The 270,160-nt window shown below is 60.2% G+C and overlaps 10 protein-coding genes and 1 long non-coding RNA gene across 53 annotated transcripts in view; 8 read left to right on the plus strand and 3 right to left on the minus strand.

Annotated features, from left to right (window-relative positions):
- The first annotated feature begins 9,991 nt into the window (after positions 1 to 9,991).
- On the plus strand, positions 9,992 to 59,210 carry NOTCH1 (notch receptor 1). 2 transcript variants are annotated; one of them, XM_023629312.2, is made up of 34 exons: positions 9,992 to 10,201; positions 11,912 to 11,993; positions 30,605 to 30,867; positions 31,508 to 31,846; positions 34,114 to 34,236; positions 34,732 to 34,965; positions 35,426 to 35,581; positions 35,751 to 35,936; positions 36,276 to 36,389; positions 37,220 to 37,333; positions 37,624 to 37,857; positions 37,935 to 38,045; positions 38,711 to 38,903; positions 40,375 to 40,520; positions 40,794 to 40,907; positions 42,719 to 42,838; positions 43,204 to 43,356; positions 44,107 to 44,335; positions 45,062 to 45,263; positions 45,916 to 46,069; positions 46,208 to 46,392; positions 46,919 to 47,051; positions 47,319 to 47,576; positions 47,652 to 47,764; positions 48,370 to 48,941; positions 49,387 to 49,815; positions 50,423 to 50,571; positions 51,288 to 51,504; positions 51,875 to 51,962; positions 52,051 to 52,216; positions 52,781 to 53,076; positions 54,308 to 54,455; positions 54,542 to 54,639; positions 56,001 to 59,210. In XM_023629312.2, exons 1-34 carry the CDS (start codon positions 10,141 to 10,143, stop codon positions 57,564 to 57,566), a joined length of 7,746 nt encoding a protein of 2,581 aa, XP_023485080.1. In that variant the 5' UTR covers positions 9,992 to 10,140; the 3' UTR covers positions 57,567 to 59,210. The 2 variants fall into 2 exon arrangements, with proteins under 2 accessions (XP_023485080.1, XP_070107801.1); XM_070251700.1 differs by lacking the exons at positions 9,992 to 10,201; positions 11,912 to 11,993 and adding an exon at positions 20,336 to 20,453.
- A 10,118-nt stretch (positions 59,211 to 69,328) lies between these two features.
- SEC16A (SEC16 homolog A, endoplasmic reticulum export factor) lies at positions 69,329 to 105,266 on the plus strand. 7 transcript variants are annotated; one of them, XM_023629315.2, is made up of 31 exons: positions 69,329 to 69,621; positions 75,040 to 78,699; positions 80,513 to 80,649; positions 83,432 to 83,529; positions 84,686 to 84,809; positions 85,319 to 85,517; positions 85,644 to 85,818; positions 86,796 to 86,938; positions 87,616 to 87,677; positions 87,782 to 87,920; positions 88,360 to 88,599; positions 89,930 to 90,027; positions 90,424 to 90,505; positions 90,715 to 90,832; positions 91,034 to 91,145; positions 91,328 to 91,433; positions 92,033 to 92,173; positions 93,243 to 93,356; positions 93,616 to 93,808; positions 94,369 to 94,614; positions 95,136 to 95,218; positions 96,446 to 96,598; positions 98,474 to 98,554; positions 98,759 to 98,815; positions 98,941 to 99,052; positions 99,467 to 99,604; positions 99,871 to 99,965; positions 100,877 to 100,951; positions 101,482 to 101,541; positions 102,433 to 102,510; positions 103,522 to 105,266. In XM_023629315.2, exons 2-31 carry the CDS (start codon positions 75,109 to 75,111, stop codon positions 103,588 to 103,590), a joined length of 7,119 nt encoding a protein of 2,372 aa, XP_023485083.1. In that variant the 5' UTR covers positions 69,329 to 69,621; positions 75,040 to 75,108; the 3' UTR covers positions 103,591 to 105,266. The 7 variants fall into 7 exon arrangements, with proteins under 7 accessions (XP_023485083.1, XP_023485082.1, XP_070106664.1 ...); XM_023629314.2 differs by lacking the exon at positions 69,329 to 69,621 and adding an exon at positions 70,378 to 70,514; XM_005605934.4 differs by lacking the exon at positions 69,329 to 69,621 and adding an exon at positions 70,424 to 70,563.
- An 869-nt stretch (positions 105,267 to 106,135) lies between these two features.
- Positions 106,136 to 132,462, plus strand: INPP5E (inositol polyphosphate-5-phosphatase E). 4 transcript variants are annotated; one of them, XR_011432357.1, is made up of 12 exons: positions 106,136 to 106,255; positions 107,070 to 108,141; positions 113,284 to 113,407; positions 116,634 to 116,731; positions 117,636 to 117,760; positions 117,947 to 118,066; positions 118,458 to 118,565; positions 119,258 to 119,419; positions 119,655 to 119,770; positions 120,061 to 120,197; positions 120,766 to 121,008; positions 132,074 to 132,462. XR_011432357.1 is itself a non-coding variant. In XM_023629316.2 (11 exons), the coding sequence occupies exons 2-11, from the start codon at positions 107,282 to 107,284 to the stop codon at positions 120,896 to 120,898; spliced, it is 1,983 nt and encodes a 660-aa protein (XP_023485084.1). In that variant the 5' UTR covers positions 106,136 to 106,255; positions 107,070 to 107,281; the 3' UTR covers positions 120,899 to 122,586. The 4 variants fall into 4 exon arrangements, 2 of the variants coding, with proteins under 2 accessions (XP_023485084.1, XP_023485087.1); XR_011432358.1 differs by lacking the exon at positions 132,074 to 132,462 and adding an exon at positions 121,857 to 122,586; XM_023629316.2 differs by lacking the exon at positions 132,074 to 132,462 and having other exon boundaries at positions 120,766 to 122,586.
- On the minus strand, positions 122,048 to 134,965 carry PMPCA (peptidase, mitochondrial processing subunit alpha). The gene is made up of 13 exons (XM_023629320.2): positions 134,852 to 134,965; positions 133,015 to 133,217; positions 132,516 to 132,595; positions 132,205 to 132,287; positions 130,599 to 130,693; positions 129,638 to 129,738; positions 128,953 to 129,216; positions 128,263 to 128,355; positions 128,065 to 128,183; positions 127,881 to 127,971; positions 127,687 to 127,749; positions 125,830 to 125,974; positions 122,048 to 124,727 (listed from the first exon to the last, which is right to left on the minus strand). The coding sequence occupies exons 1-13, from the start codon at positions 134,920 to 134,922 to the stop codon at positions 124,558 to 124,560; spliced, it is 1,578 nt and encodes a 525-aa protein (XP_023485088.1). The 5' UTR covers positions 134,923 to 134,965; the 3' UTR covers positions 122,048 to 124,557.
- ENTR1 (endosome associated trafficking regulator 1) lies at positions 134,949 to 141,665 on the plus strand. Of its 12 annotated transcripts, none has more exons than XM_070250569.1 (10): positions 134,949 to 135,073; positions 135,421 to 135,532; positions 136,252 to 136,320; positions 137,116 to 137,231; positions 137,515 to 137,922; positions 138,498 to 138,571; positions 138,987 to 139,098; positions 139,415 to 139,477; positions 139,934 to 140,073; positions 140,629 to 141,665. In XM_070250569.1, exons 2-10 carry the CDS (start codon positions 135,487 to 135,489, stop codon positions 140,726 to 140,728), a joined length of 1,128 nt encoding a protein of 375 aa, XP_070106670.1. In that variant the 5' UTR covers positions 134,949 to 135,073; positions 135,421 to 135,486; the 3' UTR covers positions 140,729 to 141,665. The 12 variants fall into 12 exon arrangements, with proteins under 12 accessions (XP_070106670.1, XP_070106668.1, XP_070106669.1 ...); XM_070250567.1 differs by having other exon boundaries at positions 134,956 to 135,073; positions 135,383 to 135,532; XM_070250568.1 differs by having other exon boundaries at positions 135,009 to 135,073; positions 135,425 to 135,532.
- Positions 141,666 to 143,137: 1,472 nt separating this feature from the next.
- SNAPC4 (small nuclear RNA activating complex polypeptide 4) lies at positions 143,138 to 166,362 on the plus strand. 6 transcript variants are annotated; one of them, XM_023629333.2, is made up of 24 exons: positions 143,138 to 143,244; positions 143,992 to 144,137; positions 145,055 to 145,101; positions 146,086 to 146,253; positions 146,401 to 146,526; positions 147,063 to 147,141; positions 147,675 to 147,756; positions 148,691 to 148,795; positions 148,880 to 148,952; positions 149,308 to 149,472; positions 152,915 to 153,062; positions 153,328 to 153,434; positions 153,597 to 153,691; positions 155,358 to 155,452; positions 157,040 to 157,119; positions 157,466 to 157,951; positions 158,963 to 159,046; positions 159,207 to 159,453; positions 159,674 to 159,744; positions 160,255 to 160,365; positions 161,176 to 161,203; positions 161,796 to 163,621; positions 165,036 to 165,160; positions 166,146 to 166,362. In XM_023629333.2, exons 2-23 carry the CDS (start codon positions 144,008 to 144,010, stop codon positions 165,150 to 165,152), a joined length of 4,470 nt encoding a protein of 1,489 aa, XP_023485101.1. In that variant the 5' UTR covers positions 143,138 to 143,244; positions 143,992 to 144,007; the 3' UTR covers positions 165,153 to 165,160; positions 166,146 to 166,362. The 6 variants fall into 6 exon arrangements, with proteins under 6 accessions (XP_023485101.1, XP_023485099.1, XP_070106666.1 ...); XM_023629331.2 differs by having other exon boundaries at positions 143,173 to 143,261; XM_023629332.2 differs by having other exon boundaries at positions 143,244 to 143,281.
- Positions 166,363 to 169,299: 2,937 nt separating this feature from the next.
- CARD9 (caspase recruitment domain family member 9) lies at positions 169,300 to 179,083 on the plus strand. 2 transcript variants are annotated; one of them, XM_005605938.4, is made up of 13 exons: positions 169,300 to 169,466; positions 170,875 to 171,139; positions 171,560 to 171,697; positions 172,489 to 172,793; positions 172,949 to 173,128; positions 173,209 to 173,352; positions 173,686 to 173,811; positions 175,518 to 175,709; positions 176,190 to 176,231; positions 176,631 to 176,679; positions 178,063 to 178,139; positions 178,629 to 178,705; positions 178,840 to 179,083. In XM_005605938.4, exons 2-13 carry the CDS (start codon positions 170,956 to 170,958, stop codon positions 178,937 to 178,939), a joined length of 1,614 nt encoding a protein of 537 aa, XP_005605995.1. In that variant the 5' UTR covers positions 169,300 to 169,466; positions 170,875 to 170,955; the 3' UTR covers positions 178,940 to 179,083. The 2 variants fall into 2 exon arrangements, with proteins under 2 accessions (XP_005605995.1, XP_001496266.1); XM_001496216.5 differs by having other exon boundaries at positions 169,322 to 169,466; positions 170,924 to 171,139.
- A 4-nt stretch (positions 179,084 to 179,087) lies between these two features.
- DNLZ (DNL-type zinc finger) lies at positions 179,088 to 181,662 on the plus strand. Its single transcript, XM_023629343.2, has 3 exons — positions 179,088 to 179,511; positions 180,215 to 180,354; positions 181,405 to 181,662. The coding sequence occupies exons 1-3, from the start codon at positions 179,311 to 179,313 to the stop codon at positions 181,571 to 181,573; spliced, it is 510 nt and encodes a 169-aa protein (XP_023485111.1). The 5' UTR covers positions 179,088 to 179,310; the 3' UTR covers positions 181,574 to 181,662.
- A 4,506-nt stretch (positions 181,663 to 186,168) lies between these two features.
- On the minus strand, positions 186,169 to 220,738 carry GPSM1 (G protein signaling modulator 1). 7 transcript variants are annotated; one of them, XM_070251826.1, is made up of 16 exons: positions 220,361 to 220,504; positions 220,067 to 220,112; positions 219,261 to 219,555; positions 210,404 to 210,625; positions 209,314 to 209,449; positions 208,355 to 208,497; positions 207,594 to 207,717; positions 207,286 to 207,401; positions 206,333 to 206,488; positions 205,280 to 205,388; positions 203,913 to 204,036; positions 197,164 to 197,234; positions 196,164 to 196,343; positions 189,579 to 189,735; positions 188,907 to 189,163; positions 186,169 to 187,810 (listed from the first exon to the last, which is right to left on the minus strand). In XM_070251826.1, the coding sequence occupies exons 3-16, from the start codon at positions 219,323 to 219,325 to the stop codon at positions 187,604 to 187,606; spliced, it is 2,067 nt and encodes a 688-aa protein (XP_070107927.1). In that variant the 5' UTR covers positions 219,326 to 219,555; positions 220,067 to 220,112; positions 220,361 to 220,504; the 3' UTR covers positions 186,169 to 187,603. The 7 variants fall into 7 exon arrangements, with proteins under 7 accessions (XP_070107927.1, XP_070107924.1, XP_023485108.1 ...); XM_070251823.1 differs by having other exon boundaries at positions 188,907 to 189,115; positions 220,361 to 220,482; XM_023629340.2 differs by lacking the exon at positions 220,067 to 220,112 and having other exon boundaries at positions 188,907 to 189,115; positions 220,361 to 220,398.
- A 9,666-nt stretch (positions 220,739 to 230,404) lies between these two features.
- LOC106782602 (uncharacterized) lies at positions 230,405 to 238,357 on the minus strand. Of its 3 annotated transcripts, none has more exons than XR_011432630.1 (6): positions 238,257 to 238,357; positions 237,332 to 237,507; positions 235,948 to 236,214; positions 235,552 to 235,614; positions 232,325 to 232,505; positions 230,405 to 231,928 (listed from the first exon to the last, which is right to left on the minus strand). It is a non-coding gene; the product is annotated as an uncharacterized lncRNA (long non-coding RNA). The 3 variants fall into 3 exon arrangements; XR_011432628.1 differs by lacking the exons at positions 230,405 to 231,928; positions 232,325 to 232,505 and adding exons at positions 232,870 to 233,341; positions 233,558 to 234,846; XR_011432629.1 differs by lacking the exons at positions 230,405 to 231,928; positions 232,325 to 232,505 and adding an exon at positions 234,604 to 234,849.
- CCDC187 (coiled-coil domain containing 187) overlaps positions 232,307 to 270,160 on the plus strand; it is a 54,758-nt gene continuing 16,904 nt past the window's right edge. For 4 of the 8 annotated variants that reach the window (XR_011432627.1, XR_011432626.1, XM_023629344.2 and 1 more), the window contains exons 1-17: positions 238,401 to 238,819; positions 239,201 to 239,706; positions 241,157 to 241,255; positions 244,371 to 244,466; positions 248,877 to 249,008; positions 249,539 to 250,608; positions 250,871 to 250,965; positions 252,723 to 253,309; positions 253,747 to 253,834; positions 258,368 to 258,480; positions 263,111 to 263,193; positions 263,511 to 263,624; positions 264,488 to 264,609; positions 264,734 to 264,825; positions 268,235 to 268,320; positions 268,964 to 269,148; positions 270,114 to 270,160. The exon at positions 270,114 to 270,160 is cut by the window's right edge and continues 41 nt beyond it. Coding sequence is in view for 6 of the 8 variants with exons in the window: in XM_023629344.2 (XP_023485112.1) it covers positions 238,722 to 238,819; positions 239,201 to 239,706; positions 241,157 to 241,255; positions 244,371 to 244,466; positions 248,877 to 249,008; positions 249,539 to 250,608; positions 250,871 to 250,965; positions 252,723 to 253,309; positions 253,747 to 253,834; positions 258,368 to 258,480; positions 263,111 to 263,193; positions 263,511 to 263,624; positions 264,488 to 264,609; positions 264,734 to 264,825; positions 268,235 to 268,320; positions 268,964 to 269,148; positions 270,114 to 270,160 (3,613 nt within the window). In the remaining 2 variants the exon portion in view is untranslated. Of the gene's footprint in view, positions 232,441 to 233,338; positions 233,458 to 238,400; positions 238,820 to 239,200; positions 239,707 to 241,156; positions 241,256 to 244,370; positions 244,467 to 248,876; positions 249,009 to 249,538; positions 250,609 to 250,870; positions 250,966 to 252,722; positions 253,310 to 253,746; positions 253,835 to 258,367; positions 258,481 to 263,110; positions 263,194 to 263,510; positions 263,625 to 264,487; positions 264,610 to 264,733; positions 264,826 to 268,234; positions 268,321 to 268,963; positions 269,149 to 270,113 lie in introns of those variants that run through there. The other 4 variants (XM_070251680.1, XM_070251681.1, XM_070251678.1 and 1 more) reach the window with 4 other exon arrangements.

Below are 270,160 nucleotides of genomic sequence, written 5' to 3' on the forward strand. Positions count from 1 at the left end.
CCCCGCCTGACCCCTCACAGGGGTGTGAAGGCCGGCAGCTGCCAGCAGGAGCTGGGCTGCTCTGCGGGAGCTGCCTCCCTGTTGTCCAGGCTCCTTTGGAAGGCAGCGCACGTTCTCACACAAGAAGAGGAGCTGACGAGGCCAGCCGCCAGCCATGGGTTGAGGGTCCTCGGTCCCTTTGCCTGGCCCCTGGCCGCTGGCTGGGCCGGGAGGCCGAGTTTTGGCAGAGCCCGGTTCTCTCACGGCACCTTAAGAGGTGGAATTGGCGAGGAAGTCACAGCCAGCCGCCGGTGGGGACGCCGGGCACAGCCCAGGCTGGGCTTTCAAGGGGCTAGTTCAGGAGGAGGCAAGAAAGCGCTGTCTTCCTCCTTCTGCAGAAACAGGAAGCACGGCTCCTCCGAGGAGCCCTGACCGGGCCTCCAACTGCCCGGCTCCCTAAGGAAGCGGCGCCGGGGGAGGCACAGGCTCAGACGAGCAGGGAAATCGTGCCATCCTCACTGTTAACCTGAATCACATGGAACCCCAACACCCTCGTTTGGTTTCCACATTTGAACGACTCTGGGTGGCTGTCCTGCTTGCGTCCGCTGGACATAGCTAGTAGCATGAGCACAGTCGGCTGCCACGTTCCTTCTCTGTGTTTCTGGAAAGCCTGGAGTTCTGGCCTCAATCACGTCGGCCCAGTTGGAGCCTGTGTTTGAGGACAGAGCGGGCTCAAGTCTCAGCGTCGTCACATTTTAGCAGGCTGTCCGCCCTCACGGGAGGGACGCGTCATCACTCACCCTCTCTGTGGCCCGAGGCGGGATGGGTGGGGCGCTGTGGGCTAGTGGTCGCAGAACATGGAGTCCTTCAGCCCCCGGAGAGCCGGGGAGCCGAGCAGCGCCCGCCCCGCTCGCTGTGGGGACGAGCCAAACCCCCTCTACAACTGAACAGACACAAAGGGGGCTCGTCACCTTGTTCCACCTGCAGGGAGACCAGCTGCCGCCACACGCCAGCAAGCGGCATGGAGGCAGGTGCCCTAAAACCTCGGCTTGCTCCCTCCTCGCTGAGCGGGCTCTGCCACCTCGGGACATGACCTCCTGCGACCCCCAACCCACCCTTCACCCCTCTCCCTCGCCAACCCCGACAGCCCGGTGCAAAGCTCGTGAAATTCAAAAACCATCTTTCTCTGTGTTAAAACACTCTTACCCCTTGGGTTAGTCTCCTGGGACCACAGTAACAAACGACCATGAACTCAGAGGCTTCAGACAACAGTAATCTATTCTCCCACTTGCAGAGGCCAGAAGTCGGAGATCCAGGCGGCGCTCCCTCCAGAGGCTCCAGGGGAGGGTCCCTCCTGCCTCCTCCTCCAGCTCCTGCGGTTGTTGGCTCCTCCTGAGTCAGAATTTCCCTCTTCCCAGCACCCCAGTGTTTGGATGAGGGCCCCCCTACTCCAGTCCCACCTCAACCTAACTTGATGACATCTGCCAAGACCCTGTTTCGGAATAAGGCCACAATCTTAGGCTCCTGGGAGAACCTATCCGACATGTCTCTGGGGACACATTTTGACTCTCGCCACCCCAGCCAGGGCACCTGGCCTGCTCCACGCAGAACCCAGTGATCTCTTTCAGACCCTGTTAACCCCTCCAATAGCTTCCTGGGGACTGAGCACCTAGCCTGGCCTCTGCTCCGTTTCGTTTCTCAGTCTGTGCCCAGGCCGGGGGTCCACAGGCGAGGGCCAGGGCCGGGGCCAGGCTCAGCCAACGGCAGAGGGCAGCTCAGAAGGCCTCTCAGCACTGGCAGTGCATCTGTAACCGCTGACCAGGATCACAGCCCTGGCCTGGTGAGGGGCCCAGGTACATGAGCAGACAGACGGATGGAGGGACAGATGGATGGGCAGGCTGCTTCGGCCTGGGGCTCGGCACTCCACATCAGGATCCCTGGGCCCAGTGGCCCCCTGCAGCAGCCTGGGTCAGGCCATTGGAGGGACAAGGGCTCTCCCCACCCCAGCTTCGCAGGACTCCCGGCGGTGGGGGGTGGGACGGGGTCTCAGCGCAGACCTGGCGTCTGCTTTGCTCCACCCTTCCTCCCTCGCCGTAGCTCCGAGGCTCACTGTTCTACGAGAGGAGCAGATGTTAGCACGACCACAGTCAGGACCCCCAGCTGTGGGGCAAGGAGGACAGACGTCCCCAGGACCGAGGCCCCGTGGAGGGGATGAGGGGGCACCTGTCACGTTCATCGCAGCTGCCCACCTCCCCCAGCACCCTGCACTGAGGGACCCTCCTGCTCTCCCAAAGTCACTGACGGGGAACTACCCACCACCTGCACGCTCGCCTGCACCAGCAGAGCCCTGGGCCCCTGTCACCCGCTCCCAGCCCTGCCCTCAGGCGATGGGAACCAACTTTCCTTGACGACGTGTGGGAACCAAAGATTGAAAACGCCCGTGAGGCCCCCTCACCCCTGCCTCGGGGGCAGCCACGGGAGCGAGGTGCCCGCACAGTGGGTGCTCAGCACCCCATCGTCACCCCGGCACAGGGGGTCCGCCCTGAATGCAGGTCCTGCATGCGGGTCACCTGGCTGGACACCAGCATCCTGGGCAAGGATGGGCGGTGGCCCTGGGTTCCCATGTCCACCAGCCCGGGCCCGGATCCTCCCGGCCCCACGCCTTGTCGCTGTGAGCCCCTGGGAGCATGCAGCCGAATCCCACGACGGCTGGCTCTCCCATTACTGCGAGTGTTTCCACCCTCCCTCTGCCCCGTGATAGTGGCTCTGATTTATGTTGTGCAAAGACCCTCCAGCGGCGGAAGCCCCTCGGAGGCAGGCTCTGGCGGCATTAGGCGGTCCTCTCTTCCAGCCGGGCCGACGCAGTCGCGGCCACATGAAAGATGACCTTCCTGGCAATTTTTGAAAATTATTGCACCAAGTGTTTACCAGCAAAGCCCGATTGTGCTGATAAGGAGGCTGGAGGGGCCCACAGAAAGAGGAGAGAGCGGGAGGTTGCAACCCCCCCCACCCCTCGTCGCAGAAGCTCGGATGGCAGGCAGGGCCCACTGGCATTCGCCACCAAAGTGCCTGTTTTTATTTAAATGGCCCCGAGCAAGTCTCCGTCTAAACTAACATTCCCACGCCAACACTCCGCAGAGCCTCTGGTTTTTGGCAAGTTTTTTCCTTAGCTGTCAAGGCAGAAATATAGAAGAATTCTGGTCTTCCTTCAGGACCGTTGGGGTTTTCCCTTCCCCCTGGAGACGTGAAAATGACTCGCAGCTGTGCCGTACCTGCCGGGGGCTGTGCTCCGTTGCACTTCAGGAGCGTGATTCCCTGGGCTCTCTGTAACCCAAACCCCGATTTCCAGGCCCATTTTCTTTTTCACAGGGGGCCGTGGGGGGAGTGTGGGGGAGGACGGAAGTTCTAAACATGTTTAAATGTGTCTGGAGCAAATGAGAGGAAACCCAGGCCGCCCTGAGAAACTGCTTCGGGGCCGAGAGTTCCCGCAGGCGATGGTGGAGGCCAAGGATGCGAGGCCCCACCTGGGGGACGGGGAGCAGAGGGGGAAGGTGGGGGGGACAGTCTGCAGGGGCTCCGTGCTTCTCTTCAATGTTGCTGCTGGGCCAGAAGGATTCTGCTGTGGGAAGCCTATATCTGCCCCGTAAAAATAAAGAGGGACTTTTTTTAAAGGGAAATTTCCAGCTATTTTTAACCCCAGAAAGGAAGAAAGGGAAGGAGAGAGGGAGAGATGGTAGGAGGGAGGGAAGAGGGAAGGAAGGAAGGAAGGAAGGAAGGAAGGAAGGTGGGAGCGGGAGGAAACGAGGGAGGAGAGACAGGCTGGCTGGCTTTTCCGAGAGTGACTCAGGCCTTTGGAGGCTCCATTCGTACCTAAACCCAAGGGGTGGGGCCCCAGCAGTTTCGTCCCTTGGGGCCCTTTCTTTTTGGAGAAAGTTCTGAGCTGCAGCCGGCAGGGCCAGGCAAGGTGGCAGCTCTCCAGAGCTGTCCTCGTCCTCCTGGGGGGGCCCTCCCCACAGGTCCTGCAGGGGTCCCCGGATCCATGGGGTGGGGACTGGTGTGGGCAGACTCGGATGCCAGGCCAGGCTCCACAACCCCACTCAGAGAATGAGTGTCCCGCCCTTAAAATGGGCATGGTGGCAACTTCCCCCTCGGGGCCCCGGTCCCCTCGGCCAGCCCCCGCCTGGAGATGTCAGCTCTGAGGCCAACCCGCTGATGTCCCTGCTCCACGCAGCCCCCTGATTTTGTCAGGGCCAGCCCACTTCTCAGCACCCTTCACCAACACACAGGATGCCCTGGAGTCCCTGGCTGGCCCTTTCCTCTTCCGAGGCTGCTCGTGTCCCGGGTGCACCCAGAGGCAAGCAACTGAACCCCGAGTGACCCCACCCAGGCCCAGCTCAGGCCAGGCTCTGTGGGCAGCTGAGGGGATCCAGGGGCCTGGAGAGGTCTGAGCAGGCCCCTCCTTCTCGGGGCTTGGGAGACCACACCCAGAGCCACCACGCTGCTGGGGTCTGTGCTCCCAGCAGTCCAAGGTCTGTGGGGAGAGGCAGGTGGTCTCTGTAAGGGCCTGCACTGCCCTGGCTGCCCCAAAGTCCATATCTCAAATGACAGTACCAAGTGGGCCCTGGGGGGCCAGTCCCACGGCCCTCGGAACCTACACCAGCCAGGACTAGTCAGCTCACCTGTTCAGGGAGGCAGGCTACCTGTGAGGGGACTTGCCCGGGCAACACACTCCCCAGCCTCTGCGCCTGCCTCTGGGATGCTGACCCTCCTTCTTGGGCCTCGTGGGCAGCAGAGGGGTTCACAGCCAACCCATGCCCTGGCCCTGAGCTGCCACGAGGCCTTGGGGCTCCCAAGCAGTGACCGCTGTGGCCGACAGGTGGACAGGACCCACAGCAGTGCAGGGCCCTGTGCAGAGCCCCGCATTCACTGAGCCTTCTTTTAACTGTGGGTCAGCCTGCATCAGGGGCGGGGCACACAGTGACGGGTCCCTGCATCTGAGATGGCTCATCCCCCTGGGATGGACCGCACATCCCCCTGGAACGCCATATGATGGGTGCAGGGAGTGGGGAGGCCCAGGGGCTCTGGAATGGCTTCCTGGAGGAGGCGAAGGCTGAGGAGGGAGGGAGCAAGACATGCAGGAGGAGCAGAGAACGGACCGACGCAGACTGCCTGGGGTGCAAGGCACGAGGAGGCATCCGCCATCAGGCCTGGAGAAGCTGACAGGGGAGATGCCCGGCACCTGCAGATGAGCCCAGCCAGCCCCATCCCAGTGCAGACAGCTGGGTGCACACCCGGGCCTGGGGGCAGTAGACCCCTGCATGGGGGAGAGGGGCAGGCAGGGAATCAAACTCTAGACCCCAGGCTACCCACTCCCTTCCCAGAACGAGAGGGAAGCCCTCAAGGTTGGCCTGAATCCATCCTCAGGAAAGATCCATGAGGAGCTAAAGGAGCCCCCCCGCTCACGCCTACGTGGAGACACTGCTCACAGCCGAGGATCCAGCACAGGGGACTGGGCAGCCAGCCCTGGCCCGTCCACCTGAAGCAATGCCACACAGTCATGGAAGCCACCTCCTAGAAAAATGCTCAAACCTCTGGGAGATGTTCCCAGTTGGTTTTAAGTGGAAAAAGTCAGGCAGGACTTTAGAAATCATTTGGTAGAGGGGGAAACTGAGGCCCAGGGGGCAGTGATGGTCCCTCTGCGGGCCAGCAGGTCAGAGACCAGTGCTGGGCCTGGGCCTGGCTGCGGTGGACAGAGGGTGAGATAAGAGTCTGGATCCTTCTCAGGCCCCCAGGCCCTCTCTTTGTAAGCAGGTCAGACATGTTGTACAATCCATTTCAAAAGGGGGAGGGGCCCTACCCCTTGTGTTCTGGAATCTTCCCACAGCTGCCCCCGCCCGGACCCCCTAGCTAGGTCAGGCCCGTGCACCTGTCACAGGCCACCCCTACCCTCAGCTCAGCCTCTAAACCCTTCCCCCAACACCCCTCCTCTCTGCTTTAGTGCCACTGCAACCCCCACCAAGCAGGCCCGTGCCTGCACCCTAAGTCTGACCTGCTGCCCCCACATTGTGAACAATACGTCACAGCAGGGAGGGCGGCAGCCATCACACACACCCAGCCCCGTCATGGACACAGACAGCCCACCATGGCCTGCCCAGGAAGACCAAAGCCACGACCTGGCCTGACCCCAAGCCAGTCACATCGCAAGGTTTCTGAAGAATCCAGAGAATGATGCTACCCCACCGTGGGCTCGGGGGTCGCAGGGGGGCACTTGAAGCAGCAAGACCATCCCTGGAGGAAGGAAGGTGACCGGTCCCCCCGGTCTGGGATTCTCAGCCCTGGCTGCACCTGAGCATCCTGGGGAGCTTCACACATGCTGACCGGCCCCCACGCCACACAGACCACGTCACTGCTGACCCCTCCCCGCCGCACGAGGGTGCTGGGATGGGTTTCCTTCTGGGGGCAGGAATGGGCCAATGTCAGCACGGCCGCCCCAGTCCACCCTGACAACGGCACCCTGGTATCTCTGGAGGCAGGAGAGAGACAAGCTGCCCCAACTCAGTCTGCCTGGGGAGCAGACGGAGCGTGAGGTCCTTGTCCCCTTCAGGGCCTGGCAAGCCGACCCAGGGGAGATGCCCGGGACCTGAGGTGGCCCCGGAGAAGGAAGTGGCCACTGGACACTCCCCACTGCAAGCCGGGCCTGCAGCCTCACCCCCCTGGTTCCAGGTGCCCTCTCCATTCAGCTGCCTGTGTGGGGGACTGCCCTGCGAACCTTGTCTTGGCCCCAGCCGTAAGCCAGGACAGGAGGCCCAAAGTGACTTCGCATCGTTGCAGCCCAATTCTGCTTCTTGCTGTTTCTGGAGCAGCGGGCCATATCACCTCCTCTCCATCTCTCCTTCACTTCCCCAGCCTCCCCAGTCCAGGGCTGCCTGTAGGCCACACCCCGTGGGAGAGGGTCTCCAGCCCCTAGGCCATCAGGACCCCCAACCCTCCCCTTCCTCAAACCCCAGGCCTGAGAAAGTTGATAGAGAGGGAGAGGGGGAAGCCAGAAATCTCGGACCTAATTTGTGAATGAAAGAGCTTCCCACCCACTCACCAGGGTCCAGCTGCCTGGCCCCTTCAGAGACCTCAGACCTCTGGGGAGGGGAGGCCCAGCCCAGGCCTTGTCCCAGGCTTCACGCACAAGCCCCTCCCAGCCCCAGCCTCTTCTGGCTTTCCTGGGGTCTCCTCTGCCCCTGTTGTCCTGGGGTACCCCAGGCAGCGGATGGCACAGGGTTTGGGGGGCTATGTGTCTGCTTGCCCCTTCTGTACCATGGGCTAATGAGACTGCCCGGCTCATGGGGGTGGCGGGGGCCCAGAGCAGAGCTGGCACCCTGGGCAGACCAGGTAAGACTTCCCTCCTCCCCTCCACCCTCTCTCCCTCCTCCCCTGCTCCCCCCTCCCCTCCTCCCTCTCTCCCTCCTCCCCTGCTCCCTCCTCCCTCTTTCCCTCTCTCCCTCCTCCCCTGCTCCCCCCTCCCCTCCTCCCATTCTCCCTCCTCCCCTGCTCCCTCCTCCCTCTTTCCCTCTCTCCCTCCTCCCCTGCTCCCCCCTCCCCTCCTCCCATTCTCCCTCCTCCCCTGCTCCCTCCTCCCTCTCTCCCTCCTCCCCTGCTCCCTCCTCCCCTCCTCCCTCTCTCCCTCCTCCCCTGCTCCCTCCTCCCTCCTCCCTCTCTCCCTCCTCCCCTGCTCCCCCCTCCCCTCCTCCCATTCTCCCTCCTCCCCTGCTCCCCCCTCCCCTCCTCCCCGCTCCCTCCTCCCATTCTCCCTCCTCCCCTGCTCCCTCCTCCCCTCCTCCCTCTCTCCCTCCTCCCCTCCTCCCTCTCTCCCTCCTCCCCTGCCCCCCCTCCCCTCCTCCCTCTCTCCCTCCTCCCCTGCTCCCCCTCCCCTCCTCCCTCTCTCCCTCCTCCCCTGCTCCCCCCTCCCCTCCTCCCTCTCTCCCTCCTCCCCTGCTCCCCCCTCCCCTCCTCCCTCTCTCCCTCCTCCCCTGCTCCCCCTCCCCTCCTCCCTCTCTCCCTCCTCCCCTGCTCCCTCCTCCCCTCCTCCCCTGCTCCCCCCTCCCCTGCTCCCCCCTCCCCTCCTCTAGCGCTCCCTCCTCTGGTGCTGCTCCTTGGCAGAAGGGTGAGAACTCGATCCCAAGCCAGGATTGGATGGGCCTTTACTTCTGGCCTGGGACCTATTGGCAGAGACAGGGGGCTCCTAGGGAGGGCACACAGGCAGTGGGCTCTCCGAGGAGCGCCCGCCCTGGGGCCTTCAGTCCATCCCTGGGAGTAGAGAGGGGATATGGTGCACAGAGCCAGAGGCTGAGCTGGGGGGGGGGGGCAGGGGAGGGACTTCGAAGCACCCCTCTTCCTTGTACGGAAAATCTGCTCCTCCAGGCTGCAGGGCTGCTGTTATATAAACATCTCTGCTGCCTCCAGGCGCCTCCTCTCCCGGGCACTGACCCTGAGAGAAGTTACCCCAGGCTCTGAGAAGTGCCACCAGCCTCTAGGAGGGGGCGGGTGAGGGAGGCCCCAGCAGCAGCTGCCCAGGCCTGGACTGGCTGTGCTCACAACAGCATCCCAGCTGCCACTAGTGTCCGGCAACAGGTGTGCCAAGAAGGGCAGGCCAGGGTCAGGTGTGCAATCTGCCACCAGGCACCCCACTCTGCCCGCCTCTCTGGACCTCCCTGGCGAGGGCTGCTTCTCTCTCAGCCTCCGGGATTTCTGCAGTCCTATGGTTTCTCCTGCCCCATGCCCTTCACCCAGCTAGGTCCTTCTCAGCCTGTGAGGCCCCCCTCTGGCATCACCTACTCCAGGAAGGCCACCAGGATGCCAGGGCTGGGTGGGTGCACCTCCTGCCATCACCCTCATTACTGTGTGTTGGGATGATTAGTCGTTGTCTGTCGCCAGTGTGAGGCTGTGAAGTCTGGTTTCTTAAGGACTACGGCAGGCATTTTGGACTCCAGAGCTTAACCTGGCTTGGCACAGGATGCTCAAATCTGGCACGGCAGCGAGAAATAAATCACCCGGAAGGAGCGCGTGGGAGGGGCCCTGGGCTGCACCGGCGCTGGCAGCGGGTCTATCTGACCTGCCCGCACTTTGCGGGACATCTTAGGCGGGAGGCGCCAGGAAAAGGGGCAGGACAGTGACCAAGGAACGTCAAGAGGCAGGTCCCTCCTGGGGGAGCGGGTGCGCAATCCGTCCGGCCAGGTGTCGGCCCCAGGCTGTTCCCTTGGGGCACCCAGAGCCCCCCTTCCAGAGGCTGCGGCCGGGGCGCCACCATCCCTCAGGGTCAAGCGCCCCAGCCGTCACAGCCAGGGGTGTCTGGCCTCGGTCGCCTGAAGGCTTAAAGCTATTACCGCGGGGCTCCTGGGAGTGGAGCCCCGGGGCGAAGGGCGCACCCCACGGCTGCTGAAGGCGCAACTTCTCCCAGAGCCTCTGCCCCGGGCCTGGGGTCCCCCAAAGTTGGCATCGGTCGCTCCTCCCCACCTCCCCGGGGCCCGGCTCCCCGCGGTGCACGGGCCCCCGCAGGCTCTCCTTTCCCTACTCCGCCCGCGCCTTTTCGCTATTGAGATGCAAATCTTTACAATTGCCGAGAGCGGCAGCAGCCAGAGCAGGATCCTTCCGCAGCCTCGGACCAAACTTTTGGCCTCTGAAAACTTTCCAACGAGAAGTAGTCCCTGGCGCCTGCAGCCGACCCGCCTCTGCACCGCCGCGGCCCCCAAGCCGGGAAGACCAGGGCTCCGGCCGCGCGCCTCAGCCCGAGGAGGCGCGGGCTGGTCGGGGCGCGTCGAGGGGCGCGGCCAGCGAGGGGGCGCGGGTTGCGGAGGGATCGGCGGGGGCGGGGCCGGCGGACGGGGGCGGAGCGCACGGCAGCCCAGCGCCTCACTAGTGCCTCGGCCGCGGGAGGGAGCGCAGGGGCGCGGGGCGCGGGTGCGGGCGCGAGCGCAGTGGAGGAACGAGCCGGGGCGCGGAGCCGGGCCGGGGAGGCCGCGAGAGCCCAGCGCCGCCCGCCAGCCAGGAGGGAGAGGGCAGTAGCGGGCCGCCGCCGCCCGTGGGACCGTCCGGCGCGCGCGTGTGCGCCTGAGCTCCGTCGGCCCAGCGCAGAGGCCGCCACCGGGCGCAGCGGGCAGCCGGCGGGCAGGCATGCCGCCGCTCCTGGCGCCCCTGCTCTGCCTGGCGCTGCTGCCCGCGCTCGCCGCACGAGGTAGGCGCCCGTCCGCCCGCGAGCCCGCAACTTTCCGCGCCTTCGGAAACTTTGGCGGCGCCCTACGCGCGCGCCCCGGGTGGCTGGGAACCGGCGCCCCAGAGCGGGGGAGGGGGGACGGGAGTCCCGGGCTGGTGGAGAAGGACTGACGCTTCTCCGCGCCGCCTGCCCGGCCGGGGCGGACTTGCCCGCCCCGCGCCTGGAGCCGGGTTTGAAGCCCGGCGTGGGGGGCTGGGGGCCCCGGAGGCCCAGCCCTGGGCTCGCCCTTCACCAGCCGCGCCTGGGGCTCGCCGCTGGGGCGGGCGGGCGAACTGCCTACTACTTTTCGATTTGAATCGAGTCGGTTTTGGTTTCCTGTTGCTTTGGGGGCCATTTATCTTTTTTCTTCGCCTCTGGCCCGCGCCGGGGGCGGATGTTGGGGCGCGGAGTGTGGAGTCCGGGGCGCCGCGTTCGCCTTTACAGACCCGCGCGGCCCGAGCGGGCTGCGGGGCGCGGTGGGCAGCGGGGCGCGAGGCGGGCCCGGCGTCCTACCCGTTCGGAGAGATCGCGCAGGGCTGGGCGAGGCTGGGATTCCCGGGCCCCTGGCCACCTCGGCCGCCGGTGTCCCCGGCCGCCGGTGTCCCCCCCACGCCGGATCGTCGCCCCCTATCCCGGCTCGTAGACAGTTTGGGGGGGGCGGATGTGTGGAAGACTCCGCTGCTGCTGGTGGGACTTTCGCTTTGCCGAGTTCAAGTTTGCAAATCTTGCAGGGGTGGAGTGGGACGTAGGGAAGAGGGCGCTCATTTCTCCACTTCCCATTGAAGGGGTCTCCGGGGAATCTAGAGTGATTAATTTCTCTTTTCCTCCCAAAAGTTGGAGGTGAGAGTTAGCTCCCCATTTCCAGAAGGTAGGGTTCTAAGTCACACCCGGTCCGCACCCTTGAGGAGCTTAATTTACACAGCCCTGTATGATGGGGAGAAGGAGCTTGACTAATTGACCCCATCTTGGGACTGGGGTCGAATTAATTCCGAATGGCGCATCTCCATCCCCCTCCCCTGGGTGTGGCAGAGGGCTGCCCCTAAAGATGCCCACCGCAGAAGCAGGTATTGGGTGTCCATGCAGGCGGGGCCAGGCCCCCAGGGTGCAGTCCTGGTGCCCCAGGAGGCGGCCCTGGCACGACAATGGGCTGCTCTGATTCCCCGGCCAGCGCTTTGTTGGCGGGCGGGGCGGCTGGCCTTGCAGCTGTCGCATTTTCCCACGAGCGGGGGAGCTGAGTGTGGCCACCTCCCCCCCAGCACTGCCCCCTCGCAGAACGTGTTTGAACAGCAGGACAATCCTGGTGGCTGGATAGGGGCCCCGGCCCAGCCTGGCTCCCCAGTGCAGACGGGGTGGGAGGTGCAGAGTTAGGGAAAATGGCCCAGGATCATCTCTCCTTTTCTCCACTGCTGTTCAGGAGGCGTTTCAGGCCACCTCACCCCATTCTGAGCATGACCTGTTCACCTGCCACCCAGCCAACCTGTTCCTCCTCAACCCCATTTCTGATTACGGAACTCTGGGCAGAATATCGAAGGCCCTTGGGGTTCATGCGGGGGCTTCCTAGGGCCCCGTGCCCCCAGTAACCCCAGGACAGGGTAGAGCCTGCATGATGAGGGGTGGGCGGTGCCCTGGGGGTGGGCCCTTCCCCCCCCTCCCCCCAGCTCAGGGCTGACCTCTCCTCTTGCCCCTCCCCAGGCCTGCAGTGCTCCCAGCCGGGCGAGAGCTGCTTGAATGGCGGGAAGTGTGAAGTGCTCGCCAACGGCACCGAAGCCTGCATGTGAGTACGCCCCTGCGGGGACCTGTTGCTTTTGTCGGGAGCGGAGCCCCTGCCTTCTGCAGCGGCTGGCCGGCAGGGACAGAACACTAGGCCATTGTCTTCTGGAGATGGCCCAGAAGGCTGGGCGCCATCACGTGCTACTTTTATTGGACGAAGTCTGGCAATTACTTAATCACCAGCAATTATGCTGCGTGTGGAGCTGGTCTGGCCACTGGGGGTTCGAGCACTCCTTTGTGGGCCACCTCAGGTTCCTGGGGTGCCAAGTGGGAATCCCTGGTACCCCATATCTTCCTAAGTACCCGAGAAACAATTGACCTGCCTGGGAGGTTCTAGAGCGTTTCTAAGGGAGCCAGCCCCCACCACCCTGCCAGCTGGGAGCATCTCCCCTGGGCAGGTGAGCCTCTCCTCCTGGTAGGCCAGCCTCTCCTCCGGGCAGGTGATGCCTCCTCCAGGCAGGTGAGCCTCTCCTCCTGGTAGCCCAGCCTCTCCTCCAGGCAGCAGTGCTTCTCAGCAAGGAATTGACTGTTTCAAAGTCAAACCCATCCTCTCAGCCCTTTGCCTTCCCCAGCTTGCTCCTCTCTGGCCTCAGGTGAGATTGGGGAGAGAACTCATCTTATTGGCTGTGCCCATCTCCCCGGGTTGTGGGGGTAGGAGTACCTGCTGGAACTTTGGTTCCTGTCCTGGCATCTGCGCCTCCGACCCCCTGACCCTCTGGCCCTTCGCCCTCCCGGCCTTGGGTCTTCAGCTGTGAAACGGAGGGCGCGCGTCTGGTTCGCTCTGACTCAGGCGAGGAACCCATTTAGAATCGCCCCTTGCCCCCCCCCCACCCCGAGTACCCGCCAGCCTCGGGGAAGTTTTTCTGCTGTGCCCGATGCCCTTCAACTTGAGTTCTTCCCTGATGGGAATAATGAGGAGGTGCTTGGTGGCTGGAGAAAAGCCTCCCCCCCCCGCCCCGCCACCTCGAGGCAGCAGAGGAAGAAGTGGCTCCCCGCCCTCATTCCAGCCGGCGAGGGCCCATTCCCTTGACAACCCCAGCCCGGGCTCACTGGGGCTCACTGCCTGCCCAGCCGGTGGGCGAGCAGCCCCTCCTCCCACCGCACCCCCCTCCCGGCACTGAAGCCAATTAAGCAGGTCTGTGAGCAGTTTAATGGACAAAGCGGATTGTGTCTTTGTGAGATGCTAATGAATGCACACTACTTTTTTTTTTTTTTTTTTTTTGCGTTTTTGGGGCCTTTTTCTCCTCCTGCAGAAGCCTCACCGACGCTTGATGCCCTAAATCTTGTTTCCTTTCATTCAGAGACCGACAGCTGGGATTCAGTGGAAGTGCAGTGGCTATTGTTGGGGGAGGCGGATTAATGCTGTCTGATTAATTATGCGCGGCTTCCCAGAATGCATGACTCCCTTCCCCACCCGCCACGGTGCACTCCTCCCGGACCACTCTCTGGACCACGGTGCCACTCACCCCTGGGGGGCGGGAGGGCGGGAGTCTCCGTGCTTTTGCAGAGGCTGGAGAGGACAGGACGGAGAGCGGCGCTGGGGCAGGGGGCGCCATCCCTCCTCCGTGTCCCCAGGGAGGAGGCACAGCCTGGCCCAGGGGGCCCTGGCATCTCCCTGGGCTGAAGCCCACACCACATGCTTCCTGGACCAGACTGAGGGTGCTTTGGGGTACAGGCTGCTGCAGCCTCCCCCCCACCCCCGCACCCGGCATCAGAGTAAGACACTTCATAGGAACAGAGCAATAGCACGGCATGCTCTTCCATCCCCCAAGCCTGGGCTACTTGGGGTGCCAGCCTTGTCTCTTCCCTGGGGCCTGGCACCCCCTCCTCCTTGGCGGGAAGCCTGGCTCAGTCTGGCCTGGCACTCAGCCGACTCGGCCCACAGAGACCCCATTGTGCACACCCCCCAGATCCACTGGGAAGGCAGAACGGAAGCACCGTCCTCAGAGGCCCCACCTCTGGGCGGCACTGTGCGGGGGGCTGGGGACCAGAGCAGGGACCAGCCCAGCCAGGCCCTGCTGCGAAGAGGCGTGGTCCACGCTCACGGTGCTCGTGGCCGCTCTGGGCAGGGCCCTGGCTCCCTCTGCGCCTGGGGATACTGCTTCCTGCTGGCGCCCACCATTCCCTGGGGGCCCTGGCGGTCCACTCTTCTGGCTGAGGGGGGAGCTGCCTTCTTTCCTCGAAGGTGTGTGGGGCGTGGAGGCGGGCAGACTTCTGGATCCCCGACCTGGCTGTGAATCCAGCCCGGCAGCATCCATCCGGGACCCTTGGGAAGTTCCTTGACTTTCCGTGCCGGTTTGCTGGCTCCCCGCGGACGGGGCATGGGAAACAGCGGTGTCACGGTGCCAAGCTCGTCAGTGCCTGCTGAATCATCTCTTTCCACCCCAAAGTGCAGGAACCTTCTCCAGAGGCTGCCGGTCAGGTGGCTGCAGGGCTCAGGACCAGAAGAGACCTCAGTATGCGAACGCTTCCTGGGAAGGCACGGGGTGGCCAAGGCGTAGCTGGCAGGGGCCGCAGAGGAAGGGCTTCGCTGCACGTCCCTGTGGGCAGACAGCCATCTCTGATGGGAGGCTGGTGGCCCCACAGGCAGTCCAAGGGGCGTCAGTGTGGCCCTCTGCCCATCTCCAGCCTCCTCGCCGGCCCCTTCAGTGCAGAGGGGGACATGGAAGGGGGCTCCCCGTCTTGTCTTTTGCCCAGGGTCGGGGTAGACGGCCTGCAGGGACTGTTGTCTGTTGGGCGAGTCTGCATTTGGGGGCCTCCGGGCGCCTGCAGGGCTCCCTCCCCTGGGAGAAGGTCAGCATCTCGCCAGGCAGCGCCCAGGAGAGCGCAGGAGCTGTGAGGCCCAGGGCAGCGGGAGGAAGGAAGGTTGCCGGTGGGTGGGGGGAGCGTGTTAGCTTCGGGCCACCCCGAGGTTGAGGCCTGGCTCCGTCGCTGTGACCCCGCGTCATCGGGTCCCCTGAGCTCAGTCCCGTTTGCAGCGCCGGCTGAGGCAGGTTGATCCCTTGGTGAGCAAGGCTTGCGTAAGAGTGGCGGGCAGCAGGCCCCGGGCGTGTGCTTCCTCCCCGCCTTCTCATTCTGAGCTGACAGTGCTGGTTTCAAGATCCTCATTCTTGGATGTTTAGTTGGCTCGTGAGTTAACTCAGAGACCCCAAGGCTGGGTGGGGGTTCTGGGGCGGGGGGCTGCCCGGGGAGGGGCTCACCCATTCCGAGGATCTTATCGCCCACCCAGGCTCCAACCAGCAGCCCCTTTACTCCCTTCCTCAGATGCTTCTGAGTGCCTGCTGTGTGCCAGGTTCTGCTCCAGGCGTTGGCGCTGCAGGCTCGGATCAGACACAACCCCTGACCTCATGGAGTTGCCTTTCTAGCCTGTGGGGGGCAGGAGAGGCAACAGCACATGCGTCTGACATTTCAGATGGAAGTGAGTGCAGTGGGTGGGGCGGCCTGGCTCTGAACACAGTCTGACACGGCTCCCAGCAACCCCATAACACTGTATAGATCAGGCATGGGAAAGTAAGTGGGAGCTTGGCCCCAGGATCACACAGCACAGAGTAGCCCAACGCTGCCTGTTTTTCTCCAGAGCGTGTGTTCCTAACCACTGCACCGTCCTGGCGTGCCCCAGGCCCACCCTGGCCGCTCTGCGAGGAAGCAGGGCCGGGACTATGACTTCCCTTGAAAAGAGGAGGTTCAGGCGGAAAGTGACTCAGCGGCGGAGGGACGGAACGTTATGCGTCTTCTGTCACCTGGTCCGCTGTTTCCACTGAGTCACCTGCCAGTCTGGGGCGAGGCTGGGAGTGGAACAGGTTAATTCTCCTCCTCACCCCTAGGCTGAGCGGAGGCCTGCTGCAGGACTTCCTCTGTTTATGCAGCGCCCGGCTTCAAGGACGAGGGGTTAGAAAAACACTTGTTCGATGCACAGCGTCAGCTGCAGTCTCACCTGCTGACACCAACTGTGCGGACACGTCCAGGAACACGAGGTCCTTAAGGGAAGCTGCCTCCTTGGGCCGGGCCTGCCTCTGAACAGCAGCCAACAGTTTTCCCATTGAAAAACTAATATTTTTTTTTTAGAGGGAGTGAAAGAAAACTTTGCCCTTAGCAGGAAGAGGGTGGAGCAGGGCTTTCTCAGGACGGCTGGGCTGCGGCTGAGAGCTGGGGGCACAGGCCCAGTGCTGGGACCCGAGAGGCTGGGCGCCGGAGGAGGGGTCTGCAGGATGTCACTGCACCATCCCCAGTTCCAGGTTGCAGCCTGAAGGACCCGTGGGAGCTGGGAGCTGGCCCCCTTCCTCGTTCACTGCACCTTTGATGGCAGATGGGGCCCGCTAGGCAGTGCCCTGCTGGACCGAGGGGTCGCACCCTCTGGGCGTGGGGAGGGCACCTTTCCTGTTTCGTGTCTCAGCTATAAATAGCGAAAGGATGTGGCTCTATCAAGCTGATTGAGTGTCTGCCTCACTTTGCTCAATAACACAACAGTAATAACTCCACACATAGACAGCTGCTCTTATCCGGCATCGTAAAACCCGGCAGACGTTTTACTCAATGGCTCACACCCCCTCCAGGTGGTGGCCAGCTCTGCTTCCCCCCCCCCACCCCCCGCCCCAGTTTACAAGTGGGAAGAACTGAGGCTGAGAGGTGAAGACGCCGGGCGGGGCGGGGCGGGAGTGGGGATCTGAGTCCAGCTTCCGTCACATCAGCCTTCATCTTCATGTGCAGACATATCCAAAACTTTCCAGAGGCGTTAATGAGCGGCTGGCCTCGGGGCATCGTGACTGCAGGCCGGGATGCATTTGATGGTCCTGAAGGTTGCTGGCGGGGCTGGGGCTTGGCGTCCCTGGGGGGTGTGTGGGCCTCACCCCGAGCCCCACTGTGGATGGTCTAGAAGATACCGCGCGGGCCTGGCTTTGGTTTGCTATGCTTCCTAGACACACGTCTCCCTGGGCCTCAGTTTCCCCCTTGGTATGTGAGGGGGTTGGGTTAGGTGGCCCCTGGAGCTCCCTTCCAGCTGTGTCCCAGCAGGACGCAGGGACGGGCCTGCAGTTGCCTGCGTGGTGGTGGTGGGCAGCAGCGTGGTGGGGGCGAGGTGCCAGGGAGTCCGGCCTGGCCGCGCGGCAGGGCTGGTTCTACTGGTCTGGGGCTCGCTCTGGGCTCTGGTGTTCTCACCCCCGGCCTGCTGGGCTGGGGGCGCACCTGCTCGGGAGGGCGCAGTGATCACGGTGCGGAGGAGGGACGGGCAGGCAAAGGAATGCCCTTTCTGAAGTGGCCACAGTCGGCTTCTCCTCCTGGCATCTCCTTGGGGCCTCGCCCCACCCCACCCTGCAGAGAACACGAGGACATTGATGGCTAGATGGGGGCAGGGGATGGATGTATATATGTATAGGTGTTTTGGTGGTAAACGACGCAAATTATAAATTTTGCACTTTTAGCCGTTTACAGTATACATTTCAGTGACGTTCAGGACATTCACAAAGTTGTGCAACCATCACCTACATCTACTTCCAGAACTTTGTCATCACCCCAAACAAACCCCACACCCGTTAAGCAGGCACTCCCCAGCCCTCCCCCAGCCCCCAGCGAGTCCTGATCTACCCTCCGTCTCTGGGTTTGCCTGTCCCGGACATTTCGTCTGGATGGAATCGTCCCACCGACATGGCCTCTCGCGTCTGGCTGCTCTCGCTCAGCATGGTTCCGAGGTTCATCCACGCTGTAGTGTGTTTCCGTGCTTCACTCCTCTGAGTGCTGGATGGTACCCACCTGAGACTGGCAGGGCTTGGCCAGCGGTGGGCACCAGCATCCGAGTCCTTGTACAGTCTGGGACAGAAGTTCAGAAGAGGTGGGTGTTGGGTGTGTTGGCTGTCTGGAAGGCTTCCTGGAAGAATCGGTGCTCTTTTCTAGGCCTGTATCGCTGCCTCCCCGCAGCCACAGAGCCCCCTTGAGGGGGTCCTGGTGTGTCCCCTGGTGAATTAGTTAGGATGGCCTGATGGGCTGTGGCCTCGGCTGCTGCCCTTGGTTAGCTGCTCCTGTCCCCAGGCCTCAGCTCATGTCAGCCACCAAGCGTCCGCTGGCCCCGAGCAGGAGCCAAAGGGCTGCGGAGCTGAGCGGCCCGTGGCGCTGCAGGAATGTGGAGGGAGAGGCCTTTCAGCGCGTGCTTGCTAGGGGCCAGGGCTGGAGGCAGGCAGACGCAGGCCCCACTTGTGCAGCAGTGGAGACGTGCTGCTTCAGAACCAGACCGAGGGCAGGCGGTTGGGGCTCGAGAGAAGGGCGGACGCCTGACTCGCCTGCTGCGCACGAGGCCTGGTGCCGTCGGAATGCCCCGCCTGGGTGCACCAGGCCCGCTATGGCCTTGGAGGGAGTCCACCGCGGAGCCAGCAGGCAGACGGGCTGGACGGGGCAGCAGGCGACGCAGCCCCAGGCAGGAGGAGCAGCGAGGGCCGGGGGCAGCTGGGGAAGTGAGGCTTTGGGTGTGGGGGAAGCAGGGCTGGACCCTTGACCCTGCTGTGCCATCCACCTGCTTCCTGGTCCTCCCCTGGGGGTGGGGTGGCCGGGCAGACCTTTCTCTGGACCCTCAGGTGCTGGTCATGCCCCTGGCGGGAGGCACTCAGCCTTCTGTGAGATGGGGTGGGGCTGGGGGCCCAGTCCCTGCTCTTGGATGCAGACGGGGTACCCCTAAGTTACCCTTGGGGCTCAGGGAGGCTGCAGAGTGGTCCCTCCTGGTCAGGCGGTTAGCATTAGCATCTGTGCATCTGCCCATCCCTAGTGGGGGGGTTAGATGGTCCTGGCATTGGGGGTTGGGGGCGCCTTCTGTGCATCTCTGAGACCTGTGGAATTCTGGGAATAGAAACCCCCTTCTCCGTGTTTCTCCATCCAGTGGTCCCCTTTTGCTACAAGTCTCTTTCTGCCCCTGGGAGGGAAGCATTCTGGGAAAGATGGCCCCTTAGCCTCCCTGCACGTTCCTCTTCCCCCATGTTCAGGAGCCGGGATGGGGACGTGGAGTCATTAACTCTTTAGAGTGAATCAGGCTCAGCGTTGCCCTCTCCCCACTCCCTCCCTGATGCAAAGCTGCTTCTTTGAGTGGGTGTCTGTCAGGTGGGTTGTGGACGCCTCCGAGGGGCTTGCCCCTTCCCGCCGGGCAGCCTGACACTCTCTGTGGATCTTCGGCTCTCCTGGGCTGGGAGCTGTCCCTGGAGGGCTGACCTGGGGACCTCTCTCACCTGAGCAATGGAGGCACCTCTCTGAGCTCACAGCTTCCTGGAGGGAGAACCTGGGGTCCTGGCTTAAGTGGGCCTTGGGGTGCACTGGCAGGCCAGGCCTCTGACGCTCACACCGAAGTTCCCACCCCGAGAGTCGCTCAGGCATGGCTGCAAGGCCCCGCCCGGTCTCGGGCTGGGCATCCTCTGGCAGCGAGTGCCGGGGCGTCTCCGGTCAGGCCAGGCCTGAATGCCACCTGGGACTCTCTACCCAAAGAGCTCGCCCTGCCGAGGTGGGGTCCCCTGACCACAGGACACTCGCCCACTCACCTGGCCCCTCTGCACAGGGCTGCTTGGGGACAGGTGGGCCCTGGCACCGGTGGGAGGTCAGGCTGAATCCTAGGTTGGTCACTGGGATTTCTACCAAAGAAATGGACGTGTTCTGGCTTCCTCGCACTGGGTCTGAGGCTGGGACAGACGCATGCTGCTGGCTCTGAGTGGATGAGAGTGTTTGTCCCGGCCCATCCTGGCTTTCCCTGTCCCTGGGCTGGATGTCAGTCGTCTGTCTTTGAAGTGCCTGAATTGGTTGTTCTTTTAAGCTGGGTAAACTATCCTCTTGTCGCTCTGTTGACACTGTTGATTTGCTGAACAAACCCTTCCCCTTCAGGTAGCGCCAGAGGGCAGCCTCACCACCCCCCAGGCCAAGGCCTCCTCAGGCAGCCCCATGTTGTCGTACTGACCTGAGCGTGAGTGCAGCACAGCCGGCGGGGCTGGGGGTTTGAGAGGTGGCCACGAAGCCTCTGAGACACCCCACCCAACCCGAGAGCTCTTAGACCCAGACGGGAGGACGCGCAGCTGGTTGCGGGAACAAGCCCGGCTGTGATCCTCATGCCGAGGTGACTTTCGGCTGTTCCCTGCTCTGGGGACCCCTTGGGGACTGAGGCAGCAGCTGCTTTCCTGGCCCCTTGCCTTCTTCACTCTTCTTGTGGCCCAGTATGAGTCACAGCCGAGCCACAGGTGTCTGCCCAGGGGGCCACAGCCAGGAGGACCTGGGTAGACCCACTGTAGACCCTCTGAGGTTGGACAGGCCTGGAGTTACTGAGCCCGCTAACGGGCCAGGCCCTGGGAGGTGCTGTCGCCCCGTTTACGCATCAGCCTGGCAGCTCAGCCCAGGAAGCCGCCAGGAGGCAGCGGCGCAGGGCTCGCCTGCGGCTGTGCTGTCCAGGTCGTCGCGGGCCCTCGGCAGGGTCAGGGCTGCTGTGGGGCGTGGACGCGTGTCAGAGAAGGTGGGTGAGGGCTGCTGCTGGCGGCCTCTGGAAAGATCCGTCTGTGCCTGAGCAGCAGGGACCAGGTCGCCAGGCTTGGGGACCTGCCTCCCACCATTTCCTCTCTGTTTCGGTTGTCGATGAGCGGAAACTACACAGTTACTGGAAATGAGAGGTTTGGGGGGAGAAGGCCGGGTTTTGAGTGTGTGTTTTTCCCCGACAGCTTTTCAGTAAGCGAAGGCTGGGCAGTGGGGAGGGTGCTCAGGGCTGGTGGAGATGGTGGCAGGGGCCAGGCGGGGGCCCTGGCCACACTTCCGCCCCCTGGGCCTCTGCCTCCCCCTCCTTCCACCGAGGTCCTGGGTGAGGTGACTGCCTCTGGGCCTTCTGGGCCGACCTCAGGGTCCCTCCCATCAGCCAGGCTGGTCCTGGCTCCCAGGGGGTAGCCCGTGGGGCAGGTCCCCACCCATCACTTCCTCCTCCAGTGGTCAGAATGAGGGCAGCCTCAGCCCTGTCGGATTAAGACCCAGGTTGGGGAGGCCAGGCAGGGCTGTGTGCCCCGGCATCCACGAGTGGTGGGGGCTCGGGTCATGGCGGCGTCCTCCTACACTGGTCCAGGGCCTGGCGTCTGGCACAGCACCGGCATCCAGCAGGCATCTGTGGTGTGCGCAGCTGGGCCTGAGGCAGCAATGCAGGGGGACTGGAGCCGGCTGGGCACAGAGCCAGAAGTGGAGGCAGGTGGGTGCTCCAGGTTTCTGGAAGGCCTGGCTTCCAGCCCACAGGGAGACACAGTCTGAGCCACTTGCCCCTCACTGGGCTTCCCCCGTTCAGTATGCTGCTCCTGCTGGGCCAGGATGGTGCTGTGGGCAGCAGCACAGGTTGTGGAATCAGCTTCCTCCCACTGCATGGGCTCTGTGACCTCGGGCTGCTTACCCATCTCTCTGAGTTCCCCTTCCGGGAGGATGGGAGCTTGGCCTCCACGAGGGGCATGTGAAGCGTCCTATGGGACTCCTGGCTGGCAGAGGGGCTGTCCTTACTGCTCATCGATTAATTTTCCTTTGGCATCTTACTTTGGATCATTTAGCCTCACACATGGCTGTAGGAAGTAACACAGGTCGGTCCCACATGCCGCACTCCCTGTTTCCCCAATGGGAACGTGTCGGTTTAGTTTTACTCCACCCTGGAGCCCTCCTGATACTCCAAGGCCTCGTCCAGAGAGCTCTCGCAGAGGCCATCCCGGCCCCAGGAATTGGAGGAGGTCACGCGAAGGCAGAGGGACAAACCAGCCAGGAGTTTACCACTTTCTCTGCAGAGAAAAGCCCCCCAGATGGCCCGAGACCCGCACCAACAGGCCCAGGGTGCCTGGGTGTCCCCGAGGTGTGACAGTGCAGGCATCTCTCTCACCGGGCCCCCCAGGCCTGGGCGCAGCTGGCCGCATTCTGTCTTCTGGCATTGGCTGTGTCCCAAGGCACCTCGGTGGCTGTACTGGGTCCGGGGTGAGAGTGAGGGCTACGTGCAGACGGCCAGGTGCACAGGGCGCCTGTGTGCAGGCACGGTGGGACCTGGTGGTCTACCAGGCGTGGGGCGCTAGGCTGTTGTGAGCTGGGAGAGGAGGCCAGAGAGCAAGGGGCTAGTGGCTGTTGCAGGATGGGGCTGCCCTCTGGGGCCACCACTGAAGCTTGCACCCTGTGCTGCAGCTCAGCCAGAGGCAGACCCGGCCGGCCCTGCCAGGTCCCCACCACCCACAGTCAAGGGGGTGTCCTGGGAGCCATGGGAGAATGCATTGGGGGCCAGCCCTCCTTTGGCCTGCCCAGCGGCCGGGCGGGTGAGGGCTCTGTGCCTTCATCCCCCATGCCAACAGACGGGCAGGAAGGCCATGGGGGCACTGTGGGTGAGGGTGGTGACGGGTGTCCAGTGCTGGTGTGACCCTCCCGCTGAATAGAAGGTGGAGGAGCCAGGGCCTGGAGAAGTCCCACCCACCGGCAGGGAGGCTCGCCGATTCCCAGGCTTCTCCCCCAGAACTCCCCCCCCGCCCCGGCCCCGAGTGTTGTGTTTCTGCTGAGCTCGTGGGGATGTAAGAATGCATTGTCTGCTCCGCCGCACCCCCCACCCCACCCCCCCCCCGGGTTGGGAGGGTCTAGGGAGATCAGGTGGTCAGGCAAGAAATCCAGGCTGCCCAGGCTGGGCCACTGAGCTGCAGCGGACACACCCCCTCCCTCCTCAACCCGTGGAGCTCCTGCTGGCCCCTTAGCTGCCTCTAGCGGGGTGGCCCTGCTCTGACTGTCCCCGGGTGGCTGGCAGCTGGCCCCTGTCGGTGGCAGGAGAGATTAAGAGCTGAGTTTAGATCCAGGCGTTCCTGTAGGCACCACCTGCCCCGGCCCGTGTGTCTCTCCAGGGCTGTTTCGAGAATCCGGTGACATGAAGCCAGCAGAGACCAAGTACGAGTCTGGCGTGGGGGTGACCTCAATTTCTTCATTTTGGGGCCCATGTCAGGGGTCCTTGGTTTCCTCCTACTGCGTTCTAGACATTGGGCACGGAGTCAGGACTGCCCCTGAGTGTCCACCCTGGTTGGCCGAGGGAGGACGGGTGTGTCCTTTCCCCACGCCCCCGGAGACAGCATCTTCTCCTGTGAGCAGAGGTGAGAATTGCTGGAGTCGTTTCTGGCTTTGGCTGGAGCTCAGTCTGCACTTGCTCACTTAATTAATCGAGTTGTGGATTAAGCCCTCATGCAGCCCCGGGCCGCCTGTGCCTATTGATTCCTTCATTGCATCAGGGCATCTGGGGTTGCAGGGCCGGGATCCGCCCTGCGTGGGAGCAGCGGCCCCCTGTAGTTGTGGGGATCCCTGCCTGGCAGTGGGGGGGGCGGGTGGCAGGCTCAAGAGGTTCGTCCATGTGGGTCTCAGGTGGCAGGCATTCGGGAGAGCCCAGGGGAGGACGCACATTCCAGCCTTGTCTCCAGCTTCGGGCCGCATCTTTTGGGGGACTGGGTGGGAAATTCTCCCCACTGGGGAGGGCAGCAGGCGTTTCTCATGCCCAGCGGCCGGCCCGTGGGGCTCTCTCATGACATCCGCTTCCTGGGAGAGCCTGTGTTTGCTGGCCGTGCCTTTCGCAGTGTTGGGAGGGGCTGGCCAACCAGCGGCCCTCCTGGCCCCACGCTGGGCCTGGGTGGCCTCTGCCTGCTGCAGCTGGGCCATCTCCGGGAAGCTACTTGACCTCCGCACTGACCTCGCCTTTCCGCCGCTTCAGACGGGTTCGCCACTTCCCACGTCGTCGGGGGTGGGGCAGCTCTGAGCCGCTGTGAGCGACGTGGGGGACAATGAGCGTTGAGGGCATTGTTTTTGCTACAGTGGGAAAGGTAGCTTCCCGGGAGGACAGGTTCCGTCCCCCACACAAAGGGCTTTCCCGGAGCCGGGAAGGAGGCCGTCACTCTTCCTGCACTTCCTCTTTCCAGCGTATTTTAAACCATCCAAAAATGAAACTTGGGAAAAAGATTCAAGACAAAAGAGCTGAGAGTGCTGTGGGCAGCTGTTTGGGCGGAAAGCCTGGCCCCCTGGCCCATGGGCATGCCCCCCACTGCCTGGACCCCCCCAGTTCCTCCTCTGTCTGCTGCTGCCATTGTGCTCGGTGGAGCAACTGAAGTTTGGGATTGGGGTCTGCCTGCAGTGGGCCTCGTGGCACCTTATCTGGGCCCCTGCAGCCCCTATGCCCCTTTCCTCCTTCCTGAGGCCTGGGAGTCGGGGGCAGGGCCCTCTGCACAGCTTTGAGCTGCCCCAGCCCAACGGCCGGCTGCAGAGGCTGGAGGGGAGACCACAGATCAGCCAGGTGCTGGCTGGTCCCTGCTATAGTGACTTCCTGGGGCAGGTGGGGCCACAGGGTAGTGGAGGCAGCAGTCCCATGCTGCAGGCCCCAAATGTACACAGGGCTGCTCCAGGCACACACACACCTGGTGCACTACAGCCCCCAGATGTACACAGGGCTGCCCTAGGCACACGCATACACACACCCCGTGCACTGCAGTTCCCAAATGTGCACAGGGCTGCCCCAGGCACACGCATACACACCCATGCCCGCTGGCTGCCTGTTGAGGTGAGGGAGGGAGCCAGAAGCAGTAAGGGGAGAAGATGAGAAGACGAGGAGGTTGCAGAGGGCCATCCTCCGGGTGCCTCTCGGAGCCCAGCAGTCAATGGCCAGGGTCCTAGCCCATGCCTTGGACCGGTTTGAGGACGGAGGCTCCTGGGGACTTATGCTGTGGCTGTTTGTGGGGGGGCTTCGAGGAGGTGAGGGCAAGGGGCTGTGAGGAGTTACTTGGGGCTCGCTCATCCTGGTTCCCACATCTCCCAGGGGCTTTCTTCCCTGGAGCTGAGCTGTCCTGGCTGTTTCCAATGGGAAAGGACTCCAGGACCCCAGGTGGGGCATGGTGGGCGTGGCCAGCAGAGGTCACCAAGCCCCCCCACCCAGCATTCCATGAGCTCATCATCCCCTAGCAGTCCGTGCCTCCTGGAAGGCAGGCGGCCCCCTGGGATGTGGGGGGACTTGGATGGGCCTTTACCCAAGGAGGGGCTGAGGTCCCAGGACCCCCCCCCCCCAGCCTTGGCCAGGGACAGAGTTGGCTTCCTTTTCCCTACCAGCTCTAGGGCAGGAGTCTGGGGACCCAGAGCCTCCTGCCCCTCTGACCTGCTCTGTCCTGGCCTCAGTCTCTCCCTTTGGCAAGGGGTCAGGAGACTCTTCTGCCCAGTCTGCAGGTGGCCCCCTTTGCCTGGACTGGGACGTGGGTGGTTCTGGTCTCCCCGGGCCAGGGGCCTCAGAACCTCCTGGCCGAGCTGCCCGGGGTGGGTGGGCGGGCCTGCCTCCCTGGCGGTGACCCCTGGCTTTGTGCCTGGTGTCGGTGGTGCTGGGGGAAGGCAGCGGGCCTCGGTGGGACTTTGCTTGGCAGGACTAAGCTCTGGGGGAGGGCCAGGGCAGCACTAAGCCATCCACGCTCCCCCACCCCTTGTCACCTGCAGGCCCCGGTGACTTTGAGTTGGTTGGAGTACAGAGTAGGAGCCCAGAGACCCCAGATTCTCCTTCCTGGCCAGAAGGCTCATGGAGGGAAAGCAGTGCTGGGTTTGGGGCGCTTCTAGGCAGGCACTCCGCTGCAGGCAGAGCCGGGGCCTCCGGCTATGGCAGGTGGGACCTCCTAGGCCCTGCCTCCCCCAGAGCAGGCAGCTTGGGTGTGGGTATCTGGGGAAGAGATAGCCCCCCTTTACTGCTTGAGTCACCACTCTGCTGTGGGGGTGGAGGGGGTACCTGGGACTTCGGAGGTGGCAGGAAGATGGGCCGGGAGTGGGCCCTGAGATGGGAGGCCCTGTGGAAGGGCCAGTGGGGCGGAGTCCTGCTTTCCCTGCTAGCCCTGGGGGGCGGGTCAGCCAGGACAGGTGGAGCTGGTTCCGGACAAGACAGCTTATTACAGCCAGGTGACTCCTTCCACCAGGTGCCCCAGGGGTGCAGGCAGCAGGGCGGGGTATGCGAGGACCCGGGGGCATGCAGGGCTGTCCCTTACTGTGGGGAGGCGTGGCCCCTGACGTCCAGCCAGGGTTCCCTGCACGGGCTCTTCAGCTGCTGTCCTGGGGAAGGCCTGTGTCCCCGCGGCTTTCCTTAAGCAGGTGCATGTCCCGTGTGCAGTCAGCATGTTCCCAGTGACTTGTCAATAAATCGTGGGGGAATCAAATCCAGTGTTGGCTACAGCACGAGTCCCCTCTGCCCAGGTGATCTGGCGATATCTCAGGTGTGCATGAGGGCCTTCTGTGAACACGTGCAGTCCCCTTGACCCCCCACTGCACTCACGGGAAACTGAGGCCCAGGCAGGCAGTGCCTGTCTGCGCCGGACAGCGGCTGGTGGCAGAGCAGGATGGAGGGTCCCCCCCACCACCCCCAAAAGCTCCTCTGATGAACTGTGTTTCACCTGTCCATTGGCGCAGCCCCCAGGAACATGTCCCCTGGGCTTTCTCCTGTGGATCGAGTGAGGGGTGGCATGTCGCTGACCCCCCTGCGGCCAGGGTGTGGGGCCCACACTCCACCACACTCTGCCCCGCTGGACCGTAAACTCCTTGAGGGCAGAACTAAGGAAAATCACTCCTCCCTACGTAGTTCCTCCCTTTCTCTTTCCTCTTTGGGGCTGCGGCGGAGGGAGCTGTCATCTGTCCCCCGGGGGTGGCAGATGGCTGCTTAGCTTAGAAAGGAAAACAGCACAATTTAGAATTAGTCCCGGGTGAAAGGTCACAGCAACATCTGCCTCAGATGCTTGGATGCTTTCTGGAGTTGCATTTCTATGGAGCACGCTGGCGGGGGAGGGCGCTGGCGGGGGAGGGCTGGCCGGGCACAGTGGAAATGTTGAGGCCGGGAACAAAGCTCGAGGCCGGGGCTGTGGGACGGCAGGCACAGCAGCCATTTGGCACTGCTCCTCTGGCAGGCGTCTGCCGGAAGCCCGCCCCCTCCGCGGCCCCTCTCCTGGAGCCCCCTGCCCCACCTGTCACTCACCTGCTGCTGGCCAGGACAGGAGTGTGCGATGGGAGAGAAGAAGCGTGCAGGAGTAGAGGCTGGGTGACCTCCTTCAGGAGTGGGGCGAGGAAGGGAGAGCCATCCAGGGCCACCGTGAGCCAACGGTTCCTGTCCAGCTGTGGGAGGCTCACTCTTCCCGTCTTGGGTTCTGCACGCTGCCCCTGTCAGCCACTGACAGGAGGTGTTGCTGGGGTCTCTCGAGGCCCTGGCCTGGGCCCAACCTGGGAAGACCCTGAATTACAGAGCGGATGTGGAATGCAACTTATGGCCAAGCCTGGCTATCTGTCCCCACTGGGCACTTAATACCCAACCCGCCAGGACAGGTGTCGAGGACAGAATGGCGTGAGGGGCTTGATCACCAGTGTTGGTGGCCCTGGCCATGTCCAAGCAGAGGCCTCACAGTCCCTCCCACCTTCTCAGGGAAATCTGGGTGCTGTGGGCAGAGGAGGCGACAGGCGTCTGTCTTGGAATCTCCTGTTATGGCCACGTTGGGAGACAGGTGCAGAGGAGAGAGAGGTGGCACAGGCTGGAGGCTGCCCAGAGCTGGAGCAGGAGCCCCGGAGTACGGGCAGGACTCCCCAAAACTGGGACTGGCCCAAAGCTGCCTCCTGCCTGTCCCCTGGCCCAGACCCTGCACACCAGGCCCTGGTGGATGCACCTCGCACCCAGCACTCCCCAACTCCTAGGGCTGCCCCTCCCTCGTGGCCCTGTCTGTCCCGTAGCTGGGGTGCGGGTGGTGGCTGGCGGCCGTGCGCTGCCTGGGAGCCGGCCCAGGATGGGCAGCCTGCCTTCGCGGTGGTGTCCACCAGGTCTGGGCGGGAGTGTGGAAGACAATGGGCCCTCTCAGCTGCCGCGTTCCCCCACAGAGGAGCCTCCCTGGCTCTTGCCCCACCCGCCGGGGTTGGCGGCCCGCCGCGCCCAGCCAGGAGCAGCTGCCGCCCGCGTCCCCGGCCACAGGCACACCTGCTCCCCGGCCGCCCTTTGTCCATGCTGCCGACGCCTGATTTATTGGGTGTATTTTCCCTCTCGCTGGCCCGGCATAATACAGCCTCGTTGGCTGGGATGCGCCTGGTCCAGGCAGATTCTCCCACAGTCCTCCACGTTGGGGTCCCTATGTAGGCTGGACAGCAGCGGAAGAGCAAGAGGCTGTTTGCAGGGACACTGTCCCGTGGCTAGAGGGTCCAGGGTGTGCGTCTGGGCAGGACCTTCTGGTCCATTTGAGGACACCTAGCACATCTCAACACATTGGGACACTGAGCAGGGGATTGCTTTAGTGGTGGGGGCTCTGGAGTGACCCCCTGGGAACAAGTGACAAAGGCCCAGCCCACGTGAAGGATGGCACTGGGCAGCTTCGTGTGGATTCCCCCAAAGTTGAGGGTGGGCCTGTCCTATCTTGCCCACCTGGGTGGGCTTCCCTCCCCTTGGAGCCGGCAGGGCAGGGGCCCTGCACAGAGGGCCAGAGGGAGGTATGGACAGGGCAGGCTCCCATCTCCCTTAGATGACCAAGCTCTCTGTCCAGCACCCACTGCCTGCCCGTTCCGTCAGCGACTGGGAAAGAAAAAAGAGCCTCTTCTCCAAGTGGGAGCGGTAGCCAGCTCCTGCCTGACAATGGAGGGCATTGATAGGTTGGGGGAGGTGCTGCCTCCATCCCCCCCCGCAGCCCCCCCCAGCACTCCGGGTTCCCAGTGCCGCTCAGGCCAGGACCGGGCGGCCTGTAACTGGATCTGTGCGCAGTGGGGGCCACGCCACCTTCCCCAGACTCTTAGATTGTGGCCTTGCAGGAGCCCACGGTGCCAGAGCAGTTGGCCACACTGCAGGGGCATGCTCCCGGGGTCCGTTCCCTCCACAAGGAGCCAGTTGCCCCCCTTCCTGAGTCAGTCGGGTGGGAGCCACTGCTCAGGCCTGACTTATGCCTTGGGGTGGGAAGGGGACAACTTATTTTCTTTAAGCCAGTTGGTTTTAGGACTTTTGGCTTCTGGCAACAGATGGTGGGCCGGAGTGGCCATTTTGCGTGCCCCCTGCCCAAGCTGTAGCCACAGATAGAAGCCCTGAGGGAGACGGATGCCTCCCAGGCCGCAGGAACAGGGGGGCAGCCCAGCTGCTGAGAGACACACAGACCCTGGCCCCGCACACCGCCACCTCTCCAGGGTAGGGCTTTTCCAGGGGCCGCCTGGCGTGCAGGTTTGGCTTGGGCCCCTGGGGCGGGCAGGCCTTTGTCAGGGGTGCCAGTGCTGGGGGGCAGCTCCCTCCTGGTGGGCTTTGGAAGGCCAGATGGTTCCATCCCCAGGAGAGCCCCCTCTTCATCCAGGGGACCCAAGGCTCCCCCCGACCCCTGGCCTCCAGGCAGGAGGAGGCCCTGCCCACTAAGTGCCCGGAGCTGTGGGCGCGGCGTCAGTGCTGCCTTCCCAGGCCGCCGTGGGCCGGGGGCACGTTCTGCCTCAGAGGCTTCTGGCTGGGAAGAGCCATGCCTGGCTGGTCCCAGAGCCTGTGCTGAGCTTTCCCGCGAGTACGAGCCTATGAGGTAACCTTAGTGGGCAGTTTACAGCCGGGCTCTAGAAGCTGGACCAACAGGTGGCCGAGGGGGCTCCTGGGTGGGGGAGGCGGGCACTGAGCCTGTCCCTGCAGGGAACACGTGAGACCAGGCAGGGGGCTGTTCCTGGCGAGCCTGAGCAGCGTGTTCTGGGGGAGGACACAGACCTGCCAGACATGGTGGCCCTCGGCCCCCCGGCCAGCTCACAGAGCTCAGGGAGGGCTCTCCTGCTGGCCGCCTGACTCCTCCAGCTGTAAAGAGGGTCCGTCTGCCCTTGGCTGATGCTGGCTGGATGTCTGCTCTGAGGACTTGATCCGAGGGGAAGAGCTGGGTGTGGGCGCTAAGTGAGGGTGGGGAAGGGGTGCCAACCTGCATCCCAGCGAGATCCCCGTGGTGTAAGACCTCTGACAGGAAGGGTTCCGCCTGGAAAAGAAAATGGGAAGCCGATCCATCCGCTCTCTCGAGGCCTTTCCCCATTCGCTGTCGTCTTGGTAGTGAAAGGAGAGAAAAGCTGTGAACTCTTTATTACCCAAGTAATGCATGTTCATTACAAAAGAGCTAGAGAGGAAAAAAGCAGGCAAGCCCCCAAAACAAAAGATTTCAGAGTGGTCGTTCCCGCCCCCGGAGAATGGCTCTGACTGGTCCTCATGGCCCCTTCTCAGTGGCTCACGGAGGTGCAGACATGGACGCCTACACGGGTTCTGGAATCCTGGCTGCCCATTCTGGTCTCTGGCCCGTTCCCCCAATTAACATAATGATTCTTTGCTTTTATTGAGGGGAAAATCACTTAATATAAAATTAACCACTTTAAAGTGTGCAGCTCCGTGGCATTTGGCACATTCTCAAGGTTGTGCAACCACCACCTCTATCTGGCCCCACAACGCTTCCACCGCCCCTCAAAGAGCCCCAAGCCCCCCCGACCGCCCTGCCCGAGCAGTCGTCGCCCAGTTTTGGAGCCTGCACCCAGATGTGCTTGCCACCTGGGGTGGGGCCCGGCAGCCACTGCGCTCCTGGGGGGCAGCTGTGGCCCACCGGGGGCCGGTGCTGGGCAGCGGAGGCGGGTGCTTGCGGAGCTGGTGAAACTAACAGCTCTGGCATGTCTGCACAGCTGCAGCGGGGCCTTCGCGGGCCAGCGATGCCAGGTGCCCAACCCCTGCCTCAGCGCCCCCTGCAAGAACGGCGGGACGTGCCACATGGTGGACCGCGGTGGCCTGGTAGACTATGCCTGCAGCTGCTCCCTGGGCTTCTCCGGCCCCCTCTGCCTGACCCCACAAGACAACGCCTGCCTCGCCAACCCCTGCCGCAACGGCGGCACCTGCGACCTACTCACGCTCACCGACTACAAGTGTCGCTGCCCCCCGGGCTGGTCAGGTGAGTATGCCGGCGGGCGGGTGGGGGGACAGTGGGGTGGCGCTCCCCAGTGGCCCATGTAACCTGATGTGCTTAGCAGATGCCAGACCCCTGCCTGTGCGGCTGGGAGGGGGTCCAGGGCATCCGTCAGGCCATTGGGGTCCTTGATCCAGAATAGCTCCAAGCCCCCACTTCTTGCCCCTTTCCAGGCCTGAGTTGTCCGGTTTTCAGCAGCCCGCTGCAAGGCCCCCAGCCCTCGTGCCCTGCCTCTGTGTGCAGCCCGGTCCCCACCTTCTGCGCCCAGGGCTGCCCTAGCCCTGCATCAGCAGCCATGAGCTGGGGCAGGGCACTAGAGCATCATTTTTAAGAGTGTGGGCTCTGGGGGCAGACAGACTGGGTCAGGTCTCAAAGGCCACCTCACCCCACACTGGCCGTGCATCCTGGGATGGTTGCTCAGTGTCTCAGAACCTCGGGTCCCTCGTCTGCAGAAAGATGGCTATGTCCGGCAGCTGCAGTGTCCTGAGGATAAAGACGTGATGCTGTTAGGTCTGTCCCAGGCTGCCTCCTCCATGGCGCCTGGAAGCTGCCCCCCAGGCTCTGAAGGCCCTGGCCATGGGGAGGAGGAGGCCAGAATGACCCTCTTGTTCCCTTTGCCCACCAGGGAAGACGTGCCAGCAGGCTGACCCGTGTGCCTCCAACCCCTGTGCCAACGGTGGCCAGTGCCTGCCCTTCGAGGCCTCGTACATCTGCGGCTGCCCACCCGGTTTCCACGGCCCCACCTGCAAGCAGGACATCAACGAGTGCAGCCAGAGCCCGGGGCTCTGCCGCAACGGTGGCACCTGCCACAACGAGGTCGGCTCCTACCGTTGTGCCTGCCGTGCCACCCACACCGGTCCCCACTGCGAGCTGCCCTATGTGCCCTGCAGCCCCTCCCCCTGCCAGAACGGGGGCACCTGCCGCCCCACAGGGGACACCACCCATGAGTGCGCTTGCCTGCCAGGTACGACCCCGCGGCCTCCTGCTCTGGGTGCAGCCGTGTCCCCCACTCTCAGTGGCAGCCCCCGAGGGAGGGCCAGGGTTCAGGAATGGGGTGCCAAGCGGAATAGAGAGCCAGGCAGGCAGGCCAGGTTGGATGGGGGTGTGTCCCACTGAGCACAGGAAGTTAGGAGGCACCCCTGCATCTGGTATGTGAGTGGGTCTGGAATAGGGGATACCACTAGGAGGAGGTGTTACCACAGTCTGTGCCCCCCTCGCCCACTTCTGCCCAGGGTAGGGCCTGCTGTGACCAGACAGCTGGGCCCGTGACCCCCAATTCTCCTCCCCTGTGCCAGGGAGCCAGGGTCCCTGCAGCCCCCTGGCAGGCTCCTCAGTGAGATACAGCCTGGGTGATCTGGCTGGATGGGCATGCCCTCACGGCCCCTGGCCCCTTGTCCTGGGGCAGTGGCACAAGCCTGCCCTTGAGTCCTTCTTGTCTGGCGTTCTCCGGAAGCCGTGTGCGAGCTGCAGAGCTCACCACTGCTGCCGGGGCACCCTGCTTGTGCAAGCCCGGGGCTTCCCCTGTTTGCCGGGGTGGGGGCGGCAGGGCTGGGCCGGGCTTAGCCGTCACTTCCCTTCTCCTGGCCCGACTCGTCTCCCGTGGGAGGGGCGGAGGGGATGGGCAGGCTTGGCCCCCAGGGGCTCCGCTGTTCCTGTGGTACCTATCAGTCTTTCCGCCATAGTTTTTATTTGAGTCAGTTTTGCTGCTGATGATCTAAAAATAATAATAGTGACGAAGAGGTTTGGAAACCTCTAGTCTGTCAGCTGCACACCATGCGGTTAGGCCGGAACAGGGGAGGGGAACAAGGAGGGGGAACAAGGAGGGAGGAGTCGGTGGGAGGAGTCGTGGCATTTGCGTGCTGGCGGGGCACAGGACCCACTGACCCGGAGGTGACCCAGGGTTGTCCCAGCCCCCACGCCGCCCTGGCCCAGCCCAGCTCCTACAGAGGGGAAGTACTCTGCCTGCCACCGTCCGCCAAGCCCTGGGCCTCTGCGTGCAGACGCCAGGCACGTGCATTTCCTGTGTGTTGCTGGGTGCTGCCCTCACCACCTGCCTGCCCCAGCACTGCGCGGCCCTCAGCTGTCTCTGGGGGGTCGAGGGCTGGGCCCTCTTGCCAGACCCAACCTTGGGCTCTGGGTTCATATGCTGTCTTGGTGGCCATGTGACCAGGCTTAGAGTCTCACGTCTGGCCACATGGGCCAAGAGGGACCTGCCCTCGTGGGGCCATGGGGAGGGCCGGGGGGGCGGGGCATCCTGCCCCGTGAGCCCCACCCCACTTTAGAACAAGACCCTCCGAAGTGTGGGGGGAGTGGCATGCAGGACCCTCCACCACATGAGTGGGGACTGGAGCTGGGCTCTCATTGGGGTGCTCCCCCCAAACCACTGTCCTGTTTGCATTTTCGCTCTTCCTGGCCTCCTGCTCTTGCTCCAGGGCAGCTGGTGGGTGGGGGGGGCTCAGAGGGAGGGGCTCCAACAGCTTGGTTCTCCAAGGGCGGGAGAGGTTCAAAGGCACCCCGGGAGGGGCATTAATTAGTAACCGGCTGCAGGTTTGGCCATTGCCAGACGCACCTTTCTGGGTTGATCATTGAACCAGCGGGAGTTCGGTGGATTAATGGCTAACTGACTGGCCGTGGAGGTGATGGTGGAGGCCAGCCCCAGGCTGGGGGGAGGCGGTGGACACCACACCTCTGATCCTGGGAGGTCGGGGCCATGTCTGCACGCCCCCAGGACTGCCCACCTGGGTGCTGCCCCTTCCAGATGCCAGCTCGGAGACCTCCCCAGCCCCAGGGCAGCCCCTGGAAGATGGGCTGTCCGTGGCTGCCCACTGGGGTGTTGTAGAGAGCCCCCAGCGCAGTGCCTGGCTCGTGGGCAGCTCCCAGATACAGAGCCGCTGGGAACTCTGTTACACAGAAGGGTTTTTAGGACAGAACCTCCGGAACCTTGGGTCTGAGTCCCTGTCTGTTTGGCTGACCCTTGACTCCGTGATGCCTCAGGGAGGAGTGAGGGACTGGTCACAGGAGCGGGGAGGGCGGGGGACAGGGCATGGACCCCCAGGGCCCCAAGTCAGCGGGCATCACAGGGCTGTCGCGGCGGGCAGCTGTTCATCCTGAGTGGGTGTCAGGGGTCCAGCCAGGAAGAGGTCAGAGCGCAGTGGGACGGGCGAGGGCCTTGGGCCATGCTCCCCAGCTCTGTGGGAGGGGCTGACCGGCTCCTGGCTCCTCCTTCCGCAGGCTTTACCGGCCAGAACTGCGAGGAAAATATCGACGACTGTCCAGGAAACAGCTGTAAGAATGGAGGAGCCTGTGTGGACGGTGTGAACACCTACAACTGCCGTTGCCCACCGGAGTGGACAGGCATGTACCGGGGAGGCGGCCTGGGCAGGGACGCCACAGAGGGGGAGGAGGGAGTGGTGGTGAGAGTCCCAAGAACCCAGGCCAAGCCGGAGGATGTGACCTGGCAGCCTCTCTGTCTGCGACTGGAGTCTGAGGCCCCCACCCCAGTGGTCACCACAGACGTGGCATCAGCTGGTCTGTGTAGACCGTTTGCAGCCTGGCGCCGGGCAGCCCTGTGCCAGAATCAGGTCCCCAGGTTTGAGCCGAGCTCGCTGGGCAGGACATAGGCCCTGCCCGCTGGCGATGACAGGCGAGTGTGGACCCCAGTGAACCGAGGCCCAGAGTCAGAGCAGCGAGGCGGGAGCCTGCTCTGGTGCCGGGGGTGCCGAGGAAGGAGTGATTCAGTCGGCCGGTATGTGGAGGAGTCCACCCAGGAAGCCTTCTTGGTGGAGGTGGACCCTGCTCCTCGTGGAGTGAGGGTCTCAGCCTGTGGCTGAGGGGTCCCGGCCCCCACAGGTCAGTACTGCACCGAGGACGTGGACGAGTGCCAGCTCATGCCGAACGCCTGCCAGAACGGCGGGACCTGCCACAACAGCCACGGCGGCTACAACTGTGTGTGCGTCAACGGCTGGACGGGCGAGGACTGCAGCGAGAACATCGACGACTGCGCCAGCGCCTCCTGCTTCCATGGCGCCACCTGCCACGACCGTGTGGCCTCTTTCTATTGCGAGTGTCCCCATGGCCGCACTGGTGAGCACCTGAAGCCCGGCTGTGGGCAGGGGGGCCTAGTGGGGAGGCAGGTTCTGGCAGGTCTCGCTGCCCTCGACTGAGGGCCCAGGGCCACATAGGGACGGGGGGGGGGGGCGCCTGCCTCAGTGAGCTCTTGTGGGCCGGGCCTGGCGTGCACAACCTCGCTCAGACACACAGACCATGGGTCTTCAGGGCCTCCGAGGTTAACGCCAAAGAGGCCTTTCTGGAGTGAAGAGGCTAGGGGACCGGCCACGGTCGGGGCTGCTGGTGACAAACCTTACGGAACAGCCCGAGGGTTGTGGGATGCTCGCCGGGGTCACTCAGTAGCATTGCTGTGGGAGGCCTCTCCCTGGGGAGTTGGACTGGGGTGGACCCGGCCCAGCTGTGGGCAGCTCACCGTTCCCAGGCCGGCGGCCGGGGGTGGGAGGGGCAGTGCTGCTGACCACGACCGCTCGCCCAGGTCTGCTGTGCCACCTCAACGATGCCTGCATCAGCAACCCCTGCAACGAGGGCTCCAACTGCGACACCAACCCCGTCAACGGCAAGGCCATCTGCACCTGCCCCTCGGGCTACACGGGCCCAGCCTGCAGCCAGGACGTGGATGAGTGCTCGCTGGGTACGCGCAGGGCTGGGTGGGCTGTGGGAGTGATGGCAGGGTGGGAGATCCATTGGGAAAAGCTCTGCTCTCAGAGGTTGCTAGTCTGATGGGGGAGGCAGGCTTGCCCCAGAGGCTGGGGTGCTGGAGCAGCCCCTCACCTGTGCTGCACCCCCCACCCCCCGTGCAGGTGCCAACCCCTGTGAGCACGCGGGCAAGTGCATCAACACGCTGGGCTCCTTCGAGTGCCAGTGTCTGCAGGGCTACACCGGCCCGCGCTGCGAGATCGACGTCAACGAGTGCGTCTCCAACCCATGTCAGAATGACGCCACCTGTCTGGACCAGATCGGGGAGTTCCAGTGCATCTGCATGCCTGGTATGGCAGCCGGTCTCCTGCCTGTCAAGGTGGCACTGCCCGACACTGGGGAGAGGGGAAACTGAGTCAAGGCAGACAGCTTCTGGCAGGGCCCCCGGCTGCATCTCTTCTCCCCTGTTCTCCACACCTATCCAGACCACTGCCTCTGCAGGCACTGGGGGGAACCAAGGCCAAGCCCGCAGGGCACAGCCGAGAGCAGGGCCAGAGCTGGGTGGATGGTCGGCCCTGGGTGTGGGCCATTGCCTCTGCCAGCGGCCAGAGCTGGGCGTCACTTCTGTGTCCTGAGCCCTTGGTCGTGGTGGGGCCCCCCTGCACCCCCTCACTGTCCCCCACCCCCAGGCTATGAGGGCGTGCACTGCGAGGTGAACACGGACGAGTGCGCCAGCAGCCCATGCCTGCAGAACGGCCGCTGCCTGGACAAGATCAACGAGTTCCTGTGCGAGTGCCCCACGGGTGAGCCGGGCCCTCGGGGTGGCCAGCGGGAGAGTCCCCCTCGGGCTGGTCTGCTTGTGGGCCTGGGCCTCGTCCTGCAGGAGCCCCTCCCCTTCTCCCTGAGGGTTGCCGGGAGGGTCCCCCAGGGCTGGGCTGGGGAGCTGAGGGGTGTTTTCGGGCTTCCCTCAACAGGCAAGGCCAGGCAGGGCACCTGGCTGCGTATGCTCACTGGGGGTTGGGGTAGCCCAGGGCCTGGGCACCCTCCTTCTTACTACTGGAGTTTCCTAGAGAGAAAGGTGCCGTGGGAGCAGCAGTGTGCTCCCCAGGCCCTGAGGAGCTTAGGCAGGAGGAGGCGCCGGCCTACCTCTCTGAGGACTCAAGGCTCGGCCAGGGGGGAGCCAGCCTGCCCTGTCCACCTGGCCTGTGATTGACACAATGGCTGAGAGGGCTTGAGGAGCCTGAGGGGGGGCCCAGTCTGTCACAGGGGAGGGCCGGGGGCACACCAAGCCCATAGAGGCATTGCAGGTCAGAGCCTTGGGCCTCCCGAGACGTGAATCAGCCATCCAGACACCGAGCAGGGGATCCCATTCACAGCCCGGCCCGGCTGTAGCCATGGCAACCGGAGCCAGTCTAGGGAGAAGGCCCTTCTGTGAGGGGACCGGGAGGGGTTTGATTCTAAGGGCAGGAGCTGAGAGGGGGCAGAAGAGAAATCTGGAGGATCTGTCAAGCCCTGGCCCAAGTATGCCCTGGGGGAGCCCATCCGGGCTGTCCCTGTCCTGGTCCAGCCGGGGCTCAGCCTTGGGGCCGCTGTGCTCATCACGTCTGACCACCACCCCTCTCCCCTGGCACAGGCTTCACCGGGCACCTGTGCCAGTATGACGTAGATGAGTGTGCAAGCACGCCCTGCAAGAATGGCGCCAAGTGCCTGGATGGGCCCAACACCTACACCTGCGTGTGCACAGAAGGTGCGGGGATGCCCAACCACAGGCCCTGGGAAGGGAGGAAAAGTGGGCCACAGGGTCCTGGAGAGGGGCATGGGAGATGAGGGCCCCTCAGTCTTGGGTCACTATTCCAGGGCCAAGCACACGGCTCAGCTCTACCCTGGCAGCGGAGGGGTGTCCCTAGATAAAAGACATCCCATTCCTCTCAGGCGGGAGCACTGGTGACCCCCGATCTGGTTGGCGGTATCTCGGGGCAGGAACAGCCACCTGGCCAGGGAACACTGCCCTGAGCCCCCTGGGCCCCCATCCTGTAGGCTACACAGGGCCCCACTGTGAGGTGGATATCGACGAGTGCAATCCCGACCCCTGCCACTACGGGTCCTGCAAGGATGGCGTGGCCACCTTCACCTGCCTGTGCCGGCCCGGCTACACCGGCCACCACTGCGAGACCAACATCAATGAGTGCCACAGCCAGCCGTGCCGCCACGGGGGCACCTGCCAGGACCGTGACAACGCCTATCTCTGCTTCTGCCTCAAGGGGACCACAGGTGCCTGGCCAGGGCTGGGCGGGAGGGCAGGGGGCTCGCGGCTCCGGAGCTGATCGCCATGTGTCCTCCACCCCCAGGACCCAACTGTGAGATCAACCTGGACGACTGTGCCAGCAACCCCTGCGACTCGGGCACCTGTCTGGACAAGATCGACGGCTACGAGTGCGCCTGCGAGCCGGGCTACACAGGTGAGCGGCCCCAGGGGCTGGGGACCAGCAGGGCTCTGTTCCTCCTAGCCCTTGTCACGGCCTTGCCACAGGGGCCAAGTCTGTGCTCAAGGTCACTGATGACCTTAGGGTCCCGATGGGCCCGGTCTGGGGGCCTGAGGGCCGGATGGCCCCACTATCAGGCTTCCAGCCTCAGCCCCCTGCAGCAGAGACCATGGGAGGACTGGGGCTCCGGCCAGTGCGGGGATGGGCATCCTTGGGCCTCTTGTCCCTGCTAGAGCCAGCCCAGCAGGCCAGGAGCAGAGCCAGGCCTCTGGGCACACGTTTGGCCTCTGCCGTCTGCCCCCGAGCAGGTCCGTGGCCTTTCTGGGCCTCAGGTTGTCCTCACTCAAGGCAGATGACACAGTGTCTGCCCCTGGGGCAGCCGGGAGGAAGACTCGTGTGAGTGCCCGTCAGCGCCAGGCACAGAGCGCAGGGCCCACTCAGCTCACTGTCATGTGACACGTCTGCCTCCGGTCTACGCCCTGGGTGAACTCGGGGAGAGGGGTTGGTTCTCATCCTGGGTTCAAGAGGGAGAAACTGAGGCTCAAGGGGACCAGAACCTGCTCACCAAGACCCCTCCTTCTCGTCCTCCTCTTCTGGGGGCCCCTGGGCGTGCGTGTCTGAGCCCCCGCCCCCACCCGCAGGGAGCATGTGCAACATCAACATTGACGAGTGTGCTGGGAACCCCTGCCACAACGGGGGCACCTGTGAGGACGGCATCAACGGCTTCACCTGCCGCTGTCCCGAGGGCTACCACGACCCCACCTGCCTGTCCGAGGTCAACGAGTGCAACAGTGACCCCTGCATCCACGGGGCCTGTCGGGACAGCCTCAACGGGTATGCAGTGTGGTACAGGGGTGCAGGGGCATGTCCTCCCCGCCGGTCTGCGTCCACGGAAGCTCTGCCCCAAGGGAGGCAGCTTGTGTGGTGGCCAGCCAGGGTCGGGCCAGGGAGGCACCTGTGCAAAGCTCCGGAGGGGCCACACGTGGTGAGCCCAGGCCGGGTGGGTGGGTGTGCCCCAGGACAGATCCGCCGTCTGTGCCCCAGAGTGTGCCGTCCAGATGCTCACTCAGCCCTCATCTCTGCCCGGCGCTGCCCTGGGCTGCGTGTCGTCATTTGGCATGACAGCAGCTCAGGAGGCAAGTCTCAAACGATCCTTAGAACACGTTTGCACAGCTGACACCTCCGTGATGCAGACGTGATGAGAGATAAACATGTTGGTCTATGTTTTGGCTCTTGAACCCCTCCGATTTATAAAAGCAGAAGGAGCATCTTTTAATCATAACAAGCCTCTTTCAGCCCCGCCTGAGTTTACGTTAATGAGATGGCTGAGGTCGCCTGAGGACGGGGGCTGGGTGGGGGGACCAGCCTGTGATTAGAGGGCCCCACCTTTCAGGAGGGGAGGGGGCTGAAGGTCCAGTTAGTCACCAAGAGCCAGTGACGTGATCAAGCCGCGCCTACGAGCTGAGCCTCCGTAAGGCGCTGACTGGAGGAGCCGGGCTTCTGGGTCGGGGGCCCGTGGTGGCGCTGGGAGGGGCACACTGCCGAGGGCTGGAAGCTCCAGGCTCCCTCCCACCTGGCTGTGCCTGAGTTTCACCTCTGTTATAAACCACTAGTTTAGTGAGTAAATGTCTCCCCGAGTTCTGGGAGCTGTTCTAGCAAGTTCTTGAACTTGAGGAAGGGTCTTTGCATCCGCGATTCGGTGAGAAGAACAGGTGACAGCTTCGCCTTGTGTTGGCGTCTGACTTGGGGTAGTCTGTGGACCGAGCCCCTCACCGTGGGGTCTGTGCTAACTCTGGGTGGTCAGTTCTGGAAGCGAACGGTAGGCCACCCAGCTGGTGTCCTGAGAGCTGGGGGCTTACTTGGGGTGGGAAAAGCCCCACATACGGCGTCAGACATATTAGGGTCTAGTGTAGAAACGGAAGCTTCCCTTTGGATTCTCACCTCTGTTATGTGCCCAGCACTGCTCTGTCCATACGGGGCTGTGGACGTGGACAGTGCCCTCAGGCCCTTGTTTTGCCCACAGAGAATAAGTCCTCTGTTGAAGGCCATAGTGCGTGAGTGGTGGAGGGCCTTCTGACCACTGCCCTGGACAGGACGCTGTCCCAAACCTAGCGTAACCAGACTCTTGTCACTGTCTTGGGCAAAGTGGGTGCTATTGCCACCACTGTAAAGGATTCTGAGAGTCAGAGTGGACCCGTGCCTTCATGCCATCAGACCATAGGCTGGCGGCAGAGCCCAGAGAGTCCACAGCCCAGGCCCGCACATCTCAGGCCACACCTGAGCTGCAGTGTGGTCACCTCTGCAGATACAAGTGTGATTGTGACCCCGGGTGGAGTGGGGCAAACTGTGACATCAACAACAACGAGTGTGAGTCGAACCCGTGTGTCAATGGCGGCACCTGCAAAGACATGACCAGCGGCTACGTGTGCACATGCCGGGAAGGTTTCAGTGGTGAGTGGGGCGGGGGCTTCTGCCACACAGCAGGCCCTCCTGGTGGGCAGTGCAGAGCCGGGACCCACGTCCAGCCAGCGCGCAGCCCTCGGCTTCTCCCTCCCGTGAGAGTTGCTTGCTGCCAATGGGGCAGACCCCCTGGGGTGGGCTCCAGGCCTCACAGCTTGGCGCCATGCTCTTCTCCACTCCAGGAGATGAGGAGGGACCTGTGGTGGGGCCCTGCCATGACACCCAGGGTGATGGGCACACTGACCACTGTCCCTCTCTCTCCAGGCCCTAACTGCCAGACCAACATCAACGAGTGCGCGTCCAACCCGTGTCTGAACCAGGGCACATGCATCGATGATGTGGCTGGGTACAAGTGCAACTGCCTGCTGCCCTACACAGGTGGGGCTGGGCCTCTGCAGGCCCTGGACAGCCTTAGGGAGGGGGTGGCTACAGGGAGCAGCAGTGGCTGAGAGGGGCGCAGCGGCCCCCTTGACGCCAGGCTTGTCTGTTGCTCAGCGGGTTCTGCTCTGTGCTTTGAGCCTTAGGCCCGGCTGCGTGTGGGCCTCGCTCTGCCGTTGTCATAGTCCGATGAGCCCGCAACGTAGGCTGCGTGGGAGGAAGTTTTAGTTTGTCTGTCCCAGACATCTTACCTGGGAGGCCTGCCTGGGAGGTGAGGCGGTGGGACCCTTGGCGGCACAGCCGGGAGCTGGGCCCAGGCTAGCGGCCTCCGTGTCTGGCGTCCATGCTGCTGTGGGCCCCTGGGGTCAGGCCGCCCTCCCCAGCCATGGCCAGGCCCGAGGGATTCCTTTGACGGCGGGCCCTCTTTGTGTAGGGGCACAAGGAGCCCTCTGTTCACGCAGAACAGGGGCGGGAGACGTTTTCCGGGGCGTCCTGGCCGCTGCCATTGGCCCAGCCAAGGGGATCACGGGAAACGGTCCCCTCTGTAGAAGAGGTTTGCAAAGTGTCAAAAGATATAAGTCCACAACCGCCAGGGCCACCGGGCCTCCCGGGGAGCCGGCAGAGGGTGCTGCCGCTGTGGGCGGCTCTGGGCCCTGGAGGTCCTGAGAGGAGCTTGCCGGCCAAGTGGGGCAGGGCTGGGCCGTGTCTGTGGTTCCCGTGACACCGGGCGGCCTGTGGCCAGAGCAGTGTTTTCTTTGACCAGAGCTAGGGCCCTGGGTTTTCTCTCCTGCATTGGTGATGAAACTCCCCCCCATGGCTGCCCAGGGGCCTCCGCACCCGGGGCGCACCCGAGGCCCTTTTGGACAAGTTGATATCAGAGGCTGGAGAGCCTGGCTGGGAGGAGCCGGCCTGTGCTGACCCGCTTCCCGTCTGCCCGCTTCCTGCTTCCCTTTTCACAATTGTCGGAAACTCTGGCGAATTTCCTGCCTGCCCAGGTCACCGTGGAAACCGATAGAAAGAAAGGCTCTGGAAAATCGCACCAGCAGGCCAGGGAGATAATGGGAGGCAAGGAAGATAACACTTCCTAGCTTCCTCGGGAATCAGCCCCCACGGGCCGTAAACAGGAAAACTGTCCATCAGGCTTTCATGGGGAAAAAGTCACCCAGTGTGCACATGGTTTTAGCCAGACTCCCCCAGACGTCCTGATGCTGCACCCGATGCTCACCAATAAGTAGGACATGCTTGGGGCTGAGGCTGGCACATCCCCCAGCAGAGTGGAGGGCTTGTCCCCTGCTGTCTTGGCCTTTGTTCGATGGCCTCCTGTGACGGGGCAGTTGCTACCTGCGACACAGAGCTGCAGAGAGTCGCACCGAGGCCTCCAGCTCAGTGCAGGGCCCTTTGCCTCCGGGAGATGGACGCGCATGGGGGCTGAGGCTGGGAGCAGGCCCGAGACCCCTGCGGTGTGGTTGAGGGGCTGTCAGTCCTGGCCTGGTCCTGGCTCCCAGGCGCTCCAGGCAGGTGAGGCCCAGCTGTGTCCTGCAGCCGAGGGAGGAACCAGGGGCGGTTCAGGAGCTAGGCGTTTGTCTGGTCGGTCTTCAGCCCCTGGGTCGGGTCCCCACTCAGCCAGGAGCTCACCCGGGGTCCCAGTACAGTGCCACTGGCACCCCGCCAGGGCCAGCCAGGTATGCTCTGACAGTGGGGTGACCAGCAGGAGGTGGCTGCAGTGGCCTCTGTTGGAGATGCCAGGCGGGGTTGGGGATCAGCCCTTGGCCTGGCTCCCTGGTCTCACAGCCTGTCTCTCGGCCCCTCAGGGGCCACGTGCGAGGTGGTGCTGGCCCCGTGTGCCCCCGGGCCCTGCAGAAATGGTGGCGAGTGCAGGGAGTCTGAGGACTTCGAGAGCTTCTCCTGTGTCTGCCCTGTGGGCTGGCAAGGTGAGACCGCCTGCTCCCTGCATCCCTGGCTTGGGCTGAGTCCCGGGAGAGTTGAGAGGCCCAGGGGAGCTCAGGGACCTCCGGGGCAGGAGGTAGTGAGCTCCCCGTCTTTGGAAATGTGCAAGCAGGCTGCAGAGCCACTTGCAAGGGGGCTCAAGAAGCAGGAATTGACCTCACAGGGCCCTTCCCACGCTGGATTTCTAGACCCTGCTTGGCCCAGAATTGGGGGGCATCAGGTGGGGAGCATTTCTTTCCCAGGACGTCCCCAGAGGATCGTCACAGGGCTGAGGGGTCCCTGCTTCTGGGGGGACCGGGCAGAGGCCTGGACGGGGGCGCTGCACTGATGGCTCCCTTCCCCTCCCCAGGGCAGACCTGCGAGATTGACATCAACGAGTGCGTGAAGAGCCCATGCCGCCACGGCGCCTCCTGCCAGAACACCAACGGCGGCTACCGCTGCCACTGCCAAGCCGGCTACACAGGCCGCAACTGCGAAACGGACATCGACGACTGCCGGCCAAGTGAGTGGCCCGGTGGCCAGGGCCGGGGTGGGCGACAGGGCCACTGTGTCCACCTCTGAGATGCTCTCAGACCTGTTTCCCCGGCAGGCACCAGATGGGGAGCTGGTGGGAGAAGGGGTGTGGCAGTGCCCGGGCACGGGGTCGGTGCTGGCAGTGCAGGCCGTCACACCCAGAGAGGCCAACCCCTTGGCTCAGTCCCGCTGAGCGTGGCCGGAAGGGAGCCTGGGTCAGATCCTGGAGGAAGTTCTGGGGAGGTGACTGCTGCTTACAGAGCATCACTGCGGGCCTTGTGTGAACTGAGCAAGGTGGTTCCAGAAGGCTCCAGAGCCAGGCTTCAAGCCCATCCCAGCATCTTCCGGCCAGATTCCAGTAGCTCCTCCCACCGCGTGGCACCTGACCCTGTTAAGCCTCGTTCTTACTAGTCCTTGTCATGACCTAGCGTGGAGCAGGCCTCTCGGGCCCCTGCCCTCGGTCACAGAACACTGAGAACCAGAGAGGCCAAATGTCTTCTCTGGTATCACCCAGCGAGCAGGGAAGATTGTGACCCCAACCCTGCTCGGTCTGACTGTTAAGCATGTGCGTTCTCCCACTGCCCCCTGCGGCTTAGGGTCTGGGAGTGTGGGGGAAGGTGGACCCCAAGCACAAGGAAAGGGCTGTGTTGCCGCTGAGGTTGCCGGGAGCCCTCCCAACCCTGGTGTCCTGGCAGTCGGGGCAGGGCCCGCCCCTCAGGCCTCTCTCCTGTCCCCTCAGACCCGTGCCACAACGGCGGCTCCTGCACCGACGGCATCAACGCGGCCTTCTGCGACTGTCTGCCCGGCTTCCAGGGCGCCTTCTGCGAGGAGGACATCAACGAGTGTGCCAGCAGCCCCTGCCGCAACGGCGCCAACTGCACCGACTGTGTGGACAGCTACACCTGCACCTGCCCCCCGGGCTTCGGCGGGATCCACTGTGAGAACAACACGCCCGACTGCACGGAGAGGTGCGCAGGGCCACGGCCCATGGGCCAGGGCACTGCACGGCCATCTAGGCCTCGGGCTGAGGCATGGGAGGACACAGCCATGGGGCCGTGCGTCCTGTCTGGCAGCCTGGCGCACCAAGCAGCTGTCTGCCTGGTTGGCATTCGATGCTGGTTGAGTTGAGTCAGACATTGTTCCTTGTGCTGCTGTGTTCCTCCTGAAAGGGCCCTTGTCCCTTGACAGCGTGAGAACCGGGAACACTGGTAGTTTATCCTAAAGAACTAGTTTGCCTCCTTCTATCAGACAACAAGGACTTTGTAATCTGTCTGGTTTCCTTTTTTGCCGTGGCTGCCAGGAAGCTCAGCATTAAATGTTCTTTTCATCTTTGGTTTCTGACATGTCTATTTTCCATAGTCCCTGTGTAGGTTCTGGTTTCTTCCTTGTTTTATCTTAGCCAATATCTACCTATGTGTGTTATAAAGCTCCTGTCAGCGTGAGTTAAAAAGAAGGAAGAAGGATGGCTGTGTGAGTAGTGTGAGAGTCTGAAGCCCCTGGCCCTGTGTTGGGGGCTTCTTGCAGCTCCCATTGGCCTGCCTGAGGTCAGCCAGGCTGCTCCCAGCCTGTTCTGGCCGTCAGGGCCCTTTGGCCACAGTCTGAGTCAAGGGGAAGATGTCTGAGAGGAAGTGCCTACTCGGGCAGGATCCTGGGACCCCACTCACCCTCCTTTCCTGCTGCCCGCCCACCTCCAGCTCCTGCTTCAATGGCGGCACCTGCGTGGATGGCATCAACTCCTTCACCTGCCTGTGTCCACCCGGCTTCACAGGCAGCTACTGCCAGCACGACGTCAACGAGTGCGACTCCCGGCCCTGCCTGCACGGTGGCACCTGCCAGGACAGCTACGGCACCTACAAGTGCACCTGCCCGCAGGGCTACACGGGCCTCAACTGCCAGGTGAGCGAGCGGGCCGCAGGGTCCCGGCAGGAGTGGCCAAGGTGGGACGCCCGCTGCAGTCCTCGTAACAGCCACCCTGCTGGGCCTGCTCACATCGGCCCAGGGTGGCTTCACTCGCCACTGGGGTACAAGTGAGGGGAGAGCCAGGTTCCGAGGGCGGGCGATGGCCGTGGTCACTGCGGTGTCTGGCCCTGGGCTGTGCTGCCGCCTACCCAATCAGAGGGGGCCCCCCGGTCGGGTAGCAGAGGTTTATGGAGCGAGAGCAAGGACTGGGGGACTTGGGGAAGACAGCCCAGCTGATGTTTTTATAGGAAATATGTAAAAGTATTAAAGATTTGTGTTTATTGAAGATTTTCATGTAAAACGTCAGTTACAAAAAACTTGAAAAGAGTTGTTTATTTCTTAAGAAAAACCTTCCTTTGAGGAAAGGCAGCCAGCAGTCTGGATCTGCCGAGGGCCCAGAGAGAGACCCCTGTCCCAGTGTTGGGCTGCTCCTGAGGAAGGGAAGCCCATGGGCCTCAGTTTCCACTTCTGTATCATGGAGTCGGGCCCCACCCTGGGCCACAGGGTCTCTGGCGGGTGTGCGTTCCGCGCTGCCGGTGAACGGGCCCCAGGCGGGCAGGCTGAGCGAGGCTGGCGCTCCCGTCCCCAGAGCCTGGTGCGCTGGTGCGACTCCTCACCCTGCAAGAATGGCGGCAAGTGCTGGCAGACCAACGCGCTGTACCGCTGTGAGTGCCACAGCGGCTGGACCGGCCTCTACTGCGACGTGCCCAGCGTCTCCTGCGAGGTGGCCGCGCGGCTGCAAGGTAACTGGCCGTGTCCCAACCCGACCACGCCCGGCAGGCGGCTGCCATCAGAGGTCAGGAGGTGGGCTGTCTGAGGCCCGCGGCGGCCCCGCAGCAGGGGAGCCCAGGCCTCACGCACCTGCCCCTCGGCCCCTGCAGATGTCAACGTCAGCCGCCTGTGCCGCAACGGAGGGCTCTGCGAGAACGAGGGCAGCACGCACCACTGCCACTGCCAGGCTGGCTACACGGGCAGCTACTGCGAGGACCAGGTGGACGAGTGCTCGCCCAGCCCCTGCCAGAATGGGGCTACCTGCACCGACTACCCTGGTGGCTACTCCTGCGAGGTGGGGACCCAGCCCGGGTGGGAGCGTGTGTGTCTGGTGTGAGTGTCGTCGTGTGCTGGGCTCTGGGCTGGGAGCCAGTGCAGTGGGGAAGGCTAAACCAGACAGACATGTATACCTTTAACTCCCGTTGCGGGGGGCTGGAGTACTTGGGGAAGACTGCCTGGAGGAGGTATCCCGTGGGGGAGGCTGAAAGAAGAGTGCACTGGGAAGTGGGGCAGGGCTTCCCCTCCCCCAGAGTGTGTCTGGGCTCAGCTGAGCTGGCCCTGAGGCCCCCACCTCTGTCCTGGCCTCAATCCCACGGAAAAGGATCTACACCCCACTCTGGGCAGTGACTCTCAGCTTCCCAGGGCCTTCCCAGGGTCAGTGGGGCAGGGGTCTTCCTCCAGGTTGGCGCAGTGTGGGGAACCCAGAACTCCGCTAAGCAAGAGGACAGCTCGTGTGGCCCCGTTTGCTCAGGGGGTGAGGGGCTACACCCCTGCTACCCCCTGAGCCGCAACCCCCTCGCTTTGCCCATCTGCCTGCACAGTGTGTGGCCGGCTACCACGGGGTGAACTGCTCCGAGGAGATCAACGAGTGCCTGTCCCACCCGTGCCAGAACGGGGGCACCTGCATCGACCTCACCAACTCCTACAAGTGTTCCTGTCCCCGGGGCACGCAGGGTAAGCTGGACTCCTGGGACAGTGGGCGCGTCAGCTGCCCTGCGACCATCCAGCAGCATCTGGGACCCGGCCAGAACCTCATTTGGCCTCGTGGGGCTGACAGAGAGGGAGCCAGCCCGGCCCCTGGTGCACGGGCAGCATGCAGGGCATGGTCCCGTCACCAGCATCCCATTTCCTGGGCGTGTGTGGGGTCCCGATCCTGCCCTTGGGAGGGGCCAGGCCCGAGTGCGGCCTGCACAGGCCCCTGACGTCACCTGGCTCCTGCAGGCGTGCACTGCGAGATCAACATGGACGACTGCACCCCCCCCGTGGACCCCGTGTCCCGCGGCCCCAAGTGCTTTAACAACGGCACCTGTGTGGACCAAGTGGGTGGCTACAGCTGCACCTGCCCGCCCGGCTTCGTGGGCGAGCGCTGCGAGGGCGATGTCAACGAGTGTCTGTCCAACCCCTGTGACGCCCGCGGCACCCAGAACTGCGTGCAGCGCGTCAACGACTTCCACTGCGAGTGCCGTGCCGGCCACACCGGTGGGTTCGAGGGCCAGGCGGGGCAAGCAGGCCAGTGGGCACGGGTGAGCCTCTCACACCCGCTCTTGTCCCCAGGGCGCCGTTGTGAGTCGGTCATCAACGGCTGCAAGGGGAAGCCGTGCAAGAATGGGGGCACCTGCGCTGTGGCCTCCAACACAGCCCGCGGCTTCATCTGCAGATGCCCGGCGGTAGGTGCAGCCACGGGCGGGGGCAGGGAGGGCTGGACCCCTACCCCGGCCCTGGGCAGCCCCCAGGGGCCTTGAGCCTGGGCCTGCACACGTGCCGGAAAGCAGAGGCTGGCTCGAGCATCTGGGCTCTGTTTTTCTTGGTCTCCTTGAGATCATATCTTCTGTCAATAAGCTTTATTTTCAGAGCAGTTTTGGGTTTACTGAAAAATTATGCAGAACGTGGAGAATTCCCACGTCCCCCTCCCCCCACAAGCGCACTCTCCCCGGTGTCAGCATCTGGCCTTCGTGTGCTACATTGTCCGATTGACAGCCAGCCCTGACACATGTTGCTGAGTCCAGGCCTCAGTGTAGGGCAGGGTCATCCAGCGCTGAGCATTCTTTTTGGGCACAACCGCCGTTAGAGTATCATGCACAGTTTCTCGGGGCCTAGAAATGCCCTGTGTTCCACCTGTGCATCCACCCTCCCAACCCCAGGGATCCCCGGAGCTTTTCACATGGGGAGAGTGCTTCTCAAAGGGTCGTGCTGCCCAGGGAAGGGCTGTGCCCGTCTCCCAGGTGGGGACTCCGGGTCCCGCCCTGACTGCTCCTGCGCCGCCTCCCCACAGGGCTACGAGGGCGCCACATGCGAGAACGACGCGCGGGCCTGTGGCAGCCTGCGCTGCCTGAACGGGGGCACCTGCATCTCGGGCCCTCGCAGCCCCACCTGCCTGTGTCTGGGCCCCTTCACCGGCCCAGAGTGCCAGTTTCCAGCCAGCAGCCCCTGTGTGGGCGGCAACCCCTGCTACAACCAGGGCACCTGTGAGCCCACGTCCGAGAGCCCCTTCTACCGCTGCCTGTGCCCCGCCAAGTTCAACGGGCTCCTGTGCCACATCCTGGACTACAGCTTCGGGGGCGGCGTGGGCCTCGACATCCCCCCGCCACAGATCGAGGAGGCCTGCGAGCTGCCCGCGTGCCGCGAGGAGGCCGGCAACAAGGTGTGCAGCGTGCGCTGCAACAACCACGCTTGCGGCTGGGACGGCGGCGACTGCTCCCTCAACTTCAATGACCCCTGGCAGAACTGCACGCAGTCTCTGCAGTGCTGGAAGTATTTCAGCAACGGCCACTGCGACAGCCAGTGCAACTCGGCCGGCTGCCTCTTCGACGGCTTCGACTGCCAGCGCGCGGAGGGCCAGTGCAAGTAAGGCTGGGGGGCGGCCGCGCCTGCCCTCGGTGCCCGGGGCTCGCAGTGCAGGGGGAGAGCCGTCCCCTCACTGCAGGGACATGGAGCAGGGAGAGAGCTGTCCCCTCACTGCAAGGAGAGAGCCGTCCCCTCATGGAGCAGGGAGAGAGCTGTCCCCTTGCTGTGGAGCAAGGAGAGAGCTGTCCCCTCATGGAGCAGGGAGAGAGCCGTCCCCTCATGGAGCAGGGAGAGAGCCGTCCCCTTGTGGAGCAGGGAGAGTGGGCAGAGGAAGGTCTGAGCTCAGATGCAGAGCAGCGTGCAGCCAGGCTCTGGCCCCGGTTCCCCCAGTGGACAGAGTGGGCATGTGCCCCTGGGTGTGGCCTGGGGCGGGCAGCGGCCTGGGGGTGGCGCCAGCCCCTGGAGGCCCGGGCGTGGAGGGAGCCTGAGCGTGCCTGCCCCACAGCCCACTGTATGACCAGTACTGCAAGGACCACTTCAGCGACGGGCACTGCGACCAGGGCTGCAACAGCGCCGAGTGCGAGTGGGACGGGCTGGACTGTGCGGAGCACGTGCCCGAGCGGCTGGCGGCCGGCACGCTGGTGGTGGTGGTGCTGATGCCGCCCGAGCAGCTGCGCAACAATTCCTTCCACTTCCTGCGGGAGCTCAGCCGCCTGCTGCACACCAACGTGGTCTTCAAGCGCGACGCCAGTGGCCAGCAGATGATCTTCCCCTACTATGGCCGCGAAGAGGAGCTGCGCAAGCACCCCATCCGGCGCTCCGTGGATGGCTGGGCCACACCTGGCAGCCTGCTAGGCCACATGAAGGCCTCGCTGCTTCCGGGCAGCGGGGGTGGGCGCCAGCGCCGGGAGCTGGACCCCATGGACATCCGTGGGTGAGTGAGCCCCTAGCAGCTTTCCTGGGCCAGGCCCTCCCCGACCCCAACCCTCAGGGCTCCTTCCCCAGGTAGGCAGTGCTGTTACCACTTGATGTAAAAGAGACTGAGGTTCCTAGAGGACCTGGGACTTCCCAGGGCTCACCACAGGTGAGGGTCAAAGGCAGCATTCCCGCCCAGGGCTCTTGACCCCACAGCCCATGCCCTGGGGCCTGGGGCCAGCTCCCAGGAGAGGGTGAGGTTCCTGAGGCCTCTGTCCTTCTGAGATGAGCGATAGGAGTGCTCACGGCACCCAGGAGAACCAGAGGGCAGCGGAGCCAGGGTGGGAGAGCACTTTGAGGGGTGTCCGTGCGAGTAGCTGCTGCGTCCCCGGCTGATTTCTGTGCTTCACTTGGGCTGGCGGGGGCACTGTCCACCTGCAGGGTGGCTCCTGTCCAGACCCGGCTCCCTGCTACCCTGGGCTGCCCCTTGGGTTCTGGGGTTGCTCTCTCCCCACCTGTCGCGGTGACACCACCACGAGCCAGAGCTGGTCACTGGAGGCAGCTGGCTGGGTGGGCGCAGGGAGGAAGCCTGTGGTCCGAGCCCCCTGACCCGGCACACCCCCCAGGTCCATCGTCTACCTGGAGATCGACAACCGGCAATGTGTCCAGTCGTCCTCCCAGTGCTTCCAGAGCACCACCGACGTGGCCGCCTTCCTGGGCGCACTCGCCTCGCTGGGCAGCCTCAACATCCCCTACAAGATCGAGGCTGTGCAGAGTGAGTGGCTGCCCTGCGCCCCAGCCGTCCCCGAGGGCACAGCTCACTTGTGTGTGGGGAGAGGCCACTGGCGGGGGTTCGGTCTCCCAGTGCCCCAAACGTTCTGGCTCTTTGTGCCTTTGCCCTCCCCCCCCCGGTGTGTGGCATGCAGAGTCCGGGAAGTGCCTTTCTGGAATTTTCTGCCTGGCACACTCTCCCCACCTGTAGTGACAGCTGTGGGTGTGGCTGGCCCATGGGACCAGCATAACGTGCCAGAAAGGGGGAGCCTTTGTCGCGCCCCACTCCTCCCTGATTTTCCTTTGTTGGGTATTATTTCAAAATCATTACAGCTTTTTTAAAAAAGCAGAGAAGGAGAGAGTGAAGAATTGATCGGTGTCATGTGAAGTGTTGAAGTTTGTATCTGGAAAATCCCCGTAAATCCTTTGTCTTAACAGCTCAGTGCAAGCGCAGCGATTCGAAGTTGCTAATCCCCCTCCGTAAAGGAGAAGAAAGTAGGAACGTCTCCAGATAGTCGGCTGGTGCAGGAGAGAATTTAGCGATAGTTTGCAATTCTGATTAATCGCGTAGAAAATGACCTTATTTTGGGGGGCGGGATGGAGGAGAGTGGGTGAGGAGGCGCCCGGCCGCCGAGCCAGTCCACTGCCCCCCGGCTGCCGGCCTGCCGCCTAGCCACCACCTGATGGCCGGGCGCCGGCCCGCGGTCCCTGTGCCCGCAGGTGAGAGCGTGGAGCCGCCCCCGCCCCCGCCGCTGCACTTCATGTACGTGGCCGTGGCCGCCTTCGTGCTGCTCTTCTTCGTGGGCTGTGGGGTGCTGCTGTCCCGCAAGCGACGGCGGCAGCATGGGCAGCTCTGGTTCCCCGAGGGCTTCAAGGTGTCAGAGGCCAGCAAGAAGAAGCGACGGGAGCCCCTGGGCGAGGACTCCGTGGGCCTCAAGTTAGTGGACGCTGCCGTGGCCCCTGGGGATGCGGGGGTCCTGCCTCTCCTGACCCTGGTCCACCCCGCATGCTGAGTGTGGTCCTGGGGGCTTGGGGTGTGGGGTCTGGCCCTCCAGGCCACAGCCCACTCCGCTGCCAAGTGTGGTCCTGGGGGCTTGGGGTGTGGGGTCTGCTCCTCCCGACCATAGCGCACCCCACATGCTGAGTGTGGTCCTGGGGGCTGGGGGTGCGGGGCCTTCCCCTCCCGACCACGGCTCGCCCCACATGCCGAGTGTGGTCTGAGGCATTGGACTGCCGCTTAAGCCACGGCCTGGGGGGTTTCCTGGTGAGCCCCGCTCAGTCTCGCTTCCCCGACTTCTTACCCTCAGGCCCCTGAAGAATGCCTCGGACGGTGCCCTCATGGATGACAACCAGAACGAGTGGGGCGACGAGGACCTGGAGACCAAGAAGTTCCGGGTGAGTCGGGCAGGCTCCAGGGCGTCCCCAGTGTGCCCTGTCCCCGCCCCGGGCTCGACGTGACTCTCTACTCAACCTTCTTCGTTAGTTTGAGGAGTCGGTGGTCCTTCCTGACCTGGATGACCAGACAGACCACCGGCAGTGGACTCAGCAGCACCTGGACGCCGCCGACCTACGTGTGTCCGCCATGGCCCCCACGCCACCTCAGGGCGAGGCTGACACTGACTGCATGGACGTCAACGTCCGTGGGCCAGGTGGGTTCTCAGCTGGCCACCTGTACCGCCCCCAAGGGGCTGTCTGGCCAGGGTCACTGTCATCCAGCAGCTGGCACTTCCCTGACCCCATAGCCAGCCTGTTTCCCTCCCCTGAGCCCCCAGGGCCGCTGTTCTGAAAACCTAGTGTGGGGAACAAGGTGCACAAGTCCCGGGAATCTCTCTGCCTTTTAGCTGGCCCCCCATCGGGCTCTCTGAGCTCACTCTGCCCCATACATTAATTTTTTCTGACTGTGCCCTTGGAGGCTTGCGACGTATTGATTTCCTAACTGCAGTTTCTTACGTCACGTTCACTTGGCGTGGGTTGACGGTGAAGATCTCAGACAGGTTGGGAACGCAGCCACAGGGCTCTCCAGTGCCTACTGGCCACTTGGCAGCAGGACTTGGCTCTGCCCCTTGGGAAGCCCAGGTCGATGTCAGCCCTCTGTGCGCCGCGTCCACATGGCTGCCCGCAAACTCAGGACCGTCATCAGGCTCCCCAGGAGCCACTGCTGGAGGCCAGCCTTCCTGACTGAGTCCCCACCCCTGTCCCTGCCCTCACTACAGATGGCTTCACACCCCTCATGATCGCCTCCTGCAGCGGAGGGGGCCTGGAGACCGGCAACAGCGAAGAGGAGGAGGACGCGCCGGCCGTCATCTCGGACTTCATCTACCAGGGCGCCAGCCTGCACAACCAAACTGACCGCACCGGCGAGACCGCCCTGCACCTGGCCGCCCGCTACTCACGCTCCGATGCGGCCAAGCGCCTGCTGGAGGCCAGCGCCGACGCCAACATCCAGGACAACATGGGGCGCACCCCGCTGCATGCAGCCGTGTCTGCCGACGCACAGGGCGTCTTCCAGGTGGGCAGCTGCTGCTGTGCATGTGCCTTCCTGCTGGCCTGACCTGCCTGCCCTCCTCCTGGTCTGGGCAGGTGGCTGGGTCGTGTGGGTCCTGGAGCACTGATCCCAAGCACAGCCTAACAGGGACAGCTGGTGTCTTCATCCTCAGTCTTTGAAGTCTGAACGGGATGCAAGGGTATCAGACTCCATCCGTCGCCCTTGCAGGGGAGCCAGGCTGGAGGCAGTCACCCAGGAGGCCAGGGTGACCTGCAGGGGTGGGCAGGGCCTCCTCACTCCCTACCTAAGACAGGCTCCTGGTCCCACCGCGACCGCCCCTCGCAGCCTCGCTCCTCCCTCCCAGCCTTGGCCGGAGGCATAGCCTGTGGCGGTGAGAAGAAAGGTTTAGAGCTGCTGGCAGTCTGTAACCCTGGGGCTTTGGCCCTGTGGGGGGCCCAGGGCAAAGGTGGATTCAGGGATTTGATGCCTGGGTCTCCTGGGAGTGTCCATGGCAGAGGTTCCTTTTGCCAGCTGCTTCCCTGCTGCGAGTCCCCGGGCTCGGGGCAGCCCTGCCCTGCATGGACGGGCAGGTAAGATGGGACACAAATCAGAGGAGTCATCCCCAAGCTTTTAGCTTAATATTTTTAACGTGACATCCTTGTACAGAAATAAGTTGAGGTTAGCTGAAAGAAAACAGCCTGAACGAGCCCCCGGAGGCCGGCCTGGCTGCGTTTGCTGTGGCGGCTTTCTGGCACGTAGAAACGTGAATTCCCACGGCGCTGTGCGGGCATGAGGCCAGTCTTGCACGCTGCTTGGCGCCCGGCTTTTTTTCACCCACCAGCAACAGTGGCCGTCCTTCTCGCCTGTGACCCCAGGCGCAGCAGCATCCGAAGGGCGGCCTGCACTTCTCCCGCGTGCCTGGATGGACGCGGTGTGGCTCAGCAGTTCCGAATGGGGTTCCAGCCTCAGGAGCCAGAGTTCAGGCGCTGGCTCTGCCCCCTGTGGCTGGGCAGGGACTTGACCCCTCTTTGTCCTGGGGTGGCCGTGGCAGCCAGGCCCACCTGAGAGTAAGGATTAGGTGAAGCCACACATGGTCACCAAGGGGGCTGGTCTGTGGGGGCAGTGCTGCCTGCGCTCTGCTCCGTGGCTGTCCAGTCTTGCTGGGGCCATTCAGACCCCCGGAGGGGCTTTGACCATGTCAGGCATCGGTTCCGGGCTCACGTTTTCCGAGCCTGAAGCCTTCCCTGTCACCCAGATCCTGATCCGGAACCGAGCCACAGACCTGGACGCCCGCATGCATGACGGCACAACGCCGCTGATCCTGGCCGCCCGCCTGGCCGTGGAGGGCATGCTCGAAGACCTCATCAACTCGCATGCCGACGTCAACGCCGTGGATGACCTGGGTAAGCCGGGCTGCCACCCAGCCCTTGGAGGATGGGCCCTTTGCCACCTGATCTGCCCCAACCTTGGCTCTGCTTCCCCAACACAGGCAAGTCCGCCCTGCACTGGGCCGCTGCCGTGAACAACGTGGAGGCTGCCATCGTGCTGCTGAAGAACGGGGCCAACAAGGACATGCAGAACAACAAGGTGGGCCAGGGGCTGGCGTGGGACTGGGGCGGGGCTGGTGAGTGACTTCAGCCAGTGCTGCTCCTTTCTGGCTGTGGGATCCCCAAGCCAGTGGTTTAACCCCCTGGGCCTCGCTTCCTAACTTATGAGGTCCTGGTGAGAACTCCCAGGCACGTCAGCACAGACCCCTTTGCTCGGTGCCTGTGCGCCATAGCTCTTTCCTGCCTTTGACCAGCGTTCCCTGCTCCCCTCCCGAGCGCAGGGCTGCCGCCACAGCAGGGCGTGCATCCCAGCACAGCGAGTGGTGAGGCTGCCCCTGTCCTATCCGTGTCACTGTGACCTGGATCTCCCCTTCTGTCCTTGGCTGTCACCAGGAAGGGTGCAGAGTGACGCTGGTGGGTTGTGGGGCTGGGTGCACTGTGAGGCCTACAGGTGTAAACATGAGCGGCTGCCTTCCTGCACGTGGACCCGCCCTCGCCTCGCTCCCCATTGCCACGGCCTGTCCCCTGAGGCTGAGGAAGCTCTTTCTTTCCTCCCCAACCCCAATCTGACCCCGCGGCTCCTGAGCCTGTCCCTGGGTTCCCCTGGGGACTTGGCACTGAAGTGCAGGTGCCCCACCTGTCCCGCCCCACACTTCATGAGCTCTGGTTGCATTTCAACCCGGGGTCTTCCTCCCTCCTGGGTGAGGGGGCCCAGCAGGTATTGAGCTCCAGGGGGTGCGGCTGGACCCAGGCTCCTGAGTCCCTGGTGGGGCCCCCACGTGACCCCGCCTTGGTTGGGCAGACTGCTTCAGAGACACAGGGATTGGCCGAAGGGCATCGGGGCCATGACCAGTGCCTTATGTGTACCAGGCAGGTACCATGAGGCCTCAGCCCTAACACAGCAGCCTCGCAGGGACATGTGGCATGTCTACTGTACAGACGAGAGGACTCAGGCCCAGGGAAGGAGCTAAGATGTCAGGGTCACTCCGGGGCCATCCAGATGGGGGCTTCCTGCCATAGTGCCCACAGGTGCTCTCAAGGGGTCCCAAAGCCCCTGAAATTGCTGCAGCATTTGCGTCTTGAAGTTTTGGAGGGAGAGAAGAGAGGCCACAGTTTGTTAGATTTCCACTGGGGGTCTGTGACTCCGCAGAAGTAAAGCCCTACTGAGTTAGGATATAGGGTCCCACAGACCACCTCTGCTTGGAGCTCAGAAGTATTTAACGCTCTATTTTTAAAAAAAGAAAAAGAAAAAGATTTATGCCAGGTAAGGGTAGGATGCTGGGAGAGGTCAACATGGGCTTCCTCCCCAGAGGTGGGGTGTGGGGGTCGAGCCGTTGGTCCCTCTAGTGACAGGACATTGGTGAGGGTGACGCCCTCATCTCCCCATGCCCCTTCCCCCAGGAGGAGACACCCTTGTTCCTGGCCGCCCGGGAGGGCAGCTACGAGACCGCCAAGGTGCTGCTGGACCACTTCGCCAACCGGGACATCACCGACCACATGGACCGCCTGCCTCGCGACATCGCGCAGGAGCGCATGCACCACGACATCGTGCGGCTGCTGGATGAGTACAGCCTGGTGCGCAGCCCCCAGCTGCACGGCGCCACGCTGGGTGGCACGCCCACCCTGTCACCCCCACTCTGCTCACCCAATGGCTACCTGGGCAACCTCAAGCCGACCGTGCAGGGCAAGAAGGCTCGCAAGCCCAGCACTAAGGGCCTGGCCTGCGGCGGCAAGGAGGCCAAGGACCTCAAAGCGCGGAGGAAGAAGTCCCAGGACGGCAAGGGCTGCCTGCTGGACAGCTCGAGCGTGCTGTCGCCCGTGGACTCCCTCGAGTCGCCCCACGGCTACCTGTCGGATGTGGCCTCCCCGCCCCTTCTTCCCTCCCCTTTCCAGCAGTCTCCCTCTGTGCCCCTCAACCACCTGCCCGGCATGCCCGACACCCACCTGGGCGTCAGCCACCTGAGCGTGGCAGCCAAGCCCGAGATGGCCACGCTGGGCGGGGGTGGCCGGCTGGCCTTCGAAGCAGGGCCACCGCGCCTCTCACACCTGCCCGTGGCCTCCAGTACCAGCACGGTCCTGGGTCCCGGCGGCGGCAGTGGGGTTATGAATTTCACCGTGGGTGGGGCCACAGGCTTGAACAGCCAGTGTGAGTGGCTGTCCCGGCTGCAGAACGGCCTGGTGCCAAACCAGTACAACCCACTGCGAGGGAGCGTGGCGCCGAGCACCCTGAGCACGCAGGCTCCCGCCCTGCAGCACGGCATGATGGGCCCGATGCACGGTGGCCTCTCCGCCAGCGCCCTGTCCCAGATGATGAGCTACCAGGCCCTGCCCAACACACGGCTGGCCACCCAGCCTCACCTGGTGCAGACCCAGCAGCTGCAGCAACAACAGCAGCAGCAGCAGGTGCAGCAGCAACAGCAGCAAAACTTACAGATGCAGCAACAGCAAAACTTACAGATGCAACAGCAGAGCATGCAGCCGCAGCAAAACCTGCAGCCACCAAACATCCAGCCGCAGCAAAATCTGCAGCCGCAGCCGCCCCCGCCACACCTCGGCGTGAGCTCAGCTGCCAATGGCCACATGGGCCGGAGCTTCCTGGGGGGAGAGCCGAGCCAGGCAGACGTGCAGCCGCTGGGCCCCAGCAGCCTGGCGGTGCACACCATCCTGCCGCAGGACAGCCAGGTCCTGCCCACGTCGCTGCCGTCCTCGCTGGCCCCGCCCATGACCACCGCCCAGTTCCTGACGCCGCCCTCGCAGCACAGCTACTCCTCCTCGCCCGTGGACAACACCCCCAGCCACCAGTTGCAGGTGCCTGAGCACCCCTTCCTCACCCCGTCCCCCGAGTCCCCCGACCAGTGGTCCAGCTCATCACCCCATTCCAACATCTCCGATTGGTCCGAGGGCATCTCCAGCCCGCCCACCAGCATGCAGTCCCAGATAGCCCACATTCCGGAGGCCTTCAAGTAAACAGCCGGCGCCCCGGCGGGACCCCGAGCTTCCTTTCCCAAGGCCCGCTGGGGTGTTTGCGTGCGCTCCACAGACGCCGGGACCCACCAAAGGAGGTGTTTTTTTTTTTTTAAGAAACGTGTTTTTATACAAAATAAGAGAACACAGATTTTAATTTTTTTTTTAGTATTTATTTATGTACTTTTATTTTACATGGAAACACTGTCTTTTTATTTATATGTACTGTTTTCTATGGCACCAGGTAGAAAGTTTTATCTGTTCCAAGAAAATAAAGTAGTTCTCAGATTTTCCTTACATATTTGTAAAATATAAACAAAGATTCATGATTTATAAATGCCATTTATTTATTGATTTTTTTAAAATTCAAAATCCGAAAAGAAATGAGGTCAGAGAAAGGAGGTTTGAGCTAGCATTGTCCGAAAAGCTCCCGGGCTCTGGGGCCGGCTGTGATTTCCCCAGGCGCCCCCCACGCCCGCCCCGGACCCCCTCCTCCCAGCCTCCCCAGCCCCTGTGAGAAGAAACATCTAGAGACAGGAGAAGCCTTCACACCTTTGACACATGGGCTAATTTGCATCTAAAATAAGAAAGTAAGCTATAAAACGATGTGGTTTATATGTTGTGGTGTTCTTTTAATGATCTTTTCGAAAGGTGTTCTCGGCGCGTCGCAAGAGTCCGCTTTATGGTACAATCGTGAATCTTTGTCGCAGGCCCAGTATTAAGTAGTTGCTCTTTGCTCTTAGTGGTCTCTTTCCTTCCGGAAGCTCCTCTGCCCCCGCACCCCCCTGATGTTTAAGCCTCGTGTAGGATATGTCAGCAGTGTAGGGCCCACCTTGGACGCCATGTGGAGAGACCCTGCCCTTTCTGGGGAAGGACACTGCCTAGGCCACCCCGTTGGAGGCCCCAGCATCTCAGCTTGAACAGCGTCTCTGGATTCAGCAGAAGACGGACTGGCACAGCGGGGGCCTGGGCTCGGCTCAAGGACCCCACTGCTGAAGGGCCCTGTTTCCATAGGAGACTTGCCAGGGCAACCTCCATCGAGGCTTTGGGAAAACATGGCCGTGTCCGAGCTCGGTGCACAGAGGCTGCTCGTCCAGGGCCTGGCACGGCTTGGTGGGGTAGCGCGTGTGGGGTGATAGGCCTGCTCGTAGGTTTGGGGGGGCGTGCACCCAGGGGAGGAGCAGGTTCTGGCGGTATCAAGTACAAGCCTGTGGCACAGTCTGTAAATACATTTTTAAAGGTGGATTTTGTTTAAAAAATCTGAATGAACAAGTCTGTCGGGTCCTCCTGCTGAGGGATGTCAGAACGTGGCTCCGCCCACAAGCGAGGCCTGCAGCTGCTGGAACCCACCCTGAGGAGTGGACCTGGGGAGGGTCCTGCCTCCACCCGCAGCCTCGGCAGCTTCTCGGCCCTGGTGGGGGCGACACTATGCCACCCCTAGTGAGCATGACCGGACACGTCCTAACATGTTGATTCTTAATGTGTTTTATAAAATAGAGTGTAGTTTACAGAAAAAGAAAACTTTTTTAAAAAAAGTTATCTACATGCAAAACTGTAGGTAATGAAAATGATGTATTTTTTTTCATCTTTTTTTGTTAACTGATTTGCAATAAAAGTGATGCTGTTGGTCATCCAGATTTTGTTAAACTCGGCCACGGTGTTTGCTCACTTTCTGGGAGGGAGGGAAGGCCCTTCTCTGAGGTAACCAGGAGTCCTTCTGCCCTTTCTGGCGGAGAGCGATGGAGAGAGACCAGCCAGCCCTGGCCCACGGGTGCTGGGGCCACACTGTCTCTTCAGAAGTTCTGCCGGTGTCTCTGCGTCTGCCTGGGCCGGGCCCCGTGTAGGGACGGGGACACGGCAGTGAGCAGGGCTTGTGCAGCCCCATTGCAGGGGACTCGCATGTCTGGGGTGACGTAGCTATGGGGACACCAGGCGCTAGACTCTCCCACCTGTCTGGGCCACAGAAGGGTGAGGCATGGCTTACGCAGCCCAGGGAGCCCGCAGCAGGCAGGAGGGCCGCGAGGAGTGGCCTGGAGGCCACAGAGGAATCCAGACCCTAGCGGAGGGTGAAGGGAGCCACGGAAGCATCTGAGCAGAAGCACCGTGGGGTGACACAGTGAGTGGGGAAGGCTCCGCACACCCAACGGGGCCCTGGCTGAGCAGCACTGTTAACTCGGGAATCCTGAGCAGGGCCCTCAGACCCGGCTCCCTGCCAGGGACCCAGATGGGCCTCCCCTTCTCTCTCCCGCCTCTGCCTGTGCCTCTGCCTGGCCCCACCCCCAGGCCAGTGGATTCAAACCAGATGAAAGGGAGAGTCTGAAACCCCTTCTACTGCCCCGGGCCCGGCCTATCCAAGCACAGGTGTGAACACAAGGTTTCCTCACTGTGTTTGGATGCTTCGTTCCTGCCTGGCGTGGTGCTGGGCACCAGGACACGTGGACAGGACAAGAGTTTCCAGGAAATGGAAAAGGGCAAGTGGCCCAACTTTCACCTTCAGAGGGAGTGGACTCAGCCTGAATTCTGCCCAAAGAATTCCCAGCACCCTGAAATTCCACTCCTAGGTGTACGCCCAAAAGAAGTGAAAACTGTCACGAACAAGTCCATGTAAACACATGTTCACAGCAGCGCCGTCCACAGCAGCCAAGCGGTGGGAGCGCCCCCAATGCCCGTCAGCTGATGGATGGATGAGCAGCCTGTGGTGGACCCGCGCTCAGATGATTACTTTTATGTGTCAATTTGGCTGAGCCATGTGGCCAAACCTGCGGGTGTTTCTGGATAAGGTTAACATTTGAATGAGTGGCCTGAGGGAGGCAGATTCTCTCTCCCCGATGTCGCTGGGCCTCATCCAAACAGTCGAAGGCCTGAACAGGACAGAAAGGCTGAGAAGAAGGGACGTCCTCCTGCCTGACCCCTTGGGCTGGAACATCAGTTTTTTCCTGCCTTTGGGCTTCTGAAACGTCAGCTCTTCCTGGGTCTCAAGCCTGCTGACTTTCAGACGAAAGCTTGCAGCATCGGCTCTCCTGCATCTCAGCCGTTCAGACTCAGACTGGAGCTGGACCATCGGCCCTCCTGGGTCTGCAGCTTGCTCACCACAAGGGATTTGGGGCTTCTCAGCCTCCGTAATCATGTCAGCCAATTCCTTACAGTAAGTCTCTTTACATCTATATCTATATCTATATCTGTATCTGTATCTCTATATATCTCCTATTGGTTCTGTTTCTCTGGAGAACCCAGCCTAGTACACATATAATGGACTATTATCAGCCATAGAAAAAGAAGGAAGCCCTGATACGCACTAGAGCACAGACGAACCTTGAAAACATCATGCTGAGTGGCCGGCCGGTGACCCAGTGGTTGAGTTCGCGCGCTCCGCTTCAGCGGCCCGAGGTTTTGCCGGTTTGCATCCTGGGCACGGACATGGCACGACTCATCAGGCCATGCTGAGGCGGCGTCCCACATAGCAGAACCAGAGCACAACCAGAGGCACTCACAACTAGGACATACATATGTACTGGGGGCTTTGGGGAGAAGAAAAAAAAAAAAGACTGGCAACAGATGTTAGCTCAGGGCCAATCTTTAAAAAAGAAAGAAAGAAAGAAAGAAAGAAAGAAAACATCACGCTGAGTGAAAGAAGGCAGACACAAAAGGCCACATAATGCATGGCGGCATTCGTATGAAACATCCAGAATAGGTAAAATATCCAAATAGGTAAAAATAGAGACAGAAAGCAGATTCGTGGTTCCCTGGGCTGGGGTGGGGGAATGGGAAGGGACTGCTTACTGGGCCCGGGGTTATACTTTGGAATGAGGAAATGTTTCAGAACTCGATAGAGGTGGTGGTTGCACAGCGTTTTGAATGTACTAAATGCCACTGAATTGTTCGCTTCAAAATGGTTAATTTTATGTCCTGTGAATTTTACCTCAATAAATTATTTTTTAAAAAGAAAGAACTGCTAGCAGTGTTTGAACTTCCAAGAAGGTCATTTGGGTTGTGGGATTCCTGCAGACACAGCAGGATGGGCGTTGGGGGACCCATGGGGCTTAAGGAGAACCTCTCTGCTTCCCAAAGACTTTGGAGCCCCCGGCAGCCAGGAGGAAGCCGGCAGAGGAGAATCACGCCGTCTCTGAGCCTCAGCCTTCTCGAGTTTGGACTGGGCATGCAGGGAACCCGGTCCTGCACATGTCCTGGCAGGTGGGGACCTGGGGGAAGGCCAGCCCAGTGCCACAGAGGGCTGGCCAGTGCCACATGGTGTGGGGAGCCCCTGGGCAGACAGGCTCTGCCCTCCCTCCCAGTCCCTTCCTCAGGTGCTCAATCCTGGCATGGCCCCCGGGCTCTGAAGCACTGGCAGAGATTCCCTGGGCCCCAGAGGAGCCTGCCACAGGCTGAAAAGACACCTGAGACCCTCCCATTCTTCCCACTGGGGTCCAAACCTGCTCCCGCCACCCCAGCTCCGGAGCCGCGACTGCTGACCAGCCTCTCCCTCTAACTCCTGGACGCACAAGCTGTTGGCCTGTTCCGCCAGCCGCCACCCTCAGAAGGACCCCCCCACCCGGCCACCAGTGACCTCCCAGGGAGGACACAGGCTCTGCCCAGGGCTAAGCTCAGCCAAGACACCCCTGACTTGGGGGTCTGTTATGGGCTGAGTATGTCCCCCTCCGCCCCCAATTCTTATGTTGAAACCCTAGGTCCCAGGACCTCAGAACGTGGCTGTAATTGGAGACGGGGTCTTTAAAAAGGTGACTAAGGTAAAATGAGGTCGTTAGGGGCCCTGATCCCATCCAACTGGTGAGCTTATGAGAAGAGGAGATGAGGACACAGACACGCACAGGACGATCGTGTGACGACACAGGGAGAAGGCGGCGTCTGCAAGCCCAGGAGAGAGGCCTCAGGAGGAAGGAGCCCTGGGATGCCTGGATCTCCAGCCTCCAGGAGGTGAGCACACTAATCTCTGTTAAGCCGCCTGTCTGTGGTACCTCGTTAAGGCAGCCCCGGTAGACTAACGCAAGGTCCCAGGTCGTCCCTCTCGGGTGCCAAATGCATGTTCCAGGGGCCACATCCCCAGCAGCACCAGCCGGCTGACCCAGGCATCTGCCCTGGTTTCCTCTCCCTCCTCCGGGTGTCGCACCCCAGGGGGCTGATGGTTTGCAAACACACGCAGCCTGGACCAGAGCTGCCCGCCCGCCCTGCTCAGGCGTGCTTCCTTCACGCCACTCAGGGCGGGGGTGGAGCGGCTTTTCTCGATTCCTCGAGGAGGATTTAGAGCTGCGTCTTCCAACAGAAATATAATGCAATTTTGAATATTTCAGTAGTCATATTACAAAAGTAAAAAGAAACAGGCGATGTTTATTTTAATAATGCACCTTAGTTGATCCAATGTGTCCAAAATGTGACTGTCTGCACATGTAATTGACATACACAGTTAACGAGACGTGTTACATTCCTCTTTTGTATGATGTCTTTGAAACCCAGCGCGTGTTTCAGGCTTACAGCGTGCCTCAGTTTGGACCCGCCGCAGTTCTGGCGCTCAGCTGCCACACGGAGCTCGTGCCTAGCACACTGGACGGCGCAAATTTAATCCATTGAAGTGGCCTCTGGGTGCCTCTCAGCACCACAGGAAAACACGAGGCACGTCCTTGGTGTGGTGTCTTACTCCACAGTGTTCCAGAGTGAGCCCCAAATGCGGCTCTGCACCCTCTAGTCGGAGCAGAGAGGGGACTCAGAAGCCAGGAGGGCAGCACCTGCGCTCACAGGTTAAACAGACTGGCGGAGCTTGTGACGCCCACAAAGAGACCAGCAGAGCCTCGGGGCCTCAGCGCTCCCCCGCCGGCCGCCAGCAGCTTGCTGCTCCCTTCCCCGAGAACGGCTCACATCCAAACGATGTCAGCCATCCGAGACTGCTTAGTAGTAGAGCCGATCTTCATTCCCTGTGGCTCTCCATCTCATCGTGGATCGATGACAAATCGTTTGTGGGCCAGCCCAATCCAGAAACCACAGCCAGGAGCCCTGATGGAGAGGACAGCGCTGTCAGCACAGACAGACCATGGGGAGCTTCGTAGGGTCACTTCTTATGGTGAATGCCCCACCACAGGGGTCCCTGGTATAACGCCAGGGGATTATTCTGTAAAAGTATTTCAACGGGAAACCTAAACACTGTGGTTCAGCTCGATCTCAGCACAAACGGAGACTAGAAGCACGGCGTCCTGAGGGGTGTTTGGTGGGAAGTTGGCGGGCTTGGGAAGCCCTGGGGCAGAGGTTCCTTTACTGTGGGATTCTCAGGCCTTTGAGATGATCGTGTCCACCCTGGGTCTCTAAGAGGGGATGTGGGCAGCGGTTCCCAAACGGGCTCACCTTCATTGCAGATTAAGGCACACGTCAGTTGAACACAGGTTGGGAGACGCTGCTCCGTGCATCTCCAACTTGAAGATGGTTCACAGGCGTGCCACCTGTCTGCCCCGCTGTGCTTCCCGATTTGTGTTGTCCCGGGTTCTCACCTTCCCTGTGGCAGCCGTTGGACCATAGGCAGGGACTTGGCGTCTCTGAGCCTCAATGTTCTCAAGGGTAAAGTGGGAACCGCTCCGAGCCAACCTCCTGGGTTTGTGGTGGGGCCCCGAAAAGTCGCCAACGCAGAGCTCCTCGTGCACAGTAAGGGCTCAGAGACGCCACAGCCGCTGTCACCATTACAAAATCTAGACCTGCGTTCTCTGCACTCCGCCTGCGTCCCCATGTGGGCTCACTCAAGCCACGCAGCAGCCACATTCAGTGGGTGCTGTCACCATCCCCGTTCAGGTCAGAGAAACCCCGGGCTCAGAGAGGCGACAGTCTGCGCTACAAAAGCGTTATTCATGCATAATACAACCGGTGCTGTGCGTGAAGGGCCTCTGAATTAGAGTTTCAACATTTTTCACACAATCTTGGACGGATTTGTGGCCTGTTCCTGGACCACACAGCTTGGAACTGGTTACCAATATTTATTATCAATCTATCATTTTTTATAGATGCGCGCTATTTACTACTGCTCTCCGTGTATTTTCAGGGGGGTTGCATTGCATTTTGTGGAAAGTGTCCCCAGCCATGGGTAAACATTGCCCAACACTGTAGCTCTTGCTGACTATTTAGCATGTCTTCATTAAAAAAAAACGAGCCTTAGAAAAGCATGTGGCCTTAAGTAAGTTACTTATTCTCTACCAACCATTTCCTTATCTGTAAAATGAAAGGAACAAAAGCACGCTGACCTGGAGCGACCTGCTCCCTGCCACACCCAGCTGAGGACCTCACCACTTCCCAGTGCCCCAGTGGGTGCAGGATGATGCCGAATGTAGATCCTCTTTCTTTTTTTTTCTTTTGAGGAAGTTTAGCCCTGAGCTAACCGCTGCCAATCCTCCTCTTTTTGCTGAGGAAGACTGGCCCTGAGCTCACATCCGTGCCCATCTCCCTCTACTTTATATGTGAGACGCCTACGACAGCATGGCTTGCCAAGCAGTGCCATGTCTGCACCTGGGATCCCAACCAGCGGACCCTGGGCCACTGAAGCAGAACGTGCGCACTTAACCGCTGCGCCACCGGGCCGGCCCCTAGATCCTCTTTCTTACAAAGCAACACTTACCAGCCCCCATAGCTGTGAGGATCAAATCGCTGAGCACAGAGTTTGAAAAATGCATGTTCTCTGTTGTTGCACTTACGGAGGAGTACCTGCTGGGTCCAGTAAACCCCACCCCCCGGGAGTCCAGAGAGGAAGAATCCTCTGGAGAGGGCGGCAGTCTGGGGGTGATGCGGAGAGCCAGAAACTTTCCTCTGGCTGCACTGGGGCTAGATCCTGAGTGAACTTGGGGTGTCCCTGATGCCAGCGCCCTGGAGCCCAGAGCTCCCGTGGTCCCGGGAGGAGCTGCCAGCAGGGCCTTGGCCTGTGGACTTGGAGGTGGCTCTCTGCCTCCCCCTGCTGGCAGCACCCCCTTTGGCAAGCCAGTGGTCCCCATAAGGACTTCCACCAGGCCAGGTGAGGCTGCATGGTTTATACCTGCACCTCACCTAATGCTCACGGTCACCCACTGTGACAGTGTTATCATCCCATTCCACAGATAGGGAAGCTGAGGCTCAAAGAGGTAAGTGACTTCCTCAAGTTCACCCAATCGAGCCAGGGCCGTGTGATGCCTGGGTCCACGTTCTCATAACCATTTGAGGGGTCACTTCCCCTCGGGGGACAGGGATGGCCTGTAGAGCCTACGTTGCTCAGCCCTGTCACTTCTTAGACAAGGACCCTGATGCTCAGGGAGGGACTTGCCGAGGTCGCTTTCCCAGGAGTGAATGCTATAGCCAGCCTGGCACTTGGCAAACTGCAGATGCCAGAGTTCTTCCCGGCTCCACCCAAGGCCCTTTCTTCTCCCCAATCCACAGTCCCCTAGGCCTCCAAGCCCACAGCTGTAACTTAAGTCACCACTGATGCTCAGGACCCTCGCCCCGCTGTCCTCTTTGTTCCTTGGCTGATGCGTGGAGCACCCGTGCTGTGCCAGGGCTGTGACGCAGCCGGCAGGAAGGGAGCTGGGTTCTGCCCTCAGGGTCATCGGGGGATCAGCTCTCCCCCGTCTGGGCTCAGCCCTGCCACTCCCCTAGGGGCCCAAGGCCACCTCTTGGGCTCCTGGCTCTCGCTGGTACCTTGCCAGAGAGCCTGAGGGAGGCTAAACTCCCAGCCGAAAGCCCCTGAAAGCTTACCTCGCTTCCAGAAGTCGGGTGCAAATCCCCTGGCAGGGCCTCAGAGCCCCACGCACGGCACGCTCTCCAGCCCCCACACCACTGCCCGCCTTCTGGGCTCCTGCCCCTTGCCACAGCAGAAGCTTCTGTTTGCTTCAGCCACAAATGCTCCTTCTCCTCCATGCCTGCCTCTGCCCCCTCCCCAGCAGGTGGGATCTAGGCCTTGCCAGGTGCTCTCATGGTGCCCCCCACCGGCACTGGGCACATGAGCAGCTGTGAGGTGTGCATGCTCCCCAAGCGTAGAGGCAGGCCAATCTGTCCCATGGCCACAGCCTCAGCTCCTAGAAATGCCTGGCACAGAGCGGGGCTCAGCAAATGTCTGTGTACAGGGCTGTTTATCCCGCACCCCGCTACAGCTCAGGGGGCACAACACAGTTTTTCCTGTGGCTCCCATTCTCTGTGGCCCCGGGCTGGCGTGGAATCAGCGTCTTCCTCGGCTTTCTACTTAGTCCCCATCGCTTACTCGTTGCCTTATATGCTTAGCACTTGGCTCAAAGATTAAAAAAAGAAGTTCTCGGAAACCTGCAGGTGTCGGACGTGTTTCGAGACGCTGCAGATGAGACACAGTGTCATGCTCATGCTAATGATGACACTGATGGTGGTGACATTATCAAGTCTGGCTGGTCAGGGCTTGGCCTGCATGTGGATTTCCTCCTGCAAGACCCCCAGGGGTCCAGGATGGCCCTGACAGTACTGGTGTCACACCCCTGGTCTGCACCTTCATGGAGGCGCCTCCTTCTCCTCCCACTTGGCCTGGCCACAGACCGCCCGCCAACCTGGAAGCATGCCCACAGCTGCCCCCATGTCACAGAGGCCTGATGCACAGATGCCACAGGACAAGCTCTGACCCACAGCTGTCTCCACCTCCGGATCTGCTTTCTCCTGAAGGAACTGACTCCCGCCCCTTCCTCTCCAACCATTCAGTCCTCCTCAGCCTTCATTGCCTCCTCCTCCAAAAGCCCTCCCTGCCAGCTCTTTCTCCCTCTGAGGCCCTATCACACTTTTCGCCTGGACCAGCCTACAAGCCCTATCTCAAGGAGGCCACCCCTTCCTCTCTCCAGGCCAAGCTGGGCAGGTCCCCCTCCTGTGCTCCCGGCCTCAGCGACCAGGACTGAGAGTGGGTGTCTGGGGCTGAGCAGAGCACCTGGGATGGCACAGGCCTGTCCCACCAATGTCCACAAACTACCCCTAATGTGGCTCCTTTATGCCAGGGGGTGGGGGGAGATGAGGGGCAGAGGCTCATGGCCTTGGGCCATCTGAACTTCACCTTCGCTGAGACTGCGGCCCCACCTGCAAGGGCTCCTTTGAGGACTGCCTGGCTGGTCGGTGGTCAGGAGAGAGCCACTCCACAGTCTAGGAGGCTCTAAGCCCCAGGCTGGGGATGCTGAGTGGGGGGTCCCTGACCTCCTCCCACAATGTGCTCGCTGTCTAGAGGAGCACTCTCCAAAGGAAATATAATGGCAACCACATATGGAACTTTAAACTTCCTAGCAACATTAAAAAAAAAAACAGCTGAAATAAATTTTAATAGAATATTTTATTTAACCCAGTATATCCAAAGGATTATCATTTCAGCATGCAATAAGTTATCAACGAGCTATTTTATATTCTCGCACTCTGGCACACACCCCGCCCTCAGAGCCCACTTCGGCTCGGACCAGCCGCCTGTCACGTGCTCAGGGGCAGCCTCCTTGGGCGGCACAGGCTAGCGGGAGAGGCCGACTGTCAAGCTATTGAAAACAATATGACAAATGCAGTAATGATGAAAAGGACAGCCAGGTTGTCTGACACAGCCGCTGCCCATTGTCCCAACAAGTGCGCAGCCCTGTGTCCTGCGTGCTCTGGATAACGTGACCACAGCTCCGGTTATGGAGCTTTGTGTGAGGAGCTACAACTTTGCGCCCAGGAAAGAGTGGCTGATTCTAACCCACCCAGGGGGGCTTCAGGGAGGCGGTGACGTTTGTCTCCAGCCCCCAAATATGAGTTGGAGGAGGGATCAGGAGAGAGGGGAGAGGAGTGGACATTGCGGGAGAAGGGAAGGAAGCCTAATTAAGAACGATGATGACTGTGGAGGCAGTGCACCTCCTAGGCAGAAGCCCCTGCATATTCTGCAGCCACAGTCACCCTATATCCCAGTTTGCCCCAGACAGTCCCAGTTCATGCCTGTTGTCCTGGCATATGTATCAGCAGCACCCCCTTTCAGTGCCCAAATTGTCCAAATGCTCACCCTGCTTGAAGCCCAGGTTGACGAGGACCTGAGGCTCAGGTAAGCGAAGGAGACTGGCAAAGGGCACACATCTAGGTGGTGGGCTGGGCCTTAAAGCAGAGCATCTGCGACTCAGCCCTGGCCTCCACCACCCAGAGGCTTGAAGGCTCGGCTGTGGGCCCAGGAACACTCTCCTCCACACCAGGCTACAAACAGTCGAGGACCTGAGAGGGTCTCCACTCAGAGACCTAGCAGGAGGGAGCAAGAGAGAGGAAGAAAGACCCAAGGCCCTCGTAGGTCAGCTTTGGTGATCACAGTTTTCCTTAAAGTCACCCTGTAGGAGTCAACACTCTGCCGCCTCTCTAACATCCCTGTCCCCCGGGCCCAGAGGCCTTGCATTTGCCCAGGGCAGGTTGCTTTCTGCAGTTTATGGTGTGTACAGGTTAGAGCCAGCCAGGGCTGGCCACAGGGCTCCTCAGGACACCAGAGGGACAAGCCCAGGCTCCAGCTCTTGGAACTCAACATAAAATGCAGGGGAGGAAGCCCTAAACCTGGGAGAGTCCGCGCTTTCGCCTCTGCTTTTCCTCTCTTGGGAGGGTTAACAACATCTCTCCTGTGCAGTGGTTTGTCGGGACAAAGCGAGCGTGGAGCACTGTTACCACCAGGAAGAAGTGGATCAAGGGCAGTGGGGCCCAGGGCTGACTTCTACCACGTGTTGCCTAACTCTATGTTGAAACAGATTGGGAGCTCAATGTCTGCAGCGCAAATGTTAGCTTAGCAGACTTGCCACGTCAGATGGGCTGAAACTCTCCCCACCCCCACCCGGGGCTCTGACAGCGTGGCTGCTCCCTCGCCAGCGTCACAGCAAACAAATAGCTGGACCACACTCCTTCCTTCTTTCCGGGTCTCTGGGTCCCACCAGTGACCAGGTGCCCTTCCACCCCTGGCAGGCCTCAACTGCTACAGCAGTAACTCAGCTGCTGCTGGGGGCTTCGTTGCCGGGTGGTGCAATTGGACAGCACACTTGCCACCCTTCCTGCCCTCTGGAAGGAGCTGGGATAAGTGGGGCAGTCTGCTCTTCCGCATCCTTGCCAGGCAGGTGTGCAGGTGAGTGGGCAGGGCCTGGTTGGCTGCATCCTCACCTGCTGAGCCTCCCTCTTCTCACTGGGATAATGAGGATACAAATGGCAGCACCCTTTTTCCCTAAGATCCTCCATGGGAGGCCTCAGATGGTGCAGACGGTGCCTGCTGGGCAGGCGCTGGGCGGAGGCAGCAGCCGCGGGGAGGAGCAAGAGGCTGAGGTCCAGCAGCCCAGCCTTTCACTCGGTACCTCGCGGGTCGCGCTCACTCAACACGAACAGCCGCCACTCACAACGGCTGGGGAACACTGAATAGAGCCACTGGCCTCGGTCCACGGGGCTCAGCGGTTTAGGGGACACGACCGGGCACAGAGGGGCTGCTCTCACTGGGAGAAGAGTCTGGGGCCTCCAGGGGGATCAGGGCCGACAAGAGAGGCCGGGGACGGAGTGTGTGCATGGGCAGGCGCGGAGGGGCCGGCACGGCCCGGAGGAGAGGGGCTGGGCGGGCAAGGCTGGGGGCCGGGGCCGGAGGCGTCCGTCGCTCCAGGGCTCTGCGGAACGGACGGGCACTGCTTCCCGACCGCCAGGTGCGGACGGAAACGACGTTACGGGGCAGAGCCGGAGCCGGGAGCCGCTGGCAGCCGTAACCAGGAGATCGGAGGGCAGCCGCGAGGCGCGCAAGCGCACTCCGTGGCGGCGGGCGCATGCGCGGTCGCCTCCCGCCCGTCTCCCAGCCTCCTCGTGAACCCAACGGCAGAATGGGAGGAGCGCGCCTGCGCCGGGGCGTCGCTCAGGTTCTCGGCCCAGCCGAGTGGCCATTCTCGATGTGTGCACCTGCTGGTTCTTCTCTTGGGGTCTGATTGAGGAATTCTGGCTCTTCTCACGTCCTGGAACAAGAAAAGACTGGGAGAAAGAGCCCGCGTAAGCGAGGCGACGTCTCAGGGCGGCCCCCGCGCGCCTGGCCTGGCAGGTGGGCGAGGGGCGGGGCCAAGGGATGGGCGGTGAAGGATGGACGCAGGCCAGGGGCTGGACCAAGATGGGCGGGACGAAGGGATGGGGCGGTGAGGGACTGGACGTCGGCTGGGGGCCCGGCCAAGGGGCGGGGACATGGGGGCGGGACGAAGGGATGGACGATGCAGGACAGGACGCCGGGGGCGGGGCTAATGCACGGGGCGGGGCGAAGGGATGCGGCGCGGAACTACTGGACGCGGGCCGGGGGCGGGGGCGGGGGGCGGAGCCAAGGATGAGGCGGCGAATGACTGGACGCGGGAGGGGGCGGGGGCGGGGGGCGGAGCCAAGGATGAGGCGGCGAATGACTGGACGCGGGAGGGGGCGGGGCCAAAGGCGGATGAGGGGATGGGTCGGGAAGGACCGGACGCGGGCCAGGGGCGGGGCGTACGATAACAGCTGTGGGGGTGGGGCTTGTGGGCGGGGCCAACGGGCGTGGCGCGCGCTGACGTCGCGACCGGACACGTCGGCGGCGTGGCGGCTGCGGCGACCGGAGCCGGATGTGCCAAGATGGCTGCTGCGGCTGCCGGGTGTGCTCTCGTCGCGGCCGCCGGGCCGGCTTCTACCCGCGGCGCCTGAGGGGTCGGCGCCGGGGGTCGCGGAGCAGCCGCGCGGGGGCCTTGGCCGCCCCGCGGCGCGCCGGTGAGGGCCGGGGTCGGGCGAAGGGAGGCGACCGGGCCAGGCCCAGCCCCGAGCGACCAGCGCGTCTCCGGGGTGCCGTCGGGGGTCGGGCGGGGGCGCCGGGGCCGGACGTGGGCCTGCGGGGCCGGGGCGCCAGGGAGCGTCCCGCCTGCTGCCCTCCGCCCGTTTGCTGCCCCGCCGTCAGGCTGACGTGGACCCACCTGTGTGGTCGGCTCCGCGGCGTTGACACTTACCTTGGCCGAGGCTGCCCCGGTGCGGGGTTGTGCGGGCATGGCTGGAGGATAGGCCGGACCTGCTGCTTTTCAAAGAGTAGAAACATGAGATTTCTTTGGCAGTTTAGCACGTCCTTTGCGTCGAAGGGTCTGAGGCTGTTTAGTCCTCGTTGGTTGCAAGGTTCCTGCTGAGCCGGGCTGGCGATGAGACGGATTGACGTTTGAACCGAGGAGCAGCCCTGTTGCTGTCTGTGGGTGATTTCGCGGCAAGGTGACCAAGATGTTGCCGCGGAGGTCGAGCGCTTGTGTTTCATATCAAGGGTTAGAGGAATGTGTGAACCAGCTTGCCCTTTTTGTGGTCAAAGTATAACAAATCGAGCGTCTGGGCACATCGTAGCCATTTGAAATCAGTTTTTGCTGCTTCACCTAAAAACACTTAAATGGCTTGGAAATTGGGCGTGTGTTGCTTCTTAAGATTTTGTTCAAATGCAGGTGTTAACCAGAGAGGTATTTCCCATCCCCAGATATGGCAAGAAGCTAAGTCACAGACAGTTGTTTCTAGAGTGATGCTTTTGCAGGTTTTGGCACAGCCAGCCTCCCTGCACTTTGTTTTCTCTGCCTTTTCTTAGGGTTCTGGGTGCTGTTATCTTACAAAGATAAGGCCAGAGGCAAAATAGAGCTTCCTTCTTGTTCCTTGTGACTCATTCACCCTTTATACCAGTTACTGCAGTAAGTCTCAGAGTTGTACTGAAAGTTTTCTTTAGGGTAGTAAGGTTTAGTGTGATTCTTTCTTGCTTCTGTAAACATCTTTCCTGAGTGTCCTTTTGGATCTTTGTCATTTTTAGCAGTGTTTAGACCCCCCTTCTTTTTCAAAAACATCTAAATGTTTTCGATTCTGTACTTAGAAAAGTTGGAGTTTCTTGTGTCTTGTGTCAGATGTCCCAAAGTCTGACAGGGATGTCGCTCTAGCAGTCGCCGTGAGGGAGACTGTAGGCAGAGGGTAGACTCACGGGTGCTTCTTGGCACTCCTGTTGGTTTACACACTCACAGCTTGAGGCAGTGGCTCTGGGAGGAGAGGAGTGTGCTTTAAGTGTCTTAGTTCAATAGCCCGGACTTTACGTGGAAAATAGGTTGTGCTTAAGTATTTCACATCGACACAGGGCAGTTTAGTTGAAGAGCTAGGTTTATGAATAACGCATCTATAAGAGGATCAGCTGGTCTCTGTGAAACACTCTACCTTTTTTAAAGTTAGATGACTTGAGGCTACAGAGTGACTTCCTGGATAGAATAAAATTTGCTGTAGGAGATAAATGATACATGGTTGCATTGTTTTTCTACTGGTGAATAGAGAAAAAAGATCAAAAGAATAATGTTCATGTCACAAGATTGTTCCAAATGAAATTGGTGTATTGCTGAAAAGCTCTCATTTGTGAGGAGTGGGGAGTAGGGGATGTTGCTTTGTAGGAAAGTGATAGTGTTTGCTTATAAAATGGCTCTTAGTCTAGTCGTTGGGAAAATAATTTTAAGAAAGCTTCTTCAGGGAAAACATCCAAGTATAAACATGAAATTTAGATTGTGATAAGATTTCCTTAAACAGTGGTAGGGATTAGGGCATCCCATAATCCACTGTGAGTAGAATTGCATAAGATTAAACCCAGGGGCTGGCCCAGTAGCCCCGGGTTCACCGGTTTGGATCCCAGGTGCGGACATGGCACCGCTTGGCAATCCATGCTGTGGTAGGCATCCCACATAAAGTAGAGGAAGATGGGCACAGATGTTAGCTCAGGGCCAGGCTTCCTCAGCAAAAAGAGGAGGATTGGCAGCAGATGTTAGCTCAGGGCTAATCTTCCTCAAAAAAAAAAATAAATAAAAGATTAAACCGAGAAAGACCTTAGAAATCATCATATTGATTCTCTTATTTTGTAGATGAAGAAACTGGGTCACAGAAAGAGAAGTGGTGTGCCCGAGCCACTCAGCTGGGATCCCAGTCTTGCTCTCACAGTAGCACCTGATGGATAGATCCTCTAGGCCTGTGCTCTCTATTTTTTCTTTTGAAGCTGCTTAGAATGGTTGAGGGTCTTCTGCTTAAGCCTTACAAGGAGGAAGTCATGTGCTGGAAGGTGTCACAGGTGCCTGTTTCACAAAGAGGAGGGCTCTGCTTGTTCTTGCCCTTAGTCCATATAAAGCAGAACTGTAAATGTGCTTTGTTTTAAAACGCTAGCTTAGAACCAAGTGAAGTCTCTGATGCTGTTCCTAATATAATCCATTAAATTTGAGTGTGTTTCCAAGTGCTTGTCAGAAAGGGTTCCCTGTTGGCCTAGGACAGAGCATGTGTGGGCAGTAATGGTAGCAGATTAATAGATCATAGGACTAGTTTTCAGGTAGGGACAGGAACTTTCATTTGGAAATAGCTTTACTTAAAAGAACATTCATAAGTATTTTCTTTCGTCAATATCAGAAAGACTTTCAAGGACGGAAACGTTGTACAGCTGCGGAAATGTGGAGTAAACTCCGGAGTCCTCCTACCATGGCTCCCTTTGCTGTTTACTCTCCTCTGGGATTGGTTGACTTCACCTGTTTTTTTGTGAGGGTGGTGCTGGGGAGAAGGGCTGTACATAGAAAGGACTTGGGAAAGAGGTAGGACTTGGATTTTTGTCTTAAAAGTACGGGTTAACTGTTCAAGGTTACACTTAATGTATTTTACAGAAAAAAGCAAATATCAACAAAAACGCTATAAAGAGGATTTTTGCTGCTTTGTTTTTTATGAAAGGTTTGTTGGCACTCTACCTATTGTTGAAAATTTTTGAATCAAATCAGTTGGTCAGTTTTAAAGCTGCTTTAATTTTCCACCGGCTTTTCATTCCAGGCGTAGTTGTTACAGCTCCACCAGTCGGAGGCAACTTGTTTTGCTAGTGGTGTTAACCAGTCATAGTGCAAAAAATGAGACATTTTAGATTACTATATTTCAGATATTTATTCTGCAGCTTGTGTTACTCTGTACTTTATAATGCTCTTTCATTAAAGAAAGCGGAAGAGCAAATTTTAAACTCGTTTTCCTTTTGAGCTTTAGAATTAGCCTGTGTGAGAAGCAGGATACACAGTCTTCTCATAGAGGAGTTGGCTCCTTCTGGATCTGGTGATCATTTCCAGAAAAATGTCAAGGAACTACGTAGCTCGTAGTAAATCAGACAGGTACTTAGGTTCTGCTTCATTCCTGCCAGGCTGGTGAGGCAGCGGGCATTCTGGGTGGGTCCTTAGCTGCGTCACATAACTGAATCTCAGAGAAGGGTAGTGACTTGTCTGAAGTCACACAGCCGGCTCAGGGCACAGCCAGCTTCTGCGCTCCCGTCCACTGTTCTGGCTGCGTGCGCTCCCTCCCAGAGCTCCCTGGGACAGGAGCCCCTCCAGGACGGCAGTTCTCCAGGGGCGCGGGGTGGGGGAGGGTGAATCAGCCCTTGGGACTTGAAATGTTTTCAGTGACATGAAGTTGTTTTCAGTCTTTTTCTTTTTTCTTAGTTTTCATGATTGTAGCCAGGACTTTGAATATATGGATTTTATGCTAATTTTTTCTTTTTCTTTTTCAGTTCAAATTAAAGAAAACCTATATCCTGCTTCTTTCTGTAAGCAGCATCTAATTGTGCAAGAGATCAGACATGCAGCCGCCACCCCAAGCAGTCCCGGCAGGTGTGGTTGGGCCACCTCCAGCTGGGAGTCCTCAGAGCATGTTCTGGTCTAACAGCCCATATAGGAGACAGACAAACAGTAATGCACCAGTGGCTCCGATAACTTGCCCGTTGCAGCCGGTAACAGATCCGTTTGCTTTTAGCAGACAGGCGCTCCAGAACATGCCGCTGGGCAGTTCGTCCAAAGGCAGCCCGCCTGTTTTGCAAGGCCTCACCCCGCCGGTGTTTCTTCAGCGCCCCGGTCTGCCTGTGCCTCACACACATGCTGGGGATAGCTCCCAAGGACCCTGTGAGCCTCTGCCACGACCTCTGTCACAGCCCATGGCAGATGCCAGTCCGTTTTCCAGTGTGTTGACCCCTTCACCACTGCCTGGGCCTGAGATGAACAGGAGTGCTGAGGTCGCTCCCAGCTCAGAACCTGAAGTTCAGGCTCCGCCATATCCTCCTCAGTACATTCCAGGAGCGGGTCCTGACAATTCTCATGGGGGCCATCTGCATGGGAATGTGCCTGGGCCCGACAGACCCCTGAGTAGGCAGAACCTGCACGACAGTGCTGTGGCACCAGCAGCGTCCCCTTTCTTCCCTCAGCCTCGTCAGCAAATGCCAGGGCACTGGGGGCCAGTGCAGGGAGGCCCACAACCCTCAGGTCGACATTATTGGCCCTGCCCAGAAGGACCTGTTCCGAACACAGTGTCCCGTTCCTCCAATGTCTCCCACCTCTCTGCTCCGTCCAACACTCATCAGGGTCCTGGCCACGAACAACACAACCCACCGGTGTCTTTCCCAGGACCCATGGCCACTGATGGAAGAAATGAGGCGGCTCACCTGCAAGGTGGAAACCACTCAGCCAATAACTTTGATCCTGAAGATGCATTCAGGCAGAATTCCAGAGTTGGGAATACTCAGGCAAGCCAAGAGTTCAAGCTGAATGCAGGAGTGAATAAAGAGCAATTGCCAGATCCTGCTCTTGTTAATCCACTTGCTCAGGGAAACAGCCCAGAAAGCCATTCGCACTACGCGCCGGGGGCCAGGACCAGCTGGGCCCTGCCAGAAGGAGATTCGGGAGCGCTCTCCATGTTTTTCCAAGGGAGAGAGACAGAAAATGAAGAGAACCTCTCATCTGAAGAAGCAGGCGCTGCCGGTCAGTCTAACTTTGATGGTTTCTCCCCCGGCCCTGGACTTGGCCATCCTCCTGCGCACGTGGGAGCAGGTGGCATTTATCAGGCCTTTCTTAAAGGTTCCAGCAGTGAGACTGCGCAGCAGGGAGGAGACATGCAGCCCTGTTTTTCTCAATCTATAAGCGTCCAACAGGATAAACAGACCACTAAAAACGCTGCCCCGGATGCGTGGGCTGACACAGCAGCTGCGGGGGCTCCTGATGCCAGCAGCTCACAGTGCGAGAATGTTGAGAACTTAGAATTCATTCAGAATCAAGAAGTTCTGCCCAGTGAGCCCCTAAGTTTAGACCCTTCCTTCTCGAGTGATCAGCTCAGATATGGGCCCCTTCCCGGGCCAGCTGTCCCCAGGCTCAGTGTTGTGGGCCATGCTGGAGGCGGGGGCACAAATCTTGAGGCCCCAGATGCGACACTGCACCCCATGCGATCTGATAGCGTGTCATCCAGTTACAGCAGCAAGAGCCACAGGAGTCTTTCAAGCGCAGCCAGGCCCCAAGACTTGGTGGGCACCTTCATTCAGCAAGAAGTTGGAAAACCTGAAGATGAGGCTTCAGGGAGTTTTTTTAAGCAAATTGATTCTTCTCCTGTAGGAGGTGAGACAGAAGAGACCACCGTGAGCCAGAATTACCATAGCAGCCTGTCCCAGCCCTTGACCCCAAGCCCCCCAAAACCTACGGGAATGTTTCAGACAAGTGCAAATAGTTCTTTTGAACCAGTGAAATCCCACTTAGTTGGAGTAAAACCAGTTGAGGCAGATCGTGCCAATGTGGTGGGTGAAGTGAGGGGGACCCATGCCCACCAGAAGAAGCGCAGACCGGCCACTGCGCCACCTGATGCCTCCCCTGGCAACCTGGAGCAGCCGCCGGACAACATGGAGACCCTCTTCACGCCCCAGGTCTGCCCTCTGCCTCTTACCACACCTATGGAAGCCTGTCCTGGGCTTTCACATGCTGGGGGGCCGCTGTTGGAAACTGTGCTGCCAACACCTGAGAAAAGACCCCCGACCAGGGCTCAGGGAGCCATGAAGTGTGAGAGCCCAGCAACGACTTTGTGGGCACAGAACGAGCTGCCAGATTTTGGAGGCAACGTCCTTCTAGCCCCAGCTGCCCCTGCACTTCACATGCCTGGGAAACCTCAGACGTCCGAAGTTATTCAGCCTCCAGATGAGGGGGTATCCGGTCAGCAGTCTCTGCAGTGCAGGGACAGCATTGGTGCTTTGGAGAATCTCGAGAATCCTCCCAAAATGGGAGAAGAGGAGGCCCTTCCGTCACAGGCAGGTTCTGGTTATGCCAGTCTGTTGTCCTCGCCGCCCACAGAACCGTTGCAGAGTCAACCAGTCTTGATCGCCCAGCCTGATCAAAGCTATAATTTGGCTCAGCCCATTGATTTCTCTGTGTCCTTATCGAATCCTAATGAGAAGACTCAGTCCTGGAGAGATGCTTTGGTGGGGGATAAATCCACGATAAGCAGCTGGGCTGTCGGGGGTGATTCTGGAGAAAATGCTCCTTTGTCTGGACCTCCAAGCGGCTCTCTCATCTGCTCACCTCTGCCTAACAATCTTGCCCAAAGTAATTTTCCACAAGTTTCTGGTACTTCTGAAATGGTTTCTAATCAGCCTGCTAATTTGCTGGTTCAACCACCATCTCATCCAGCTCCGAAGAACTTGCTTCCAGAAAGTCCAAAGATTCATTCTGCAGAGAAGGTCTTTCCTGAGTTGGTGAATAGCCCGGCTGGCAGCACAGGTGTGATGTTAGTGCCACCTGCAAACAGCACCTTGGTGCCTAACAGTACTAGGGTACAGCACTCTACTCATCAGGAAGAAACTTCGGGAGCCTTGGACTTTACATTAAATAGGACTTTGGAAAATCCTGCAAGAATGTACAGCCCATCCCATTCTGATGGCCCAGCCTCTTGTCAGCAAACCATCACCAATCATCCCAGACCCCCTGGGCCTGAGGTGCATAGCCCAGACCATTTCTACCAACAGGTGACGAAAGATGCTCAGGACCCGCATGGCCTAGATAGAGCCCAGCAGGAGCCAGTGCCTCCTCCCCTGCAAGGGCCCAAAGCAACATTTCCAGAACCTTCAAACCCAGAAAGTCCACCAGTGCAAGGACAGCCCCACAATTCAGCCCAGCCACCTGCAAGTCCAGCTCCAGCTGACACGGGTCAGCAGCTGCTACCTCGGCCCCCTCGGTCCTCCAGCGCATCAGTTGTGTCCACTAACTCAAGCCAGGCGGCCGTACGGTCAGACCAGCAGTGGCTGCAGCCGCTGCCTCCAGACTTAGCGTCCTACTACTATTACAGACCCCTGTATGACGGCTACCAGTCCCAGTACCCCTCGCTGTACCTACCGGATCCTGGCTCAGCCCCCCTCTATTACCAGGTAGGCTCGAGCTCTCAGACTGTTGAGCCCTTTGACCCCTGCTTTCTTTCCTGTTGTGCTCCTTGGCAGGCTTTTGTTGGTCAGTTCAGAAGTAACCTGTGGTCTGCCTCCGTGCAGAACATCAGTTGCATGCACGGTTTCGTGAGCAAAGTGCTCCTGGTCGCAGAGCTTGCTTTGCCAAGCCCAGCCCGTCTCACACTACGCAATAGTGCGTTGATTTGCATACAATGTCTGCTTAATTTTTGTTTAACACAGCATCCCGCAACTTATGTGACAGAAGAGCCCTTCGTATCCGCGCCCCCGTTGGCTCTCTGCAGAACCATAGTTCTGAGTTGCACACTTTGGGAAACTGGGATAGCTTCTTGAAGCTTCTGTTTGGTTTTGACATCAAAAACCTAGCTAAGAAGCAACAGGAAAACTGTAGTCTTTTAAATCCCTCTTTGGGAATAAAAATATTTAAGGAAAAAAGTTAGGTTTGGAATGTAATCCAAATGAAATAGCTCAGAGGGTGAACTCCGTGAGCTCCTGTCAGGTGCGTGGTGCTACAGCAGCAGAGGGGCCCTGCTGTGCAACACAGAAGATGCTTTCCTGCCTCTTCACAGGGATGCAAGCTCATGAGTGGGGTTTAATTAGGTCTGTTTAATCCTGCATTAGTTTCAAAAAGTGTGATCCAAGTGGACACACTTGATTATTACCTGCTTTTCATCACCTCTACCCAGGGTCGCCTGAGGTTGCCCGAGGTAGAAGGATTGTGGGCTGGGGAGTTTGGACACTGCTGTCTTAGAGCAGGCAGCGACTGGTGGCCGCACTCTTGTCAGAAGAGGCTGGAGGAGTGGGCGTGTGAGGGGCTGGGCTGGGCAGCTGCCGCTGACGATGAGAGGCCTGTGCCCTGTGTGGGCTTTGAGCATCTTTGTATTTGTGCACAGTTATACATCTAACCATTGAGTCTGCGAATTCTAGATTCCACAAGGAGCTCGTGGACTTTTATTTCCACAGAAGGAAGTTAAGCTCTGCCGAGAGCCCAGGGAGGGCTGGCAGAGCACGTGGGGGCCCATGTGCCTGCTTGGGGTACTTTGTGCAGCGCTACTTCTGTGTCCCCAGAGTTCCAGCCGGGACCCTGACATCACTTCTTTGGGTTCCCACGTCCTCCTCCCTTTTCTTTCTATCGCCACAGTCTCCAGTAGCAGTCAACAATAAGGCCATTCTACATGAGTTCTTGCCTTCTGCCAGGTGACGGCAGAGAGTCAGGCTCTTAGACCCAAAGGACTGATTCTGGCTTGTGCCTGAATCACCTCATCACTGCTTCAGGTCTTCACGTGGCCATTCCTTAGAGACAGGGCTGTGGCGCTTCCTTGGTTTGTAACGAGGCTAAAAGCCCCATGAGGATAAAGTGTGATCCTCTTTTGGAGGCTGCCTGTAGTTTCAGGACCCATTCAAATGGAACCTGGTCCTTTGGCTCACATGAGCTGGGTCTGAAACAGGACACAAGCTTGGTGAGTCATGGCATTTGATACCTCGGGAAGCAGAAGCCTAATGGAGCCCTTGGGGAGTCACCACGGCCCTTTGGGGGTTGCCTGCTGACATGCTGGCTGTCTCATGAGCAGGGCCAGGGCAGTCCGCCTTAGGAAGCTCCTGCAGCCTGCTGTGGCTGTGGGTTTCATCTTAGAGGTTTTCTGTTGTTTTGCATGGAGGAAGCCCCGTGTCCAGTGCTCCGTGGAGAGCCATCAATCTGTCCTGTTTCGAGCTGTGCTAGTTGCTTGAGGACTTGGCTCTTTATTGGTTTCTAATATTGCACAAACCCTTCCTCCAACAGGACATCTACAGCCTCTGTGAGCCCAGATACAGGCCCTATGACAGTACAGCATCTGCCTACACCGAAAACTACCGCTACCCTGAGCCTGAGCGGCCCAGCTCCCGGGCAAGCCACTGCTCAGACCGGCCGTCTGCCAGGTGAGTGGTGTTTGTGCTGGCTGTGGAAGTAACTTAGTGATTTGAAAAAGGCTGTATTTGTAGAGTTATACAAACCTATTTCATACGTGTTTATGTTTGGGCAGTGTGGACAGATTGCAGGGTGCATCTTTAAGTTGAACTAATAAGCACACTGCCATGCAGTCAGGGTCACACTGTCAGCTAGCATTTGGTCAGGCCAGACCCTGTGCAGGGTCACCAGGAAGCTAGCACTGCCCTCATGCGGGGTTCCTCCCCGGACCAGGCGATTGTCCCATTGCCGAGGCATGCATGCAGCTCCGGTGGTTTGCTTACAGAATGTTCGGGGTCCTTAGACTGCGGCAGCTTTTAACCCGTGCAGACTCTTCCCTACTACTGGTCACAGAGATCTCTTGATTCCTAGGCCACAATGCAGAGCCAGCCCATTTGCCTGAAACCCATGTTCTTTCCCCAACACTGTCTCCTGTGCTGGAAGGCCCACAGACGTCTCTGACCTTCTTCTCTCTTACACTGACCAAGCATGTCTCAGTTGTGCGATTACAGATGAGTAATTTTGAAAGAGCCCTGGCGCCCTGCCTTCAGCCGAGTAAGAGTTTAAGCAGGTCAGAGTCCTCCCTCTCAGAGGCGTTCGTAGAGTTGGAACACAGCGGAGTTGGGGGGGGGGGGGGCGGTACTCATAGAGCCTATTAGCTTGTTCTGCTTTGCCTCCTTCTGAAGCCTTTACCTGCAGCTGCTCGTGTCAAATTGGAGGAGTACCTGTCTCAGGTGTAGGTTTTGCTACAAGGGTGTATAGCTTCTTATCCTCATGATGGAGAAAGTCTGATCCCTGGTGAAGACTCGTACGCGCACTGCCTTTCAAAATTGTGAGCTCCTTATGCTGGTTCTTGGAGTCTTTGATAGCTTGTCTGGAGACAGGCTCCGTCTCTGAGCTTTTGCTCGTTCAGCCGGCTTCTGTACATTGCTCCAGGGACGCACTGACTTGCGCGTGGCCCAACATTCTAGATGCTTTATGTGAGAAAGTTCCCAGGGTTTTAGCTTCTGTGTATCATTGTATCACCTGGGAAGTGAGGTTTAAAGTTAAAATAAGCATTCTGATTCAGTGAAAGCAGCGGGCAGCTGTTTTCTGGAACCCTGAGAGGCAAGGGAGAGCAAGGAGGGTGGGGCCAGGGCACACTGTGCTGTTCCGGTTTCTCTCTGCTGGCCCACCTGCAGAGTAGCATGGCAGGAGCCCACAGGTGGCTCCGTGTTGTTGAGGAGGCGCCCAGCCAGAGGCTAGGACGGCTTACAGAGCAGTGGTTCTCTCGCCCTGTCTGCAGGGTTTCCATCCTCTCAGTGTCTCACCACTTGTTTGTGACAGCGCTAGAGAGTAACCTGTCCTCTTTCTTGCCTTGCTTTGGCTGGGGGCTGTATGTGCATCTGTCCATGCGTGTGTGTGTGTGTGTGTGTGTGTGCGCGTGTGCAGTCGTGTTTCACACAGGTGTTTAGCATTAGCTTGTCTCTTGGGCACGATGTGATCACATCCCTGTGGGAAGTGTGCGAGGTAAGAACACATCTTTTGTTTTTGTGGCTGTATCTTTCCTGATGGGTGAATGAGGTTGGCGAGGAGGTGGCATGTTCTCGGTTTTGCACTGTGTCGGACTGTTCTCTCCAGCCCACCGATGGTGCATGCAGGCGCTGTCGCTCTGTGCGGATGGTGCTGTCCAAGTTGCTTCCGTCCAAGGCCCTCGGGCCCAGCAGGTGTTGTTCCTGAGCAGTGGGGGTCGGTGCTGACCCTGAGGGCCAGGTGCTCCTCGCAGGCAGCAGCCGCCCGGCAATCGCAGGAGCTGCGCCAGCCAAGCCCCCAGGCTTGGCGGGGGGAGACACTCCTGAAGGGGCATGAGAAAAGTCACATTTTAAAAATCAAATACTGTCTAAAACTTGCAATTAGAAAACAAAAATGCCATTGAGCCCTTCCAAGAATCTTACTGCCCCTGAAGTTCTGATACCTAATCGTCTCGTGAAGTTCCGCTTTGCTGTGGTGAGGGTCGGAGGCATGGCTTGCTCTGTGAAGCCAGCCTTGATCAGGCTCAAGTTTCGAGTCCCACACTGGTCAGCGCTAAGGCACACAAGGGGCTGAGCCAGCCCAGGTGAACACATTTATCCTCTCAGAGGACACACGGGGTGTCTGTGTGGAGGGTGTTGAAGTCAGCCTTAGGTTGGTTTTGCTGATTTGGTGCTTTTTGGTTCTGCTAATCATGACATCAAAAACTTGGGAGCCTACCTTGGCATTGGCTTTTATAGGATATAGCACTGACACAGGAAAGGGTCAGTTCTTCTATGCTGAACAGCACTTAAATCATTATTTTAAGAGAGAAGTTTTCATTAGCTGTGAGGTAGGCAATCCTATAATTTCATCATTACTGTTTCCGATCTTCTTTTAAAGATTTTATTTTGTTTATTGTTTTTTCCTTCTTTTCCCCAAAGCTCCCCAGTACATAGTTGTATATTTTAGTTGTGTGTCCTTCTAGTTGTGGCAAATGGGACGCTGCCTCAGCATGGCCTAACAAGTGGTGCTAGGTCTGCGCCCAGGATCTGAACCAGCAAAACCCTGGTCGCCCAAGCGGAGCACACGAACTTAACCACTCAGCCATGGGGCGGGTCCCTGAATCTTCTGATTAGAATTTTTTTACAACCAAAGTACTCTGGCAAATGCCTGTCGCTCTGGGTACAGTGGGTGTTCACCAATACCTCGTCACTCTTAAAGAAATAGGCGATTTGTTTTGTAACGGCATTATATTTTTTTCAGGCAAGTGTATCCTCAAGGCTACTATAATTCCAGAAGTGGATGGAGCAGTCAGAGTGATTGCTATGCAGATTATTACTCCAGCCAGTACGATTATGGAGGTATGGTCAGGAGGTTTCAGCGGTCAGTCAGTAGCAGAAACGTGTCCGTCCACATTGCTATGTAGCCAGGTGCAAAGCAGCGCTCGGTGGGAACTCCTTAGGGAACTTTCTCTTTTGTTGGTCTCTTTATGCTTTTATCCAAGAGCCGAAGTCATTGAAAATAATCTGCATCTGGAAGTAATTGTATTGCTATTTTTCAGTAAGACATCATAGCTTAATTAGAGGATTAATGTCTGTATCAAACTAGCAGTTTTCTTTGATTTTTCTAGCAAAGCATAATTATCAGTAGTTGTACGGCAGCCTTATCCATGTGTGAGTCTTTAAATTGATTAAAATAAATAAAATGAAAACCAGCTCCTCAGTTGCACTTCCCACATCTGAGGCGCACAGAGGCCACCTGTGGCTGGCGGCTCCCCCAGGGGACAGCACAGACATGGGACAGTTCTCATCGCTCCTCCAGGCGCTGCCACGTCCATTTTGACGCTGCCTCTCAGGCAGTGTGTGAGTTTCAGTGGCGTGTCCCCTAGCGGCCCTGCCAGTCACTCCTGCCTGGCCGCGTTCTGTGCGCTCCTGCAGTGGAGGCTCCCGGCCCACAGCCCCTTGGCTATCCGACGCAGCTGCCCCACCTTCCGCTTCCTAAAGGCGTCTTTCCCGCCTTTTGTATTTGTGCTGCTTTAAACATAAGTTCTGCACACACTTGCCAAAACCAGTACAGCCGATTTACGTATAATGTTACTGTGCTTTTTAAAGTAATCTTTTAGTTTTGAGAGTATCTCTTAACACTTTCACATTAGGGAAAAGACAGATAAGTGAAATGTGTAGTCATGGGATTAACTATTAAAAAGTAGTAACTATGAGCAAGAATTTAATGAAGATGTCTTCCAGCAGTTTTTTTTTTCTTCTTAATCACGTGTATTGAGAGACAAACAGCCATTGGCCAGTAGGTATTAGACATATAGGCAAGACGCAGCCAGGGGTCCCCGTTATTGCCCAGTTAACACTCCCGGGGCTCCTGCTGTCTTTTGGGAGGACAGTGTGGTTCCTCCAGGAGCCTTGAAGCATTCTTCGGTCCCGGGGTGGCATGACTTCTCCAGTGAAGGCCAGAGGAGCGTCTCCTTTTGCATTTCATAAAAACCCATTCATCCCTCGCTTGCAGATCCAGGTCGCTGGGATCGGTACCATGGTTCTAGATTCAGGGATCCCCGCTCCTACGACCGGAGATATTGGTATGATGCCGAATACGATCCATATAGGAAAGAAAGTTATGCTTACGGCGACAGGTTGGTACACTACACTGTGATAGGGAGGGTTGGTCGTAAATCCGAGCTGTACTCTTGCATTTCTGCCTTCATGTCCTGTAATTTACCCAAGAGCTACGGTTGTGTTTGGGTTCCTGACGAGCAGTGACGTTACGGTCACTGTCTGAAAGAGGCCCATGGCATTTCTCGCTTTGGGCCATTGGAGGAGAACCAGCCTCGGAAGGAGCTCCTGGGGTTAGTTCATTCTTGTCCTGTGGTGTCCGTGAGAGGCTTGACCGCGCTTGGGATGAACTTGCAGCGGGTTTCTCTAAACCCTCAGGCAGGAATCTGAACCTGGGCTTGGAATATGGCAGCTCCGCTCAAGGCTGGACTTGGACTACTGTTTTTTGGATTGAGACTCGGGAGGCATGATGGGAGGGTGACAGGGGATGGGAGGTGATGCCATGGTGGGGGCTTGATCAGGTAGAGCAAGTGAATGTCTGCCCTCCCAGATGCCCCTTTCTTTGCCTCTGCCCCATTGCTTCCTCCAGGCCTGAGAAATACGATGACCGCTGGAGGTACGACCCTCGCTTCACTGGGAGTTTTGACGATGACCCTGAGCCCCCCAGGGACCCTTACGGGGAAGAAGTGGACAGGCGCAGTGTTCACAGCGAGCACTCGGCACAGAGCCTGCGCAGTGCAGCCAGCGTGCAGAGCCGCCGCAGCAGCTTCAGCTCCCACTCACATCAGGTGAGCTAGCGGGCGGGCCGGCGAGAATCTGCCAGCAGTGCAGTTCTGTTTGGAACCCAGTTATCCTCCCCTTGGAGCTCTGGCAGCGTGCCTGAAGTCTTCCCTGTCTGCTTTGTGTTTTCTAAGAGTCAGGTATACAGAAGTCACAATCTGACGGCCGGTTCCTATGAGGCGCCGCCTCCACCAGGCTCCTTCCATGGCGATTATGCCTACGGCACCTATGGCAGCAATTTCAACAGTGCCCAGGGCTTCCCAGAGTACGGCTACCCCACTGACGCTGGCTGGCCCACCGTGGAACAAGGTGCGTGTAGTCAAGGCCCTGTGCGCTCATAGGTGCAGAGGCACGCCAAGTCACACCACGGGGGTGGCTTCAGAAGCCTGTGATAAGAAAGGGAGTGAGTTATGACTATGATAGGAATTGGTGGTAGCCTAGCATGGTCTTCCCTGCAGAATAAGGACTGCTGTGTCACGTCATGTCCATCCTTTGAATGACAGAGCTTGTCACCATGGGCTCATGGTGTCCTTTGGGCTGCAGTTCGACTCACAGGCCTGAGAGCTGCCCTGCTGCTCTGTTATGTCCATTTCGGTGTGACTCTGAGTACAGGCTCACTGCCAAGGTCTTGGGTGGGGCCTCATTATATCCCCAGTGCCGACCACACGGGTAAGCAGTTTTTGGAGGAAACTTCTAATTCCCCTCGAAAAACTTCTGTCCATAGGCTTGTCATATGTTCCACATTCTCAATTCTCTTCTAAAACATTTGATCAAATACTGTTTCTTGGAAAACGGTGAAGATATGTGTCAAGTTCTTATAACTGGACTTTCTTAAAGTATTATTGCAACTAAAAATCTGACTTTGTTTTTGACTTGAGGTGTTTTACTCCTCGTCACTTTCCTTGGTGCTCTGTGGTACTCACAGTCAGAAGCTGGGTTTGTAAAGGAAAGCAAGGAGCACAAGCCTCTGAAACAGGGCGCTGAGCACCCAGGAGGCGCGCACGCTGCTTCCGTGTAAAGAGGGCTTCGTGGTGGTGTCTTACAGTAGATTTTCATTTTAGAAGAGGTGGTTCTCATTTTTAATGATTTAAACATTTTTCTGACATATGCTTAAGCTCTGCTTTTTAATAGGATATTTAACAATTATTGCAGTCGGAAGTCAGTTTATCATGATAAATCTAATCTGTGATTCTAGCCACATGGGCTGGAAATCTAAGCTGTGGATCTAGTTCAGAAGTAGGAAGAAATGACACTGATTCCTTCTTTTTCTCTTTATTTAAATGTAGCTCCATCAAGACCAACTTCTCCTGAGAAATTCTCAGTGCCTCATGTCTGTGCCAGGTTTGGACCTGGGGGTCAGCTCCTTAAAGTGATTCCAAATCTGCCTTCGGAGGGACAGCCCGCATTGGTTGAAATTCACAGTATGGAGGTAATTCGGCAGGTGGAAATCCCGTGTCGCAGTTCAGGTTACCCCAGACGCTGTGCTTCACAGCTGGTGCTCTTCAAATTGTGCATTGTTGTCTCTGAAAACAATGGCCTTGGGAAAGGTTTATTCCCGTGAATCTTCAATTTATAGGCTTTTTTGTTCTGTTTGGTTGTCTCTCTTTCCTCCCAAAAGTCAGCATTTAAGCATCTGCTTTGGCTGTTGTGTTAGACTTGGTTTTGTTGTATATTCATTTTCTATCCTTATGTGCATTTCTGATTTTGGGAGGAGGACCCTGTTCATGTTCATTTTACTGGTGATTTTGGATAATGGGTAGAGGTGCTTCCTGATCCTGTGGCAGGTGCTGCTGATATGCTGGATGCTGGTGGGGACACCCCATTCTACAGCCCCGGCAGGCCTCTCTGGTCACAGATTTTAGGGCCCTGCTTCAGAGTTTGGGAGGAGAAATGGATCCCACTGCTTAAAATAAAGTTTGACAATCACTGTTGTAAACCACACATGCCCAGGCCTGGTGATGGAGCCTTGGCCTCCCTGCATGGAGGGCAGGCATCCTCAGCAACAGCGTCTATAACTCAGTCTGAGTGTAGCCAGAGACGTGGGTCAGGCAATGGTCTGTGCCTGCCCCGTGAGCTGCTCTCTCGTCCCCTCCTGTTCTCACACAGACCCTGCTGCAGCACTCGCCGGAGCAGGAGGAGCTGCGGTCCTTCCCCGGGCCCCTCGCCAGGTACGTCCCCCCGAGCGTCTGCAGCGCCTGTCTGCTGGCAGTTGCTGAGCTTGGCCTCGTAGATGCAGTTGTTGCTGTTCACTGAGTGTGTGTTCTTTTTTCAGAGATGACACCCATAAAGTGGATGTTATTAATTTTGCACAGAACAAAGCCACAAAATGTTTGCAGAACGAAAGTTTAATTGACAAAGAGTCTGCAAGTCTTCTTTGGAATTTTATTGTTCTGTTATGCAGACAGAATGGGGTACGTTTCTTTTTTACTTTTAGAATTACTTTTCTGTTTGGCCTTTAGTCTTGGGAATCTTCGGGCCCCCAAAGGAGCTGGGCAGGATTCCTGTCCCAGGCTGTTCGTGGGGAGTGGTGCTGCCATCTGGGGGCTCACTCAGGAAGAGCACCTGAGCAGTGATTTGGGGAAGTGGGAGACTGAAGGATGTGTGGTTAGGGCTGAGGGGAGGTTGGAGCCCACCGTTGTTGGCCTGTCCTGTTGTCTGTGGTCTGTCCGTCTTGCTGCTGGTCTCGTTGGGAGTGGTGGTTTGTGCCCGTGGTGGTTTAATGTGCTCATCTGGGGAGGCCTGTTTGGATCCTCACCTGAGCAGGACCAGGACCATCTTATTACTCCTCTGGGAAATTCTATTCCTGGTAAAGTCTTTCATTCTCCTTCCTCTCCTTGCCGACCCTCACAGACCGTGGTGGGAACAGACATTGCGGAACTTTTGTTGCGAGACCACAGAACAGTGTGGCTTCCTGGGAAGTCACCCAATGAGGCCAACCTGATTGATTTTACTAACGAGGTCCTGGAGCAGGAAGAGGAGTCTGGGGAGGCTCAGCTCTCCTTTCTCACTGACAGTCAGGCAGCCACCACCAACACTCTTGAAAAAGAGACTGAGAGGTTCAGAGAGCTGCTGCTCTATGGCCGTAAGAAGGTAAGCAGGCCTGGAATCCATGCGATCCACAGGCGTGTCCTGGTGTCCCCCGCTGGTGGCTTAGGTGCCAGGACATGGCCATGGCAGAGGGACAGAGTCCTGCTCCCAGGAGCGTCAGCATCTTGACTGTAATGTGGTGCTGTGGGTCTTGTTCCGTGAAGAATGTCTGCCACCTTGTATGTCATCTCTCTGAAGGTGTTAATACTGATTTTCTTCTAAATATTGCTAGTGTCAAAGACTCGCATGTTCCACCTTTCAGTCATTCGACTGATAACTCATTTATTGAGCTCAGGCTATGCCCCTGCTGTGTGTAAGTTGTCTCAGGGATGAACATGTGCACACGACAGAAGTTAAACCTGTTCTCACACAGTTAGGCATAAGCTTACAGTCTGTTAAATGAGGTGGGTGCTGGGTGGGAGCTGTGCCGAGCATGAGCTGGTCAGAGACAGCTGCAGGTCAGAGGCGGGGCTGGGTGTTGGCAGGATGGGTGGAGAGAGCACCTCTGAAGCCACACACAGGTATCGGCACCGACAGTTCCAAAGAGTGGAAGTTCGCTCTAGCTGTGCAGATGGAGGGGGAGGTCAGAGTGACTGGGCTGAGACGGTGCACGCACGGGAGGGGTGCGCCACATGCCTTGAGCACGTCCCACGCGTGTGTGGCTCTGATGGCAGAGTTCTGAGAGGCCCAGAGTTCTTGGTACTTCTTTGTCGTGAACTAAGAAAGCTCATATTTGATAAATAAATGATCTTAACGTGGATATTTTAGAACTGATTGAAATTATATGATCTCTTAGATTTGATGAACATATTTACCCCATTGTAGCATTTTTGCTTCCATTCAGAAGTTTTCTCGATTATACCCCAGGTTATTTTGGATAAAGGGGAGGCTGCATTAATAAAGGCTCTCTCCATGTTGAGAAGATGCATATGGAGGCCTCATGTACCGTCTGAAACTGGGGAGTTAACGTTGGTGTGGCATTTCTCCCAGTGGAAAAGATGGTTTGGGGATGGCAGTGGTGCTCCATTGCCCTGTTTCTCATTGGTGTGCTTGTTCTTTCTGCTGCAAATACGTAACAAAAGCAGTGTACATATGCACAGACCTACTACCACAGGGACTTTGCAACTAGGAAAAATAAATGAAAAATGGACTTTTCTTTCATTTCTGAATGGTGAACAGTGTGCTTGGAGGCCTTCGATTCCTTTGCTTTTTATCTGCAGTTGAGTCCTTTTTTCTTCCTGACAGTGTGTAGCGACACACAGTCCCTTGCTTTTGTTTGCTTCCGTCACGGAGCTCCTCTGGTAATTCAGGCACCCACTAAAATGCTTTGCAGGATGCTTTAGAGTCTGCGATGAAAAATGGCTTATGGGGTCATGCTCTCTTACTTGCAAGTAAGATGGACGGCCGGACGCACGCGAGAGTCATGACCAGGTAAGGAATCTTACTGTGTGGACTGTTTCTGGGCGTGTCCTGCTGGTCTAATTGGGGAGGCTTCTTGGCTCTGGAAGCGCACAGTTGTCTGTAGTTCTTTCCAGAGAGAGCTGGGCCGTCTGTGCTGTGCTGCTGTCAGGCACGGGTGCGGGCTTACTCAGCCCTCTTCCTTGGGGTGTATTGCTGAGGGATTTTAAAAGATTTTTATTAACTGCTTGGCTTTTAATTCTATAAAATCTTAGTACATTCCTCAGTCATCCTTTACAGCTTTTCTTTAAGATTGAGATGGTGTGCTTGGCCTAGGTTGAGCATCGCCAGTCATTGAAGGGGTTGACGTGAGACCAGGCTTGTATTTGAACCTGCCAGTTAGACCTCTCTCTTTTCACATCTGCCTAGGTTCGCCAACAGCCTTCCCATCAATGACCCACTGCAGACGGTCTACCAGCTGATGTCGGGCCGCATGCCTGCCGCGTCCACGGTCAGTGTGGGGGCTCTCAGCCCGCGCTCCTGTGGCGCGACCTTGTGCAGAGCTTGCTCCCGTGAAGGATTTCATCACAGCAGAGAGACCTGAGTGTCTTTCTTGCTCTTGCTTTTTCATGATGCTCATTGAGCTCAACCATTACAAAATTAAAATGACAGTCTTCCAAGGATAAAGGTTTGTTTTGTTTTGCTTTTTTCTGATTTTAGTGTTGTGGAGATGAGAAGTGGGGAGATTGGAGGCCACATCTTGCTATGGTTTTGTCCAACTTGAACAACAATATGGATGTGGAATCCAGGACGATGGCCACGATGGGTGACACTTTAGGTAGGTCAGGTGCAGACATGGAAGTTGTACTGTTGTGCAGCGGAGCACAGAGGCCTTGATTGCGCAAGCAATCTTCAGGGGGGATTAAGGGCCAGAAGATTTTCCATTCGTCGGGCATGTCTCTGGTGTCTCTGTCGGCATTCTTTGATTTCTGGAAGGACTCCCGTGAACTAAGACTTGGCCTACTTTGTGTCTCTTCAGCTTCAAAAGGCCTCTTAGATGCTGCACACTTTTGCTACCTCATGGCCCAAGTTGGATTTGGGGTTTATACAAAGAAAACCACAAAACTTGTCTTAATTGGATCAAACCACAGGTGAGGAATCGAGTAAATGTGGTGGTAGCTGTTTTCCTTTAGAAAGGACACATCCCCTCCTTTAGCCAACCCCGAAATGGCACATGCGGAGCCAGAAGCAGTGGCCTCGTGTCTTCATCACATGGCCTGACACACTTCTGGGTCACTCGCATGATGATTAAAATAGCTCATTTCCTCAACAGCTTGCCGTTTTCAAAGTTTGCGACCAATGAGGCTATTCAGAGGACAGAAGCCTATGAGTATGCTCAGTCCCTCGGGGCACAGACCTGCCCCCTGCCCAGTTTCCAGGTCAGTGGGGGCCGTGCTCATGTTACCGTGTGGGTAACCAGTCTTTGGTGGTCGAGGGTTTGCATTCTTACACAGAAGGTGATGCAGCGTCTTTGGAAGTGTCGGTGAGGCTCCAGAGCCAAGCCCTGCTGGACTGGGGACTCGTGTTTGGGTTCTTACTGTTTTACAAATTGAAAGCTTTGAGTATTTGGTTTCCAGTACTTCTTTATCAGCTGTTTGAGTGTTATGGGAGCATTTGTCTGACCCAGGAGTGCGTGTGTGTGAAGCATCTGTGGAAGGGAGTGCTAGCAGGGTGGTCACTGGACAGTCTGCGGCTCCCTGGGAGCGGCTGTCCCGAGTGCTGCTGAGTTGGGCGCTCTAGTACCGAGCCTGCTGGCTCTTCTGAGGGTGTTGAGGAGAAAAGGTGAGTTTCTTAGAAGCTTGGTGGGTTACTTTGATTTGAAACATCTCCGGGAATGAGGACTAGTACTCTTGTGGGCACGCCTGGGGGAGACACAAGGAGATACATGAAACATCCAGAATAGTCCTCAGCTTGTAGGGTGATGTTAGAAAGTTGGGGAATACCCACAGGATGGCTAAGCTTTGTTTGTTCATTTTAGGTGTTTAAGTTCATCTATTCTTGCCGCCTGGCTGAAATGGGGCTTGCTACCCAAGCCTTTCATTACTGTGAAGTGATTGCTAAGAGCATCCTGATGCAACCCCACAAATACTCCCCGGTGCTGATTAGCCAGCTGGTCCAGGTAACGTCTTCTCGCACGTCTTTCCTGCACACTGGGCTGTGGGGAAGATGTGGCAGTCAGGATTGCTCGACCTGGCAGTGAGCTGTGGTCGTTGGGTGCTCATGTCTGTAGGACTGACTTTTGGAGCGAATTAAGATCATTGAATGTTCTCAGACAGGTGTTTGGTGTTCTGCATCTTAGCATAGGGATCCTTCAGGTTCCTCGTGCCAGTCCGCAAACTTAGCAGTAAGCCTCAAAGTCGGAAGGACCCCCGTCTCCAGGAAGTTCGTGTCTCAAGGCAGCGAGTCTAGCAGTTAACAGCGTAAGCCAGCCGCCTGGGTTTGGGTCCTGGCTGCACCACTGCAAGCCTCAGTTTCTTGCTTAATAAAACGGAGACAGTGTGACTGGCCTCTCAGAGCTTTGTGAAGTGTAGACAAGACAGGGATGGACAGTGCCCAGCACATGGTGACCCCCAGCACCAAAGTGGCTGCATCAGTATGTGCCCCACCCGCCGGGGGCTTCGTTTTTGAAAATGTGCCTTTGTGATACCTAAAAAAGTTTTTTATTCTGGGAATTTTTAGACATCTACAAAAATAGAATAATTAATGAATCCTTGTCCTCATTCCACAGCTTCAGCAGTTATTAATACAAGGCCAAACTTGTTTCCTCTATTCCCACCCACTGTCCCCCTCCATCCCCCCACCCCACCCCCACCCCCGATCAGAGTATGTCTATTTCTAGGTCAGTTCAGCATTTTGGTCAGTAAAGTCAAGTCTCTGTAATGAGATGGTAGTAGCAGGCAGGCTCAGTTCCAGGTCAGCTAGGGACTGTTGGCCTCTGTGCAGACGGGTCTGCTGTAGTGAACTCCAGTGTCCCATGTCCTTTTTCTGATCATCAGCAGCACATATATATGTTTATTTAAGGGCGTGTCACATAGGCACACTTCAGAAAAACTTTTGTAGTTAATTAAAACTGTATCTCCAGTTTAATACTGAAGATACATTTGTTCCAGATTAGAATAGATTTTGAAAAGACTGTTTTGCTTGCCATCCCCAGTAGTAAGAGCCCTTTATTTTTCATGTGTTTCTAGGTTGCTTCCCGGTTACGACTCTTCGATCCCCAGCTGAAGGAGAAGCCGGAGGAGGAGTCCTTTATGGAGCCCGCCTGGCTGGTCCAGCTGCAGTGTGCAGAGAAGCAGCTCAAGGTGCGGCGTTTGCTTTCAGTCGAGGGACTTGGCGGAGCCATCCGATGAGGTGGCTTGTGCCCTGTTGTTTCCACTCTGAAGGAGTTAGGTGTCAGCAGTACAGTTTTAGAGGTGCGAATGTTTGTCAGAACGCCCTTGTTTCCTGGGAAAGGCAAGGCTCTCCTGAAGCACAGAGAGAGGGAGCGGGCAGTGGGGTGAGTGCCAGAACGCGCTCCATGGTGTCCGACTGTCGGAAGCACCTGAGGTATTTCTCCCCTAGGAGGGTACTGCGGTGTGGACTCAGGACGGAGCCTTCCCCCAGCGCTGTCCCAGCACACCGAGCTCCGAGGCGGGGCAGTATGACGGCCCAGGACTCGCTCAGCCGGCCGGCCTGGGCACTGACAACCCACTGCTGGTGCCGCCTGTGCCCAGTGCTGACCACTTGGGCCAGGGTGTGCGGCTGCTGCCATCAGGTGAGCCCTCCGCCACTGGAGAAGCAGTGGCCCACGTACCTCTTTCCCCCGAACGTGGAACATTCCTGTTCTGCCAGGAGAATCAAGGGGATGTTTTACACCATCACCTCGGTCTTCTTCTTTCTCTCTGTGCTTAGTTCCTTGATAAGCCCATCGGGTCTCATGGCTTTAAACATCCATAGGAGTAGGTGGGTGGCCTTTGACCCCCAGACATGGAGGAAGGTGGAGGAGAGGACTCAGTGAACCCAGGGCTCTGTGCCAGGCGGCTGCTGCCGGGCTGTGTTGGAGTCATGCTATGGGTTTGAGCCCATGCTCCATGTTACATTTAACGACGCTTCCCCTCGGTCCTAAGAAGTGGATTTTCTGCTTCTCCTCAAACCAGTGATGTCCCAGCATCCTCAGCACTTGCTCTTTGATGCTTGGCTCTCCTGCCCCTCAATAAAAGAAATGAGGCTCTGCAAAATAACGTGTGCTAAATCGTTCAGCAACACCAGTCAGCTTCTTCGTGTGACTAGAGGTAGCCTCAGTAACCTTAGATTCTCTTCGCTGTCTCCATGCAGCTCCACCGACGCTCCCCGATGGCCAGCTGGCCATCCCTGCCAGGGTGCCAATGTTCCCGGTGCCGCCGCCCCCAGGCCCTGTTGAGCGGGGGTCTGGCTCTAGTCCCCCAGGATCTGCACTTGGCTTTCCAGAGCCTTCTGGGCCTGATCCTGCAGCTCTGTACCCAGGGCCTGGCCTGCCACCTGGTGTACCATCTCTCCAGGAGAGTGAGCCCCTGCTGAAGGAGGCCAGGAGCCAGGACCCAGGTGGGTCTGCTGAGATGCTGTCCTGAGAGCAGGGCTAAATTGGGTTTGGTGTGGAAGGAGGTCATTGGTGAAAGCGACTTAAGTTGTTTGAACTTGAAACAAGTTACATAATGGATACCAAAGATTCTAGAAGTTCTAGGCTGAATGGGTTAATTGAATATCAGTACTAGTTTCTTTTGAGACTTGGCTTTTTGTTAGGATGTGAAGTGTAAGTGGATGTCCAGGGCTATAGGCCTCTGTGTGAAAGTCCGATTTGGTGGTCCTTGTCCCTAATCTCTGCCTGACTGTCTTTATCTCCTTGGACAAGGCAGAATGTAGGCGTGGCTTTAGAGAAGAAACTATCTCCACGTATTCGGGAACGTTTTCAACCTTGGTTACTGCAGACGGCCCCGGGGAGGGTGTGCGCGGTGAGGAGCTGCGCGTCCCGCGTCCCCTTGTGGGGGCATCGCGCCAGTGTCTCTCTTCCTTTGGTCGTGTGCTCAGTGGCACTGTGGTCATGGTAGTCTTGTTTCCTTCGGCAGGAGTGACGCCACAAGAGGCACCCCCTAGAAACTCACTTTCGGAGCTAAGAGAAGAGGATTTTGGTGGAAAATTTGCTAATCCGGTACTCTGACACTTTTTTTTAAGCCTTTTATTTTCCATAAGCTTCATTGGATAGGTACCCAAACTCGATGTCCTTCAGTTGTAAGTAGAAAGATAATAGTGAAAGTTATGAGATTATCTTGTAAATTGTTTCTTAAAGAGAAAGCACTTCCAGAATAGCTTGAATCCTTAAAATATGGAGTTGGTAAAAAGCATTAATATGGAAAAAGATAACTTAATAGTGTAAAATAGTTACTTTAAGGAGAAGAAATGTCCACCTATAACGAAACTGCCTTGTTAATTTTAGCTTTTCTAAAATGGAGAACTTCCTGATTTCTGCATCTCTTTTTGTATAGTAGAATCCCTAAAATTGTCACTGGTTTTCTTGAAATCAAGATTCCTTTCATCAGACATGTTTGGTATAAAGACCACCTCTGTTTGCTCTGATCAACCGTGAGGGACAAACGTCTTTATACAAACTGCATTCGGGAACCTTCTTTACAGATACCCAGCTTTTTATGGATGTCCCACTAGTAGGCAATTGCTATAGTTTCAACTTTCATTATGTGTTCTAACGTTAAAATATTCTGTCCCTGGAAAACTGAAAATGAGAGTTTGTATTGAAAACAGTGTCTTAACCCAGGGATAAATATTTCTTTTCTTTTCTTTTCTTTTTTGAGGAAGATCAGCCCTGAGCTAACATATGCTACCAATCCTCCTTTTTTTGCTGAGGAAAACTGGCCCTGAGCTAACATCCGTGCCCATCTTCCTCTACTTTATATGTGGGACGCCTACCACAGCATGGCTTGCTAAGTGGTGCCATGTCTGCATATCCAGGATCTGAACCGGCGAACCCTGGGCCGCTGAAGTGGAATGTGTGCACTTAACCACTGCGCCACCGGGCCGGCCCAGGGATAAATATTTCTAAAGACAATTCTGTCTTTTAAAATTCCCACCCCCTTCTCTAACCAGTCTTATCCTCAGAGCATTTATGTATTCCGTTTCTTCCAGCCCAGTCATTCCCGTTGAACCCCAGAATCTGCATTTTGAACACTATCTGGTCCCTTGATAAAGCTGCTGATTAACTTCAGGCTGGCTTTCCTTCAGTCGGGCCAGGGGAGCCAGGGCTAATTGCCCCAAGCCCTCCTCCCTTCTCTCTCATCGTTGTAGTAATTTGTCCTCAGTGCTGTTTGAAGGGCTCCTGGGGAGCTGCCCCAGGTGAGCCTGCTCCTGTGTTGCCTTGGGACAGGGCTCATCCAGGATGTCGCAGGACTCTGAGATCCCCCCAGTGTGGGAGTGTGCCAGCTCGGGTGCTCTGCAGCCTCCTCCGCCTCTGACGTCCACTCCTGAAATGAAGAGACCTGTACAAACAGCTAGAAAAGAGGCCAAGGAGCCTAAGAAGGTACCACACAGCCCATGTCTGGCTGGGTGCGGGGTGGGGCGCTCAGCTCCCACAGAAAACTTTCCTCACACACTGGCAGCAAGAAAAGGCATTCGTTTCTTTCTTAATTAAGCAAAACATTTTTTGACATATAAAGAGCATGCAGTAAAGCGTGTAATGTGTAGACCAGCTTGAGGGTCGTTTCTGTGTCTATGTCCACGTGTCACCACCACCCAGAGCAGAATTAGAACAGTTCCAGGCTCCCAGAGGGGCCTGTGCATCCATGACCCGGCAGCACCCAGCCCCAGAAGAAGACCTGTCTTCTGATTTCTGTCACCTTCGATTAGTCTTGGCTGCTCTTGAACTTCACGTAAAGGAAGCTCACTCTTGCTTACCACGTGTAGTAACATCTGTGGATGCGCGTGCCACGGTTGTTCATCCTTCCCCCAGTAGTGGACATGTGGGCTTGTTTCCGTTTGGGGTTATTATGAGTACAGCCACGTGAGCGGCCTTGTGTCTTTGTGACAGAGGCCCCTCTTCCTCTTGTTCCTCTTGGGTGGATGCTTAGGACACAGGACGGATGGCTGACGTCCAGCTTTAGGATGTACTGCCAGACAGTTTTCTTGAGTGGTTGTACCCAGTGGCCCTTCCAGCAGCTGAGCCAGTGAGGTCCAGTTGTTCCACATCGCCTGCGGTCCAGTCCTTGTCCCATGTGCATTGGATTGCCGGTCCTTTTCATTTTGGCCCTTATGCTGGGGTCCACAATACTTTGCTGTGGTTATTTGCCTTTCCCTGATGGGTGATGATGCGGGGCACCTTTTCACACCCAAGTGCACCTCTCTGTCGTCTTCTGTGTCGTGCTGGCTCAGGTCTCCTCCCGTGTTGAATTGGGTTGTTAGTAATTTGCAGGCCACCTTTTTGTATTGTGGAGACCAGTATCTATGAGATGGACGTATTGCAAATATCTTCTCCCAATCTGTGGATTGCCCTTTTACTCTCTTAATGGTATCTTATGAAGAAAATGGTTCTTAATTTTAAGAGTTCAGCTTATCAAATTTTTCTTTAATGGCTAGGATTTTAAGTAAACATAAATTTAATGCAAAATGTGTGCTAATCATGAGATAAGCTGTGGCCCTTCCAGCAAGTCGTGAGCACACAAGTTCCTGCAGCCTGCCACTGCAGCTTCGTCTCCTCCGCTGTGGGAGTCAGAGACGGGGTGCAGACGGTGTATGTGTATGGAGCTGCTGCTGCTGCTTTTTTTTTCTGTTTTTTTTAGTAGACGTGAAGTACGGCATATGTGAAGAGTAAAGTAAATTTCCCTAATGCCTAGATTCTCCCGCGTGGGGACACAGAGGGACTTGTTTTGAGAGGGTCCCACGCTGACTTATCCAGCCTGCCTGCCATGCCTCAGATGGAGAGAATGTCAGAGACTGTTCATTTGTTGGTATTTAGACATGAAAAGCTCCAAAAGGCACTTTATTGTTCTGATTTTTTTAAATTGTGGTAAAATATACGTAACAATTTACTATTTTAACCATTTTTTGAGTGTACAGTTCTGTGGCGTTAGGTACATTCATGATGCTGTGCAGCCATCACCTCCATTTGTGTCCAGGACTTTCATCTTCCCAAACTGAAGCTCTGTCCCCATTAAACACCGCCCCCCCCCAGCCCCAGCACCACCGTCCCACCTCCTGTCTCTGGGGGTTGACTCCTCTCGGCCCTCATGGAAACGGAGTTCTACAGGATTGTCCTGTGTCGGGCCCGTCCCACCTCCTGTCTCTGGGGTTGACTCCTCTCGGCCCTCATGGAAACGGAGTTCTACAGGATTGTCCTGTGTCGGGCTCATTTCACTCAGCCTGATGTCTTCAAGGTGGTTCTGATGGTTTTTCTATTCAGAGTAGTGAATCCTGGTTCTCTCGTTGGCTACCTGGAAAAAAAAGGACAGAAGCTTATTTGCCAGACGACAAGAACAAGTCGGTGAGTGTCGTAAAATGTGGCGCTTGAGTAATCAGTAGGTATTTTTGTGATGTACCATTGGTGTTGTTTGCGGAGTGTATTTCAGCTTCAGAATAAACCCGAGTAGATGTCTTCTGAAGTTGTAAAGTATCATAAGTCATCAGACTCTAATTCTGTTCAGCTTTATCCACTGCCTTTTTTCTTTCCTTTTCACAATTGTGGCAGATTGTCTGGGATGAAAAGAAGAACCGATGGGTGGATATAAATGAGCCCGAAGAAGAGGTAAGTTGGACTTTTAGGTATTTGTATGACTAGAAGGAAGGTTCCTACAATAGAAGCCCCAGTCTGTGGAGCGCCCCTGGGGGCCTTGGGCCCTGAGCAGACTTCCAATGGCCTTTCCCCTGCAGAAGAAGCCTCCGCCCCCGCCTCCAGCCGCGCTTCCCAGGGCTCCGCAAGCTGCCCCTCCTGGTCCTGGAGGGCCCCCCAGAGCCTCGGTGAACATGTTCTCTAGAAAAGCAGGTAACAGAGTCCAGCCAGAGATTAAAGTTTGTTCGGGTAATGTATTTGTCCTACAGATCCACCAGAGTTTAGTGGCCATAGTGTGTATATGAGACGGTAGTTTGTCACCTTCAGAAGGGAATGCTGGTTTAATGCAGATAAATCCATGGGGGAAGACGCCAGCTCTTTAGAGCATTGAAACATTCCTCAGCAGACCGTTCTTACTGAGCAGAGCAGAGTCTGCTGAATCAGAAATGCAGCACTGTAGCATCATGGTGTGAAATGAGAACCCTCACACCAGGGCAGAGACCAAGCAAATGTGGTCTGTGGAGAGGCTCCCTCTTCACACCTGTTCCGACACAAGGAAGGTGGAGCTCGCTGGGAGCCGGGTCATGCGGTATGCCAACCTGAGTTTGCTTCCTCTCCCCATCCCAGCTGGCAGCAGAGCGCGCTACGTGGACGTGTTAAACCCAGGGGGGCCCCAGCGGAGTGAACCGGCTCTTGCTCCTGCAGATTTTTTTGCTCCACTCGCCCCGCTGCCGATTCCAGCTCACTTGTTCAGCCCAAACTCAGGTAGGCGATGCAGGAGCAGCACAGCTGTTAGCCCTTGGCCTCTTAACCTTTGGCCCTCTTTCTGAGAGCCTCTGGCCTTCATCTCCCTTTGAGAAGAATGGCCCAGCCAGTGTGCAGAGAGCCTGAGGCTCGTCATGCTTGTTGATGGGCTCATCCCCTTTTCCCCGGGAGCGCACAGTGTGAAGCTCTTCCTCTTGGACCTCTGTCACTGACCCCCCGGAGATGTTTTGGACAGAACCATGGCTCCCACACTGTCTCCTTCACAGATGCAGAGGAAGCACCGCCTACAGAGGGGGCCGGCAGGGAAGGGCGGGTCCCAGCAGTGGGGCCGGCCGATCCAGAGCCTGCCTCGGAACCCAAGGTGAGCAGGGGCAGTGGGACATGGCGCTCGGGGAGGATTTGCCTCCCGCCCAAGAAAGTCGGCCCTGACCTTCTGCGATTCGGTATCCATTGTGTACACAGAACCCTCCGTTTCGGTCGGAAAGCTCTTTCCTATAAAATATCCTCCAGGGAGGGGCTGGCCCTGTGGCCAAGTGGTTAAGTTTGCGCACTCCGCTGCAGGCGGCCCAGTGTTTCGTTGGTTTGAATCCCGGGTGCGGACATGGCACTGCTCATCAAGCCACACTGAGGCAGCGTCCCACATGGCACAGCTAGAAGGACCCACAACAAAGAATATACAACTATGTACTGGGGGGCTTTGGAGAGGAAAAAAAAAGGAAAAAAAAATAAAAGCAAAAAGTTTAAAAAAAAAAAATATCCTCCAGAGAGTTGCAAACTAAACCACATAGATGTTATATAATAATCTTGTTTTACTGAAATCGTAGTAGTAAGGAAACTTTTTTTTTAACGTTTAAAACATACATGTGCAATATAATCATCTAGAGGCTGGTCTCTCACGTTGGGTAGACCTGGATTTCAGCGCCAGCTCCCCGTTAGTTAGCTGTTTAAGGAAGTCACTTAGCTTTCATATGCCCCGGTTTCTGGCACTGTGAAATGGGATAACAGTTACACTAGGCCCCAAGGCCATTGAGGGGCACACAGTAGGTGTTCAGCAAAGAGGAGCTGTTCTTGCTGGGACCTGTCAGACGCACGACTGTGCCCTGCAGGCGCACGCAGAGTGTTTTCCTCCTGTGACTTCTCAGAAGGGGCACCTAGGCGTGGAGCAGAATGGTCTGCCCGCTGGCCAGCCCCACTCCCTGGTGCCCTGTCCTGTGTGGATGGTTCCCAGGCGCCGGAGCTTGGCAGCTGCTGCATTTCTTCTTTTCCTGGCAGGCACTGAGTTCTGCGGCCTCGCTCCCTGGCACTGAACCCCCGCGCTCGCACCTGGACGGCTCCCAGGGCGGAGAGGTAAGGGCGCCCAGACAAGCGCGTCTGCCTGAAATCTAGGCTGAGGAAGTGAGTTTTTATTGTCCAGGTGGCCTTTTCCTTTAAAAATGAATGTTAATGAGTAGGAAAAGGCAGTATAGAAACTTTTTAGAACTTGAAAAGTGTTGTATACCTTAAAAAAAAAAATCACACGTGTTTCAGCAAAATTGTCTGGAGCTCCAAGCAGAGCACGCAGTTAGGGTTCTTGTTCCTGTCACGCTCCCTTGGCATGGCCATCCCAGTGTGGGCTTCTCAGGCGTCAGGAGGGCAGGCTGGCCTAGGCCAAGGGCTGCACAGACCGCCCCCCCCCCCCAAATCATGGTTGTTTCTTAATAAAAACAGTTCATTAAAATAGGAATTTTAAGCTAACTCTGGCTCCTTTCCCATTTGAATTGTATTGATTCTGATGGCCTCATAAAGCTCTTTGGAATTAAACCGACAGCTTGGAGCAGCGACGCGCATGTCGATTTTTTACTTGTCTGTATCTTGTGTGTGTTCTTGCTGTTTTGTAGCTTTCGCGCTGTAGCTCAATGAGCTCATTATCGCGTGAAGTCAGCCAGCATTTTAATCAGGTACCTGTGGCTGGCAGTTCTCACTGAGCCTAGAGTTGAACTGGGTCACCTTTGTTTTTCCTTTAAGCTCGCTGCACTGGTTGTCATTGTGCATGTGTCACTAACATCACCCACTGTCTCACCCAGCCATCCTACGACGAAGGATGCAGTGTTCCTTTCTTTACACATCCCTACAGGGTGTTGTTAGATAGCTGGGTACACGGACAACTGAAGTGACCCCAAAATGCTCGTAGTGAACGGGTGAGCTTTGTAACTGTGCTCTTTCTGAATGGGGTTTTTCAAACGCCTGGCCTTGGGCGGAGCCTCACCATGTCTGTGAGTGTGTTTCAGGAGCTCAGGCTCAGGATGCTCTCATTTGGAAGGGAGAATCGCTTTTTTCTGAGCAACCATGAGAAAGTTTATTCTGGGCCAGGCCAAGCGTACCAGTGGCCACTGTCTTGTGGCCAGTCCGGATGGGGAATAAAGGAATACTTCATCCTGTGTGTGTGTCGTGGAACGAGCTTCTCCCGCCAGCTCAGCACAAGGGCTCCGTCCGCCTATATGTGCCTGTTGAACACTGGATTTGTGCTGGACACTTGGGTCTGAAGTAGTCAGAAATGCCTACTAACCACCACGCCTGGTGCAGTGCCGCGTCCTGGCACTGGGCACGCCTCGTTTTTGCATGTTCTGGTTTCTAAAGTGTTTCACTCTGCATGTTGCTTGGATTTCTGTCGTTTTTCTGTGACCCATTAAATAATTAAATCCAGTGTTGCAAGAAGTATCTTCGACCTGCTTCTGTGGCTTATTTAAAAGTATTATAAAACCTTACCCAGCATTAGTGTCTCTATCTGCAAATGAAACAAACTGCTGTGTGATGTTGTGTTGTTAAGATGGACTCTCTGTGCTTCTCAGGCTCCCGGTGATGCCCCCCCTGTTGGGGGTCCCTCCGGAGGAGCAGTGCCCTTCTACAACCCTGCTCAGTTTGCACAAGTAAGTGTCCTCGCTGTCTCCTTGGAGGGCGGGAAGCGGAAGAAGGCCTTTCCCCCAGCCCGTGACCCTCACACGCCTGCTGACCCCTTCTCCCGTCTCCGCCACTGCCCTTAGTGGAGATGCTCGCCGCAGGGTCCTGCGGCTTCCTGCTGACACGCCTTGGTGTGGGTCTAACTCCCTCCACCGTGTGGCCTTGGCTGCCCTTCACCTGGGAGCTCGTGTCCTTCAGTCTTCAGTCAGGGAATGTTGTGGAATGTCTCCTTTTATTTCTTTCCCTCTGCCTTCTCTCTTCTCCCTCCCAGGCTCTTGCCTGTTGGGCAGAGACTGGCTGCCCGTGGTGGGGGAGCCAAGTGGGGTAGAGGTCTATGGGGTCGGCACTCAGGATGTGATGCCTCCCCTGCGCCCGGGCCGTCCTGACGCAGCCTCGCCCTCGCTGCCTGCTGCGCCCACCTCCTCTGCCGCGCCCTGCCCTCGTCCCCCCGCTGCCCTCTGCTTCCCGGCTGCTGCAGCTGAGGCTGTTTCTCAGCGCCCCCCCCAAGGACTGGTGCGCCCCAAGTTAGCACCTGGCCAGCCACCTGCCTTCCTGCCTCGAGATTGGTTGCTGTCTTCTTGCCCCCGTTCCTGTACCTGTAGTTCCGGCCCTGACAGCAGCCCCCCGACTTCCATGTCAGTTGGGATTTGCGGGGGAACGAGAGTGAGGGCCAGCGTTCTGTCCACTGCCTCCCTGGGCGCTGCTTCCCTGTGTCCTCCCTGGAGTCCTGAGACACTCCACCGTGGGTTGGCCTCACATCTCACCACCGCGACAACACTGCAGACGCCTTTCCAGGGAGCGCCAAGATGTGATCCTGACTTGGCCACTTGTCATGGGCTTGCACAAACACAACAAGCAAACCCTGCCTGGTTGCTGAGATCAGCGGTCTGTTCTGGCCTATTCCCTAGACCCCCCGTTACGTCTTGCCCACCTGGGGGCGGGCGTGCGAAAGTCAGTGCTGTCTCCTCATGTCGTTCCAGGCCCCCGCCACCTTGGGAAGCTCCAGGACAGGGAGGATTGGCCAGAGGAAACACCCAGCACTGAGCTAGAATAGTCCCTGTTCTGGAGTAGCATTTGAACCCTGAAATTATCCTCCACCAAGAACTCGGGCTGACTGCCTGCGACCTCCGCCTGTTCCCGGACAGACACTGCAGTGACTCAAAGCGGCTCTCCTTGGCGTCGCCCTCCTCATCTCCTGTCTTTAGAAAGTACCGCCATAGTTAGTTCCACAGGTCCTGTAAGATGCTGACGAAGAGAGGCAGTCCTTTACCTGACAGCCTCACTGCCGACCCAGCGCTCTTAGTCATCTGAGAATGTCACACTGGGTGAAATGGGAAGCGTCTCTGCCGCAGGAGGAACCTTGCTCTTCAGTACCCAGGGTGTCTCTCAGAACCTCGCAGTGAATCACTGGTCCCCTGGTTCCTTAGGATGCTGGAAGGCAAGAGTGACCTTTGACTCAGGAGAGGGAGGCATGAGCACCTGCCATCCAGCCAAAGGCAGTCAGCCCCCTGCTCCCGCCGTGTCTGAACCAGGAGAACGGCTGGCGGGTCGTAGGTTCTTCAGCATCTTAGAGGACACATGGAGTTAATTTAGCACCAATCCCTTAGGTTCCGAGAGAGGCCCTGGGTGCTGAAGTGCATTTCTCTCCTGTAGCAATGACGTTTCCAGCTTCACTGAATTGTCTGTGGCCTGATTAGGACCATGAGGAGTTTCATGCCACCAAAGGGACTGGCTTTGCACATCCGTGAGGGACGGCTCCACTGCTGGGAAAGGGCTGCGACAGAGCTCGTGTTCTGAGTGTGACTGATCCAGAGTCCTCGCCAGTGTTCACCTGGGGCTGTGACTCATTTGATTCAGATGCTTTTACTGTGCGCACGGCCTGGTTGGCCGCGTTGTCCAGGACACTGTATGGGTTGCCACGCTCTTTGTAAAGTGGCCAATACTGTACTTTGCCATGAGAGGTTTTCCTAGGGCAATCCGGTTGACTTGCTTTCTCTCACCTGGTTGACATCATTTAAGGAGCTGGTAACATCTTGAAGAAAGTGGCTTAAAATAATTCCTTGACAGAAGCTCTGGACTGTGATATCTCTGCCCGTGAGTTGTTTCCGCAGTGGGATCGTCAGTAGCTCATTCGTTGACTCAGCCGTACGAAACCGCGGAGGGAGACCTCCCCTTCCGGACTCCAAGCTTTAAGGCTTCCTCGACTGTTCTTAAAACCGTTCACATTCTTGTTAAGTCTAAAGAGACCGAAGAAAAGATTTCAATGTTTATTAAAATCATTAGGAAACATTTCTGTAGGTTCTGCTGGGGGTGCATAGTCTGCCTGGCCCTTTAAATCTAAGTGTAGGGATCGTGTAAATGTGGGGTTAGCCCAGGTCCTTCCCATTTTCCTGGTTCACCTGAGCACCTAAGAAAGACCCACAGACGTTTTCCAAAATGTTTCACAGACTTGGTGACCGGATCCATTTGTTCCTGTCACTTTGAGAAAGGCCAGCCTTGCTGACGGGCAGTCTCCTGTGCCCCGTGGTCAGCTCCGTGTGCTTCCTTGGACCCGAAACCCTCCCACCGCCCTCGGCTTCCTCTGGTCCAGCCCTGCCCTTTGTTCTCTGTCAACTGCCAGCCACTTTTGATCTAAGAAGCTTCCTCTGAGGCGGGAGCTGCTATTTTTTCCTAAATGCAAATTGTTACACTGCAAATTGTTAAATAAAATATTTTGCGCTCTCAAGCACTTTCTCCTGTTGTCCCTTTTGTTTCCTGGAAGCGAGTGTGGCCCCCGGCCAGGCACCCTCAGGAGCCCCACCTCACCTGCACTTTGTTCTTCAGCGTTCAGTATTTTACTTGCCCGATGCTCCTGTAGCTAACCCGTCTCCAGCCAGCGTGCTGCCTCCTGATGCTGCCGTCTCTCCAGCCTCTCACCTGCGGGGAAGAAAGGGTACGGGGTGGTCATGCATTCTTTTTTCTTTTAATTATTGAGGTCACAGTGGCCTGTGACGCTGATTTCAGGTGCACATCATTAGCTGTCAGTCTGTGTAGAGTGCGTCTCGCTCACCACCAGCAGTCTGCTTTCCGTGTCACCCCACCCGTGCCCTTTCCCCCTTTTGCCACCCCCCCACCTGTGGGCTCATCCTCCACACAGGAGTGGGACCTTCTGGCGTTTGTCTCTGGCCTACCTGGCCTAGCTTGTGTGACCTGACACCTGACGCCCCCTGGCCACTTGTGTAGCTTCCCCAGGGTCTGCCAGACTGGCTGTGGGCTCTCGGGGAGGAGCGGCTCCTCCCGTGCCGGCGGCGCGTGGGGTCCCGGTGAAAACCCACCCTGACAGCGATAAGCAATGCGGTCACAGGATACGTGCTCCCTGGGGAACTCGGCAGCAAATAATATGCGGGAGGGGGGAGGGGGACGGACTGGTGTCTGAGGATGCCATTGACCGGAAGGGGCCAGAGGCGAATCGACCGGGCGGGCCGCTCACCTGGGGCTGCAGGGGCGGGGTGGGGGGCGGCCCTGGGTCCTTCCACAGGGAAGGACGCTGCAGGCGGGTCCGCGGCACGAGGGCCACCTGGCGCCCCCGGACGGCGCCCTCCGTGCCCGCGTTGCCCGGCCGGGTCCTCCGGCCGCCAGGGGCCGCTGCGGGCGCCGCGTCCGGGCCGCCCTGCCCGCCGGTTGCCGGGGAGCCGCCGCCGAGGCCCGCGGGCCGGGAGCGGGCGGCGCCGAGAGGTGCGGGCGCGGGGGTTCTGGGCGCGGGGGACCCCTGGGCGGGGGCGCGTGGGGCGGCGCGGAGTGACCCCGGGGTGCGGGGCCAGGCGAGTTCAGAGCGCGGGGACCCCGGCGCGGGTTCGGGGATCCTGGGCGGGGTCCGGCGCGGGGTGACACCGGAGCGCGGAGAGCGGCGGCTTCGGGGCGCGAGGGTCGTGGGCGGGTCCGGCGCGGGGTGACCCGAGGGCGCGGGTGTCCTTGGCGAGTCCGGCGCGGGGTGACCCCGGGGCGCAGGTCTCGCTCCCCCCGCACCCCCCGCGGCTGCGCGACGGTCGTTGCCCTCGGGAGCCCGCGGCCGGCCGTGCTGGACCCCCAGGTCTTGAGTGGGGGCCTTGGCAGCCGGGGCCGCAGAGCTGCTCAGGGTCGCCCGCTCGCGGGGCGGGGTCTGCGGGTGGCGATGGCGGTGGGCCCGCCGGTGAGCCAAGGGCTGCCCGTCGGCGGAGGGAGAGGCATGCAGGACCCCATCTATGGTCCACCTGTGAACTGGCCTCCACTGGCCTTCGCCCTGGGGGTGAAATTCTCACTTGGTCATGCTCTGAGTACCCCACGTGAGGGGCAGGCCCCCATCAGCATGGTGGCTTCCCATCTTAAGACGTTCTACCTTTCACCCACCTCCCAGGAGGAAGCAGCAGGCCAAAATGTCTAAACGCTTGTTTTTGCTGGACTGCTCCTGGCCTGTCCACTCTGCCGCCCTGCACCATAGCTGTCCACTAGGAACATTAAATTGGCAACAGGGCCACGATCACGGAAGGCTAATAGCACGGTTTTCCTTTAGGTACCTGTGGGGGACCGCAGGACTTCACAGCCTCCAGCCATGCAGCAACTGGCCCTCCCCCTACTGGACCACCCCAGGCCTGAAGGGGAGCTGCTGCTGGTTCTCTCCCCCGTGCCCTGCCCTGCGACCTCTGACCACACATCCCTGATACTGGGCGTTGCCGCCAGCCCAGAGAGGAGCCGTCCGCTGGGTTGGCGAGGCTGCCATCGTCCATGAGAGCTGGGCCCTGGATTATGCCATCCAAGCCAGCGTGCCTGGGGCACTCAGAGGCAGCACCCGAGCAGCCCACCGCCCATGGGCATCTGCACCCTGAAGGCAAAATGCTCAAGGGGCAGCTTCCAGGCACAGACAAAGACCTCACCCCCTGCCCAGAGTCCCTGCCCACCGACAGCTGTCAGGGCCCAGAGAAGAGTCCAGTGCTCCCTCTGAACATTCCAGCAAAAGTCAGCAATGAGGACCCGCAAGCTAAGGCAAATCCCTTTACCCCAAAGCCGCCGACGAGGCCCAGGCTGGAGCGAGCGCTGTCCCTGGATGAGAAGGGCTGGAGGAGGCGGCGTTTCCGAACCAGCCAAGAGGACCTAGCCTCCCGGAATGGGGCCAGCCCCTCCAGGGGCTCCTCGCAGGACGAGGCCCCTGGTCCCCCCGCCCCCAGTGGCCCCCCGCCCTGCCTGAGCACCTCCTTGCAGGAAATCCCCACGTCCCGCAGGCCCCCAGGCAGCCCCTCCCTGTGGGGTAACTGTCTTTCTGGAATGATCAGCACTTCCCTGGACCTCCTGCACCGGGACGGCGCCGCAGCCGGGAGCACCCCCAGGCTGGCCGGCGTGCTTCCCCCACGGCCAGTGCCCGCCATGGAGCAGGCCGTGGTCTCCCACTCCCTGCGGACAGCGAACAAGGTGGACGAGGACCACGCCGACTACAAGCTCCGCCTGCAGACCAGGCTGTTCCGGGCCCACAGCAGCCTGGGCCCCGGCCGGCCCCCGAGCCCCCTGGCCTGCGACAACTGTTCCCTTCGCTCGGCCAAATCCTCCTTCAGCCTCCTGGCGCCCATCCGCACCAAGGACGTCCGGAGCAGGTAGGGCACCCGGGGTGGGTGCCACCCGGGCCTCTGTTTCAGCGTCGTAAAGCAAGCTGCGCACGAGGCACGTGAAGGTGTTCTCCTAAAGCCCTGTGAGGTGCATGAGCGTGGAGACTAGAGCAGGTCTTCCCTCACTAGCCCCATCCCCCAGCTCCTTCCGGAACTTTCCTTCACATCTCAGCACTGTGCCTGGCCCGGTGCCTGTGATGTAGGTGGTTCTGATCCCTGATACCTACACACTGTGCTGGGGCACGCTCTTCCTTCCTCCTTCTTGCTGCATCTTGGACAGCCTTCTTTGTCGGTGTCTGCCCTGTGGTCTGTCGGGCTGCAGGATTCTAAGATGCGCTATTGAGCCAGGCTGTTACTTAACCTCTTTGCGAAGGACGAGTATCAGGGGGACCTCAGTGGGCGGCGGCTGGAGTGCAGCAGCGAGCAGCCGTGCCGTGCTCCGTGCATGTGCACGCCGGGCACCTTTCCAGGACGGATAGCTAGAAGTGAAATTGCTCGACTGAGGGCGCAGGCTCTCGGTGACTACGGTGAGCCACACTGAGGGGAGGGTCCCTGGGGTCCACTCACTGGTGGGAGGGGGACACCGGGCAGGGCCTGATCTGCTGCACTTTGCTTCCAGGAGTGTCCCGTGACTTCTCGTGCCTTCTGGGACTCAGTTTGCTGAGCGCCCCATCGATCGGCCTTGCTCTTGGCCCCCACAACCCCCTGGACAAGGGGGGCTCGCATTGCGCCAATGCCTGGTTTCCGGGCTTTATGAGGCTTTAATAATTAATCCACATTGATTTTTTTATGGCTTGAAAAGAAGCTGAGTGCTGCCCCTGATGTCAGTCCTCTGCTCACGACTCCCGAACACATGCCCCTCCCTCCCCAGGCCAGAGCCGTGAATCTGCCAGACTGGGGTCCCAGCGCGTTCAAAGCCGTGACCTCTTCTCCAGGCCTGGCCTTCTCCCCAGAGCTCGGTCCCAGGCCCCTGTGTGTGCCCAGGCTGTAAGTCGGAAAGTGTTCCTCCACCCTCCTCTCCTTCCCTCCCACAGTCCCGTCCATCCGGCCCGGCTGAGATGACAGCTCCCGTGCCTCCTGCTTCTCCCCACCCTGCCCCTACCGTGCTGGCCAGACCTCCACTCCCCACCAGGGCTGGGTCTGTTTTTCGACACATAGGGCCGAGGCCCTGAGTTGGGCCCACACCGCCCACTTCCCGATGTGGCATCCAAGGCCCTGGCTGGAGCCCTGGCCCCCCTTCTGTCACCAGCCTCTACTCTCGTTGCTGCCCCTGTCTGCCACCCCTCCGATCAGGCCGAGGCCAGCTCCAACCCCGCAGACGTGGCGCTGGGGGAGGGCAAGTGTGAGATGGTCACTGTGTCAGTGTCCTGGGGCTGCTGTGACCACTTACCACGCACTGGGCAGCTTAAAAGGACAGAAATTTACTCTCTTACTGTTCTGGAGGTCAGAGTCTCAAATCCAGCTGCAGGCAGAGTGGGGCCCCCGTCGGAGGCTGAGGGTGAGATCCTTCCTGCCTCTCCCAGCTTCTGGTGGCTCCAGGCTCCTCAGCCTGTGGCACCTCCCTCCAGTCTCTCCTCCGTCTCCATACTCCTTCTCCTGTGTGTGTGTGTCCTTTCTTCTTCTTAGAAGGACACGAGTCACTGGACGTGGGGCCCACCCAGCAGGATCTCATCTCGAGATCCTTAACTATTCCATCTGCAAAGACCCCCTTTCCAAATAAGGTCACATTCGCAGGTTCTGGGGTGAGGAGGCGGACGGAAGGTGGCCCTTCCCTCCCTCGGCCCAGGTGAGCCCAGCAGTGGAAGCCGGGCAGGTGGTCCCCCCAACACTGCAGGGAGGGCCCCGCCCCCCACACTCCCTCCTGCTCCCTCCATCAGAGGCAGGGGGCAGGGGGGTTGTTTATTGGACAGAACAGTTCCTTTGTTAAAATAATTCACTGTGAGTTTCTTGGGAAGGGCGGGATCTCTGAATGCATTTGAAGTATTATTACACTGTTTAAATTAAGCACAGTTTCTGTGAACTTGCCTACTATATAGAGTGAGAAGCACATCTCCGAATCAGATCCCCCTTTCGTTATTTTCAGACGAGAAGCCAGCGCTGGGCTGGTGGGCTTCCCACCCCCAGTTCTGCCTGAAGTCTCCATTCCAGACCCTCCTAGTGTTTGAGAACAGGGGGTGGGCACACTTACTCTGTAAAGGACTGGGTAGTAAATATTTCCATTTCGTGAGCCATATGGTCTCAAAAAGAAAAAAAAAGCAGCCACAGACCACACATACACCAGCGGCCGTGGCTGTGTGTCAATAACACTTTATTTAGGGACACTGAAATTTGAAGTCTGTATTTTCCTGTGTCATGAAATACTGTTTTTTCCCAGCCATTTAAAAGTGTAAAAACGACTCCTTGCTCGTGGGCTGTATGCAGACGAGCCGGGCCGGATGTGGCTCCGTCAAGGCCGCGGGCCCTGGCCTGGGAGGGGCGGGTGCTTTGGGAGATGCGAGGGGCACATGGGCTTTGCTTCCCAGACACTGGGAGGCAGGAACTCGGCCCGAGCTGCCTGCGGGTGTTTGAGCACGCTGGGCCTGTTAGGATTCTCAGCAGGGCGGGGCGAGCTCCGGGAGGTTCCTCCCTCCCGCCCTGATTTAGTTCACGTCCTACGAAGCTTGGCGAGCGTTTAAGAATTTCTCATGCAGGTTGCTAAGAACTGGATTCTGGCTTTCTGTCCGTCACCTGTGGAGCCATGCTCCTAAGTTGACCCTCGAATATTGGTTCCTCTTTGCAAGACTAAGGAATAAGATTTCCTTAGCAAATTGGAATGAAAAGCATAAGAAGTTTGAAAAATACTCCGGGTTTCTATTACCTGATGTCACGTTGACTCCCAGCGTTCCCCCCGAGAACTCCAGCCAGCAGTCCTGGAGTGAAATCAGCGTAAGCCCACAGTGACGGAGCGAGAACCCTGGCGTCTGCAGGTGACAGGTTCCCCTTTCTCCGGAAGGCGAAGGCAGGAGGTAACTGATGTGCCAGACAGCTTGGAGGGGTGCGTTCGTGGAGAGATGCCCCCCGACAACGGTGGGAGTGACCCTGGGGCAGAGGCCCGAATTGCTCGGTCACACCAGGTTGTTCAGCCCCAGGGGAGAGCCCTCCACCTGCGCTGCCCCAAGCCCACCCTCTCAGCAGCCAGCTGACCCCATCGTCCCACACCACAGCCCCCGTCGCCGGGCCTCGTCACATCCCAGAACCCGCTTGGCCTCCGTGGAAGCAGCGAGGGGCCTTGGAAGAACCTGCTGCGTCCGTGAAACCAGAAAGCGCATCCTGTGAAGAGCAGCTGTTTACGATTCCTCGTGGCAGCTGCATTCCCACGCGGCTGCTCGGGTGACGGCTGAGAGGAGGGCCGTGCTAGGGGACTGATCAGGCTGATGCCGTCTGAGCCCACCAGCCCATCTTGATGTCACTGGGGAGGAACACGACACACGGAGCTTGTCGGGGCAGATCTGCCTGGAAATGGCAGCAGAATCTAATCAGCCTCCGGACATTGTGACCACCCAGGAGACGGTGGAGTCCGCACTGTGGGACCTGACAGGACTGATGGCCAGTGTCCCCAGCAGACGGATGGCACGGGAGAAACAGGCCCGTCATAGGACTAAGACCTAAGAGACAAAGCAGCCAAACACAGGGTGTGGCCGCCGTCTGGGTCCTGACCTCGAGCTGGGTTGGAAGAAGGGTCTGGAAGGAGGGCTCCCGGATGCAGGAGGACTGCGGACAGTGCAGCTGGAGACAGTGGAGCCGAGCACAGTGCAAGCAGCAGAGGGACAGTCACGGGGAGCACACACAGTGCCACCTCCCCAGCTGGCGCCCTGAGCACCAGCGGAGGCAGGCGCCATCGAGGGAGGCTGAGGGGGGTGGGGCTTTGGGGAGGGGGGCTGCCACCGCGACAGCAGCGCACGGGCCACCTGCCGAGACACAGCTCACAGATGTCTTCTTGAGGGAGGGTCTGGTGGGACGGGGTGCGTCAGCTAAGAACAGGTTTTTTTGGTTTAAAACAGCTGAAGAAAATCAATTCAGGGGCAGCCCCGTGGCCAAGGGGTTAAGTTCGCGTGCTCCACTTTGGCGGCCCAGGGTTTGGCTGGTTTGGATCCTGGGCGTGGACATGGCACCGCTCATCAAGCCACGCTGAGGCGGCATCCCACATAACACAACTAGAAGGACCCACAACTAAAAAGTATACAACTATATACTGGGGGGATTTGGGGAGAAAAAAAAAGATTGGCAACAGTTGTTAGCTCAGGTGCCAATCTTTAAAAAAAAATCAAAGCAGTGCTAACGTCTCATCGTATGTGAAAACTGCGCGAGACTCCGATTCCGATTCCGGCGTCTGTAGAGAAAGTTTGGTCGGCGCGCAGCCGAGCCCTGTCCTTCCCAATCGGCAGCAGCTGCTCTCAGCGGAGTTGAGTGGCTGAGACAGAGCGATGGCCCAAAAAGCTGAAATACTATCTGGCTCCTTACAGAAGAGTTTGCTGACCCCTGTGGCAGAGGAAACCAGTGTTGAGGGGGACCCTCTGGGCGGGCAGAGGCTCTATTGTCTTCTGTTAGGGCCTTTGCAACACTGTTTGACATTTTTAACTATTTGCATGCGTTACTCTATTAAAATCATAAAATGGACGGAAACCGTGGGGTGCCATGGAGATGGGTGTATGCTGTGCTGCTCTTACGACCTCCCAATCCTGGACTGCGAGAGGAAGGCCAAGGCCCCGCCTGAGAAGGACCACGTGTCCTCCCCCAAGTCGACTAGTAGTCAGGAAGCCCACCTTGACCTCCACAGCCCTGCCAGGGGCTTGCCCCTAAGAGGTTCCACCAAGCCCAAAATGTCACCTTCGCGTCCCTTCTCAGGAGGCGATTGAGGAAAGTCGAATGTGTCCTGTCATTTCTAGAACTGTGATCTTGGTGGGTTTTCTGGGAGAGCAGGTGGCCCACAGTGCTGTGCTCCATGAGGACCGACAGGGTCTTTAAGAGACTTGTTGCTGGGGGTGGGGCTGAGGCCGGCAGCTGTGCCCGCGGAGGTGTGTCCCTGCCGCGGTCCCCTCCCTGGACCCATCCGCTCCACCCCCCGAGTTCAGCCCGCCCCTCTCTCTGCAGGAGCTACCTGGAGGGGAGCCTCCTGGCAAGCGGGGCCCTGATGGGGGCCGACGAGCTGGCCCGCTACTTCCCGGACCGGAACATGGCCCTCTACGTGGCCACCTGGAACATGCAGGGCCAGAAGGTAAGCAGGCCACCCCACTCCCACTCAGGATGAGGCTAGGGTTCTTTCTAGACTCTCTCCCAGGGCCTCTGAACCGTGTGGTCTGCCCGCCCCCTCGCCAACTCCCCTGTCACCCGGAGAGAAGCCTCACCCGTGACACCCCTGCCTCACCCACCTCTCCACTGCCCAATGGCTATAATGTGTTCTTTTCACGTACACGCTTTATTTATTTATTTTTAAATTTTTCTTGAGTTAATGATAGGTTACAATCTTGTGAAATTTCAATTGTACATTATTGTTTGTCAGTCGTGTTATAGGTGCACCACTTCACCCTTTATGCCCACCCCCACCCTCCCTTTCCCCTGGTAGCCACTAATCTGCTCTCTTTGTCTACATGTTCAAATTCCTCATATGAGTGGAGTCATACAGAGATTGTCCTTTTCTGTCTGGCTTATTTCACTTAACATAATTCCCTCAAGGTCCATCCATGTTGTTGCAAATGGGAAGGTTTTGTTCTTTTTTATGGCTGAGTAGTATTCCATTGTATATATGTACCACATCTTCTTTATCTAATCATCTGTTGATGGGCACTTAGGTTGCTTCCATGTCTTGCCTATTGTAAATAATGCTGCAATAAACATTGGGGTGCATGGGACGTTTGGAATTACTCACTTCAAGCTCTTTGGATAGATACCCAGCAGTGGGATGGCTGGGTCATAAGGTATTTCTGTTTTTAATTTTTTGAGGAATCTCCATACTGTTTTCCATAGTGGCTGCACCAGTTTGCATTCCCACCAGCAGTGTATGAGTGTTCCTTTTTCTCCACAACCTCTCCAACATTTGTTGCTATTAGATTCAGATATTTTTGTCATTCTCACGGGTGTAATGTGGTATCTTAGTGTAGTTTTGATTTGCATTTCCCTGATGATCAGCGATGATGAGCATCTTTTCATGTGCCTATTGGCCATCCGTATATCTTCTTTGGAGAAATGTCTGTTCATGTCTCCAGCCCATTTTTTGATCGGGTTGTTTGATTTTTTGTTGTTGAGTTGTGTGAGTTCTTTATATATTATGGATATACACGCTTTATTTTTTAGAGCACTTTTAGGTTCACAGCAAATTTGAGAGGAAGATAGAGATTTCCCATCAACCCCTCCCCCAGCCCGCGGCAGCCTCCCCACGGCAGCGCCCACCTCAGGGCCCGGTTGCCACAGCCAATGCCCCTGCACTGACTCGTCCTCACCCAGAGCCTGTAGTTGACCTTGGGGTCACTCTTGGTGTACATTCTGTGGGTCCTGACAATCGCGTGTCAACCTTAAAAATAAAACAGCCAGTTATCTTACCAACAAAAGGCATTTCTTCGGGAATTACTGAAGAATTGCAATTTGGGACCTGCAATTCTATGCTGCCATGCTATGGCGGACCACAGGGAAGTCCAGCCGTCGAAGGAGAGGAACGTTACTTTGTAGAGAAACAGGAGGAAGTTGGGAGGGGCTGTTTTGCACAAAGTCCACTGGAGAAAAGCAAGAGTTCAGGGTGGTGATGGCTTCTCACGGGCTGAGCTGCTGGGGTCCTGGATTTCTGTCTGGGACGCGATGGACATTGCCTCCTGTGTTGACGGCTCCTGGAACTGGCCTGGACGGGCTGCACGGGAGCGCCCCCTTCGGGCCTCCTGACTCCATTTGAAATGAGGTTTCCCTTTATTAGTTGTCACCCGTGTGAGGACACATCCACCGTTGTGCACCAGAGTAGCGTTCGGTCCGCTGTGGCGTCATCAGACAGGCACAGAGTGGCATTATCCATGTCTGTTTCACACTGTGCGTCTCCCGCAACACACGGGGGCCCCCACCCTCGCGTTCCCCTGAACCCGCCTGGAGCCCACCTGAGAGCTGGGCGCTCAGGAAAGCTTTGCTGATGAGATGAGAGTGGAAGCCTCCGGCCCTCTGACCGCCGGTCAACCCACAGCTGGACAGATGGGGGGTTGCATGCTGACTTCTGGGCGTTTGCTTCTGGGGATGTCCCCATCAGCTTTCTCTCCAGCTCACCCCCGTGTCTCCCTGGGACTCCCCTCACACAGTGGGGTCTGTGCTCAGGTTAGCGGGCTCTGGTCCCCCTGCATGTGGGGTGCTCTGATTTCTGGGCGCCAGACGTGGACTTTTCTAGACTGTGGGGGACCCTAATGCCTGGTGGAGTGAGGGAGATGACTGCTGCCACAAGTGGGGTCTCGGGCCGTATCCCAGGTGCCACCTGTTGCATGCATGTGCCAGGGTGGTGGTTTGTTTTTTTTTTTTTTTTTTTGAGGAAGATTAGCCCTGAGCTAACTGCTGCCAGTCCTCCTCTTTTTGCTGAGGAAGACTGGCCCTGAGCTGACATCCGTGCCCATCTTCCTCTCCTTTACATGTGGGATGCCTACCACAGCATGGCTTGCCAAGCGGCGCCATGTCTACACCTGGGGTCTGAACCGGTGAGCTCTGGGCCGCCAAGAAGCGCAATGTGCGCACTCAACTGCTGCACCACGGGGCCGGCCCCCTAGGGTGTTTAATGATGAGAGGATGGAAGGACCCCCGCTTCATGGGGCTGAGTCCCAGGCTGCTGTTCAGGGGGACGGGTGCTGGGGAGAAAATAAGGCAGGGCTGCCATTGGGATGAGGTTTGGCCGATGTGACTGGCAGCCTGAGGAAACAGCGCCCAGAACGAGAGGGGAGTGACTTTCTCTGAGTTGAAGGAGAAGGCAGGTGCCCAGGCTGGTGGCTCCGCCATCTTCAGGGAGCCACCCTGCCCGTCCACAGGGCGTGGCCCTCGTCCAGGGCCCAGAGGGCCAGAGCTGGGCAGCAGGCGGCGTCACGGGCAGCAGGGTGGGGGCGTGAAGACGGGTGAGGGGCTCACCTCCAGGACCCCGCCGCGCCCCAGCCGGGCCGGGGGCTGCAGCGAGGGCGGGAGTGCAGGGGGAGGGGGTGTCTCTGCCCCTATTTGCATGTGGGGGATGCACACTTAGGGCTGCGGTGGCTGCAACTGAGCCAACAGCAGCGTGCACAGGGGTCACATGGCGAGGGAAGGGGTGCGGACGTGGCCTCGGTGCTGACAGGCTGGGGGTGGAGAGGTGGCCTGCCCAGACCTGGGGCTCCCTCAGACACGTCCCGTCTGCAGCCTCGGTTCCCCTCCTTCAGGAGAGGCCAAGGGGTCCCCAGGCCGGGGGAGCCACGCGTGCTGGGCCCTTGCGGTCCTTGCTATGCGCTGCTTTTCCGCAGGAGCTGCCCCCAAACCTGGACGAGCTCCTGCTGCCCGTTGAGGCCGACTACGCCCAGGACCTGTACGTCGTCGGGGTCCAGGAGGGCTGCTCCGACAGGTAGGGCCCCCTCGCCGCCCCACGCCTCCCCGGCCTGCCATCCCTCCTGGGTCCTTGGAGCAGCGGCACCGAGGTGGCCTCTGGGGCTGACGCTGCTGTGGCCCGAGACCCCGTTGTAACACGGCCGAGACAAGGGCCTGGGCAAGCCTGGGCTGAGCACGGGAGTCACTTTTTCTCAAGTGGTGACTCAGAGGATTTAAAATAAACAAGATTCACCTTCTTGTAACGAAATCACTGACCTAAGAGCATACAAAGGCAGCGAAGAGCAGCTCACCACTCAGTCCTCTCCAGGCTCCAAGCCCGACCCCCAAGCGGTGTCACTGACCCACCCTGGGGTCCATGGGGGCTGCTGCTTACCTGCCCTAGGTCTGGCAGCACGCCCTGCATGGTTGTTGTGAGTTCACCTGGTGAGGGGGGCTCCAGGTGGCACACGCGTGTCCCCCCTCCCCTCGCTGCAGCAGGAGGCCTGGCTGGAGCGGAGGTGCCTGGACCCTTGGGGACACCAGGGGACAGGGCTCTGCTCCCCGCAGGCCCTGGCCTCCGGGTGAGGTGGCCTCATTCCTGCCTGGCCTGGGATTTCCCCCTGGCCTCTGCCCAGGTGGGCCAGGGCCTCTTGCTCAGGGTCGGGGCCCGGCTCTGTGTCACTGGAGTGTTTTCAAGGCGGTGGGTGACCCAGGCCCGTGCCCATCTCTGGGTCTGTTCCAGGAGGCCAGGCCTCGCAGGCCCAACAGGCCCAGTGACTCCTGGTGTTGCCCCTCCACCCTTCTTCCTGCAAGACGAGGGGGCCGGATCAGGGGGTTCCCTCCCGGTGGCTCCTCGAGGGGCTCTCTGGGCTGCGGGTTCTGGGCGGCAGAGGTGGGAGGCGCTGGCCCCCTTCCCAGGCGACGTCCGCTTGCTCCCTCAGGCGGGAGTGGGAGACTCGCCTGCAGGAGACGCTGGGCCCGCACTACGTCATGCTGTACTCAGCGGCCCATGGCGCACTCTACATGTCCGTGCTCATCCGCCGGGACCTCATCTGGTTCTGCTCAGGTAGCACCCGCTGCCCCTGCCCTCCAGGCACCAAGCCCCTGTCACCACAGCCCTGGGGATGTGGACACATGTGCAGTGGACGCTGGCGGCGCGCCGCTCTGGCAGCCTTGGGGCCTGGGGCGTGGTGGGCCCCACAGTGTCCTGGCCACAGTGTCTTGGCCAGTCAGCCCTGCTTCGTTCCCACAGAGGTGGAGAGCTCCACGGTGACCACGCGCATCGTGTCCCAGATCAAAACTAAGGGGGCCCTGGGCGTCAGCTTCACCTTTTTCGGCACCTCCTTCCTCTTCATCACGTCCCACTTCACCTGTAAGTCACGCGCCCCGAGTCCCAAGCGCTGCCTGGGGATGCACTTCCCCCGCGTCTGTCAAGAGGTAACGGCCTTAAGAGGCAGTCCCAACAGCAGAGAGGGCCGGGTCCCTCAGTGGCCCCGGGCCTGTGAGGAGCCCCTGACACTGGTGACGGTGGCTTCCGTCCTGCCGGGCTCCATTCTGAGTGCCAAAAGCAGATCTGTCAAGGAAGGCATCAGCGCCTACGCAGCAGATAACCCGGTGGGGCGGGTCATTGCGTAGATGCTGAGTGATTCCAGCCTGCTGCAGGGGTGGCCGGGGGTGTCCTTACCGGGGACTGACCACGCAGACGTCCAGCCTGTGTTCGGAAACCTGCCTCTCGAGGGGCCCCGCCCGCTCTGTTCTTGCAGCTGGAGACGGGAAGGTCAGCGAGAGGCTGGTGGACTACACCAAAACCATCCAGGGCCTCGCGCTGCCCAAGAACGTGCCGGACACCAGCCCCTACCGCTCCGACTCAGGTGAGCCCACAGAGGGCGCCGAGCAAGGCTCCCTGCCGCTAGGGTGGCAGCTTCTGCCTTGGTCTTCGGTTGTTTACTGGAGACAAACTCTTTAGAGCTTTTGAGAGCCAAGGTCAGAAAAGTCTGGGAGGTCACTGGCCGACCAAAATAAGTCCTCTCTGGAAAGAGGCTCGGCGCCTGCTTCTCACAAGGCATGCCTGCATTGGCCCACTTAGCGGCTGGGCAGACCCTGTCTGCGAAGCTGAGTAGCTTCCACGCGGAGCGTGGCGTCTAGGGCCTGGGGTCTGTCCTCGCCCCCAAGCCTCCTTCCTCCTGTGTGGCCTCCTGCCCCCTGGCTGTGCTGGGAGGAGCCAGGGAAAGTCAGAGGTGCATGCGTGGGAAGCGTGTCCGCTCGCAGTGAGCATGAGGGCGCCTGTTGGCGGCTGAGACCATCCATGAAGCTCCGGGATTGTCTGTCACTGTTTAAATGAAAAAGAAAACCATGAACTCGAATGTCAACCCAGAAAGCTTTGCAGCACGTGCCCCCCACAGCCCTGAGCCCCCAGGTGGCCAGCTGGGGCTGCGACCCGCCTCCCTGGGGAGTCCTTGCCCGCCGTGGCTCTGGGGGTGGGGGTGCAGACCAAGTCCTGTCCCTAAGGCAAGGCGAGCATGGGGAGGGCTGGGCTCACCGTGCTTCCTGGCTTCTGGCCCAGCGGACGTCACCACCCGGTTTGATGGGGTCTTCTGGTTTGGAGACTTCAACTTCCGCCTGAGCGGGGGGCGCATGGCCGTGGAGACCATCCTGAAGCAGGACCTGGGGGTGAACGTGCCAGCCCTGCTGCAGCACGACCAACTTACTCGGGAGATGAAGAAAGGTGAGGCCTGGGAAGAGGCATGGGCCATGGGGAGGACGCGTGGACCACCGAGGAGGAGTGTGGACCACCTGAGGAGGAGGCATGGACCACCGGGGGGGAGCAAGGACCACAGGGAGGAGGGGTGGACCATGGGGAGGAGGCATGGACCACAGGGAGGAGGGGTAGACCGCGGGGAGAGGGCGTGGCCCATGGCTCCATGCCAGCTAGTCTGAGGCCATGCCTGTGCCTGCCCCAGGGTCCATCTTCAAGGGCTTCCAGGAGCCAGACATCCACTTTCTCCCATCGTACAAGTTTGACATCGGGAAGGACTCCTACGACACCAGCTCCAAGCAGAGGACGCCCTCCTACACGGTGCGTGTGCTCCTGTGGTGGGGCCGGCTCTGCAGCTGGCTGTGGGCAAGCCACTGGAGACGGGGTGCAGGGTTGGCATCTGGTGTCCCCATCTGCTCCCGCAGGGCTGGGCATCCCCCAGCACGCCTAGCCCCGTCCAGTGCCCAGACGCCTCCAATACAGTGGGCTCCCGCAGGTGTGGCATTGGCAGGCGGCCTCTGCCTCAGAGCAGCCGGGCTGGGAGGCAGGCGGGCCGAGCTGTGCAGCAGCACCGCACCATCGGTCCCCAGCCTGTGGGTCACTTCCTGCAGGACCGGGTCATGTACAGGAGCCGCCACAAGGACGACATCTGTCCGGTCAAGTATTCCTGCTGTCCTGGGATCAGGACGTCTGACCACCGCCCCGTGTACGGCCTGTTCCGGGTGAAAGTGAGGCCAGGGAGGGACAAGTCAGTATCCTCGTCGCACGTCCTCCCTCTCGGGCTCTGGGCTGGGGCAGCAAGCACTCCGGGCAGGGTTGGGTGACAACTTTGGACCTGAGTGCATGCCGTCGTCTCGTTACGTCCTGACACCCCCAGATAGGGTCAGGGTTCCGGCAACCCCACACGGGCAGCGCTGGCATTGGTTGATCTGGAGTAGTTGTTATGAGAGCAATGTGCCCAAGGGTGGGGACCTTGCCTGGCCCCTGTGCCTGTGAGGCTGCCTGGACCCCTCTGGAACAGCAAGGCGGCGGCGTGGGCTACCGTACAGCCAACCCAGGCACAGGAGCAGGAGCAGGCCCGCTCAAGGCTGGTTCCTGTCCCTTCCTGTCATGACGCAGGGCCTGGCACGGGCTTGAGAGGGGGTTTCGGCGCCTCACAGTGTCTCCCCTCACTCAGGGCCACGCCTGTGGTGTGGGGGGTGCAGCCTGAGGGACTGAGGCCCAGCACTTCTTGGGGGCCATGTGCTTACAGGAAACAGCCGACTCCAGGTGTCTAGTGGTCAGGGGCGCCCTCCTGATGGTTCTTTCCCCCACAGCATCCCGCTGGCTGCTGGCAAGTTTGACCGAGAACTGTACTTAATAGGAATTAAAAGACGGATTTCCAAAGAGATTCAGAGGCAGCAAGTGCTGAAGAACCAGCACTCCAGCACCGTCTGTACCGTTTCTTGAGGAAGCTTGCCGAGGGAGGGCTTGTCACCCACGGTGTGGGAGGTCTGACCCCAAACCCTGGAAGACAGAAGAGGTTGCAGTTCGGGCATCTGGCCCTCCTTGGGGTGCAGGTGAGCCGCTGCGGGCTGGCCTTCCTCCTTACCAGGACCCCAGCAGGAGGCTGCAGGCTGGAGAGAGCACCGGCCCTGAGGGCCTGGTGTCCGTCCCTGCTTGCTCACCGCAGCCCGACTCACGCCCCTCAGGGCAGGCCAGCACCCGCCACACCTCCGGGCACTCTCGGTGGCACACGTCAAGTCAGGGCTGCCCGGAGCCAGTGTTTGCTGCCAGTCCCGTGTGTCAATCTGCATCCTCCCAGCAGCCCTCCTCATCTGAGCTCTGGTGGCCCAGCACTGGGGGAGGCTGCTCGGGGGCGGGTGACCCTGGGCCTCAGGTCCCAGGGACGCACACTAGGACCAGGCTGAGGCTGAGTCAGTCAAAGCCGACAGGAGGCCAAAGCCAGCCGACCTCCCACGAGGGAGCGTGGTGCCCGATGCTGGGCTGGGACCAGGAGGGCCCCGGCCAGCGTTCCAGGGCCGCATCCTGGTCTCAGGTCTGGGCTCCCAACTCCGGCCACCACCTCTCTCCTGTCCTGTTTTGGTAACTTCAGACCATTTGCTCCGTAACATCAGCCACGAGTGGCGTTGATGTAAGTGGTGCGTTTCCTGGCCTGAGAAGCTGTTAGAATGTCAGCACCTTGCCAACCTAGGCCGGTGCCCACTAACCACATCCTGGATCTTTTCTTAAACGGTTTAGGGCCCATTATTGCTCTGAGTCTTATCCCATCTCTTGAAAAAGACAAAGGCTTTGAATGTGGGGAAATCCAGGGGCATTCAACCTAGCATTTTAAATTATTTATTTTTCCATATTTATATTTTTAAATAAATGTATATATTGAATCTTAAACTCTTCCTGGCCAAAGATTGAGTCCTAGAAAGAAACAGCCTGCATGCACACCCTGTTCATACAACGCTCTTACAAGAAAAGGCAGGAAGTTTGCTCCTGCGTCCATCCACCGCCCCTGGGGACCTGTGAGCCACAAAGGGGCCTCCGGGAGAAGTGAAACTTCAGACCTGAGTGAATCGTGATGAAATGATAAGTCAAGTCAAAGAATGGTGTGTCAGACTTTTATTAGCAGCTGCTTCCAAAATATGGAATTTAAGTTTTAAAGCAATACACACCCAACCTTTTGATTCAAGTGGCAGAAATTCCAGAATGAGAAGGCACAGCCAATCCCATCTAATTTCAGGAAACTATTCAGATTGTCTGTATGTATGAAATTTTGCTCAAATGAACATGCCGTCGAGTTGCAAGTCAATTAACTGAAAATCTCTGTTAGAAAGATTTTTGTGATGAGGCTTGAAATGAGTAAGATTTTTCCTTCCAGGCATTTTCTCTGACCCAAACCATGGAAAAGAGATTTCAGTGAGACCCCGGGGTCTGTTAGTTTGGCCCGAGACCAAGCTCCCCGTCTCTGGGGAATCACATCCGTCCAAGAGGATCGTGGGTCTGAAGTTCAGCGAATGCCTTCAAACCAGCCTTCAGGGTTAGGTGAATGGACCGTCACTTGGGAAGTCAGTTTAAAATGCAAGTTAACGCAGATGAAATTGGCCAGTCTGGACAAGCAGCTTCATAAAGATTTGTGAACGTGACCCGGCGTGAGGGTGGTTTTTAAATTTGGCTCTCGTCATTCTCAGACACGCATCCCTCCTGTCACTCCTCCAGCAAGTGCCTGCCGGGGCCTCCAGAGACCAGCTCTGCACAGCCCAGGGGCATGGGGGCTGTGGCCCAGCCAGCCCGTCCAGGGAGATGTCGACAAAGATGACAAAGCAGATGGGGGAAGATGGGTTGGGGGCTGAAAGGGTGCCAGGGAAGGCCCCGAGAGCGACCTCTGGGTAAAGGGGCAGGAGGGAGGGAGAGGTCTGGGGGCGGGTATCGAGAGAGGGATGGAGGAGGGGGCAAGGGAGGCGGAAATAAAGAAAATAAAGGGAAATAAAGAAATAATAAAGAAAACTTATGTTAATGCCAGCTTCCAAAACAGACACCTGTCTGGTTAGTAGCAGTTTCTAGAATGTTCCTAAAGCTGCTGGGTGGTCAGAAGTTCAACTCCAGGTCTGCATGAGCTTTGAAGGCCAAGGTGAGGTTCACCCCCTCATCTCATGAGCTACGTCCCCACCTTAATGCACATTTGCTGTGCAGCCAAACTTCTGACCTGTCTACCGCCAGGTCCCTTTCCCAGTGTGGTCACCACAGGAAACATGACACCTGGCAATGCACTGCTGGACCACCTGCCATTTGCCTCCGGCCCACCTCCCTTGCTCCGCCCCCAGTGGACTGGGCTGTAAGGGGTGTGCGGAGAGCGGTGCAGGGCCCGGGACAAATGCAGTCGCTGAGGCTGGAACACATGTTGCAGAGGCAGATGACAAGAGGCCCTGGCAAAATAAAGGCATTAAATAGCAGGAGTAATTTCAATATTTACTTGACTCCTTAACCATCCCTCCCTCTTCCATCTGTACTGCAGAGGCTGGGCTCTTAAAAGAGGACCGGGGGCCACTCTCTGCTCTGACAGAACCGTGCAGCCCAATTTTGTGCAAGCCACTGACTGCTGTGTGGCAGGTAGCTACCCTCTGAACTGGGGCAGCATGGGAACTACTCGACGCAGCACTGCAGGTTCTCAGGCCCCAGGCCCTCCCACAGGGAACCCCAGGGTTCTATGGGTGTCTAACTTCGAGAACCATGAAGCTAAGCTATGTTTCCAGTCATCTGACCTTGTGGTTCTCCTGAAACATCTACACACGCCTGAGGACTCCACAGCTCTTTATTCTTCTCATCTCTTAAGATGTTTCCAGGCTTTGCTGTTAGCACCCACCATCAGCTCTAAGAAACCAGCCCCGCCCCCACGCATTCTGATACCTCAGAAATCAGAATGTGTCTCCATTCCAGGGCAAGAGGCCTCACAACACTGGGTCAAACTGGACGACTCTCAGGGAGAAGGGGCCTGCTCGCCTGCCTGGAGCCATCTCTGTGTAGGAGGGCTGTGGTGGAGACAGCCCTCAACAAGGCTCCCGCAGGCGAGCGGGAGGGACACACTGCTGTGTGACCGCCACAGTGATGCAGAAGGCCCGGGTGCTGGCTGCGCTCCTGAAACCGACACGAGCTCTCGCCTCCCCCGGGACCCACCAAGGGGTTTGGTGACCATCTTGGGAAGCAGGTGAGCCTGGGTGGCACAAGCCTTCCAGGAAGCTGGGCAGGGCTGACCGGCCCACCGGCCTCTGTGATGAGACCACTAGCCTCAGGGGACCCGCGGTGACCCCACCTGCTGAAACTCACGAGAGTGTGACTGCCGCCCTGGTGTTACTACAGCCAGCTGCTCTGAGCTGTCTGCACTCCACCTGGGTCCTGGCTGGGCTGAAAGTAAATCTTTATCCCACTAACTGGCAAATCCAGCCCTGAAGGAACAGGAACTGAGCCGTGCTCTGATGACATGGCATTTGTTCACGTGTAAGAGAAGAGTCCCATAGTTTGCACCCTTTATGAATTTATGTGACTAAATTCACATCCAAAAAAACAGTATAAAATGTGCTCTGGGTACGGCTCTCAGCCGCGTCAGCCCTGGAGGGCCTCTAGCGGAAGAGCCGGTACGTCCGGGGCAGCCGCCCGTCTTTGCTCGACAGCGCCGCCTGGACGTGCTCGTACGTCGGCAGGTCCGTCAAATCGCCCAGCGCAGCCACGGCAGGCTTCCTGCGGAGCATCTGAGAAGCAACTCTCTTGATGTCTTCTGGCTTCACGTTGCCTGGCACGGAGAACAAACAGACTTCAGGGGACCGCCTGACGCCCACACTGATTCCGTCTGTCTCCATGTGACGGCTGTGGTCGCTAAACGGACCAAGTGCGGGGTCACCAATCTGGCATCACCCCCCACCTGTGGGGGAGGGGTGCTGAGGACTCCAGAGCGTCCACCTGCAGCCGTGTGTGGACTGCACAGCGAGTCAGGGTGACAGGGCAGAAGTGAGTTTTTCTCAGTAAACAAGGACTGCCAATGGTTTAAAAGTACTTTCAAATGCAGAAGGATGCACCACCCCAGAAGAGTTAATATGGTTAACAAAGAAAGAGCTTCCATCTCGTGAGTTAACCAGACGCTGGGTCTCAGGGCTGCATGGACAGAAGGACCAGGTGAGAACGAGGGGCCGAGGGGCTGCACGTGCTGTCCGGCCTGTAGAGGAGGGAGCCCAGGAGCCGCGGGATGTGTGAGAAGACGCCAACAGGAGGGTTACTTTGCTACAGAAGACGAGGCCTTAGGGAGACTGGTACTGTCACACTCGAGGGTCTCAGGGGGTTCCCAAAAGGAGGACAATGGCCCGTGCATGCGTGGAGCAAGCATGGTCCCTGGCAGGACTCCAGGCCCAAGAGATGTGGGCCTTTGAGAATCTGATGAAGCTCAGATAAACCTGTCCTGCAGAGTCACAAGCAAGTAAAATTTCGTGTGTAACTGGAGAAGGTTCAAGGACCCCCTGAAGGTCACTCATGGAAGGCCACAGAAATCTGCAGCTGAGACGCCTGCCAGGGCGCCACAAAGGCAACAGCATCTGAGCTGCCGCCTCTCCACGTGCAGAACAGCAGCGCGCCGAGCACTGTCCACCCATTGTCCTGCTGAACCCGCTTTAGAACCCAGAGCGGAAGTGGAAGGCCCTTTTACAAGGGGGACATGAAAAGTTGGGGTCCCACAAATAAGGAACACAGCTAACGAGTGGCAGGGCTGGGAAGTGAGCCTGGTAAGGGCCGAGGACGCAGGTGTGGAGCCAGCGCACAGGAGACCTGAGCCTGTCTTCTGGGAGGGAGAAGCCTCGTCTGAGCTGAGCTCTCGGCCCCAGCCCCGTATGGAGCGCGGTACTCACGGATGAGCGCGCACAGCTCCTGGGGCAGCTTTCTGGAACAGGTCGCCAGCACCTGCCTCCCGACGTCCTCAAAGATCACAGGCCTGGACTCCAGGTTCATCATGAGCATGGACATCAGCTGCGTCTTGGCTCGCTCCAGCTCCACCTGGGGATCAAGAACCAGGCCCCGGGGCGGATCCACAGCGGGCTCACACACCGCCACCCAGTCACTCACAGACGACTCAGCCAGCAGAGCAGCTGACGGGAGGCGTTCTGGCCACACCTTACCAGAGGCTGAAATCAAGCAAGACGGCCCTGCCCAGAGCAACCCTGCCCTGCTCCCTGCCGCCACCTCTGGGTCAGGTGGGAACCAGGTCCTGGGGCCTTCGCTACATTTCAAATAAGACCGTGTGCTTCCCGGGAGTTCTTGTGTACTGTTTAAAAAGTCTGCCATGCAGCATGAGAAGGGTAAAGTGCCAGACACCCTAACTCCAAGACCCCAAAGCTGGCCACACATCAAAATCACGAGGAAAAAAATTCAACACCCAGACCCCAGGTGCAGGGCCAAGAAACTGTGTTCCCCACGCTCCCTGAAAAGTTCTGAGGGGACCCACTCAACCCACCAACTCTGTCGCCTGAGCCCCTCATGAGGTACTAAGTTTAAAAATTGCTGCCCAGGGGGCTGGCCCTGTGGCCAAGTGGTTAAGTTCGCACGCTCCGTTTCGGTGGCCCAGGCTTTCACTGGTTCGGATCATGGGCGCGGACATGGCACTGCTCATCAGGCCACGCTGAGGCGGCATCCCACATGCCACAACCAGAGGGATCTACAACTAGAATATACAACTATGTACTGGGGAGCTTTGGGGAGAAAAAGGAAAAATAAAGTCTTTAAAAATTGGTGCCCAGCGAACCGCGTCCACCAAGTCCAGACCGGAATGCTGGACTCGAGCACGGACGTCAGCTGCGTCTTGGAATGAGGGCACAGGAGGGAGCTCGCAAGAAACAAACAAATCTGGGAGCCGCAGAGTTTGAAGCTATATTGGCTGTTGAGATTCTGTATCATTTTTTAAGTAAAATAGTTCCTAATTTAAGACAGGTCTTTAACTTTTTTTTGCAATTTCAGGCAAATACTTAAAATTTATCTCAAATTGATTTCACATTAGTGGAAAGGACTGTTTTCCTCACAGGACACTAACAGAACCACAGCGCTAATTTTTAAATGCATTTTTATTTTCGGAGTAATACTTCTTTCTCTGATTAAAGAAAGAAAGTGTGATTATTGCAGACAACAGGGAACGTGCAGCAAAGAGGATCTGAAGTGAGGCTCACGCTCCAGCACCTGGAGGCATATGGCTCACAGGCTGGGCTTCCACCTGGGGCTTTCTCTGGATGCATGCACACTCACGTGCGCACACTTCTATATACAGCGCGTGCAGAAAATAGACTTATTTGTACCAGCTCTGGCCTAGAAGGTAACAAGGTTTCTAAACATCTAAGGTATCAAAAAACTAAGCTAAAAAAAACCAAGAAAACAGAGACTTAGGTTAAAATGGGAAACAGAGGCAGGGAAAAGGCAGGAGTGCGCCGGAGCGGCCCCTGCAGCACAGCGCTGCCCTAACTCGCGCCGTCCCATCTCAGGGCTGAGGGTGCACAGGGTGCTCTGCAGCCGTCCTCTCAGGGAGCTGCAAACGGACACGAGCGGCCACAGGACGCACGGACCAGGCCGACGCAGACCGAGGGCCAGGGAGCACGGCACACGGTTCTCCGGAAGAACCCAGGAGGAGGGGCTCCCCGCTCTGGCTGGGATACTGGTGTCGGGGGCACCTGCTGTCCACACCATTGTGGGGACGCTGGGAAGCGGCTCCCTGCCCTACTTACCTCATCCACGGTTCCAGCCATCAGGATGAATTCCTTCGTGATGATTTCCACCATCTCCCGAACCTGGAGAAGAGAGCACGGAGACAAAGCGTAACGTGAGCCCAGCCGCCTGTGCCTCCAGCTCACGCAGTGAAACGCCCTGCCCTCAAAGAGCAGCTTCCTGCTCTGAGCCCTGGCCTGCGGCCCTGCCTCACCTGTCTGGGGTCGGCACTGGCGTGAATGCACAGGAGGCCCGTGTCCTCGTAGCTGTGGTGGTAGGAGGTTGCGTTGTACATCCAGTGGTGCCTGTGGGGAACACAGAGAAAGGGACACCCGGAAGGTGGCGTCACAGTCCAAAAGGATCCTCGGGGACAGCCAGGTGAGAAGCATCCAGCCCACCTGTTGAGCACGTTGAGGTAGAGCCTGGTAAACATGCCCTTGCCGGGCCCGCCGGCCGAGAAGGAGCCGCCACCTCCCATCATCATGTTCAGCACGGCGAAGGGGATGAAGTCTCCCTCCTGCGAGAGACGGGAGGGCAGACTCAGCCGGGAGAGGAGTCTCTCGGCCCAGCACGGCTCTGGCCCAGCCGGGACTTACCAGGAAGGAGCAGCTCTCCAACCCTATCATGATGTGCGTGAGCTCGGGGAACGGGGCAGGGCCCAGGCTGACGTTGGACATATCTCTCTCTAGCTGTAACCAAGAAGAACGATCGAGTGTACCCACGTGAAAAACCACCAGACCTCGCAAACTTCTCAGGTCATGTCATCTTTTTTTTTTTTTTTGAGGAAGATTAGCCCTGAGCTAAATCTGCTGCCAATCCTCCTGTTTTTGCCGAGGAAGACTGGCCCTGAGCTAACATCCGTGCCCATCTCCCTCTACTTTATGTGGGACGCCCGCCACAGCGTGGCTTGACAAGTGGTGCCATGTCCACACCCGGGATCCGAACCGGCGAACCCAACTGCTGAAGCAGAACGTATGAACTTGACCGCTGCGCCACTAGCTGGCCCCAGGTCAGGTCATCTTAAAAACGGTTCTACAGAAATCATACACAAACTCCGCCAGAGGCAGGAACTACCATTAACCCTCCACCAAAGCTAAACTCAGTCCTAGCCAGCTCTCAGCTCAGACACGGAACACGCGTCATGCTGCGACTAGGGCGTGCCTTAGGGTGAAGCCGCGGATGCATCAACGCTAATGCCACAGACCGTGGGTAAGAACATGCCCAAAACACAAGTCAGAGAAGGCGGCTGTCACGCAAGGTCACAGATCTCTCCCGCACGGCTTTACCTTGACGATCCCCCCAGTGTACTGTGCTACGGATCTATCCACGTCCACGGCCTTCCCACTTCCCCAGGCCGGGCGGGTTCCCAGGAGGTACTTTCTGGCGCATTCCACCAGGAGGCTGTGCTCCACCCCCACCGCAGCCAGCACCATGCGGTCTGGTGTGTAGTAGTTTCTCAGGTAGGAATGAAGTACTTCTCGATCAATCTTGGCGACATTTTCTGTGGGGCAGAAACGGTGGAGGCCCACTGTGTTCCCCCTGTAAGCAGCCTAACAAAGGAAGCAGAAAGAAGCATGAGTGACAAAGGGACATAAGTCTCCTCAAGCGAGCTGGGCCCACCGTGCCCCACCAGGCTCAGGAGAAGCCCGCCAGCAGCTTATTTTAGCTGTGGTTTGGTGGCAGCAGCTTTGTTTATGAAAATAATAAAATCTACCTCTCCAGTATGAAAAACCATAAAATTATAAAACAAAAGGCTCGTTATAAAAATAGAGTGGTAAAGATCCTGTTACTGTAAGAACTAAAAACTTAAAAGCTTGCTGCAAAAATAGCAGATTCAGAAATTAGACATGTTCTGTCAACACCCGTAACCTGTGAGGGTGACATCAGGCAGGCAAACGACCCCTCCCTACCGCCCCGGGTCAGCAGGGCCACCACTGTGGATGTGGGGCATCTGCGAGTTTTCTACTTTACCTCGTGAATCATCTCTGTGAGAAGCGGTTCTGGGTCAGGGCGCATATTGAGGTCCTCCAGCTCAAACTGGACAGCCATTCGAGTCATCTCAAGTTCTTCATCTGCAAAGAACCCAAAGACAAGGCTCAGACCGCATGGGCGAGGACGGGGACCACACCAAGCCTGAGTCGCCGGGCAGGCCAAGTGTGGCCGGTCGGTGGATGTCGGCAGCTCCTCGGCCTTCGTCTGGGGCAGCCCTGGGCATGCTTGGTGAGGAAGGGGGAGAGCGCTGTGCGGGCAGGGGCCTGGAGGGCTCGGGCCTCTCATCCACTCTGCCACGAAGCAGCCACCTGCACCTGCTCTGAGCCTCGGCTCCCTCCCGTAAGAAGCACTCAGGTCCCTGACCTGTCTGTCCCAGCATGTTGCTATGAGGATAGAATGACACTGCATGGGAAGTTGCTTGGAAAGCAGATGCACAGACCAATGGCAGGTATGCCATTTCATCAGCAAGCTGGAACAGGTACCAGAAAGATCTCAACCTGGAACTGCAGCTTGGAATGCCAAGGCCAGGCTGCTACGACACAGAGCTGGGTTAGACCCACCAGAACAGTCAGCGTGGCCCTCTCTGCCAGCCGCTCCTGCCAGGGAGCTCACAGTCCTGCCACTTGCAAGGCCGAGAAAGGGACTGGAGAAAGGATGTGAAGAGTTTTAGTAGCATGTCAGTCATGGTGTTTAAAGACAGTCTGAGATGCCTTTCTGCAATGCAAGACCCAATTTCACTAAAAGCATAAAAGGGTACAGGGAGACGTGTCAAACTGTAAGCATCAAGGACTTTTCCAACCGTCTGCATTATTTCCAAAGAAATCACGCTAACTGTCACTGTAGGGGAGCCCAAGGGCTCCACTAGTACAGGGCTGTCCCCAGGGGTAGTGCTTCAGCACACCTCCCACGATCCCAGCCCCTCAAGCAGCCCAATGCTCACCTGTTAGCCTGGGGTGCAGGACCACGTCAGCTAGCAAGCCAACCACCGTGTCCAGGCCTTTAGAATCAGCAGACACAGCATACATGGTGGTGTCTCTGGAAGAAACCGGACACAATGCCGGGCACTGAGGACACAACAGGTGGACGCCGGTGGGGATTTTCATCATCCTGTGCCGAGGATCAGCACACACTCGGTGCCTTTCCTTTTTCCCATCTAACAGTGTAAAGTCCCAGCAGGCAGGAACCACAGCTGCAAGGAGGCTGAGCACTGGGGTGGAAGACTCGCCCAATCAAAGTGGGAGAGAGCCACTTCTGAGAGGGTTCACAAGCACTGGCTCCCTCCATAGTGAACCGCTTCCTCCTGTGCCTTCTGAGCGTCTGCTGTACAAGCTGGGACCGTGCCTGGCTTAGATGGCTGGGGGACAGAGACTGTAGCATGAGCTCATGGCACGAGGCACTGAGATCAGACGTGCACACCAAGTCAGCCAGGGAAGGCACAGCGTGACGACCACAGACCATGAGATGGAGCAGTCAGACAGGACACCGTGCAGAACAGACACAACTGCCATGCAGACAAGACTGAGCCCCCAGGGGGACAGGGCCACCAGTGCCTTCGCAGAGGCACATGGCAGAGCAATAGGAACAAAAGCCTGAGCTGATCGTTGGTGGGCTATGCTGGGGTCAGGACACCAGCCTACCAGACCAGAAGGAGTTCCCTGGGGAGATGGAGGAAGAGACTTGAGGCAAAAACAAGGAGGATCTAACACAAGGCAATGAGTGTGGACTGCATTCACAGGCAGCTGGGAGCTGAAGGTTTCTGAATAGACCATTTTTGAAAATATGAATATACTACCTTCCTCCTAACTCTAATTCTTGGCATTTAAGCTATCTTTTACGTGTAATTTTTTTAGCATTCACGGTTAAATAATCAACTGCTTAAAAAAGTGTGATCTTTGTCCTCCCTCCCCCTATTGCCCTGAACAGAGCTTTGTGGCTGCGCCCCACACCAGGCAGACAACCACCACCTGCCCTTGTCCACAGCACCCCATGCCATCTGCACTCCAGTTGTACACTGGACTCCTCCCCGTCTCCAAATGGACCACCGCCTCTTCCAGGCTGAGCCTTGAACATGCCACTCCCAGCTGCCTCCTCCCTTCACTTTCCTGGCAAACTTGGTCAAGAACCAGCCTCAAAGTCAAGTTGCCTGTCATTCCTCTCCTGACCCCAGACCACGCTCCCACTACCCTTGGTTCCTGGCTCTTGTATCCATTACCTGTGGTGCAGCCCTCTGCCCGATCTGTGAGCATCTTGGGGACAGGGCCTGCTCTGCAGCCCAGTGCCCAGTCAGCAGCCTGGCTCAAATGACAGGGTAAGCAGCCTTCCGGGAACTTCGAGGCCTAGGAAGCATGCTCCTCTGTGTGAGTGTTGCCACCTGTGTGTTCTGGCGCTCCAATTCTCCACCCAACTCTCTCCCAGGCCCGGGCTCACTTCTCACCATGAACCTCCACAGCCTCTCCGCTGGGAGGGGCTCACTGGGACTCTGACCAAGGACCAGAACGACAGTGCTACGTGGACGCACAGGAAGCCTACATGAAAAAGCCGCGTACCTCGAGGTCTGGCAGTCACAAATACCTCCATGCTTTTCCAGGGTGAGCAAGATTTCATCCTTGCTGCCAAATCGGTCAGTAGACTAGCAAAGAAAAATAAGAAAATCTAAATAAGTAATCTAAAACTACCCCTGAAACACAATTTTTAAGAAGAAAATTTAGTTTTGCTTTCAAAACACATGAAATCAAATTATCTTTTATCAGTATTAACTTGGCAACTTAATCATCTATTAAAATAACCACTCTGAAATAGCAAAACTCAATAGATTATTCCTAAGTATAGTCTCAAAAATCACAAATTGGACACTGACCGAAAATGCCAATTTTTCCAAAAAGTGAGCAATTCCACTAAGATATTTTGCTTCATATCTTGATCCTGAATTAATAAGAACTGGCAATAAAAAGAAAAATCGACAGATTAAATCAGATGTTCAAAAGGGGAATTTAATCAAGAGAAACTTTTTAAAATCACGACAACGACTAAACAGCCAGATTTAACTGTACGAAGGTGATGGGTCCGTTCGGTACCTTGCTTACGATGACGGTTTCACAGCTACGTACGTATGCCAACATTTACGGAATAGTATGTGTTATATTTGTGCTGGACAATTTTTAGAATTACAGAAAGGTAGAAAAAGGAAAAAAACCCACTGTCCATATTCTGAGTTCCGAATTTTCAGATTTTACGCTATGCTTTTTCACTCAGGATTCAATTCATAAGTGACGTACTAACTACAACTGGCAGTGAACCGAGGCACGTGCGTGTGTGACAGCAACGGGACGGCCCACAACACTACCCACGGCACTTACTTCCTACCGTGCAAAACTGTCCAAACTTATTTTGGGACGCCACGCGAAGCCCATTATCCAGTGTGGTAATTTTGGTTTCAAACTTTTCCTGTCCATCGACTGTAGCAAACACGGGCGTGGGGACTCCGGGTAAGGGCGAAGAGAGGGGGATGCTGGGATAGGCACCGCCACTACTGAACTGTCTGCAGGCAGGGGCTCCGAACCTGAAGGAGAGGAAGCGGCCCAGTTACAACAGACTGGGAACAGTGGCACCCGCAGTGACCACTCAGGCGCAGTCGTGTTCTGTCTGCATTAAAAGTCAACACTGGGGCTGGCCCGGCAGCATAGTGGTTAAGTTTGTGTGCTCTGCTTCAGCGGCCCAGGGTTCGCAGGTTCAGATCCGTGGCGTGGACCTAGCACCGCTCGTCAAGCCATGCTGTGGGGGCATCCCACATGAAACAGAGGAAGACTGGCACAGAAGGTGGTTCAGGGCCCGTCTTCCTCACCCCCCCTAAAAGTCAACATCTCCCCCTCTGACAGTGTTTCCTCCTCCACAAAGCCCTAGTGCACAGCTGCATATTCTACTGGTAGGGCTTCCTAGTTCTTCCGCGTGAGCTGCGGCCACAGCATAGCTACTGCCAGATGGGTGGTGTGGCTCTGAGCCTAGGGAACAGAACCCTGGCCACTGAAGCGGAGCATGCGTAACTTTAACCACTAGACCATCACAGCTGACTCAACATCTCTCCTTCTAAAGGATTTGTTTCTACACGCCTCAAGAAGCACAGAGGAGTGATCAAGAGCACCACTGCTGGGTACAAATCCTGCTCAGCCCAGGGACGTGCAGCCAGCTGGTTCAGTTCTTTGGGCCTTAACTGCACCTCTGTAAACAGGCAGGAATAACAGCCCTCGCTCTGAGCGGGGCTGGGGGCTAAGGCAGCCCCTACAGACAGCACCGAGCACAGCCCTGCCCTTCAACAGCCACCCTGCAGTCTACAAAGCAGCCACACCCCTGATCTGGCCCGGAGGGCACTGCACGTTTGGTGTCCAATGCCCTCTCCAAATTCATCTCCTAACCCCGTTCCCCTTGCCCACTGCGGGTTCCCGTCAGTGGCCTGCTCCCACTCCTGGAACACACTCGGCTCTTCATCCCCAAAGTTTCTGTCTCACTGTTCCAGCCTGCCCTGCTCTCATCCTTCACCTCTTGACTTAAGTGTCCCCTCCTCAGAGAGGCTACCCTCCTCCTTCTCCCTGAAGTTAGTCTCTCCTGTCACGTTCTACCACCGAACGCTGCCCTTTACTCCACAGCAACCACACGATCGCTGATACTTTGTGCTCGCTGCCGTCTGTGTCCACTGCCTGGGGGCAGCAACGGCGTCTCTGTTCCCGCCGCGTCCCTGCGCCTGACGCAGCGCTTGTAATACAAAGAGCGGTCAACAGCTACCTGTTGCTGAGCGCTGCGCCGCTGTGGGAAAAGCCAGACACCAAGAGGCGAGGGGACAGCGCAGGGCAGTCAAGGGCACGGCTTTGGCGCCGGCAGAGTCCTGGCTCTGGGCTCTAAAGGCGCGGCCTCCTAAGGGGCAGCGGCAGGAAGGAGCCGAGGCGGGAAGACACGTGGCCTCGGACGAGCCCCGTGGGCCCGGGAGGACAGGGCGGGAGAGAGCCCGGCAACTGAGGAGAGAAGAAGCGGACGGGCCTCGAGGCCCGGGGCGCCAGGCGGGCAGGCGCCCCCGTCGCCCCCGGGGACCAGGCCGGGTCCCACAGCCCGACCCCCCGGTGCCGCCGTCCAGGCGTGGACAAAGCAAGGGCAGAGCTCCCGAGAGACGCGGGTCACGCCGGCCCCCGGCCCGCCCTCGCTCACCTCAGCCGCGCGCCGCCCCATGAGCCCGGGCCCCTCAGCAGCCGCGTTGCCGCCAGCACCACGGCCGCCATCTTGGGTCCCCGCCCACCACTTCTGTCGTCATTTCCGGGCGCGCCCCCGGCGCCCCGCCCCCCAGACCGGCGTGCGGGCGCGCACTTCCGGCGCCCGGAGCGGAAGCCCAGACGAAGGGCTCGCAGCGGCGGCCGAGTGGCGGGCGATCGGGTGGGCTACTCAGGCCGCGGCCGGGGCGGAGCCGGGGCCATGGGGCCGCCGCTGGCGGGCTAGGGAGGGCGGGCGCCGCCGGGCCCGCGGCGATGGCGGGTTACGCGCGCCGCCCTGGGGTCCCCCCGCTGTCCCGGGCCCGGAGCCTCGTCATTCCGGACGGTGAGCGGCGGCGGCCGGCCGGGCGGGGCGGGGCGGGGCGGGGCGGGCCGGACGGGCAGGGCAGGGCCGGGTCCCGCGGCCGGGCGGCCGGGCCGAGGTCCAGGCGAGGCGGCCCGGCGCGCGGTGAGTCGCCCCTGTCTATTACAGCTCCAGCGTTCTCTGAGCGCCGGTCCTGTCTCCCCCAGCTAGACTGTGAGCGCCCCCGTGGCAGGGACCCGGACTCCCACTTCTTCGGCATTCGGCCGACGTTTATGTGCTATGTACCCAGTCCGGTGCTAGCTTCCGTGGGAGACACAGGTGAGAGACAAGCCGCAGGGACCCGGGTGCCGGCACCACCTGTAGGTACCTCTTCTGTGGCCTTAACTCACCCCTTGACCCGGCGGTGAGCGCCGGGCGCCAATGTGTGCTGGGCACTGGGAAGACAGAGGTGGAGAGCGTCCCGCCCGCTAGGAGCTCACAGTCTGGTCTTAGGGAGACCCTCACCCCGAAAGACAGTTCCAGTATAGGATGATAGGTGCCGGAATAGAGGTATGCCCAGTGGGAGCACAGGAAACCTCCTCCTTCCAGGTGGTGGGGAGGAGGGCAAGGGAGCCTTCATTCAGTAGGCAGTGACTGGAAACAGCTGGAGCAATCCTCCGGTCACTGCAGCTGGGCAGGGCCAGCTTTGGTTCATCCTCATTCTCCCGGATCAGCTGCATCCAGGGTGTGCAGCGAGTGGTTAGCTGTCTGTGTCAGGGTCTGAGAGGCTCACGGCAACCCATGAGGGCATTCGGGTATCACAAGGCAGAGGAGGACGAGCACTGCCCCCCTGGGCATCCAGATCCCTGGGAGCTTTTTCGGAGTGAGAGATACCAGGGCCCTTGGAAGTCAGACCATTTCCAGGGGCAGGAGCCAGGGCTTGTGTTCTAGAAGTTCCAAAGCTATGAGAACCAACGCAATAGAGACCCCATGTCGGAAAACCTCTTGGCCATGAAGGCTTCCCGTGATCAGGGTGAGGTGACAATGTCTCTTCACAGATTTTGGCTATGGAAAGGGGAAGTGTACTAAGCAAGGTCCATCGGGAGCCCAGGAGACACATTTTGGAGGTAGAGTAGTTCAGTAATCTTTTTTTTTTCTTTCTGTCCTACACTCAGTGCCGGGCGCATGCCTGGTGGTGGGGCTGTCAGTTTGACAGCATATAACTGGTGTACCTGGAGCCTGAAAGAGCAGGTGGGGGTAGAATCCCACGGACTCGATCTTGACCCTGGGGGAGAAGGAAGAAGAGCACAAAGACCAGAGAACCTGAGACGTGAGGGACAGCAGAGAAGCAGGAAGTCACACCTGAGGGGTCTGAGGGGACAGCAGGAGCTGGGAGTACAGGAGCCAACTTTACACGAGGTTGGCTCCTGGGCTCAGCTCCCTGGGGGGCCGCAAGGGTGACAGTGTGGCCCGTTAGGTACTGGGAGAGCAAGAAGGAAGTGAGAAAGAGAAGGGAGTGGTGGACGGGCGCGTGGGGAAGAGGGTGGAGGGAGAGCAGTGATTCTCGACCTGGCTGCACTTCTGGAGCCCTGACAGCCCCCAGTGCACGCTGCGCCAGTCGGCCTGTCAGCCTGCACGGGAGCCGAGGCAGGTGGGAGTCAGCCAGATGCCCAGGTGGTCCCCATGGGCAGCAAGGTGGGGGGACCGAGGGGTGGGGAATGGGAAGGATTGTCGTGAATGCAGAAGCAGATCTGGCTTATTGGCCAGCTTTCCTGTTCACTGGTCTCTCTCAGTTCTGGTGGAACGACGAGGTGGCTTTGTCAATTTTAGACATGGTCGTGTTTTGGAAAGAGAGACGAATAGGAAAATTCCCTTTTAACGACTTTTGCAGGACTTTTTGCATTTATCTGTTGTTATTTCAGATGATAAACTTGAAGATCTGGAAGAGGCAAATCCATTCTCCTTTAAAGAGTTTCTGAAAGCCAAGAGCCTCGGCCTGTCGAAGGAGGACACGACCGACAGCAGAATTTATGCAAAGGTAAACCCGAGAAGGAGTCAGAAAGTCCTCCAGAGCATATTTCTTCTGACTTGCAGCCTTCCTTTGGAGGAGATCGTGCGGGAGTTGTGGGGCAGTGCGAGGCAGCTGCTAATGCTAGCGGAGAAATTGTGCAGGGTTAAGAAGCTGTTTGGATCCTTCCTGGCTCTCATCTTTCCTGGTCGACAAGATGAGGCCTTTCTTTGTGTTCCAACGCTGAACATCTAGGAAGAAAGGCCTGCAGTGGCTTCTGGGTCTAAGCCTGGCCTCCTGGTGTTTTCTTTAGGAAGCCCCGAGGCACTCACTGGGACTCGACCGTGACTCCCCAACATCCCAAACGGGGGGTTATGGCCTGGAATATCAGCAGCCGTTCTTCGAAGACCCGACGGGGGCTGGCGACCTTCTCGACGAGGATGAGGATGAGGATGATGGTTGGAACGGGGCCTACCTGCCGTCTGCTGTGGAGCAGAGCCACTCCTCGAGGGTCCTTGCCAGCACGTCGCCCTGCAGCACATATGTCTCCTTTTTCTCCAACCCGTCAGAGCTGGTAGGGCCCGAGTCTCTGCCCCCGTGGACGCTTAGTGACTCCGAGTCTCGCGTCTCTCCAGCGGGGAGCCCCGGCACAGACTTTGCAGCCCACGGAGAGTCTCTGGGAGACAGGCACCTTCGGACGCTGCAGATAAGTTACGAAGCAGTAAGTGAGGGGGGCTGTGCGCCGGTTCCCTGGCAAACAGTTCATGTCTGAGCAGCGTCTCGGAGAAAACCTGGAGCCTTTGTGTCCTTGATGGCCTGGGGTTTGGGCTCCAAGGACAAGACAGTGTGTGTGCGGCACCCTGCTGCAGAGTCTCCATGTGGAGTGCTCTCCCCGGTGCTGACCGATACACTGTGGATGTAACGAATTGAAAAGCGCTGTGCGGGTTTGTAAGGAAGGGCCCGTCAGGCTGTGCTGGAGCAAAGGTGAGCCCCACGAAGAACAGGATCCACTACAGCTGTCAGTGCAGGAACATCTCGCCAGGTGTTCTGAGTAGAGGAAATTTTTCTTAAACGTTATACTCACCTAAAAAAGAGTTAGAAGGGGGTGAGTAAGACTGCAGTCTCTGACCTTAGGCCTGTAAAAAGCAGACACCTTTATTCGTGGTGGTCTCTGTGAGTGGCCTCTAGGTTGACGCGCTGGAATATCTGTTGAGAAGTTCCAGCGGCAACCGCACCAGTGCAGACCCCTTGTGAGCGAGACGCCGAGTTTCTAATGAGGATTTTCTTTCTCTGCAGCTGAAAGATGAAAATTCTAAGCTAAGAAGAAAGCTGACTGAGGTTCAGAGCTTCTCTGAAACTCAAACAGAAATGTATGTAAGCTTTGAGTTAGGATTGCAATTTAAACATCTTCAACATGCAATCAATGTTAAAGCCATCGCGAAGTAATCCGAGTTGAACTGAGTCTGGGTTTTATTGTACGTAAATCCTCAGTATCAAACACGTTTCTTGTGTTCTGTGTAAGTTTATTTTAAACATTAGACCAAAATGGAGCACACCTGACGATAGAGCAGCAGGGCCGTCCCACGGCTCCCCGGTGCCCTTGACCATGAGCCGCTCCGGATCCAGCTCTGAGGTTACCACCTCAGGTCTGTGCCTCACTGAGCTTCCTTCTGAGACAGTGGGCTCTTGTGGTTTTTATCTAATCGATCCCATTAAAATGCCTGTTAGAAGATTCTTAGGGCTAGTCACGTGAGTTATTCATAACTTGGGTTTTTTCTTTAAAAGGGTGAGGACCCTTGAGCGGAAATTAGAAGCAAAAATGATAAAAGAGGAAAGTGACTATCACGATCTGGAATCCGTGGTTCAGCAGGTGGAGCAGAATCTGGAGCTGATGACGGTGGGAGGAGTTTCCTCGTCTGAAGGAGGGGGCGGGCCAAGCTGCTGTCAGGGGTGGAGATTGTGACGTGTTGTGCGGGTCACTCTAAGGTGACCGGAGTCCTGGGCGTTGTTGTTGCCAAGCCCTGCCCTGGGGGCACAGACCGTGGGGGCACAGCTTCTGTGGATGGAGGGCCCTCACAATGGGCTGTGAGCCCCCAGAACGCGGGCCTGCCTAGGGGAGCTGGTGGGCTCCTGGGTGCGGCTGGAAAGGAGGGGCACGTCCTGCTTCCATAGCACCAGGTCAGCCATGCTTTTTTTTTTTTTTTTGCTAACAGAAACGGGCTGTAAAAGCAGAAAATCACGTTATGAAACTGAAACAGGAAGTAAGCTTGCTCCAGGTAATTAGAGCAAAGGTGTTCATTGTTGTCACGTGCGTGCAAATTCCAGTAACTTCCAGAAAAGACACAATAGGACCTCTGCTGGGGTTCCTCCCTCCCCCAACAGATGAAGCACCTAAAATCAGGACAGTGTGAGCTCTCCCCTTGGGCCTTAAATGAAGGAAAGAGTTCCGTCCTCCTCGTCCTGTTCTGCTTAACGAGAGACTCGCGGGTTTACTGTTTCTCTGAGATGGCATGTGCACTGCTTCTGTAGATCGGTGCTGGGGATGGACTGAAGTCAAGGGGCCAGCCCTAGGCCTGTGCCCCTCAGGAGCCCCCAGCTAGGGGAGAGTCCCTGTTGTCACGGCCCCCACCCTCAGTTGCCTCTTCCAAGAGTGCCGTGTTTGCGTGAGTGGGACTGCCTTCTAGCTGCTCTCCTGTTCAGCCGTAAAAGTCCTTAATTGCTCACTGCCCCAGGCGCAGGTCACTAACTTCAAGCGGGAGAACGAAGCCCTGCGGTCGGGCCAGGGCGCCAGCCTGACGGTGGTGAAGCAGAACACTGAGGTGGCCTTGCAGAACCTCCACGTGGTCATGAACAACGCGCACACCTCCATAAAGTGAGTGTGGCCGGGAGCCGGGGGGCCTGGGCACCGTGAGGGCTGAGGCGCAGAGGCCCTCAGCTCTGGGGGGCCTCCCTCAGCAGGGGGTTTCTCGGGGCTCCAGTGGGGAAGTGTGCTCGACGATCCTGTTAACCCAGGGTCACAGCCGTCCTTACCTGGGAGGTGTGAATGTCTACATCAGGCAGGTCTGGGTCCCAGCTCCCTCACCTTCTGAGAAGCGAGTAACGATATTCCCCTCTTGCTCGAAGAGGCCCCTGGTTCGCGCTGGGCATGGGAGGAGCTCCTGGGGACTGGCAGTTGCTGCCTTATTAGTACTCATCATCATCTCCTGCCCCCTGGGCTGGGCTCTGCAAGGACAGCCGTGTCCAGCCACAGCATGAGCACTGGCGGGAATGACGAAGCCCGCTGTCTTTCAGTCGAGTGGGAGAGCCTCCTCAGAGTGAACCCAGGATGTTACAAACCTGGGCTTCCCCTGGAACTGCTTGGCTTTAGCGCTCTGTCACTGCTACTGAAGAGCCGTAGCTGCCCCTGACAGCCACATTTTCATTTTAGGCAGCTGGTTTCTGGAGCTGAGACCTTGAATCTCGTTGCTGAAATCCTTAAATCTATAGACAGGATTTCTGAAATTAAAGAGGAGGAGGAGTCGTCTTGAGAACCGCGGAGACACTCCAGCTAGCAGCCTGTTTACAGCCTGAGATCACTACTTACCGGATTTTAAAATGCCACTGTGTCTTTAAATGTGCAGCCTTCGCCCGTAGTAAATGTATTTATCATGAGATACTAATTTCATGACCTGAGACAGTATTACTAGCCACCTGCCCTGAGGAGCAGCTCCCGGGCGTGCACGCTGCACCTGTGCTGTCTGTGCAGCCCCCTCTTGTGAACGAACGCCCGCTGCTGTAGAGATTAATGATCTATCGGAAGACATTTTTATAAAAGCTGGCGATTTTTTAAAGTTACTAAACATGAGAACAGCAGTTCTGTAGTAAGTCTTTTCCATTACATTCGAGAACATTAATTGTAAGATAAGTTCGATTGATCATCCTTGACTTCGTAAGTAGGGAAAAACACTAAGCAAGCCGTGTTTTCAGCGGTTGCCTTGGATGGGGACCTGTGCCTTTCTGCCACCGGTCAGCACCCCTCTGGCCCACAGTCCACTCTGGCAGCCTTCACAGGGGTGGCTCCTGTGGTTGGTGGCCTGAGCATGGACGCCCCCCACGGTGGACACCACTGTCCTCCAGCAGGGACCAAGCTCAGCACAGGCATTCCATGGCATGAAGCCATCTACACACACCTCTCCATGGGCCTGCAGCTTTGAAAACCTGCTTTTGGCTAGAGGGTTTGATACCTGCCTCAAGTGGCATTTTGTACAACGAGGCTTAGACTGGAGGGACGCAGGGTGTGGGCAGAGCCGTCCCAGGTCACCAGGTCTCCGGGTGCCTTTCCACTGCCTTCCCACGTGGGGAGGCGCAACACGCACTGTGTGCCTTTTCGGCTCTTTTCCTGTAGATGTTATTTTTTTAAATAAATTTCCTTTTTCTCTCCTGTTCACATCGACAGCTTTCTTATTTAATAAATTCGAGAATTCATGTGCTCCGTCCCCTTTTTTGCCCCTGACTAAGCCAGTTGTTTATGCTTGAGAATCATGCTGCTGCCCTGTAAGGGCAGGGCACACGTTTGTGCATGTTATAACAGGTGATTTATGCTGATAAATGCAGTGTCAGTCCCCTGGTGCGTGGGGTCAGGGGTAGCCTCAGACCACTCCTGCCGGGGCCTGACCACAGTGACCAGCGCACTGTAAACGTGTGTCATGGAGATTCTTTGAGATTGTGTGGTTGAATTTTCAAAAGACATTTAAACTGCTAGACCCTCTGATCTTAGCTACAGGTTAGCATCTTCCAGAAGTCACCATGAACACGTCCCTTAGCCTACCCCCAGCGCCATCTCATGCCCCTGCCCGTTGGTGGAAAGTGGGTTCTGGGGTCTGTTGTTGAGCAGACTTCACACGGGGCGGTCTGGTAGGAAGGTGCCCAGTGAGGTTCCTCTGAGGGTGTGCACACAACAGCCCGGGGCTGGGGGAGGATGCCTCGGGCACCGCCCTGCGCGGGGGCATAGAATTTTACGGGGATGGGGGACATGCAGGGCAGGTCCCCTCACCCACTGCCCACAGGCCAGGGTGGGCCCCAAGCAGGGCTGCCGCCCAGAGCAACCCTCTAATCGATGTTCACCTGGCCCTGCACTTGAGCCCGCTTCCGCTGCAGCCGCAGCGTGGAGGTGCCTGGATGAAGCAAGGAGGGGATGGACACAGGCTGCCCGCACTGTTCTCTTTCTGTGTGTGTTCCAAGTGTTCCACAGCAAAACACTTAAAGATGCGGTTCCTTGGGACTTCCACCTGTTGAGCGACCGTGCAGCAGGTGCCGGGTATTCCAGGAGGTGCTCAGTAAGCACTGGAGGACAGGCAGCCTGGTGGGTCCACAGCCCACCTCACCTTCCCACCCGCCCCCCCCCCCCAGCCCCCCGCCTGGCCTGCCAGACTGCTTCTTGGCCTCCAATCCCACCTTCTCAGCGGAGGGAGGCCCACTCACACTTTCCCAGCCGGCTCTCCCTCATCTTCTGGGCCTCGGCAGGGCATCACCCCTGGGAGGGCACCCTCCTGGACCCGGTGCTGAGAAGCCGACTGAGGGCTCCCGCCGGCCAGGTGTGGCAGGTGACCTCGTAGGTGTGTGCGGACTCTCTACCTTGTGCCCTTGGCCTTAAGGCCGACCACTTGCAGGCGCCATGAAAGCCCGCAGCCAAAACCCTACATGCCAGCATCAGGAGGACACCGGCACAGAGACATTGGAAGAGTGCGGGAGGTCACACCGCGCGGGAACCCGCTCTCCCCGCGCTGCCTGAGCCGGGCTCGCTGCCGCGGGACGGCGACCGGCCGACTCCGTGACCCGTGACCCGGCATGGGGGGGGCCTGTCCCCCATCAGGGCTGCCGGCCCGCCCAGCGCCTCAGCCGAAAGGCGCGCGGACGCGGGCAGCGCCGAGGGCGGTCGCGAGGGGGCAGTAGCCACCCGCCCGCCGCCGGAGGCCCCTCCCGCAGTGCGCCGGGCTCGTCCGCGGCCGCGGAGGCGGGACTTCCGGTGCGCGGCGACAGAGTCGCGCGGCCGCCGGAAGCGCTGGTACGGAGGCCGGGCGGGTGAGCGCGGCGGGCGGCCGGTGAGGGCGGTGAGGGCGGTGAGGGCGGCGAGGGGCGGGGGCCGTCTTCGTGTGTTGAGTCGGGCCCGGGAGCCGCCGCCGGGGCTGGGCGCAGGCAGTGCTGCTGCCGGAGCGGCCGACGGCGGGGAGGGCCGTGCGTGGGCCTCTGGCTCGTCCCCGGCCAGGCTCCCCGCCGCCGGCGCGCCCACCTCGCCCCTCCTGGCGCCCTGCGCTGCGGAGCCCCGGCCGGCGCTCCGGGAGGAGAGGCTCCCGGCCCTACGACGAGGGTCCCGGCGTCGCGCTGGGCTCGGCCGCCACGGGTCCGGGTCTGCAGACGGGGTCCCCTGCCGGTCCCAGCTCTGCGCCGGCCGCTGTGCTTCTGCGCCCGGGTTTCTCCCGGTCGTGGCCTCGTCCCTGTCCTCCAGGGCCTGCTGCCCGCCCTGCTCTTTCTGCGCTTGCCTGCTCCCTCTGACTTGGTTGTGGGAAGACCGGGACGGGCAGTTGGCCATGTTGGTGCCCGTCGGTCTCCCCCCGTGCGGTCGCAGCCTTGGAGCAGGCGGGAGGCATTCACGTGGCTTCAGCGCCGGACAGAGCAAAGAGCCGGGGTCCTGGGGCACGGGAGCCTAGGGCCTGCTTCGGGCAGGCTTCTGCCGTCCCCCCAGGCGTGTGTGACTGAAGGAGAATGGGAGCCCCTGGCGCCATGTGTTTCTCTCGTGTTGTACTGTGTTTAGGAGGCAGACCGCAGTCATGGATATAGATGCTGAAAGAGAGAAAATAACGAAGGAGATCAAGGAGCTGGAAAGGATTTTGGATCCCAGCTCCTCGAGTATCAACGTGGAGGTCTCAGAATCCAGTCTGGATTCAGACTCCGACGCAGGTAAGCTCCTGCACGCCACGGTTGGAACAACGGTGCCTGCCCTGGGCTCCTGCCAGCCACAGGATGCTGCAGGGCTGCTGGGCACAAGCCCTGGTTTCTCGCCAATACTGGCCTCTGCCTCTACTCCACTGGGCAGTTTGCTACTATCCCTGCTTCATTAGCCCCTGGATCTGCTGACTGTATGTGAGTGCCCTGCCCAGCCATAGGCATCTGCAGTGGGCTGCCCTCAGGAATCGATTGGAAGGTTCCAGAGCTTAGCTTTTCAGCCACCCCCATGCCTGGCCAGTCACCATAGCTGAGACCCCCACCCCCACCCCGATCTCTTCCCTGGGCTTGCCCGACTGCCCTCTGTCTGAGACCCCTGCTGCCACTCTGCCTACTCCATACGTACTCCTTTGTCCTCCCTTGGGCCCTGAGTGCCCTTCACTGCAGCTCTGAGTGGAGGCCTGCCTGCAGTGGCCGAGCCGTCTGGCCCTAGGCCTGCCCATCTCGCCCCAGGCCCCAGACCCAGCTCCTCGAAGTTCCCAACCTTTCACCCAGGGCCTTTCCTTCACCTGTTACCAGGGCCTCTGTGTCTGTCCCCTCCACCCTCACCAGCTCCGTCTCCCGTGGAGTCTCCCTTGATTGTCCCAGCAGTCACCGTGCCCTAGGGGCGCTTCACGTTAGGCTGCTGTCTTCTCTTTCTGGCTGACCCTGCCCTTGGTCCAGTACCCACCCTCCCAGTCAGTGAGTGTCAGCCGCAGGGTGCTGTCCCCCCCGGGCCCACATGGCCTCTGTCCCTCCCCCCTCTGCGGCTGCCCGGGAAATGGGCCGTGTGCTGCACCAGCTGATCGGTCTCCTCGGCGCCTGTGGCATCCCTTCACCAGCCACCCGTTTCCTTTGCTGGTCACCAACACGGTGTGCTTGCATTCCCACAGATTCACTGCCCGATGAGGACTCGGACACTGCTGGTCCCCTGATCTCGGTAACTACTGGCCTGAGCTGGCTGTGTTCGAGGCAGACACACCACCGTTCAGTGGGCCCAGGAGGGGGAGTACTTTGAGCTCAGCTTGGTTTTTCTGTGTTATAACAGTAAAGCGTGTTTGTTATTAAAGATGAAATGTTGTAAAGTATTAACTATCAAAATTAAAGGTGTCCCTAGAAACAATCACTGTCACTGGCTTGGTATTTGTGCCTCTTGACTGTTTTGAGCTTCTGCTAACGTGTTCATGTCACTGTGACATCTCATGTGGAAGACAGCAAGCGAGTGGCCTGGGTCCTGCCCCTTGTGGCTCACCTGTCTGTGCCTCGGTTTCCCAGTCTGTACAGTGGGGACAGTTGTAGCACAAGTCAGTTCGTATGTGTGAGTTCTCTGAACAGTGCCTGGCAAGTGATCACTCAGTTGTGCGGGTTGTTGTTAACCATGTTTTGCTTATGTTGGAATTTTATGTTATTTTGGAAAATCTTTGCAGTTTGCTTTTTCTCTTTCCCATCAGTGAGTGAGTCTAGAGTCGCCTCCTATTTTCAGTGGCTGATGGTCCCTCTGGCGTGGAGTCCCAGAGTTGCATAGTTCTTTAGCCTCAGTGCCTGCTGCTGGACATCTGGGTCGTTTCTAGTTCGTGGTTTTGTTGGCACCAAAGCAGCCGTCCTCACACGTTCTCACTGTCGTCCGCCAGCGATCAAAGTCACAGGAGTCCATTATAATGTTTAGATCTTACAGAAACATTTGTTGTAGAAAGTGAAAGGCATCTCATCACGCCTCCCCCACTCAACACGTGTTCCCAGAAGTTGAGTTTTCTTGTGTTGTGAATTAGGGAGCAGGCACACACGCTGCAGGGCTCAGTGTCAGGGTGGTCCTGTGCCAGTCCACTGGCCGGACGTGGGCTTGGAGGCTCGTTGCACCGCAGGACCCTGAGGACAGGGGAGTGTGGGCCCCGTTCTTCATCCACAGTTTCCCTCTCCTAACCAGGAAGAAGACAGGGCAGGTGAGGCCAGCAACGATGAGGACGACCCCAAGGAGAAAGCCCTCCCAGAAGACCCAGAGACGTGTCTGCAGCTGAACATGGTCTACCAGGAGGTTATCCAAGAGAAGCTGGCGGAGGTCAGCCTGCTGCTGGCCCAGAACCGGGAGCAGCAGGTAGGACACAGTCTGGCCCCAAGAAGTCCCCACAGCTAGGCCCCCAGGACCAGGACTTTGGGTCTGCTCCCGGCTGCCTGGGTCCCCTTCTCAACAAGGGGAGTTTCTATTGCCTGGCCCACACCTGGGCCCTTGTGTCTGCCACAGGAAGAAGTCATGTGGGACCTGGCAGGGTCCAAAGGCCCCAAGGTGAAGGATGGCAAGAGCCTGCCCCCAAATCTGTACATAGGGCACTTCATGAAGCCCTACTTCAAGGACAGGGTCACTGGAGTGGTGAGTGGCTGGGGCCTTGCTTTCATCAGTGAGGAGAAAGTCAGGCTCCGTGGGAAAGAGCTCTCGTCCCCACAACCTGCTCTGGGTGTTGTGAATTGCTTTAGATTCTTCAGGAGAATAATATTCGATCTCCTTAAAACCCTCTCCTGGGTCCCGGGGTGGAAGTCAAGGGCTTTTTCCTGGGAATAGGGCAAGCTAACCATTTCCTTGAGAGGTGGCGCCGTGGGTGGGGCAGGTTGGCAGGATTATTGGTCCTAGGAACAGAGGTCCCGATGTTGCTAATGCAGCCCTGCTCTCCTTTTCGACCCTCATGGGCTTGCTGATCTCACCTTGTGCCAGTTAGATCATGCCCCAGAGCCCTCACAAGGCAGCAGCTCTGGGTCCAGGCGTCCAGTGCCAGGCCTCCCACAATGCCAGGCTGCTCAGCGAGGCTGAGGGGAAGGGGTCCTGAGTCCTAGCAGGGATCCCAGAGGGACGTACTGGCCCCTTCAGGTGGAAACAACTGGGTTCTGTCCACGTTGTGCATTCTCCGACAGGGGCCTCCTGCCAATGAAGACACGCGGGAGAAGGCTGCGCAGGGCATCAAGGCTTTCGAGGAGCTCCTGGTGACCAAATGTAAGAGCCCAGGTGCCCACTGAGCTCGGGTGCCATGAGGCCTTTGGCACACCCAGCCTCCCCAGGCCTGTTTTGTGGTTCTCAGGCAGGTCTCCTGCCTTGATCCCTCGAAGCCCTTGCTTTTCCCACACTAAACGGGGTCTTTGTGAGGAGGCTGTCATGAGGGGCAGGCCAGGGCCACCACCCTCACGGTTCCCCCTCCAGTCTCTCCTGCCTGGTCCCTGAGCACGCAGCTCTGGAGGCCCTGCTGCAAGCTTGCGCCAGCCCCAGGTGGGGTCATGCTCCCTGGATAGAGGGCCCAGCGCCTGTGACCCGGCTCCCTTGCAGGCTCACTGCTCAGCCCGCATCCTGGGGCATCAGACAGCACAGCCAGCTCCTTGCTGCGGGCCTGGATGGATGATTGGCCCTCCGTGTTGTGGTGTGGGAGCCAGAGCTGATGCTGTGCGAGGGGTGTGGAGAGGATTGCGCTGGACAGCATGCATCCTGGGGAAGGTGCTCATGTGAGCGCTCCTCGTTTCTTCATTTCTCTTCAGGGAAAAGCTGGGAGAAGACCTTGCTGCGGAAGTCAGTGGTGAGCGACCGCCTGCAGCGCTTGCTTCAGCCCAAGTTACTGAAGTGAGTCTGAAAACAGCGAGCGAGTTTGGGATGGGCGGAGGCTCAGTTTAGGCTGTGCCTCTTCTCTTCGGGACCCCCTGCTCACAGCAGGAGAGGCACTGATCCCTGAACTTTCCCCACAAGGAGGCAGCCGAGCTTCGAGGTCAAGTGTGTGAGAGCTGGGTCAGCTGAGTGGCTGTGTTTAGTTGTGAGGCTTGGGCTTTCTCTCTGCCTGGGTCCTGGTTTCCACCTGTGACAATGGGGACCGTTCATGAGACTTTAATGTGTGTGCCGATGGGGTGACATCACATGACCAAGTCATGGCACCTGTGGCCAGACCAGGGGGTCCCAGGGTCACCTGCTGCCTCACAGCTTGATGTGCAGGTCAGGATTAGCTGCGGGGATAGCTGGGTCCCTCCTCAGGCTGTGGAAGCATTGGATTTCCTCCTCCCTGGCCTGTTCCAGGAGCAGTTATTTACTGTAGCTGGCGATGACAGCCTTAAGAAATAGCCTCTGGCCTTGATGCCGGGCAGGAAGGTCAGGACATCTGCGGAACACTGCTGAGTATGCCAGGCGCAGGGCTGGGAGCTGGGACACCGGGCTCCAAAGTGTGTGTGCAGCTGGTAATTATTCCCATCTGCATCAGCAAACACACTGCTGTACTAGCTGCTCGTGTGACCATGGTGACAGCTGAGAGAGGGGATGCTGCTCCTTTGTCTGTGGGCGAGGAAGCCAAGGCAGCTTGGAAAGACCAAGTAACCCGTCTGCAAGAGGCAGGGTGGGGATTCAAAGCAAGCTCCGCATGCGTGCTCCCCACCACTGTGCTGTGCTGTGTGGAGTAGCCAGCCCTGTGGGGTGCCCGCCCAGATCCACAAGAGGGCTGAGCCAGCCCCAGAGTCCCTCGGAGAGTGGCCATTGCCGCCGGTGACCCTGGCACCTCTGCCCTGCCTTCCAGGCTTGAGTACCTGCAGCAGAAGCAGAGCAGGGTCACGAGTGAGGCCGAGAGGCAGGTCCTGGAGACGCAGAGCAGGGAGGCGGAGAGCGAGGTCCAGGCTATCAAGTGAGCCGGGTCCTGCCGGGGAGGGTGTGGTCCTGGGTGAGCCAAGGGGCCTGGCGTGACCGCTGTGCCCTTGTCCCTCTCCAGCCAGCTCCCAGAGGAGGCCTTGCTGGGGAGCAGGCTGGACAGCCACGACTGGGAGAAGATTTCCAACGTTAATGTAAGCCACGGGGAGCACTATCCTGGTAGCCAGGGGCATGGGTTGGAATTGGCAAGGTCAGCTTCAGACTGTTTGAGGCCACGTCCTCTGTGGCCACCAGACCTGCCGTGACCCCATCTGGTCAAGTGTGTGTCTGGCAGCGAGGAGTGGCTTCACAGGGCCCTCCCTGCTGGTGCAAGGCGCCTCTTCTGTGATGGGCAGTTGCAAAGGCTTCAGGCTTTGCATTTGGAGCCAAATCTATGTTTTTGTCTGCATAAGCCTAGCAGAGGTCCCACTCACGTCTCCCCGTGTACACGCTGCTGGCCGTCCACACGGCGGCCTCCGCAGGCTGGGGTTCTCTGTTCTGTTGGTGCAGTTTGAAGGAGGCCGCAGTGCGGAGGAGATCCGCAAGTTCTGGCAGAACTCTGAGCACCCGAGCATCAACAAGCAGGAATGGAGTGGACAGGAAGTCGACCAGCTGAAGGCCATCGCTGCCAAGCATGGCCACCTGGAGTGGCAGAAGATCGCCGAGGAGCTGGGGGTAAGGACCTGGTGGGAGCCTCTGAGCCCCCCAGGGCAGTGTGGTTCTGTGGCTGGGAGGCCAGGCTGGGTTTGTGGTCTCCATGGGCTGCACGTCATACCACGGCCTGCTGGTCCCTCAGAACCTTCGAATTTCTTCGTCTTGCTGCTTTTGATGGTGTGGCCCTCGGGGAGGGTAAGCCCTGCACGCCTCCCTGGGCTGAGTCTTCAGGAGCTTTGCGCTCCTCAGTGCCTGTTGCCTCATCAGACCCCTCCCTCGCCCGTCCTCCATCTCTCTCTCTCGATCACTCAAGAGGAGTTTGTCTTGCTGTTTGAGAAGAACTCTTGTCCTCGTTCCTTTTGGGTTCTCCTCTTGATTTTCTCATTTCCTCAGGTGAGGCCTGAGTTCTTCACTTGGCCACTGTCTTTAGTAATGAAGGGATTTAAGGCCCGCTTTTCTAGGAACAGTTTGGCGTGAATGTGCTTTTTATAGATTTCTAGAGTGGCAGTAGTTTCAGTTTTCATTGCCCCTTTGGATCTTAGTTTGTGTAGGAATATACTTTCTCATTTTTAAATAGTCGGGTTTCTCAGAACGGTTTTTCTTCTTTAGTTTGAATTTTATTGGCTCCTGACCTGGAAATGTGATCTGTAAAATTCCCATTTTTTAATTTGTCACTTTTATGGGTAAGCATGTGATTGCAGCAAACCAAACTAAACCTACCAAAACAAGTTAAAAACAGAAGTGTGTTCTTTCCTCTGAGGATCTAGGGTTCCACGTAAGCTTATTAAATTGACTTTGCCCATCGTATTATTGAATCTTGCTCTCTAGAGCTGTTAGTTCTGAAAGAGCTGTGTTGATGTAGCTTGGATAAAACCTGGCATAGGAGGCCGGCCCGGTGGCATAGCAGTTAAGTTCGTGCGCTCCACTTTGGCAGCCCCTGGTTTGCAGTTTCTGATCCCGGGTGTGGACCTATGCCACGCTGTGGCAGGTGTCCCACATATAAAAATAGAGGAAGATGGGCGTGGATGTTAGCTCAGGGCCAATCTTCCTCAAAAAAAAAAACCAAAAACAACCTGGCATAATAACATTAAAAGGTCATTTTCTCCTCGCATCTCTAATAGTTTTTTTTATATCTTTAGCTGCTATGTGATTTGGTACACATAACTTTATGCTTTCATTTATTTAGTAAATTATGCTTTTCTTTTTTTGAGGAAGGTCAGCCCTGAGCTAACATCTGCTGCCAATCCTCCTCTTTTTGCTGAGGAAGACTGGCCCTGAGCTAGCAGGCGTGCCCATCTTCCTCTACTTTATATGTGGGATGCCTACCACAGCATGGCATGCCAAGCAGTGCCATGTCCGCACCCGGGATCCGAACCAGTGAACCCTGGGCCGCCAAAGTGGAACGTGTGAACTTAACTGCTGTGCCACTGGGCTGGCTCCATAAATTATGCTTTTTAAAAAGTCATTTTATATCTTTATTTCCTTGTTAGGTTTTTTTTAAGACTTTATTTTTTTAGAGCAGTTTTAGGTTCGCAGCAAAATTGAGAGGAAAGTACAGAGATTTCCTATATGCCCCTTGCCCCGACATATACACAGCTTCCCCCATTATCAACGTGACTTAACAGAATGGTGCGTTGACCAAGGATGGACCTACATTGACACATCATGATCACCTGAAGTCCATAGTTTACATTAGGGTTCGTTCTTGGGGTTGTACATGCTGTGGGTTTGGACTAATATATAATGACACGTCTACACATCATGATATCATCAAAACGGTTGCACGGACCTAAAAATCCTCTGTCCTCCATCTGTTCACCCCTCCCCACCCCATCCCTGACAACCGCTGACCTTTTTATTGTCTCTCTAGTTTTGCCTTTTCCAGAATGCCCTATAGTTGGAATCGTACAGTAGGCAGTCTCTTCAGAGCGGCTTCTTTCACTTGGTCATATGCATTTAAGGTTCTCCCGTATCTTTCGTGTCTCGATAGCTCATTTCTTTTTAGCACTGGGTAATGCTCTCTTGTCTGGATGGACCGCAGTTTATCTACTCACCTACTGAAGGACATCTTGGTTGCTTCCAAGTTTTGACAATTATGAATAAAGCTGCTGTAAACATCCGTGGACAGGCTTTTGGGTGGATGGGAGTTTTCACCTCCTTTGGGGAAATACCAAGGAGCGTGATTGCTGGATCGTATAGTCAGAATAGGTTTAGTTTTGTGAGAAACCACCAGACTGTCTCCCAGAGTAACTGTGTCACTTTGCGTCCCCACCAGCAGTGAGTGAGCATTCCTGGCTGCACTTCTGCACTGACATTTGGTGCTGTCAGGGTTCCAGATTTTGGCCTTTCTAGTAGGCATGTGGTGATATCTCATTTTAATACGCATTTCCCTGATGACATGTGTTCTGCTCAGATGCTTATTTGCTATTCGTATATCTTTTTTGGTGAGATGTCCATTAAGGTCTTTAGTCCAATTTTTAATCAGATTGTTTTCTTATTGTTGAGTTTTAAGAGTTCTTTGTATATTTTGGGTAACAGTTCTTTATCAGATATGTCTTTTGTAAATATTTTCTCCCAGTCTGTGGCTCGTCTCATTCTCTTGATGTTGTCTTTTGCAGAGCAAAAGTTTTTAATTTTAGCGAAGTTCAGCTTATCCATTATTTCTTTCATGGGTTGTGCTCTTGGTTTTGTATCTGGAAAGACATCACCACACCCCAAGCTCATGGCTGAGCAGATCCACACATCCAACCACACCTGTTCTCTGTAACCCAAGAGTGTGCTTTAGATAAACAGAGCGTTCCAATACCATCGGTCAGCTCTTGGAAAACCCCTTGCCCGTAAGGAAATGAATGAGGGGACAGAGTGGGGCCACAGTGTCTACTGTGTAGACTGAGGGTCTATTTGCTGAGCTGAAACATGAATGAGAGCTGGGAGACAGTCTCTCTGGAACTCCCTCCATGGGTGTCGCCTGAGACATGGATGCCACTCCCAGGACAGTCCCAGCACCCTCCTTCAGACGTGCCCCTCTCAGCTGCCACCCGATGTAGGCTCCAGAGAGACCAACTTAGAGCTGCTGAATCTGCGACAGTGCTGGCAGCCACATTTAAGAGTCCTGTGCTGTGTATGGTGGCCCTTCTCCTACACTGTGCCGAGAGGGAAGTTTCCGTCGAGTATGTGAGTTTGCAGTTTAGTCTTAGTGTCATGTCAGTGGAGTATTCTTGTGAATTTTTCTGAATGTGTTTCCTCTCTGTAAACATCTGAGCTGGTCTCTCATGGTCCTCTTCAGCGAGTCCCGGGGATGCTCTCCACCATCCCCACAGGGGGCCAGCCGGAGTGAGGCGAGCACTGGTTCACAGAAGTGCGTTACCGCCTGGCGCTTAGGGCCCAGCTGTGCCTGGACGTCCCTCTGTGCATGGTGAGCACCCAGTGACACGCACTTTGCTTTGCTTTGGGCCTTGGGAAGACCAGCCGCAGCGCCTTCCAGTGCCTGCAGAAGTACCAGCAGCACAACAAGGCCCTGAAGCGCAAGGAGTGGACGGAGCAGGAGGACCGCATGCTCACCCAGCTCGTCCAGGAGATGCGCGTCGGCAGCCACATCCCCTACCGGAGAAGTGAGTCTGTGCCTGCTGTGCCCTGCCGCTCCTGGGTCCCAGGCCACTGGGCTTGCAGGAACGTCCTGTGCCCTTGGCCTGAGTCCCCTCATATGTGAAAGTGAAGGTTTGCGGGGACAATTCACCAAATGTAGTTGAGAGGCTGGAGGAAGAAGTAAGGGGTCACGTAGTCCCAGGTGTCCCACGGTTCACTTCTTGGTAGTTAGAGTGGCTCCTTTCTGGGGGCCCCGGGCATGCAGCGCCCACACGGCTCCTCTGCCCCCAGTTGTCTACTACATGGAGGGGAGAGACTCCATGCAGCTCATCTATCGGTGGACCAAGAGCTTGGATCCCAGCCTGAAAAAGGGGTTCTGGGCCCCAGAGGAAGATGCGGTAAGTTTGCAGGACCTGAGGAGAACCATCCTCTGGGACGTTAACCTGGACGCCTTGATTGGCCCCGAGTCCCGGACGTCCCCTTCTTAAACAGACTGAATTGAGGGTGGGAAGGCGGCGACTGTGCCCACAGAGACATCATCTGCTTGTCCCTTCCTGCAGAAGTTGCTTCAAGCAGTTGCCAAATACGGGGAGCAGGATTGGTTTAAAATTCGGGAAGAGGTGCCAGGTAGGAGCGATGCCCAGTGCCGAGATCGGTGAGTTGGGCAGTGCTGGGCGAGGGAGGGCCTTGCTGGGGTCGCTTCCGTGTAGGCCATGGGGCGGGCTAGGAGACCGTGGCCCAGGGTGATCGGCTGGTACAGGAGGATGTGGCCAGGGGCCCTTGAGGCACTAGGGTTGGCCCAGGCACGGAGCAGGACAGCTATGTTTTTTCAAATCAGACTTTTATACGGACTCAACTTGACATGCCCTGCTTGGCCGTTTCCATGAGTCCTGGTGTCTGAATTCCTCTCCCGGGTCACAGCCTGGCAGGCAGCTTCAGCTCTCTCCTTCTCCAGCCTGCCTGCTCTGTTTTTAAGCAGCTTTATTAAGATATAATTTATGTACCACACAATTCATTCCTCCAAAGTGTGTAGTTCTCTGATTTTAGTGTATTCATTGAGTTGTGCAGCCATCCCACAATTAATTTTAGAACATTTTGATCACCCCACAAAGAAACCCTATCCCCCCAGAAAAAAACAAACATCTCAATTCAGAAACGGGCAAAGGACTTGAACAGATGTTTCTCCAAAGAAGATATACAGAGTGCCAGTAAGCGCATGAAAAGATGCTCAACATCATTAGTCATTACAGAAGTGCGAGTCAAAACTACCATGAGGTACCGCTTCACACGCAGTAGAAAACTTACTTTTTTTTAAATGGAAAATAACAGGTGTTGGCGAGGATGTGGCGAAATTGGAGCCCTTGTGCACCTTTGGTGGGAATGTAAGATGGGGCAGCTGCTGCGGAAAACAGTATGGGGGTCCCTCAAAATTTTAAACATAGAACTGCCATATGACCCAGCATTTCCACTCCATCCCCAAAGGAGTTGAAAGCAGGGGCTCCAGCAGATGCTTGCACACTTGTGTTCATACCAGCACTATTCATCACAACCAGAAGGTGAGATAGCCCAAGTGTCCATCGACAGATGGTGGACAAAGGGCGAGTCTAAAGTCGTTTGGACGATAGGATGCTATTTGGCCTTAAAGAGTGAAATTCTGATGGGTACTACAACATGGATGAACCTTGGATGTTTGTGTACACAAATGAACATCTGTGTACAAGTTTCCATGTGGGTGGGTGTATTCATTTCTCTGGAATTGTAAGGTCACATGGCGACTGTGTTTAGTCTTTTGAGGATCAGCCAGATGTTGTCCACCACACCGCACCATTTACCTCCCCCACAGTGTAGGAGGCACCGGTCTCCACGTCCTTGCCGACACATGTTATCTGCTTCTGGCCCTCCTGGTGGGCGTCCAGCGTCTCATTGAGGTTTCGGTTTGCATTTCCTGACGGCTAATGATGTTGAGCATCTTTGGTTGTGCTGATTGGTCTTTGGCACATCTCTAGAGAAATGTCTCCTTGTGTCCTTTGCCCACTTTTACAGTTGAGTGATTTGTATCTGTGTTAACGACCTGTGAGACTTCTTTGTATATTCCAGACATGCGTTGGTCTCCCCCAATCTGTGGGTTGTCCTTACACTTTGTTGGTGGCGACCTTCTGAGGCACAAAAGTTTTCCATTTTGATGCAGTCCATTTGTCTGTGTTTTTCTTTTGTTGCCTGTGCCTTTGGCGTCCCGTCTCGGACACGATTGCAGAGGCTGGGAAGCAGTGGGAGGCCGGCTCGTCATCCACAGTGTCCCTTTGTTTTCATGTCACTCTCAGATATCTCCGAAGGCTGCATTTCAGCTTGAAGAAGGGGCGATGGAATTCAAAGGAAGAGGAAAAGTTAATGGAATTAATAGAAAAGTACGGTGTGGGTGAGTTCTCGTCGAGGCCTTGGCTCTCCTCGGGTTCCTGGTGGCCTTGAGCTCCGCGGGGCTCAGCTTGCTGGACCCCAGGCTGCCTCCCTGGTCATCCACTCTCCTGCGCTGTTTCTCGTCGTCTCAGCAGATGGCGGTGACTTTTCCATTTCACAAAGTAACTCATGTTCGTTCTAGAAAATGTAGACGTGGAGATGTACGAAAGGCGGAGAGTGACGTAACTACTCTCGTCTGCCACAGAGGTCTGCTGGGGCCGGGGTGCCGTCTGCGCCTGCTCCATGCAGGCTGCTTCTCCGGGGCGAGGGGGCTTTTTCTTTATTTTAATGGCTGAGATTCTTTTCTTTTTTTCACATTGGCACCTGAGCTAACAACTGTTGCCAAGCTTTTTTTTTTTTCTGTTTTATTTTCTCCCCAAATCCCCCCAGTACATAGTTGTATATTTTAGTTGTGAGTCCTTTTAGTTGTGGCATGTGGGACGCTGCCTCAACATGGCCTGAGGAGCAGTGCCATTCCTGTGCCCAGGATCCGAACCACCGACACCCTGGGCCACCGAAACGGAGTGCGCGAACTCTACCACTCGGCCGCGGGGCCGGCCCCAGAGGCAGCTTTTTAAAACTGAATACCTTTTTAAATTTAACTTAATTGAGCTGGCTTGTTTTTTTACTTTACAACGTATCGTTATGCTCTCTGTTAGGAATATTTCTCTGTGTCTACACAGTCTGTGTTCTGTCATTTTCTTTTTTTTTTTTAAAGATTTTATTTTTTCCTTTTTCTCCCCAAAGCCCCCCGGTACGTAGTTGTATATTCTTCGTTGTGGGTCCTTCTAGTTGTGGCATGTGGGACGTTGCCTCAGCGTGGTTTGATGAGCAGTGCCATGTCCGCGCCCAGGATTCGAACCAACGAAACACTGGTCCGCCTGCAGCGGAACGCGCGAACTTAAGCACTCGGCCACAGGGCCAGCCCCATGTGTTCTGTCATTTTCCATAACCACATCCTAGTTCCCTAAGCTCTGGATAGTATAGTAGAGAGGTTGTTCACCAGCTTCCTGTTGATGGACGTTTGTTCCTCAGTTTTTGCTGCAGGCCTGAAATGAGCTGAGGCTTCAATAGCTAAATCTTTGCTTATATTTGTAATGCCTCCTTAAAAAAATTCTGGATGTGGCGTTGCCAGGTTCAAAGGTAGGCAAAATCTTAGGCTTCTGTCGCGTGGTCAGACTGCCCTATGAGAGCCGCATGCCGGCTCCCCTCCTAGCAGCACTGTCTGGAAGAAAACAGTAAATAAATTGAAGTTCTGGTTTAGAAGCAGGTATGCAAGGGCTATTTCTACATAAATGTGGATGATTTTTCTCTCGTGGTTGTACATTTGCTAGAACTTTCCTAAGAGGCTAATAATCCATTGAGAATCTGATGCCCATCTTCTTGGGCTCCTCACATGTGGGAAGCAGCCTGAGGGCGGCCAGCAAACCCCGTTCTGGTGGACACGATGCAAGTGCATCTTAGAGAAGAGCGCTTCTTCCAAGCTGGTAAACCGGTGTCTTCAGAACTATTGGTATGAAGCAACTTCCATGTTGTTTTGCTTTTGTAGGTCACTGGGCAAAAATAGCTTCTGAACTACCCCATCGGTCAGGCTCCCAGTGTCTAAGCAAGTGGAAAGTCATGGTCAGGGTGAGGCTTTACCCACGGCCATCACCAGGCCCCTCGCCTGGGTTAGCATCACTGCTGGGCAGGCTGGGGGAGCGTGGGCGTGGGGAGAGGGGAAGGGAAGTCTGGTTTCTGGCCCTGGCATCGCTTCTTCCAAGAGGCCAAGGGCAGAGAGACCCAGTCTGGTCGGCAGCTGCCCTTGCCTCACAGCAATGGGGAAGGCCTGCTCAGCACAGCACATCCAAGCCCCCTCCAGCCCCTGCGCACATGCCTGCTTGAGGCCCCTCCCCAAAGGGCCAGCCCGCCTGCCTGTCATCCCTCCGCAGTGAGCCTGGTAGCCGAGGCCTCCAAGCAGCCCTTCCTTCCACAGAAGAAGCAGAGTCGGGGGAGGAGGCGGCGGCGGCCCCCTCGCAGCGTGCGGTGGAGTTCCAGCAGCGAGGACAGCAGCAGTGGGGACAGGAGCAGGCGGGGCAGCAGCAGCAGCAGCAGCAGCAGCAGCAGCAGCGAAAGCAGCGAGGACTCAGAGCCAGGGCCAGAGGAAGCCCAGGAGGGTGGCCAGGCACTGCCCTCGGCACAGCACGCTGTGCCGGACATGGACTTGTGGGTTCCTGCCAGGCAGAGCACCAGCGAGCTGTGGGGAAGGGGGGCAGGGGGCTGGCCAGGATGCTCCGCTGCTTCCCCCAGCCCTCCCAAGGGCTCCAGCGCTGCCCAGGGTGGTCACCGGGAAGCTTGCACCACAGAGGAGGCGGGCCAGGCGCAGGCCCCCACCAGGGCGCATAGCACCAGCCTGACAGGCAGCGAGTACACCCGCTCAGTGGACACTCACCCCGAGAGCTCAGAGGGGCCGGCAGACGAGGTAGGCCACAGGCCCCAGTGCACGCCCAGATTTGGGCTGGGGAGGTTGTGCTCTCCTGCTCGAGAGTTACTGAGGCTGGCTCTCAGGGACAGTGGGCTGGCCTCATCTCATGCCAGCAGTGTTCCCGTGTGGGAGCAACCCCCCCCCCCCCCGCCACCCCTGCTCCCTGGGGTGTTCACTTCTGGCCCGTTTCAGGGGACTTGAGCTCGGGGCAGCAGCCTTCTTCGTTGAGGCCAGCACCCTCCACTGCCCCCAACTCATTTGCTTTACAAACCACACTGGAGCATTGCTGGGGGGCACTTTAACTTGGACCCATTTCTGAACCATTTCACCCCTGAGCTGGGGGGAGGGGTGGGGGCAGCGAGGAGGAGCTGTTTGCTCACGGCTTGCACAGGTCAAGGAGGTCCCTGGGGGGCCCACTGTGCACCTGCTCAGGTCCACCTTAGCTACACACGTGTGTGCCTGTCCCAGTTGGTCTTGGGGGTGTTGGACCTGGGCATAGGCACAGTTCTGGCCACGTCCAGAGTAGCAGTCTGGATTGAAAAGGCTGGTCCATCCTGGGAGAGATGGGAAGTTCTCCTCTGTGACAGCCGAGGGGACAGTGGACTGCCCAGACAGCCAGCAGAGCACACACGCACAGCTCCTGTGCTGCACTGGGTGTGTGACTGCAGGCTCCTGAGCTCGAAGTCAGAGGCTGCTGCCGTCGAATTTATCTCAGGCATTTTGGTGCCATGACTCAGGGAGCTGGCTGGGGGAAGTATGGACCCTCTGTCAGTCCTGGGTGCAGCCAAACTAGGCAGGCGTCTCAGAGCCAGGCCTTAGGGACCTGCCACCCTCCTCTCGGGGAAGTCCTGCCTGAGGCCACCACACCTCAGAGAGCGTTTCCCACCAAGCCGGGGTGCAGCTGTGGTACACTTTGAGGTCTGGGCAAGAAGGTGGGGGTGCTGCCCTGACAGCATGCCTCATGCCAGGGCTCCTGGCCTGTCCACCCTCATGGGGTCTTTTTGTCAGAGTGGGAAGCGTCTGCTGAAGGTGCCCTTGGAGACTGTGCTGCAGGTGCTGAAGACCAACACGGCCACCCGGTGCCGGACCCTGGTAAGGCTGCTGCAGCCACATGCGACACCCACGCACACTCACCGCCTCGATGACCCCAGCCCCCGTCCCCTTCACCCCCATCCCCCACTCCCTCTCTGGTACCCAGCAGCTCCAGAGCTGAGCCTGGCCAGGAGGCCCAGGTGCCTTTCTCCCTCCACAGAAGGAGAAGCTGAGGCAGCCGCACCTGCTGTGCTCACCCCTGGGGGAATGCCCCAGTGGCAGTGGCGTGTCCGGGCCCCGTGTGCGGCAGCTGTGGCACGGTTCTGCCAGGAGCAGGCAGCGGCGCCGAGGACCCACCCTGCAGAGGAGACTTCTTGAGCGCCAGCTTCTGATGGCTGTGAGCTCGTGGGTGGGCGACGTTGTCTTGCCTTGCACTTCCCGGAGGCCCACCGTGGTGCAAACTCAAGGTGCTGCTTCTAGGGCACCTCCTCTAGGGCCCAGGGGCAGGGGAGAGGGCAGACAATGAGGAGCGACCTACAGACATTGGCGGTCTGCCCTGCCCTGTCAGGGAGGGGTGGAAGTGGGAGGGCTTCTTTGGGGCCCCCTGTCTGGTGCCAGTCTCGGGGCCCGAGGGGAGAGGGGCGTTGGTAGCTGGAGCCACTTTGCACGTGTGCCCTGTCCCCACAGCCGACCGCATCAGGAAGCAGCTGCAGGAGGCCCACCTGGCGAGCACCCCAGCGTTCACCCTCTTTCTTCAGGTAGGCCACTCCGTGCGGTCTTCTTCTCTTGGGCTTTGTTTTTTCGGTGAAGTTTTGAAGTTTGCAGTGGATTCACTTCTTAAAGGCCAGCTTTCTAAAAAACGGTCTTTCCATGGCGTGCGACTTTTCGCAGCAGGTTGTTGTGGAAGGGACAGGGCGCTGGGAGCCCCAGTGTGTAAATGGAAGCTGAGTGAGCAGAGAAGCCTGGAGCACACTGGGAGCACTATACAGGTGTCCTCAAATGTCTGAGTCAGAGGGCAGGGAAGGCAGCCACACCCGGGACAGCCCCGAGGACCCGCATCCAGGCTCGGGCTGGGGCGAAGTGCTGCTCACGGCCTCGAGGGGCTGTGCCGGGCTCCAGCCAGTTCCTCTGAGGCTTTGGGTCTGCTCCGGGAGAGCAGCTGTGGTCAGGGCTGGCCCAGGTCCCACTGCAGACACCTTCATCATCTGATCCTTTGGGGTGGTAGGCCTCCTGTCACACGTCATGTGTATGTCACACATGTCCCTCAGCTGTTCCAGATTGACACTGCCGGATGCATGGAGGTCGTTCGAGAGAGGAAGGCTCAGCCACCCACCCTGCTCCAGGCTGGCACTCGGGACCCGCTGACGCGGCCTTTGCAGGTGAGACGTGAGGGTGAGCCCCAGGTGTGCACTTGCCTGGCTCCTGCTCTTCCCTCCCACCCCCAGAGGTGGGAGTGCTGAGGGCAGATGACGTTTGTCCAGCCTGGGGGCAAGGTGACACCAGCTCTTTTGAGAGACGAGAGGCGTTCCCGGTCCCCATGGCAGCTGAGGTCCACCCCTGAGAGCAGCCCCTGTGCGCTCCTGGCCCCTGGCTAGGAGGCAGCCCCCTCCTCCCAGCAGCCCTGAGGGGCTTCACAAGTCCAAGGGGTGCAGGGCCAGCACCAGCACTCCAGCCCACCTGGCCCCCTGGTACCCCGCATGTGCTTCTTCTCCCACCCCACCCCTGGGCAGAGGCCACACGGCCCTTGGGTACCTGCTGCTCTGGGCACGGGCCTGCTGGGGTGAGGCACCTGATGCGAGGCGCCAGGCCCTCAGGATCTGTCAGTGAGAGGCCGTGTCCCTGAGCCCAGCCACTGCTGGAGCAAACAACAAAATGGTGTCATAGTCTGAGGACCACATCTGGCCCTGTGGAGGGCAGCCAGGCCATGGAGCCCCTGTGCCCTCCTGCTTGACCAGCTAGGCCCTCACCTCTCCCTGCAAACCCCATACAGCCCTGAGCCCCCCGAGACAGGGTTTCCCGAGGGGGCCTCTGGATGGGGCTGTGTCAGGAGAGAGGCAGGCTCTGGCACTGGGGGCCTTGTCCCCACTGCAGGCAAGAGGCGAGTGACAGTCTTGCTGGGGGTGGAAAGGTGGGTGTGGGTCCCTGGGGACCCCTCTGAGGTGCCAGCCCTCCCCTCCCTTCTTTTTCAGGTGCTCTCAAGCGCCCGGAACACCCCAGGTATTGCGTGTCCATCTCTTCCTCTGGCCTAGCTGTTTCTGTATAGTGGGAAAAGAGCCACACCTGTCACGGGCTTTGAATTGTGGGCTCCAAGCAGTGTCTGTGGCTCCTGGTGACGACGGGTCTTTTTGGAATACCATGGCAGGGACAGGAGCCTGGCTGGCGTGAGCTGGTGGGGCAGCCCCTTGGGCTCCCACCGCCTCGCACAAAAGGTCAGCCCTCAGGCTTGGCCAGCACAGACCCAGAAGGCAGGGGGCCTCTCCCCACACCAGCAGGATTGGGCTAGGGTCTGGGATCCTAAGAGGATGCAAGGAGTGGAGGGCAGTGGGTGCCCAGCAGTCCTTGATCTGAGGATGTTCAGGTTGTAGCACTGAGATGCGAGGCAGGCTCAGGCTGGGCTTCCGCATGGTTCTGGTCCTCGACAGGCCTGGCCGCCTGCTGCCCTGGCTGTGGCCGGCCACTGTGTGGGGAGGTCTGTGAACATGCAGCCAGAGTGACAGGCCCTCTTGGCCTGGAGGCCAGGCTCCTGCTTCCACACTCCAGCAGCTGTCGGGGGCCAGTCACCTGAGCTCATCAGCATGTGTTCTTGCAGGCTGCCTCTTCCAGAAAGCACCAGTTCGAGAAGTTGCCAAGAAGAGCACCATCCACAGAGAGAGAGAGGGGCTGCAGGCCCCCCGCAACGAGTCCACACCACAGGCACCCCCACCAGCACCCTGCGGCCCCCGGCCCAAGCCCAAGACGGTGTCCGAGCTGCTTCGGGAGAAGCGGCTGCGGGAGGCCCGAGCCAGGACAGCCGCCAAGGGCCCTGTGGTCGTCCCGCCCCCGCTGCTGGGCTCTTCGCCTGTGACCCTCCAGCTCCGTCTACCACTGGTCCCCCAAGGCCCCCCAGCCTCAGGTCCAGCCGTCTCAAATGCAGCTCTCTGTGGGCCTGGGGCCCCTGCAACAGCCAGTGCAAGTACTCCAGGCTCCTGGGCCTCAGCCAAGGACGAGAGACCCTACACCCTGCAGGCCTTGGCCCTGGCTGTGAAGGCCCCAGCTGCCCCTGTTGCTTCCAGGGCCCCAGTTCTGGGCCCTGGCCAGGTCCCTGGGGGCTGCCCTCTGAGCAGTTTCGGACAGTCTCAGGCACCTGCCACGTCCCGGAAGCAGGGCCTGCCCGAGGCACCACCCTTTCTCCCTGCAGCTCCCAGCCCTACTCAGCTGCCCATCCAGCCCCTCAGCCTGATGCCAGCTCTGGGCACGTGCAGGACTGGGCCACACGTGGCAGTCAGCAGCCCTCTGCCCGTCACCTGGGTGATCACAGCCCAAGGCCTCCTCCCTGTGCCTATGCCAGCGGTAGTGGGCCTTCCCCAGCCAAGAGGGACCCCTGACCCCAAAGGGCTGTCAGTGACTCTGCCACCCTCCGTGACTGAGACTCAGGCGGGCCAGGGCCCCAGGCTCCCTGGGTTGAGCCACCCTTGGCAGCCCCCAGCCAACAGGGACACAGAGTCAGACCCTCCATCCAAGTTAGACTTCTCCACCTTTCCCACATCGCCCCGATCCCAAAGCCCTGCAGAAGTGGACAGCAACGTGGCCCATGCTCCTGGGGGCCTCTCCTCCCCTGAAGAGGCCCAAGTGGCCGGAGAGACAACTGCACCCAGGACATCCTCCCAGGCCACACTCCGGGCTGACCACCCTGAAGCAGAGCCTCCCCAATCCAGCCAGCTGCCTTCACAAGGTGGCACTGGCCCAGGGGGGACACCAGGGCCTCCCTCAGAACCAGGGGAGCCCCGGGGGCCTCTGGGCCTGGAGAGGCTGCCCGCATCCCAGCCTGGGCCTGAGAAGGGCGCCCTGGGCCTGGAGAGGCTGCCCGCATCCCAGCCTGGGCCTGAGAAGGGCGCCCTGGGCCTGGAGAGGCTGCCCGCATCCCAGCCTGGGCCTGAGAAGGGTGCCTTGGGCCTGAGTCTCCTCTCTCAGGAGAGTGAGGCAGCCGTGCGCGAGTGGCTGCGGGGGCAGCGAGGGGTGTGTGTGCCCGCCCTGGGGAGAAGGCTGGCCTATCAGCCCCCAACCCTGTGCAGCCTGCGGACACTGTCTGGCCTCCTGCTCCAGAAGAAGGCCTTGGAACGCAGAGCCGCCTCCCTTGTTCCTGGTGGGGTGGCCGGAGCCCTGCATGCCTCGCGGGGGCTGGTGCACAGGCGGCTCCAGGACAGCCCGGCCTACCTGCTGCTGAAGGCGCGCTTCTTGGCGGCCTTCACCCTCCCCGCACTGTTGGCCACCCTACCCCCCGATGGCGTCCCCACCACCCTGTCGACCACCACGAGGGCCGACTCTGAGAGTGAGAATGACAGCCTAGGGGAGCTGGAGCTCGCTGATGGTGGCAGGCAGCTGGGCTCCTCAGTCAGCAGTCCCCAGGCCGAACCAGCGGCCACAGCCTCTGTTGAGGTAGGTGGCCACGGGTGTGGAGCCCCCAGCTGCTTCCCTGCAGCCCCCGTGGCGCCCTTGCCCCTTTGGGTGTGTGGCCCGCTGGAGCAGCAGGAGTGGGGACTGGGGGTGGCAGCAGGTGGAAGTTGTGGCCAGGAGAGCTGGCTGGCTGGTGTCTGAGGAGGAAGAAGCTGGCTCCAAGCCAGCCCCATGGAGTGTCAGTTCTGTTTGCACAAGTCACCTCTCCTTTCAGCTAGTGTAGACAACAGGAGAGGAAGGAGCCTTGTGGCCAACGGGAGCCCCTCAGCCCCTCCCAGTGCTGTCACCCAGCCCCGCCTGCGGCCTTGTCTGAGGGAGAGGCCCATCTCAGGCTCTGTGCCCCTCCACCTCCAGACACGCACACGCACACACGCTCCTGTGGCAGGCCTTCAGCTCAGCAGAGGGTGGCCCTGCGTTCACACCTCCACTTCTGTGAACACCAAGACCCTTCCTGGGTGTCGGCTGTTGCACCCTTCACATCAGGAGAGTTTTCCAAGCTACAGAGGCAAAAGCATTTTCCTTATTTCCCGAGAAGAACCTGATGTAAACACATGCAGGAAGGTGTGGCCACCTGCACCCAGGGTGCCCCCAGCAAGGCCACCTCTGTCCCTGTCGCCTGGGGCCAAGCAGCAGAGCTGGGCCGCCTCAGATGTTTTGTGCCTAATCAGGAGGTTGTTGAGGTCCCTTGCAGGTGGTGTCTGGGGAGTACATGGCCCAGAGAACCCCCACAGAAGCAATCCCTGCACCTCCCCACCTAGGGTGGCCATGGCTGCTGGACTGGTAGAATCAGGACTGCAGGGAGCTGCTGGTGGTGGCTGGTGGCTATGCCACCCTCCCTGCGGGTTCTGTCCAGCTGGGCTGCTGGAAATGTCCATCTCCCTTCCCAGGGGCATTGCCCCAGTGGAAACGCTGCTGGACCCCAGATATTGAGGGTAAGAGGCTCCCTCCCCCATGGAGCGTGCAGCCTCTGCAGTGCTGCCCTCCCGCGCTCAGTCACTGCCCTGCTGGCCCAGCTGGGGGAACCCTGACACAGGAGGCTGGCTCAAGGGTTGCTCAGAGGGGCTTGGAGCCACCAAGTGAAGGAGGGGTCAGCAGAAAGCCAGAGCCCATGTGTGGCCCCAGGAAGGACAGTGACCCTCCCATTCTTTGCCTGTCACAACTGTGTGTGGCAGTGTCACCAGGCCCAGCCTGGAGTGGTCCTCACTGCCGGAGCCCCAGCTGCTCTAGACCTGCTCCGCCTCAGCAAGGACAGGTCTGAGGAGCTGCCCCGCCCTGGTGTTGGGGACATGGCGTCCGCAGGGTCCCTCTGCCTGCTCGCTGCTCCTCACTGCCACCTCGTCCCCTGCCCATCCTGGCTAGAGGGTCACTCTTGTCCCGTGTCTGGATTCTCTTGCAGGGAACTGCAGACTCTGACAAGGGCTGTGCCCCCTGCTGCCTGGATAGTCTTGACGACCTCGATGTGCTCAGAACCCGGCATGCCCGGCACGCCCGGAAGCGGAGGAGGCTGGTGTGAGCAGCAGGGTGAGTGGGCGAGGCAGGGGCACCAGGAAGACATGGGGCCTTGTTCTCAGCTCTGCAGTGAGCACGCAGGAGCCAGGCCACCTCTGCCTAGGAGCCTGCTCCCTTCCATGTTCAGGCCAGGCACCCCCAGGGCCATGAATGGCATGGCCCTGCCCTCAGGAGCTCATGTCAGGTGTGATGGTGCTCGGCAGCCTGGGGTGTGAGCATCCCTGGGCCTCGCAGGGTGGCCCAGGGTCATGGAGGCCCTCCTCCTCACTCTGCCCCTTGCCCACTGGGCTCCACAACCCAGCCTCTGCACTTCCTTCCTGCTGGCCCACATGTGCTGCGGGGCCTTTGCACTGCTGTCCCCTCTGTCTGGCACTCTTCTCCCTCAGTCTGCAAGGCTCATTCTTCCATTTGGGTCTCTGCTCAGTGTTCAGCTCATCAGAGATGCCCTCCCTGATGGCTCTCCTAAGGTGGCACCACTGTCTCAATGTCCATCTCTCCTCCCTGATGTCTGACGCGATCTGTCCGTTGTCTTCCCCATGAACACATAAGGGCACCCTGGGCGTTGTGCTGCTGGGTCCCCAGTGCCCAGACAGTAGGCACCAAGTAGGCCCCCGGCACGAATTGATGAGTTCATGAAGCTGAGACCCAAGTCGGGGAGGACGTCCAGAGGCCCAGCTGGCTCTGAGCACGGTGTGGGCTGTGCCGTGAGAGGGTCTGGGTCCTAGAGTGGGTGAGGGAACAGGGGACCCTGGAGAGGTGGGACCACAGAGGGGATGTCGGGGTGGTCCCATTTGCAGCCCACCTCAGGCTCTAACTGCCCTCACCTCAGGCCCGCTCCATGGACCACAGCTGCAGGGGCAGGTGGCAGCAGGACCTCGCTATGCCCCACCCTCCCCCACAAGGCAGTGCTGCCTTGGTTCCTGTCCCTCTTCAGCGCTATCTGTGCCATCTGGCTGGGGTCAGGGCACCCCACCACCAGGGTATTCTTGTTTTCCAGGACTGCCCGGAGCCCAGACACCCATGGCTCCTGCTGACAGGAAGTGGGACCCACGCCGGGCCCTGGCAAACCTGCCAGCGACCCCTCAGGAGGAAGCAGCGGGAAGTCGGGGGAGGCTCTGCCATGTGTGACCGCGGCATCACAGGGGCTCGCTGGTGCCCAAGTGCAGACCGAAATACCTGAAGAAATAAAGTAAACGTCCTGTTTTTTAATTAAACAGTAGGCTGTGGTCTTGTCCTGGGATGCTGGGTGCTATGCAGAGGGCTCGGGGGCGTGGGGGCGGGGCAGAGAAGTGGAGGTTTGCCCTGCTCACGGGAAGCTGTGGCTCTGGCCTTCGGGCCGAGGGTCCCTTCTGAGCAGAAGGCAGCTCAGCACCCGCCCAGGCGGCTGCCAGCCCTCTTGGGACCACCGCAGGGCCGAGGGTGGGTCCACTTCCTCTGCCGTCCAGACCACACAGGCCGACCCAGGCGAGTACCTGGAACCAGCACTGCCTGGGGGCCCCGCACAGCAGCGCGGGCCGGTGCTGCCTGCCTCTGTGTGGGTGCTTCTTTGGCATGAAACCAAGCCCCAGCACCCTCTGTGTCCCTCTGTCCTAGGGAAACAGCCTGGGGTCGGTTTGTAGCTGTCGCGGCACTTGGTTCCCGGAGCTTCGTTCTCGTTGCTTGCTGCTTCACTTGGTTTCACCTATTTATTATGGAAAGTTCTCAACGTACAGAAATAGAACAAGTGTGCCCAGCATGTGTCCTGGCCCCCGGCCTCAGGGCAGTCACCGATGTCACCTGTCTCCCTCACCCCCACCCAGACGTCCCATGTCACACCTGCCACAGGCTGACCCAGTCTCTCGTATGTGTATTTTTGTTTTTTACTTTGCGCCCAGTATTCTGTTAACTAATTCGTAGTTTTCCCTGTGACTTCCTCTGACCAATGGGTTATTTGGTGCTGTTGGTGATGTGGAGTGGGTTCCGCTTCTGAGACCCTGCGGCAGCAGAGGGAACCCTGCCTGGTCTTTTGGCGCCATCCTCTACTTCTGCCTTCTCAGACAAGCGCCACTGCTAGTCACAGGGTTTCTATGGCCTTTTTTTTGGAAGTGAGTGGCCAGGTCCTTCCTCCTGGTCTGTCTAGTCTGGAAGCTCCGCTGACACCTGTCCACCGTGGCGACCCTGCTGGTAATGAGTTATTTGAGCCGTTTGTTATTTAGTGTCCAAGTAGTAAGGGATTTTCCAGATACCCTTTTGTTACTGATTTATAGCTTAGCTCTGATGTGGCCCAAGAACACGACATTTTTTTTTTTTTTAGATTTTTTTTTTTTCCTTTTTTTCCCCAAACCCCCCAGTCCATAGTTGTATATTCTTCATTGTGGGTCCTTTTAGTTGTGGCATGTGGGACGCGGCCTCAGAGTGGTTTGATGAGCAGTGCCATGTCCGCGCCCAGGATTTGAACCAACGAGACACTGGGCCGCCTGCAGCAGAGAGCACAAACTTAACCACTTGGCCACAGGGCCAGCCCCCCGACATTTTTGTTTTTATTTTTTTTTATTTTTATTTTTTAAAGATTTTATTTTTCCTTTTTTCTCCCCAAAGCCCCCTAGGTACATAGTTGTGTATTTTTAGTTGTGGGTCCTTCTAGTTGTGGCGTGTGGGACGCCGCCTCACCATGGCCTGATGAGCAGTGCCATGTCCATGCCCAGGATTCGAACCGGTAGGACCCTGGGCCACCAAACCAGAGCATGCAAACTCAACCACTTGGCCACGGGGCTGGCCCCTTTATTTTAAGATTGACACCTGAGCTAACGTCTGTTGCCAATCTTTTTTTCCTTCTTCTCCCCAAAACCCCGCAGTACATAGCTGTATATTCTGGTCGTGAGTGCCTCTGGTGGTGCTCTGTGGGAAGCCGCCTCAGCGTGGCCTGATGAATGGTGCCATGTCCAACCAGCAAAACCCTGGGCCACTGAAGCAGAGCACCCAAACTTAACCTCTCGGCCATGGGCTGGCCCCCTATTATTTAATTCTGAAACACACACCACGAGGAAGACACCTCAATTAGCCTTGTTTTACCAAGTGAGAAAGCCTTGGGTCGTCGAGGGCCCCGCAGCGGCTGGCCCATCCCGTGAGAGCAAAGCTGCAGCCTGGGTGCCTCCCTGCTCGCCCAGCCCAGGGCATGAGCCCCCAGAACACAGTCCCCCAGGGTCCAGGGGACTGCCCACTGCTGGAGGGTGACGTTGGGCCTCTGTCCTCCCGGAGCCTGCAGGAGAGCCAGGCTGCCGCACTGCCACCAGGACTCGCCCCGCCTGGCAGTGCCTGGACTCCTGAGGTTTCAGCTGAACAGGGGACCACCATGGACCAGGGGGCAGAGGAAGGCCCAGGATCGAGCCCGCCAGGAAGGGAGCTGGTTTGGGCAAGAGGCAGCTGCCTCAGAGGGTGGAGCGGAGTGCCAACAGGCCACGCCCACCTGCCCAGCCAGCTGCAACCCCTTTCCGTAGCCGTGGCCTCACCCACTAGGGTAGGCGGCAACTCAGCTCAACTGGTACGGCTACACCGGTGAGGTGGGGGCCGTGGGTTCCCCGACCTCGGCAGGGTGAGGCCACAGAGTCCACAGAAGACTGATGCTGTGGCCAAGGGCCAGAGTCTCATCCTGCAGTCAACCGCCCTTCTGACACTGGCTTGTGGGGCCTCAGGGAGTGACCTCGGAGTCCTGGGAGCCTGCTGTCACTGTCCCATGTGTCCTGGTGGAGAGGGCTGCAGAGTGGGGATGCTCCCAGGAAGGGACGACGGTGTGCTAGCTGCAGCATGGGCTGATGGCCATGTGGGGCAAGTGTGGCCAGCGCCCATGGCCTCTTGCAGGTGGCAGCAGGCTCCCCAGCCCCATGCCCTCTTTGGACACCACACTGCAGCCGTTGGGTGTCCCAGCCAAAGCAGACTAGACAGTGGATTGGTGTCACCCAGCCCCCGGTGGGCCCTTACTCGCACTTTCACTGTGCAGGGTGCCAGGGCTGGGCCTCCAGGGCAGGCCCAGGACCCCGGCTGCTGGGCAGGCTGGGAGGGCTCCAAGCAGCTTTCCTCTGAGAGCAGCCAACTTCCACTTCCCTCTGCCCCGCCTCCCAGGCCACCCTGGCTGGGCGAATCAGAAGGCAGCCACCAGGGACTGTCCCCCTCCGGGAGGACCAGCCAGGCCTCTGCGGAGTTACCCAGAACCATCAGGAAGTGCACAGGCTTTCCTCCCGGCCTCCACCCTCCCTCCAGCAGCAACTCCTGTGGCTCATTGAATCGGGGTGGCCCAGGCTGGCCAGCGTCCAGCTGCACAGGTGCCCCCTCGAGCGCTGAGGTAGGCTGGTCTGGGGCCCTTTCTGTAAGGTGACTAGGAAGGTGCTGTGGCTCTCTGCTGGGGCAGGGAGCAGGGTCCTGGAGCAGATACCCCAGGAGGGCACCAAGTGGCCTCAACTCTTCTGCCCTGTCCCCCTTCATGGCCACCGGGACCTGCTGGTTCATCTCAGGGGAATTAGCAGCAGGGCATCAGATGTGGGACCCGTGGATTTTAGGCTAGAAAGGTGGGAACAGGCTGAAAGTTCCCAGGACCATCCACCAGGTTGCTGGTGTCTTTATTCCACGCCTGTCTGTCGCTGGGCTGGACGGGATGGCCAAGCACAGCGGGAAGCTGGAGGAACTCCTCCAAGGCCAGGCCTGCTGCCACCCACGCCTCTAGGACCCTGTTCTCATTCCTGTGGGCTGGAAACGGCGTTTCCCACATGGCTAAAGGCTGGCTGAAGTGGCCAGCTCAGGGTCTGTCCCCACTGCCCAGAGGAGGCATGACCACCTGGCTTGGCCAGGCCCTGGAGAGAGCAGTTCCCACACGCTGGTAGAAGGGAGCAGCAGTGGGTGGTCCCAACATAGATGGTCCCCTCATCAGAGGGCCAGAAGGTGGCTTGACCGTCCAGGGACAGGGGAGAGGAGCCGGAGATGGCGGGTTCCCAGGACCTGAGCACCTGGAGAAGGTGCCCAAGCAGCATTCCAGGTCAGCTGTGGGCGACACAGCCAGCCCCTCCCCGTGTTCCCGGGCCCTGGCCCTCCTGTGGGCAGTCAGTCACCCTTCTTGAAGGCACTGTGCCGCTGAGCCTGACTCGAACCCTGCCAGCCCCGGGCAGCTGCTGGGTGGCTATTGCATCACCAGGCGGCCGCGGAAGGAGAGGAGGGGCTGGGGCTGGACGTGAGCGGGTGCTAAGCCGGGGAATGAGGAAGCCCTACGCAGCTCAGCCTGGTGCTGCGCAGGTGGGAGGGCCGCTTGCCGACACGCTTCTTGCCCCAGCCTGGGCACTGGCCAGCCGGAGACTGCAGACTCCCTCCCCACACCCGCCAGGGAGGTCGTGCCAGTGGGCAGCAGCAACATAAACGTCTCCTGCTGCCCCGTCACCTCCAAGGGTGAGAGGCACATCTCTGCCAGCCCCACAATACTTTAGGGGTGTCCGGGGGGCAGAGACCAGAGGAGGGCCATGGTGCAGGGGGTGTTCCAGCGTCTCCACACCTTCCCCCATGCTTATCGGGGTGACTTGGGAGAAAGAAAGCCCAGGGTAGCCGGAGGGGCTGGAGCAGGGCCCAAGTGAGGCCAAGGACGGCTGTCCGCCAGCAGATGGGCTACCTCCCCTTCTTGGTTGCCGAGACAAGAGGGCAGGGGTGAGGCTGCACACCTCTCCCAAACACCCCTCGCCTGAGTTCCTGGCCCGGCACTGTGGTGGCAGGCCTGCGTCCCGGCTTGGCTGACGGCTCAGCCAGTGGTGTCCTGCCCAGCTGCCCTCCCCGACTCCAGCCGCCCCAGTGCCATGTCGGACTATGAGAACGAGGACGAGTGCTGGAGCACCCTGGAGGGCTTCCGGGTGAAGCTCATCTCGGTCATCGACCCCTCGCGCATCACGCCCTACCTGAGGCAGTGCAAGGTCCTGAACCCTGACGACGAGGAGCAGGTGCTCAGCGACCCCAACCTGGTCATCCGCAAGCGCAAAGTGGGTCAGTGCTGCCCCCACCGCACCCTCCAGCTGGCCAGGAGCCCGCCCAGAAGTGGCTGTGGGCTCTGTCCCCTACCCTTGTCCCCAGCAGGCCAAGCCCCTGTGCCCCTGCCTTGGAGTACACCCCAACCCCAACTGTGGGCATGTGAATGGAACCCCCAGCACCCCTGAACCCCTCCCCGTCTGCCTGGGGCCATGGCGCCTCCATGCACAGCTGAGCGCCCTGGGAGAGCCAAGGGGTGGCAGGCAGCACTTGGACCCAGGCCCAGGACCCAGCCCGCGGGGGCTGTCCGTGTCCCAGACCCATTTGGCTATGGCCTGACCTGGCAGGAGCCGCATGGCCTTACCCCTCCACCCAGAGCACCTCTGCGTGTCCCGGGACGCCAATGCCAGGTCCCAGCCAGGCCTCTCTGGGTGGCAGGCGTGCTCCTGGACATCCTGCAACGGACTGGCCACAAGGGCTACGTGGCCTTCCTCGAGAGCCTGGAGCTCTACTACCCGCAGCTGTACAAGAAGGTCACGGGCAAGGAGCCCACCCGCGTCTTCTCCATGATCATTGGTGAGGAGGGGACACCAGGCATGGGGGTGGGGGATGTGGGGGCACAGCGTCAGGATGGAAGAGTGGGGGTCAGTATGGGGGGGGGCATGGCGGCGGTGCAGCAGGCCCTTCCTCTCTGGGCTCCTGATGGGTAAGTTGGGATGAAGGAAAACACGTGAGCCGTGCATGGGCAGGGAGCCAGCACGCATGAGCCATGTGTGGGCAGGGAGCCTGCATGGGGGCAGGGCTTGTTGTCACTCCCCTCCCACCTTCTTCTCCTAACACTTGTGATGGGAGCAGAGGCCAGAGGAAAGGGGGACCCGGCCTCTGGAGGGGCAGCAGGTGGGAGGTGCAGGTGAGCAGGCCAACTCACAGGTCAGAGCCCCTCCTGCCCAGAAGACCATCCCATCTGGCAAAGCCCCTTGCCCTGTCCCCCGGCCACAGCCGGCGGCCCTGAGAGGATGGGGCCTGCTGCTCCTGGCAGTGGCAAGGGGAGGCTCTCCTGGCCTGGAGTCGTGTCCTCTCGCCTCTCAATCAAGATGATAAAATTAGACAAAGGGGGGCAGGTGCCTGGCCCCTTGGCTGTCCCCTGTCCTGGGGTGGTGACTGGGACAGGGACCAGGGAGGTGAGTCAGCATCTCAGTCCATTACCTCAAAGAGGAGCAGCAGCAACTTGGAACTGACCCCTCAGCTGGGCTCCACGTCCCCTGGAGCCACAAGTTGCTGCTCCTCAGGTCCAGGGCCCTGAGAGGCGACAGGGTGGGGTGGCCGTGGGGGACAGGGGGACGGTCTGACCATGGCCCGGTGTGCAGACGCGTCTGGGGAGTCGGGCCTGACACAGCTGCTGATGAGCGAGGTGATGAAGCTGCAGAAGAAGGTGCAGGACCTGACGGCGCTGCTGAGCTCCAAGGACGACTTCATCAAGGAGCTGCGGGTGAAGGACAGCCTGCTGCGCAAGCACCAGGAGCGTGTGCAGAGGCTCAAGGAGGAGTGCGAGGCTGGCAGCCGGGAGCTCAAGCGCTGCAAGGACGAGAACTACGACCTGGCCCTGCGCCTGGCCCGCCAGAGCGAGGAGAAGGGCGCCGCGCTCATGCGCAACCGAGACCTGCAGCTGGAGGTGCCCTCCCGCTCCATGGGGCTCGGGGGTGGGTCCTGCAGGGGTGTCCTGGCCGAGTTGCGTGGCCCCGAGACTCCGTCCTGCAGAGAGGGCCTGGTGGGTGCTGTAGGCGGGGCAGTGGGTCAAGGCAGGCAGCCGACAGGCTCATCCCGCAGATCGACCGGCTCAAGCACAGCCTCATGAAGGCGGAGGATGACTGCAAGGTGGAGCGCAAGCACACACTGAAGCTCAGGCACGCCATGGAGCAGCGGCCCAGCCAGGAGCTGCTGTGGGAGCTGCAGCAGGAGAAGGCCCTCCTGCAGGCCCGGGTGCAGGAGCTGGAGGCCTCTGTCCAGGTGGGGCCGGCCGGCGGGGCAGGTGGGCCTCCCCCAGCCAGGCCGCTGCCCTGCCACCCTCTCCCTTTTGCTGCCCGCAGGAGGGGAAGCCAGACAGGGGCAGCCCCTACATCCAGGTGCTGGAGGAAGATTGGAGGCAGGCGCTTCGGGACCACCAGGAGCAGGCCAGCACCATCTTCTCCCTGCGCAAGGACCTGCGCCAGGCTGAGGCCCTGCGCGCCCGGGTATGCAGCTGGGGCAGGCTGACGCCAGGTCTGGGGCCAAGCTGGCTGGGTGGGCTGAGGACTGCCCTGTGCCCACACAGTGCCGGGGACCTGGGGGGTGCTCGGCTCTCAGCTCAACATCCCTACCGCGCCCCGTCCTGGCAGCATAGGGCTGGCTCCCTCACCCAACTCCTGCCCTTGCTCCCCCGGGATGGTCAGGGCCAGCCTTCGGTCTGGAAGCTCGGGCTTGCAGAGACCTAGGGGCTCGGACAGCCTCCCCCTCGTCCCAGCTGGGCCTGACTGGGGGCCAGTCCGGGGGCCGCGGGTGGTGGGGCTAGCTGCCGTCTCCCGCAGTGCATGGAGGAGAAGGAGATGTTTGAGCTTCAGTGCCTGGCCCTGCGGAAGGACTCCAAGATGTACAAGGACCGCATCGAGGCCATCCTGCAGCAGATGGAGGAGGTCGCCATCGAGCGGGACCAGGTAGGCCTCACCACCCGCACGCCAGCAAAGAACCCCTGCCCCAGGTGAGGGTGTAGGAGGGGCCGTCCTCACACCCGTGTGGGCCGCCAGCGGAGCCCCTCAAGGGACAGTTGTCAGAGCGGTTTTTAAGTGACAGAAGCACTATGTACTCATTTAAAAATGTGAACAGTAACAAAGTTGACCCCCCCTCTCTCCTGCCTCCACCATAGCCTGCTGCCAGGAGAACCACACTCCACCTTCCGCGGGAACTTCCGGACATTTCTCAATATATACATATATTTTGTTTTTGTTTTAGAAAAATGGAAGCTTTCTGTTTTGTCTTGTAAATAGCTTTTTTAACTTAAAAACCCGAGGGTGCCCTGGTGGGCTGCGTCCTCATGAAGGGGAGGCAGCATCCCGCATGGGGCTGCATCCGCCTCACTGTTTCCCAGCACGTCGCTGGAGTCCCTTCTAACCCATCACGGTTGGTGCATCAGCCACATCCTGCAGGGTAATTAGCGACCTATCAGGAGCCTTAAAACAGAGATTCCTTTTAACCCAGCAGTTCCACTTCCGGAAACCTCTTCAGGGGAACAACAGTAACGCAGAGAAAGCCAGGGGCGTGGGCGCCAATCTCGGGCTGAGGACCATAGGGAGGCCTGGAGAAGCACCTGTGAGCAGGGCAGGCAGAGCAGTGTGGAGCCTTAGTCAGCAAGGCAGGCCAAGGTGGCCCTGGAGGCTGCAGCGGGGGAGCGGGGAACAGCTGGAGTGCTAGGATTTCTCATGTTGGTCCTGAGCCGGAGGCAGGGACAGGCCTGGCTGTTTGGGGCCGCTGGTCTAGCTTCCTGGGTTGTTTTAGAGACAGCAGCCGGCTGCTTGCATGTCTGACAGCCGCTGCCTCCCAGGCCGGTCACCGTAGGTAACAGGCTAGCCTCCTGGCTGGCTGCGGCAGGGTGCAGGTCCGAGTCCTGTCCTTACTCGTGGCCTGGCCGTGTGTGTTCAGTCTCTCACATCTCTCTGTCCCCAGGGGGTGGGCATGAGAAGCAGCCGTGCATTCGTTTTATTTTATTTTTATTTTATTTTTTTTTTTGAGGAAGATTAGCCCTGAGCTAACATCTGTGCCCATCTTCTACTTTATATGCGGGATGCCTACCACAGCATGGCTTGCCAAGTGGTGCCATGTCTGTACCTAGGATCTGAACCGGCGAACCCTGGGCAGCCAAAGCAGAACATGCGCACTTAACCACTGCGCCACCAGGCCAGCCCCATCATTTTAAATAATATTACACAGCCGTCAACAGTCGTGTTCTTGATGTCAAGCCACACCCCATATTTATAAAACCCACATGTGGGGGTGTAAGCATGTGCTGAGTGTCCACACGGGGGTGGAAGAAAGGACACCGGGTCAGTAGGGATGACTCTGAGGGTCAATTGGGGACATCCTCGTTTTCTTCATATTCTCCGAACTATCTACACTTCCCATCATGAGTGTTAAATGTTCACAGTCCCCCAAACATTTATGCCCCTGGAGAGGAAAGAGGAAGAGGCCAGCGCTGGCCGGCTGGTTGCTGGAAGTCCTGCTGGGACTGTTGCTAGAAGTCGGGTGGGCCGTCCTGAGAAGTGAGAGCCTGAAGGGAGAAATGAAAGTGCTGGGGTGCGCTCTGCAGGGATCCCCACTGAGGGCCGCCCAGGTGCCCGGCCACGCCTGCCCTGCGCTGTCCCCACAGGCCATCACGACGCGGGAGGAGCTGCACACGCAGCACGCCCGGAGCCTGCAGGAGAAGGACGGGCTGCGGAAGCGGGTGCGGGAGCTGGGCGAGAAGGCCGACGAGCTGCAGCTGCAGCTGTTCCAGTGCGAGGGCCAGCTGCTGGCCGCGGAGGGCAGGCTCAAGCGGCAGCAGCTGGAGATGCTCGTCCTGGTGGGCCTCCCTGGGGGCTGGGGACCTCTGTGGTGTCAATCGGTCAGAGCCACGGCCCTGCTGCTGTGGGATGTGAGGGTGTGGCCACTCGGGAGTAGATGTGTCCCGAGACCCCAAAGCCCAGAGGAGGGGCCACGGATAGCCCCAGTCTTGGCCTGGTTCGGCCACAGCTCTGCTGGTGGCCCTGGCAGGTCCCCAGACCCTCTTGAGCCCCTCCCTCCTCTGAAAGGCTGGCTCCTCCTGACGGACCCCTCCTGGTGGGGGGCGCAGAGTGTGGCAGAATCAGCCTGGCAGGTGCTCTGGGTGTGCTGAATGGGAATGAGGGGGCTTCTGGGCAGGGACCACGACCAGCCGTGGTCTGGAGAGGGGCCTCCCTGGAGGACCCGGCACCGTGGCCCCCCATGCCCCGCCCCACCCCATGCCTGGGGGCAGCTTGGTTGCCCCACAGCCTGTTGACCAACTCCTCTTCTGTGACCACAGAGCTCCGACCTAGAGGACAGCTCACCCAGGAACTCCCAGGAGGTGAGTGTGCCCCCTGGGGTGGGCACAGGGCTGGCCTCACCCAGAGGGCCCAGCTGCAGCATCTGTTAGACCATAACCCCACACATGTCCCTTGAAAGTACCAGAAGCTCGGCCACCTGCTGCCGGCTCTGGTGAGCTGGTAGCTGGGCCGTCCCTCCTCTTCCCAACGCTCCGCCAGACAGAGGAGAGGGCAGCTGGCGCAGCCGAGGCCTCCGGGTGCTCAGGGCAAGACACACCCTGGTGGCGGGAGCCTTTTTGTCGGGCCTCTGGCCGGGTTGGGCAGCAGAGTTTCCCGTGAATCTCCAGCCACGGATGCGCAGCAGGGGTGGGCGCACAGCTGGTTCGGTCCCATCCCGGGAGGGGTGGTGAGCTAACCGGTGCCCTCGCTCTCTTTGGAAGCTCTCGCTGCCCCGGGATCTGGAGGAGGACGCCCAGCTCTCGGACAAAGGTGAGGAGGGGAGCGGCCTGTCACGGAGGAATCTGGCCGGGCCTCCTTGTCGCCCCACGCTGGTAGTAGTGCTGACCCTTGGCGCACACAGCCGTGTGGCTCGTGCCTGGTGATGTGTGCCCCAGCCCTGTGCCACTGACCCGCACAACCCCACTTTACAGAGGGGGATACTGAGGCTCAGAGTGATAAGAAACCCCCCAAAGTCCCCCTAGTGAGCAAGTGAAAGCTCCACTTGAACCCAGGGCCCAAGAGTGCAGGGTCAGTGACCCAGCTCTGACCTTGAGAACACGTCCCCTCATCAGAAACCACCCTGGGCCCCAGGAACGCAGAGTTGAGGCATTCTGCCCTCCCCAAGCTTCCTCGGGGGTAGACAGCAGGGAGCAGGGAGCAGGGGAAGAGGCAGTCGGCCAATGCCCAGGTGTGCCAGGCTAGGGAGTGCGAGCACAATGGGAAGGAGGCACAGCTTCAGGGGCACGGGGCGCGCAGGCTTCGCGTGGCAGGACAAGACCCCTCTGCCTGCCTGGGGATGGGGCTGGGGTGGGCAGGGCGGCCAGGAGATGACCCCAAGGGGGCGACAAGGGTCAGGGGCTGCTCTGAAGGCAGGCGTCAGGCAGGAAGTCCTGAAGACCCTCTGCTGGGCGTGGGGGGCCCACCGCAGAGGCTGCGTGGGAAGCCAGACAGACTTCCTCAGAGTCAGACCTGACCCAAGCTTCTAAAGGGGGGCAAAAGAGGAAGCAGAGGCAGCAGATGGAGAAATCCAGAGACTCCAGGCTGCTGAGCACCCCGACGGTCAGGTTAGCAGAGCCCCCCGAGGGTCAGGTTAGCATGGCTGCAGTGGCCCCGCAGGAGCCGGGTAGGCTTCAGGGCCGGAGGCCGAGGAGAAGGGAAGGCATCAGCTTCAGGAAGAGCCCTGGGCCTGGCCTCTCCCGCCACAATGTCCATAGACCCCCTCATGGACAGTTTAGGGGAGCCAGCCCATCAGAGCACCTCTGCCCAAGGGTCCCGCGCCCTGGGCCCGTCCAGGCCCTGACAAATTCTGAGGGGGCCCAGCAGTCTGGAATGTTCTGCTCCCAACTGCTGGAGCGCCCCAGCCCCCACCTAGGAGAGGCCGAGCTGTGTGCTCAGGAGGGGAGGTTGATGGTGGGAGCAAAGGGACCTGCTGCCTGCCCCAGAGGGCCTCCCCTGGGAGCGAGGAGTGGGAAGTGACGTCCCTGAGCCCTAGTCCCCTTGTCTATACAACGTAGGGTCCAAGTGAGGACCTGGGAGATGGTGCAGGACTGGCCTGGCAAGGTCAGGGGTGAAGAGGTGAGTGGGTCGGCCACCAGGTGCTGAGCGTGGTCCCCGCAGCTGGGCAAGACCCACAGGCACAACTCTCCTTTCCAGGTGGCCCGGCAGACCGGGAGAGCCCAGAGGAGCCCTTTGCAGCCCTGCAAAAGGAGCGGCTTTCACTGACCCCCAAGGTAAGGCTGCCCTGGGGTGCCCTGATCACAGGGAGACTGACTCCTACACCTGGATGCCTGGGGGGTGATCACAAGGGTCTTGACCCACCGGCTCTTGAGGAGCAGTGTTTGGAAGACCAAGGTGAGCCCCTCCCTTCCTGGACAAAGCAGCCGGCAAAGGCCCTGCAAGGGCAGGGGGTGAGGCAGCCATGGAAGCCTGTCTTGCTGTCCACTGCTTGGGAGTCCCGACTGCAAAGGGGCGGCCTCGGCGCTGTAGTAGCAGGAACTTTGGCCGGGAGCCCAGTCCCAGGCGTCCTGGGCCTGTCTTGTCATCCGGAAGGCGGGACCCAACCGCTCCCCTCGGTGCACGCAGGACGCCGATGGCGAGCTCGTCTGCGTGCTGAGCTGAGCCGGGGCGGTGGGCTCCCGGCCTGACCCCCCCGTTTGCAGCCCCAGGGGTGGGGGTGGGCTCTTCCGCCCTGGCCGGAGCCTGAGCCTCGCCCTCCCCAGGACGCGGGCAGGAGCGGCGGAGAGCCCCCGGAGAAGGAGCGGCGGCGCCTCAAGGAGAGCTTCGAGAACTACCGCAGGTGGGCAGCAGGCGGCGGGCAGCCCGGGCAGATGCGGGGCCCGGTGGGGAGAGGCCGGCCGGGAGGGGATGAGGGGTCACAGCCCCCCAAACCCGCGGACACCCGCACACACCGCGGCGTCGGCGTCTCCGCAGGAAGCGCGCGCTCAGGAAGATGCAGCACGGCTGGAGACAGGGGGAGGTGGACTGGGAGAACACCACGGGCAGCGACAACACGGACACCGAGGGCTCCTAGCCGGCCCGTGGGGGCGCGCCGCCCCGCCCCGCCCCGTACTCTGCCCGGCGCGCTCTATCCCTCTGTACTGCAGCCCTCGCCGCGTGTTAGCAATACAGCTCTGTAATAAACGACCGCGGTCGGTCCCGGCACCGCCGCCTCCGACGGCCTCCTCCAGCGCGCTCCTTCCATCCCCGCCCGCAGCCCCAGCGCACCGCCCGCACCGCCCGCCGCCAGGGGCAGCAGAGCGCGGCCGGCCCGCCGGCGCCGGAAGCCGAGGAGAGCCGCTTCCGCCGCGTGCCCGCGTCCAAGATGGCGGCGCCGCGGCCTCGGCGGCGGGGGCGGGGCGAGGGGCGGGGCGAGGGGCGGGGCGGCAGGCGCCGGCGGGCGGGATGCTGCGGGCGGCGCTGCGCCTCGTGCCGACGCTGTGGAGCCACGCGCGGCCCCGGGGGCCGGACCTGAGGCGGCTGTGGGGGCGCGGGGCCCGCCCGGAGGCCGCGGGGAGAAGACGGGCCTGGGGCTGGGACTGGCGGCGCTGGAGCTCCGATCCGGGGCCCGGGGCGGCGCACTACCAGCTCGTCTACACCTGCAAGGTGGGCGCGCGGCGCGGGCGAGGCCGGGCCCGCCCCTGGCGCTGGACGGCGCTGCGGGCGGAGGCGGCCTGTTCGCGGGGCGGGGCTACCCGCAGGGGGCGGGGCTTTCCAGGAGATGGGTGGTGCTATCTCCTAGGAGGCGGGGCTACACCAGGAGGCGGGTTCTTCCGGGAGAGGGGCAGGGGGTATCCCCGGGAGCGGGGGCTATTTCCAGGAAGCGGGACCTTCTGGCAGAGGGGTGGGGCTATTTCCCCGGGGTGGGGCCTGCCATCAGGGGGTGGAGCTATTCCCTGGGGGGGGGCCTTCCCTGGAGAGGGGTGGGGCTATTTCATCTGGGGCGGGGCCTGCTGGAAGGGGTGGGTCTATTCCCTTGGGGGCGGGGCCTTCCCCTGAGAGGGGTGGGGCTGTTTCCTCAGGGGCGGGGCTATGTTCGGGGGCGGGGCCTTCGCGGAGCGGGATGGAGCTGTTTCCTGGCGGGCAGGGCTATCTCCAGGAGGTGGGGCTCTCCCTCAGGGGCAGACTCTTCCAGGCGAGGGGCAGGAGAGGCTCTTGGGGAGGGGTGGCTTATCCCTCAGGGGACAGGCTCTTCAGGGAGAGGGCTGGCCCTGTCCTCGGGTGGAGCTAGTCCTCAGAGTGGGCGGGGCTTTCCAGGGGGCGGGGCCGGGCCAGGTGCTCCGCCTCACCTGCGGGGCTTCTCTGCCAGGTCTGTGGGACTCGGTCCTCCAAGCGCATCTCCAAGTTAGCCTATCACCAGGGTGTGGTCATTGTGACCTGCCCTGGCTGCCAGAACCACCACATCATCGCCGACAACCTGGGCTGGTTCTCCGATCTGGATGGGAAGAGGTGAGGCCACTTGGGTGGGGTCGGGCATGGGGGCCTGTGTGGCAGGGCTGGCCTGGTGGTTCTTGGGTCAGAGGCCTCATGCAGCCTCCCTTGGGCACCCTTCCTGATGAGGTTTGCAGAATCCATCCCTCCACCTTTAACAGTACAGGAGGGCATTCACATTTCGATTTCAGATACACCACAGATAACTTCTTGGTGTAAGGATGCCCAAGCATGTTTTTATCTGCCAAGTCCTCTGCCCTTTGGCCCTGCTCCACTGCCTGACCTCCACCCTCACTGACATCCTTCAGGGCAGGCAGCCCCGATACATATCAGGGCCTTGGGCCTCCCCTAAAGTGAGGGGATCAGACCAGATTGACTTTTTTTTTTTTTTTAAAGATTTTATTTTTCCTTTTTCTCCCCAAAGCCCCCCTGGTACATAGTTGTATGTTTTAGTTATGGGTCCTTCTAGTTGTGGCATGTGGGATGCTGCCTCAGTGTGGCTTGATGAGCGGCACCATGTCCATGCCCAGGATCAGAACCAGCAAAACCCCAGGCTGCCGAAGCGGAGCATGAACTTAACCACTCGGCCATGGGCTGGACCCCACATTGACTCTTAAAGCAATGACTCCCTCTCATCTTATGGGTCCTTCCTTCACCCTACAAGGATTTCTCCAGTGCCTGCTACAGGGCAGGGATCCCAGTGTGTCACTTTCTCGTCCTCTGCTGATGCCTGGTTGACCATACCAGCCTTCGGGATGGGGTGACCCTGGGCCTTCAGGGTCAGCCTCACCCTCATGGAGAGCAGAGCAGGGTGGTGGTCAGGAGCCTCCTGGCTGGGTGGCCCTGGGCAGCTCCCTGAGAGTTCTCCCTGAGAGTGGGACGGTCATAGCAGCTGCCTCTGGGAGCTGTGGAGAAGGTTCCACAGGGTCAGCATGAAGTGGCCCTGATGCCACGCCAGTGCAGTGACCCATGCTCTTGACTCCAGTCTGGCCTTGGGATGCTCTCGAGGGACCAAGGTGCAAGACAGGCTTGGGGCCCGGAGTGTCACGGTGCCTCCCTCTCTCTCAGGAATATTGAAGAAATCCTGGCTGCCAGAGGGGAGAAGGTTTGCCGAGTGGCCAGTGAGGGGGCCCTGGAGCTGGTGTTAGAGGCTGCAGGGGCCCCCAAATCCACTGCTGCTCCAGAAGGGGATGAGGACCAGGATGCCACCCACTCTGGCAAGACAGAGCCCAGCTGACCCCACCTTCTGCCTTTGAGAAGGATGCTTCAGCCGTGGGCCTCTCTGTACTTGGCCTGTTTTCTATCAATAAACAGACATTGCTTGCAGGTGCTGGGGTCTGGAGCTCCTGTTGTCGCTCGTTCCGGAGTCAGAATAACTCACAGGAACTCCCTCCAGGGGCTGCTGGCTGGGGCCTTCTGCAGCTGCAGGACCCCCGCCCACCACTGTCACCCTGCACAGAGGAATCACCCTTGTACTTGCGTGATGCAGGCCATGTCTAAGTGGGAAGGGGCTGGACGTGGAGTCTGAGCCCCTCCTGGCTGTGACTTTGTGGTCTGGGGCAGGTCACTTTGCCTCTCTGAGCCTCTGCCTTCCCATCTGCAGATGAAGATGCTCACGGTGTCACCCTGTCAGGTGTACAGGTGGAAGAGAAGACTCAGGACAGGCACGGGGTGGCTCAGTCATGCCGCAGTCTTGCTGGCTCAGGGGAGAAGCCTGGAGAGGATGGCCAGTTAGTCACTGTTCCCTGGGCCCTCCTGGACCCGCAGGGGTGCTGATGCCACCCCTCTGGCCAGACGCAGGGAAGCCCCACAGATTCTCCTTCCTCTTGTGCCACCTGCTGTCCCCTGCATGCCCTCTCGACAGCGCTGGGGAGCCAGTGCTGACCTCAGCCCTGACCCTTGGCCACTGGCCAAACAAAGTTAGCAGTCTGCGTTGCCCTCCTTGCCACAGGCAGGCCCGGCGGCCATGATGGGGAGGGGAGTGGGCGCTGGGGCTGCTGTCTGACGGGCGGGGGGCCAAGTACCCCTCAGGTGCGCCCCCAGCCCTGGGGCGTGCGATTTGTCTCCCAGCCTTGTTTGACTGCCTTCTCAGGATGTTCCTGTGTTTATGAAAGCGAGTTTATTTCCAGGAGTGTTCTGGGCTGTGTGACCTTCAGCATGAATCAGCAGCCACAGTCCCGCGGGGTGCTGGCAGGATCCGAGCTCCCGATCACCGCCCCGTGTCGGCACTCGGAGTGTCAGCGTTGTTCTCCGGGGCGTTGGCAGGTCGAGCTTTGACTCGATTACCCCCTGTCCTCCTCTTGGCAAACAACCCTCTATTACTCCCACCCAGAGCCTCCTGTGCCTTTTGTGGGGACTGTCGTCATTTTGGGGGCTGAGCCAGCCCTGGGCCTGCTCCTCTGCAGGGGCACCGAGGGGGTGGCACTGGGCCTTGGCCTGGCTGCCTCCCTGCCTCCAGAGGGTTGGGACCAGAATTTGTGGAGGCCCAGGGGGCTGAGAGTGCTGAGCTAGACCTAGGAGGGCCGCCCAGGCCAAGGCCTCCCTCTGTGGATGGGGAAACTGAGGCCCGGGGGCAGCCGTGTGTGTTGACTGTGTCCTTTGCTTTCTTGTCTCTGAGGCTTAGATAGCTGGGCTGGGCCAGCCCCTCCCAGGTTAGAGGGTTCCTAGAGATAGTAAAAGGCTTGCCTGTGGGTGCACCCCAGGGCCGGGTACCAGACTAGGGGCAGCCCCAACGCCTGGAGGCCCGCTGCCTCTGCCTGCCCTTCCCGCAGGAACCTCCCCTCGCCCGCCTCCCACCCTACCCCGTTGCTTCCCCGAGTGGTCCCTGAGTGGTCCCTGCAGCGTGGCGTGCCCCTCCTCTTGGATCTTTGAGTATCACTGACTGTCGTTTCAGCCCTGCCCTGAGCTGTTGGCCTCATCACACCTGAACAAGAAAACCTGCCTTTTAGAACACGTGGCCACCTCCAGGCTTCTGCTGTTCTCCACTCCCTGTCTCCAAGCCGCCTCTGGTTTCTGCACAACCCGCCCCCCATCACTATCTTTCCTCCCCCAGCCCCAGTCCAGGACCCTCTCCAAAGGGTCAAATTAGGGAGTCGCACATCTGGGCCAACCTCCCGTATCCCACAATGGCATTTCCGGAGACACAGAGAGGCGTGGATGGGTCAGAGGACACTAAGCTACTTCTTCCTGCAGGACTTCTCAGAGCCTTTAGTGTGCTAACCCAGATGTGGCGCCCAGTGCTACTGTCCTGCGGAGGCTTCTCCGAGCACTGAGAACTCTGGGGGGCGGGGGCTCTAGTGACAGCTCCCTGGGGAGCTCAGGGCCCCTCCGTGTTGGGCCCCACCCTCACCCACCCTTGCCTTTTCTTCTCCATGTCAGGAGGAACGATGGCCGCCTTCTGCGTGCCCTGCCCGCCTCCTGCAGCCCCTGCCCACAGACTTTGCCCCTGGGCCAGCTCTCCCCAGTGCCACCCACACCCCCCAGCAGCTCCCCGGCCTCCTGTGGTCGGTGTGGGGCAAGTCGGGGGCAGCGGGGCTCCCTGCACAGTGGGTCACTGATGTGAGCCGGCCTGTCTGCCTCCCTTGCTCCCAGACCAGGCGTTTCTCCTACTGGGGACACAGCATCTTATGACAGCTACTGGTTTTGGGTGTCCGTATTCACAGGGGGTCGTCCCCAAGCTGCTTCCTCAGCTGCACCTCCACAGTGTTTCATTGAGCTTACTGGCCAGCGGCACCGCCTTGCTCTAAGGTGGCTGGCGGGTCCCAGGTGGGTCTGCCAGCTGGCAGTACTGGGAGCGGGAAGGCAAGTGCATGCCTGGGGTGTAGGAGTCCAGGTAGGACGAAGGCAGCCCTGCTACAGTGGAGGAGGACGGAATCAACCTGCTGCCCAGCGGCCAGCCAGTGCCATCACGGCCTGACCACGCCCTTGCGCGGCCCGGGGGTACTGGCAGCTGCCCTGGCCAGGTCGCCTTGGCGAGTGGGAACCTTACCTGGGCCCACCCTGCTGGTCCGTCCACTGTGCAGGTCCTGGGGTGGCTGTGCCGGGCTGATGTGCCTGGTTGTTTGGGGCCCCTTCAGGGCAGGGGCTTCCTCCTGGACGTTAACTCGTGCCACAGAGGTCTTCATGCCTGTGCTCACTCCTGTCTACATTCTCCTCCTCTCAGAGCCCACACTCTTCCTCCCAGGCCCCTGCCACCAGCCAGGCTACTAGCCCCTGCCTGTGCATCTGCGTGCATTCTGACTCGACTGGCTCTCCAGGTGCAGAGCAGGTGACCAGGCGCTGCACGGCCTTACCTGTGGGAGGCTCCCACCTCGCTGTCCTGCAGGGCCACCTGAGAGAGGCTGGGGTACAGCAACTGTCCTGTTCCAGCTCCCCCACGTCATGGGCCACACTCGGCCTCTCCTCGGCCTGGTGGGCACGTGCCCACAGCCACAGGAGTGGCCAAGGGACAGACGCTGCACCGGGGACCGGACTTGGGCCTGCTCTGGCTCCTCCAAATGCTGCACTCCATCTTGCCTGTGCCCCGTGGTCCGGGGAGCCCGCCTCGTGCGAGGCTAGGGTGCCCCTAACTCTGTAGCAGCCTCCTTCAAATGGACGAGGCCCCAGGACAGAGGCAGCTTGAAAGGCGGGGGCCTACCCCTTGGGGGCTCAGCCGCTACTAGGTTTTGGCGGGCGATTCCTGATGGTCTTTCTGCTCCCGATGCTGTTGGGGACACACGTGTAGTGTCTTTTGCGGCGTTCCGAGGCTTGGTCTGCATTCCTAGCCAGCGCTTCTGGAGCAGAAGTCCCCCATTCGCTCCTCAGCTCACTGGTCAGCCTCCCCTGCAGCCCCCACTGGACGGACCCTCGGCCTCTGCCCCTCTCCAGGGTCACTTGTCTCCCTCTGAGTGCCAGGGAAGCCTGGCTCTGTGGGTCCATGAGCAGACGAAGGTGGGGGCTCAGCCCGCAACGTGGGCTCCAGTCAGCCTGGCCTGAGGCCCGGGTGCTGAGGGCTCCGGGACACCATGTCTGTGGCCGACTTCAGGACCCAGAGATGCCGGCGGGGAGCCGGGCTGCCCCCCTTTCCACCTGCCCTCAGTCAGCCCCCCTCCTGCGAGTGGGGAGGCGGTGGGGTTCCCAGCCCGGCGTTGGGTCTGGGCCGGGAAGTGCCTGTGGGGGTGGCCTTCCTGGCACACACCACAACCGCCAGCACTGCTGTGTCCCCAGATGCGAGCCCCCCGTGGAGCACAGGCCCAGGGCTCCTTCGCCCTGTGGACCAGCTGGACCGCGATCACCATGGAACTGGTCGCCTGGGACGCAGCCTTCTGGGTGGGGGTGGCAGCGAACTCAGCCCATGAGAGCTCCATGGACGGCTGTGGGGGCTGACCGAGGGGGAGGCCAAGGGCTTCACCTGTGTCCCGCTCGGGAGGGCCGGCCCCCACAGCACGCTCCACGCGTCCCGCAGCCGTGTCCCGGCGTCAGGACAGTCTCTGCTCTGGCTCCTGTCGCCTGTTCCCGGGGAGAGTGCGGGGCTCAGGATGAAGGCACGGGCTCTGGGAGACACATGGGCGCCAACACTGCTCCTTTGCTGGCTGCGTGTCCCTGGGAGTGCGCTTAACCCCTCTGAGCCTGAGCCCCCTCACTGATGAGCACAGCAGAGACCCCCAGCCCTGGGACGTTTCTAGGGACCCAGCCAATGTGTGGTGGCGGGCTTGGAGCAGGGGCCACCTGGGAGGGTGGGTGTGGCTCCTGAGCCCCAGGGCCTGCGTGGTGCAGGCTTGCTCACCCAGTGAGGTCAGTTGCCCGCGGCTCCCGGATTGACACCCCCCAGCACTAATTCTGACACGGACACTGTTCACTTGGCAGACTTTATTTTTTGGGAAAAAACAGAAAAACAATGTACCTCTTGGGTCTGAAAGGACCTACCGACAACATTGCAAACACGTGTGAGGAATAAATACGCAGTACATTCAAGTACAGGGCGGCCACACGGCCTGTGCTCCGTCTGTCCCATGCCCACCAGCCTGCCTGCCCCCGGGGCCCCACGCCCCTTCAGAGCGCTCATCACTGGAGGCCCCCAGGCTGTGCTGCAGGGCGCGGTCCTGCCGCCTCCCCACGCTCGGAGAGCAGGACCGTGGGGCCGGGCCGGGGGGCCCCCCGGGGAGGTGCTGCCTCACATTCTGGGGGTGGGGTTCTGGCTCCCCCCAGGAACGCTCCAGAAGGCTGGTGGTGGGCCCCACAGGGGGTGGGCCAAGGCCACGGTCCCCGAGGGGGCCTGACTCCTGCCCCACGCTGAGGGCCGACTCGACCCTCCCCACGGGACGAGGCAGGGATGGCATCTCCCCCGGCTGCTGGGAGTGAGGGCTGGGAGCTCATGGGGGGACAGGGCTGACTTGAGCTGACCCCAGACTCCCCCATGGCTGCAGAGCTGGAGGCCCCGCGCGCGCCCGCCCGCCCGTCCTGACACCCTGGGGGGACAGACCTCGCTGCCAATCGGAATCCCCGGGACCAGGTGGCCCGTTCCTGGCTGCGGGGCTTGGAGTGGAGAAAGGTGGGCTCCTCCCCATCCCTCCCCACTGCGTGAGACAGGGTGGCAGCGCACGGCAGGGCTGGACCTGAAGCGTCAGGGTCGGGGGCACCGGGCCTGCCTCGGGGCTCTCCGTGCCTGCCCTCCTCCTCCTCTTCCTCCTCCTCCTCCTCCTGCCGGGTAGGAGGGAGGGAAGAGGGGCTAGAGGGCGCCCCCCCGGAGGGGAGAGGCCTGGACTGTGGCAAGCATGTCTGTGTACGGGCATCCCTGGGACCAGCCTTGGGAGGACAGAAATGGCCCAGAGAAGAGGCCTCAGAGACAGCTTTGGGGGCTTGGGGGAGGGGCAGGGTTTCACATTTGGCCAGCAGGACGGAGCTGGGCAGGGTCAGGGAGAGGACACGGAGGGTCTAGACAGCACCGGGGTTTGGGGCCGACATGCTGAAGGCCCAGCCAGGGGCAGGGGCCAGGGTGAGGGCAAGGCTGGGCCGGGCCGGCCTGCAGGAAGCCGTGTACCATGTGGGGGCCGGCCCGGGCCAAAGCATGCCCTTCCCCACAGCTGCCCGAGCCTGCCGCCCTGGGGAGGGGACGCCATGTGGGCTGTGTGCCCAGTGTCCGGCTCAGTGGGCTCACAGCCTGCCCTTAGCCATGGCCCCGGGAGGATTTGGCTTCTCGGGGGGCCATGGGCATCCTGGACAGCTGTGAGCCCCCAACCCGGCGTCCAGGAGTGGGGGTGGGGCGGGCCTGGCTGGTGGGCGTGAGGCCTTAGCTGGCGCCCGGCTGGCACTGTTGTCGGGGCTCAGGCGGCCCGCCCACATCCTGTTCCGGGCTCCCAGCGAGGTCCACCCGCTGCTCGTCCATCCGCTTGGCCTGCACCCTCTGGATGAGGCTGAAGAAGTCCTCGTCGGGCATGGTGGGGCCGCGGGGCAGCACGTCGGGTGGTGGGCAGCGCTGGTCGTCAATCCTGGAGGACTGAGCAGACACGGACACGCGGGTCGGGGGCCTCGCCCTCCCCAAGCCTTGGAGGGCCGCCCCAGCTCCTGGGCCCAGTGGTCAATGGCCCACAGACAACTCGGAGGCAGAGGCTGCTGTCCAGCGGCAGTGCCCGCTCAGGAGGGCAGGTCAGGCCGCCTCGGGCCTCCCAGGATCCGCCTGGGAAGTCAGCTCTGGGGCGCTCTGGCTGGGAGCCCTGACCCCAAGAACAGCCGCCCAGCGAGGGCAGGTTGAAGGGGAGTGTGGGGCGAACTGGGCAGGAGATGAGCCTGCTGGGCGGCCTGCAGGGCCTCCCCCAAGACCCCCTGAGAGTGGTGTGTTCACGAGTCCTGGGGACAGGGCCAGGGACTGCAGCTCCCGGAGCGTGCCGTGCGGAGCTGCCCAAGGCTCCCCGTGGGACCAGGGGGCTGAGGCCGGCGCGGGGCTGAGGGGGCCAAGGGGGTGTTTGGGCGTCTCTGCAGGGCCTGGAGGAGAAGGGCGGGGAGCCAGCGCAGCTGCCAGGGCGTGCGTGCGTGTGGACGGGGGGCTCGGGCCTTCTCGGTAGGGGCTGGTTTTGAGGCTCCTCTGACTGGCTCAGGGCTGCACTTTCCTCTCCTCTGTGGGAACGAACGTCGGATCTGGGGACTCACAGCGGCCGAGCAGCTGCCCCCTCCCCAGACGTTTCTCTGAAGGTTTCCTGACCCTGAGACCCGCCTGCTGTTCAGCCTTGCCCAGACGGGTGGGTGGCTGGACCCCACGGTGATGGCCAGACCCCTGCTGCCCTCCCCGCTCTGGGGTGCTGTCTGGCCCTTGGTTTTCTCCGTCTGGATGTGGAAGGCAGGGGGATCCCCGAGGCCACAACCTTGAGGACCTGGCGACCCCTGGCTCCGAGCTCCTGCGCTGTAAGGGGTGGCCAGCCTGAGGACATCCTGGGGTGACATTCTCGGGGAGGTCCCAGGAGGAGGGCCCCGGATCTGTGCACCCGTGGGCACTCAGTGACACTGGCTGAGCCAGCCTGTTGTTCTCCTGCCCCTGGGGTGTCCCCAGACCCAGCCTGGGAAGGAAGGATGGGAGCCGCTGTGGTCTGCAGGCCTACCTGGCACTTGATGAGCATGTTGAAGAAGTCATCCCCTGGCTCCTGGGGGTCCCCGTCACTGCGCAGGTGCCCCAGGTTGTTGTGCGTGATACGCAGTCCGGGCAGGCTGCCCACGCTGGCCCGCTGGTCATCCAGCCGGCGGCTCTGCGAGCTGGCGATGAGGTCGAAGAACTCTTCGGTCTGGGGGGAGGCTGTCAGCGAGGGCTGGGCTGCGGCAGGGCCACTGCGGGTCAGGCCTGAGGCTGGGCGGGGCCGGGCTGGGCCGGCAAGGGCTCTGACTGCTGTGAGCGCAGCCCAGCCCACCACACTCCCGGGGGCATAGGGCTCCCAGCGGCATCTCCAGTGACCCCAGATCCCAGCCGCTCTTAGCTGCCCCACGCCCGCCTCCAGGGGCTCCCAGGAGGTGACAGGAGGAAGCCTTGCTGCCCACGCCCACTCCAAGACCGCCAGTACGCCTGACACGGTACATTCTGGAGGCGGGATGATTACATGCTTCCCAGGATGCTGCTCTGGGCGAGGCGGCGGGGGACGGGAGCTCACAGTGACAAGGGGCACTTTGCAGCTGGTCTGCCCCGCCCCTCAGGAGCAAGGGCTTGCGGGGACAGTGCAATGGAGGGGGGGACCGGCCCTGGCCCCTGCACCCCTCGAGGCACTCCCGGGGGAGGCACTCACCGATCCTCTCCTCCAAGTTGGGGGCGGCCGTGGCCTCGGCGGCCCCGGGCTGGCCCTCCTCCAGGGGGCAGCGCTGGTCGTCCATGCGGCTGCTCTGGAACTTGCTCAGCAGATCAAAGAAGCACTCCTCGTCAGCGGACGGGGCCCGAGGGATGCTCTGGTGGGGGGTGGGGGCCGTCAGCACCAGCTCGGCCCAGCCAAACTGGCCGTGCTGTGGTCAGCAGCCCCTCACAGACCCCTGCACACGAGTCGGGGGGCTGCTCGGCCTGGGCAAAGGTCAGGACCCTCATCTGCCACCTGCCGGCCACCCTACCCCAAACCTGCTCCCCCTCTGGCCAGTAGCCACCTGTGCCCGCTGCCCCTTCCTCCTCTCCCCGGCACCACCACCATCTCTCTCCTCCCTCGGCTGCCACCCCCATGCAGGCCTCCATCATCCTCCCTGGACAGGTCACTGCCCCTCCCCCGGCCACCCACACCCTGCCACCGTGACCCCCACTTGCCTAGCCGGGAACACCTCCCCCCAGCACCCCCTCCCCCCAGTTCAGTGTCACCACCACCTCCCAGCAGGCCTCTGTCAGGCACTTGTGTCAGCCCCCTGCAATGAGCGCCACCTGTCCCTGGGCACCTCTGGAGCCCTGGCCCCCAGCACAGCACTCACTAGTGCCTGCCGAATGAACAAACACGCGTGAGTGAGAGAGGGGACTGGGGCTCTCAGCAGGCAGGGAGCCTTGCTGGCTGGTAGACACACTCGCAGTGGTCAGTGTCGGGGCCCCAGCAGTGATGATGGTGGACCCAGAGGTGCCAGGAATGTCAGGTCATATCACCAAAGGCAAAGAGCCCGAGTTGGGGGAGGTGAGGGCTCCGGCTCCTGTGTTCCACCTCAGTGCCACCCCTCGTAGGGTTTGGACATGTTTACAAGGTCCTAGACCAATGGGCAGGCCCGAGGATAACAGATGTGTGAGGGCCAGGCCCTTGGGTGTGGGGTGTTCAGACTAGAGAGAAGATGCTAACATCTGCTCTGGGTGGCTGGGGGCGCAGAGCCTGGGCGCCAGGCTGGGAGTACTGGGTTGCCAGTTGAACCATGGGGACTCTGGGAGACACTCAGTGTGTAGCCTAGATGGCGGGAGGCTGACCCCGGGGTGACCCAGTGCACCTGGGCAAATCCCACAGGTGATGTTAAGACGGTGGGGTGGGTGGCCCTCGGAGAAGCGGCAGTTCCAGAGGGAGTGGGGGTGGGGAGAGAAGCGTGAGACCAGGTCACTGGGCCTGGCTGAGTCCTACTGGCAGGGTGACCTTGGGCAAGCCTGCTCCCACTCTGGGCCTCAGTTTACACATCCATGCAAGGGGAGGCTGGAGGGCCTGGTGGTCTCTTGGGGCCCCCACTCCCCGCCTAGCCTCACCAGGCCCGGTCCAGGGCCCTGAGGGCTGATGGTGCATGGGCCGGCTTCCAGAGGACCCTCTGGCTGCAAATCAGCACCACACCTACCCCCCTCAGAAGCCAGTGTCCCCTGCCCAGCCCTGGCCCGTCCATCTCTCAGCTGGCTGGGGGCTTCTTCAGGGCCCGGTCAGAGCTGGGCTCATGGAGAGACCATGGCAGCAAAGATGTCACCTACTGGGTGTCAGTGCTGCCCAAAATGTGTGACTCCTTAAACTCCTGACAACCCACCAGCAGCGCGTTGCACAGAGGCGGCAGCCAAGCCCCAGAGAGCTTGCACAGCCTCCCAAGGTCACACAGTCGCAAGGAGCAGGGTTGGATTCCACCACAAGCAGGCCCGGCCTGGGCTCCCGGAGTGCAGCTGAGGGCCCTTCAGAGCCGGGCTCAGGCTGTGGGGCAGTGCGGTCTCTGAAGGCCAGGAGGGCCTGGGGGCGCATCATGGGCAGGGAGGGGCAGCTGAACAGGCGGTCCTGCCAGTGTGTGCTGAGGGCCGTGCCGGCAGGTGGCAGCTGGGAGGAGAGAGACTCCACCCAGGCTCTGGGCTCTCAGGTCCCCCCTCACCCCTCTGCCCCACCGGCAGACCGCCCCCTCCAGGGCTCTGCTCTCCTGCAGCCCGGCCCCCCTGAGCCCCCCTGGGCCTGGAGGAAGGGAGAGCCGGTGCAGAGAAGCTGCAGCCCGGGGCTGCACCTGGGTGGGGCCTCCTCCAGGACCTGAAGGCCTGGCAGCCGGGGGCCAGCATCATTCTGGTGGGGACGCACAAACGCCTCCCCCAGGAGGTCGTGGGCTCTGCTCCCAGGCTGTTTGGGGCCAAGTGGTTGTGGGGGACCCGGGCTCAGCCAGATGTGGAGTGAGCACAGCACAGCCCTGCTACAGAGGACAGTTGCTGCTCTCGGGCCCCAGCCCCGGCGTCTGGCCCCAGCTGGGGTGCTGCAGACAGACTGTGGGCCAGGTAAATGGAGCCAGGCCCTTCCCAAGACAGGCGTGACCCCGGGACCCCAACACTCCTCCAGCCTCCCTGAGCTGGAATTCAGGGCTCAAGGGGTACACCTGAAGGAGAGGGGGCTTGCCCCGAGGCCTCTTGTGGCCCCATCAGCACTGTGGCCGGGACTGGAAGAGAGGCCTGAGCCCTGGCACTGGCCTGGGGCTGGCAGCCCCCACCCTCCCCGAGCCGGGGCCGCCTGTAAGGGATGACACTTCCCCTGTGCGGGCACCTTGGGCCTGAGATCACAGGTGCAGAGTGAGCTCCGGACAGCACAAAGGGCCTGCACCCCTGGCTCAGGACCCCACCCTGGGCCCCAGCAGGACACATGCAGGGGACCTGGGGCCTATCCCCAGACTGCAGCCTCCTCTTTGCCCCAGACGCGGGCTGCTTCCATCCCGGAGGTCTCAGAGCTCCTCCTGGAGCCTCACTCCCGCTCCTCCTGCTGGAGTCTCAGCCCAGTTTCTCCCAGGGAGGAAGGAGCCAACCCCCAGCGCAGCTGCCCCCCGCAGCCTGCCTGGTCAGCCCCCAGAGCTGCAGCTGCCACGGTTCCTGAGCCGCCCAGGACCAAGGGTAGGGGCTGAAGACAGGCAGGGGAACAGCTGGGCAGGGCAGAACAAGCTGGAACTCTCCCCCCATGGAACTGGCCTAGGCGAGGACGCCAGGGAGCCGACCGCTCATCCCCAGGCCGACCACACAGCCCCCCAGGTAACACCCACTCCCTGACCGTTCACTCCCCCCGCCCCCAGGAGAAGAGCTGTGCCCCGCCCGAGCCCAGCGTCCCACCGTGAGGCTGGCCCATGTGCACCGGAGCCCCCACCTGCGTCGGGGACCCACACTCACGCGGGATCCGCAGCTCTCTCCAGCAGCAGCCAGGCGCTACTCGGGGCGCTCGGCCACGTGGAGCTGAGCAGGATGCCAAGGCACCCGTGCACCACCCTGCCTGTGGCGCCCGGTGCCGCCTCGCTGCCGAGACCCACGGGGCCTGTCAACTTGATGCTTAAATAGGGCCCAGGGTGACGGCCCCTCCCTGTCCCCGCCCACCCACGCTGTGCTCGCTCACACACACACACACACACACACACAGAGACATGCTCACGCACACACACACAGGCTCACACACACACAGACTCAGACATGCTCACGTACACAGAGACATGCTCACACACACACAGGCACACACACATAGATGCTCACACACACACACAGAGGCTCACATACACACAAACTTAGACATGCTCACACACACACAGGTTCACACACACAGACACACACACGCTCACACACACACACACACAGACATGGTCACACACACAGAGGCTCACACACACACAGGCGCTCTTACACACACAGGCTCACACAGACACAGGCTCACACACACACACACACAGAGGCTCATACACACACTTGTGCGCGTGCTCCGTAAACACCTGAGATGGCCTTCCCCCAGCGCGCTCGAGCCCTCTTGCTTGGGGCCTGCGGGCAGTCACGGGGCGGCGGGGGGTGGGAGCCCGTCTGGAAAGCGTTTTCCCTCTGACAGCAGGCCCCCGCTTCCTCCCAAGCCGGACAGCGGGAGAAGCTGCCTCTTTTGGGCCCGATTCCCGAGGCCAGGGCTGCCGCGGCCCACAGCTGGTGAGTGGCCACACGGACTGGGTCCTTTCCATCCTAGACCTGGGTGGCCGTTGGCAAGGGCCGTGTGGCCTGACACTGACGCCACATGGCCGCCACCCCCCACCACGGCCCCCTGGCCTCTGCCCAGCCTCCCGCTGCCCCATCGCCGTCCTCTCCTGCTTCAGGAGGCCTGTGGAGTCTGAGCCTCTGGCTGGCTCCCAGGACAGCCCGTCCCCGCTCGCAGCACAACCTTCGTCAGCCCAGTGCTGGGGCCCTGCGCGGCCTGAGCACACGGGGGGTTGGGGCAGCTGGTGTGCGCCCCCATGGGGTAGGTGGGGAGGACGGGCGACCGCGGAACCCCCTCCAAGGGGCCTCTCTGGCCTGCTCCTTCCACAGCGACCTCAGCACTGCCGGGTGGCCTCCTCCAACACAACCCAGGGAAGAAGGGGCCCCTAGAGCCCAGGCCCGGCCCCCAGCGCTGCCTCCTTTCGGGGGAGCTGGGTCCAGCGCCTGGCGAGCAGGGGGCTCAGGCCGCCATCAGGGTCCGGGCCACCAGCTGTAGGACCATGGCCTGGAGCCCCCCAAGTTCTCTGGGGGCCACGCCAGGGCTGCCAGGAGCTGACCCTGCCTCGGAACCACAGCTCCACTGTTCCTGGCTGGACGCGCTCAGGCCAGCTTCTTTGCCACTCTGTGCCTGAGTTTCCCCTCTTAGAGCTGCTGTTAACGTGCTACACGTGACAAGCCCGAGCGCCGGCTGTCGTCTCTTTGGTAGAAGGGGCCTGGAGACAGCACCAGGGACACGGCTGGGCCAGAACTACACGTGGACAGACGAGTGGGTCTCACTGTGCTGGTCTGCCGCTCAGCCCCGCCAGGACCAGGGGGCTGGGGCCACCAGGAGCCACATCCTGGCTTGGTTAGCCTGGCTTCCCCTTTCCAGGGCCCGCCTCTGGGGCCGAGGCTCTGAGACGGCCAGGACGGGAAGATCATGGGCACATGGCTTCGCTAGGTGGTCTTTTTGGGGAGACTTTAAAAATAGTCCTCCTGCCGGGAGGCTGATGTGATTTCGGGGTGTGGGGGAATCAAAGACAAGTCTCTCTTCGCTCTCCCTGCTGCGGGGGGCCTGGGCCACTGGGGACCAGGCTCTGGCACCTGCCTTGCTCAGCCCACGCTTCGCAACACGAACAACGGCAGGTGTGGATGGTGCCGTCATCCAGTAAGGACGGTCCGTGATGGAGACGCTCAGGCAGTGGGGGCCATGAAGCACAAGCCAGGCCTTGCCCAGCCCCTGCTCGGCCCTGGGCAGGCCCATCCTGCTCCAGAGCCGGCCATGGCTCCCCAGTAGCCGGCGCTGACAATCCTCTGCTGCCCAGGCCCTTGCTGGCTGGGCCCACTCCATGACTCTTCTCGCCCTGAGCTTTGGGGCTGGCCCAGCCCTGCTCCCCATGCCCCACCCTGGAAAAGTTTTCAGGGCCCCTCAGGCTGCCTCCTCAGACCCTGAAGATTCCACTGTGCTGGTGGTGAGGCCCCTGAACTCAGCTTGGGGTGGGGAGGGGCAGTGTCAGTAACAGCCCCATCCGCCTGGGCAGACTGCAGCCCCCGCCCTGTGCAGGGAGCCCCTCGCCTTCCCCAGGTGTGCTCCTCCCCTCCTTGTCTCTCACTCTACGGACACTGAACCTGGCCGGCAGGTGGCCCATCGGACGGTGAACACTGGGGTCAAACGGGGTCAAGCAGGGTCAAATGGGGTCAGCGGAGGCGTCTGCAGGCTCGTGGCAAAGACGGGTGCGATGCAGCTATCTGGCTGAGAACATCAACCCGGCACCCACCCCCTTGCAGCCAGAAAGGTGCTGACTAAGCCCCTGGAGGGAACTGGTTTTAGACTAATTCCCAGAGTTTTGGACCCAGGTGTTCTGCATGGAGGGCTCGAGGCTGACCTCTGAATCCGGGCTCTGGCAGGCACGCAGGTTTGCTCCTCTGCGCCCCTCAAACCCTGACCAGTTCCTGAGTCTGGAGAGGCCGGCCCTGGCTCCTGGGCACAGTGGGGCACCGCCAGGCAGCAAGAGGCCCAGCCCCCCACCCTCCATCCCCCACCTGTCCATCTGCCTGACCATGGCCACCCACCCCTCCTGCAGCTGTCCCCCATCTCTCTATCCCCCAGCCACCTGTCTACCTAGCCTCCACCTGTCCATCTGCCTCCGTATGCTCACTGTGTCCCTAGGACAGGCTGCTGGCTGGGCCCAAGGACCTGAGCTGCCCGCCCCCAGCTGTCCTGTAGTCCCTGGCTGGGCTGTCGCCTCCAAACCCCACAAGGCCTCCAGTCCAGTCCAGTCCAGCTCCTTGTGTGGCCTGGGGTCACAGAGGCCAGTGCAGCTGACAATCAAACACTGTCCCTGCCCTGAGTACCCTGGACTGTCAGCAGGCCCTGTGCCCACCAGGTCCCAGGGGACAGCACAGGGCCACAACCTCTGCCCCCTGGTGTGGCCCGGCCCAGCCACCCAGGTCTGCTGTGTGGTGGAGGCCCCACCCTGGACTCCCTGTCAGCAACCAGGAAGAAGTCGCCTACCGTGCGAGGCACCTGCACCCGGACGTCCGCGCTGTCCAGTGGGGAGTGGCCGCCCTCCCGCGGCCTCCTCTCAGCGGTGTCTGGCCCTTCCTGGTACTTCCTGCTCCTCACAGGGAGGGGGAGCAGGTCCCTGCCCGGCCCCCGCCAGTCCCCTGAATGGTGGCTGTCTCCATTCTGCTCCTGGGGAGGGGGAGGAAGGCCAGGTGTGGGTGGGGGCCACCAGCAATTCTGAACCAATGCTCCTCACCCCAGGACCCTAAGGGGGGGGCTGGGCAAGGCGACACAGGGCACTGGAGGACGTCAGGGCCCAAATGTTGGTCTTCCCACACTAAGCAACAAGTGACCGTGGGCCGCCCTGAGCCTTGTCCCCCAAGAGCCCCCCATGGACGTCCACAACTGAACCCAGTCTAACTGGAGGAACCAGAGGCTCAGAGAGGTTACGCCACTCCCCAGGGTCACAAAACACCCACCCCTGGCACGTCCAGAGCAGGCCCAGGCCCAACCCCGCCAGCCCCGGAATCTGTCTGGGGGCTCCGAGTCCTAGCTGCTCCACCTGTGACAGCTTTGCTCCCCCATAGGGCAGCGTCCAATGGGCACAGAGCAGCCGGGAGTGAGGGCCAGCCAGGACACCGAGGACAGTGGCCGGGGGGGAGGGTGGGCAGCGGTCTACAATGTGTAAGGACTGTGGCTTCTCCCCGGGGCACATGGCTGGCAGGACCCTGCAGTAAGGTGGGAGGGAGTGGGCTCTGGTACCACAGAGCCTTGTGGGGGTCTCTCTAGGGACAGATGGCTTGTCCATGGTCTCAGGCCACAGAGGGCATGTCTGTCTCCCATCATAGGGGACATGACACGGACAGGAGCCAAGGCAGGGCTGGCAGCTCAGCAAACACTGCCCCGGCCACATGGACCTGCTGCCCGCGATCTACTTCCAATTGCAGCTGCTGCCACTCCGCTGAGGTCGTCCCGACGTGCCCCCCGCCGCCTGCCAGAGCCCACTCACCCTCTCCAGGGGGAGCCTCAGCAGGTCCCAGGTCTCCGCACTCAGCCTCTGCGTCCTCTTGGGCCTGGCCCCTGAAAGACAGTGGGCCCGGTCAGCCCCGCACAGAACCCTGGCCTCGAGGTTGGCGGCCGGGGCCGGGCCCTCCAGGAGCTGAGGATCATCAGCTGCACCCCGAAGGCTGGGGACAAGCTTCCCACCTCACTGCCCCATGGAGACGCAAACGCAGAGTCCGCAGGCCCACTGTGCCTCCCGAGTGGACAAGCGGGCAGGCGTTGAGATGGAGCGGACCCTGTAGGGGCCTGGGTGGGGTCTGGCTTTGGTGCTCCCCTGGAGGCCCCAGCTCTCTTCCCGCCCACACCCGGGGCCTCCCTGCCAGCCTTAGCTCGCACTGTTCCCTGCCCTGAAACGCTCTTCCCGCGTCTGTGCCACCACGGGCCTCAGACTCGGCTCAGCTGCCCTGCGCCTGCCTTCAAAGAGCACCGTTCACCTGTCACCCGGCCGCACTGTGGGCAGGCCAGGTCCTCCTGGAGCCGAGTGACCCTCCACCTGCAGACATATGCTGGGCACGGACAGGGCGCCCAGGAGCTCATGCCCAAGGGCCAGATTGTGTGAGGCCAGGAAGCACAACGGGTACAGCAAGTGAGGCCTCAGGCTTCAGTGCACACTCTGAGGGTCCCAGCTTAGTACTACCTGACCTGGGACCCATTCCCCGCTCTCTGGAGTTCAGTGGCCCCCTCCGTTGGGGCACTCCCTGACAGGGCCAGCAGGCACGTGCCAGCCGTGCAGGGGGCATGCATTTCCAGCGCCTGGCGTGTCTTGGGCGCCCAGCAACCTGCAGCCATGGATACGACGGTTTGCCCCCTGTGGTCACCCCTAGCGCCACACACGGGCTCCACCCACGAAGCTGGGCTGGACGCCTGTGGTGGATGGTCTAGGAGCTGGATCCAGGGAGCCTCCCGTCCAGCCCCCGGCTGCGTGAGGTGGCAAAACAGCGCAGCCCAGCGCATGGCCGCAGCTGGCAGTGGTAGGAGGCAGGCGGAGCCCTCAGCAGGGCATCCCGACCCAAGCCTGGGCCCACACCCACTGCCCGGGACACAGTCCCCAGAGGGAGGGGAGCCGGCTCAAGCAGCCCGTCACTCACACCAGCCCAAACTGAACGGCCAGGCCTTCCTAAGAACTAACTGAGCAGGCGGTCGACAGCTGGCCGGGGGAGGTGGTGTGGGCACCTCTGCCCTTCCCCAGGTCCTGGCCTCTGGGGTCCCAGGGAGCCATACTCTGTCCCCTGCTCCCCAGAGGCCGAGAAGTGAGATGGCCTGGGGAGGAGATGCAGCGATTCTCTTCCCGGACAGCATCTGCAGCTGCCGTCCGGGGCAACCAGGGGGCAGCCGGCAGCTCCCGGAAGCACCAAGGTGGCCCAGGACTTAGGGCCATTTGCTGCCCTCCCGCCCCCACACCAGTGCCCCCAGGCAAGGCTCCCTGCCCCCTGAAAAGCACCCGTGGCTGGCAGACTCAGCCAGGCGCCGAGCAGAGGAGCAGCCTCAGGGCACATAGCCTGCCCCGGGTCGCAAGGTTGAAGATGGGGCAGTGACTGGGGTCGGGGGGGTCCCCTGCTGCCCACCCCCAGCCTGGATGGGGAAGGCAGCGCTGAGGAAGGCAGACGGTGCCTGGGGACACTGCCCACCCGCCGTGTGCAGCGACGGGAACAGTAGACAGGCCATCTCCGTCCCAAAGGCTGAGCGGCCCCCACGATGGGCAGGACTGCGCAGGGCCCTTCACTCACCACAGCCGGCGAGAACCCTGCTCCATCTCCCGCCATGGGCTGGCTGAGGGCGTCTCTCTTGGCTGCCTCCTGACACCCTGGGGGCCTGACTCGGTTTCCCCACGCTGTCCGCTGAGCTCTGCGCCCTGCACGGCTGCTGCTGCCCCACCTGGCCCTCCACCAATTCCTGGCACAGTCGGTCCCTGGCCCGTGGCAGAGACTGAAACGCCTCTCTGACACGCAGCTTGCCTCCGGCTCCGGGGCGGGTCCCCACACGGCCAGGGCGGACGGCCCCGCTAAATGCACCCTCTGTCTGGAGAGTGGGCCGAGGCGTCCCGGACCCGGCGGCTCCAACGGCCCGCGCCCTTGGCTCAGCAGCCCTGACCACTGGCTCCTTTCCCGTCCCTCCCACCAGAGGGTAAGGCCTGGAAACCTCCCTGAGCTGTGCCCCACCCCTTCCCGAGTCTGACCGGCACCCTCCCCATCACTTTTGTCCCCAGCAGGCACCAGGACACGCCCCGTCCTGACCTTGGCTCAGTCAGGCAACTCAGATTTCTAGCTGCTCGAGCTGTGCCCCCAGCTCCTTCCTCACCTCCTCTCTGCTTCTGAAATCCTGGCAGCTCCACCTTCAAGAGCCCCAGAATCTGACCTCCACTCACCTCACCTGGCTGGGACCTGAGTCACATGTCTCTCACCTGCCTCCCTGCCCCAGCCTTGCCCTGCAGTCCCTTCTCCATCCAGGGGCCAGAGACGCCTTAGGATCTGGGTTAGATCTTATTCTTTCTCTGCTCCTCCCTGCAGGGGCCCCACTGGTGCGGCTGGGGGCTTACACAAGGGCCCGTGAGGCCCCACTCAACCCCATCCCCTACTGTCTCCCTTCATTTACTCTGCTCCAGACACAGCCTCCCCTGCTAGGCTCCTCCTGCCTCAGGGCCTTTGCACAAGCTATTCCCTCTGCCTGGTCTGCTGTTCCTCCATTTAAGCTCACGGCTCACTCCCCCCTCTCCCTCAAGTCTTTGCTCAAACGTCACTGTTGTGGACTGAATGTCTGTGTTCCCCAAACTTCATATACATAAGCCTCAGTGTGATGGTGTTAGGAGGCGGGGCCTTGGGAGGTGACTAGGGTTAGATGAGGTTATGAGGTTTGGCCCCCGAGATGGGATTGGTGCCCTTATGAGAAGAGACCAGAGTTCTCTCTCTCTCTGCCCTGTATCCCACCTGCCCCGTCTGTAACCCTGAAAGACGGCCCCTACCAGAACCCCACTATGCTGGCACCCTGACCTCAGACGTCCAGCGCCTGGAACTGCGAGAAACAAATGTCCGGTGTTTAAGCTGCGCGGTCTGTGCCGTTGTGTTACGCAGCCTGAGCCGACCAAAACAGCGGCTTCCGAGGGGCCCCCCTCGGCTGCTACACTCACTGCTATGGCCTGGCCCCACCGTGCTGAGCAGCCCCCACTGCGTCTCCTCCAGGAGCAACGAGTGGCTCACGTTGACCTCACTTTTACTTGCCCCGAGAGCACCAGCAGGGCCCGTACGTCGTTGGGGCTCAGCAAGGGTCGTGGGGTTAGGAGCTGGGACTACTGGGCAGCTCCTGTGTGGGGCCCTGTGCACAGTTTCCCACGCACTGTGCCCCCAAGGCCAGCGCCAGCAGAAGTCCTGGCGGCCCTCCCAGGACTGTGGACACGGGGGCTCAGGGAGGGCGGCCACCCAGCCAAGGTGACAGAGCCTGGCGGGGCAGGGACAGGGGCAGGACATGGGAAGCCAGGGCTGCAGGCGTGCCCGTATTGGGCAGGGCTCACAGAAGTCAGCTCACTCGGCGAGCCCCAGAAGGCCGAGCGGAGAGCAGCCGGAGAGGGGACACGGCAGATGCGGGCCCTGCAGCCCGGCAGCCCCCAGCGGTCCGTCCCAGGTGCCCGGCCCGTGAGTGGGCTGCAGGCCGAGTGCTGAGTGCGATGGACAGCGATGCCCCCACATCTTTAGATCTCCCTAGGGGCACGAGCTGTGCCCTTGTCCCTGCCAGGCCCTGTTCCCAAGAGGCACAGTGGGGGACACCCAGAGGGGGACACTGAGGCACAGCTGGGTCAAGTCACCTGGTCAGTCGGCCAAGACATGGTGGGTGGAGCCAGGGCCAGAGCCCGAAGCCTAAACTGCCACTTAGACGTCACACTTTATACATCCCAACCCCCGAGGTGGCCAGACGCACCGTCCAGGGGTCCAGCTGCTCTGTGCCCAGGATGCCCAGAGGGTGAAAGGAGCTGTTGAACAGTGCAAGTGGGCTGAGAAGGCAGCCTGCCGTGGGGCTTGTGTCCCACAGCCCCCTTGTGGGACAGAGGACAGCCCAGGCCCATGGGGGACAGGCAGAGGGACGTTCAGAGAGCAGGCGGGCAGCCTGCAGGCTCAGGGCTGGATCCTTCCTCTAACGCACTAATCGCTTGGCCCTCTCAAGGGCTGCAGTGGGGCCTCCCTCGCACGCCCCACCTGCGCGGTGCCCTCGTGGGGATGTGCAGGGTGGGGTATACCCGGGGACCCAGAGGACTGACCAGCCCAGGCCACAGTGCCTTGGAGGTGTCCCGCCCACCCAGACTGGCTCTGGGGCCTCTGTTGGGGGGGCCATGAGGGCCATGAGGTTAGAGACTGAACCGCAGGGGGCTCTGGTCCTGCGGCCACACAAAGGGCCCTTGTTTCTATCAAGACAGCAAAGAGAAGCCTGCAGGCCTGGCCTACTGCCGCCCACCACAGACCACGCCCACAACCCAAGGCCACGCCCCCACAAAGGCCACGCCCACCGGCTCCCCAGCGCCATCCTCCCAGAATTCCTCCTCATCTTCCCTGGAGGTGCTCCTGCTTGCCCAGACTGGGTCACTGCCCCTCCAGGGTGCTCACCTGGCCCCCGTCATCCATGCCCCAAACTGATGGGCTCTGGATGTGCACCCCCACCAACGGGCAGTTTCCAGAAGGCAGGTGCTGGGCCCTCTGGCAATCAGGCCAGCCCCCCACCGCAGGCGCAGTAGCACTGAATGAACGAGTGAACGAATGATGCGGCCCCTGCGGAAGGCCCTGCACTGGCTCCTCCACAAGGCCCCGTCCGGCCCGGCTCACCTGAGCAGGGTCTCCTCCAGGGCCACCCAGACGGAGAGCGCCGGCCTGCCCCCAGCAATGGCATCCCAGGGCTGGGGTCCCCCAGGGCTGTCCGGGGCCCCCAGACCTGCCTCCTGGGCCTGAGCAGGCTGCACCTCCTGGGAGGATGGCCTCTTCCCGGCGTCTGCTGGCCGCCCTGCAGGTGGGGAGGAGGCCTCCGGGGGCCCTGGCCAGGAAGGGTCCAGGCACGGGGCAGAGCTGCGGCGCCGGCGTGGGGCAGAGGACAGAGCTGCCTTGTTCGGGCCCAGCCTGGCCGTTAACTGCCGTGTGCCCCCCCTTCCTCAGCTCGGAGAAGAAGGGACACGTCAGGAGAGCCCGGAGCTGGGCCGTGCCTCCATGGGAGCCTTTCCAGATGCTGGGCCCAGCCCTGCCCCCACTGCTGCTGGGGTTCCCAGAGGGTGGCCTGGCAGGGCCGGGGTCTCTGGGCAGAGCGACCCACCCTTGGAAAACCCGGCCTGGAGAGGAGGTACCAGACTGTACATCCTGGGGCAGGGTGGGGGACAAGGGGGCCACACTCCATCCCATCCCCATCAGCCACAGCACCCCCAAAACAAGGACAGCTGAGGGTCCCAGAAGCCTTTGCTCCCTCCCTCCCATCTTCCATCCTCATCCTCTGAGTAGGGGGTGACATGTGCCCTCCATCTCCCAGGACAGGCCATCATCAGAAACCCATGACCATTATGGCACAGAAACCCCAGAGACCCATCACCACAGCTGGGACCTGCTTCCCCGCCTGGCTCTGAGCAAGCCTGGGGGGGATCTGGAGGCTGGGGCAGGGTGGGCACCCCTGGGAACACTGCTGTGAGAGGGCTGGAGCCGCACTCCCTGAAAACTCAGGACCCAAGGGTTGGCGGCCATGTGGGCGGGGAGGGGGTGGCTATGTCTGTGCCCAGAGCCCGCCCCACACCCACCAGCAGCTGCCTCGAGAAGCCAGCTCAGGGTGGCCCCCTGCCTCCCGTATTTATTAATATATTTGCTTTGCAGGGAACATTCTGTCCTTGTGTGCACAGCATCGCTGACCTGTGTTGAGTGACCAGCAGCCTGTGAATGAGGGCATTATAGTGGTCGCAGCTGATCGGAGGACCTTACCTGACTGGCATCCCGTGCACGGCTCGTTCCACCTCTTGGCTGACCAGCCCTCCCTCTTCCCAGCAGCCCCCTCCCACTCCAGTCCTGGAAGCCCAGCCCCCAGCCTGGAGGGGGTCCTCAGCCCTGGAGAGGGGAGCAGCCGGGGAGGGCAGGGAGCAGCCCTTGCCTCCTTTTCCTGCCCCTGCCGGTGATGGTGCCACCAGATGATAAATTCAGGGGCTCAGGGTGGCCACAGGCCCTCGCCGCCCCAGAGACCATCAAGAACTGACTAAATGCCCCAAATCTGGGCCACCCTTTTGGTTATGCTGCCCCCGGCCCCTGAATGCCCATTTCTCTCCTGCCCCTCCAGTCTCCCCTGATCCCTGACTTGCCCCAGGGAAGCAGGGCCCCCCGTCTGTATGCCCAACACCCTGGACACCAAGTCACTCCCCACCCCACTGCGAACTCTGGAGCAGTGCAGAGAAGGGGCTCAGATGCCGACACCCTCCAGGGGCACAGGCTCGCCACCTCCTGAGGGGCCCCTTTCCATCCGGGGGCAGCTCTGTTAGAAAGTCCCCTGTTTAGGGTCAGAGCCCACCTCCTAACCCAAACCCAGAGGCGCCAGTGCTGCCCCGGGGCCCAGCATGAGCCAGCGGCTCCCTCCACCCAAGGCCCCCTCCTGCCACACCCCTGCCCACCAAGGCCCCTGAATCCCAGGTGGAGGTCTGAGCGTGCGGGGAACGGGATGCCCCCTCCACCACCCCCGCCCATCCCGGGAACTCACCCTGGGCCTCGTAGCCAGCCAGGTCAGGCTTCTCCGCGGCCGCCGGGCTGGTCAGCCGGCCCAGCGCCAGCTGCAGCTGTGCCACATTCATGCGGGCCGTGAGCTCCCCGTTGCGGTCCCCGATCTGCAGCCGAGTAGGGCAGGTCAGTGGGCAGGCGGGCCCTGCTGCAGGCTTCCACGGGACAGTCACTGACCCCTGGGCCTCCAAGAGAACCAGGCCTCAAAGTGCCCCAGACGCAGAGTCTGGGGGTCTGTCCTTGTGTGGGGGGCTTCACATGCCCCAGGGAGACCCCACACACCCCAAGAATGCTTGGGACCTCGGGCAGCCTGGCCAAGTGCCGTGGGGGACCCTCCTTCTTGGGCACCCTCCTGGGGGCTGTTGGCCTGCTCCTTCCCAGCCCCCGGGGCTTCACGTCCACCCCTCAGGCGCCCGCCAGGCTCCCAGCTCAGAGCAGGGGCTCAAAGGGAGGACTCCTGTGGCAGAGGCTACGAGCAACGCCAGGAGCAAGCCGGAAGGAGGCCGGCAGAGCAGGACTTCTGCACAGAGCTCAGGGCCACTGCTGCCCCCGAGTGCGCTCAGGGGGACGTGGCGTGGCCCTGCCAGCAGCCCTGGTGCAAGGGCTCTCCAGACTGGACCTCTCCCGGCCCCAGCTTTCCTGCTCCTCGGCACCTCCACCTGGGCACCTCTGGGCCTTGCCGGCCCACGGACACAGGGCTGCGGTGGGTCCTGGCGGGCCCTGTGGTGGGCTGGAGGGAGGTGGTGTGAACCTGCCTTTGAGCTGCTTCCTGGAGGCAGGTGGGGGCTGAGGAGCAGGTGGGGGGAGGGCAGGAGAGGACAGACCAGGAGCCAGGGAGCCGGAGTCCACCAGTGACGACCATGCAGTACCCCGGTTAGGGCTGCCCTGACCACAGTGGGAGGATGCTGGGTGGACAGGCCCTCGGAGACCCTGCCCACTTTCCCCAGGAAGGCATCCAGCTGAGGCATCCCAGGGGAGGATCTCCCAGAGGTGCTGTACCTTCATACCCCTGGGCTGCCTCTGGCAGGTCATTTCCTCCCTGGGAGTCAGGCACAGGAACCCCATCCAACAGAAGGACCCGGCTGTGGGCCTGCCCAGCAGGGACACTAATGCTCTGGGGGTGGAAAGCAGGTCCCTGTCGCCCCACCCACCCCAGCTATGGCCAACAAGCGGCCTCCAGGTCTCTGAAGGAGGGCCATGGCTGGGCCCCCACGCAGCATGCAGCCCAGAAAGAGCCCAGGGCACACGAAGGCACCTGGCTGGTCTGGAGTGGGCTGGGCAGCACCTGAAGGGCCTCGAGGCCGGCTAAGGCAGTGGTTGGGGGCCAAAGGGAGGGCGAGCCCGGCTCACCTCCTGGGAGATCTCCAGGTGCTTCTTGGCAAATGTCAGGGCCTGCGCTGGGCTCCCCATGGACACGTAGGCATTCCCCAGACTCCAGCATGCCCGGCCTTCGCCCACTCTGCCAGGAAGGGAAACTGAGTCCATGTCTGTGCCCCCTAGGCCTGCCAGCCTGCCCAGAGCCCAGCTGTCCCAAGCCCCCCAGCGTCCATCGTGATGGGAGGTGGGAAGGACAGGAGAGGACAGGGCGTGGGCAGCTCGGTGCGCTGGGGGAGGGGTGATGGAGTGGAGTGGCGGGCAGGGCGCTCTGGCTGTCTGTGGGCGTGGTTCCCAGTTTGGCCTCACGTGCCCCCTAGTGGCCGGCGAGGCTCTCACCTGTGGCTCCCTCCACCCTTGGGGGCAGTGACCCCAGTCCCTGGGTCATTAACTTCTCAATTAGGTAAAAATCACGTAACATAAACTTAACCACTTTAAAGTGCACACTTCAGCGGCACTGCGTGCATTTACAATCCGTGACGTCACCACCACCTCGTTCCAGAATGTCTCTATCACCAGAAAGATAATGTGGACCATACCAAGCCCCCTAGGGAACACCTTCCAGAAGCTTCTCTCTACCACCCGGAGAAGCCCACGGCCTGGGGCTCTGAGGCCCCTTGCTCCAGCCACTGCCCCCAGACCAGCATGTATGGCTGTGTGTTTACCAGTGTTCCGTCTGTCTGTCTGTCTCTCCGTAGAGACTCATGCTCACATAGATACGGAAGTGGCTCAGAGGGGCGATGGAGGGGCGACTGGGGCGCACCCCCCTGACCACTGCGCACTAAGGGTGGCTGCAAGTGGCCGGCCCAGCGTCCACCACATTTCACCCTGTCCCACTTAGTGAGCCGCGTGGGCCACAGATGGAGGGAGGCTGAGGCCCAGGCAGCCGCCCTGCTCAGGGTCCCCGGTGGTAGGTGGCGGAGCAGGGCCAAGGCCGCGGCAATCAGCTCGCAGTTCAGCCAGCAGGGGCTGTCGGAGCCCTTGGGCCAGGTCTGCCCACGGCCCCCACCCCACGTCCAGGCCGCGCACCTGTCAGCCAGCTCCTGCGCGATGAGCAGGTGCCGCAGGTGGTACTCGGCGGCCCGCTCGTAGTCCTGTAGCAGCGTGTAGGTGTTGCCAAGGCTGTAGCAGGCCTGCGCCTCCACCGCCTGGTCCTGGAGCTGCCGCGACAGCTGCAGCGTCTTCCTGCATGGGGACGAGGGTTGGGGGGGTGTCAGCACCCAGGAAGGAGGCTCCCAGTGCCCACCCGGCCCCCTCCAAAGGGCTAGACAGTGGGTGATGGGGAAGCAGCCCACCCACCCAGAGGCCTCCAGCCCAAGATCCCACTGGGGTTTCTCCGGGGCCCGGCCTCGTCCCCAACCTCAGATGGCTGCAGCACCTGACTCTGCTGGAACCAGACAGACAGGGCCCCACCAGGCTCTGCCCACCCTGGCCAGTCACTTCACCACCCTGAGCCTCAGCCTCCCCACTGGGGTCTCGGGTCCTGACACAGGGCATTAACTCTGGTGACCTGGTCTCCACCTGGTGGCCATGGCTCTGCTACTCAGGCGAGGAGGCAGATGGCTCAGAGACAGTCTCAGCACAAGTCAGGGACCCCGGAGCCCATGGTCCTTACCCTCCCGAGTCCACGCAGGAGTGGTTACACCTGCACCCAGAGCCGTCACGAGCAGCAAACACAACTCTGGGTTGCCCCCAGTAACCAGCACCGTAGGCCCTCAGCCAAGGCCAGCTGTGTGCTGCCCACGGCCTCGGCCAGCACTGGGCCAGTGAGGGCATGGCGCTTATCCCTGTCCCTGGTGCCCCGACATGGGCTTGTCAGTCTGTCCTTCTGGGGAGGCCCGGAAGCCCACCTGGCCCTGGGGAGGCCGGGAGGTCAGACGCACCCCCACCTCTGGGCGGGCACCTCCTTGGCCTCGTGTCCCGGCGCCCCGCCCGTGCCCTCCTCAGGCCCCCCGCCCTGGCCAGGGCTTGGGGATGCCTACTTGTAGTACTCAGCGGCCACATCGAAGCGCCCCAGGAAGATGTGGGCGTTCCCCAGGTTGCTGTAGGCTCTCCTCTCGGCCGCCTTGTCTCCAAATTCCTTAGCAATGGCCAGGCGCTGAGGACACAAACCCAAGACCCGGGGGGTCACAGAGCAGCCCCAGGACCCGACGTGGACAGCAGGATGGCTGGCCCCATGTCTGTGTCCAGAGGGAGCAGCCCTGGGAGCCCCAGCACCAAACCCAGATGAAGTAGGGAGGCCAGTGGGGTACCCCGACCCCTGCCGCCGCCTGCCCCACTGGCCACTCACCTCCTTGTGGAAGGTCGTGGCCTCCACGAAGCTCCCCAGCAGGTAGTGGGTGTTGCCCAGGTTGCCGTAGGCCCTGCCCTGGGCCGCCCGGTCCCCCAGCTCCTTCACCAGGGACAGGTTCCTCCTGGGGGCAGAGCTGTCTGAGCCGTGTCCCTCCCACTGTGAGGGAAGCCTGCCCAAGTGACCCTCCTGCCCAGGAAAGAGGATCTGCCCCTCCCCCAGGGCGTGTCCCTCCGGGGTGTGTCCATTCCTGTGCCCCAGAAAGATGGCGGCTCGGGGTGCAGCCCCCTTGGCTCCGCCGGCACTGGAGCAGGTGTTGTCTGAGCTCCGGGGTTCAGCTTGGGGCTCCCCACCCCCGACTCTGGTTCTCAGGTGCAGCCTCTTCTCCCAGGGAAGGGTTCTCCCACACCCAGAGGCTCGGCCCACCATCCGGCCCTTCTTCCAGCCACTGTTTGCTAAATGCCACATGTGGCTTTGGCTCAGCAGCTCCCCCTTCTCTCCACTGCTGTGGATGAACGAGCGTGGAAACACCAGGGCCTGGCGGAGTCCCCCCAGACCCTGAGGACCAGTGCAGGCAGGGGTGGGCAGGAGGGCCGGCCTGGCTGTCACCATCCAGGAGGTGGTGGGCCCGTGTGGGCTCCCTGCGCTTGGGGCTGCCACCAAGTCCCTGTGCCCGGCAGGCAGCGGCTCTGGAGGTGGGTGTGGAATGATGGACAAACCCTGGCCCTCGGCCCTGTGGGCGCCGCGCCCACCCCACTCACTCGTAGAACTCGGAGGCCCTGCGCAGTGTCTCACGAACATCAGGCGGCAGGTGCCCAGGGTCCTGTGCAGCGTTCCAGGACAGCTGCTTGCCCTTGGCATGGTACACGTTGCCGATGTTGTAGAGTGCCCTCGCCTCCCCGACCTGCGGGCAGCACCGAGGTGTGGGGGGCGCCTCTGCAGCCACCACCCTCAAGGAGCCCGCCGCCCCAGGCAGCTGGCTGGGGAAGTCACCCGGAGGCATGCATGCACCTGGCCTCATGCCTGCCACCTGGCTCACCGTCCCCACTGTTCCTGGGGCCCCAAAGGCAAGGACCTGGGGGGAAGCTGTTACCAAGGCCAGATGCTGAGGTAGGGGTGGAGCCCCAAGGAGTTGGGGGAGCCCAGCTCTGCCCCTCTCGGCCACCCTCTCTCCCATCGGAGTGGCCAGGCCCCTCTCTGACGCCCAGGGGTAGGGGCTCCTGGCTTAGCTTGGCCACCTCTGGCCGTGACCTGGGACAAGTCACGTCACCTCTCCAGCCTCAGTTTCCTCGTCTGTATCGGTTACAGGGACGCTCAACTCCAGGATTATGGAGATAAGCAGGAAGGTCACACGTCAGCACACGGCCAGAGCCCCTGCTGCCCTGTCTGCTGCTGCCATTTCATTGACATCTGCCTCTCCAGTGAGGCTTCCTCCCAAAGCCGTGCCCTCTGTCCCCCTCTGGGCCCGGAAGGAGTGACTGGGGGTGTTGGCAGATTCAGGGGAGGTCAGTGAGAGGGGCAGAAGATGGGGGGCTGGGGATTCCAGCTTAGGGAGCCAGAGGCCCCACATTTTGGATGGGGACTATCCTCCCATCTTCCTCTCGTGGGGGGCAGCGTGGGGCTGTGAGTGGGGCATCACCTGCTGGCCCCAATCGCAGACCTGGACAGGGGCCACAGGTCAGGGGCAGGAGAGGCAGGCAGCCAGGGACCGAGGACCCACCTTGTCCCCCTGCTCCTGGGCGATGTCCAGGTGCCGCTGGCAGCAGACGACAGCCTCGTCAAAGCGGCCCAGGACCTTGAGCGTGTTGCCCAGGTTCCCGCTGGCCTTGGCCTCCCCCATGCGGTCACCGATGGTCCTAGAGAGCAGGCAGGAGTGAGGGGCCGGGCTGAGGACTGGCCGAGACCCTGAGCCAAGCAGGGAGCCCGGGCGAGGGCAGGTGAGGGCCTTGGAGGACCAGCCCCGGGCTGACTAGGAGCCCGAGGCCACCAGGCTAATGCTGGGCAGGGGTCCATGGTTGGCGGGCGACTCCTGCTGGGCCGGGTCTGGGAGAGGCCTCAGTGCAGCCTGCAGTTGCTGGGGCTTGGGGAGGACCCCGGATGGAGACAGGGAGATTTGGGGGGCCATGCAGTGAGAATTAACTTTACGACCGCTCATTTGGTGAATATTTGCCATGTGCCCGCTGGCACCACACACTGGCCGGTGTTGAGGACCCGATGTGGGCTCTCTGGCTGCTGGGGGGTGGGGGGGGAGGGCCTGTGGGCGGGGTTGGTGTGGAGCTGCCAGGAGCCCCACCTCCACCTGGGAGGTCTGGGCTGATGCAGTCCTGAGGAGCGGGGGCGGGGCAGAGGAAGGCAGGAATAGCAAGGGAAGGGTGTCCCGGGGTGAGAACAGCATGGACCAAGGCCTTGAGGCCGGAGGAGAACAGAGACAGTGAGGAACACGGGGGCAGGAAAGAGGTGGTCACCCCCCCAGACACACACAGTCCCAGAGACAGGCACACGCACGGAGGTGGACCGGAAGAGAAACAGACAGAGAATACCGGGCTATGCCACACTCACACCCGTGGAAACATACAGACATGCTCACACGTGTCTCAGCTCAAACAAAGCCTCCTGGGGGCATCTCCAGAGCCCCCGGCCTCCCCCAGGTTAGGGGTGCCCCCTCTGGGTTCCCTTGGACCCTGAGAGCCCCGCCACTGTGATCGCATGTGACTGCCACTCCTGAGGGCAGGGCACCCAGATGCCTGACCAGCACGGGAGGCACAGCCACGCCTGCGCCCTGGCGTGCACGCCTGCGCCCCTCGGCTCACCGGGCCAGCAGCAGGTCGTGCCGGTGGTAGTCCAGTGCCCGGGCGTACTCCTTCAGGTAGAAGTAGGCGTTGCCTAGCTGGCTGTAGATGGCGCTCAGAGTCTTCAGGTCCTCGGTGCCCACCTGCACGGCGGCCTCGAAGAAGGCCACGCCTGCCTTGAAGTCCCCGGCCTTGCAGAGACGTTCACCCTCCAGGGCCAGCTCCAGGCACGAGGCCTCCATCCTGGGCACAGACAGGAGGGGTCACAGGCTGCCCCTCACACAGCCAAGCCTGGGGGACCAGTGCCCCTCCACATCATCATTCCAGACCACAGGGCCCCTCACACGGCTGTGGCCCGGGCCTATGCCTGACCCTTGCTGCATGCCCTCCTCACCGCCAGGGCTCGGGGCACCGGGAAGAAGGCATGAGTCTGTGACAACAGCAAGACCCTCCGTGCACAGCGGTTGAGCTCCAAATGCCACTTCCCTTCAGGTCCCAGTAGCCCAGCCAGGGGGCCATGTGCCAAACATCATCCTCCAGAGCGGCCACGGCGGCCTGGGGCCAGCCCTCATCCCCACCGAGGACGACCAAGGCTAAGAGAGGGTTGGCGAGCCAGTCAAGGCTGCACAGACAGGATCTGATCCCAGCCCCGCCCCCATTCCGCATCCTACAAGGGGGCCCCCACCCTCCAAGCTCTCAGTGGGGGCTGGGGGCTCAGCCATCATCTGTCCTTGCCTCCTGCCCTCTGAGGGGCGGGGTTGCATCTAGGCCCCTCCCTGCTGGGCCCCCACCCCCCAAGAGCTGAGAAGTGCTCCAGTGGCTGCGGGCCAGGAACGGCCTGAGAAGCAGCTGTTCCCACCACGCTGTCTCCCCACGGCGCTGCTGTGGGAGGAAGCGGACAGGACCACGTCCCAGGATGAACCCAACCTCTGGAAAACTGATCCAGCTCCTGCCCTGTGAATCCGGCCAGCTCTGAGGGCCCAGGGCCCTGTGTGACCGCCAACGCCCTCAATGCAGGCTGTGCCAACCCCTCATCCCCACCCTTGGGCAGAGGCTTCAGAGAAGAAGTCCCTCACCCTTGGGCCCTGCACAGCCCCCTGACGTGGAGTCCGGGCCCCCCAGATGCCACCCTGCGGCCCTGCTCACTGAGCCCTCCGCAGCCCCTGGGCCTTGGGCGAGGTGCCCTCAGGATACAGCTGTCTGGGGAGCCAGTGGTGCGAGGGTCACTCCGTCAGGCCAGCCCTGGCCCTGGCCCTCCCTGCCGTGGGGCTCTGGGCAGGATGCATCGCCCCTCAGAGCCTCGGCCTCCTTCGTCCTCTGCGGCTGGTCACATGGGTCCCAGGCTCGAGGCCTGGCTGGTGGCCACGGGGCAGGAGGGCGGTCAGCAGGGGACACCCCAAACATGCCATGGGGGCTGCGAGAGGGCCACAAGCTGGAGGGTGCCCCGAGGCGGGAGGGGTGAGGCAGGCAGCAGGGCGCCTAGGGAGAGGCCCCCCGTGGAGGCGGCAGCCAGGCTGGTGACCTCGTACACATAAGTGCCACCTGGAAGGTAGGGACGTGTTCTGCGCAGTCGCAGGCCCGCCCTGACCGTGCTTGTCTCATTTCCACTGCTTTCCGACATTATCAGAGGTCATGGAAAACCTACAGAGAGACAAACAGTCCCCACCAAAATGGCCACGCTGTACCCCAAGGCCCCGGCCCCTTCTCTGTGCTGGAATCGTGCAGCGATCAGCAGTTACTGGGGAGAAACCAACATGTTTCCTTAAAAACACACAAAGTCGTCCAGGGCAGCCCTTCTCACGCGCTCTTACCACGCGCCGCTTTGACACAAACCACGAAGCCCCCTTCGTTCGCTCCATCCCCGCCTTACATGGAAGATGGGCCACGCACGCGCGCCAGCTGGGGTGGGCCTGCTGCACCCCGCCGAGGAGTAGGCACAGAGCTTTCTGCCGGGGAGACCCCCCCCTTCACCGTCCCCCTCGCCCAGCCACAGCTCCCCAGCCTCAGGGTCACTCCTCCGGGGGAGAGTGGGCTCCTCCCTTCCCTGGAGGACGCAGGGCCTGGGCTTCGGTACCCCGCCACCTCCCTGACTCCCCAGATCCGAGCAGAGCCCTTGTGGCCTCTCAGGGAGCCAGGGGTTCAGGGATGCAGCCTTGAGACCAGGATGCCAGACCCTTGGGCCTCCCGCCTGCCCCCGCACGCCAGAGCCTCTTGCCCGCTCACAAGGTGCCCGCTCCTTGGCAGTGGCCTCCCCAAGCGCTCTGGAAAGCACCATCCCACACCACGTCACAGGAGCCCACGGGCAGCCCTACTCCCACAGCCAGTGCCATGCACAGGCTCCTAATTAAGACCTGCGTGTCCCTGACCAGCCGTTCACCAAGCCGTCGGACACAGAAAACCCTCTCCTCCCAGGAAACTTTGGAGGAGAGGGGACTTGGGGTGTGAAATGTGGGTGTTTTCGGAGCCAAGCACACCCTGCTGGCTCTGGCAGATCTGATTACGGGGGTGGCCTCCCCCCACCTTTTCTCCCCACACACAGTCAAGGCATCAGTGGCTCAGAGCAAAGGAGGCTTCTGGCTTGGGAAAGGCCTGAGGTCAGAAGTCAAAGGGGGCGGGGGACACACTGATACACGCCGGGGCCTCTGGTACAGTCATACTGAACCAAGGATTGAGGGGATCTAAGACGGGCCCTGCCCATGTGGGCAGGCCACCTGGAGAGGCACCAGAACCAGAAGCTCCCCCGATCCCAAGATCCTCCAGCTGCACCTTGACCTCCAGCCTAGCGCCCATCCCCTGCCCGGTCATGCCCCTCCGTCCACCCAGGTGCCCTCCCAGGCACGTGCCGCACCTCCTCCTCTGCAGGTTGCGCATCTTCTGCACGTACAGCCACAGCTCCAGACCCACGGGCAGCAGCAGTGGGCGGGGGCGCGGGGCGCCATACACCACTTTGCACACAGCCTTCTCTGCCAAGCTCAGGGCCACAGGCTGGCCCTCTGTGGTGGAGGCCAGCATCGCGGAGCTCCGGGCTTCCCTCCTGGCTGGCCCTCGCCTCACCTTGGCTGTTGGTCCAGGGAGGCGCCCTGGCCCCAGCGGTCCCCTGCCTCTCCCCTCCCCAGAGTGGTGGGCTGGAAGCTCTGGCAGTCTCAGCTCCAGGACAGCCCAGGCCCTTGGGCAGGTCGTCTGGGGCCTCCCAGGGCCTGAGGAGGATCAAGGGATCAAGGGCAGCTCAGAGCCGGGGATCAGGCCTGTCAGCAGGAGGGCAGGGCTGGGTAGACAGTGGGAGGCGGGCAGGGGAGCCCAGAGGGAAGCCTCATCCACATGATCCCTTTGGGGGCTGGCACATGTAAGGGTGCAGAGGCCGTGCCCTCCCTCCGGCGCGCCACCCCGCTCCTGAGCAAACCTTTACCCTCCTCTGAGCCTGTGGCCAGTTCTGGGCCAGAGCCCAGTCCCTACCAGCAGTGCTGGGCACTAGTAGGTGCCAGGTCAACATCTATGAATGGATAAAGGAAGGACAGGGCTCCGAGTGTGACGGCCGCCACCCCACTGGGAGCAGGCACAGCAAGGTCTGCCCTCGGCCCTGCCCCTGACCTCCTGGAGGCTACGTTTCTGGTCTGCCCCACCCCCACTGCCAGCCAGACTGTGTCCTCCCAGGACACGGCAGCCTGGCCTGGCACGGACACATGGTGCCTGGCACACAGCAAGGTCAGCAGATACACAGCACGGAGCCGGGATCATCCTGTTAGTCCTCTCGACCCTCTGGGGGGCTGGGGGGCTTACTTGAACCTGAGTGTTAGAGTGAGCGCCAGGTCCCAGGTCTAACCCGGGGTTGGGGCCACAAGAGGTCTGGGGTGTGGCGGGGGTGGGGGTTTGGGAGGAACAGATACCACCCCACAGCTCCTTTCCTGAAACTTCGCAGGCCCCTGGCCACCTTCTCAGGGCAGCTCCCAGCTCCTGCAGCCACCCATGGCCAGTGAGCAGGCCGGGTGGTGCGACCCTCCTCCGGCTAAGGAAGGAGCCCTCTGGAGTGGTGGGGGTCAGGCCAATGTCCAGCCACAGAGAAGGGGCCCCAGGGGCTCAGAGCAGCCTGGGCCCCTGGTCCAGGCCCAACAGGGCAGAGCAGCGGGGGGAGTCTGTGGCCTCTCCCACCAGCCCACCCCGAGGTGCTGCCCCACCCCAGGAGCCCCAGGACCCCAGGAGCCCCTCACAGAGGCTCTTTCTGCCCATTCGTGGGCAGGCCCTCTTGCCAGGCTGCACAGTGGGGACCCTGGGACGGAGACGGGGGTGTAGCTCTGGGGTGAGAGGGAACTAGAGAGCCAGGGTGGGCCCTGCTCCCCAAGACCATTGTAGGGTCTGAGCAGAGGCAGGAGTCAAGGATAAACTGGAGGGTGTGGGCAAGGGCTGCCCAGGATGCAGGACCCCAAGGCCGGCCTCAGCCCACGAGGCCCTGCAGGCACTGCTGGCTCTGGTAGGGGCTGGGTGGGCAGATGCAGAGGTGGGAGGACTGGGTATAGCCTCCCAAGGGTGTTCAGGCCACGCTGCTCTCCTCCCTGCCCTGAGGCCTCTGTCTGGTGCCACGTGTCCACACCCAGGAGAGCTCAGCAGAGGGGAGTAGGGCAGGGCCTGGACGTCCTCTTCCTCACCCACCTCCTGTCAACAAGCTGACCCCCAAACTCTGCACCCTCACATCAACCCTGGGGCCCACTTTTGCACACCTGAACTGCAGGCCACCCTCTCGTATTCTCTGTGAAACCCTGCCCAGCCTGGTGGGCCCACTTACTTGCTCAGTGAAGAAGATTCTGGAACCTCTGTCCCCCCACACCACCTCTCCAGGCCTGTGGGTATTTGCCCTGTCACCTAGCAAGGCGCCCGTGTACCACAGGGGTGCACTGGGGCCGTAGCCACCCTGGCCACCCACTCCAGCATCAGTCTGCTGAGCCAGCCTTCCTGCCCACTGCCCACACACACGCCCCGCAGGACCGCCTGGGGCCTGCAGAAGGCTTGTCCACACCGAGGGCCACCAAGAGCCCCACTCTCAGGGCACGAGACTGGGGCTCCCTGGGGCTCGGGGCCAGGCTGGCTAGGGCTCTCAGGCCCCTGGGGCTGTGGTCTTGTCTCTCCCCCACCAGCCTCACCACCCAGACCCTGGGAGGGGGCAGCCTTCCCACCTGGGATTTGCCACCTGGGTTTAACAGACGCTTAATCTTTAATTTATAGTCCTTCCTCTTGAGGACAGAGCCAGGCCACCGCCTCAGGGACCAGCTTGCCCAGCCCCAGCCAGGGCCACGTCCACCTGTGCCGGTCCACTCTCTAACACCATGACTGCCCAGCTCATCTCTCCTTGCAAGGGGCTGACCAGGGCCGGCTTTCCCAGCGGCCAGACCACAGTGGCCAGGAGGCAGGGTGCTGTCTGCCAAGCTCCCGCTGCCCGCCCGCTGGCTCACCGGTTAATGAAGAGGTTATCGACTCCCCAGTGGCCAGCCTTGCAGCTCTGGCCGCCACGTCATGCCCACACCCCTCCAGCCTTGGCGCCCGAGTCAGCATCTAGGGAGAAGCCATAAGCCCCACTTCAACCAGCGTGTCCCGCTCTCTCACCCCTGCCCCCACTGGCGCCCCCGTCAGGCTCCTGCCCCCAGCTATCAGCCCCACCAGACTCCATGGCGTCCTCTGGTGATGACCACCGAGGTTAGTCTCCAAGCCAGGCCCCCAGCTCCCACCACACACGGCTCACTGGGGGCTGTGTCACCCTCAGCCCCATTCTCTGCTGAACACCATCTTCACCGTCCTCCCTCTGGGCCCCGGGCAGACGCTCCAGGGCCCCTGCTCAGCCCCTGCCCTGCCACCCTCAAAGCGAAGCCACACTGACTCCCCTTCAGTAGGGGGGATCGAGGGGCAGCACGGGGCGGCAGCAGGGCAGGAGCCGGAATCCCTGGAGAGGAGGAGCCTCTGGGAGTGTCACCAGCCTGGGAAAGGGCCTGAGGGTTGTGCATCCACGAAGCCCTGGGGCCAGGCCATTATTCCCAAGGCCCTGCCAGGACTAGTATCCAGGCAGGGACCTGGGGAGGGAACCGACTAGAGATGGGCAGATGACATGGCCATGCGGGGTGGGGGCACACCCACACTTGGGTTGCCTCTGTCCGGGTGCCTGCTACTTGGGGCGCACCTCTAACGTACCCGACACTCACCTTCCCAGTCCCAGGCAGGAGCACTCAGCTGCTGGCCTGAAGGGGGCCACAGGGCCGGGAGAGGACCACCCATGGCTTCTCGGCCACCTGCCCATCCCCCCTGGGGCCCATGAGCCCCTCCCTCCCAAACCTCTGCTCTGGGCAAGCAGGCCCAGGCACAGTGGACCAGGGTTCTGAGCGCTAACCACTCCACCTGCTTCTGCATCCCTGACTGTCCCCACCTAGGGCCCCATCTGGGGACTTGGTGGGCTTACAGGCACACTCACGCTCAGGCCCTGCTCAGTGTGTGCTCCCAGCCCAGTCCCCCAGGACCCCGTTGTATAAGAGCTGAACTTGTCTCTCCAGCAGGAATGTTGGTGTGGGAAGGGGAGCCTCTGGATGGGGGGAGGGCAGAGGAGACCTGGCTTGGTCCCAGGGAGCCCCCCCACACACGGAGGTTCCCTCTAAACAGCCAGATCAACGGGATCCGGTCGACCTGGCGTCCACATGCCGGCTGCCAGGCCGCCGGTGGCCACGCAGCCTTCAGGGGGGCAGGCGACCTTTTGCCGTCTTCCTCCCAGCCCTGAGCGCCTGGCCTGAGGCTGCTGGATCTGCGCAAGCAGTCCCTCCTCTCAAGCCCCACAGCCCACACCTGTCCAGAAAGCCCCCGGCACGTCTCCCTGACTCCCACCCCTTCCTGCCAGCCTCTGAGAGCCAGCTCTGACCAGGAACTGCCCTGCCCACACCTGGCCAGGGCTACATGGTCAGGTCCAAACTCCCCACAGGCCTCCTCCCAGACCCTACAGCCACGCATCCAAATCTGTGCTTTGCTCGCCCCTTCGAGCTCATTAGGGGTCTCAGCTTGCAAGGATGCCAGGCTGGATGCGTGGCCTCTCCCAGCATCCTCTCTGAGCCTTGGTTCCCCCAGGCCAGGATCCTATCTGGTGTGTCCCCGCTGGGCTCCGACATCAGCCCACACCCAAGGCTCCCAGGTCAAGCCCGTGGAGTGACTAGCACGATGTGGACCCCGTGCTCGGCTGTGCAGGGTCTCCCAGAGCTAAAGCCTGGACCCTCTTCCACCCACAGCTCCCCTCCACCCACAAACACACACACAGAGCCAGTTGCTGCCAGATCAACTCCTATCGTTCTTTGGGACAAAGCACCCCCTCTGCATCCAACCGACGATCCTGGGGCAGATGCCGCCCTGTATGGCTCTCCATCCCCACGGGGCCGTGGAGGGGATCCGAGGGCAGGCCTCCAGGGCTAGCTGCCAGCAAACCCACCCGCATACCCCTCCCCCTGCATGGGGCCCAGGAGCCAGGCTGAGGGCTCAGCGCTTGATCCCCGAGACCACACAATGGGGGCTGTGTCTCTGGCCAGCAGCACAGACCAGACTGGGGTGGGAGGGGCAGCACGGCCTCCTTCAACCCGCCACCCGGGCCCCATTCTGCACATCGGGGAGCACCTGGCAGAGGTTTGCTGCCGATGGACGGCCCCGTGGGGGTGGGGAAATCCTCGAGGGCCAGGCTACTCCCCTTGAAGACTCAGCAGCCGGGAGGCCCCAGGTCTTAGGGACGGCCAGGGGGCGCCGGGATGATGACAGTCCTCCAAGTCAGGGGCCTGTCAGCCCATTCCGGGAGCCAGGCCTGCCTCTGGGAGCTGCTGCCAGTAAGTGGCCCCTGCCCAGCACTCATGCCTGCTCCACTCTGCTGGACACCCGCAGGCGTTGGCTGGGCCCAGGCCTCCTCCGAGGGCCTTGTGCCCGCCTGGGCTGGGCCCAGGGCAGCACCTTGTGGAACACCCTCCACAGGCCTGGAGTCACCAAGCAGGCACGCAGCCCTGGGCAGGGCCACCCTGTCACCCCTGACAGGCATGGGGCACAGAGCCCAGATGGTTGGCATCACCCATGAATCTGCGCAGAGGCAGGTGCCTTTTCAGGCAGGCACACACCCACCTGGCTGGCTGGCTCTCCAGCCCCAACCCTGTGGCCAGCAGTCTGCTGGACCCCAGGCACACAGGGGCCCGTCGGGGGCAGGGCCCCACCTGTGACACAACCTGGTCTCTTCAACTGTCCTGCCCTCTGAGTACCGGGCCATGGCAGTGGGGAGGTGGTGCCAGGCTTGGGAGGGAAGCTCCTGGCAGCCCCCTCCACATACCTGCTGTGCCAGGCAGCCCAGCTGCCAGGAGAGCAAGGCTGGAGAAGCTGTCAGTCTCCACCTCCTGCCCCCCGGGCACTGGGGGTGGTATGGTTGGCAGCAGCCCATTCCAGTGGCCCATCCTGGGAGTCCCCAGGCTCTCACGGGGAGGACAGTGGTAAGCCCCAGTGGCCTCCCCACCCGGCTACTCCCCACCACCCTCCAGCGCCCTCACCCTCGACACCCCCCTTCTTGGGGGGGCCGGGAGCCTTCCGCGGCACCCGCACCCCCATCACCTCTTCGCACTCCCGGGCGCGTCCTCAATCCGGGCAACCCCGCCCCTGCATCCCCGGACCCCGCGTCCCAGGCGCCCACCTATCTCCGCCCCCAGCCCGAACCCCCGCCAGCCCCGCAGGGCGGGCGCGTCCCCGCCACGTTGCGCGGCCGCCGCCGCCTTTGTTCCGAGCCAGGCGCCTCCCGCCTCCTGCCTGCCCGCAGCAACGGCTGCCTGGACCAGGTCTCCGTCCATCCCCGCTGGTCCCAACCCGTCCCCGCCGGTACCCGCCGGTCCGCCCAACCCACCTGGAGTAGAGGCGCCGGGCCGGGCCGGGCAGCTCGTCGGCGGCGGGCGGGGCCGGGCCCGCCATGGGGCCGGGGTCGCCGAGAGCCGGAGACGTGCACCCTTGCTCGCGCCGCCCTGAGCGCCCACTGTCCACCGTCCACCGTCCACCGTCCACCGTCCACCGTCCGTCCGCGCCGGCGGGAGGCGCCGAGGAAGTGATGTGCGCGCGGCGCCGCCCCTCCCGCCGTGGCCGTGATGTCACCGCCGCCCGCGCGCGGGGAGGGGGCGCGGACCAGCAGCGAGTCCCTCCTCCATCTGCGCAGCGGGTGGGGGGAGCTCACAGGGGCGGCCACGGCGGGGAGGGCTCGAACCTTTGAGCCTGCAGCTTGTACAGGGAATCGGGGGCGGAGGGTGGCCGCGGTGGGGGGGTGTCCCCAACCCCCAGGGTCTGGTTCAGGGAGGGGCCTGGCCTTGGCATTGCTGGGTGGTGGTGCAGCCCTGCTGGTCTCCCACCCTCTTTCTTTGGCCCCCACATGGGGGGCGTTCGAAGGCCCCCCTTCTTTTGTTTGGCAGGTGCCTCCCCTTTGGTGTCCTCCCCCGTCTGCTCCTGACCAGCCCCAACATGCCCCACCCCTTCTCCAAACCGGCAGTGGGTGCAGGGCTATGGGGGTGCCCTTCTGCCTACTTTAGAGAGACCTGGCTGATGACAAACACTTCTGTCCCCCCCATATGAATTGGAGGGTCTGGGAGGAGTGAGGAGTGAGGAGGTCTTCATTTAGCAGGAGGAGGGTGGCCCAGGCCAGGAAGCCCCCTTGCTGTTTCTCACCTCTGAGACCTTGGATCTCAGGAGCCCTTCCCAACCTTGGTCTTATCTGTGAAATTGGGAGGATGCCAGTAGAGCAGCCCGGCTGTGCCCACCCGCAGTCTGGTATCCCAGTGCCCGGCCCCCCCTGCTCTGGACTCCTGGGAGCCCTGACGACCTGGACTGCGTTCTGGCCTCGTCTCCATCCACCCTTGGCTCTGCACTGCTCCAGCGCGTGCTCCCCTGTCTGGGGCAGCCCAGCTCCTGCGCACGGCCGGCTGGGCACGCAGCGGGCCCTCAGGGCACACAGGGTCTCACCTGGTTCTGTCCTGCTCCCTTTCTCAGTCCCAATCTTCCCAGTGAAGCCAGGAGACTCCAAACCCTGGAAGCATCTCTGTGACCACACGGGACAGAGACACGTCTGCGAACAGGAAATGGGCTCCCTTCCTCAGGAGAGCTGCCTTGAGGTCAGGAAGAGGCCAAGGCCTCTCCAGCCAGACCCTCGGCAGAATGCAGCCCACAGGACGCTGGCTCAGGCAAGGGAAAACAGACGGAAATAGGCACGAGATAAAAACGGCCTGTTGGCCCCCAGCTGGTTTGTTTTTCCTGTGGAGAGAGGGGAAAACAGGCAGCGAGCAGAACGAGAACCATCTGTGCCCAGAGTGCGGCTGCCCGGCGGCCCGTCCCACGCTCTCTGCCCAGATGACCACAGGAGCTGGGCAAGGCCTTCTTCCTGGTCTTGGCCATGGCCGCTGGCTGGCCCCTGTGGGGTGGGTGGTGCAGTGGGCCGGGCCTTCCTCCTTGGGGTGCCCCCTGAGCTGGCATCACTGTAAGGGCAGGGGCAGCCATGGGCTCCCCTTAGGCCAGGTCTGAGCTCAGCATCCCCAAGAGGCCACCACTGTGAGCCCCCTAGGGGTCCCCTAGGTCAGCGCCAGGGGTCTGGTGCCAAGAAGGCTCCGATAAGTCATGTGACGTGAATGGCGGAGTGAGGGAGAGATTCATGGTCCCGTGGCGGTCACGGCGGGGAGAGCATCTTTTTTCTCCTTCCTTGAAGTGGGGACACTGGGCAGCCAAGGTCCCCGGGCTGGAAGAGCCTCAACTTTGTATCAGAGTTTTCGGGGGAGCCGAACACTCTCAGGGGTGCTGTGCAGTGAGCTGGCCCTGGGCTCAGGCTCTGAGTTAGGCCGAGTGGGACTGGAGGCCACCCCCGCCCTCACCACTGTGTGAGCTGGCATAAGTGCTTTCCCTTTCTGAGCCTCTATTCCGCCACCTGTCAGTGGGGCTCAGCAGCCCGGTGCTGTGGGGGTTATGCAGGGTCATGGGGCCTGGACATGGTCACTGTGCCCAAGACACAGGGAGAGCTTGGGAAACGTCAGTTGCTGGGACCCTGCTTCCTGTGTAGTCACCCTGGCCCCGCTGGGTCCCTGCAGGCAGTGCTGGCTGGATCCAGGGGACACCCCCCACCCTGCACTGCACAGAGGTGTGTCTTCTCCAGTCCAGAGTCCTGACTCCCTCCCGTTGAGAGAACCCAAGAAGGAAGGTGGGACATGAAGAGGGCAGGCACCCGGAGGCCAGCCCAGCATCTGTCGTCGACGCGACCACCTAGTTGTGAGAATGAGTGCACTTCTGGTCCACGGAGAGCAGGGGGCTCCTGGGTGAGGGGCCTGGGGGCGGAGGAGCTCCTGGGGGGCACCCACCCTCTATGACCTCTTGCTCCCGCTGGCGCTGCTCTCCCTTGTTCACTCCGGCTGCTCCTCCCTCCCCCTCTCTGGGTGTGCACACCTGGGCACCTTGTTACATTCCGTCTTGTAAATTCCCCCCCCCCCCCCCCCCCCCGCCCCGTGAAGCTTTGCATACCAGCCTGTGCTCCCTCAGGAGGCCTCAAGCACGCCCCCTCCATCCACCTCTAATGGGCCTCATTCCCAAAGGAGCATCAGAGGGAGGAAAAACAGTTTCCCATTCCAGACGCATCCTTCTGGCCCCATCAATAGCAGAGGGAGCAGGGAGGGGATGTGCCAGGCAGGCGCAGATGGTGATGCCGGACCTGGCCCCGCGAGGCCCCACCTCTCATGAGCCCGCCCACTGTATCCTGAGTGCCAGGGGGTTAGCGTCAAGATGCCTGGGGCCCTGCTCTTGGTGGCAGTCAGCAGGGCCACCTCCATCGGAGGGCACCTGCCATGTGCCTGCCCGCCATCTCTCCACCCTCCCTGGCATCCTGCCTCATCCGCACGCCCCTCCCATTGTACAGATGAGCAGACAGCCCCAGGTGCTGGGCTGGGCCAAGGGGAGCTGAGGTCAAGTGCTGGTTTCCTGACTTGAAACCTTCCCCCTTCCTGGACCTGTCCCCCTGGACAGGCCTCGAGGGAGACAACAGTGGACAGTTGCAGGGCTCTTGCTGAGCCCCTGGGAGTGGGGAGGCCTGGGCTCCTGGAGAGAGGTGGGTGTGGGTCCCTGATGAGGGCCAGGACAGGGGAAGGTGGCCAGGCTGCCCAGAGCCATCCCCGGGGCCAAGAGCCAGCGCAGGGGCTTCAGCAGAAGTGCAGCCTCCAGGCCCACCTGGGCGTTGGCCAGGGCTGGGGTAGATTGGAGTGTCCCTGTGGCTGGCATGGCAGCTCCCAGCCCATGACCTCCCAGACCCTGCCTTCCTCCTGCCTTCCGTGGCGGGCCCCCTCCCCAGCAAGGCTGCTCCTGTAGGACCCACTGCCACCCGCAGAGGCGCCAAGCCCAACCAGGGACCTGAGGGCTCCTGGCCAACCTCTGCTGTGGACTCCAAACAAGGGAGGGAGGAGGTGGACAGGGAGAGGAGACACACACACACACACACACACACACACACACACACACGCACTCGTATAAGTAAAAAGAATACTCAAGTTACTGCTGTTCCCAGTAATCTCCTGACCCTGGGGAAGAACTCTTTTTTCTACATGGTTACAGTACGTGTGCTCCTCCTATTGCCCTGAGGCCCCCATGGTATCACCCACGGCCATTTCCTCTCCTTGGGGACCTTGAAGTCCCTGGAGAGTGGGGGCTGCAGGGTGGGTGGATGGGTCCAGGGGCGCCCGGAAGGAAGGAAGTGGTCTGTCCACCCACAGGGCCTGAGTGCCTCCCGGGAGATGACACGCACCCGGGAAATAGCTAGAGGTCGGCATGAGGCTGTACGCCACCGTGTCATCCAGCAATACCTGGCCGCGCAGCATTCCTGGGGCCCTCGCTGGCAGCTGCTGGCTTTGTCACCCAGCTTATGTCCCCAGGGCCTGTGAGAAGGAGGCAGGGCACCTGTGCAGCAGGCACATGCTTACTTGTCCATGGCAATTGGGTCTGTGGGGGCCCCTCCTTGGCCTGTGTGACTAGAACCCCTGCCCCCCACCCTATCTGTGCCCCCCTAGGCCTGGAAGACAGGTGACACTGTGAGTGGCAGAGAGAAAGAGAGAGAGAGCAGGGAAAGAGAGAGACAGACAGAGGGAGGGAGAGAGAGACAGAGGGATTGGCATGAAGCTTGCAGGGCAGAGCCTGTGCGGGCTCTGGGTCCCCCCAGTGGCTGTGCGACCTTGGCAAGTCCCCATGTCTCTGATACTCAGCCCCTGGGGTCGTCGGGAGCCTGAACACTTTAGGAGCGTGGCGTGAGGCATAGTAAGTGCTCGTTAGATACTACTTGATGGGGTGTAGGCCTCTGTATTAGTCTCCTCGGGCTATCACAGCAAATGGCCACAAGCTGGGTGCTTAGAATGGTAGAAGTTTGCTCTCTTGTTTCTGGAGGCCAGAAGATTCAAGGTGTGGGCAGGGCCATGCTCCCCACTGAAGCTCTAGGCAAGGATCCTTCCTGCCTCTTACAGCTTCTGAGGGCTCCAGGCGTCCCGTCCCTGGCTCGTGGCCATCCCCCCATCTCCACCTCCATCCCCACGTGGCCTCTCCTCTCCTCCCGGCGTCTCCTTCCTCCACATCTCCTTCCACTCTGCTCTCCTATGAGGACCTGTCACTGCATTTAGGGCCCACCGTGACCCAGGATGGCCCAGCTCGAGATCCTTAGCTGCTCTATATCTGCAAAGACTGTTTTTTCCAAATAAGGTCACATTTCCCGTTCTATGTGGATGTCTCTTTTGGGGTCTGCCACCTGGCCCCACTGCACTCACCTCTCAGGATTTCCTCACAATGATGGCAGCTCGGACCACGTGACACCTGTAGTTCTGCAGCCCTCTTTTCACTTAGCATTGTATTGTGCGCGTTACCCAGGCATCACTGGAAGGTTTTCCCAGACATGCTGGGGGCGGGGCTGTGTAACATTCATCTTGCATTTTCTTTTTTGTTTTGTATTTTTTTTAATTTTTATTTTTTTCGGATGTGCATCATATTTGGAATTCTGTGTACATTACATCATGTTCACCACCCGAACACTAATTATAGTGCATCCCCTTACATGTGACCCAAATCACCCCTTTTGCCCTCCCCCTCCCCCCTTCCCCAATGGTAACCACCAGTCCAATCTCCAGTGCTATATGTTTTGGGGGTTTTTTTGTCGTTTTTATCTTCTCCTTATGAGTGAGATCATATGGTATTTGACTTTCTCCCTCTGACTTATTTCACTCAGCATAATACCCTCAAGGTCCATCCATGTTGTCACAAATAGGGCTGTGTGACATTCATCTTGAGGATGTGTCACTGTTATTTAACCAGGCCCTCACTGTGGACATTAGGCTGCTTCCTCTTTTCCCCGTGGTCCGGACCAGAAGGCTGGGCAGCGCACCTGTGCGCTCCAGGTGGGCAGGGCCAGCTGGAATCGCTGCGGCTCCTGGAGCGAGGCTCACACGCCCACGCTTGCTGACTGATGAGAGAGCCTCTGTCTGTTTGGACCCCGTCCGTCTAGAATGTAAGGAAAGTGTGGTGCTTGGGACACAGCAGGGCCATGGCTATGTGGCCACTAGAGCCGAGGACAAGCCAGGGCGCTGGCTCAGGCCCAGCTCAGCTGCTCACAAGCTGGGGCTCCAGCCCCTCTCTGGACCTCTCTCTCCTCTCTCAGATGGGAGCCTGGCAAATGAAGTCTTGCCTGTGAAGCCCTTGGCCTGGGCCTGGAGCACAGCAGACACTCTGCAAGGGACAGCTGTCACCATGAACCTTGCGTCTGCACTGACCCCCTCCAGCCAGCCAGGGGCTGACTCCTCCTGCCTGGCTGAGAGCTCTGCACAGAGGCAGGGGCCTCTCCGGGCACAGCTTCTCCACTGGCTGCAGGACCAGAGGGGGCCCAGGGGCCTCTGGGGTCACTAGGCTGACAACGGGAGCTGGCCTGCTGGCTGGGAACCTGGAAAAGCAGCTGGAACAGGAGGAAGCCGCCCTGCAGCAGGTGGCTCCCCCTTCAGGGCCACCCCTTCCTCATTTCCCCTGGCCTTGGCCCCTGTGTGGGGTGTGGTCACAGAGCTGGGGGGATGCCGGGTCCCCACAGGACCACTCACACCTGTGGGAGCCACCCTACCAACCTGCACTTGCCCCTCCCATGAAAGTCAGACTCTGGACGCCTCTACCCACCCCAGCCCCTGCCCTTCCCCTCTGACATGGTCACTCCCAGCCACATGTTGGTCAGCCAAGAGGGCTGGAGGGGGCCTGTGCCAGCCCTGAGTCCTGGGGCTGGGGCTGTGGGGTGCACAGCTGTACGGAGGGAGAATGGAGGGGTGCTCAGAGGATGCATGGCCACTTCGCTGCGAGGACGGGGCCCGGGCAGGCGGGAGGCAGGGTGCTGTGCCAGGGTTACCTGGCACTCAGAAGCAGTGTGGGGAAAAGTTGGAGGGCGCAGGACTCGGCAGAGCTGGGAGGCGGCCAGCTGTCCTGGGCACAGAGGGACCTTCTAGCTCCTGGGGCAAGTCTCAAGGGGCCCTGAGCACCCCTTCCCCGTGCCAACAAGATCCACGCCTCAACTTGCTGCAGGCAGTGGGCGCTCTCGGCTGCCGGGGAGGATGTGAGGCCTGAGGCAGGCCTGCAGCAGCCAGAAAGAACTGGGGTCCCCTCAGTGGGGTCCCTGTGACAAGTCCATCTGTCCATCCAGCAGCGATGAAGCTGAAGGAGAGCAGGAGAGTGGGACCACACCCCTGCCCGCCCCCTACCCAACCCTCACCCACAGCAGGGGGTCTCTTCCTGGAGTCTCTGCCAGGTGGTTCCCAGCCCAGCTGGCTGATGGTTGCCATGGAAACCCCACATCCTCCTCAGGGCCCCTCTCCTGGTGCTGCTGCTCCTCCCCGCAACCCTAGCCTGCTCTGCATTCACTCAACCAGGCAGCCTCCACCCCCGGCCCTCTGAGGGGTGAGCGTGGCCCCTCTCCCAGCCCTCCGCCAGGCGAGCACTGCAGGTCAGGTCGGTAGGGGTTGTTTTCACCGGTTCATTCTTCACAGCTGCCCTGGGACAAGGACAGAGGTCCTTTCCTAATTTCCAAATCATCTGGCCAGTCCCTTGGGGAGAGGGAGGGATCCTAGAGATGCTGGGCCCTGGGATCCTGTGCATGGTTTTCAGGCTCCCCTTGGTGTGGGCCCGTGTGTCCGCGGCCCTAATTAACCCAGGGGCGATGGCTGAGGTGTCCAGGGGGCAGCAGCATCAGTGTAGCAAAGCAGGTGTCCATGAGAGGCCCTAGGGAGCCCCAATCGGAGAAGCGTCTGGAATCCTCCCACTCCTGTCTGTGAGACAGCCACTGCCCTCCCATCCAGCTGCGAATCTCCCAGGATGGGAGCATGGATGCTGCCCAGGGCCTGGAGCCTCCAGGGTCTCTCCCTCTCCCTGCAGGGCTGCCCAGAGCACAGAGCAAGGCTGATTCAGAAACGAGGGAAAAGCCCCGCTGTGAACGGTGAAAATGTCCCCTACTGACCTGCAGTGCCGGGGGTGGGGGGTGGGAGGGGTGATCTGAATGCAGAGCCAGTGCTGGAGGGGAAGCGGGCGGAGTTGGGGGGGGCGTGCCATCACCATTTGATGTGTTGGACTTCCGGTTTCTGGGTAAAGGACAAACTGACCAGTGTGTTTGCTTTTGATCCCCGGAAGCCCCATTCAAGCTATGGCAACGGTTTGTTTGGTTTAAGCTATAAATTCCTAAAGACAAAGAGAGCAGGAGAGGAGATGCACCCCGATTGTGGAGACAGGGGAACTGTAGCTGAGTCCACAGGCCCGAGAGAGCGGGGCGCAGAGAAGCAGGTCCACCAGCAGCTGGGATGGGCCCTCAGGCAGCACGGGGGGCGGGGGGACTCGGAGGTGTGGTCCAGACTAGCTCGAGGGGCTCTGCTCAGTGGAGGGCTGGGCTGAAGCCGGGAGTGGAAGGGACGAGGCCACGCAGAAAGCCAGGGAACGGGAGTTTTACATCCTCAACGCCCCCAGCCGCGCCCTCCTCCCCACCCCGCCTCCAGGCGGGAGAGTGAAGGGTCTTCTGGGGTCTGAGCACGAAGGTTTGGAGCCGACATGTCTGCCCCTCCCTCAGAGTATCCAGTTTGACCTTGGCCCCCTTGTCGAGGGTCGGGTGATCTGGAAGCGGATGCCAAGGCAGAGTTCAGGTGCGCCGTGTGCCCAGGGACCGGTACCTGTCGGATGGGGAGGGAGGGGCAGGCCTGTCCTGCGGCCCCGTGGGAGCTCTGGGGCCAGTGCGGCCTGTCAGAGTGGCCTCGTCCAGCTGAAATGACCAGGCCTTTGTACCCCGCCGTGCTCAGTCCCCAGACTGGGCTGCCCCAGGAGGGGCACCCTGGTGGGCAAGGCGGCCTTCTGCAGCTGAGGGCGACCCGGAGGAGCTGAGGGCAACCTGGAGGGGCTGAGGGCTGGCCATGCCCCTCAGCTGGCCATGAGCCCTCCCATTGGGAGGGTCTCCATGCTCCACGCAGCCCACCCTACACTCACTCAAATCCACGGCCAGAGCAGCTCTGCCCGGATTCCTGGGGCCTCTGTCCTGAGGGTGGCTCAGGAGGACGTGGGGGGGACAGGCTGCAGCCCCCGCTGCAGAGCCCAGAGTTCTAGGGATGAGAAGCACCGGGCTCCCAGTGTCATTCGGGGTGATGGCAGTGGGGCACCCCTGCTTCCACCCTCTGTCCCCAGGCCCAGGTGTACCTCCTGCTGGGGACGTGTGCCCATCCTCGTGCCTCTGCCCAGACCTCCTTCTCCACAGGGTCCACTCTTTTCTTTTTTGGGTCCCTCACCAGGCGGGAGGCCATTTCCCCCTGCCCCTCAAGCCATTTCTCTTCCCACACAAAGAGGGGGACCAGAGGCCACGTTCTCCCCACTAGAGGCTGTCCTCCACCCCCTGCCTTTCAGGCCCTGAGTGAGACTGACGTGCTGTCCCCGTGTACATGCAGGGCCCCAAGCTGCCTCGTCAGCCTGGGCTGGCAAGCCCCTCCTCTTGCAGCTGCTGAGCTGAGGGGACGCGTGCCACGGCAGTGGGTGCCGTGGGGCCTGGACCCCCTGTTCAGGCATGCCCCTGCCCCTGCTGGGTTCCAGATGCCCCGTATTCTGTTTCACGTGGGCTGCGCTGGGCCTGCTCTGCCTTGTGACCGGGTGGCCCAATGACTGTGCTCACCATGGGCAGTTCTCGCCACATGGTGGGTAGTGCCCAGCTACACTAGGACTTATTTTTCAAAAGGTGTGTGTCTTAGTCAGCTCAAGCTGCATGGCAAAACCCCACAGGCTGGACCGCTTAAACAAGTGACATTTATTTCTCACAGTCTGGAGGCTGGGAGTCCAAGATCAAGGTGCTGGCCAACTAGGTTCCCAGGAAGGACCTCCTGGCTTGCAGACAGGCACCTTCTCACTGTGACCTCACGGGCCTTTCTTCTGTGCGTGCACAGGGGCAGGGGTCAAAGGGAGAGACAGCAGGCTCTCTCATGTTTCCTCTTATAAGGACACTAATCCTATGCGTTCAGGGCCCCACCCCTATGACACCATATAACCTTACTTACTTCCCTACTCCAGATGGCCACACTGGGGCTTAGGGCTTCAACGTATGGATTTGGGAAGGGCAGAAACATTCAGCCCACAACAGCCTGGCACTCTCTCCTGCAGATGGCATGACCTTGCTGCAGACCCCAGGGGCCTGGGCCCTGATTCTCCTGCTGGGCTTGCCCACCAAGCCCACAAGCTTGCCCATCACTGATGTAGGCAACACCAGCCTGCCCGCTGCAGGACCTTTTCCTGCTCCGGGTGCCCTCCAAGTTGTCAGCCCTGTGTCACCTGGGAAACGGCCAGAGCACATGCCTGGGTGGGGGCTGTGCTGCCTCCAGCGCCTGCAGAAGCTCGACAGGAGTGGTGCTCCCTCTTCATGGCGGAAGGTGCAAGATGCAAGAACCCGTCCTTTGCTCTGAGCGGGTGCCCAGGAACGCCCCTTTGCCCTGGGCCACTAGAATTTTTACAGGTGTGGCAGGCCTCAGAATCTCCTTGATCTCTGGCCGTGGCATCTGCTGCTGCCCGAGGCCGCCCTCTTGAGTGCCCATGTGTCACCACGGCATGTTGCTCAGCCAGCCCAGCCACATCATGTCACTGAGGAAATGGATCGATGTGACACTGTGAGGAACGTCGCTGTGGTCCAGGGCAGGGGAGTTACACATAGCCCTGGGTGGCTGCACATATGTGCTGTGTGCATCCATGTGGAGGACGTGGTCTGTCTCTGATGGGATGGAGAATGCACCATACCACAGGGCCTCGTGTCCCTGGGGCCACATCACTCTGCCCTGGAGGCTGTGGTCACCCTCCAGGATCTATTCCCTTTTAGTAAGGACTGGACCGGTGAATGAAATGGACGTATGAGGGGACCAATGCCCCTGCATCCTTCAGCTCCTCCAGGACGGCACCAATCTCGCCGTCTCCCTCCCCACAGGCGACCTTGGTCTCCTTTACTCTCTTGGCTGCAGAGGGAGGAGTTGCACAGCTTTCCTTTAACCTTTGCACTATGATCACGATGATGGCTCTGCCCACAGACCAAGGATCCTATGGGGCAAATGTCAATCATTGTTCACAGACTGGGGAAGTGACCACTGGGTGGGTCTGCAACCCAGTGGACCCCCTGTAAGCTGGACCTTGGGCAGAATGCCATTAATCACCACTCTAACAGGGGTCTCTGGATACCAGTGTCGACCCTGGCCTGGTCCTATGGCCCCTAAAACCTCTGGCACTCCCTTCCCCAGTGCAGTTGCTGTAGGTCCCCCTGGGGAGGCAGAGCCATGCGCCCTTTCTCACATGGTCAGAGGACATTAAGGATGGGAGACGGAGAGGCCGAGATGGTCACCCCACAAACAGCACAATCCCGGACTCAGTTTCGGCCCTGAGCCAGCTTTCAGACCTGGGACCCATTGACTGAAGAGGTGGCCAGGTGACCAGGAGAGGTGTTTGAAAGCTCGGAGACTCATCTACATCGCCATATTTCCTTTAAACAAAGAAAGAATATTTTAATTTGTTTGACTTGTGGTGCTTTTTGGATCTGCAGCCTCCATCTCAGAATTCCAGCTTGAGGCGCTCCTGGCCCTTCACTCTGCACAGGCTGCTGTGTCCGCCCGGGCAGCGGTGCCAGAGGCGTGGGGACCGGATGGCTGATTCTGGACAGCACACGTGCTGCTGCCCCCTGGGGGTGCTGGGGCCTTTTTTCGCTGATTTGGGGTTGGGAAGGATGTTCCAGAAACTCTCAGGGAGGAATTTTGGCTCCTTCTTCCAGGCTCCAGCCCTCGTGCTCAGCCCTTGGGCCTGGACAACTTCCCCATTTCTCTGATGTCCACGGACAGAGTCAACCTGTGCCCCAGGACCAGCACACACCTGACCTCATCCACTTTCGGATGCTGGACACCTGGCGTCCAGACATAGCCCTAGTCTGGGATGTCTCCTGGCCGTGGTGGCGGAGGCAGGTCCAGGAAGGTGCGCAGAGTACAGAGCTCCAGCATCATGCCTGTCAACTCCAGGGGTCACCTCTCTCCGGACCCTCTGGCCCAGAGAGGAGGCCCCCTCCAGCAGGGTCTTGCTTGGAGGGTCCGGCTCTGGTCTGAGGTAGCCTTGCCAGGTCACCAGCTCTCCTGGGACAGTGTCCAGCAACTCCCCAGGGGGGGAGGGGCTGCTGCCCCCCCACTGCCATCTCCAGGAGGGTCGGGACAAGCTCCTGCGTATTCAACAGCCCAGGCTGATCTGAGTCTGCTTTCAAATCTAATTTCATGAATTCCAAGAAGAGTTTCTTGGCAAAAGAATCTTTCTAGAGTGTTTCTTAAGGGGAAAAGGCACAACTTCTTGGGGTGGGGTGGTGGCAGGGACAGCAAAGTCTTGGAAGATTCCCCCTCTCCGCAGCACCCCGTGGTGGGGGGTGGGGGGTGGCCCTGGCTCCCCGCCCACGACAGGGACGGAGCGCCACCTGCCGGCATGGGCCCCACAGCCCACCTAAATCGCGCTGGGAGGACCCCCGATTTTCGTCAGCCGGCAGCCGCCCCCAGGACTCCCAGGGCCCCGCCCCCGCCTGCAGGCGCGCGCTTGGAGCTGGGCGCGGGGTGGGGGCAGCTCGCCCTCCCTACACACTGACCGGCTCCCCTAGTTGAAACACTAGTCCAAGGCCCACGGGAAAGAGCACAGATCCTAAGCTGAGCGACCCGGGCCCCGAGGATCCGCGCGCGCGTCCAGGCACAGACGGCCGCCACGTGCCCCGCGCCCCTCCGGTCGGTCCCCTGCCAAGGCTGCCACGCGGGTTCCCAGGACGCGAGGGGCTTCGCGGCTTTTGAGTTTGGCGCTTCCGGACCTCGCCGCCGCTCTGCCTCCTGCCTCCTCCCGCCGCCGCCCACCTGGACTGTCCTAGTGTCCCTCCCCAACAGCACCGTGTTTCAGAAGGACCGGATGGCCCCGTCCGCCTCCAGGACCCTGGCTCCTAGCCGCCAGGCTGCGCTGCCAGAGACCCGGGGGGCTGCTGGGTGCTCCCTGGGAAGGAGAGAGAAAGTAGGGGCAGCGGGCTGGGGGCGGGAGGCGGCCGCGGTGACTCGTGGGGCCGGGCTCTGGACCGAGCCCTTGGAGACCTTTCCTCGCCCCTCGCTTGCCGGGCGCGTACTGCCCCCTCCCCAGCCGGGGCGGGGTCTAGGCAGTGCCCTGAGACCCTTAGCTGCCCTGCGCCCGCGCCCTAGGGCTCAGCGGAGAGGAGAGCCCCAGGTGTGTGTCCCCCCCGCCCCCGCCCAGGTGGTGCCGGGCGCGCAGGGGAGGCCCCTGGCGCGTAGCGCTGGTGCCTCAGGCTCCGCAGAGCCGGCCTGGAGGAGGAGCCCGCACGGATGGACGCCCAGGTTTCTGTGGCAACGTCAGGGCGGGCCTCCCGCCTGATCTAACCGTGTACTTGGAAGCTGGGTGCCCGGGTCCCCGGGTTCTGCTTGCAGGTGTCCTTTGAGCCATGGCTGCTGCCTGGCACCTTTCGGCAGGTGGAAAGGCCTGGAGCCTTCTAGCTGGTGAGTACTCTGGAGGGGCTTTAGCTGAGCGCTGTTCCATCTGCCCCAGGCACCTGGGGGAGGGGCTGGGAAGGGGAAGGGGGGGGGTCAGGAGGCGGACAGGGCCGGTGGATGGGGGGGGTTGGGTACACGCAGGGCGGGCAGGGGGCTCAGCCTTTCCTTCTTCCATGGACCTGGCCAGGTGAGGACCAGCCACCCCTCCTCTGTTCTCCTTCCTTGGGGAGAGGTCTTCCTGTCTGGGGGCTCCCTCTGAGGGCTTGGGGCCTGCTTAAGGGCAAAGCTAGGCTGCCCCTGGGAGTGAGACCCACTGGGCTGCCCTGCCCCTGGGCTTAGGTCCTGCTGTGGGGCGGCACTAGATTGTCACCTAATGAGCTCAGTTCCCCGCACTTGCTGTAAAATGGTGATAAACACAGTCCCAGGCCCTGATTGGTGCTGATGGCTGACTCTGTGTTTGGTTACACCTGGCAAGTCTGTTGTCCGACAGTGGGGCCAGCGCAGCATGGACCCCCTCTAGCTAACTCTCCTTGGGCAAAGGGCCTGGGCCCCTCGGCTGTCCCATCCTGCTGGAAGGCTCCTGTTGAGGAGTGTGAGCTAGGGCAGGTGGAAGGAGACCCACAGCCGTGCCCGCCAGAAGCCGTGGCCCATATTGACTGTTCTGAGCCTTTGGGAATGGTTTTGGTCCCCAGGGTGGGGTTGTCCATGTCTGCAGGTTCCTGTCCTGGAGTTGCCGGGCTCCATAGCTGCTGTGCTATCCTGGGCGCTCCTGGCTTGGGGGAGCCGGTGCCGAGGGCAGGTCTCTGCTCTGGTTGTTGTGACCGTGGGCAAGGTGACAGCGCCTTCCTCATGGGCTTGGTCAGGAGCCCCAGGTTGCCTGGGGAACGCACTGGGCACAGACCTGGCCCTGGCAAGGTGTCCCAAGGGGTGGCCGGCTCAGGAGATGGTGCTCTCCATGGCCAGAATGCTGAGTGGCTGCTCTGGTGGCCGAAGCTGACCTTGGCCTTGGAGGAGGCCAACCAGGTCTAGGGGTGTGGGGTGCGGGGCCGGGAGAACAGGGAGGTGGCAGGGCCTGGGGCCTTGTGCTTGGGTGGGCCTGGGGGTGGGGGAGCTCCCTGCTGACCTCTCTGTTGGCGTGGCTGTGAGTCTCTCCTTGGCACGAGGGGACAGTGTCTGAGGGCTCCCTGGGGGGCTGCGGGCTGGTGGGTTGACTTGGCTACTGCCTCTGGTTCTTGGTGGCTGAGCTGAGGGCTGTGTGAGCGCTGGGGCCCAGAGGCTGCGGGATGCCGGCAGCCCGCTGCTCCGCGCCCTGCCATTTGTCCACATCTGTGCACAGTGTTAATCTCTGCCTCGGCACCCCGTCAGTGCCTCCATCTGGTTTCCTCAACCTCACCCTCCTCCCGACCTCCACCTGTCCTCCCAAATCACTACCTGTTGTGTCACCTGGTTCCTGCCCTTCCGTCTGCCACCTCTGTGTGGCCCTGAGTCCCCTTGGGGCCCGACCAGCCCCGGGGTGTCAGTTGGCCTCCCTGGGGAGCAGCTGGTGGAGACGCTGTGTCTGCTGGAGCACAGCCGGGCGGCAGAGACTGGGGTGCCGCCCTGACCAGACCCCCATGCGAAGGGCAGTGTGTATTTGTGTCTATTTTGTGTATGTCTGTGTATATGTTATGTGTCTATTGTGTATCCATGTGTGTGTTGTGTGTCTGTGTGTCTGTGTACGTTGTGTGTCTGTGCATGTGCGTTGTGTATGTCTTGTCTGTTAGTGTGTGTGTTGTGCATCTTTACATGTGGGTTGTGTGTGGGTGTGTCTGTCCGTGTCTGTTGTGTCTCTGTAGGTTGTGTGTCTGCGTATGTTGTGTGCCTGTGTGTTGTGTGTGTATGTTGTGTGTGTCTATGTATGTTGTGTGTGTCTGTGTGTTTGTTGTGTGTGTCTGTGTGTTTGTTGTGTGTGTCTCTGTGCACAGTGTGTATCAGAGGGGATGCGTGTGCTTTGTGCAGTAGGACCCACGGTGCGCAGGTGCTCTTGCCACCTGCCAGTCATTTCCCCAGATGTGACAGAGCCTGGGTCAGCCTCGGGAGGCCTTCCGTTTGGACCCTTCAGCCCCTGCCCTTTCTCTGGCCCTGCTGCCTGGGGCTGCGGGGCACAGCCTGTTGCAACTGAGACTCTGATCAGGGTCCAGGGCCAGTTTGGGTCTGTCCACGATGGGGACCGCTGCTTCCCCAGGGCTGGGTCTGCGCAGGTGGCCGTTGGGAGCCATGCTAACATCCAGGCCTGTGCCAGCTGTTGTTGCTGCCGAGTTCTCTGTGGTCTCCATCCCTGGGGCCTGGTGGCAGTGGCGAGGTGGCGGGCCTTTCTCCTTGCCGTCTGCGGACTCCGTCCCTGAGCCTGTCCAGGCCTGCTCAGTGCTGGCTCTGCTAGTGACGAGGCAGAGAGGGGTAAACAGTGTGGGCACTTAGAGCAGAGCCTGCCAGCTTCCAGAAGGCAGCCCTCCCCGCCCCGAGGCCGCCCGCCAGCCCGGGCCGCAACGTCATCGTGCTCCTCACAGTGCAGCAGGCTGTGGTGTGGTGTGTGGGCACAGTTGGCCCCCAGGCCAGGGGCAGCCCCTGGTGGCAGTGAGGGCCAGAAACTGCCGCCCTGGTGAGTCATTAGTTTCGGGCTGTACTGGCAGGTGCATCTCGGCCCCAGGCGGCAGATGAGGGCCTGGGCTGGCGGTCTTGGCTCTTGAGTGGGCTGCGTGAGGACAGAGGTGCCTGGCTTTCTTTACCTAGTGTGTGCCCGGCCCCCAGGGGGCACTCTATGTTGTCTTTGGACCCTTATAAGAACCCTGCCAGGCGAGGGCTAGTGTTCTGCCAGCTTTCTTGAGGAGCAACCTGATGCCCAAGGGCTCAGTGACCTACCCGAGGTCACCAGCGGGCATCTGTGTGTCTGGGAGCCGGGGCTCTCCATCACTGTGTCCACTGTGTGCCCACAGTGGGCCGTGGGCTGCTCCGTTGGCTCTTCACACCCGCCCTTCCCCCACCAAGAAGCCCTGTGACCCTCCTACCCCATCAGTGGCTCAGCATGGCCCTGGGGACCCATAGGGGCCACTGTCTTTCCTGGGGCCCTGGAGGTGGCACCTATTGTGGAGACTCTCCGGCTTCTGACCCTGCCAGGACCCTGGACGTGAGACCGTGCTGCGCCTGTGGAACGGAGCCGGACGGTGTGACATGAATCCTTCCCTGCTCTGCATAGGTCCGGCCTCGCTGGGGGCTCTTACAGTCATGAGCATCCACATGCCAGGCCACCCCTGCCCCAGCAGTCCCCGGCCCAGGGGGGAGGCAGATGGCTGGGAGTGGCCCTGAGGCCCCACTCACACAGCAAGGGGAGGGGACCTGGCATCAGGCAGGCGCGAGCCAGGGAGGGGTCAGGACGGGAGCCGCGTGTGCTTTCACCAGCTGGGGCAAGCCTCCAGCTGGACCTGCGTGGGGCTCAGGCTTAGCTGAGATGCTGCTGGGGCCGAGCGCAGGCCTGACCTGGGGGGACGCTCCTCGACTCCAGGCTGTGCCTCTGCCCAGTGGCGTTGTTGGAGCCTGACGGTTTGTGACCCAGGGAGAGAGCTGACGCTGTTGCTCGCGGCCTCCGGGCTGCAGCCCAGCTCAGAGCCTCAGTCGCCCCAGCGGGTGCGAGAGCCTGGGGCAGGCACGGGCTACTGCAGGGCATGCAGTTGTGGGCGACATCAGCCAGGGTCTGGGCAGGGGGAGGCCGTGCGAGCTGCATCTGGAGCCTCAGTCGTGAAGGGACTGCGGGAAGGCCCCGCAGGGCAGGGAGGAGAAGGAGGAAGTTGGCAGTTTGTCACACTCACAGGGTGACATGGGCCCTGTCGGGTTTGTTTCCTAGTTCACCGCGCATTTGTTTTCATGGCTTTGCTTTTATCAACAGTCGAGCATTTAAACTGACTGCCCGCCATATTTCCAGGCCTTCTTTCTGGAGAGGTCAGAGTCTCCACTGACCGCCGGGGACAGCTTGATTCCTGCTAATGGCAGAAAAGGGTCCCCAGGCCGCCCCTCCCCTGGGAGAAACTTCTCAGCGCTCAGCTCCCACTGCTTCTGCTCAGAATGACCCTTTCCCTCTGCTCTTTCGGGAGCAGGGCCAGAGAGTCCAGGAGGATGCTGGGAGAATGTCCCCTGGACCGCAACTGATGCGAGGGGCCGGGGGCTGGCTGGGGGTGGTGGGGCCACAGCGAGAGCCGTTCTTCGGCCAGGTGGCGGCCGTGGGCTTTTGTTCTTATCAAGGCTGCTGGGGGACCCTGCCCGGGGCAGGGAGGCTCTTTGGGAACAGAAGGAGGTCAGGCTGTCTGTGGGCGTACCCTCGGTTGTCCAGCCTCTACGGGTGGTGTGGGAGATGCCATGGTCACCACCTTATGACATGCGCCCTGGCTTGCTGCAGCACCCCAAGAGCTGTTCCCCCCGCCCCGTGTAGCAGAAACCGTCTGCAGGCCACGTGTACACCCAGCACGTCACAGGAACATGCTGTGCCCCGCAGCCACGGGAAGGGCCCCTGGGGCTCCCCTGTGTGGCCCCAGGCCAGCTCTCTGGGACGGCCGACCACACGCAAACACACGGGTGGGAGCTGCTCCATTGCAGCCTTGCCGCGCCATGTCCTCAGTGTTGCGGTTGAGCTGGGCAGCGTGGGACTCCTGGCCAGGCTGATGAGGCAGAGCCAGATGGCCACCATGGTGCTGCCAGCAGGGGGACCTGCCTGCGTAGGTATATCATCCGTCTGGACTGCCAGGTGTGGTCCTGGGCCCTGGGGCTGGAGCCTGGATTTGGGGTCCTGCTGCCCTATTCTCTGAGGCACACGTGTGCTTCCTCTCATCCCGACTATAGGGGAGGTTGGGTGGGGTGGAGGGGACGGCACCTCATATTCCAGGCAGGGCCTGTCCCCAGGGTGACTCCTTCCTCCTGCTGGTGGCTCGTCATGGGGCTGTGTGCCCTGTGAACTGCCACGGAGACAGCAGCGTCTCCAGGCGTCCTGGTTCCCAGGACAGGTTCTTCCGAGTGGCCTCGAGGGTGGCCCTCCGTTCTCCGTGCTGCCTGGAATTAGGGTCTTCTGCTGCAGAGCCCCTTTTCTCTGGGGCCGCTCTGGTGGAATGCCTTCAGGGCAGTTGCTAAAACCAGTGAGTGTCCCTGACCAGCTAGGCCGCTCCCCGACCGCGGAGTGAACTCAGCGGATGCTCACGTTACCCAGAGGCGGGTGGGGCAGGGTCTCTGGCTGCCCAAGGATATGCTGCAGCTGGGGTCCAGCTCTCACCTGGGGGGACCATGCAGAGCCCAGGGCCAGCTGACCACAGAGCCCACGTCCTCCCCTCCACGCTGCCCTGTCAGGATCGTCGGGGTGACAGGAAGCCCACTGGGGGCGGATGGGGCTGGGGTGCTCTCCCAGGAGTGCAGGGGTGGAGAAGCAGGCCTGGGGTCCAGGCACTCGGGCATCTATAGAACTATTTCCATGTGCAAGAGGGGTCCTGAGCATGTGCCAGCGAGAGCTGGGAAGCCAGTGCGCTTCCCCTGACGAGCCCCAAGAGGCCAGAGGGCCGGGGCCTCAAGAGAGGTGGCTGATGTTTTCATGTTGGCCTCAAGGCTGGAGCACTCAGCCCCTCGTCCAGCTGCTGGGGACATGCCTCGTGCTGGCGCCTCTCTCCTGCACCCAGGCTCCCAGGCTGCCCCTGCCCCTGCCTCTAACGCTGACCCTGGGAGCCCCACCCCCCACTCCCAGCCCCTCCCTCACTGCAACCCTACTCTGGCCCCAGCCCGAGCCTGACCCCCACCCTGGCCAGCTCACTCACCGTGCACAGCAGCCGCTGGTCCTGGCGCCCTGGGAGGACTGGGATGGCACACGACCTAGAGCCCCAGCAGGAATTGAAGGCCTCGGCTCTCTGTCGCTGAGTGACACAGGGTTATTATGCTGTCATGGGGCCACCCGGAACTCTGTCCCACCCCGCTGAGAGGCAGCTCATTAGGAAGGTCCCCCAGGCCATCAGCCCAGGGCCGGGCAGCCCACCGTACCCACCCAGTTCCCATGAATGTCCTGAGGGCGTCCACTGCAGGCCGGGGACCGGGACAGGCTGGCATCTGTAGCCGGGCAGCAGCCTGCCCGCCCATGTGAGCAGGGATGGGCGCTGGGCTGCAGACCACAAGGCTGCCCTGTGAAAGCTCCATCTGACCCCAGGGCACGGGGGGACTGGGAGCTCCCCTGGCTCCGCCCTTGCTCCCCGGCCTGTGGCCATGTCAACCCGTCCGGCCTTCGGGAAATGATCCGGCCCCTCCCTAAAGATAGCCAGAGGCAGTGCCCCTTCTCCCTCGGGGGCCCAGGGAAACCGACCATCAGGAAGGCCAGCGCCAGGCCCAGGTACTGTTTGTGACTTAGGGGCGTGTCAGCATGTTGGGAGATGGCACGTCTCCCCTGGAGGGCACCGAGTGAGTGTGAAGAAGCAGGACTTGGGGCCAGGGTGCCTCTGCTGTGGGCCTTCCCCAGCCTCAGTTTCCCCATCTGTAAATCGGGCTGATCATGGAAGGGGTGAGGTTGGGATCCAAGAGAGAATGTCCTGGCACTGTCACGCACAGGGGCATGTGTCGGTCCCCCAGGCCTTTCTCAGTTTGTGGGTGTTCCGAGACAGGAAGGACCGGGAGCAGGGGGTGCCGGGGACAGTGGGGACACAGTGTGAGGCGTTCTGCTCAGCACTGCCCGTTCTCCACCCCTGACCAGCTGTATCTGCTTCTCTCTCCCAAGGGAAGGCAGGCTCTGTCCACCTGCGGCCAAGGATCACTTCATGGCTGCCCTGAGGTGGCCCAGGCCTTCCCAGCAGCCAAGCGCCCTGTGGGGAGCTCCCCACTTGACCTGGTCTGACTACATCGAGGAGCTGGGCCCCCAGGGAAAGGCCTGTAGCCACCTGGTGTGGTCAGCTGGCGAGAGAGACAACGATGGGGACAGCTCAGTGTCATCCGGCCGTCTCTCTGGCTCCTCTGGGGGCCATGGGTCCTGCACACCTCCCCACAGGCACTGGAAGGAGAGGCCCCCCCAGGTGCTGGGGCCCCGGCGGCAGCCCAGGGAGAGCAACCCACGGCTAGAGCAGCTGAGGGACAAGATCCGGGCCCAGGTGCGGGGGCAGGCGAGCTGTGCCTCCCTTGGCACCTGGACACTCTCCAGCACCTCACACCTCTGCAAAAGCTCCACGCCAGCCCCCCGGAGGAAAGTTCGAAAACTGACGAACGCCCCTCCAGCCCCGGCCTACCCAGGTCAGTGGCAGGTTTCCCCAGTGAGGGGCAGGCGGGCGGTGATGCCGCGGGGAGGGTGGAGAGCCGGTAGGATTGGGCTGCTGCAGGCCAGGCCGTGCTGGGCGCCTGAGTGGACCCGCCCGGGCTGGTGGCCAACTGGGTAGGTGAGTGCAGTGTGTCCCCGAGGCCCCAAGAGGGGCTCACAGCCTGGAAGCCGCATGGGGCTTGGGGTCCTCCCGGGAGGTGTGTCCCAGCTGGGCTTAAGCACGAGGAAGAATTGATTCACGGATGGACACAGAGACAGGCTGGGGAGGCTGATGGAAAGAAGAGGGATGCTGGGATGGAGGCAGGGTGTCCACAGGGCGTGCCTGGAGGCGTGGAAGGGACCCGGTCCCCTGGGCCTGGAGTCCGCAGCCCTGGGGGAGGGGGCTCGGGGGGGCAAGTGGTGCGATCAGGTGTGTGAGGACTTGGCTCAGGAACCCTGTAAAACCCGCAGGGGATTTGCAAGGTCCTCAGGACCAGGCGTGGCCCGGCCCTGGGGCGTGGCGGCCAGGCCCGGGCGAGGGTGGGGATTTAAAGACATGGCCACCATCTCCGTGCTGGACGCGGTCGAGGTGCAGCCGTGTGGCTTTATCTCCGTGCGGCTGCCTAGCTTTCTCCATGGGACAGGAGAGGGGTTTCGTTTTTTATTATTCTTAAGATACACTCTTCTGTTTTTTTAAATTGTGGCAAACACACATCACATAAATTTTACCATTTTAACCACTTTTAACTGCACAGCTCAGTGGCATTAAGCACGTTCTCATTGTTGTGCAGCCGTCCCCGCCATCATCTCCAGGACTTTCTCATCTCAGACTGAAGCTCTGTGCCCACTGAACACTCACCCCCTCCCCTCCCCCAGCCCCGGCGCCAGCACCCCACCTCCTGTCTCTGTGGGTTGGCTCCTCAAGGGCCCTCACAGGAGTGGAGTCCCACAGGACCCGTCCTTCTGCGACTCTTTCTTAGAGGAGGTGGCACTGCCGCTTTCTTGTAGCGCATCTGGAAAGCATGAAGAATGACACAAAGTGGGCACTCCTCCCTGTGTGCCTCGCTCCCCCAAACTGCCCCGGTCAGCACTTCGGGGTGCGTCCCTCTAAGTCATTACTTCTCTTCGCAAAACAAGACCTTAGGCACCTGCCGTGACATCCCCTTCCTGTGCTGCGGGATCCGACAGCGTGGGCCCAGCTCGAGGGCACGGGGAGCCCTGCTGGGAGACAGCTGTGCCAGTTCTGGTGGGAAAGCCATGGCGCCGCCAGCCCGCTTCCCAGCCAAGCGCCGGCACCTGTCGGGATTGGCCCTGCGGAATGTGCTCGGGCCTGAGGCGTTGGTCAAAGGCGCTGTGTTTAAAGGCTTTTGAACCAGGACCTTTTCCTGGAAAGTCTTCACAGAATCTCTTTCCTTACGATGCTTCCTTCTTATCACTCTGCTCCAGGCTTAGGCGTCCTGAGTGCCGCTGAGCGCAGAGTTGAAGACAAGGCCATCCCTGGCCAGGATCGGGAGCCCTCTGCGGTCTCCCAGAGCCAGGCCTCAGGTGAGTGGCTCTGTGGCCGGCCATGCTGGTACCCCTGGTCGATGCTTAGGCCACGGTGAGGGCAGCACGGTTCTGGACCCAACACTCTCTGCGCGGTTTCTCTCTCCTGCTGTGAGATTGGCTCTGTTACATTCCCCACTCACAGATGAGGACATTGAGGGTCACAGAGGACCCCAGCCATGAAGGGGCCAAGCAGAGATTTGGACCCAGCCTGCCATTCTCTGGAGCCAGATTTCTAACCCCCCGCTTCCCTAGCGGGGAGGGAATCCAGGCAGGGCCTGCAGGGCAGGCTGGGGCTCAAAGTGGGGGGCGCTGGGCAGGGGCGTCTCCTTGCTGAGATTTCCTTCATGGAATAGGTGAGGTCTTTTCTGCATGGTCACATGCCAGCCATAGCGGCTGGGCCCGAGGCCCTCCAGGTCCTGCCAGCTCCTGGGCTCCCTGTTCCATCTTGCAGGCAAGAGGCACTGCCCGCCTGTCCCACCGATGGCCCCGCCTTGCCAGGGAGGTGCTGAAGGGTCGGCAGTGGGTCGGCAGAAGGGTCCAGGGGCCTAGGGAACCACTAGGTTTTGGCTCACTCATTCCCTTGACATATAGCAGGGGTGAGAATGGAGAGGCAGCCGGGAACATCCCAGGGGCTGGAGGGCAGCAGCTTCAAGGAGCCTGGAGGGCATCCCCTGCAGTGGGACCCGTGGGCAGGTTTTAAGCAGGAGCCCGGTGAGTCTGGGCTTTGGCAGGCTCGCTCTGTCTGCAGGATGGGGAAGGCGGGGAGGAGGGGACTTTGGAGACCCCAGACCAGGGTGGGGGAAGGACTCAGGAGCAGAGGTTAGGCCGCCCCGGATGCCTGAGGCTGCTGGGGTCTCAGCCCCGGGGAACAGTGTGGGTTTTCCATGGGGCAGTGGGGGAGGATGAGGTGAGAGTTGAGTGCCCGGGGAACAGTCGTTGCCCATCCCAGTGTTGTCCTGGTGGCCTGGGTGGAGTGAAGATGGTCGACACTTGGGTCGGACCCCACTGGGCAGCAGCCACAGGCACGTTTTCCAACGTGTGTCCAGCCCCAGTGGGATGGGTGAGCCTAGTGCTGATGCGGGTGAGGTCCGAGGGGCAGCACCCTCTCCCTGATCCCATCTCTGGCCTCACCACGGCCACCAGCAGCTCCCCACAGAACCTGGGGTGCTCCTGGCCCGGCCCATCCCTGCTGTGGCTCCCGGCGAGCGCTCCTGTCTTCCTCCTCCTCCGTCCTCGAGCACCCTGAAGGCCTCAGCTCGTCCAACTGGTCACTCTCTGTGTTCCCACCTCACGGAGGCTGCTGGGGCCCATCAGCCAAATTCAGGACTCGGCCGGGGGTCAGTCGGGGACCTCAGCACCCAGTGTCATCGGTCACAGCTCTTGGCGGTCACATTTCATCCTAGTTTTGGAACCCTCTGGAAGCAGGGTGTGGGGACAGGGCCCGGGTCTTTTTTTCTTTAAATTATGGTAAAATACACATAACATAAAATTTATCTTTTAAAAAAAATTTTATTGATGTCATAATAGCTTATAACATTGTGAAATTTTCCTTATACTTTATTATTGCTCAGTCACCATATAAATGTGCCCTTTTGCCCACCCCCCAACCCCCTTCCCCTCTGGTAACCACTAATCTGTTCTCTTTGTCCACGTGCTAGTTTATCTTCCACATATGAGTGAAATCACATGGTGTTTCTCTTTCTCTGTCTGGCTTATTTCGCTTAACACAATACCCTCAAGGTCCATCCATGTTGTTGCAAAGGGGAACCAAGATTTTGTCTCTCTTTATGGCTGAGTAGTATTCCATTGTATGTATACACCACATCTTCTTTATCGAGTCCTCAGTGGATGGGCACTTGGGTTGCTTCCACGTCTTGGCTATTGTGAATAATGCTGCAGTGAACATGGGGGTGCATGAGTCTCTTTGAATTGTTATTTCAAGTTCTTTGGCTGAATACCCAGTAGTGGGAGAGCTGGGTCATGTGGTGTTTCTATTTTCAGTTTTTTGAGAAATCTCCACACTAAAATTTACCATTTTTAACTGCACACATCAATGGCGTTAAGCACATTCACAACATTGTGCAGCCGTCCCCACCATCCCTCTCCAGGACTCTCATCTTCCCAAACTGAAACTGTCCCCACTGGACACTCACCCCTCCCGTCCCCAGCTCTGGTTCCACCGCCCCACCTCCTGCCTCTGGGTTGACCCTCTCGGCCCTCACATGGAGCCCTATAGGATCTGTCCTTCTGTGCGGGCTGCGTCTTGAGGCCCCTCCTGCCGGCAGGGTCGGGCACTGAGGAGGCAGGGCCAGGCCAAGGCCAGGACCCAGCCGCACTCGGGGCCTGGGGAGCCCTTGAGCCAGTCTTCGCCCATCACCTTGACCCTGCAGGGACGTCGCGCCCTCGGCCCTGCTCGCACGCACTCCCTGGCTGGTTGGCTTTTTGGTGCTTCACAGACGCAGCCCCCACCCCAGCCTGGGACAGAGACACATGAGGCCAAGTGGTGCAGGGAAAGGTGACCACACCAGCCCTCAGGAAGCCGGTCCATATGGGTCAGCCACTGTGCTTGCCGTGGGACTTGCACGACCTTCTCCCCTTTTGGGGGTCTCTGTGTCCCCACCTGTCCATCCAGGGGTGGACCCCACCATGGGAAGGCCCCTCAGCTCCAGCTCTCACTCCTTCCTCCCTCTGCCAAGTTGATGTTCAGTCTGGCTGGGCACTGCCCCATGGGCTCACTTGTGGGCCCATTCAGACATTTATTCACTCAACAAACATGAGTGCCATGGGCCAGCCCTGAGCTGGGTGCAGGAGACCAAGATGGGAGGCTGTTCCTGTCCTTGGGTGTCTTGGCCTCCAGACACTCGGGAATTTTGTGCCGTCCGGGTGAGTAGTGAGGGGGAGTGTGTCATGCCCCACGCAGAACGCCTTGAGGGGATGGACAGTCAGGTGGGCCCCCGGCACTGTGCTCAGCCGCCCACACCGGCAAGCAGGACGAGGGAGCAGACAGGACGGCCACGTTGCTCTGTAGGACCCGGGCGTCAGCCGGCCGTTCTGTGTGCTGTGTCATTGCTCACCCTCTCTCCTTCCTTCCCCTTCTCCCTTCTCGCTGAAGATCCTTGGGAGAAAACCAGAAGGATGAAAAGTAGTGCTTGCAAGAGAAAGAAGGCCGCCAAGGTGCCCACCCCTGGAAGAGCCGCCAAAGACAGGGGTAAGGATCACTCACTCGGCCCCGTGGGGGCTTCACCGCCTGCTCACCAGGTGGCCGATGGCTTTTGGTCCCGGTGCCGGGGCTGGCGGCTCCCAGCGGTGCCTGGAGCACGTGGGCACAGGGTTGGGGGCATCTGGGATGGGCGGGGCCGCGAGGAGGAGGCCTGCATTGGCGTCTGCATTCGGGGTGGCTGTAGAGTCTGGCCGTCGCCGGCAGGGGGCTGCCCCTAGCAGTGGAGTGCAAGTCCGCAACCCCGACACGGCTGGCGGCCTCGAAGGGCCCCTGGATGATACTCTGTTGCGCGTTCGCGGTGGCCGCTGTCAGAGTGTGGCTGTGTCTTCGCATGGAGGCAGCCGGGACGCGCCTGAGTGGGGACGTGTCTGCTTTTCTGTCACTTGGCGTCACTTGCTCTTTGCTGCCTTCAGCAGCGGGATGTCGGGCGGAGGGAACAGGCCCCGGCCCGCCTGGCGCGGGGTGGAGAATTCCAGGCAGCACACCGGCTGTGTCCCTTCACCCCAGCACGGGGTGGCGGGAAGGCCTTGGGTAGTGTCCACTCTCTCCAGCCCCTCTGGGGACTTCAGGCAGGGGTACAAGTCAGCCGACCACTTTTGTGAGGACAGTTTCGTAAACGTGTCCCAGGAGAGTTCCGTTAAGGGGTGCTGGCCGCGGTCACAGAGGAATTTGTAGTCGGGCGTCTGTTCCCTGAGGGCCTGGCGGGGTGTGGCCCCCAGCACCCTGCATGCTTCTGTGGACCTTCTGGGATGAACCCTAGAGATGTCCGTGCCCTGGGGCTGGACCTGTCACCGCCGGAAGGGTCGGATGTGGGCGTGTGGGGAATGAGGGGCCAGCGTTCCTCTGGGGCTCTCCTTGAGAACGTTCTGGGCGGTCAGCGTGGAGCGGCTGTGCTCAGCGCCCAGCTCCGTGTGTGCCGTGCCCTCTACGGACATTATTCATGTGATCCTCGCAGCTCTCCTCTCACAGCTTCTCCCATTTCGTAGATGAGGAAACTGAGGCTCCGAGTTCTACAGCCTCCCCAGGGCCACACAGGTGAGCCCTGGTCGGGCCCTGACCCATCCTGCCCAGGCCCGTGCCTCTCTCCTGAGAAAGCCCAGCTGTGTGTCCCTGGGACCACGCCTGAGCACCTTCTTGAGGCCCACCTGTGGCACCTGGGCTCTGGGACCACCACACCATGGGGTCTAGGGACACCACCAAGACCCCCCCCCCCAGGTTAGGAGAACCCTATCCACTGGGGCTAAGGTCAGCTCTGTGGGACCCTTGGTCTAAGAGTGTGCAGCACTGGGGTGCAACTTTCGAACTGCTCCTGTGCCCCTCTGTGCCTCAGTTTCCCCCCATGGCATGAGATCACAATCCTGGACCGGGAGTGAGTGGTGTGTGCTCTGCCCCCACGTCATCAGACCCACCTGCTCTGCTCTCGGCAAAGCCTGAGGTCCAGTGGAGTGAATGAGTGCCTTCGTTCTCCTTGCTCCGTGAGGTGGCCCTGAGTGATGGGGGGAGCTCAGTCAGGGCCGTGGGGCGCCGGGGCAGCTGTCTTTATTCAGCTGGGCAGGAGGCGACCCAGAAGAGGAGGGGAAACCTTCACTGGAACCAGAGAGTGAGGGATGCTGGGAGACACAGAGAAGGTTCCGGAAGATCCACCGAGCATGCACAAAATATAACAATTTTCTGTATCATTGTCTCCTCCCTTCCTCAGCTTTTTGGTTTGTTTTATTTTAATGGCTCACTTGAAAAATGACCTGCTTTCTGCCTGACACTGGGTCAAAAGGGCGTGCCACAGGCCGCATTCATCATCGTAACCACTGTGTCACCCTGACGGAGTTGACCATTAGTTTCTGTCAGTGACGAAGTCACAGCTGGGCTAAGGAGAGATGAGTTTGGGTTCAGAGGTCAGAGCCACAGGACTTGGGAATTGGATGAATTAGAAATTTGCTGTAGTTAACAAAAAATTAAATCACAATAGTTATAAAATATTCATCCATCCGGGCTGAAGGAAAATGAAGCCCAATATTTAATTTCAGATTATGTCACCTCACTTTGCATTTTTTATCATAGATTAGGTCGGCCCTGGAACTGTGACAGGGCACTTGGGGACTTCATCCATTTCCACAGATTAAAAATCCTCTCGTAAAAAAATTAATTGCCATTAAACTGCTCAGCGGAAGAAAAAAATGTGCCCACCAGGACCCATTTATTGACCCGGACCCCTCTGGCGGGCTAACGGGGAAGCTGAGCGGCCAGTGATGGAGGGGCCTGTGGGGTGGGGGCGCTGAGGGGGCCTGGCCAGCGGGCCGCCCCCTCCCCACCTGCGAGGTCCCTGCCCAGTGCCCCAGCAGAGACCAGTTTTGTGCAATACAGCATCTGTAGGGACCAGGACGGAGGACCCTCGCTGGGGAGCCCAACCCCACTGGGCCACTCAAAACCCAGATGTGGCCAGGTGGGCAGCCCCAGCCTCAGCCCTGACCTTTGACTCTGCCCTGAGCCAGCAGAATCCTGACCCTTCCAGGCCCAATTCCTATAGTGATAGTGACCGCTTTTTCATCCTTGTGACCCTGTGGGGAGGTGCTTACAAATGGGGAAAACTGAGGTACAGAGAAGTTAAGTCCCTTGCCCAAGGCCCCTAGCTAGTGATCAGCAGAGTCAGAATTTAAACCCAGGTCTGGGGCTCCTGAAACCAAGCTCTTAACCTAAGGGGTCCCCAGGGGATGGCGCTGGAGGCCGTGGCTTAAAGAGGGTGTGGCCTTGTGTCCTGTCCCACAGAGGACATGGCCTCAGGGGTCCTTCCTAGGGGTGTGGCCTCTGGAGGGCGTGGCTCTGTGTCCCCTCTTCTACTTCCTGGAGCCACAGCTTCAGGCCTGTGGCTGATGTCTCTGGGTCTGGGTGTCGGGGAGGGTGCCATGTCTGGGGAGCCCCTGACCCTGTCGCCTGCCCCCCTCCTCCAGTGGTCAGCTTTCTGGATGGTCTTTGCTGTAGGGCACCCTCACTGGGCAGGAATGGCCCCTCCTTGGGGGGCTGGACAAGTCTTGGCCTGAGCGGTCTTGTTTCCCTGTGGCGCTGCCCTGGGCTGGCCCCCCGAGAGAGGTGCAGTGTGTGTGTGCATGTGCATGTGTCTCTGTGTGTGCAAGCATGTGTGTGAGCTAAAGGTCAGCCACCACCTCCTGCCTCTGCCAGGGCCCATGTGAATGGGTTCGTAATGATGTGGGGCTGATAGTGGCATTTGGTGAGTATAATCTGGGATTATGAAGCAACACCTCAATAAATGATGTTTATTATGTGATGACATCTATTAAAGAAAGCTTGTGTGTGTTTGGGGTGTGGTGGGCATTTATTTCCGCACTCTCTGGGACGCCAGCCTGGGCATCTTCCTTGACCTCCACCCCCTGTTGCCACTGAGTCTCACCAGCCTAAAAACAAATTAATTTCCTCCATCGTAGTGCAAATGATCAGCTGTAACATTACCCTCCCACTTGCCCTGTGGTGAGCTCTGCATGTGCTGATGGATTGTTATTATTACTGTCGACTTGAAAAGCACATTCACCTATTTTATCCTCAAGATGAGTTTATTTGGAAATAGCCAAAAGAATAGCAATTCAGGATGGGCCTGCTACCGGGAACCACGGGCACATCTGGAGAACACAGGAGGGAGCTGCCTTTATAGAGAAAAGGGGGAGAGGGAGGGCAGGAACGTCTCTTCATTGGCTGGGCTGTGGCGTTTCTGATTGGCTGAGCTATGGTGTTTCTGATTGGCTGAGCTGTGGCATTTCTAATTGGCTCAGCTGCAGCATTTCTGATTGGCTGGGCTGTTGCATTTCTGATTGGCTGGGCTGCAGCGTTTCTGATTGGCTAGGTTGTGGCATTTCTGATTGGCTGGGCTGCAGCGTTTCTGATTGGCTGGGCTGTTGCCGGGTGGGAGAGAAGTCTTCCCTCAGAGGTAAAGTGGTTGTACTTCCGGTTTGGAGTGACTGAGGTTGTGCTGGGGCCGGGGCTGCCCTGCGGGCCTCCCTGTATAGCGTAGGTGAGGTTTGTGTTACTAATTTCCACATTACTCTTATTCTATCATCCGGCATATACTGATAACGTGTGGTGTGTCTGGGTGCGTGTAGAGCGTTTTACAAAAATGTAGGGAGCGGGTTTTATTACCCCTGTTCACTGAAGAGAAGACGGAAAGTCAGAGAAGTCAGATCACCTTACAAGGTTATTCCGGGACTCGGTCCCGCCTCTTGCTAGCTAGTGGCTGGGGGTGCGGCTCTGCCCCAGGGGGCCTGGACACCAGGGATGTCACTGCAAGCCCCTGCAGGAGCATGTGACTTGGTGTCCTGCGGCTCCATGAGCCACCACCCTCCCCGTCCGGGCCCGTGTTCGGAGAGCCCTGGCCGTGTGTGTTCTCTGTTTAAGACTCTGAGTTGGTCGGTGTTTCCGCCTGGAGAAAAGGACAAGCCCTGGCAAGGGTGCTGCTGGGGCCCGCCCACCGTCCCCAGGCTCCAGAGCAAGGCAGCCTCGGGAGACCCGGCCTGGCCATGAAACTAGGTACCTTGCGTCTCCACCTGGGGCTGCCCCTGTTCTGCTGTGGCATCTGGGGGGTGGCACGGAGGGAGACACGCCCGGTCCCCTCACTGCCTGAGAAGGAGGTGGTGTTGGGTGCAGGAGCGGCACCACTGTCCCCACGACCTGTCAGATGCCCTCCGAACCCCCGTCAGAGGCGGACTTTGGGAAATCATCACATTTAAAAGCGAAAGGAAAGGATTTCTGTCCCCGAGAGCCACCGTCGAGGCTTTCCCAACTTAGTGACACAGGACGGGAGCTGCGAGGGCTCCTCCCGCAGACGTCCATCACCCCCCATTTGCACCCAGTTTTCACCCTGTCCAGAGCAGATGGCTCTGTGCCAGGTGCCCAGGCACAGCTTCGAGTCACGCCAACGGGCCCTCCCTCCTGGGGCTTCTGCAAGTAACTAGGAGCAGAAGTCCAGAGGGGAGCGCCCTGGGGACCAGGTGGAGTGTGCCTCTGGGTGGAGGAGCTGGCCCCTCGCCTGCTGCCCCTGTGACTCCCTGTCTTTGCAGGAGGCAGCAAGAAAGGTAGAGCTGCTGAGCGCTTGCCTGTCCGCCCCCGGACGCCCAGCCCAGCCTCTGTCTGCAGTGACCCACAGGCATCTGTCAACATGCCCAACCTGGCTTCCTGTGATCCGCCAGTGACCCTCCAAAATGCTATGGCCATCCTTCAAGACCTGCGCCAGCAGGTCCAGGTCGGGCTGGAGTTGGCCCGAGACCGCAGTGCCAGGGCAGGGCCAGAGCTGGGGTCATCAAGGCCGTGGCTGCAGGACCTGGCGGGGAGGAGGCAGCAGGGTCGCTGGAGCAACCCAGATGTGCAGGGCTCCTTCTCGAAGAGTCCTTGGGCCACGATGGAGGGGCAGCGCTCCTGCTTAGGGAGTGCCGGGAGCTTCCCCAGGGGACGGTGCTGGAGCACCTCAGCTGGGGGGGCCTCCTGTCCGCAGAGCGCCTGGGCGGCCCGGGGACGGGACCTCCCCTTCCCGAGGCCCTGCAGCACCCCCGCAAGCTCGGGCCCCTTCCCGCAGCGGCCCTGGAGCGCTTCAGCCCGGCAGGCCTCCCGTCCGCAGAGGACCTGGGCCACTTGTGAGGACTGGGAGGCCCCTGCCCGAGGACCACGGGGCCCTCTGGGGAAGCCAAGCCCTCCCGCCCCCCGGCCCTGGAGCGCCTCCTTCCCGCAGATGCCTGGTGCCCCGGTGTGCAAGGCCCGAGGCTCCCTCCTGCCGCCCTGGGGAGCGAAGCCCGCCTGGCCGAGGCCAGCCCGGAGCCCCCCTCGGGGCGCCCCTGGCAAGGAGAACGGGGTGCGGGTGCGGCCGCCGCCACCCTGCCCGCAGCCCCGGGGGCCCCTGGGCCGCCCCTACAGCTCCGAGTCCTTGCGGGAGTTCATGCGCCAGAAGGCGCTGGCCCGGAGGCGGCAGGCCCTGCAGGAGAAGGCGTCGGCCGTGCACGCCCTGGAGCTGAGGAACCAGAGGCTGCAGGAGGTCTACAGGAAACAGAGGGAGGCTGTCCTCGGCAAAGCCATCCCTGTGGTGTCCCAGGCCACCCCTGGCATCGTGACCTTTGTCCCGCACGCTGCACGGTCCAGGGTAGGCGCCGGGGTGCGGGTAAGGATGGGTGCTGTCCAGCTCAGCCACTGAGCTCCCCGGGGGCCCCACACACCTGCCTCCCTGGGTACAATGGGGCTCTGGAGGGACCCCATTGCCTCTGACCCGGCCCCTAAAGAGGGCACCCCCAAGGGGTCCAGCCTGAGACCCCCGTGGAGGCCAGGGCCAGCTCTGAGGCCAAGAGACAGGATCTCGGGGTCTCCTGGTCTGGGATGGGGCTCTGACTGTGTCCCCTCTGCTTTAGGCCCTGGAAGCCGCTGGGAGCCCAGGGTCGCCTGTGCTGGAGTGGAGCAAGGTGACATCTGGCATGGTGCTGGGCAACCAGGAGGTCCCGGGCAGGTGGGTCTGCGGGTGCGGGGCTGCCCTTCCTGGCCAGGGTCCTCGGGCAGGGGTGGGCCTCCTCCACCCCGTGCTGCAGAGCAGGATCATGTGGCATCTTGTTTCACTGAGGTGAGGTTCCCATCAGAAAGTTAGCTGTTTGAAAGCGAACAATACAGTGATTTAGCACATTCACAATATCGTGCCACTGCCACCTCCACCTAGTTCCAGAATGTTTCATCACCCCCAAAGAGAACCCTGTCCCCATTAGCAGTCATTCCCCATTCCTCTCCCACTGCCAGCAGCCTCTGATCTGCTTTCTGTCTCTGGGGATCCATCTGTTGTGGACATTTCATGTAAATGGAATCCACAGCATGTGGCCTTGCGTTGGGCTCCTTTCATTGAGCATAATGTTTTCTAGGTTTACCCTGTTGTAGGGATGTGTATGTCAGGACTGAATTCCTTTTTCATGGCTGAGTAATATTCCACTGTGTGCTGTTGCACGTTTTGTTTATACACGGGTCAGTGATGGACGCCGGGCTGTTTCCCCCTCTTGGCTCCTGTGAATCATGCTGCTAGGAATGGATTGCTTGAATACCTGTTTTCGTCTTTCTGGGGTCCCTCCCTGGGAGGGGAATTACCAGGTTGTATCGTAACTCTGTGCTTATCTTTTGAGGACCTCTGGACTGTTTTCCACCTCAACTGCACCATTTTGCATCCTCACCAGTGGTGTAGGAGGATTCCAGTTTCTCCGTGTTTTTGCCAACACTTATTTTCTGGTTTTTCCCTTCCTTGGCTTTTGTCTTATTTTCATTATCATGTATTTTAATTTTGCCGAGGCAGCAGTCCAGAAGGCCCCTCCCCAGGGCAGCATCTTAAAGCACGGGGTCAGGGGCCTTCCCCCACTTTCCTTGGGGAGATCGAGCATCACCTCCCACTGGAGGCTGGTGTTCCCAGTGCCTGCCCTCCCCTGGAAGGGCTCCGTGGGGTGCCACGTGGGCCTCAGGCCAGTGCCAGCTCTCCCTGGCCACCTGCCTAATGAAGGGGGGAGGAAGGCGTGACAGGAGCTCACGGCCAGGCTCCCTGCGCACCATCTGCTCACAGCAGGAGGGAGGAGCAGGCCCGGAGGCTGAGGAGCGGGACCTCCTCAAGATATGCCTAGCAAGAGTCTCCTGTCCTGGGCTCGCTCCGGACCTGGCTCCTGGGCACAGCCTTGGCAGCTGGGGTCCTGGGAGGGGGCTTCAGGCTGAGCCCCGCCGTGCTCCGCGCCAACCCTGATTTGCCCTGAGCTAACATCTGTTGCAAATTTTCCTCTTTTTTTCCTTTTTCTCCACAAAACCCCAGTACGCAGCTGTATATTCTAGAGGTACGTTGTTCTAGTTCTTCTGTGTGAGCTGCCACCACACCATGGCACCTGACAGATGGGTGGTGTGGTTCCACGACCGGGAAGGGAACCTGGGCCGCCGAAGCAGAGCTCACCAAACTTTAACCACCAGGCCATCAGGGCTGGCTCTCCTTTGCCTGTCTTTTGATGGAGTTATTTGGTCTTTTTGTTGTTGAGCTGTAGGAGTTGCCCCTTCTGCTCGTTCTTTCTACCAGCCGTGTGCGGTCCACTGTGTGGATGCCCCGTAACCATCCCTCTGACAGTAAACAGACACTGTAAACAGGCACCGGGCCTGTCACAGAAGCTGCCTCAATGCTCATCCCTGCACACTCGTGTTTTGCACACACTGCTGGAGACGGCTGCGCCGGGCCTGACCCTTGCCCTGTCCCTGCAGCTTCTGCCTGTGTTTGAACAGAGCCCTGAACCACACTGAGACTCCAGAGACGGGAGGCCCCCAAGACGGCTGGGATGGTGCCCCCCTGCTGTCTGCCAGCTCTGCTCTGGGCCCCCTGAAGCTCCAGGACCTGACCACCCGCTACCTGCGCCCAGGGCTGTGCATCTACCTGGACCCCGAGGAGGCCGAGCGCCTGGGCATGCCGGGCCCCCTGCACTTCCAGTACAAGCAGGCCCGGCTGCAAGCCCTGGAGACCATGGCCAACGTCCTGAAGCAGCGGATCGACATCCTGACCGCCAAGCTGCACGAGTCTGAGGCAGTGGACACTCTCGGGGATCTGGTCTCAGACCTGCCACCCTCTTGCCCCAGCAGCATGCCTGCTGCCCTCGCGCCTGCAGCCCTGGCCTGCCCTGGAGACTTGGTGCCCAGCGGGGGCAGAGGGGCACGCCAGGACTGGGCAGACGTGCCGGCCAAGCCACTTCGCTCTCCCTCCTGCTTCCCGGATGATGAAATGCTGCCGTGGAGCCCCGGCTGGGAGTGGTGGCAGAGCGTGAGACCGAGGGGCCACCACGCCAGCAAGCCCCAAGGTAGGGCCGGCGCCTGGGCCACGGATGACCGCCAGCCCTGTTGGTGCCTGAGGGGACCTCACTTTCTCCCTGCCCTTTGGTTTCTTCTCCCGAAAGGGAGGATACAATGACAATACCACAGCAGTTGTCCAGGCCATTTGAGGGGGCACGTAGGTGACAGTCCTGGCCCAGCACACAGCACATGCTAAATTTTGCCTCAGCCTCAGCCACTGTCACTGTCTTGGCTCAGGCTGGAGGAGGGGTGAGGCCTGGTCCTGAGGCTGGTGTGCCCACCGCCTCCCTGCCCTGCCTCCCGTAGAGGGGCAGGGAAGTGGACGGGGCACCAAGGGCCCTCCTGCTGTGGGGCAGGTGCCCCTCCCTCGCTCCTGGCCCACCAGCAGCCCCTCCCCTCCTGCCGACATGTGGGAGGTCAGGTCCTGGTGCCCATCTCTCCAAAGGCTTCATGGAGGACAGGCGTTCGGAGCTGGACAAGAGGCTGGCGAGGAGTGCAGCTTCCTTCCAGACCCTCGGCCCCTTCACAGGCAGGTAAGCCTGCGAGCACCTCTGTGCGCCCTGGCCATGCCGTGCATTGGGGCCTGCCTCTCATGGCCCTCAGTGCACAGCCTGTGCTGGCCAAGACCAGGAGTCTGGGTGCAGCCAGGCCTGGCATAGGGGAGACACAGCTCCTCACCCATCCGGGAAGAAGCCCCCGACCTGGTCCAGGTCGTGCTGGCTCTGACCCAACGCTGGCCAGGGCAGGGTAGGCAAGCCCCATTCACATGGTAGCTCCTGGAGACCTCCCTGGCTGGGCCGTGTGCCATGAGCCCTTGACCCCAGGCCCCCGCTGAAGAGTGAGCAGCCCCAGACATCCTCTCCTCCCCGTGCTCCTCTGCACTGGCTTGGGGCCTTGGGGAGACACTGCCGGCCAGGCTTTCCTGTGGGGTTGACAGGCTGATTGCATGCAGGGGACACTGGTACAGGCGGTCATCCTGTCATCCTCCCTTGCTTCTTGTGACTTGCATCCCTTGCATCCCCTGCGCTGGCTGTGGCCTTCTCTGGGGACCACGTCACATAGGTCCCTTTGCATGGTCCAGGAGGCATGGGTCCAGATGCAGACAGATGACTGGCCTAGGGCTGGGGTGCTGGGGGCCCTCGGTTACCCCACCGTCCGCCCAGCCAGCCCAGCCTGGGCCTGGGATGTGGCACGAGCAACTGCTTTCGTTGGGACTTTCTGCTCTCCCCACCCTCACCCCAAGACCCCAGAGCCTCGGCCATCCTCTCCCAGCCATCCCTTTGCTGTCACTTCCTGTCCTTTGCTGTGTCCCAGCCCGTTGCACCTCTGGCTTCCCACTCAGGAGGGGCGTCCTTCGGCCCCCGGGCCCCTCTGATCCCTGGGCAGCTCTGGTCCACGGGGGATTCCACAGGTCGGTCTATGCAGGGGAGCTTCTTCTGGCTGACCCCTAACCTTCATTGAGCATCTGTGGCCCCGAGTCTCCCCAGTTCATGAACACGCTCGGGTCTCCTCCTGCAAGGACTCCCTCTGCTGCCCCAAGAACTATTCCTTCAGCCCCACTGCCCACCCGCAGGCCTGGCATCTCCTTCCCGTGCCAGAGCAGGCATGGGTCCCTGTCCAGTCTTCCTCAGTGGCCAGCAGTGCCCTCCTGGTCCCCAGTGCCACCCAGTCCTCCTTCCCATGGCTTCATGGCACGCCATCTCCCCCCAGAGGTTCTGGGACCACTCCCATCCCTCTCAGCTCTGTCCTGGGTCTGATGTGCCCTGGGGCAGCGGTCCCCAGCCTGGCCCCAAGCAGCACTTCCCCACGCAGCCCTGTCCCCTTGTGCAGTCACATGTCCTCCCGGACCCCAGGCTTGACACATCAGAGCTGAGGGTAGGGGGCGTCAGGCCAGTGGGCAGTCTCAGGGGTCTGGGCTTGGCCATTGTCAATATCAACCAGAGCCCACCTGGAACACCTGGGGCCCACCACAGGGGCGCCTCCTCATCCACCTTGCCCAGTCTGTTCCTGGCTTGGTGCCCCAGTTAGGGGACTTTGGGGGCCAGCTGGAGGGTATAGTGCTTAACAGCTAAAACAGAAGGTGGAGACCGCGGGCCGGTCACAGGGTAGCTGTGGAGCGAGGGATCCAGATGGAGGTGGGTTGCGTCTCTGGGGAGAGGGATCCTGACACCCCATCACGTGGAGCTGCCCCAGGGCACTCCGGGGTCAGTGCTTGAAGCTGTTGACCTTGAGCAAAGTCACACGCCCCGAGAGCCTCAGAGTCCTCCCTAGGAAATGGGGAGTGGTCATCTACCTTGAAGGGGAGGGGCTGTTCCCCCTACACTCCCTCAACCACCCTCACCTCTCTCCACCCAGGGCCCGGCCTCAGTCCAGTTGGTGGAACTGAATTGTTGCCACCAGTAGGGGGCAGCATTGGGCTGGACTTCCGTTCTCAGCACACACACATACACATGCACATTCACACACATGCACGTGTGCATGCACACACACACACATACGCTGCTTCCCCTCTGGGCCTGGAGAACAGGCAGAGGGATGGCGAGAATCTTCCAGAGGTTGATCTTGGTGCCCTGATGACCCAGCACCCTTGTTTCAGGGATCAGGGCCCAGGGGCTTGCTGGGCCTCTCGGGGCGTCCAGGAGAGGTCCCTTCTAAAAGAGCAGGCACTGCTGACCACTTCGTGGGGCTGTGGCTTTGTGGCGCTGCCTCTGGTCACCTCACCTGCTGCCTGGGTCTGAGGATGAGGGTCACAGCTCCCGTCTCCAGGGCCTGGTCCTGTCCTGCTGCCTCTCAGGCCAGTTTCTGAGTTGGGGTAGGACGATCTACTCCACCCCGTCCTTTCTCTGCTGGGACCACGGCACTCAGTGGCCGGGTAGGGGCCCAGCCTGCCACCAGCCCTGTGTGTGGTGAGGATCTGGGGGCTTCCCGCCCTCTGAGGGGCTTGGGCCCCAGGATGGCCGGCCACCTCGGCATCTCTGGAAGGAAGACGGGTGGAGCGTGTGCCTCCCCGCAGGCCTTCCCACACCTCATGCGCTGCTTTCAGCAGCCCCGTGAGATGTGTTCTCAGCCCCATTTTACAGGTGGGGAAACTGAGGCTCGGAGAGGAGAAGTGACTTTGCCCAGGATCACATAGCTTGTGTGTGGGCGAGCCAAGCTTCAGACCCAGGGCTTAGACTCAAGAGGCCGCAGTTTTTCCATGATGCCCATCCCCTAGTCCAGCAGTTCTCAAACTGTTCCCTGGGAACTCCTTAGAAATGCAGAGTCCCCGGCCCGCGTTGGCCCTCCTGAATCTGATACACCTGGGGTGGGCCCAGGGATCAGTGTTTTCCCAAGTCCTCCAGGTGATTCTGGTGCACACTGAAGTTTGAGAACCGTCACCCTAGAAAGTCCAGACGAGTGGTCAGCAAGCCACAGACCCCGAGGCCCACCACCTGACTTTGTAAATAAAGTTTTATTGGCACACAGCCCCGCTCATCACTGATGTAATGAGCATGGCTGCTTTCATGCTGCAACGGCAGAGCTGAGTCATTTCCCCAGAGACAGGCACCGTGTGGCCCACAAAGTGTGATCTTTACTGTTTGGCCCTTTACGGGAGATGTTTGCTGACCCCGCTCTAGGTAACTGAGAGAGAAGCTGATCAATTGATGGCAACTGAGGGCGTTCCCTTGCAGGAGGTAGCTCCTTCCTGCCGTTTGTTGATCTGCTCGGTGGGGGTTGGCATCCTCAGTTCAGGATTGGGAAGGAGGGAGCGAGCCTGAGCCTGGAGAAGACGCTGCAGCGACCTTGTCCCACCTCTCCCTCCATGGGCACACATTCCTGGAGCAGCCCCAGCCCCAGCATCCCTGGGGTCATCCCAGATTCAGCCCCTGAGCCCATCGGCACCTCTCTTCTCAGGCCCAGGGCTGCTCCCTCTTTCTGGAACACTCTTTTCCACGCCATCTCCCCTACAAGACTGTGAGCTGTGGGGGCAGGGCAGGGTGGTGAGTCGCCCCATTCCCCGCTCCCACAGCACCGGGCACACAGCAGGTGCTCCACAAACACCTGTGGCCTGTGGGCCCCGAGGGCTGCTGGAGGGGGCCAAGTCCCCGCCCCGGTCTCCATGGCCCACAAGTGTTGTGGTGTTTTCAGTCGCTCAAGCAGGCCCTGGGTCACCGTCTATCCTAAGAAACGAAGCGAGGCAGGGAGGTGTGCACCCGTTCACACGTTCATTTTCTGTGCCCCTAATACCCCTAATCTGGGCAGCTGCTGCCCGCCTGCACTCGATGGCTCTCCCGCCCCACCTGGGCTGGGGCCCTCTCAGGAAAGGCCCACCGTCACACCTTCCTCCTAATCCTGTTTGTGGAACAAGCTTGCCCCGAGGGATGGCAGGTTTCTGAGTCCTGCCAGCCTGCTTTGACTCCTGCCTCCTCTGTCACCCGGCTGGCTCAGGCCCCTCTATGGACAAGGCGGCAGTGCCAGCCATGAGAAGATGGTGGAGAGGGTTAGAGCTGGTCTGTGAACCCCGCTGCGCTCTGGGCCTGGTGGCCAGTGCTCCTTAGCAGACGGCAGAGGGGCTGACAGAGGGGAAGAGCATGCCCCAGGCCGGTTACTCCCAGAGCAGCCGCTTGGCAGCTTCCCCCAAAGGGCCCTGCCCAGGAGCAGACCCAGGGCAGGCGTGGGCTTCTGGGCAACGGGCACCCTGATCCCAGTCCAGCGCCCAACAGTGACCATGGAAGTCAGACCTAGGCCGCCCTCTGTCCTGCCGGGAGCTGGTCCCCCAGGCTGCCAGTGCACAGCCCCAAGCCGCCACTTCACAGATGAGGCCCTGCTGAGCTGGTGGACACTGCAGGTGTCAGCATCTGGAGGTGCCAGCTGCTCACGGCTGCCCTCCTGTCCCTCTGCCCACAGGCCCATCCCCCTTAGGTCTCTGGCTCTTGGGTCCCACCCTGGACACTGTGGGGGTCTGAAAGCTGTTTCAGGCCACAGGAGCCCAGATCAGATTCCTGCCCCCGAGTCCCCTGGCTGCCTCCCACCTCATGGATGTTCATTGCCCGACCCTGCTCACATGTGTGTTTGTGTGTCCCCAGCTCACGAGGGGTGCCAACCACACCGGACCCTACCTGCGGCTCCCTGCGGCTGGAGGAGATGCCATCGGCCAGAGGGGCGGGCTTGGTCACGCCCTGGACCATCCGGAGCTGTGGTAAGGGCGAGCCTGCAGACAGGGCCTGGGCTGGCTGGTAGGGTGACCAGAGTGGTCCACCAGGGACTCCCTCCACCGCCCGACGCTGCAGTGACGTCCTGTGGATGTAGAAAGAGACTTTTCTATGTGGAAAGCGTCTACGCATCAGTATTAAAGTTTTTGGGAGGCTTGTGGTACCCAGCTGTTTGCTCTGTGCTGTTGCCACGCCTCTGCCTTGATTGATAGTTCCTCCGAGGGGGCCAATAGCTTCTTTCCTTACCAGCGGCTCCTGGGGCCGCTCTGCAGACGCCACCCTGCAGACGCTTTCTCAGACCCCGTCGGCAAGGCTTCTGCCTTCTGTGCTGCTGAAGGATGTGTGTTCCTGGGTTACAGCTGAGGGGACTTGCTCAGGGCCACAGAGCTGGAGCATGGCAGGGGGCATGGGAGTGGTGCCCCTGCCCGGCATCCACTCCTTCCTGGGTTTGGGGCTTCGTCCTGTCAGCAGGCTGGGCCCGGGGCCCCGGGGCCTGCTCAGTGGGATGTGGGCTGGATGTGGGGACATTTCCGCCCAGTGCGGGCTCAGCGAGGGGTGGCTGGAGGGGCAGTCACAGCAGCTGGGAACTGAGCACTGACTCTGAAAGGCCTGGGATGGGCGTTTGCTGGTTAATTGCTGTTTTTCGGTTGAGTTTCTTCTAAAGTTTTAAAAATGGGAGTAAAACATGCTCATGTCTTGCTGTAAGAGAATCGAGCAGTGCAGGTGCGTTCTGAGTGAACCACTAACCCTGCCCCACCCCGAGGGGCAGCCCCACATAAAACCTGTACTTCCTTATGGGCCAGGTGGGGGCTGCCCATCCCCCGGGGGCAGCGAGGCCTGTGGGGCCTGTGGGCTGTGAAAGCCCAGGGGGAGTTAGCAGCCCCAGTTTTACCCTGGTGCCTGCGGAGGAGGGCAGGTGGGAATTTCAGCCCTGGGCTCTGGAGTGCCACAGACCTGGGTTCATAGCCGTTCCACCACGGGGCAGCTGGAGTGTGGCGGGCCCTTCCCGCAGGAGCGGCTTCCCTGGCAGACGCAGGGCCCCAGGCCAGGCAGGGCAGAGGTGCCTGTTTCAGGGCTGGCAGCAAGAGCCCTCTGTGGGCTGCAAAAACACTCCCGCAGGCCTCCTTGAGTCCACCCGGGGAGTGTGGGTGAGCTGTGGACGTACGTGCATGTGTGTGTGTGTGTGGAAGGAGCCTGTCGGGCTCACCCAGGCCTCTGAGGGAGGAGGGGTCTGAGTCACCCCCATCCCACACCTAGTCTCTCTCCCTCCCTTGCCTCTCACTCTGGGGGACTCTCCCAGCCTGCGGTGGGGCTGCAGTGGGAGCCCGGCCTGGGCTCTGCCTCTCCCAGTCTCGCAAGGGGCCAGGAGCCTCAGCAGCCCCCCAGGACACTCACTCCTCCCTCCCTCATTTGACACATACTTGCCGGGCACCTGTTGTGCCTGGCACTAACCCGAGACCAGACCCCACCCTCAAGGTGCCTGCCTTTATGGGGGGGTGGGGCGGGTGGTCAGAAGATGCACAAGTGACAATGCACAGCACCTCAGGTCCACAGCGATCAGTGCCAAGGAAGAGAATCCACCGGAAGCGGGTAGATGCCTAGCTGGAGCTTCCAGCTGCCCCTCGCCTGAGGAAGTGCGGCCCAGAGATGGGCAATGATGTGCCTGGGGGCACCCAGGGACGGGCTGGGACCAGGGCTCAGACCTGGATGCCAGTGCTCTGTCCCCCCCAACTCTGTGCTTCTGGAAGGCTGCCTGAGCAGGGGGCCAGCCAGCCTCTGGGAGGGTCCAGGGCAATTGCTGACCACAGCTGGGTGGCCGCCTCCTGGCCAGGATCCTGCAGAGGGGTCAGGCTCTGGCCCTCCCCCCGCAGGGGGCAGCCCTCTCCCTACCCGCAACCCCACCGACATCCCTGCGGAGACGAGCAGCAGCGGTGGCTCCTCCATCTTGGGTGGCCTGCCTACTGTGGGGGCCACGATGCCAGAGCCCCTGTGGAGGCTCCGCCAGGGGCACCCTGCAGCAAGGTAGGGGTGCGGTCCCGGGAGCCACCTGCTTTGGCAGCTTCAGGGGACAGTGGGGACAGCCCCTCTCTCCACTGCGTCCACACCTGGGCCCTTGGCTGCCTGAAGACCTTCTCCAGGGCTGGTCTGATGGCAGCTGGAGCAGCTGCCAGGAACCTGGGCACAGCTGTATGTTCCGGAAAGCTGGGAGAGCCCAGGCAGCCCCAGCCCCTCTTGACCATTGGCTTCCCCCATCTGTCAAATGGGGTGATGTGAGGACCCAGGGAGTTAAGACAGAGCCAGTCGGCTGTGAGGACAGCCTCTGTGGTGCCATTAACTGCTACCACTGCTGGCTGGCTGTGCCAAGTCCCTCCGCCCGCCTTCCCTGTGCTTGGGTCTGCTGTCCAGTAGAGCTTTCTAGGCTGAAACATCTAGACCAGCGCTGTCCTACAGAACTTACTTTTTAGACTCAAACATCTAGACCAGTGCTGTCCTATAGAACTTTCTAGACTCAAACATGTAGCACAAGATTGTCTAATAGAACTTTCTAGACTCAAACACCTAGACCAGTGCTGTCCAACAGAATCTTCTAGACTCCAACATCTCGCACAGAGTTGTCCGATAGAACTTTCTAGACTCCAGCATCTAGCATTATTGTCTAACTGGACTTTCTGTGATGAGGGGGATGTTCTAAATTCCGGGCTATCCAGTATGGTAGCACCAACTACACGTGGCTGTCTAGCCATTGAAACATGGCTGATGTGACCGAAGGGTGGAATTTTACATTTCCTCTTCTTGTAAGCTTAGACGTAAACGGGACGTGTGTCTGCCGGCTGCCGTGTGGGATGGCGAAGCCCTCGCCTGAGACAAGGCTCTCCCGCCAGGGCGGGTGTCTGTCAGCTTCATTCGGACTTGAGGCCGTGATTCTCCCGGCCTCAGCCCTATAACTGAGAACGTACGCGGTTGTCATCATCATCCTCAGCAGCAGCAGCAGCAGCGTTGGCAACAATAACAACTTCCACCTGCTGAGCACTCATTACTTCACCCCATTGGCTCCTGAGCTGCTGGGTGCTTTCGGGCGGCTGTGGTGCTGGATTCTTGGGGCTCCTCCCCAGTTGTCATTAGAGGAGTTTGGAGCGAGACCACTGCTGTCCTCTGCTCAGCGGGTGACTCCGGCAGTCTCTGGGGGCTGCCAGCAGCTTGGCAGGCCAGGGCCGGGCCGATCTTGGGGTCAGTCTGCTTTCTCCTGGGTCACGGCTCAGTGCTCAGAGGCACGCAGCTGTGTCTCCCTGGAGACCTGTCGGGGTGCTGGCACGGCCAGAGATGACCAGGAATGCCCTTCCTCAGCCGAGGGCTGGGGCCTCGGGCCTCTGGAGCTCTTGGGAGCCTAATGAGTGGGAACTCAGGCTGGCGGGGCTGGTGGCGGACTGGGCACCTTCTCTGGCTCCAGCTTCTCTCGAGGGCCACAAAACAAAAGCAAGGGAGGGTTTTTCCCTTCTCGAGGAAACTTCAGCTCAGAACAGACACTTGAAACCAGTTCCTAAAAGTGCTGTCATTTCCTGTGGGGGCCAGGTAGCTGGGATGAGGGAGGGAGGGAGCACTGCTCACATCACTGAGCGTTCAGTACACCCCAGGCATCCGGAGCCTGGCTTCTCCCCTGGCTCGGTGCTAGTGTTCTCTCAGCTGCCAGGGAAGTGCCCAGGAACTGGTTTAGCTGTTGTTCACAGCTCTTTAACTGCTCTAGCGTGGAGAGCTGAACTGCTCTGTTCTGGGAAGGAGAGTGCAGGGAGAGAACGCTATTCTCTCTGCATACTCACCAGCCTATCCAAGGGGTCCTCAAGAGGGCTTCGCCATTCAGACTGGGAGCTGGGCCCTGAGAGTGAGCCCACCATGCTCCGTGCCCTCCTCTGCCTGCTCTCACCAGGACCCAGGCAGAGAAGCTGGAGGGTGGGGTGAGAAAGGAGCAGGAGCACACTGGCCACCCCCCCCCCGCCCCCACCATGGCGTCACCCCTAGAGGCAGCCTCCATGGGGCCAAGGAGCATCAGCTGTGTGCAGAGTGCAAGCTGGGCCCTCGGGGCCACCAAAGGGAAGAAGTCTCTGGGCTGCCCTTGGGGACTTCCCCATCCTGGGGGGTGAGGTTTCCACAGTGACTCTCTGGAACAATCCCAGAGACCCCAAGGAGCCCTCAGCCTGCACCTCTCTGCGCATGTTACCCCTAGCTCCCCCCCAATGACACCCCGCCGAGGCTCCGGTGAGCTAGTGACCTGCTCCAGGCCACCCAGTAAACGCAGGCCTAGCCCACCCAGTGAATGCAGGCCTAGCTGAGGTCTGTCTGGTGGCAAAGTCCTTGTTCACAGCCGCCGTCGTCTCTGCACACTCGGCCGTGGCTCCTGGGGGGGAGTGTGGCCAAGGGTCTGGCAGAACGAGCCCCTGGGGGAGGTCGAGGTGATGCCGCAGCCATCTGTCTCCTTCTGCCTCTGCGGCCCCTCCACAGAGGGCTGGCTGTGGTTGGAGGCCAGCCCAGCCCCAGCCCCTGGACTCCTCCCTCTGTGCCCAGCAAGGGGGGCCCGAGGGGGCCCCAGGCCGCTCACTGCCCGCTTCTCCATGGTTTCTGCAGGAGAGTGGGAGCCTGGCGGGCTGCGTTCCGGTCACCTTGCCGACATCCAGCAGAAGTTCCTGCACTTTCTCGAGTCACTGAAGGTGTGTCCACCCCTGTCCTGTCCGGCTGATGACAGCTGTGTCCCTTTAGGCCTCTTCTGTTTTGGGTGAGCTGGGAGCAGCCCTTGTCCCCCTGAGGCTGAGCAGAAGAGGCTCCAACGCAGGGAGTTGTTGAATTAGAGGCGGGGGAGGCTGGCGAGAGCGGGGAGCAAGTCGGCGGGCTGGAGGGAGGGCCCGCCATGTGTGGGGTCCTTGGGAGGGCACCCACCTGCCCTCTCCAGCTGAGGGCTTGCCGGGGAGTCATGGGGGGCAGCCCGCCTGGGCCTCCGAGAATCCTGAGGCTCGGGCCCCCCCTGCAGCTGGAGCAGCAGAAGCAGGAGCGGGCACTGGCCCTGCTGCGGCAGCGGGCGAAGCTGGAAGTCCAAGAGACGCAGAAGGCCCTGGATGAGCTGCTCTTCAAACACCGGCTGCAGGTCAGAGGCCCTCCAAGGGCCTTCCCGAGCAGGCGCCGCTCCCGCCAAGGGCCAGCGCAGCCCCTCCCGCCCCCTGAGCCTAAGGCCCGCCTCGCGGCATGGGGGCCGCCTGCCTTTGAGGAGGGTGAAGCTGGGGAGGCTGCAGATGTGCCGCCGACTGAAGGGGGGCTCTGCCTCCCCCCACCCCCCGCCGAAGAGCAGAGTGCTCTGCCTGCTGGGGGCCGTCTCAACAGGCTATGCAAGGACACTCATTTCAAAGCAGAAACAGGATGTTTTGGCCTGCTTATGTCCTGGGGGCACCTGGCTGGGGGCACAGATGACTGTCTGAGTGTCCCGTGTCCCCGGCTGTTGGCATCTGAGCTGCAGGCTCTCCACTGGAGCTCACAGCCAAGGTGTGTGGGTGCTGATCGGAAGGGAAGGGGACCCACGTCTGAGCCCGCCTCTGCCCAGCCCCTTGTGCTGGCATCGTTGAGTCCATCAGATAGGCAGCACTTGCTGGTCAGGCAGTGGGGCAGCACCGCCCCACAAAGGGGAAGACGGCACCAAGCCTAGGGCTAGTGGGTGAGGACCAGGAGGCCGCTGTCTGTGGTCTGCTTGGATGTGACAAGCCTTCTGAGAAGTGACTCTTTCTTTTGTGTCCTTGATCTGCTGGGCACCTGCCACTCTCCCCCCACTGCCATGCTTGGCTCTCTCTGGTGGCCGGGGAGGGGGCTGTTGGCCCCCCGTGGAGGTTGGACAAACGAGGTCCCTGAAGTTGGAGACCTGCCTGGCCTCGGGCTCCTCCCAGGGACCCGGCCTGGCCCCCTGGTTGTGAGGCTGCCTCGTTCGTCCTCCACAAGCATGCCGCCTTCCTGTGCTCACAGCTGCTGATGGAGAAACACTCCACCCAGGCCCGGCTGGAAACGGCGTCAGAGCCTGAGTGGCCACGGGAGTCTGGGGACCCGGAGCTGACGACCCCTCGGAGCAGCATGACAGCTAGACCCAGGTTGGGTCCAGGGCGGGGGCCCACGGCCCCTCCCAACGTAGAAGGGAGCCGGTGGGGGTCTCGGACAGGCGTCAGGGCTGGTGCGGCGGGAGCTGGGAGTCTTCTGCGCTTTCTCACCCGGCAGATCACACCCCCCCCTGGGCGGAGACGACGCTGTGCCCTCCCAGGGCCCCGAGGAAGGGCGGGAGAGTCCCGCAGGCAAGTCAGCTTCTGCAGGTGAGCGTCCTCACGCCACCCCAGGCGCTTCACCTGTGCCCGGAGCACCTCCCTGCACGGACCCCGAGGGGGTACCTGAGTCAGGCTCACAACAGAGAGGCCCCCAGTGAGGGGTGACTTGCCCAAGGCCACACGGTGAGGGCAGAACCGGGATTTGAAACTAAGTCTATCTGATGCCAGAACCGTGTGACTGACCTTCGGGAACACTGCCTCCTGCTTGTAAGGGCAGGGTGGGCACCCACTGAGCCAGCAAGTGGACACACAGCCACCGTCCCCACCCACACTGACCTGGGGGACAGTGAGCCTGGATCTCAGCAAGAAAGCTTTCAGTGACATGCTCCGTGTAACAGCCCAATCCCAGGGGCCGTGGCCGAGTAGAGAAGAGCATGGGGGTGTCCTCCGGCCCTGCGCACCCCGCTCCGGGGCAGAGGCGGCCTCAGCGCCTCCAGCCCTGCTCCTAGCAGACCCCCAGGGTGGCTGTCCCCATCTCCCTGAAGCTCTGGTTACAGCCTGTCTCAGCCCCTTCCTGGAGCAGGGGATCCTCCGCTCTTCCAGGCCCACCAGTGGGCCTGCTCCCTCCCTGAGTGGTTTTCCCTGAGGCCTCTCAAGTGCCTGGCCCGTAAATATCCGGGCCAACTCCCCTGACTCTGTGTCCCGTGTTGGCAAATAGGGGCCCTGCAGGCATGGCCTTAAACCCTCCCAGAGCCTCCAGCCCTCGGCAGAGCTGGTGTTGGCAGGCTGTGAGCTGGTCACTTCGCTGCTCCTGTCATGAACTCCTAGTTTAATTTCATCATGCTCATAAAGCATTTTCATATGACTCTGCATGAAACTGGGGTTTTTCCCAGAATCTGGCCTATCTTGGTGGATGTTCCAGGTGCTCTTAAAAAGAATGGGTTTGCTGGGTTTGCTGCTGCCGTTGGATGGAGTGTTGTTCAAACCTACCGTATCCTCTGGATTTTCCTGTCAATTCTTGAGACAGGGTGCTGAAGCAGCCACCGTAACTGTGGATTTGTCTATTTCCCCTTGCCGTTCTTAGCTCTTCTTCCTTCTTCTGAGGCTCTGACATCAGCACATAAACATTCAGGATTATTCTGTGCTGATGCGTTGCCCCTTTCTCATATGTCATTATGAATAACCCTCTCTACCCCGGCAATACGCTCTGCTCTGAAATCCACTGTGTGACACTAATCTGGCTGCTCCAGCTTTCTTGTAACTGGTGTGCACGTGGCGTGTCCTCCCCCTCCTCCTCCTAACTTAGTTGTGTCTTCGTATTTCAAACGCGCTCCTGTAGGCGGCGGAGAGCTGGGTCTGGCTACGTTTTCCCTTATCCGATCTGGCGATCTCTGCGTTTCCATCGGAGCCTTGCGCCGTGTGCGTTTAACACGATTATCCCGATGGGCAGGTTTGAGTCGATCATCTTGCTCTGTGTTTTCCTTTGTCTCATCTGTCTTTTGTTCCCTTCTTTCTCTTTTTCTGCCTCCTTTTGTTAAACAAGTTTTCTTTTATGATTCTATCTCTGTGGTTGGCTTCTGGCCGTAACTGGTATCTGGTGGTTGCCTGGACTCATGGTACATGCGGTCTACCTTCCAGGGACGGTCTGCCACTTCGCCTCCAGACGGCTCTTCCAACACCCCAGTTTCTCCTTTTCTGGACTTCCATGCTGTTGTCATGCATTTTACTTTTTGTATTTTATAAATTCCACGATACATTGTTGTTAAAGACTCAAAGATCTTTTAACTGTATGTATACACGTATGTATACATACACATGTGGAGACACATACATATATGTATGTTAGGCCTGCACATTGGGCCACTTGCAGCTGTGAACTCAAAAAGCTCTGACCTTTTTTGGGGGGGATGCTTTTTCCGTCTCTGTGTTTCTTTCACATAGTTTCTGTTGCTATGTCTTCAAGTTCATTAATCTTTTCTTCTGCAACGTCTAATCTGCTGTTAATCCCATCAAGTGTCTTTCATCTCAGATGTTTTAGTTTTCATCTCTAAAAGTTCCATTTGGACCTTTTTTATATCCTCCATGATTCTACTTAACTTTTCAAACATATGGAATATGCTATAAAAACTCTAAATGTCTTTCTCTGCTAGTTGATCGATTATTCTCACTGTGGGTCATGTTTCCTGCTTTCCACACACCTGCTGGATGCTGCGAAGCTCCCCTTGTTGGATGCTGGATGGGCAGGTTCCCACACGCACAGTCAGAAGCTTTGTTCCGGGAAGCAGTTACTCGGAAGCTGGCTGATCCTTCCAGGTCCTGCTTTTGATCTGTTAGGCGGATTCAGAGCAGGGCTCTGGCTGGGACCAAAGCAGGACCTTATGTGCACTCTGCCCTAAGACCCGTGAATCATGAGATTTCGCAGCCGGGCTAGTGGAGACCAGCATAAGTCCCACCCTCCTGTTCCTTCTGGATGCTTTTTACCCTATCACCTACATGTGATCACCGATCGCGGAGGCTTAAGGGAGACATCCCACAGATCTCCTGGGTTCTCTCTGTGTGGCTCTCTCCTCTCTGCTGCTCCATCCCACGAGCTCTAGCTGCCTTGGTCTCTCCAGACTCTCAGCTCCATTTTCTTTACCCAGGGGGTCTGCCAGCCTCTGCCTAAGCTCCCCTTCCCTGCACTGCAGCCTAGAAACTCTCTCCAGGCAGCAAGCTGTGGCAATCAGAGGTCTCACCTCATTTGTTTTCCATCTCTCAGGGATCGCTGTGCATCGCTGTGCTATGGTGCCTGAGGTCCAGTGTCTGGAAAACCATTCTTTCATATATGTGTCTGTGTGAATATTTGTGTATGTAGGTATACATATACATTCGTACTTTTTTGTTTAGTTGTTTTTTTAAGTTTTTGTTTCAGTGGGACAGTAAATCCACAATCCAATCCCTTTACTCTCTCTCTTGGGGGGAAGTGTAAGTCCTCAAATGACATTTTTAAAAGTATAGGGTCCCTTTTCCATCACACTCAGCACTGCAGGGTGGCCAGCAGAGGTCAGCGGCAAGGGAGCTGCTTAAGCTGGGAATTCGGGCTCTGCTGTCACCCCGCCTGCTTGGTGCTGGACCTCGAACAGATCCTTCTCTCTCTCTGGGCCTTGGTTTCTCCTTTTGTGGAAGTGAAGCAACGGGACTAAGTCATTCCTGAGTCCCTCTGCCTTGGGTCTGGTATTTGCCTGGTCAGGGGGTTCACACCCGGGATTTCATATCAGGAAAAGGACAGATGGTTCCTTCTGGCTCCGCCTTGGGAAGATTTGGTGTGAAGCTGTGTGTATGTGGGGGGCATTAAACCGCCCCAGACATCCTACCTTTGTGAGGCCCTCCTGGAGAAAAGGCCCATGGAACCCCTGTGTGACCTGAGGCTGCTCAGAACCCCTATGTGCCCCAACCATGGCCTGCTTTCTGTCCTCAGAGCTCATGCAGGAAGGGAGGCCAGACCAAGCCACCACCCAGCTGCCCCCGGCCAGGCTCTACCCTTGGGACAACTCCACCCACCAGGTACAGAGAGAGGTCCCCTATAGGAGTGGGGTCCAGGGGAGGCACCCACAGCAGATTAGACCCAAATTCCCCCTCAGCTGCTGGAGGCCATCAGGTGCTGGGACCTGCCTCTCCGGGAGTCTGCACCCAGGGGGTCTCTGCTGTGGGTCCTGAGCTGGGGGAGGCTCTCCCTGCCATGGGCATCACCCATTTTTCCAATTAACATTTGCCCAAGCCCCTTCCTCCCACCCCCGGTGGTAGGTGAGGGCAGGCATTTCAAGAGGCTGCTTCGGGCAGGGTTAGCTTCTGCCGCCCAAGTTACGCATTTCAAGGCGGGTAGCCCACCCTTTCCCGGACCCTCTAGAGCACAAGCAGGTGCCTGGCCGGGATCCCAGGGCTGGGCACGAGGCCAAGATGATAAGGACCTCGCCCTGCCTTCTGGACCTCACAGTCGGAGGGGGGTACCCCGCTGGGGGAAAGGGAGACACGACAAAGGGATGAGTGGGATGGGCAGTCCAGGAGGGCTTCCTGGAGGAGGCGGTGGCCTCCTCCCGCGCCGCCCCCACCCCGACTGGGCGCTCCTCCTATGGAGGGAGGCCGGTCCCAGGAGCAGCCTGGAAGCTCAGTGGTGGTGACGCGGCCCGGTCGGTCTGCCCCGCCCCAGAGGAGCCCGGAGGGGCCCCAGAGGACCACGCCCGGGGCCTTCAGGCGCTTCACACTGCAGATGCTCCAGCAGAGCCTGCGGGAGGAGGAGCTGCGCGCGCAGCACCACATCAGGCAGCTGCGCCTGCGCCAGAAGGCGCTCGAGGCGATGAGCGCCCAGCTGGACTGGCTGGAGCGTCAGCGAGGGTGAGCGCATGCGCACCGCGCCGGCGGGGGCGGGGAGGGGGGAGCCGCCCCGCTCAGGCCCCGCCCCTGGGCCGTCCTGCAACGGGATCCCGCTTCTGACAGCGTCGCTGGGAACACCTTGTACTGACCCAAGTAATGATGGGTGTTTGCAGAAAGTTAGATAAGGCAGTGAAGTACCAAAAATAAATCCATTAAAGCCACCTGCAGTCCCAGCTCTCCGAGATAGTCTCGGCCGCTTGCCAGTCTGTCTGGCCAGCTCGTGTCGAGGGAGGAACACGTGTGGCTGTTTAAACAACGTTCGAAATAGCACGCAAACTGTAACGAGTTCTCACTTAAACGTCAAGAGAACCTTTCCGCGTTCCTCCGTCACCGCTGCAGCATCCAGGGCCCCAGCGCAGACCCATCCAGATCCTTTAGCCAGCCCCATAGCTGGGCCCTCCCATTGCTTCCAGCTTTGTGTCATTAGACCTGACCCTCCGAGACCTAACTCCTTAAGGTAATTCCTAGAGATGGAATTGCCGTGTCAGTGAGAATGCATTGTTTTAAAGCTTCCTGGTGTTCCTGCATCGGCCTCCAAAATGATGATTCTGGTTAAGATCGTCACCTGCGGTTTACCAGCATGCTGGGCTGTGGGTGTTTTGCTCCATCATGGCCCCAGCCTCCTTCCCCAAAGGGCCTTAGGCCCAGCTGGGGCTCCAGGGTTGGGGGCACTGCCCTCCCTTCCTCTCTCAGGCCCCAAAGTGGTTGTGACGGGGGTGGGGGACGCAGGTAGAAAGAGTGACAGTCTGGGCTGGGGCGACCGGTCCCCCTGGACTCCCCCAGCCTGCCTACACGTGGCCTCCTCCTCCCAGAGCCTGCTGCGGGAGAGGGCATCCTGGGTCCACTGGCCAGCCAGACAGATATCTGTGGTTTTTCACATCCACTTACCGGACTCGGGTCGACCTTGATCCTGCCCCCTCCCCCAGGTGTCTGGGCAGCAAAGGAAACGATGCTGTGCTGGTGGCCTTGGCAG

The sequence above is a fragment of the Equus caballus genome, chromosome 25, assembly GCF_041296265.1.
Source record: "Equus caballus isolate H_3958 breed thoroughbred chromosome 25, TB-T2T, whole genome shotgun sequence".
Taxonomy (NCBI): Eukaryota; Metazoa; Chordata; class Mammalia; order Perissodactyla; family Equidae; genus Equus; species Equus caballus.

Coding starts and splice junctions, on each gene's coding strand:
- INPP5E (XM_023629316.2), top strand. CDS start 107,282: ATGAGAGCTGGGCCCTGGATTATGCCATCCAAGCCAGCGTGCCTGGGG. Junction 117,761..117,946: donor CCTCATCTGGTTCTGCTCAG/GTAGCACCCGCT, acceptor TCGTTCCCACAG/AGGTGGAGAGCTCCACGGTG. Junction 118,566..119,257: donor CCCCTACCGCTCCGACTCAG/GTGAGCCCACAG, acceptor CTTCTGGCCCAG/CGGACGTCACCACCCGGTTT.
- SNAPC4 (XM_023629333.2), top strand. CDS start 144,008: ATGGATATAGATGCTGAAAGAGAGAAAATAACGAAGGAGATCAAGGAG. Junction 145,102..146,085: donor CTGCTGGTCCCCTGATCTCG/GTAACTACTGGC, acceptor TCTCCTAACCAG/GAAGAAGACAGGGCAGGTGA. Junction 159,454..159,673: donor CACCGTGGTGCAAACTCAAG/GTGCTGCTTCTA, acceptor CTGTCCCCACAG/CCGACCGCATCAGGAAGCAG.
- CARD9 (XM_005605938.4), top strand. CDS start 170,956: ATGTCGGACTATGAGAACGAGGACGAGTGCTGGAGCACCCTGGAGGGC. Junction 171,698..172,488: donor CGTCTTCTCCATGATCATTG/GTGAGGAGGGGA, acceptor CCCGGTGTGCAG/ACGCGTCTGGGGAGTCGGGC. Junction 178,706..178,839: donor AGCTTCGAGAACTACCGCAG/GTGGGCAGCAGG, acceptor GCGTCTCCGCAG/GAAGCGCGCGCTCAGGAAGA.
- DNLZ (XM_023629343.2), top strand. CDS start 179,311: ATGCTGCGGGCGGCGCTGCGCCTCGTGCCGACGCTGTGGAGCCACGCG. Junction 179,512..180,214: donor AGCTCGTCTACACCTGCAAG/GTGGGCGCGCGG, acceptor CTTCTCTGCCAG/GTCTGTGGGACTCGGTCCTC. Junction 180,355..181,404: donor TCCGATCTGGATGGGAAGAG/GTGAGGCCACTT, acceptor CCTCTCTCTCAG/GAATATTGAAGAAATCCTGG.
- GPSM1 (XM_070251826.1), bottom strand. CDS start 219,325: ATGGCGGGCCCGGCCCCGCCCGCCGCCGACGAGCTGCCCGGCCCGGCC. Junction 209,450..210,403: donor CACGACCTGCTGCTGGCCCG/GTGAGCCGAGGG, acceptor CCTGCTCTCTAG/GACCATCGGTGACCGCATGG. Junction 189,736..196,163: donor GGGTGCAGGTGCCTCGCACG/GTAGGCGACTTC, acceptor ACCCCCCACCAG/AGCATCCCTCGGGCCCCGTC.
- SEC16A (XM_023629315.2), top strand. CDS start 75,109: ATGCAGCCGCCACCCCAAGCAGTCCCGGCAGGTGTGGTTGGGCCACCT. Junction 84,810..85,318: donor AGTTATGCTTACGGCGACAG/GTTGGTACACTA, acceptor TGCTTCCTCCAG/GCCTGAGAAATACGATGACC. Junction 94,615..95,135: donor GGCCAGGAGCCAGGACCCAG/GTGGGTCTGCTG, acceptor TTCCTTCGGCAG/GAGTGACGCCACAAGAGGCA.
- ENTR1 (XM_023629321.2), top strand. CDS start 135,166: ATGGCGGGTTACGCGCGCCGCCCTGGGGTCCCCCCGCTGTCCCGGGCC. Junction 135,533..136,251: donor AGCTTCCGTGGGAGACACAG/GTGAGAGACAAG, acceptor GTCTCTTCACAG/ATTTTGGCTATGGAAAGGGG. Junction 137,232..137,514: donor ACAGCAGAATTTATGCAAAG/GTAAACCCGAGA, acceptor TGTTTTCTTTAG/GAAGCCCCGAGGCACTCACT.
- PMPCA (XM_023629320.2), bottom strand. CDS start 134,922: ATGGCGGCCGTGGTGCTGGCGGCAACGCGGCTGCTGAGGGGCCCGGGC. Junction 129,739..130,598: donor CCTGCACCCCAGGCTAACAG/GTGAGCATTGGG, acceptor GGTTCTTTGCAG/ATGAAGAACTTGAGATGACT. Junction 127,972..128,064: donor TACCTCAACGTGCTCAACAG/GTGGGCTGGATG, acceptor TGTTCCCCACAG/GCACCACTGGATGTACAACG.
- NOTCH1 (XM_023629312.2), top strand. CDS start 10,141: ATGCCGCCGCTCCTGGCGCCCCTGCTCTGCCTGGCGCTGCTGCCCGCG. Junction 54,456..54,541: donor CAACGCCGTGGATGACCTGG/GTAAGCCGGGCT, acceptor TCCCCAACACAG/GCAAGTCCGCCCTGCACTGG. Junction 54,640..56,000: donor AGGACATGCAGAACAACAAG/GTGGGCCAGGGG, acceptor CCCTTCCCCCAG/GAGGAGACACCCTTGTTCCT.